Source organism: Phoenix dactylifera, chromosome 6 (assembly GCF_009389715.1).
Source record: "Phoenix dactylifera cultivar Barhee BC4 chromosome 6, palm_55x_up_171113_PBpolish2nd_filt_p, whole genome shotgun sequence".
Lineage (NCBI taxonomy): Eukaryota > Viridiplantae > Streptophyta > Magnoliopsida > Arecales > Arecaceae > Phoenix > Phoenix dactylifera.
The window spans coordinates 14841380-15096076 of record NC_052397.1 but is presented as its reverse complement, the minus strand read 5'-3'; the positions used below and the strand labels follow the sequence as shown (position 1 = coordinate 15096076).

At 38.6% G+C, this 254697-nt stretch overlaps 18 protein-coding genes, 1 long non-coding RNA gene and 2 other non-coding genes across 44 annotated transcripts; 12 read left to right on the top strand and 9 right to left on the bottom strand.

The window, feature by feature from the left end:
• Positions 1–14871: 14871 nt before the first annotated feature.
• LOC103711194 (DExH-box ATP-dependent RNA helicase DExH14) lies at positions 14872–66201 on the top strand. Of its 4 annotated transcripts, XR_005512241.1 has the most exons (50): positions 15020–15126; positions 15255–15307; positions 17562–17730; positions 19140–19596; positions 19740–19805; positions 20690–20794; positions 20908–21210; positions 22281–22397; positions 22538–22597; positions 22776–22847; positions 22934–23050; positions 23129–23290; positions 26468–26533; positions 26626–26778; positions 26870–26953; positions 31806–31880; positions 31955–32086; positions 32165–32230; positions 34094–34159; positions 34295–34417; positions 35986–36135; positions 37377–37589; positions 37698–37853; positions 38192–38416; positions 38506–38607; positions 38707–38787; positions 38898–38978; positions 42797–43000; positions 43078–43194; positions 43291–43413; positions 43490–43579; positions 43659–43784; positions 43906–43968; positions 46936–47024; positions 49167–49257; positions 49884–50033; positions 50115–50306; positions 50488–50553; positions 50638–50793; positions 50876–51019; positions 52547–52614; positions 52718–52883; positions 52995–53057; positions 56162–56257; positions 56481–56648; positions 60311–60481; positions 62023–62166; positions 62725–62856; positions 65397–65808; positions 65881–66201. XR_005512241.1 is itself a non-coding variant. In XM_017843650.3 (49 exons), the coding sequence occupies exons 1-49, from the start codon at positions 15020–15022 to the stop codon at positions 65481–65483; spliced, it is 6267 nt and encodes a 2088-aa protein (XP_017699139.2). In that variant the 5' UTR covers positions 14872–15019; the 3' UTR covers positions 65484–66201. The 4 variants fall into 4 exon arrangements, 3 of the variants coding, with proteins under 3 accessions (XP_017699139.2, XP_038983466.1, XP_038983467.1); XM_017843650.3 differs by having other exon boundaries at positions 14872–15126; positions 65397–66201; XM_039127538.1 differs by lacking the exons at positions 62023–62166; positions 62725–62856; positions 65397–65808; positions 65881–66201 and adding an exon at positions 61197–62016 and having other exon boundaries at positions 14872–15126.
• Positions 66202–68719: 2518 nt separating this feature from the next.
• LOC103710250 (flavonoid 3'-monooxygenase CYP75B137-like) lies at positions 68720–71436 on the bottom strand. Its single transcript, XM_008795911.4, has 2 exons — positions 70499–71436; positions 68720–69567 (listed from the first exon to the last, which is right to left on the bottom strand). The coding sequence occupies exons 1-2, from the start codon at positions 71384–71386 to the stop codon at positions 68923–68925; spliced, it is 1533 nt and encodes a 510-aa protein (XP_008794133.2). The 5' UTR covers positions 71387–71436; the 3' UTR covers positions 68720–68922.
• Positions 71437–73857: 2421 nt separating this feature from the next.
• Positions 73858–78596, top strand: LOC103710242 (ribosome biogenesis protein WDR12 homolog). Of its 2 annotated transcripts, XR_005512240.1 has the most exons (15): positions 73858–74204; positions 74314–74414; positions 74509–74615; positions 75468–75503; positions 75618–75703; positions 75968–76035; positions 76122–76232; positions 76331–76465; positions 77016–77159; positions 77354–77462; positions 77559–77695; positions 77791–77826; positions 77903–78003; positions 78189–78306; positions 78356–78596. XR_005512240.1 is itself a non-coding variant. In XM_008795900.4 (14 exons), the coding sequence occupies exons 1-13, from the start codon at positions 74042–74044 to the stop codon at positions 77990–77992; spliced, it is 1323 nt and encodes a 440-aa protein (XP_008794122.2). In that variant the 5' UTR covers positions 73859–74041; the 3' UTR covers positions 77993–78003; positions 78189–78596. The 2 variants fall into 2 exon arrangements, 1 of the variants encoding a protein (XP_008794122.2); XM_008795900.4 differs by having other exon boundaries at positions 73859–74204; positions 78189–78596.
• A 2777-nt stretch (positions 78597–81373) lies between these two features.
• On the bottom strand, positions 81374–81446 carry TRNAK-CUU. Its single transcript has one exon. It is a non-coding gene; the product is annotated as a tRNA-Lys (tRNA).
• Positions 81447–86168: 4722 nt separating this feature from the next.
• Positions 86169–101534, bottom strand: LOC103709238. 3 transcript variants are annotated; one of them, XM_008794487.4, is made up of 10 exons: positions 101342–101534; positions 99053–99370; positions 95949–98745; positions 95698–95846; positions 93710–95328; positions 93220–93619; positions 93020–93068; positions 92691–92938; positions 92379–92486; positions 86169–86945 (listed from the first exon to the last, which is right to left on the bottom strand). In XM_008794487.4, exons 3-10 carry the CDS (start codon positions 98610–98612, stop codon positions 86717–86719), a joined length of 5466 nt encoding a protein of 1821 aa, XP_008792709.2. In that variant the 5' UTR covers positions 98613–98745; positions 99053–99370; positions 101342–101534; the 3' UTR covers positions 86169–86716. The 3 variants fall into 3 exon arrangements, with proteins under 3 accessions (XP_008792709.2, XP_008792707.2, XP_008792711.2); XM_008794485.4 differs by having other exon boundaries at positions 93220–95328; XM_008794489.4 differs by having other exon boundaries at positions 93220–95328; positions 95949–98492.
• Positions 101535–107183: 5649 nt separating this feature from the next.
• On the top strand, positions 107184–107256 carry TRNAA-UGC. Its single transcript has one exon. It is a non-coding gene; the product is annotated as a tRNA-Ala (tRNA).
• A 197-nt stretch (positions 107257–107453) lies between these two features.
• On the top strand, positions 107454–109275 carry LOC103709239 (putative pentatricopeptide repeat-containing protein At1g26500). The gene has a single exon (XM_008794490.3). The coding sequence runs from the start codon at positions 107514–107516 to the stop codon at positions 109020–109022; it is 1509 nt and encodes a 502-aa protein (XP_008792712.2). The 5' UTR covers positions 107454–107513; the 3' UTR covers positions 109023–109275.
• An 862-nt stretch (positions 109276–110137) lies between these two features.
• LOC103709240 (pentatricopeptide repeat-containing protein At1g26460, mitochondrial) lies at positions 110138–117243 on the bottom strand. 2 transcript variants are annotated; one of them, XM_039127537.1, is made up of 7 exons: positions 116496–117243; positions 113147–113363; positions 112473–112952; positions 111444–111650; positions 111178–111315; positions 110887–111075; positions 110138–110417 (listed from the first exon to the last, which is right to left on the bottom strand). In XM_039127537.1, the coding sequence occupies exons 1-6, from the start codon at positions 117107–117109 to the stop codon at positions 110893–110895; spliced, it is 1839 nt and encodes a 612-aa protein (XP_038983465.1). In that variant the 5' UTR covers positions 117110–117243; the 3' UTR covers positions 110138–110417; positions 110887–110892. The 2 variants fall into 2 exon arrangements, with proteins under 2 accessions (XP_038983465.1, XP_038983464.1); XM_039127536.1 differs by having other exon boundaries at positions 110138–110414; positions 116496–117242.
• A 5364-nt stretch (positions 117244–122607) lies between these two features.
• Positions 122608–123360, top strand: LOC120111235. Its single transcript, XR_005512313.1, has 2 exons — positions 122608–122823; positions 123071–123360. It is a non-coding gene; the product is annotated as an uncharacterized LOC120111235 (long non-coding RNA).
• A 1706-nt stretch (positions 123361–125066) lies between these two features.
• Positions 125067–130694, bottom strand: LOC103709241 (40S ribosomal protein S15a). 2 transcript variants are annotated; one of them, XM_008794492.4, is made up of 4 exons: positions 130539–130694; positions 125928–126071; positions 125664–125824; positions 125067–125468 (listed from the first exon to the last, which is right to left on the bottom strand). In XM_008794492.4, exons 2-4 carry the CDS (start codon positions 126058–126060, stop codon positions 125370–125372), a joined length of 393 nt encoding a protein of 130 aa, XP_008792714.1. In that variant the 5' UTR covers positions 126061–126071; positions 130539–130694; the 3' UTR covers positions 125067–125369. The 2 variants fall into 2 exon arrangements, with proteins under 2 accessions (XP_008792714.1, XP_026661280.1); XM_026805479.2 differs by having other exon boundaries at positions 125928–126083; positions 130539–130651.
• Positions 130695–133998: 3304 nt separating this feature from the next.
• On the bottom strand, positions 133999–148109 carry LOC103709242 (COBW domain-containing protein 1). Of its 6 annotated transcripts, none has more exons than XM_008794493.4 (10): positions 147838–148109; positions 146955–147172; positions 146387–146501; positions 145638–145727; positions 145231–145416; positions 145022–145141; positions 143934–144044; positions 143666–143747; positions 143473–143567; positions 133999–134465 (listed from the first exon to the last, which is right to left on the bottom strand). In XM_008794493.4, exons 1-9 carry the CDS (start codon positions 148003–148005, stop codon positions 143506–143508), a joined length of 1152 nt encoding a protein of 383 aa, XP_008792715.1. In that variant the 5' UTR covers positions 148006–148109; the 3' UTR covers positions 133999–134465; positions 143473–143505. The 6 variants fall into 6 exon arrangements, 5 of the variants coding, with proteins under 5 accessions (XP_008792715.1, XP_008792716.1, XP_008792717.1 ...); XM_008794494.4 differs by lacking the exon at positions 133999–134465 and adding an exon at positions 137621–137636; XM_008794495.4 differs by lacking the exon at positions 133999–134465 and adding an exon at positions 137654–137791.
• Positions 134474–137487, top strand: LOC103709244 (UDP-glycosyltransferase 83A1-like). Its single transcript, XM_008794499.4, has 2 exons — positions 134474–135332; positions 135770–137487. Exons 1-2 carry the CDS (start codon positions 134852–134854, stop codon positions 136648–136650), a joined length of 1362 nt encoding a protein of 453 aa, XP_008792721.1. The 5' UTR covers positions 134474–134851; the 3' UTR covers positions 136651–137487.
• A 2603-nt stretch (positions 148110–150712) lies between the features above and the next one.
• Positions 150713–151510, bottom strand: LOC120111088. The gene has a single exon (XM_039127535.1). The coding sequence runs from the start codon at positions 151440–151442 to the stop codon at positions 151041–151043; it is 402 nt and encodes a 133-aa protein (XP_038983463.1). The 5' UTR covers positions 151443–151510; the 3' UTR covers positions 150713–151040.
• A 12530-nt stretch (positions 151511–164040) lies between these two features.
• LOC103709246 (beta-glucosidase 6) lies at positions 164041–175610 on the top strand. Of its 2 annotated transcripts, none has more exons than XM_017843381.3 (13): positions 164041–164232; positions 168905–168971; positions 169092–169150; positions 169247–169322; positions 170413–170484; positions 170593–170680; positions 171211–171466; positions 171879–171994; positions 172459–172682; positions 173136–173167; positions 173788–173890; positions 173970–174078; positions 175103–175610. In XM_017843381.3, exons 1-13 carry the CDS (start codon positions 164092–164094, stop codon positions 175275–175277), a joined length of 1518 nt encoding a protein of 505 aa, XP_017698870.2. In that variant the 5' UTR covers positions 164041–164091; the 3' UTR covers positions 175278–175610. The 2 variants fall into 2 exon arrangements, with proteins under 2 accessions (XP_017698870.2, XP_008792724.2); XM_008794502.4 differs by lacking the exon at positions 164041–164232 and adding an exon at positions 167634–167945.
• LOC103709279 (biotin carboxyl carrier protein of acetyl-CoA carboxylase, chloroplastic) lies at positions 174253–194494 on the bottom strand. 4 transcript variants are annotated; one of them, XR_005512236.1, is made up of 9 exons: positions 194076–194494; positions 178612–178659; positions 178369–178535; positions 177416–177743; positions 177078–177149; positions 176553–176618; positions 175894–176459; positions 175685–175766; positions 174277–174672 (listed from the first exon to the last, which is right to left on the bottom strand). XR_005512236.1 is itself a non-coding variant. In XM_039127534.1 (7 exons), exons 1-7 carry the CDS (start codon positions 194217–194219, stop codon positions 176436–176438), a joined length of 846 nt encoding a protein of 281 aa, XP_038983462.1. In that variant the 5' UTR covers positions 194220–194491; the 3' UTR covers positions 176056–176435. The 4 variants fall into 4 exon arrangements, 1 of the variants encoding a protein (XP_038983462.1); XR_005512237.1 differs by lacking the exon at positions 175685–175766 and having other exon boundaries at positions 174253–174672; positions 176326–176459; XR_005512235.1 differs by having other exon boundaries at positions 175685–176459.
• A 1386-nt stretch (positions 194495–195880) lies between these two features.
• Positions 195881–204046, bottom strand: LOC103709247 (probable mitochondrial-processing peptidase subunit beta, mitochondrial). The gene is made up of 9 exons (XM_008794503.4): positions 203160–204046; positions 201185–201349; positions 200879–201016; positions 200633–200784; positions 200428–200536; positions 197589–197687; positions 196970–197035; positions 196761–196868; positions 195881–196152 (listed from the first exon to the last, which is right to left on the bottom strand). Exons 1-9 carry the CDS (start codon positions 203811–203813, stop codon positions 196066–196068), a joined length of 1578 nt encoding a protein of 525 aa, XP_008792725.1. The 5' UTR covers positions 203814–204046; the 3' UTR covers positions 195881–196065.
• A 1025-nt stretch (positions 204047–205071) lies between these two features.
• LOC103709249 (40S ribosomal protein S19-1-like) lies at positions 205072–208989 on the top strand. The gene is made up of 4 exons (XM_008794505.2): positions 205072–205263; positions 208087–208177; positions 208307–208490; positions 208636–208989. Exons 1-4 carry the CDS (start codon positions 205180–205182, stop codon positions 208706–208708), a joined length of 432 nt encoding a protein of 143 aa, XP_008792727.2. The 5' UTR covers positions 205072–205179; the 3' UTR covers positions 208709–208989.
• Positions 208990–213588: 4599 nt separating this feature from the next.
• Positions 213589–217540, top strand: LOC103709248 (40S ribosomal protein S19). The gene is made up of 4 exons (XM_008794504.4): positions 213589–213765; positions 216533–216623; positions 216753–216936; positions 217084–217540. The coding sequence occupies exons 1-4, from the start codon at positions 213682–213684 to the stop codon at positions 217154–217156; spliced, it is 432 nt and encodes a 143-aa protein (XP_008792726.2). The 5' UTR covers positions 213589–213681; the 3' UTR covers positions 217157–217540.
• A 3106-nt stretch (positions 217541–220646) lies between these two features.
• LOC103709250 (diacylglycerol kinase 1) lies at positions 220647–231376 on the top strand. 6 transcript variants are annotated; one of them, XM_039127532.1, is made up of 11 exons: positions 220647–220734; positions 221151–221227; positions 223255–223348; positions 223804–224854; positions 224930–225405; positions 227216–227582; positions 227650–227726; positions 229718–229837; positions 230409–230573; positions 230738–230875; positions 230965–231376. In XM_039127532.1, exons 4-11 carry the CDS (start codon positions 224221–224223, stop codon positions 231112–231114), a joined length of 2127 nt encoding a protein of 708 aa, XP_038983460.1. In that variant the 5' UTR covers positions 220647–220734; positions 221151–221227; positions 223255–223348; positions 223804–224220; the 3' UTR covers positions 231115–231376. The 6 variants fall into 6 exon arrangements, with proteins under 6 accessions (XP_038983460.1, XP_038983458.1, XP_008792729.2 ...); XM_039127530.1 differs by having other exon boundaries at positions 223804–225405; XM_008794507.4 differs by lacking the exon at positions 221151–221227 and having other exon boundaries at positions 223804–225405.
• Positions 231377–237892: 6516 nt separating this feature from the next.
• On the top strand, positions 237893–241224 carry LOC103709251 (UDP-glucose 6-dehydrogenase 5). 2 transcript variants are annotated; one of them, XM_008794512.4, is made up of 2 exons: positions 237893–238017; positions 239441–241224. In XM_008794512.4, the coding sequence occupies exon 2, from the start codon at positions 239459–239461 to the stop codon at positions 240899–240901; it is 1443 nt and encodes a 480-aa protein (XP_008792734.1). In that variant the 5' UTR covers positions 237893–238017; positions 239441–239458; the 3' UTR covers positions 240902–241224. The 2 variants fall into 2 exon arrangements, with proteins under 2 accessions (XP_008792734.1, XP_008792735.1); XM_008794513.4 differs by lacking the exon at positions 237893–238017 and adding an exon at positions 238071–238954.
• A 1694-nt stretch (positions 241225–242918) lies between these two features.
• Positions 242919–253725, top strand: LOC103709252 (plant intracellular Ras-group-related LRR protein 7). The gene is made up of 10 exons (XM_008794514.4): positions 242919–243173; positions 245422–245491; positions 246800–246846; positions 246982–247090; positions 247316–247401; positions 250538–250628; positions 251748–251833; positions 251986–252072; positions 252194–252338; positions 253317–253725. Exons 1-9 carry the CDS (start codon positions 243075–243077, stop codon positions 252305–252307), a joined length of 789 nt encoding a protein of 262 aa, XP_008792736.2. The 5' UTR covers positions 242919–243074; the 3' UTR covers positions 252308–252338; positions 253317–253725.
• The last annotated feature ends 972 nt before the right edge of the window (positions 253726–254697 follow it).

Sequence of the window (254697 nt, the reverse complement as noted above, 5' to 3'; positions counted from 1 at the left end):
TTATTTTCAGACACATGAATTGTTTAAAGTAAATATATCTCTAGTAGATAAAATATTGCAATGACAAATAAGTATGCAAGATTTTTTTTTTTTTTTTTTTTTGGAGAGAGAGATGAACCAAAATTCATAAGAAAAAGATGGAAGATTGCTAGTTAAGGGATATATACATACATGGTGGTAGAGAATAATATGGCATAAGAAAAAAAATAGGTGAGAATATATATATATATATATATATATATATATATATATATATATAAATATATATATATATATATATATATATATATATATATATAGTAAGCATCATTTATGAGAAATATAAAAGTTCTCTTTTAAGCAAAAAGGCGGTAAAGCACTTCATATTTCATTGGTAAATGAAAGGGAGATATAGAAGTTAAAGATTTTGTTAGACTTTGTAGCCAGGTTTCGCATGGTCTAATTCTAAATATTTATATTTTTTTAGAGCAAATGATGCATCAGCACGACATGGGATTTTTGGTGATTGCTTATATTATATAATTTAAGAACTATTTCGACAAATGCAATGTTGACTAAACTTTCTAATTGTTTGCCACTACGTTTATATTTTTTGAAACAATGTTTAAATCGAATAATATTTGATTCTAAAAAAACAGATTTATTTGTTAAATATGCTATTGACATTCTTTAGCTTTGCCATAACAGAACATAATAATTTTAGAAGTATGCCACCAGTATTGAATAAAAAAATCAGATGAGTTTATTAAAAATTCTATTAACACTCTTTAGTTTTGCCGTAACAAAAAATAATAATATTAGAAGTATGTCATCGGTATTGAAACTTCATGCTAAGAGAATAATAAGATGTGCCCTAATCGTTACCGTCAATTATGCTCGGGAGGTTGTGCCCTATTTGTAAGGCAATTTTCTTAAATTTCATGGTAGATAATTGATTTCCTTCAATCTGTAAGGATGCAAAGATTATAAAAAAAAAAAAGAATCAATGGATTTCTTGAAATATTCATGCCACACAATAGACATCAAATTGTTTTTTTTATCTAAGACATGTCAGACCCATTGGTGAAAATTGTCATTTTTCCAAAAATCTACTTGGAGGAGAAATTTTTCCAACCAGCAATTTAGAATCATGCTCTTTGTGGTGCTATTGGAGCAACAATGTTTTCTTGCTAACACTTCAACAACAATTCTGTTCCAAAATTAGTAGGATCCAAAATTAAACATCGAATGCCATAACCAATTCAATGTCTTAGAACTCTTTGTAACCCATATAGAATGCTTTTAAAAAATTAAAAAAAAAACCATATAACATGTCTCTAAGAAAAATTTTAAAAATAAAATAAAAATAAAAAATACTCTATGGTGGTTATGTGCCACCACTATAGCATGTCAAATTCATCCATGTCCCATGGTTGTACTTGCTAAACTAGAAAAGGAATTGCAAATCAGCATGAAACGATTGCTTTATGGTTGCTTGCTTGTTTTATAGAAAAGATTTCCTAATAAGGGGGGAATCTAAGCTCCAATGCTAATGTTTTTATAAAAAGGCCTAGCTCGAGAGAAAGTGACATGTAACTTGCAACCTAGAATAAATTAAATATGAAAGAAGCTTTCATTGTGAGGTGCTAAATGGTAGAATTTGCAAAGCTATATAGGTATTGCATACAAGTGACCTAGGTTCAATCTTACACTTGTCCTCATATCAGTTGGATTTTCTCTCATCCTCGAGCAAAAGAAAGAAGTTTTTGCAAAGAAAGCTTATGTGATCAGTTATAGTTCAAAATTGTAGCCTTTGCACTACCCAAGAGGAAATCAATTAACCATCCATTGTGAACTCGATCTTTCTTGTCAAACCTAGCCGATTCGGTAATAAAATTCAAATTGTTCCCTATTTTTCCCTACAATACTCTAATCACAAGTTCCCTCTCGTTCTCTGATGCAACACCTAGAACTGCTTCTTGTCCAATATGGAATAACACAATACTCCATCCACTATGAAGCCTTCTTTTCTATAAAATCTTTGGTACATGAGATGCTTGGTAAGTGGATTCTTCATTCTTTATGACTAGAAAGCTTTGGTAGGGCACATGGCCTTTGAGTTTGATGGGCCACACACCAAATCAGCACCTACAGGTCCATCAGATCTTTCTTATTTATTTATTTATTTATTTATTGATAGGCCGAATAGATTATATATTTTTAGATTTTTTTCATGAATATCCTCATATTAAATTTCATATGAATATCCTTTCAAAATTGATATTTACATGTATACTCTCGTAAAATACTTGTTTTGTTATTTTACCTTTTTTTTTTATTTTTGTTTTTGCATATGTACCCATGCTATCTAACGACGTTAAAAAATTAACGGTTTCAAATTAAAATGACTAAAATACCCTTAATGGATAGACATGTAAATAGATCGCGATCCCGATAGCAGAAAAAGAAAACAGAGATAATAGCGTAATTTTAAAATTTTATTTTATTTTTAATTAATATAAATAAGATTTTTCTTAACACCGTTAGAACAACCGTTATATTACGGGCATTTGTACAATAACAGAGTTTTACGAGGGTATGCATGCAAATATCAATTTTGGAAAGATATTCATGTAAAATTCTATATTTAGAAGGGTATCCATGTAAAAAATTCTATATTTTTAGTATGAGTACATCCAATAAAGTCAGAAAACAAAAGATGACTGAGTGGAAGAGGAATGGTCCCGTAGCTATCCTATAGAATACCATCAGAGTTCCGATCAATATAGGAGGCGACTCAATCAACTGCCCTATTTTGTATGCATATGATGTTCGAAAAATAGCACAGTCCCTCGTTAGCCTAAGGATATCCTGCAACAATGGATGGCCACAGGTCGGCCCCAGATCCACCTGATCATCCACAAGTCTTTCTTTTTTATTGAAAACTTATGGGGCCGCCCATTAGTCTGGTCCACCCGCATTGGTTCGGTTCAGGACATTAAGCATGGAACAAGCCATATGGGCCATATCTGTCGGGGGAGAACATGGGGCAAGTTGGGTTGGGTTCATGTTGGATTGAAGTACATGTACTTTGATAAAATTATCAACCATAATTCAAATCAATTTGTTTTATTAAATGAGCAGCTTGATTCATCACTGTGACATTTTTAATAAGCAAATTGATTTTAAGATAATAGGATTAATTTGTTTACCGGACTCGACAGGTTGCTAATGCCTAATAGGTTATCGAGACTAAAATTCAATCCAAATCAGACTTTTTGTTGTTCAAGGATGATTAATAACATCAGTATACCCAATGAGAAATCTATTTTGAAACTATTACATGCCTGGTTTGGCATTTTTCAGAATAGAATAATGATTATTATAATGGCTGTTTTTTGGAGCTAGAAAGGGCACTAACAACTAATAAAAGTCGATTAGTGCTGCATTATGTGAATTTGTCAATATATATGTGCCAATATATTATTTTTTCCTTAATATAATGGCCATTATAGGGGAATGTTGACTAATTAATTGCGATTATACTAATCTGACTTATATATGTACAAGGGAACCTTTATAACTATTGTTTTTGTTGTTAATACTATTAGCTCACCTCTTTCTTAACCTTTAAAGGTCTGTCCACGAAGAAGGTAGAAAGTTCAAATCCTGAGTAGTGGAAAAATAGATAAACATATAATTAATGTGGAGATTGTAGTTGAATGATTGGACATAATCTTGTATGCTTGAAATATTCTATGTTTTGGTGAAAATTGATTGGTAATCAATAATAATTTCTGTAGAGAAAAATCTATAACCCCTAGAAAAATTGCTGAAAATTGACTTATTAATGATAGTTTCTCTCTCTCCTTCTCTTCCTTCCTCTCCCTTTCTCTTTTCTCCTCCTCCTCTCTCCTAGCTCCATTCTTATCCATCTGCATATCCTATGAGATCATGGCAAAGTACAATCATATCTACTATATAAAAGTTGAGGATCTGCAGTATAATCATAATATCCAAATGATGCATGGGTAGAAGACTATTGGAACATATGATTCTTTGTTTTAAGAGACATTTAGAATAATTGATCCTAGGCATATGGATTCACTTGATTGATCCTAGGTAGATTACACAACATGTTAAGCAATTTAACTCTTTCTAACTTAAACATATAATTTCCTTTGAATGTGGCATAGCACATGACTACCTATTTAAATATGCTTATAGGATAGTAGATATAAGTTATTATTAGTCTATAAATGTAACAACTGTCACGACCCCCGCCCCATTCCCGGCGGGCCGCCGCGACGGTCCTAGGGTGCGGGTAGGCATAAGGCCACCAGCCACCGCGTAGAACCCTACTACCTATCAATCATCAATAAATCTTGAAAAAATTTGGCATGATGCATGCACAAAATGATCACTTTTCCTATAGTGACCTGTCAGGATTATCTCAATACATACAACACACTACCTGTCAGAGCAGCAATCACATAATCTGTCACATAATAAACCTGGACAATATATAGCAATACATCATCTCAGGCATATAACTCATCTGCACACATATATATATACCTGCTTCCTAATCCATCCATGGTCAAACCCATATCCACAACAGGATCTATGACTGTAACTATGCACTATATACAATAGAAGGTTTATAATACACCAAAAGGTATAAACCTCTATCTACATTATACTATACTATGGAGCGGCACAGCTAGCAGGCAACCACTAATCCTGCTCCTCTCTATACAATACCTGCCCTGCAATCAAAAATACCAAACTGGGGAGTGAGTATATAAATACTCAGTGAGTGGAGTAGAGAGTACTATGCACATGAGACAGAATATAATCATGGCTCGAGATGAAATCTCAAGATCAATAACAAGATGAACATGAACTCAATATAGAGAATATGGAGTGAATCATCACAATCCCAATCAACACATCTGGAGCACATATGGAATAATCAAGTAATCATATATGCTACCCATGAATATGCTCAATAGGTCATAGTACTGAATCATATAAATCAGGTGTCAATAGGCTGAATCATCAACAAGACAGCTATCGGGAGGTGGGTTTTACGCCCCAGGCGAACCAGCAATAACTCCCTACTGCCATATGCATACATCGAATATGACACCACACCAATATGTAAATCATCACTAGACAGCTGTCGGGAAGTGGGTTTTACGCCCCAGGCGAACCAGCAACAACTCCCTACTGTCACATGCATATGCAGGATAAGACACCATACCGATAACATAAATGCTAGACAGCTATCGGGAGGTGGGTTTTACGCCCCAGGCGAACCGGCAACAACTCCCTACTGTCACATGCATATGCAGGATAAGACACCATACCGATAACATAAATACTAGACAGCTATCGGGAGGTGGGTTTTACGCCCCAGGCGAACCAGCAACAACTCCCTACTGTCACATACATATGCAGGATAAGACACCACACTGATCATATAAATGCTGGCCAGTATCCAGAACAGAAATCCATCTCACATCTACATACTAAACGGTACCTCGCGGGAATTCTACATCCGCGGAAAGCCATACTGCACCTCGCGGGTCTTACTATGCCCGGCGGCAAGCAGAATATAAGTCGTAGGACCGGCCGGTCCTACGCCTAGGGCCGTGTCCCCCCTAGGAAGGGACTGGGCTCCGCCCACCCAGAAGGCTACTATGTGCACAAAGGCCGATGTTCAACCCCCATCGACTATAGGTGTCCTGCAGATACTGCCAAGCCATGCATGAATGCCATAATGCACCATCTTAATACTCTACTAAAAAGGAGCATAATCAAGACTACCACTCACTCGACTCCGACCCAATCATAAACTAACATCAGGGTTGGGAGTGAGGGTCAAGGAAGTGCAATACAACTCAATATACCACTAAAAAGGCTCTACAAATCTTTGAAATAGAGGAAATGAAATCAATTTACAAAAGAAATCATTTCACAATTCGGAATCAATTTGATTACTCATCAACCCCTCGTAATTCCTCTCAATGTTCCCTCAAATGCATGTACAGAATAATCAAGCATAGAGAATCAAGATTATAGAGGAATCTACTACAACAATTAATCAATAAGCTCAGGTGGAATCAAGTCACACTTGGCAACATTCATGAAAATGAATTAAGGATGCTCATGGTGCAAAGTACATGACTCCCACTCACCTGCCAATCCGGCACGGCCTCGATACGCCTCTAGAATTCTACAGCAGGCAGTGGGAAACTTCTTCCTCTCGTTCTCTAGCTTCTTGCCCAACTGTGACATGCATTTACCATACATTTAGTCTTGTATCAAGGTCATAATCTACGTGCCAATTATAATATAGGGAACTTTAATTGATTCAACTCCCCCGTTCCCTAAATCTTTTCTTTTCTTTCTCTTTTTCTTTTTCTATTAATTAACTCATTATTTATGTGTATTAGGGACTCCCTTGCACGAGTACAAGGTCTCCCTTAGCCTAATCTAGGCTTAATACCCTATTATGGCATGAAATCCCTTATTTTCCACCCGGATGAACAGTAACCCGAACTGACAGTAGGTTACTTCATCCCAGTTTTGATCCACTTTCCGGACTCCAAATTTGATGAAATTTTTACCTAACATTCTACACTCATAGAGGATTCCAAAGAGATAACATGCATCATCATCAGAGGCCGTTTGACCCCCTAAATAATTCGCCGAAGTTGGGACTTCGACACAGTTTTTCCGTAGTGCCGGAAAAATTTGTTAAAATCCGATTCTTCCTCTTTTAACCACCTCTACAACCCTTATCCGACCCCTCTAGACTATATCCACCCTTTGTATAGCCTAATGTCATCAAAAGACTAGATAGGGACGGATATTTACCTTTTTCTTTTTGGAAATCGAGGTCTTTGCGTAGAGGGGAAGGAGATCTACGTTTTTTCCTTCAGCTGGAAGTGCAACCGGGATCCCCCTCCTCCTCGAATCCCCTTCCTCTTCTTCTTTCTTCTTCTTCTTCTTCTCCTTTTCTTTCCTTCTTTTCCTCCACGCCTGAGAACCCCCTCTCTGTGACTCTCTCTCGGTTTCATTCCCGTGAGCCACGAACCACCCCATTTAAATCACATCAAAGCACCATTCACCTTTGTTTAATATTATTAAATTCCCATTTTGCCCCTAACACTTCAACATATCTACAACTATGCCATTATCTTTTGATTCCTTCCAATTTTACCCCTTATATCAATTTTAAAGGACTATTCTATCCCTTTTTATATAAAAAAAAATTTTGGGGTTATTACATCCTCCCCTCCTTATATAAAATTCGTCCTCGAATTTAAAAGAGTAAATTACCTGATTACTCAAAGAGGTGAGGGTATTTGCTCTTCATACTTTGCTCCAACTCCCAAGTGCATTCTTCAACATTGTGCCGGTGCCATTGGACCTTTACCATACATATTTCCTTATTTCTCAGCTTCCTGATCTGAGTATCAAGAATAGCGACAGGAAGTTCTTCATAAGAAAGATCTTCTTCTACTATAACTTCCTGCACTGATAGCACATGAGATGGATCCGGCACATACTTCCGGAGCATAGATATGTGGAATACTGGATGCACATGGCTGAGGTTTGGAGGCAGTGCTAATCTGTAAGATACATTGCTAACTTTATCTAATATTTCAAAGGGGCCAATGTATCTGGGACTAAGCTTGCCCCTCTTTCCAAACCTCATTACCCCTTTCATAGGAGAGATCTTTAGGAACACGTGATCCCCCGTGCCAAACTGCACATCTCTCCTTCTGACATCTGAGTAGCTCTTCTGCCTACTGAACACTGTCCTCAACCTTTCCTGTATCATTGGCACTTTTTCTGATGTCTCTCTGATCAAATCTGGTCCTTCTAGGTGCTTCTCTCCAATCTCAGACCAGCACAAGGGAGATCTACATTTCCTCCCATAAAGTGCCTCATAAGGTGCCATACCAATAGTGGAGTGATAACTGTTATTATATGCAAACTCCACTAAAGGTAAGTATCTGTCCCAGCTACCTCTGAAATCCAGTACACACATTCTGAGCATATCCTCGAGGGTCTGAATGGTCCTCTCCGATTGCCCATCTGTTTGAGGGTGAAATGCTGTACTGAAATCAAGCTGAGTTCCTAATGCCTCATGGAGTTTCTGCCAAAATCTAGAGGTAAACTGTGAACCTCTATCTGATATAATAGAAACTGGCACTCCATGCAGAGATACTATTTTATTCACATATATTTCGGCATACTGAGCTACTGAATATGTGGTTTTCACCGGTAGAAAATGGGCTGATTTTGTCAATCTATCCACAATCACCCAGATGGAATCATATCCTTTTTGTGTTCTGGGTAGCCCGACCACAAAATTCATAGTTATCCTTTCCCATTTCCACTCGGGCAAAGGTAACTCTTGCAAAAGCCCTGTTGGCTTTTGATGTTCAAATTTCACTTGTTGACAAGTCAAACAAGAAGCCACATATTTGGCTACATCCCTTTTTAATCCGTTCCACCAATATATGCCTTTGATATCATGATACATTTTGGTGGAACCAGGATGAATGCTATAGGGAGTATTGTGTGCTTCATGCATAATCCTCTGTCTCAGATCTTCCACATTTGGCACACATAGCCTACTGCCTACAGGCCCCCTACTACTAGGCCTGTCCATCTGCACAGAAGGGTAGGATGTTAAAGGCACAAACTGCTGGGTGGCACCCTGCGGGCATTCTCTGACAAAATGACCCGGCTGTCCACATCTGTAGCACACTCCCTGACCCATTCTGCATCTGCCAGGGTGCTGCTTCCCACATATGCTACATACTGGCCATGATTGGAACCTAGATTCAGTTCTGGCCATAGTGACTGGAGGACGAGGTACTGATGGTAGAAAAGTATCTTGTGATTGACCTCTTTCCCTCCATTTCCTCTTACGTGGGGCAGGTGGAGTTGAGCGTACAGACTGCTCCGTCGGGCCCTCCGAGAGATCTACTCCCTCAGATCTATCTCTACTGCTTTGCCCTTTTCCCATACTCATTTTCTTCTGTTCTCTTTCAACTCTTTCCTCTTTGTTTCTGGTCTCCCACTGTTTTCCTTTATCAATCAGCCTAGACAAGGTGGGGACCTCTACTGCCAGTACTGCATTATAAAGCGGAGAAATCAGACCCCGCCTGAATCTTTCTATCCTGGCAGCTTCAGTGGGGATGATGTAAGGAGCATACTTCCCCAATCTAGTGAACTCACGAGCGTACTCAGATACGCTCATTCCGGGCATCTGCTTCAGCCTCTCAAACTGAAGAGCCCGATTTTGCCTCTCAGCCGGAGACAAAAACTCATCCATCACTGCTTGCCTGAACTCTTCCCAGGTTGGAGGATTCCTACTGTACAATCTGTCCTCCACTTGTCTCTGGTACCAGTCCCAGGCATCTTCCTTCATTGTAAGCCCTACAAGTTCTATAGCTCTTGCATCAGAACAGGGCAGTCTCTGTATCATCTTTTCAGTCTCCTCCAGAAATCTCTGAGGATCTTCACCTTCTTCCCCCTTAAACTCCGGGGTTCTGAGCCTCAGAAATTCTTGTACAGTAATCCCCTCATCATCTAGAGCTCGCCTGGCCAAACTTCTTGGCACAGGTACAGGAGGTGAGATGGATACTACTGACGGGGCAGGAGATTTCCTCCGAGCAATCTGCTCCCTCAGAGCCTGATTCTCCGCCAGTAACTGTTCCATCAATGCATCTCTACTTCCTACCTCTCCTTTATCATCGACCCTCCATCTATCAGCAGGAGGAGGTTTTTCTCTTTGGGGCTCGACATGTGCAGAACCTGCATCCAATGCTATATCTGGCTCCATTTTCCTTGAAAGTATTCTTTATATGTTTCTAAAAAAGTCAAAAAGAGAGGACGGTCGCTACACACTGAGTCATGATATATTTTACTGAGTTGTAAATGACTCATAAAATAACATACAGAAAAATCCTATGCTCCATAGTATAATCCTATACTTAATCCTGACTCATCCTATTGCTCTGACAGGACTCTTCTTAACCTTTGCTCTGATACCAAGCTTTGTCACGACCCCCGCCCCATTCTCGGCGGGCCGCCGCGACGGTCCTAGGGTGCGGGTAGGCATAAGGCCACCAGCCACCGCGTATAACCCTACTACCTATCAATCATCAATAAATCTTGAAAAAATTTGGCATGATGCATGCACAAAATGATCACTTTTCCTATAGTGACCTGTCAGGATTATCTCAATACATACAACACACTACCTGTCAGAGCAGCAATCACATAATCTGTCACATAATAAACCTGGACAATATATAGCAATACATCATCTCAGGCATATAACTCATCTGCACACATATATATATACCTGCTTCCTAATCCATCCATGGTCAAACCCATATCCACAACAGGATCTATGACTGTAACTATGCACTATATACAATAGAAGGTTTATAATACACCAAAAGGTATAAACCTCTATCTACATTATACTATACTATGGAGCGGCACAGCTAGCAGGCAACCACTAATCCTGCTCCTCTCTATACAATACCTGCCCTGCAATCAAAAACACCAAACTGGGGAGTGAGTATATAAATACTCAGTGAGTGGAGTAGAGAGTACTATGCACATGAGACAGAATATAATCATGGCTCGAGATGAAATCTCAAGATCAATAACAAGATGAACATGAACTCAATATAGAGAATATGGAGTGAATCATCACAATCCCAATCAACACATCTCGAGCACATATGGAATAATCAAGTAATCATATATGCTACCCATGAATATGCTCAATAGGTCATAGTACTGAATCATATAAATCAGGTGTCAATAGGCTGAATCATCAACAAGACAGCTATCGGGAGGTGGGTTTTACGCCCCAGGCGAACCAGCAATAACTCCCTACTGCCATATGCATACATCGAATATGACACCACACCAATATGTAAATCATCACTAGACAGCTGTCGGAAAGTGGGTTTTACGCCCCAGGCGAACCAGCAATAACTCCCTACTGTCACATGCATATGCAGGATAAGACACCATACCGATAACATAAATGCTAGACAGCTATCGGGAGGTGGGTTTTACGCCCCAGGCGAACCGGCAACAACTCCCTACTGTCACATGCATATGCAGGATAAGACACCATACCGATAACATAAATGCTAGACAGCTATCGGGAGGTGGGTTTTACGCCCCAGGCGAACCAGCAACAACTCCCTACTGTCACATACATATGCAGGATAAGACACCACACTGATCATATAAATGCTGGCCAGTATCCAGAACAGAAATCCATCTCACATCTACATACTAAACGGTACCTCGCGCGAATTCTACATCCGCGGAAAGCCATACTGCACCTCGCGGGGTCTTACTATGCCCGGCGGCAAGCAGAATATAAGTCGTAGGACCGGCCGATCCTACGCCTAGGGCCGTGTCCCCCCTAAGAAGGGACTGGGCTCCGCCCACCCAGAAGGCTACTATGTGCACAAAGGCCGATGTTCAACCCCCATCGACTATAGGTGTCCTGCAGATACTGCCAAGCCATGCATGAATGCCATAATGCACCATCCTAATACTCTACTAAAAAGGAGCATAATCAAGACTACCACTCACTCGACTCCGACCCAATCATAAACTAACATCAGGGTTGGGAGTGAGGGTCAAGGAAGTGCAATACAACTCAATATACCACTAAAAAGGCTCTACAAATCTTTGAAATAGAGGAAATGAAATCAATTTACAAAAGAAATCATTTCACAATTCGGAATCAATTTGATTACTCATCAACCCCTCGTAATTCCTCTCAATGTTCCCTCAAATGCATGTACAGAATAATCAAGCATAGAGAATCAAGATTATAGAGGAATCTACTACAACAATTAATCAATAAGCTCAGGTGGAATCAAGTCACACTTGGCAACATTCATGAAAATGAATTAAGGATGCTCATGGTGCAAAGTACATGACTCCCACTCACCTGCCAATCCGGCACGGCCTCGATACGCCTCTAGAATTCTACAGCAGGCAGTGGAGAACTTCTTCCTCTCGTTCCCTAGCTTCTTGCCCAACTGTGACATGCATTTACCATACATTTAGTCTTGTATCAAGGTCATAATCTACGTGCCAATTATAATATAGGGAACTTTAATTGATTCAACTCCCCCGTTCCCTAAATCTTTTCTTTTCTTTCTCTTTTTCTTTTTCTATTAATTAACTCATTATTTATGTGTATTAGGGACTCCCTTGCACGAGTACAAGGTCTCCCTTAGCCTAATCTAGGCTTAATACCATATTATGGCATGAAATCCCTTATTTTCCACCCGGATGAACAGTAACCCGAACTGACAGTGGGTTACTTCATCCCGGTTTTGATCCACTTTCAGGACTCCAAATTTGATGAAATTTTTACCTAACATTTTACACTCATAGAGGATTCCAAAGAGATAACATGCATCATCATCGGATGCCGTTTGACCCCCTAAATAATTCGCCGAAGTTGGGACTTCGACACAGTTTTTTCGTAGTGCCGGAAAAATTTGTTAAAATCCGATTCTTCCTCTTTTAACCACCTCTACAACCCTTATCCGACCCCTCTAGACTATATCCACCCTTTGTATAGCCTAATGTCATCAAAAGACTAGATAGGGACGGATATTTACCTTTTTCTTTTTGGAAATCGAGGTCTTTGCGTAGAGGGGAAGGAGATCTACGTTTTTTCCTTCAGCTGGAAGTGCAACCGGGATCCCCCTCCTCCTCGAATCCCCTTCTTCTTCTTCTTTCTTCTTCTTCTTCTTCTCCTTTTCTTTCCTTCTTTTCCTCCACGCCTGAGAACCCCCTCTCTGTGACTCTCTCTCGGTTTCATTCCCGTGAGCCACCAACCACCCCATTTAAATCACATCAAAGCACTATTCACCTTTGTTTAATATTATTAAATTCCCATTTTGCCCCTAACACTTCAACATATCTACAACTATGCCATTATCTTTTGATTCCTTCCAATTTTACCCCTTATATCAATTTTAAAGGACTATTCTATCCCTTTTTATATAAAAAAAAATTTTGGGGTTATTACAACAACCCAGGACTTCATTCAAAAAGGCTAGCCGAGACTAAACACACACCCTTAGTTCACATACGTTATGGGTCAGGTCCACTCTGATACCATTTATAACAACTCAGAACCTCACTCAAAAAAGTTAGCCAAAAGGTATTATTTGGATTTTTTGATCTAGTATAAGTACCCATGATTTATTCAACGATTAAGTAATATGAGACTAAACACACATCCGCGTAGGTCTTCACAATACAAATCTAGTCAGGCTCATCCATAAGAATGCTGAAAAGAAACATTGACCATGAGGAGCTCAATTAACCATCGTATTAGCCAAACTAGTGTGTGGGGATGCATTGGGCTAGTCATTGTTCGGTCAACCTGACATGCAACTACGAAATTATAGCTTGGTAATTTTAATGTAAACTGAAAGAAAGAGTTGGTCAATAATTGATTGCAACATCAAATTATAAACACTAATGGTATCATAACAAGGATGTATATATATATATATATATAATGAAGCCGGGTTGGAACGGAATAAATGCATGTTTTTAGGATTTTATGACGAGACACTATTACTTAGATTTTCCTTGTTTTAAATTCTTCAATAACGCCTCAAATGCTTTTCTTTGTTTTACCATACAGCTTATTAACACCACTTGGACTACTAGACCATGCATGGTTATGGATAGCATTATATGTAGCATCAAAGTGTAGCAATATCATACCAAAAAAAAAAAAAAATCCAAATAGTCAAGTACGTAATAGGTGCATTAAACCATTTAAAAACATATATATTTTTGAATTGAATCAAGTATGCATATCTTCGGGTCATGAATAATTGATCCATATGAGGAAGTGGAAAAAACACTCCTTATGCTGAGATTTCATGGTTCTATACACAATAAAGAGTCTAATGCTTTCCAGAAAATTCTCAATACCCAATGAATGCTAAACGGTATCATGAAAAAGGCATATGAATACCAAATTCATGATAAAATCTTTTCAAAATTATTATTCTGTGCTTACACATGCATTATACATAGTACTATATAGAAGTGGATTTTTTTCGACCGTTTGATTCTCATGATAATTTCAATTAGATTTTTCAATCTGTACCAAAGAAAATTATATTTTTCTCTTAAACATTTTTTTTTGGGTAAAATGCTCGCTCACGTTAACTTGGCGTGAGTGCAACCAACTGAGTCAAAATACAATATCATGCATAAAAATAGGTGAACACTTAATGTCTTTGCACACTTAATATCAAAAAAACTGTTTCCAGGAGCTGCTATTATTACCAGAATTCTTTGCCAATCCTCCTATTTAGCTACTCTCTCCCCCCCCCCCTCTCTCTCTCTACCCCACCTAACTCTAATCCTAAAATTTCCTCTGTTTTATCATTCCAAGAATGGACAGCTCTCAGTTTGAAGCAACCATTGCTTTCTCCATTTTGAATCATTTTAAAATTTAAAATCTAATTAAATTACTCTAAATTCAAAATTTTGTAGCATGATAGAAATATATACAAACATGTACATCCTTTCAAATTTCACTCCCCCCACCTTTTTTTTTTGGGTACAAATATATGAATATGCCCAATTGCAGCATGCAGCACTCAAAACTTTGATCCAAGAGCTTCAATCTCGCCTCTACCTACAACTGGGCTGGATATTATATAAGATGGCCCAGTATTAAACCCAAGTCCTAATGTTTCTGGGCCGGCTGGCCCACTGCATATCTACTATATAATTGGCTCCGGTCCAGTCCCCAATCCTAGGCCGTACGGGAACCCGAACGTCGCCGGCTGCTCTTCTCTGTTCCCAGGAAACACGAAACATTTCTTGGGTGTCCGGAGCACTCGTAGAAGAAAATCTAGGGTTTTTGAGAAGCGGGAGAAGATCTGCATCGGAGAATTTTGAGCAAGAATCCGAGAGCAAGATGCTGGTCTCGTTGCCTCGCCTGACGAATTCTCTCAGAGGTCACTACGACGTCGATCAGGCTTACCTCCAGCGCAAAACTATCCTCCAGAATCTCAAATCAAGAAGGTCGCTTTGATTCCCCTCCCCCTCTTGGATGATGCGGTTCTTCGCTTTGTCTCGTCAATTGATTCCAACTGATGGATTTGGTATTGGAGTTCGTTGTGAATTTTGCGCTTTTCTTTTGTTTTTACTAGATCGCGTGATGATTCTGAACTTGCGCGGAAGTTGGTTCCTGGATGGGATGAAGGTAAGATTACTGTCCTGTGCTTGATTGTTTTTCCTCGCGACTTGATTTCTCTCGTTGCGAAAGTCTGGATGCTGAATCAGTGGGATGAAGGTAAAGTTTACTTACTGTTGCTGATGAATCAATGTTTTGAACATCCATGGAGGCGCAGTGTGCTTGAGTTATGTGGGTTGGTAAATGCTCATAGATACATGAACTTGCTTGGAACTTGTAAAACTTGAGTTGCTATGCTGATTATTAACCATTCCATGAATATCCCTGCAGCTTTCAAGTAGTTCACTTATTATAATCTACTTACCACATGTGCTTTGATTTGAGCATCTCTGACCTCCCCATCTTCTATATAAGTATTGCAATGGCTAGCTCTAGGTGAGTGGCAGCCAACCCCTAGCGAGAGAAAGGGAGTAGAGATGGATCTCATAAGGAGCAAGGGCTTGTTCCTGCTTTTAGAGCATTCATGCTTTAACGTGGTCGTATATCCTATATCGATGGTCTTTGCTGAGCAGGAATTATCCTGAGTTTTGCACGTCATGTATAATTTCATTCCATCCTACCTTTATATATTAGCATGTGAAAAGATCAGTTACGTTTGTTTCAAATATTTGTTGACATCAACAAGATTTTATATCCTAACGGACGGGATAATTTTTTCCATGGAATGGGATGCCCCGCTATCCTGCCTTATCCTGTAGGTACCCTCCATCTTTCTTTCTCCTTCTTCTTTTCCTTTATTTTGTTTGGTTTTCCTTCTTTCCTTCCTTCCTTATTTCTTTCATTTCTTTCTCTCCTTCTTCTTCTTTTAAGGAGGGGCTCTATTCCATTCTCTTTTATTTATTTCTTTGTTCTTTCTTTCCTTTCTTCCTTATTGCCTTCCCTCTTTTCTTTTTCTTCTCTTTTCCTCTCTTTCTTTTATTTTTCTTTTTTTTCCCCTTTCTTCCTATTTTCCTTTCTCTTTCTTCTTTTTCCTTTTCCTTTTTCTTTTTTCCCCCTTATCTTCTTATTCCTTCCTTCCTTCCTTTCTTTCCTATTTCTTTCTTCTTTGCTCAAGTGGCTGGGTTTCGTAGTCTCGCCTCTGTCACAATCTCCTTTTTTTGGGACTTGAAACTTTGGATCTCACATTATTTGGATAGAAAACAAGTTTAAAATTACCTTGACATTTAGGTTGGCTTCCATGAGCAAATAATTAAAATGTCATACTAATTCCTTAAAAAAGTTATCAATATTCGATCATTCGGGGCCTATTGCCAATCCAATTTTGCATTTGGTTGGCAATTCTTTCTAGATATATCATATTTCAAAAGTTAAATGGATGATGGGAGCATGAGAAGCAATAAACTCTTCAATTTCAAGACATAAAAATTTTTATAATTAAGCTTGAAAGGTGGGAGCCTTTCTCCACATGTAACCTTAAGTTCCACATAAAATTAAGGCCCAAAATCAATCCTAATTATTTGCTTATATCATCTTAAATTTCTAAATACCTTGATTAATATATTTTGTGTATTTTTACTTGTAGCCTTTAGTTAAGCTAGAGTTGAATTTTGGAACAATGTATGATAACAGTTGTGCTGTTTTTACCCATCACATATCTTGCTTTAACTTGATAGTTGACACATGTCTCCTAGTGAGGTCTGAGAACAATTTGAACGGCGACCATTAAGGAAAACAATGACATAGCTGGTCGCTTGGTTAGCTTGTTGGATTGCTCTAATTGCTACCCCAGCTGACCCAACTTAAGGCCCACTAGGCCATGCTTGTTTGGCCCATGTTGAGGCATAATTGTACGGCGATATTAATCTCAACAACAAGGTACGTTGTCTCAATACCGGATTCCATACCAATGCCAAGCTATGTCGATACGGTACGGTATGGAACTGGTTTGGTGTACCAAGTGTCGGCACGCTCTTCCTATCGTGTACCGGTACCGTACTAGTCCGGTACGCTCTATACTATTTGGTTCGGTACGGTACAGTGTACTATGTTTAACAGAGTTCTTGAACTAGCTGGTTACCTACTTGATGCAAAGAAGAATGGTAACTGAACACCCATTCCGTGAATGTCCTATGCCACTTTTCAGTATTCTACTTATTACAAGTGCCTGTAGTCTAGATGAATCTTATTGAAATTTGATGGTCTTGCCATGGATAGATCTACCAGATTATTTCTAGTTATCCTTTTGCTTTCATCAGTCTCAATTTTTAGTTTTTTAAACTTATGCGTGCAGTTCTCCTATTAATGCATATATGTCATGGTGCAGCTTCAAGTGATGTGCGCCAAGCATATAAACAATTTCTTGGTGCTATAGTGGAGTTGATAAATGATGAGGTGGCCTCAGAAGAATTTCAGGAAGTGGCAAGAGCTGTTTATGATCTGTTTAGGGGGCCGGATGTGGACTATGATGTTACTAAGGGGATTGCCGAGAAAAGGTAAACCATGTCTGCTGCAAAGTCTATCGGCCGCAAATTCATATTCACATTTCTTTTTCTATCTCATCATTCTCTTCCTGTTAAATTGGACTGCTTTAAAATTTTATCTATTTAGTTAATTTGTGATATCACTGTATGATTAACCACTGTTCATCTTTAAGTTTGTTGGCACTCGTTGCTAGTTATTCTGTTTGACAGTTTATAAATTGTTGTGTGTCAGCACATAAAAGAAAAAACAAATATTTAGAGACATGAACACATAGATATATATGTATGTGAGTGCATATACACATACATTTTCATAATAGCGTTGCTGCTTTGTATCTAGATGAGTGAATTCTAGGCTCGGTATTACCAGAAAGATGGATCGCTATAAGTGTTTAGCAATGTCAATCATTCGCAAGACACTTTTTTCTTTGAAATAAATTATTTTCTTAATGCTTCATATTAGGACCTGAGATATAGTACATTAAATTCAAAATCTTCTAGGCATATTGTGAATTTGATATTGACTGATCTAACAAGAAATGAATTCATGTAATTTACACGTTTAGTGTATAAATATAATTATATATTTACAAACGCGATGAGTCAAACTTTGCAGCTTGTAATGGTTGGGATTATGAAAGCTGGCATATTGAAGAGTTTAGAGAATGATGTTTCCGGTCAATTTACTGTCACCTACAGAATCTAGATTGAGGCCAGGTATATGGGAACAAGGATATTCTGGAACATTGATGGAGCTAGTAAACAATTAAGAGCATCAAATAGGAGGGTTGATATGCGACAACTAAAGGTGTAAGATGAATTTGTTATGAAAAGATAGCTATAGGTGAAAACAACTATGTACTTGATGTAGGAATACAGTTTCAAAAACCATCAGATGATCAGAATGGGATGGTATGACCATACTGTGGCGCAAAACTGGCACTGGTATGGGTGCTGAAACATTGAAACCCTACGTACTGGTACATGTTGCCTCTATGATGCATTCTAGTGGTTTTTCATTTTTTTTTTTTTTTTGATTCTTTCAGTTTTGGTATCTGCTATCGCTGCCGGTACTGTGCCAGTACTATACTATTCCAATGGAAAAACAGTATGGGTTCGGTACTAGGATTTAAAACCTTGGTAGGAACCTGTTGTAGCACATCAAGAGTGTAAATTGTATTATCTAACATAACTGTTGGTTTATTTAGTAATTAAATTGGACCATTTTCAGATAAGCAACATTGCTTACAAAAAAAAATCTATGCAGCATCTGTACTCGATCATGATCTGTCTTATACTGTGGAATTTTGTAGTTAGCATCGTCGTATTTCATGATATAACTCAAGACTACAATAGTACAATGAGTTTTAGTTTTCCAATGTAATTTACAGATATTATCTCAATCTTTACTTGCTGTGCAGGGAAGAGTTGCATAGGCTTGTTGGTTACTATGTTCCAGACTCAAGTATTCAGAAAGTAGCTTCGTCAGCTCAGAGACTTTTTACTTTGCAGTGCACTACTGGCCATGAGGTTGCACTCATCCAGGAAAGGGTGGTGGATGGGGCTGCAGATAGTTCCAGTGAATTTGGTGCTAATATTCTTTTTCAATCTCCTTCTCGCTTTGTGGTGGACGTGCCATTGGAACATGGTATATCCTTGGCCAATGATTGTGGTACTACTGCTCCATTCCCTGTGGAGCATTATGATAGCATAGTATCTGGCCATCATCATTCAAGTCCTGATCCGGGGACAGTGAGTTTGAGATGGCTGAAAGATGCATGTGATCTTATAGTGAAGAGGGGTGGCTCCCAGCTTTCTGGAGATGAACTTGCAATGGCACTTTGTCGGGTGCTCCTGTCAAACAAAGCAGGCGATGAGGTACTTCCGCTCTGTTCTTTAACACTGCATTCAAATATGGCTCAACGTATTCATAGTGTAGTAAATTTGTTCCCTTCTGGGATAAGTGCATTTTTTCTTCTATTTACTGAACTCTCATAAAATTTAAATTTTCTGCTGGAAAGATAGCTGGTGATTTGTTGGATCTTGTTGGTGATGGCGCATTTGAAACTGTACAAGATTTATTGTTGGTAAGTAGGAAGTCATATGCAAGTATTACATTATAAGTTTGCTTACCTTTCCTCAAGGGTCTCAGCGATCGATCTGTTCTTTGTCAAAAAATTGTTAGCTTTTGATTGTGGAAGATATGATTTACAATGCAAGAACCTCAGGTCTTCTGGTAGTTGAGATTTGTATTCTAGATTGGCAATGCTAGAATCCTTGTCTCCTGGTTACTCATACTTGCATTGTTAATTGGTCATTCTTTTCTAGTCTTGCAACAGAGTTCATCCTTGTATTGGTAAAAGTGAGGCTGTGGCATTCGTTCCTTGACTATAACTTGATTTAATGGCTAGGTTCCATTTGGATGTGAAGTATCAGTTTTCACTTCAGTCTAGTTGTAGCCTTACCACAAATCCTCAGAAGCAATTGCAAATATTTAAAATGGCCTTGGTATAAATATGATGAAGTTTGACAATACCAATTACCAGCTGCTCTAATCAATATTTTATGGATACTTATTGGGATCTACTATGCTGCGTTTGAACTTATTGTAACCATAACCATCAATTCTTGTCCCTGCTACGGGAACCAGTTTAATGAATTGTTATTTGCCAACCATTCTTATTGGGTACCTTTCATATCTTTTCTCACTACTTCCATCCGTGCAATCTATAGAAGACTTCTCCTTGGTGGTCTCTTTGACACAAATTCATCATTTCTCCTACCAAGGTCTTCGGAAATCTTTGCTGCACAGTCCATCCTATCTCAACTGGTTATCTGTTCTTTATGCTTTCTGCGGCGCCTACATCTCTTTTGATTTTCTCATTCATCACTCTTTGTTTCCATGTTCTTGTACACATTATGTCCTGGTTAAATTTAACCTATTCTGATTCCCCCCATCTACCCGCTACAGCATCGGAAGGAGCTTGTGGAGGTGATCCAACATGCGTTGCTCATACTTAAATCTGAGAAATTGTCTTCAAGCAGTCAACTGAAGATGCCGAGCTATGGCACACAGGTATGCTGACATCATGCATGGAGTGAAATTTTTTTCATATATCAGTTTCTTTTTTCGACTAATAGATTTGTGTTATTGAAGTTGTCAAACCTTTCATATAATGCTGTATCCAGGTTACCATACAAACAGAATCTGAACGGCAAATTGATAAACTTAGACGCAAAGAGGAAAAGCGTCATAAACGTGGGGCAGATTATGGGAGCATGCATGATTTTCCTGCTGAAAGTTTTTCTGCTCTACTTTCAGCCAGCGAGAAAAAACAACCTTTTGATGATCTGATTGGGACAGGCCGGGGCCCAAATTCTTTCTCAGTTGGTGCTCTTCCTCAGGGAACAATGAGGATACATCATAAAGGCTATGAAGAAGTCAGAATTCCACCCACTCCAACTGCTGCAATGAAGCCTGATGAAAAGCTGGTATTTCTGTATTTTCTTTAAAATTTAATGTCCCGTTTACAAGTTACCTGATTGGTGTTTGAATTAAGACTCAATTATGCCTATGGGTGTTTTCTGCTTTTGCATTAAGCGTAAGGATGTCTGAAATATGCAATGATCTATGCAACTGTGCCATAGAGACCTTTAGAAACTCATCAATGGTAGATATATAACATCTAGAAGAGGAGCATAAAGCTGTTGGTATTAAACTAGGTCAAATGTCCAATTTTGGTTGTACGGTGCTTGCTCAAAACCTCATAATGCCTTGCAAAAGTAAGAAAAGTCTTTGTTTATCATTACTTAATTCAGTTTCATTTTAACTTTGCTAATATTAGGAGTTAAACCATATATCTGTATTTGGGAGCTTTGTATATCTCAACTCAGTTGATTTATCTGTATATTATTTTGCGTATAAAAATATGGCTGTCATAAGCCCTGAGATATTTTGTTCTTAACTCAGATGAAATTTGATGGACTGCAAACTTGCTAAAAGCCACATAATGCCTTGAAGACGTCTTAAGATGATCATTTTGATTTCATTTAGAATTTGCTGATATTAGAAGCTAAAAGAAGTGTTCTTATTAGTTATATTATGGTATAGCTCAACTTAGTTGCTTTATCTGCACCTAGAATAATCCTAAGGGTTGACTTTTCCATTTTCCTAGCACTTAATTAGGTGAAGTTTGATACATTTTGAACAAACATATGGATCTGAAGGTGAAACATAAAAAAATTAATACTTATTGGCTTCTTGGACAATCACTATATGGTTGTCTATACATGCTTTTTCGCTAGAGCTTTTGGAAATGTTATATGTTATTAGATATTAATTGATGAAGCATTTAGGAGATTCATTGTACTTCTTTTTAATTGTAGCTCTTTAATTTTTGCTGAAATGCATTTCCTTTCGGAACTATTGTTGTTGAATTTTCAGTCTTTCTATTTAGACAACTTATATTTGACTGGCCAACTTCTAGTGTTGCTTTATTTGTTGCTGTTCCTGCACACAGATTGCTGTTTCTAACTGCAGCTTTTGCTTGCTGCTTTACCAGATTGAGATCACAGAACTGGATGAGTTTGCTCAAGTTGCTTTCCGGGGATATAAATCACTCAACCGCATTCAGAGCCGTATTTTTCAAGCAACATATCATACAAATGAAAATATACTAGTAACTAGTTTTCTAATTCTGTTCTTGTAACATTACGCGGCTTGCTAGTAGTTTTTTTAATCTATTTCTGCTTTCTTTTCACCATATGAAAAAAATCAGGGATTCCTTTCATTATGTTTACATTAACAGTTTACTTTCAGGTTTGTGCACCGACTGGTGCTGGCAAGACAAATATTGCTATGGTTGCTATTCTTCATGAGGTAAAGACCTGCAACATGAATTGAACATTAATGGCTTTCTTTGGGTTTAATTAATTTGGATTTAGCCTCATTCAGCATCTTGAATTAACTTTAATTGCACAATGCCATAATGTTGGTTTGTCATGTCTCCTACGTTCAGTATTTCAACATTGGAGTAAGACAGGGTTTTGTGTTGTAGATCAAGCAACATTTCAGGGATGGAATTTTGCATAAAAATGAGTTTAAAATAGTATATGTTGCTCCCATGAAGGTATCAGTCCCCCCTCAGCTATATACATACTATGATAACCCGATTATATGTGATTTTTATCATATTCTGATAAACATCTTCTGTAGGCTTTGGCAGCTGAGGTGACATCCACATTCAGTCGCCGCTTATCTCCCTTGAATCTGGCAGTAAAAGAACTTACTGGTGACATGCAACTCTCTAGGAATGAGCTCGAGGAAACCCAGGTCAGTGCTTGCATTGTTTTTTGGCTGTTGGTAATATTATTTGTTCAAACCTTCTTTCTCATTTCCTACTCTACCCAGATGATAGTTACAACACCTGAAAAATGGGATGTCATTACTCGCAAAAGCAGTGACATGTCAATGTCAATGCTGGTGAAACTCCTAATTATTGATGAAGTACACTTGTTGAATGATGATAGAGGCTCTGTGATAGAAGCGCTAGTTGCTCGAACCCTCCGACAAGTAAGTTTCCAGGAAAAGTGCAATATGCTAATTACTTAACTATTTTCTGCACTTTCCTACTTATTTGATTTAATGGTGAAAGCTTAAGGTACGCAAACCAATGTCATGTTTTTCACATTGTGCTCTCATCTCTTTATTACCGATCCTTGGCATTCAATGGTGTTGTTTCTGTCTTTAAACATGCATGAACTCTTTTTCAGCTAAAATGCTTGTAGTAAGGTATGAATGCTTCTGATCTTAAACCTAGTTAGATCCTTTTCTGTAATGTAAGTTCCGTTGCTGCCATATGGAGGGGTTGGGGTGGGCAGTCTATCTTGGCTTCTAGGTGTCTGGACCTTCATTCTGCTGCCTTCTGCCAACTGTGATTGTTCAACACATTGTCTTAGGTTTTTCTTATAGCGCACAAATGCTTATAACCATAACCATCAAACCTTGTTCCGGCTATTTGGGGTTACAGTTTTTATGTTCCTAATTCACCAAGTATTCCCATATAGAGCCATTTCTGATGTTGTTTTAAGTAAGGTTTGCAGTCTCAGTTCTGGATTGCGTACTGGTAGTTGACTAGTTTGGTATGGCACCACTACCATACCAAACAATGCCGGTACACCAAAAAAAATATGTTTATATTTTTTGTTTTTAAATTTTTAAGCTTCTTTTATTTAGTTTTCTTTTTTTGTGAGTTCATTTTTGTCAATGTACTTTAATTTTTTATGTTACATGCCTAAAGAATGGTGTGACTAAATAATACATGTTGAATTAACTAAGTATAACAGGGAAAATGTAAAATATTTATGTTAAAAAAAATGAAAATGCAACATACATGCATCTGTTTAATTTCAAGTTGAGTGTAGATGTCCCTCATACATGTTTAGATGATGTTTGTTGTCAGTCCCTAGGATTTGACTCTAGCTTTGGTATTGTGCCCATTTAGGATCTTTGTAGTCTATCTATTCTGGATAGCCATAAAGGGAAGTACTTGCATTAGACCTCCTTCCTATCCTTCCACTCTCTCCATCTTTTTCTCTTCTCCTTCCCCTCTCTTTCTCCTTTCTTACCTTGAAATAGAAGGAGAAAAGGACATCAATCTCTTTCTTACCTTGGTTCTGAGTGATTCGGTCCTGTAAGGACTGGTTCGGCAAAATACTGAGACCACACACCGTCCCGGTTCATGGTCGGTATGGTATAATATTGACCGAGCCGGGCAGTTCGGTATGAAATTTCATGGTCGGTATGGTATAATATCAACCAAGCCAGGCAGTTCGGTATGGTATCTCATACCATGGTTTCATGCTTTTATATTATATTTTATAACAATCTCCATCAATGCTATTGTAGGTCTTCCCTTCCATTTCCTGCATTGTTCAAAATAAATTAAAATACCTTTGTTAAATAACATATATAATCTTGTTTTCAGTTGTCTCTCCGGTTGCCTTTAACATGTGCACATCATGCTAAATTCATCATCCATTTGCTGTGTAATAGGTAGAAACTTGTGAAGCAAATGAATTACAATTTATAAGACTCTTTTAAGTTTTTAAGTTGAGGGAATTTTAATCAAGCAAGATGTGGACATGATTAATCTTATCTAAAGGGCAGGGAAACTTTTTTAGAGTGATTAGTGGGAAACTATATGGGATCTGTGGCTTGCATAATCATTGTTGGCTTTCTAGGATGCAGTCAATCAAGGTTTCGAATACCGATGGTAGACCCTGTACTTGTTTTTTTCCAATACGGTATTGGGTACTAAGTACTAACACATGGTACATGACTGCATCCCGCACCAAGACAGTGTGTGCCAGTGCCAAAACTTGCCAGAATGGTATGGTACCATTCATACCATTACCATTCTGGCGGTATTTGAAACCTTGCACTCGATGTTGTTTTTCTTTTTTAAATATCAAGACCTAAACAAGGCATAAACTGTGCCTTTTTTTTTGCACTCTTGAATCTATGCTCTCATTTGAACCTCTCAGCTCTTCACTATAAATCTTCTCCAATATACACTCTACTAGCCTCTATGAGAAGAGTTTAAAAAAAGAAAAAGAAAAATAAACTATTTGCTTTTGGACCATGCAATATGTGATTAACACTATAATGGTGAAGGCTGTAGTTCTAAATGTTCTGGCTTTCTGTGTGCTGTTAGAAAAACCCTGTCTTCATCTCTTACAGTCTAAATGGAATTTGAAGTACAAACAACTTCATAAGAACCTTCCTTCTATATTGGGCTACTTTGAGGATATTTGGTTCTTCTGAGAAATAACTAAATTTTGATAAGCATACGAGTTCATACATTTGCCTATTTATGAAGGAAGTCCACTCACTGAATTTGTAAAAGTATATATCTATTTGTGTGTATTGTTTTTGCTTCTATATTTGTTTCACCGAGGTTGAACATGCTGTCATATTATATAATATGATATTCTGGTGGAACCAAAAATGAATGTTAGGCAGCGTATTTATGATTCTTCTGTTAATCAACTGATTGTCATTTTACTTTTGCAAATATTACTGCTGTTATAATGACATTGTTCATCAAAGCTATTGTTGTTTGCACTGTTATATCTATGGTCTGCCGTACCAGTCCGTACTGGCCGGTACGGGCCGGTACGTACCGGTCCGGCCAGAGACCGGTACCGGATCAGCGTGGAATCCGGTATCGATAGTTTATTGTTGAAGAACCGGTACGAGACCGGTACGGGACCGGTTCGGACCGGTACGGGACCGGTTCGGAACCGGTTCGGACCGGTACGCCACTGGTACGGGACCGGTTCGGGCCGCCACCGGTACCGGTACGGCGGACCTTAGTTATATCTATCTATGGACTCTTCCTCATCGACACTTATTCGTGAGAAGCTAAAATACCATGGAGGCATGGACTCATTACCTATTTGCTTATTCTTTATTGTTGTGGAACGAATCTTTTGTACCTGTCTATACCTTATATATATTCACTTTCTTCAAATTCCCCCTTCTCTATTTATAAATATATTGCTATGATGCACTTAAATAACTTTCATAGCTTATCTAACTGGTTTTCTTTTGCATCATGGAAAAGTTTTTTAGTCCATGTGAGTTGACATATTGCTTAGTCCTGTATCTTCCAAGGCTGATATAGTTTGAGTTTCAATACAATGAGAAGCTTTAGTCTTTGCTTCAACCGCTTCTGATTTCTAACAGGTTGAATCAACACAATCTATGATACGCATTGTGGGCCTATCTGCTACCCTACCCAATTATATAGAGGTATTGCTGGCAATAAATTGTACATGTTTAGTACTATAATGAGTAGCATCTTGTCTTTCATAACATAATATATTCATTTTTTTAATGAACAGGTTGCACAATTTTTGCGCGTTAATCCTGAAAGTGGATTGTTCTTTTTTGATTCAAGTTATCGTCCAGTTCCCCTAGCTCAACAGTACATTGGGATTAGTGAGAGGGACTATACAAAAAAAATGGAACTGTTCAACTCAATATGCTATGAGAAGGTCTTCTCTAGGAACTTCTTATGAAGCTTTTCTCAGTCTTATATCAATGCTTGAAGTCACTTTGGGATTTATTGTGGAGCATTTGTATCAGGTAGCAGATTCATTAAAGCAAGGATATCAAGCAATGGTTTTTGTTCATTCTCGCAAGGACACAGGGAAAACTGCAAGAACACTGGTAATTATTCATTCTCATTTAACCTTTTGTGAGTATTTATCAAGCTTACATATTCGCTTACTCATTTTTTTCCAAATGTTCATACTATTACCAGACAGGTCAGGTCTTAGTTGTGAGTTCAGTTGATTTTTTGTTCATCTGTTCATCATTTGCTCTTTGAATTGAATCTGGGACTTCTTTGTCTAGAACTGTATTATCATCATGGCCGCAATGTGTTAAGATGGCACTTGCTCTTCACTGTTAATTTGGTTTGACTATTTCGAAATTTAGACAGGAACTTGAGATGTTTTAAGCTTTGAGACCCTGTGACATTTTTTGTTGTGATTAATGCCCAAACTGTTTTAATGTTCTTCACAAAACATTTCAATATTGCATGCTTTTGAAGCAGATTAGTGGTTCCCTCTGTTATTTGTGCAATTCTTTTCCCCGAATCCATGTTCTTCAGGCAATGAGTGTAGTAACCTTGTAAAAAGGAAGGCAAAGGGAAGGAAGTGGGGGGTTGCAAAGGGTAGGTCTCCTGCTTTATTGTGTATATGCTATAACACTTATCTTCTTTTTGCTACATACATATTGTTTGCTTTATTTGTTCTATTTATATTTACATGGATTTCAAGTAAAGTGGGTACATGACTTCATAAACGAACTCAATAATTTGAACCTTAATTTATTTTTGGAGGAAATTTTCAGTTTGAAGTTCTGCCATCCATCTAGCATTGCGTTCCTGAGGCTTCTTTGGCTGTTACACTTCGATGTTATACAGACTTACCTCTTTTCGCATGCCACTTTTGTTATTCTTTGTTGTAAGCACTCAAGCCTTCAGAATCGACCTTGAATCACATTTTTTATGATTGTGGTTTCTCATCATTTAGTATGCAGTTTGATCAATTTACACATTTCTTGCTTAAAATGACCTTTCCCTACGTCATTTCTCTTCTCATATTTTCCCATGTTCTACACGCATGATGTTTACCTCTTTTCATGTGTCAACCACTTGTCCATTTGTCTTACAAGATCCAGTCATTTCAATCACTTCTTTTGTTTGTGATGTTTCATTATTCAATATGCATTTATCATGCAAAAAAGAAATGCATCTTTACCTTTCAGAGATACCTTGCTTAAACTGGCCTTCCTTGACATGTTTTTGGACCGTCATTTTGTGATCATTCTTTCTAATGTTCTGGATTAAGTTTTGGATTCTGATTTTTTGCTGATTCAAGCCTTCAGATTCAACCCCTCCATGTTCAATCACATCTTTTGTTTGTGATGTTTTATTTTTCAGTATGCATTTTTCATGCAAAAAAAAGATATGCATCTTGACCTTTTAGAGATTTCTTGCTTAAACTGGCCTTCCTTGACATGTTTTTGGACCGTCATTTTGTTATCATTCTTTCTAATTTTCTGGATTAACTTTTGGATTCTGATTTTTTGCTGATTCATGTAATTCTTTCTTACCCCTTTAGTCCTGGTGTTCGGTGATTCTTCATGGTTCAACTTCATGTGCAGGTCTGCATCAGCTATCAGACTTTATGCTTAGTCCCTTTAGTCTTTGTTTCTTTGCAGCTTAGATGCCAAATGCTTTGTGCTTTTCAGTCTTTACTGAATCTATCATCTTGAGATTGCATTTTAACATTCGTGTACCTTCTTAAGCTTGGTGCTCATGATGGCTTATTTTCCATTTATTTTGTTTGTTAGCAAAATTTTGGGATCAGTTTGTTTGCACTCTCTTATCTTGACACCAACAACCTCATGTCAGTATACACTGATTAAGTTTGTTAGTTCACTTGTGTACAACCATAGCTGGTCCTTCTTATGCTGCATCTTGACAATTTTATACTTTCTCAAGTTTCTGTTCTCAGTGGCTTCTTTCCCCATCTGTTTCATTTGTTAGTATATTAGTGGGATCGATTGTGTATGTTCTTTCCTTTGCTACACCATAGCTGCCACTAAGGCATATGCCTCTCGAGTTAGCTTAATTCCCTCACAACAAATCACAGTCCATATACTCCAAGATTCTGGTCCATATACTCCCAGATTCTGTTGTTAGATTGCTTTGAGACATGATTTAAATATCTAACTGCTCATGTAGCGACTTCTATTCAGTGTCACAAAAAATCACACTTTGTGTAGCCTTTTTCTTAGGCCATATAATTCCATTTTTAGACCTACCATGTCACTAATATTTCATGTGAGTTGTGTCAATGTACTTTTATCAACACTAATAATGTGCACGTGCTTTGCATGTGAACTCTTTCATCTATTTTCCAGAGTAGCCTATAAGTTGTATAATTTGTACACAGCCCGGAATTGATAGGTTTCTAATGTCTATATAAAAGATTGTTGAATTTTGTTATTTGCCATTACCAAAAATTTTACCAGGATTCACCTATCCATGTGATTTGGATAATAAATCTCTTTCAATAAAAAAATGCTACCCTTCTTTAAGCACGTTGCTTGTTCCTTCAAATATTTCACTGTTTTCATGTATATCTACGTGCACACTTGGAATATATATCTCTAGAGTTTGCCAATGAGGCTCATCGTATGGTGTCGTTCGCCTCCACACCTAGTGCATTGCATGTGCCAAATTATAGTTGGGAGGATATTGACTAGTTAGTTTCTCCCAACTTAATTTCTTCCCTAAAATAGAATAATAAGTAGAAGCTAGTAAGAAGTAATGCGGCACTGCCATAGATATGGACAAAAAAGATGAGTATAAAAATAAAATGCTTTTTAAACTTTATAGAAAAGGAAGAATAATTTCAATAATAAAAATGTCTGTTTATATGCCATTATATGAGATATCTAATGCCCTAGGTTTTAAATGAACATATCAACTGCACAGTGATCATCCGATGAAGTTTGATGATTCTATCAACAACAACATATATATGTTAAAATAACCAAAAGTGACGTATTTTCATATACATTCCGCAAACTCATTCACTTCCATCTGTCATTCCAAATATCCCGTAGCATAGGATAATGGTTTGTTAATATTCAAGGGGAACAATTGCTTATTAATCTGACTAGAAAACTATTGATCTACCAATACATGATTACATGTGTGTTGTTGTTATGGGCAGTCACCGTGGTAACAACTCGGCGACCCCACCCTAGAGCAGCATATGGATGTATGTACACTTCCAGTAAAAATATGAAGGATAGAATGAGAAATTAGTCTACTAGAAGGCTATGGGAGTTGCACAAATCAAGGGATATTATGATGGATTATAAATTGAGATGGTATTGGCATGCGCATAGAATATTTGAGGGGACTCCAACGACGAGCTTAACTCTCGTCTTTGATATGAAGGATGTAGGAAAAAGAATGGAAAACCTAAGGGGACATGGAAGTTGTCAGAAAGGATACAAAATAGTTTGAAATAATTTCAGACGGAGCCCAAAATAGGAATGCTATGCAAATGAGGATGCATAAAATTAATTTCAGATAGTTGGGACTTGGGACAAAGCTTGAAAATTACACGTGTGCACATATGCATGCATGTGTTTTATTTCCTATATGTCACTATATATGTTAGACATTATGTGCACACAAACATATCTGTGTAATATGTTTTATCTGTACTATATTATAAACTGAGACGGAATATGCTGAAGATTCAATCTGTAAAAATTTATTCCCATATTGCCTTTATGTTTTTAGAAATTACTACATAATTCTGGTTTAAAGGGACGATTATGTAAAAATACAAGATACAAGGTCGGATAAAATTCCAATAATATGTTTTTCTAAACTATGTTTATAAAGTGAGAGAAGGAATATTTTGGAAGATTCCATCTGTCTTTGCCCACTATTTTCTTAAAAAAATCACTACATAATTCTGCTTTAAAGGGACAATTATGCAAAGAATGAAAGAAACAAGGAAAGATTGAATTCCAACTTCCCAAGTTCTTCCCATGAACAACACACCTTCTTCCATTATCTTCAATCGGAAGACTGATCATGCTATGCTATGCCAAACTTCCCCCCTCCCATTTTTAGGATCTCAACCCCCAACATCCCAATTTCTCTCTTTAACTTCCATCTGTTAATTTTTCTGTCGTTATTGATGGTTTTGCTATATAAAAATCTAATCAGCTATCCAATTGAATTCAAATATCATATTTCTAATTTTTATTTGTAATCATTATTTTTTCGTTTTACTTTCTTTCCTTTATACGAACTTTATGTATTTAGGGTTTTCTAATAAGGCATTTAAAGTGTATATATTTTTTTTCAAACATGTATTATGGATGCCCATTTGCTAGCACCATATAAGCTTTCATGTATCCGATTCATTGGTTAAAATTTTCATATATGATGCAGGAAGCTAATCTGGAAATGTGGATCAAACTGGGTGCCAAGGAAAAATCAACTTGTATTAAAAATATGGGAGGCTAAAGTGATAAATAGGACAAGTAACCCAAAAGCTTTTCATTGCAGAACACTAAACTTGAGCTCCAATCTCTAGTTAGTTGAATAGCCTAAGGCCACTGAGGTTGAATTATTGGTAACCATACAGGCTGGGGACTAGTATAGAGGGTACCAGCATGTATCATACCTACTTACATGGTACAGTACTTCGTGCCATTACAACAAAGATGTCCGATTACCATGTGTCGGTATGGTATGATACCGAGGGGGTGTATTGAGTAGCATTCCTATACTAGTATGGCATGGTACATCCTGCATGGACTAGTACAAACCTGTAACTTCAACCTTGTTTGACCATTTGCGCTAAGGCAGAAGTTTTATATGCTATTTCTTTTTTGTTTTACATGTATTTATGATTTTGGCATGGATATTACAAAATATGATGTATCTTGGATGGCATCTTGGATGTTGATGCAGATTGACATTGCCCAGAAAGCAGGCGAACTGGATTTTTTTATGAATGATAAACATCCTCAATTTTCTTTGATTAAGGTAATCTTTCACTGGTATCTTCTGGATACATTTTTCTCTAAATCTGTGTTGACTGACACAACTTAGTCATCCAGAGAGAAGTTAGTAAGTCCAAAAGTCGGGAAGTTATTGGGTTATTTGAATTTGGGTTTGGTATTCATCATGCTGGGATGCTTCGAGCTGATAGAGGCTTGACTGAGCGCCTTTTCTCTGACGGTCTACTGAAAGTAAGTAACATTTCTTTTCAAGGTATAAATCTTTGTGCAGGACTCAAGTGCCATGATACTTTAATTTTTCTGCTTCAGGTTCTTGTATGTACTGCAACTTTGGCCTGGGGAGTAAACTTACCTGCTCATACAGTCATCATCAAGGTGAGTTGGACCATGAATCTATGATTGGTATTGAAATCTACTATGATTGTGAGCTGTGACAATATGGGCAAATATGCACTGCACTTATATCTTGTCTTATGAAAGACCATCTGTTAATGATTTCTATATATGTCGCCAAAAATAGCAGTTAAAACAGTTTTTAAACTACAATTGATTGATTTTGCTTAAGTCTGGCCACCCAAATTTTTTATAATTGTTGCGCGGGTATGTAAATGCAAGAAAGGAGGGACTTAAGGTAACATGGATGGAGGATGTGAAGAAGGATATGGAAAAACTTGGAATAACATCTGGGGTGGCTCTGAATAGGAATACTTGGCGAATAAGGATCCGTAAAGCTAACCCCAAACAAGTGGAAAAAGCTAGATCATGGTCTGCAAAACCATCTTCAACCGCCTGGTTCGAGGCGTATCGAGCCGTACCGGCGACGGACCGGGACGACTCTGGCAATCAAAACAAGAAATCGGCGATGGAGGGGGAGAAGGTGAAAGAAAAAGTGGAAAAGAGAGGGAGCGGGGGAAGGAGGGAGAGGGAGAGGAAGGAAGAGAGAGAGAGGTGAAAGCCGACTGGCAGAGGGTTGGGGAGCCGTGCGGAGGAGGCGGAGGAGGGGCTCCACCTTCGGTTCTTCTGTTTCATTCGGAATAGGGATCCCGGAGGGGGACCCCTTTTTATTTTTGCGATTTTTAAGTGAAGTTGGCAAACCCCTCGTCGCCCCCCTCGGGCCTCCGCCACCCTGCTTCTCTCTCCCTCCCTCTCTCTTTTCCTCTCTTCTGTTTTTCCTCTCCTCCGCCCTCTTTACTGTGTCGGTATGGGCCCAACACGGAACGACATGGGCTGTACCGACCCATTCGGCCGGGCAACTGGTTTAGGCCCCGGTTCCGGCACATCAGTCCTTGAGCAAGATGGTTATAATTATGGTTATATATCGATGTAGATTATGTTGGGCATTAGCTTTACAATCATGTATGCTATAATTGGCATATTCATTGATGACTGGGATGCACATGCATATCTTTTCTTCCAGGACCTGAGACATTGTTCTGGTTTCCTTCCTTGGTCTATGAACTGTTGGTCAAGTAATCATCTTAATGGAATATTATGAACTAATATGTTTGATAGCATGGATTTATTGCAAATGGTAGAGGTGGTAGATCAAGTGCATGTGCCGAGTTTCCCAAATTTCACCATAAATAGCTGCAAAATCCTAGGCTATGTGGTCTTCATATGAGTATGAAGGTCATACATGGATTGGAAGAATTGAACATGACTGTGAGATTGAACCTAAGCATAATTATCATCTACATCATTGAAGGATCTTGATTAATATAGCCTTTGAAAAACATGACATCCTGTATTATTAACATACCATAATCATGTAGAAATTAGAATGGGGGAAAATCTAATGAAAAAGCTGCTCTTCCCTGGTCCTCATTCTGTCATTCTTTATTTTATCAGAACTGAGGGAATGAGGTTTCACAATGAAGTTTGGTTAGTCTTTTTTGGAGAGTCTAAAGAGATGGGGGATCGGCGGGTGCATAATCAAGATAACCTAATGACCCTTTCCATTAGTACCTTGTTTCCCTAAATATGCTATTGCTATTAGTTACACGTGAATAGGTACAGCCACAAAGATCTCTCATACTTTACCGGCTGGAGATAAATCCTGATGAATTGTCATCACATTCTCACTGTACAATGCTGGAACTGTCTGCCGTACTTCTTTTGCTAGAATAAATGCATTGACATGAATGTTGTTCTGTTTAATGTAAAATGACATTAGTCTAACAGTGTCATGCTATGATAATTATAATTCATATTCTTTTCATTCTTTGCATGACACTACAGGGTACACAACTATATGATCCCAAGGCTGGTGGGTGGCGGGACTTGGGTATGCTTGATGTTATGCAGGTAAGATTTAAGAATCATAGTTGTGCCTTAAGTTATTCCATGAGTAACTATTTTATGAAAGTTCAATTGTATAAAAGAATTTGCAGCTAATAAAACAACTTTTTATGTTCTATCATTATGCTGCTTGTATATTAGATCTTTGGTCGTGCTGGAAGGCCACAGTTTGACAAAAGTGGCGAAGGCATTATTATGACAACTCATGACAAATTGGCTTATTATTTGAGACTGTTGACAAGTCAACTCCCTATAGAAAGCCAGGTCAAGATTTACTCCTTTTCAATTTTGATTAGTATAATAAGACTTGCATATTTTAAGAGTTGGTTTTGGTAAGATTATGCAGTATATTTTTAAAACTATGATTATGGTTATGCTCTCTCTGTCTCACCTTTATGCATCAGTTGTTTATTTAACATATTATTAGATTTTTGTGAGCAATATCACTATCCTGTGATTATCTAAAACAAGGTATGTCGTACTGGTACCAATAGGCGTACCAGTCGCTTACCAGATCGGTATGGTTCCGGTTTGGACCTGTACCGAACCGGCCAACAACGCGTAGCGCGCGCGAGGCGCGTTGTGGTATTAAATGCCACAACGACAATACTGCAGCGGGTTGGGGCATCCTGCTGTGGCAATGCTACAAAGAGGCATTAAATGTTGCTCTGTGGTATTTAAATTCCACAAGGCCGGTTCGCACTGACGGAACCGGCTGGTACGGGCCTTGTACCGCTTGGTTCTAGCCCCATTATTGTACTGGCCGGTACGAGCCTCGTACCGCTTGGTTCTGGCCCCATTATTGTACTGGCCGGTTCAGGCCGATACGGGCCCTGTACCGGTTCAGGCAGATACGGGCCCTGTACCGCTTGGTTCCGGCCCCAATGGGGCCAGCACCATTTTTCACTGCGGAATCGGACTAGTCCGATACGGGCCGGTTCAGCATACCATGGTTTAAAATTTGTTGCCGTTGTCATTCAATTTTGCAAATGGAGTTCTTTTATATCTTGAAAACTTGTGATGTATATTTTGCGTACTTAATAAATATGTGATATGCAACTATAAATTTTTTTAATCGTTATTTTCATGCACTACATGATAGGTTGATTTTATTTTTTAAGAATAATAATTGAAATTATGGAACTTTAATTCCTTGTAGATGTGAAAATCTTAGGAAAATTGCAAGTACTGTAGCCTTTGCTGTTTAATAATTGCTAACTTCCAGAAACACAAGGAGATATTTTTTTAATTCGATATTTTCAATACCTAACTTTCCATCTTGTGCATTTGCTGTTAAGTTCTGTACTTCTTCATTGCTAGTTGATCTACGTTGCATGGATGTCAAGTCCAGGTGTTTGTATAAGTGCCTGATCCTTTTCCTAAGGATTTCCTCTGATGGACCTATTACTTTAAGTTTTATACTCATACCGTCAGGTCCGTCACTCTGATGTCTAAGTCTTGGGTTTGGGTACTTTGTGGTAGAGTTGATTTTAGATATTGTAATTCATGATCCTATTAAGGCCAAGGTTCGTTGTATTTGTACAAACTGTACTGTACCCTACTGACACCATACCAACCAACCAGTACTGACACCGGTATTGGTTGGGGTACTAAAAGCAGTACTGTGAACCTTGATTAAGACTATTACTGTCTTTCAGTTTGGAACTTTTAAGCAACTTTTAATCATGTATTTACAAGTCTAGATTACTGTAACGTCAATTGGTACTGATATGAATTCTATCAGATTATGTCATATAACAATTAATGTATTACTTCTTTAAGTCTTTGTCAAATTGTTTCTTATTTTCCTGTTTGTTATTGCTTTTATGCAGTTCATTAACTCATTGAAAGATAATTTGAATGCCGAGGTGGCCTTGGGCACAGTAACAAATGTCAAGGAAGCATGTGCATGGCTTGGATATACATATTTATTTATAAGGATGAAGACAAATCCTTTGGTGTATGGAGTAACATGGGATGAGGTATGATAAGATTGAAGCATATATCTTATTGATTCATTTAGAAGTTGACACCTGTTTCTTGGACAAGGCATTTGTACGTGATTGATAAGATTCTCGGCAGGGTCTTGTTTATACAATGGTGGTATGCCTTACCGTATGACATTTGCTCATGAAATATTCATCTTTTCTGGTCTTGGTGTCATTTATTGAATTAATGTTACAGTTAGGATAAACAAATATTAGGAGTTCCAAAGTGTAATGCTTGGACTCGAGCAATTTTCAATATGCCTTTGCATTCTTGAGTTGGATATGAGGATATCTCCAAAGTCTCCACCAGTTTTTGCATAGAATTTTTGGAGCGAGTGAGAGCTGATCAGATGGCTCTCTACTTTACTCGCGGAATGGTTCCTGCCCCGGTCCTGTTTTTCTTGTGCTGCTTCCTTCTTTTGAGCATTTCTCAAATATCGTCTAAGTTAGCATTATTGTAAAGCTTATCTTAAACTGTATAAAAATTTTGAAGACAGCCTGTGGACTTGGTTATTCCAGTCTTGTTACATATGTTGGTGAAGTTGCCAAGTCAGGTACTTGAGTTCGTCAGGTGTTGTGAATATATGAATCCTGAACATATTTTGAGAAAACTATATAAATCCTAAATATTAACTCGCATATTTCTTCCTTTTCTTTGGATTTTTTTCCTGCTAGTCCTTTATACTGCCCTTGCAGTTTCATTGGTTTCTTTGTTTCTTTCTTTGAAATTGGAAAAAGATGTTTCATCTCTCAGTTCTAATTCTGATATATGCCAACTCCTATGTTTAAAACTATACTAGTTGACAATCCCATGCTCGGTTCTTTTAGACTGTGCATGTTGTTCTTCCAAGTGTTGCTATCATTTGGCAACATTTTTTTTTGACAAGAGTAATTTAGTAATTCTCTGTCTTAAGTTCATTCTGTTGTATGAGGATTGACTATCAATATGAAAAGTCCAGAGTTTAGTTTATTTTAGTTTTGTTTCTTTGTTGTTCAACAATGCCTGCTCATATTACTGTTCCACGTTAGGTCAATGTTGACTACTGTGTGTCTAGTCCTGCCGCTATCAGATATATGAGAGAAAATGTTTTGTATAAGCTAAGGACTGTTTATGTTGGTCTATCATGCATTGAAGCCTTCTGGTTGAGTGTTGTATCACTTTCAATTTCAACATTATACTGTTTTGTTCATGTATCTACTTAAATTTGACATTATAGCTTCTTGTGGTCTTATAGGTTATTGGAGATCCTTCCTTGACTACCAAACAACGATCTCTTATAACTGATGCTGCACGAGCCCTTGACAAGGCAAAAATGATGCGATTTGATGAAAAAAGTGGCAATTTTTACTGCACAGAGCTTGGTCGCATAGCCAGCCACTTTTACCTTCAATATTCTAGTGTTGAAACTTATAATTTAATGCTTAGGCGCCACATGAATGATAGTGAAGTAAGCATGACTGTCATATTGTACAACAAAACAAGCACGAGTAAAATCCATTTAGTGTATGTACCTAATTGTCTGTTGTTGCTTACTATTCTTAAATTACTGCTGTAGGTAATCAACATGGTGGCCCATTCTTCTGAGTTCGAAAATATTGCTGTTAGAGAGGAGGAACAGGATGAGCTGGAAAAACTGTCTAAATTTGCATGCCCATTAGAAGTAAAGGGTGGAACCACTGATAAGCATGGGAAAATTTCAATCCTTATTCAGGTTCATAAACTTAACCATTGGTTTTAGTCAAGGTCCGCCGTACCGGTACCGGTTGGCGTACCGGTACCGGTTGGCGTACCGGTGCCGGCCCGGACGGGTACATACTGATTCCGTACCGGTCCGAACCGGTCGCGTACTGGTCCGAACCGGTCGCGTACCGGTCCGAACCGGTTCTTCAACAATAAACTACCGGTACTGGATTCCACGCTGATCCGGTACCGGTCCCAGACCGTACCGGCCCATACCAGCCGGTACGGCAGACCATGGGTTTTAGTTATTCACTATGTTTTGATAAGAGCACAACTCTGAAGCCCAAGATGGTATTCTGTACTACACAGGTGCGCATATCACGTGGTTCAATAGAGAGCTTCTCTTTAATTTCTGATGCAGCATATATTTGTGCAAGCTTGGGTCGTATTATGCGTGCTTTGTTTGAAATTTGCTTGCGTAGAGGGTGGTGCGAAATGACATGTTTCATGTTGGAATATTGCAAAGCTGTGGATCGCCAAATTTGGCCTCATCAGCATCCACTTAGGCAGTTTGACAGGGACCTTTCACTGGAGGTTTGTGTAGAATCTCCATAAGCACCTTTTAAACTGTTTATCCATATTACATGTAAATCCTCTTTTGATTTTCTAGTTTATTATTTTAGATCCTAAGAAAACTTGAAGAAAGAGGGGCTGATTTGGATCGTCTCTTCGAGATGGAGGAGAAAGATATTGGTGCTCTGATTCGTTATGCTCCCGGGGGGAAGGTATTTTCACTATATGTCTTGCAATGCTATCTATTTCAGTAGTATCCTTTGAATTTTAGATAATTATGATTCATATGACTCATTCTTTTTTCATTGAAGTTGGTCAAGCAATACTTAGGGTATTTCCCGAACATCATTTTGTCTGCCACTATAAGTCCTATTACCAGAACCGTTCTTAAGGTAAGTTGGATCTTCGAACAATGTTGCGAATTTAATGCTCATCTGAACTAGCATTTTTGAAGTGTTTACTGAGCTACCGACTTACTCCAGTATTCATGTCATTTCTCTAGGTAGATCTTCTTATAACTCCTGACTTTGTTTGGAAGGAGCGCTTCCATGGTACTGCTCAATGTTGGTTGATTCTTGTTGAGGTGTGAAAATTTAATTAAGTTGTACTTGTTTGTTGTATTACTTCTGCAGTTCGTGTCATTACTGAAGTTCATATGATAAATGGTTGACTGTTTGAGTCATTTATCTGTTTGCATATCCTCTGATAAACTCATTTTCTAATTGTTTTCATTAGTAAGTTTTGTTTTCTTGTTCTTTTCTATTCTCTTTTTTGGTCCATAAGGATATGCACTGTATAATTTTGAGGGACTATCAGAAGCATAAAGAAACATAGACTTTGAGGTACATGACTTTAGTTTAAACAAGTTTAGATAATATCACCATCTCGTGAGCTAATGGAATGTCCATACTGAGGTTGGGCTGTGTAGGATATGTCAATATTCTTTTCTGTCACTTAGACTCCTCATATTGGTTCACTATTTCCTGGTTAAAATAAGCAATTGTTTATTACCTTTCTAGATGGAAATTATAACTAGTCTTTACTAAGAGAGATGAAAATATTACTGCTGATAATTGATGCAACATGGTTCATATATTCTTTAGAGAAGTAGCTGGATAATGTTAGGTGCATTAAAAGTTAGGATGATATGGTTTTGGACAAAGATTATGGAGTTATTTGTGTTGAGCATATACATAAGGACTCTACGAGAGAAAAAACTAGATAGTCATACTCAGGGAGATGCAAGTGTAACAAAAGAGCGAATAACCTGACTTAGATCAAGTGGTACGGTCCGGAAAGTATCGCTTTGATCTCCTTTAGCAATGAAAAAGCTTTACCAACGATCAAGCTGTCAAACAAAGAAAGTGCATATTCGCCTTTTTAAGCGAGCCATCCGGTTTTGACTGAACAAGTGGATTTGATTCCTGTGCCTTCTGCCTTCCCAGGAAGGGAGGATTTTTTCAAAGCCGCCTTGATGAATCGTGAAAGAAACCTTCTCCAAGTCAAAAGTCACCCTCTTCTGCATTTTCTAGCTCGTATGACTAGCTTACTGACTTGACTTACGTAACTGACTTACTAATAAATTACTTACTATATAAGATCTTTGAAGATCTGATTATTGGGTATCCAATATGAGTGCTATCTTTAGTCTGGAAATAGGATTCCGTTCTGGTCAACGTCCAGTGTCTGGGTTTGGTCCAGGAGAAGGTATCCCGAATATGGTCGTCAGCTTATCTCTAGTTATAGATAGAGCCCCGTCCACCCCTTTCTATTATATTAGTAAAGTGCGCTCACCCAGCGAGAAAGGCCCTGAAAAATAAATAAGAAAAGAGAACGAAAGAAGACGACTTCGTATTTGGATCCCGACTGACTTAGCTTGAAGCATAGCTTTCCCTTTCGGGGCTGGATGCGACTCTTGGGAACATTGAGACATCGACTTTCAAGCATCTCCTAGTTGAGCGGTACTGCCATCAAGAGTTCCAACATGTCCAAGGACTGCTGAAAATGGATAGAACGAGAGTCGAACTCCCATCTCTCTTTTTCGAAAGAAAGACAGAAAGAACCCTATCTTTCTTGATCTTCCTTCACAGACCAATCATGTAACCTGATCTTATTACGATCTATCTTTATTGTCTTGATTGAATACGTCATTGAAAGAATCATGGGTCTACTACGTCAATTGCGTAATGAGTTGGACAGAGAGAGGCTGGAACGCCACCATGTGACATTCTCATCCCGACTCCTTCCTTTAATGGTCTTGCTCTCAGCCCTGTTCCTAGAGATCTGGGATGGAGGGACACAAGAGAAGTAGGAATGGGAACGATGCTCTTGCCGAGGCATCCAATTCATTTAGTAGAGCTGACTGAACACTAAGACAATCTCTACCAAAATAAAAATAATAAAAAAAAACTATCCATGAAGCAGATTCAGAGATATTGCACGCAACATAAGCATTGTGCTTGTAGGCCTTCACAAAGCTTTCCGAAACAGAGCGAATAGTAGAGTAGACAATTCGTTAACGTCAGTGAGGCTGGGTCCCCAGATTTACTAACCGAAATCTTTTGACTCATTTTTCTAACACAACCATCGCGACGTTAGCTCAGCGGGTGACGAATCAGAGGGGTAATCTCATTTGAGACTGCCTCTCTTTCTTTTATAGTATGTTCGTATGTTTGGGCGATTGGACGCCGTGTGGTTAGCTGAACAATTGGAGTATCCTAGCAGCTACAGCTGCAGAGAGAAGTCTCTGTTTACATATTCACTTTAGTTAGATGCCGTCAAATGTCGAATTTCCACTTTGACGCAGCAGGCTTGATTAGCTTGCCTTGCCTAGCCTGATTCCTATTTCATAGAAAAAATTCTAGAAAAGCAAAAGAAAAAAGAATGTTGATACCAATTACTTTCTGAGATGCCAGTTTACATGTAGAAGTGAGGGAGAAGCTAGGTTAATTTGCTTAAGAATCTTATTCAACATTATCTTAATAAATATGCAACTTGACATGATTAGAGAATTATTCCGGTATAAGTATGCAACAACAAAGCCAAACCAGCTATTGTAGAGTTAGCTTCAGAGGCCATTGCATGAAGTTATGAGAGAGGGCATTGATACCTCATTTTTATAGAAAAAGGAAAAGACAACATTATTACAAGATAAATGATACATTGTGGCTAATTTTCTTTAGGCTATTGATGAAGTGACTAGAAAGGAAGATAAAAATTCTACAAGATTCTTATGCACTTATAAAAGTTTATACTATATTATCAAGGCCGGTACATTGGTAGGTTCTTAAAGACCAATAAATTAGTAGTTTTTAAGGGCATGGCTAGAATCAGGAAGGGGAAGAGTGGGTATGGGTGCAGGTTTGAGAAGTGGACATTTTAGAAACTCTTGAAGTAAGCAAGTACTCATGAAGTTCGTGCTTGATTCAAGTATCTAGGAAGTTTCCAAATTGGGTTCATTACTCTAGTTAGAAGGTTCTGGCTGCTAAGATTTGGACATATAAAATCTTAGTTGCTGGAACCTGGGATATGGATCCGTGTTTTAAAATGAAGTGCATAAGGCTGCATATGTGGCCGCATATGCATATGTTGTCCGTTGACTGCACTGCATTGCTTATATTTAGTTTCTTATATACGGTCATACGTCTCATACCACATATGGGCTGAAAAGGCAGTTGACTTAGCATCATGCGGCCATATATGTGGCTCGATTAGCATTTTGTGGCTGCATATGGAGCCAAATATGTGCCTTACTCTTATGTAGGCCGGAGCATGTCCAAACTGATGGTCAGATCGCATGTGGGTTTCAGTTGTTTTATAACCATCCTGTCAGTATTAGTTACTAAATAATTGGTACTAATTGTTGATTGTTACTTTTAATAATATTGCCATTAATTGTCAAGAAAGTTATTGTTGTCTTAATTGTTGTTTTTATTGTACTCAATATATCTCATTTATATTTATATAGTTAAACATACCAGCTGCATGTGCATTTGCATATGCAGCCCACATACTGCACCTACTATGTAGTCCCTTGATCGCTAGAATACCGCTTCCATTTTTTAAAATGTTGGTATGGATCAAATATAGAAAAACTGAGCAAATGCTGGAATCACTGGGAAGAAATGTTAGTTATTCAACTGTGTGCACCTTATTGTGAAAAAGAAAACCCAACAATAATATGTGGTTATGCAACGTGCATGCTTGAATACTGGATTGCCTTTTGACTTTGATTATAGTACAGTGTGGCGTTCTATGTACATAATAGCCTCAATGACTATCTCCCCCTTTTTTGTGAGCTTTTCTTATACAACTATCATATGCAAGTGCACCATGAAGACAATATATTTTTTCCACCTTGAGTTATTGACTGCTCAGATTATCCTTTTTTTTTGGGGGCAGGATTCTGAAAATGACCACATTTACCATTCAGATTTCTTCACATTGACCAAGAGGATGGCAAGGGGAGACTCTCAGAAGATTTCTTTTACTGTACCAATATTTGAACCACATCCACCACAGTACTTTATTCGAGCTGTTTCTGATTCTTGGTTACATGCAGAGTCACTGTACACTGTGTCTTTCCATAACCTCACATTGCCAGAGGTAAGTATGAGAATACCTTTTACCGCAGTTGCATAAATTTTGTTATTGTCCGTCATACTAAAAGATGTTCTATTCAGACACAAATATCACACACTGAACTTCTTGATTTGAAACCTCTTCCTGTGAGTGCTCTTGGCAATGAGGCTTATGAGAACCTATACAAATTTTCACACTTCAATCCAATCCAAACAGAGGTCAAGTGCTCCAACTCCATCTTTTTTTTGTTGCCTTAGTTTCCTGTTTGAGATTTTGCTTTCTAGTGGTTGACCTGCTTCTTGTTTACTTTGCAGGCTTTTCATGTCCTGTATCACTCAAATGACAATGTTCTCTTGGGAGCCCCGACTGGAAGTGGAAAAACTATATCAGCCGAGCTAGCGATGTTACATCTATTCAACACAGAACCTGATATGAAGGTTTTTTTTTTTAATTATAAATTTATTTGAGTTAGTAAGGCATGTATGCCTTTGGTTGAATGATCATACCTTTCAGGTAGTTTACATTGCCCCTCTTAAAGCTATTGTTCGGGAGAGAATGAACGACTGGAGAAAGCGGCTTGTTTCTCAGCTTGGAAAGAAGATGGTATGTCTGATGCATATATCTGTTGGTCACACAATGATACAAAAATGTGCTAAGGATGGTAGGATAATGTTTCTCTCAGGTTGAGATGACTGGGGATTTTACTCCAGATCTTATGGCACTATTCTCAGCTGATATCATAATTTCTACTCCTGAAAAATGGGATGGTATCAGTCGCAGTTGGCATAGTCGAAGCTATGTGATGAAGGTGAAGATACCATTAATGTCAATCTCAGTGTCACATAAAGAAAAGATGATGGGGAGATTTGTTTGCATATGTTTAGTGATTCATTTATTAGCTATTCTTAACATTTGAAGCCTATTGATAGGTTGGACTTATGATACTGGATGAGATACATTTGTTAGGAGCTGATCGTGGACCCATTCTTGAGGTACTTGTCAGATCTTGTTCCTTATTATTATTACACAAACATTTTAAACTGATCACCAGAATCAACTGTACATGCTTCCAAAAGTGTAGGATAACTATGTAGTTGTTGAAAGCACATTTGTAATTGTTCTATACAAAAGGAGGTAAAGTATCATTTTAAGAACAAAGTAAATGTATGGTCTGAAGTTCAATGAGTGACTCGCGAGACCTTCATTTCCTAAAAGAGAAGCTTGAGCAGGATTCGATGTATAGAGCTCTTAATAGGTTTAGGGTATGAAGGAGATTAGAAGCATTGGCAAAAAAATCCTAAATGTTACAAAATACTTATAACTTAAGTTGCATTTAGCATCACTGTCAGTTTTCTGCTTTTGAAAGCTGAAAATAGAAATGCTGTTTCTTTTTCGTTTTTTGCCTCTTTGGCAAAAGAAACCTGTTAGGTAGTTTTCGCTTTTTTTTTGTATAATATATAACAAAAACTAAAATACTTGTTCTGTGAGCAGATAATAAGAACTCATTTTCTCTATCATTTTTCAAAACCTGTTCATATAGTAACAACCCCAGTTTAAACAATTGTTCATCTAAAGCTCATACATATGGTTTATACTTTATACTATATAAGTCAAAATCCAAAAATTCATTAAGTTCATGTGGAGTATCCACCATAAGCTTCATTTAAATACAATTAATATAACAAGGAACACAAATACAATGGGAAGTATCTTTAAACAAAGCATGTTACACCTACAACACGCCCAAATCTTCTGGGTAGAACCCATATCTGGATTTGATCCTGGAATATTTACAGGGTAGGATGGAGGGGAGGGGAATGGAGGGAACTCAGAGAAGAGGGGAAGGGAATGGGGAAGACGAGAGGAAGAGGAGATTGGCATATTCAGCCTGAGCAACACAGGAAAACCAGATTTGCAACTGGTCTGGGTATGGCAGGGGAAAAGAAGGAAAGCAGGAGCAGGATTCGGGGAGGAGAAGAGGAGATGGGGACAGGGAAGAAGAGAGGAAGAGGAGAAAGATGAGAAGCACCAGATCTGGACCAACTTGGATTTAGTAGAGGAAAGAAGGTAGGAGGAGAAAGGATGGGGGAGAAGGAATAGAAGAAGAGTAGAGGGAAAAGTAAATGATCTGGTGGCTGGTCTGTTGGAGCAACATTCTACTGAGGGAGTCAAGCGGGAATTAGGGGTCAGATGAACATGGGAAAGAAAAGGGAGGGTTGAGCAAAGTCGCTTAGGTCCCAATTGCCAATAGAAAGAACTATTTCTCTTTTCGAAAAAAAAATGAAGGCTATTCTTATTAGCTTTCACTTTTTCTTAAAACATGGACAGTGTTTTTTAGGAAAAACAAAAAAGCTCCTTTGAAACGAGGTTACTATCTCAGTTTTTGAATTTTGCTTTTTAAAAACCAAGAGACAAAAGTTAAGAAAATGCCAAAGATACCCTTAATCATTCAATTTGGATTTAAAGAAATATATGATACAGTAATTCAGAGTGTGATAAGATAGATGATGTATTTGTTATTTCAATAAAATTAATTTGGATGAAACAGTGTTAGTGATAAAATATTGGCATCTTTGTAGAAGATCCTGGCTACTAAGAGTAAGCCACCAATTGTCGAATCTCTATCCACGTATTAGTGATACAGGAATTGCATTAACATGGCATCAAATGTTTCAATAAAAAAGTATTATAATTTTAAATATTAATGTTTTCCTTCTTTCCCAGTTAACTTCATCGATCCTTTCTATAGAATCAAACTTTTGCTTACTATCTCTGATGGGATAATTGAGCATTTGACTTTTTTTATTGCTCCTGGTAAGAGTCTGTTTTCCAAAAGAAGAAAGCATTCTCGAACCTGATTTCCTCATCTCTTTTGAACCTCCTTGGACTATTATGGAGCACCTCTTATAAAATCTTGTTTTCATTTTCTTCATCTATGTTTTTGATAGAGTTGGGTGCTTAGATTTGACACAAGGATGGGTTTTTCTTACTCTGCTAGTAGAATACGATTCTGCAATCTTAGAGATGCTTTTAGACATCGTATAATCCTCCTTGGTTTCCTTTTCATTTCTCTGACCTCATCCCCTCCCTCTCTCTCCCTCCCTCCCTCCCCTCCCTGCCCCCCCAAAAAAGGACATCTCAGGCTATATGGATCATCTTATTACTTCTTGTGCATTTGAGTGGTGGGTTTTGCTCCATATTTGATCCTTCTTTCATGATTTCTTGGAGGTGTCATGTTTAGTAAGTGGACAATTGCTACAAGTGTTCTAACAATGATATGTCATACATTCTTATAAAACCTTCTTATTTTGAAAATATCCATGCACATTTGAATCATATTGTTTTGAATCAAAAGTATCATTTAATTATATAGAGATCTGGACAAGTTTTGGAGCACTATTTTATTTATCCATGCTATTACTTTATCAAGTGCAAAAGTTATTATTTGAGTAATGAAATGGTGTCATTCATCTATAATATTGGTAAACCATTCATAAGCTGGTAATATGTAAAATTTGAATCTATTTAGCCAGGTTTGAGGGTTATGGAGATCAATATTGTTTCAAAAGGTCACTGCAGACTTTGTGGTGAAGATTTTTGGTCAATCTGTTTTTTGTGACTTTGGTTTCTGTCACATGATATCCTAATGTAGTTATTACAAAGTCAATATTAAGTTCCTTATAGTATTAGCACTTTAGCAGAGATTGCTGAGGGTGCTCATATGCCTTACTGTTTACATGATTCTCAGTTAACATGTGCAGTGTATGGAATGTTTATAAGATATGGTTAATCTCCTCTAAAGCTCATAAAAATACGGGTGATTGTATGATTTTACAATTCTTTCCTTCAAATTTATTTCTTTTCTTCCAAATTTTATTTATGACTGTAAGCAAATTTGATCAAACTTTTTTACTAGATTGCCTTCTTTTGCTCAATATAGTCTAACCTCAAGCATTTAGGTTATTGTCTCTAGAATGAGATACATATCGTCACAGACAGAGCGCTCGATACGTTTTGTAGGTCTATCGACAGCATTAGCGAATGCCCGGTGCGTTTATATTTTTTGCTTATTTACGCTTAATAATTTTGGCATCAAAGTGCATTTTGCTGATTAATTTTTATGCTTTTACTTTTCCTTTCAGGTTAGCATATCTATTTCATAATTTAGAATTGTCATAGTTATGGTTTTATTAGTCCAATGTAACTATCCATTATGATTTTGGCATCTGAGACACTTATTCTGTAAGTTTGGGATGTTGAATTCGTCCATAATTTCTGTGACTTTGTCATATACATTTCTTTTCTATTGATGAATTGTCATGGCTGATGTGCTTGCCTTGACAAGCATTGCTGGGATCTTAACTGGGTAATAGCCCTTTATTTAGCTTTATGGTGACAAGTTCTCAAATTATCAGTGTTCAAATCAAATCTTTTACCTTCTTAAGCTTAATTGTATTTTTTATGGCAACTTATTTGTAAATTAAAATCTAGAATGTTATTGAGATACAGAATAACACCCAATTAGTTCTTGTATCTTGGAAGTTTATGTAAAAGGAAAAATAAAATGTCAAACATATAAAAAGTATAATATAAAGTATTCTAAATTTTAGCTGTAATCAACTATGCAATCTTGATTTTATAATGTTCATCTGGTGATGGACACTGATTATTGTTAGGCATAATCAACTATGTAATCTTGATTTTATAGTGTTCATTTGGTGATGGACACTGACTGTAGGTCTACAATGGTGCTGGCAGTCTGTAGGCTCTACTAGCATGCTGTGCTCTTGAGAACCAGGGGCACAGACTGTTGGACACTAGTCTATGGATTCTGCAGGAGTATGATGATGGAACCTCTTGAGCTTTTCCTTCTCCCCCTTTCAGAAGTCTCTTGTCTTTGCTCCTTGACCATCGCATGGTTTTAACTTTCAACATGACCATCACCATCATCTGCATCTACTTGTGCACTCACTGTCTGCCTTACCAACTTGCAAACTTGAAAAGACAACTGATCTATTAGCTAGACAATGCTTGTCTTCTGAATGTTAGCAGAGACTTTGGGGTATCTCCCAAATTTTACCCCAATCCATGTAATAACTGCCTTGAGGGGCATAACACCACCAAGAAAAGATCCTGCTTGAAAATGTTTTACTTGGATTGCCGCACTGGATATGGTGCCATAGAATGTGCAAAAAAAGATATTACACAGCAGAACTTAAAGTTATGAATAGTAAAAACTTAAATAAATATAACAATTAATAATGCAATGGAACTTAAAGTTATGTATGATAGAAAAACATAACAATTAATAACACAATAGAACTTAAAGTTCTCTATGAGAGAAAAACATAACAATAAAATAACACAATAGAACTTAAAGTTATCTATGATAAAAACTTAATAAATGTTGCACTTTGCGCTTCTTGTCTGGATTCTTTGTTTGGACATTGACCATAGGTAGGGTTTTTTTTTTGAATGATTAAGCAATTGAAAGAACAACTTATATTTTGTTAGAACATCATCCATATGCTGCACGTGGCAATTTTTTGTTAGCATTGTCATCATATAGTAATATTTTTAAGAATTACATGTATTCTTATTTTTGGTAAATGAATGATTACAATTAATCTTTTTTTTGAAAAAAAGTTAGTGCTGTTTATTTTCAGAATGGCCATAAATTTGAATCCATTTGAATGATTTTAAGTTAATTTATTCTGACATTCCCAGTTTTGTGAGATCAAAATTTGGGGAAACTTATATTCACCCAGAATAATTAAAATGTTATTTGATTCAATTTTAGATATTGGTTTATTAGATTAGCCATATATCTTTGCTTGTTCTTTTTTTAGTCTTCTAGAAGAAATAATAACATGCTTAGGGTTTTCTAGGGAAATTGCAAAACTGCCATAACCATAACCATAAGGACTTTATCTTAAGCTATATGTTGTGAGCATTATGAACCCTTATTAGCCAAGCATTCCTATTTGAGGTTGCCTTTGATGTTGTTTCAGGCTTTTGTTGATAATAAAAGAAAGGAGGCAATTTTCTTTTGATGCATCTTATTTTTAAATTTTCCAACATGCTCATAAAGTGCAACATTTTGTTGATTGGCTTGGTGCTTGTTCTCTACCCTTATAACCATATTAATTTTTTAGAAATCTCATGAGTTGGTTTTTGTTGTATTTTTCAGTGATTTGGCTGACTGGTTGGGTATTGGAGAAAATGGTCTATTTAATTTTAAGCCTAGTGTGAGGCCTGTACCTCTTGAAGTTCACATTCAGGCAAGTGAATTCATTCTCATAATTTCATATTTGAGATGACTCAACAACTTGTTGCATTGCCCAACAAGCAAATGTGGAAAAGATGCTGTCTCCGTAGCACAAAGTTGCTTCAGTCTCCGTAGCACAAAGTTGCTTTGGTCTCCCTAGCGTCATTGTTTCACTTTTCATCTGTTACATATTATGCATGTCATTGAAGTTCATAAGTTATTTTTTGTTATGCTAAGTCACATCACCAAGTGTACTCATATAGTTATGCAATCTTTTTGTTAACTTGGGAGGTCTCACTCTTCTTTTTCTCTTTTTGTTAACTTGTTGCATTGCCCAACAAACAAATGTGGAAAAGATGCTGTCTCCGTAGCACAAAGTTGCTTCAGTCTCCGTAGCACAAAGTTGCTTTGGTCTCCCTAGCGTCATTGTTTCACTTTTCATCTGTTACATATTATGCATGTCATTGAAGTTCATAAGTTATTTTTTGTTATGCTAAGTCACATCACCAAGTGTACTCATATAGTTATGCACTTCTCTTGGTTCTTCAGATTTTGTTTCAGAGGCATTTGATGACTCCTAACAAGATTTATTTTAGTTCTATTGCTATATTTAGTTATATTCTGTTGTCTATGTAACAGGGATATCCGGGGAAGTTTTACTGTCCAAGAATGAATAGTATGAACAAACCTGCATATGCTGCCATATGTACTCATTCGCCTGCAAAACCAGTTCTTATTTTTGTTTCATCTCGCCGTCAGACAAGACTTACTGCACTAGATCTCATTCAGGTGGGATATTGCATCAGTTTGTAGTCACAAACCAGTAAATTGGTCATAGGAGTAGCTTATTCAGTGTAATTTCAAATACAGCTTGCTGCATCAGATGAAAATCCCAGACAGTTCCTTAATATGTCAGAGGCAACACTGGAAATGGTTCTTTCACAAGTCACTGACAACAACTTGAGACATACTCTGCAATTTGGAATTGGACTGCACCATGCAGGATTGAAAGATAGAGACAGATCCTTGGTTGAGGAACTCTTTTCAAATAACAAGATCCAGGTATTTCTATGTTCCTCTGATATTCCTTGGAATATTTACTTTTTCATTTTTTTTTGTGTTTGCATCATCTTTTTTGTCTTTATCATCCTTACTATTTTGTGGTTGCATAATGAAAAAGTCAAACAAAGATCACATCTTCTAACATTATGCTCATATCTATAACTTGACATGCACTCCACAGATATTGGTGTCTACCAGCACCCTGGCTTGGGGTGTAAACCTTCCAGCTTTTCTAGTTATCATTAAGGTGACAAATTGCTGTTCTCTCTTACATGGATGGTTGGTTTTTTTAATACAATCTTGGATTATTAAAATTCTACCATGGTTGCAGGGTACTGAATATTATGATGGAAAAGCAAAGAGATATGTTGATTTCCCTATTACAGATATTTTGCAAATGATGGGTCGTGCTGGTCGACCTCAATATGATCAACATGGGAAGGCTGTTATTCTTGTTCATGAACCAAAAAAGAGCTTCTACAAGAAGGTTAAAATAAGAAATAGTTTTTGATATAAAGCACTTCTATATATGATCTCTGAATTGACAAACCTACATGATTCACTTGCAGTTCCTTTATGAACCATTCCCTGTTGAAAGTAATCTGAGGGAACATTTGCATGATCACATCAATGCAGAAATTGTTTCTGGTACAATCTGTCACAAGGAGGATGCAGTGCATTATCTTACTTGGACATATCTGTTTCGTCGATTGGTATATCTTTTGCCGCTAATTATTTTTCATGATTGTTCTCGAATCACATCAATTGACATTTATATTTTGACATGGTGTTTTCAGTTCCTGTCTATAATATCTTTGAACAGGAATAGAACTTTATAGAAATTTACTATTTCAAAAATGGAAAAAGGCAGAAATTGGAGCATGCATGATGACCTCTTTAATTAAAAAAGTACCTCTGAGGCAATATGTATTAAGTTCAGTTGGTTTTTTGATGGACTGACGATTTTTGGCTGTCAGCCTATTAAAAAATTTAGTTGGTTGGGTTTTGGTGCTTGGCCTGATATAACATTGACAATTTATTAAAGAAATGTTTCCCACTACGCTGATATTAGAAGTATAGCATTAGTGCACTCTTCCAGATCAATTTTATTATTTTAACGACGTAACAGCTGTGTTATTTAGATTCATCATTTTTGTCCTATGATGGTAATGTCGCTGGGATATGTGCAACCATTTATAGTTCCAAGTAGCAGCAAAATTCCGGCCTGCTGGAATGTGTGGTACAAAAAGGAAACAAAGCAAGCACAAGAAGCAACACGACTTGGAAGATTATACTCCCCCTTTTATATATCAAGACATGATCAAGCACACTAATGATCAAAACAGGGAAATCATATCAAATGTAAACAGTGGATATAGTGAGGACATACCAGCCAGCTCTGTCTGCTGTTTTTTTTTTTATTCTGGTTAAGAGGAAAAACCCTATATGACATGATAATGCTTCTGAGTTTCACAGATCTTGACATGAAATTCTTGGAGCAGCAATAGGCTTTCCTTTGAGTTTGGAGCCATGTCAGACAAATTTTCTACTTCTCTAGACCATTAAGTTTATGATACTGCATTAGTTAATGAATCATAAGCGAGATTCTACTCAATTTTAAGAAACGTTTGCTCGAGACATGAATGATTGACAGAAAATCAGAGGAAAAACGGACAAGGAGTCTCTAGTCTCTACCTGACGCCATATGGAGATCTTAGTGATCCTGGATCACTAATAAATAATAAGTCTGGAGAAGAGTGGTAACAAGTGGAAAAGAGAGGGAAGGAGGAATCATTTTAATCCAAGCCTTGTAGCTGGCCATTTGTATGATAGCTCCGTGGTCTGTTCCTCTCTTTCTTTGTTTTTTCCCCTTTCTTGTTTGTGGTTCTGTTTTTGACTTCTGTGTGTGTTGGAGACTTGGAGGTGGGGTAAGTGAAGAATGCAAAATGACAAGAATATTTCTCTATTAGCAGAAAAGGCACTATTTTGAGTCAGTTACCTATAAACAAGTAAACAGTAAATAACTGAAATACAAGGCTCTGTGATTGATAAACTGTTAGCATCGGCTTGACTCTTTCGACTCTGCAGTATCAGATTTATTTCATGAATGGTGACAAAGTATTAATTTTGATTAGATGAATTCATACCTTTTGTTAAACTAATGTTTTTTCATGGTAAAAGCTGTGGCATCTTTCTATGAATTTATGAAAATTGATAGGGCAAACGTTTCCATCTAACAGGTTGTAAATCCGGCTTATTATGGATTAGAGGATACTGAAGCCAGTGCTTTAAATTCTTACCTCTCAAGGTATCTAATGATAAACATGATGAATTTATTGTTCGAATATGCATTTGCTATCTTCTCATTTTTTTCTTATATAATTGAACTTACTGACCTTTCTTTAAAACAGGTTAGTGCAAAGTACTTTTGAAGATCTTGAGGACAGTGGATGCATAAAATTCAATGAAAATTTTGTGGAACCTTTGATGTTGGGTTCAGTAGCATCTCAGTATTATCTGAGTTACATGACAGTATCTATGTTTGGGTCAAACATAGGCCCAAATACTTCACTAGAAGTAAGTAAAACTGTTCCAAGATAGACCTTTTTGTCTTTTATCATTAAGTTCAATAAAGGAGCGGTACAACGTACAACTAAACATACCTTTCATAATAATATTTGTCTGTAGGTTTTCTTGCACATTCTTTCTGCTGTTGCTGAATTTGATGAACTTCCTGTACGTCATAATGAGGTAATTTTTTTTTTTTTTTTTTGCTTCTCGATCTTTGACATTTTACTTGTCAAAATGTTTTTGTCATGTAACATTAAAAGCTTTTTGGTTGCAAGTTTCTGTGTCCCTGCCTCTTCATTGGGAATTCCAGAATAGCTTTAGAACTTGATTCATTTCTAGTTCTTGCTTGCAAGAAATGTACGCATTATAAATTGTATGATTGTCATATATTTTTCTCGATTAGTCTTTATGTTCCATCAATGTTTCTCAAGATAGTGATAGCCAATGCATATCTCATGTAGTGGCAATCTTCTACAGAATATATGAAGTTAGGGTCATAATCATTCAATAAATATGAAAGAGGAAAATCTAGTGTTATAGTTATTGAGATCCCTTTTGAAGCTTGACTACTTTATCTTGGATTCTTTAGCATTTGGAGATGTAGCAGTGACTACTGCTATGTAATTGAGAAGATCTCCTTTTGTTCCGTGGTACTTTATATTGACCATTTGGAAATTTGGAAGGAATGGATTAATCTTTCTTTTTGGAGGAAAGGTTACATTAGTTATGGTGATCTTATTTTAAAATGCAAGGAAAGCTTTTCTTGTTTATGTGGCCATCCTTCCTTACCAGGCTAACTGCCATCAAACTTGAATTTAGCCTCTCTGTTGGATCTGGGGCCTATGATAATTTAGTACCTCGATGATGATGCAGGCTTTAGAGTGATTAATGGTATTAGTTGAGGACCCAGTTGGGGCAAAAAAGATGGACTGAATTATGCTTTTCCAAGTTTCGCACTTCAAACTTAATGGATGTGTTCCCAATGTGGAGGGACATGAATATATCTTGATATTTTCTACTAAATTACAGTAGAGTGCTATGATAAAAAAGGCCACATGAAAACTTAGGAACATCTGTGGTCTAACTAGATAATAGGAGTTGAGATGAATATATCTGGATATTTTCTACTGATATCCAGTAGAATACTATGATTAAAAGTGGCCACGTGAAAACTTAGGAACATTTGTGGAGGCCTAACTGACAATAGGAGTTGCATTTTCTTTTCAGGACATGTCTACTTCACCTTTAATTTACCATTAGATGGGTTTATTGGTAAAACATGATCATGTGAATTTGGTCTTACCAGAAATTCATGATGCATGTCACCTGTTGAAGATTATTGTGTTGTGAAATCAATGAAAGATGCAACATGTCAATGCATCAGTAGTTCTGTTTAATTTTTGGAGTTTGTTGAAGAAATTCAGAAGGTGACACTGTTATGGAGCATTAAGGGCCAGTATTCATGTATGGTCTGCTATAATGTGGTCCATTATTTTTAAGGTCAGTTTTTGATTGCTCTTGGATCTCAGTGTGATGAATTGAGACATGAGACAAGATTGTCAAGGAGGAAAATGGTGACCAAGTTCATATCTGCACCAACAGTTCTATATGCCAACCCATTGATTCTGGTGAGCATTGATGGGAGTTGCTTATTGAGAAGACATACAAATCTCAAATTTTTGATGAGGTTTTGTTATTGAAGCCTTGTACTGGCTAGTACAATAGCAAGGTTTTTCGACTCCATACTGCTTGGTACACTTCTATTTTATTTTTTTCTCATCTGTATTTAGGGCCTATCAAGGCATGCTGCCCCTGTACTTTCCCCATCTTGAGGTTTCTGTACCATCTGGCTATCCATATGCTACCAATTGTTGACATTTGAATCCTTTTTTGGGGGGAAAGTTGTGGAGGAGGGGGTGGGGTATTAATTATAACTTGCTTTCCCTTTTTGTCTACTTGTAATTTTAATTTCTCTTTCCTAGTACTGATTTGCCTTATTAACATGTTTTAAAGGCTTATGTCACCATCTCTTCTTGCAGCTAGGATTAGGCAACCCCTTAAGTCCCAAGGGCTCCTACCATAAGAAGGTACATGGGCCTCCTAAACATGTAATCATATAGCAGAAGTTACATGCCTTGAAAACCATCCATTACCAGTAATTTATCCATCCTAAAGGAATGCAGATGTAAAGAAGCAGCATACGAGGCCTTCATGTTGTATGATGGTCAAGAGATGATGATGAACCATTTATTATCGCTTTAACAACAAACAAACTGAAAATATTCTGTGTCCACATGATGAATCATTAGTTGAGCAATTATGGATACGTGGAAGTGTGTTTGATCAAAATCCATGGTTACTAAGATGTGAACAGAAAACGAAAACTATAGCCTTTTCAGATCTTGATTTTATGAACAGCTGGTATCAACTTGTTGAATCCCTTTCTTTTAGTTGTGTGGTGATATGTAGATCCCTCAAGCAAATGAAATGGCCCTGAACAAGATTTTAAATACCAGTGTAGTGGGTGCCGACATGTGCTGAAACTAACAACTTCCAGAAAAAATTCAAAATTCATCGGTACCAATCTGGTATGCATCGGTAGAAGCGGTGCTGACTGGCATGGCCAGTGCGTCCCAGTACAGCTCTTTTGGCGTCCCAGCACCCATATCGGTGCCTGTTATGCGCGGAATGGTAAGGTACCGCTGGTACCATCGTGTTCTGGTAGTTTTTGGAACCATGGTCTTGAGACTTAAAGGGTATCGATATATTTGTCTATGCGCATGCATGTGTTAGCTCGTGCATGTGTTGAATGTCGAAACACCTTTGTGGAATGATTAATGATTTTTCTGTTGAAGATGGCATGGCACCCAGTGATCTGTCATATAACTGTGAATGCCAGTCATATGGTTCTTGAACTGAATTGATTCTTCTTTTTTTCCCCCTCTTCTTTCAAAGTAATCAGATTTTCAGGCGATTGGAGTTGTTCCAGACATAAACATCCATTGAATTTAGAAGTAGATGTTATTCTTGGAGATTTATGTTACATCCATGAGTCATCGGGTTGTTCATTAACGGTGCCCTTTGTATGGCAATTATTTATTTATTTAATTTAATTAATTTTTTTACTTATTCTTTTCTCCCTTTTTGTCATGAGGGGTTGTGGCATGTGAAAGAAGACACTAGAGGATCATGTGTGCTCTCATGTTGGAGTTTGGAAGCTAAAAGTTGTTCGCGTGTTTCTTTTCATGATATTCATGATTGTTTTACGTTGTTTGTTCCTACAGGAAAATATCAATAGAACATTATCTGAAAAGGTCCCATATCTCGTTGATCAACACCATCTTGATGACCCGCATGTGAAAGCAAATTTGCTCTTTCAGGTCAGTGGCATCTTTATATTGTTTCTGATAAAACTCATATGCACCTATTTTTAGATCCTACTTTGAGGATTTTGTTCTCATTTTTGGGATGCTCATCATCTTTATATGTTTTCTGATGTAACACATATGCACCTATTTAGATCCTACTTTGGAGACTTTGCTCTCGTTTTGGGATGCTCATCATTTTTTCCACTTCTGATTTTGCTCAATTTTCCAATTGCAGGCACACTTCTCCCGCATTGAATTGCCGATTAGTGACTATGTCACGGATTTAAAATCTGTTCTTGATCAAAGTATACGTATCATCCAGGCTATGATTGACATATCTGCAAATAGTGGATGGCTTTCAAGCACAATGACTTGTATGCATCTTTTACAAATGGTCATGCAGGTAACTTTGCCAATATCTTTCTTTGACTGTGCAATATGACCACAAATTTGTGCTAATTTCTCACTATTACGCATTTTACTATGTCTCTTTTTAGAGAAATAGGATTATTCTTCATGCTTTCGTATATCGAATAAGTGTGTGTATGTGTGTGTTTGTATGTATTGAGGGTTTTCTCTTTAGGCCATGGAAAGGATGGATCAAACATATGATATATCGTAGATCAAATGATAAGTAGAGAATAAGAGATAGAAATGTAAAAGACTGGATTAGTTGCATGGACACAAACAATATGGGGGATTGAAGTAAAAATGCATATCCATGTGTAATCTAGCAAGATTAAGTAAAGATGAGACCTGGGGGCTTGAAGAAAATGCTAATTCAACTGAACCATATATACACACACACACAAACACATGGATACCTACATATGTATGTACTCATATGTTCATTCATATGATGATTATTTTTTTTAGAGTTCAATTTTGTGTTTATCTTATTAGTTGCTTGAGTTTAAGGTATTTATTGTTGTTTTTATTAAATTTTGAAGAACGATTTCATGAAGGCCAAATGTTTCCTATGATCTGGGGAATGAGGTATAATACAAAGGAGGCTGAGAAAAATCATAGGAGCTGTCATGTAAGTTCCTTTTAGAATTAAGATTTATTTATACTTCACAAAAAACACATACACACAAAAATAAATTAGGAAAACATTAGATAGTTGAGGTGGAGCTTCTGAATGCTACTCTCTCAAGCATGAAGAAATAGAAAACACCATATCAGCTGTGGTTTTCTGTTTTCTTTTGAGTGAAATGTTGTTCTACACTAGTACTATTTGAGAGTAAACATGAAAGGCGTTAAGGTAGAATGGGGATCTATTCATCTGGCAAGTAACATGACTCATGAGGAAATTGAGAGGAGGAATATTAGTAGGAAATAACATAGGCTCCGTATTTCTGAAGTAGGACTACAAAATAGTCTGGTTGGGAGGTTTAGGCCTCGTTTGGGATTGCTATTGGAGGGGCCAAAGATGATTTATGGAGCCTCAAAAGCACATTTGAGTGATATATCGGTGTTTGGTAAAAAAACCTAAAATAGCTTTCTAGTCCTCTTAGAAGCTGCAAAAACTCTACTTGGCAAAAGCTCCAATTTAGAGCTTCTCCCTAAAAGCACTTTTTGAAGCCTGTTGGGAAGCTATTTGTGTAACCAAAATACTCCTGATCTTTGTAGTTATTATAGTTTGATTAAAATACTTTACACTACATTAAAATATAGATTAAAATATTTAGATTAAAATAAAATATAGAAATTATAGTTTAACAATACTTTGCACTATATTATATTAGTATGAAAATAATATTAGAATATGACACTATTAATAATATTATAAGAAAATAATAATATCACATTCATAATACTATGACTGGCTAGGGGACCATGTTCTATGGAGATGCGTATAATGCATTGTACGGGGTAGCCTTTTGACATATTAATAAAACTTTTCAAGAGAACTTCCTTCTGCATGCCAATTTTCAAAGTGCAACCTTATCGATCAAATCTCCCCATCTTTCTTTTCTTGCTGCGTCAGGTTTGAAACCTTCGAGTTATGTGTTGCATTGTAATTGGATAAAAATCATTGGCCCTAAGATCCTGGAAAACCGATTGGCCTTTGTCCATGTTAATATCTTCTCTCTCTCTCTCTCTCTCTCTCTCTCTCTCTCTCTCTCTCTCTCTCTCTCTCTCTCTGTGTCCCTCACACACACACACACACACTTGCTCTATTGCTTGCACTCGTAGAGGGGGGGTTGTTCCTTCCTTCTAGGTGAACAAATTGAGGCCCCCTGCCTTTCCACTATGCAAATGTTTTCCATTTTTTCCCTTGCATTGGTGATCAAGAAATCTTGTGCCTAATGTTTGCATATGTACTTGCATTTGGTTCAAGTGGAGATTTGAAGAGTGTACAAAAGTTAGGCATAACACTTTTTTCTTGAAGTTTGCAAGTATGGGTTTTCCATTAAATCAACAAGCAAGGTTGTTTCTAATTTGCATGCAATTTTTGTTAAAAAATGTTGGTGCATCCCAGCACTAATCAAGGGTTGCATCAAGGATGGCGGAACTGATACGTGGCACCGTACCAGTTGCTCAGCGGGACGAGCCTGTACCGACACAGTATAGGAGGTGGGAGAGAGGAAAAGAGAGAGAGAAGGGGGGGAGAGGGAGGGAAGCCCATGACCTGGGCAGGAGGTGGAGGAAACTTCCGCGGCTGGAAAACAGGGCGGATCTCTCGTTTCATTTGAAACGGGGGTCCGATCCTTTTTTTATTTTGCGATTTTTAAGTGAAGTCAGCAAATCGCTTGTCGACTTCACGTAATAATCGCAAAATAAAAAAAAAAGGATCGGACTCTGTTTCGAACGAAACAGGGGATCCACCCTGTTTTCCAGCCATGGAGCCCGGAGGAGCATCCCCCGCGCGGCTCGCCGGCCTCCGTCGGCCGGCCTACACCTTCCTCTCCCTCTCCCTCCCCCGCTTACTCTCTCTTTTTCTCTCTTTTCTCCTCCTCCGGCAACGGATTCAGTTTCCGTTGCCAGAACCACGCCTGTCAGCCACCGGGACGGCTTGGAATGGCTGGAACCACCCGGTTCGGGACGGTTCCACCAACCCTGGGTTGCATAGTAGCTTTTCTGCTCCTATTCCTCAAGTATTGTTAATATTCTATGGACTGATAGGCATTTGTTCTCTGTCATCTAACCATGCTTCAATGCCTCCACTTTGATTGTGGGTGTATTAGGCTGTGGAAGTGGCATCCCCAAACTTGGGCTCCTCTGCAAGTTGTCACTTCTATGCCTTTGGTTCAGCAAAGATGGGGACTGAAGTGGGTGGCCATAAAGATTTTTGACTTTGGCACGGGTTGACCAGTCATGGAAGTAAATTCATGTATATTTGCCAGATCTTTCCAACCAAACACTCCCTATTGTGTTGTTGCCTATGTGGATCAAGCTATCTTTTGCGAGAACTAGCCATATGCATCACCATCATGCATCGACAATGATCAATAGTTAATGCATTGTCGGAGTTATTTAGCCAGTCTCATGATCACAAACATATGCATATAGATTCTGCAAGTAACAAAAGGATAAACTAAAATCCTGTAGAAGAAAGTGTCTGTGTGCATCTTATGTGGCAATTGAGGATGTGGAGTCAGGGGGTAGTAAAATTTTATTGTCATTTTCCCCGTCTAATAAAGCTCCATATTTCTTAGAAAAGCCTTTGAATGCACTACTTTATATATCTCTAGATGTTAAAGGACTGGGTAATCTGTCTTGTCAGGAGTATAAGTGTTATGACACAATATATTTGCTGTACTCAGGCTGAGTCTTTACAAGGTTCAAGGATATGCTATTCTTACCTAAAATTTAGTATTGAGAAAAATCTTTTATGTTGTTAGTTTAATTAATTGTTCTTCAAAATTTAAAAAATCTGATGAAAGGGAAAAATAGTCATTGTGGTATCACTCTTGTTCTTTTGGGACCTTTCTCTTTAGGTATAAGTTTAATGAATGATTTTCCAAATTTGGCTGTCAACACGAATAACCACAGAGATATCCCCACAAGGGTATGGATATTGTTTGGTACTCATCACTAATTTACATTTGTTATTTTCAGGGTTTGTGGTTTGAAAGAGATTCATCCCTGTGGATGTTGCCTTGCATGAACAATGATCTTTTCAGTCATATCAAGAAAGCTGGTATCTCAACTCTGCAGGACCTACTGTATCTTCCCGATGCAAATTTGCAGAGGTTGCTCCGACAGTTTCCTTCTCCAGAGTTATACCAGGTATAACTTTGCTGTATAGGTTATCTTAGTAGTTATCAGTGACCAATATTTATATAAGGTACAACTGTTTATAGCTTATCTATGTTCTTCAGATGTTGTAATGTATCTTTATGAGGCTCATTTTTTTATTACTTGGTGAAAAATAGTTATTTTCATTCATAAGCAGTTAAAATTCATTAAATTTTATATAAAGCATGACTTAATCCACAAGAGCTTAAAGCTTAAGGTTTGTGGATCATAAACATCATTTTTTTTCATCTCTTCAATCTCAGAAGCTCTTCCCAAACAGACTTGTTTTGGCAACTAGAAGTCTGGTGGGTAAGCTTTTAGTCTGCACTTGCTTTTGGAGGAAAATATTCTGCCTTTCTGTGTTTACTCTCACTACCCAACATTCTTAGTCCAGAGGATATTAGACTTCTAACAACTGCTGTAGCATGAAAATACTGGATCATTCTCGTTCCATGCCCGAACAATCAATTTTCAAGACTTGCTTATAAAGGACCTCATTATCTTTACCATTTTATTTACCAAAACAGGTTCCATGACTGTATCTGGAGAACGTATCTACAAAAAGTATTGAGCCATGGATAATAGCCATCTTTTACCATGAATATGTTTCAAGAGGTCCCACTTGTTCATGTATTGGTAGAATAAATCTTCTATTATACTTGATTAACTTGTTTTTAACTTTTTGTTAACAATCTGGTGGTGTCAGTCTATCTGAGTACAATCTGCATACTGGTGAATGCCATATGAGCTTCCTAATTATTTGCCTCACTTTAATACCATAATCAGCAGAGGTTATATGTGGCAACTGAATTATCTTGGTGGCATTTATGGTGAGTCCCATTGAGGTTTTGCTTGCCCCTATGTTTCTTCTATATAATCTCTGTTTTAGGAAGGCCATATGTGGCACTATTTTTTGCAGTTATCTGATCTTCAACTTTGTCTGGATATTTATATGCTGATAAATCAGATGTAAGATTGACCATGTAAGTTAATACCAGTACATTGACCATGGAAAAAGTGCTCTTCTTGAATATTGAAGAATTATGAAAAATTAGTTTTTACCTCTTGGAAAACTTTTTTGTCATTTTCACTTTGGCAGGTGGACATCTCTGTGCTGTATCATGCTTAAGATTTTTTTTCCTCTTCAGTCTCCATCCCAGCCTGCCTGGGCTGTTTCATCCTATGTCATGTTATGACTTATGAGTCAAGTTCATAGTACAATATTTTATTTTTTTTAAAGATTTCTGCATGTGAATTCTCGAGTTAGTTTGTAGGCAAACTTTCTTTTCTGAATTTATCTGAAGAAATAAGTTGTGCTCTTACTACCTGGAATAAATAACTTTCTAGATTAGAAATATGGAATAACTAAGATGTTTTAAGAAGTTTAGTTAGTCACTTATGCAGGTGATGTGTGCCTGTGTCAACCTACGAAAGTCATATTATATATATTTGGTTGTTTCCATTGTTGCTTCTATTAAAAATGAGGTGGATTGTGCTTACTGCTTTTTATTAACATTATTCTATGTTGACAGGATCTTCAGCAGTTTCCACGTGTTCAAGCAAAATTGAAGCTTCAAGAGGAAGATGGCCAAAAGTCTCCAATTCTTAACATTAGATTGGAAAAAATTAATTCCAAGTGCTCGACATCAAGAGCATTCGCCCCTAGATTCCCAAAGGTGAAAATTGTTTGGTTTCATTTAACAATAGTATTAGAGATCTTCTCCTGTGGTCTAAACCATCTAATGATCTTTGAAAACCATGAGAAGCTTAGTTGCTGGTCAAGTTTGTGAAAACCTATGTATTTATTAGTGAAAGCCTTGGAATTTGAGCAATTCGTTTAGTCTAAGAAATGACTGTCTGCTCTTAAGTTGTGTTCTCTGAAATTAGCAAATCAGGTATGATGTTGGCTAAATAGAGGCACAACAGTGTGCTAGTTATCTAGCAATTTAGAAATGCTGCTAAGCTTTGAACAGGGTTCACTGGAACCAATTTAAAAAAACACTGTGCCAATAGAAAGATTTGAAGGCTTTGTTGACAACTCTAAGTTACTTAGTTTACTTTGTTTTTGGAAAAAAACAACTTGCTTGGGAAAGTGAGTTAAATCTTCTAGCATGGTGCTAATGTATGCTTTCAAGGAATATGAGAAAGTGCATTCCAGCATTCTTTGTATATATTAATTTCATCTAGCATGTTGTTGCTGGCCTTTGAGTAATGATGGACTCACTTATTCTCAGGTAAAAGATGAAGCTTGGTGGCTAGTTTTGGGAAATGTCACCACCTCAGAGCTATATGCTCTGAAAAGAGTTAGTTTCTCTGACAGATTGTTCACTCGCATGGAGCTACCACCAACAGTGATCAATCTCCAGGTGAGAGTATGCATGCAAGCTTGGACATTTATGATTTAATTAATTTTCCTATTCCCAATTTTGTGGTTATGCTAGCATCTTGGGCAATTACAACACCTTGTATCTTATCTCTGATACTTTAATTGCTGTCTATTATGTTTGATTTTTGTTTTTCCCTTCACCTCTATGTTTGTATTTTCAAAAGTTGTACTTAAGCCAATGGTGACAGTTTTTTTTTTTTTTTTTTGCATGTGCTCTCAATGTTGATGTGTTTGAACTTTTCATTCTCTTTCTAGCTATTTTGGTGGGGTGAGTGATAAGGCTAGTCTGCTCTCTTCTCACAGAGAGTAAGAGAAGCTACATCCTACAGAGCAAGAGGGAACTGCAAGTAACTCAGACACGGTGCATTCCTTGGTAGCTATATCGTCAAGTAGTTATTTAATTTGTTCCCTTTACATTAGGTTTTTTGAAAATGTCGAAAGTGGGTCCTTATTACCTTGGTAAAAAAGGCAAAAGATTATCTTCTTTGCAAGTTATCCACTCCACCTTCTGGGCGAATAGAGTTTTGTCAAATGGAGTACATAAGTCCAGTTAATTAAAATGGTTAAGGGTGCTTCTACCTGTCAAGCTTTTCTGTTAGAGAATAAATGATAATCATGCATGGCCAACAGGAAGTCCTCATTTGTGTTGGTGGAGCTAGGGAAAGATCTAGATAAGGTTAAATTAGATATGCCTCTTGTCCAGAGGTGTGATGACCTGGGGGTCACAAGGAGAGAGGGAGTCTTAAAAGGTCTGCCCAAGCATCAGAGAATGTTTAGGGGTAGTAATCCAAAGGGTTTATATCTAGGGTGATGGTTGTTAGTTGAAATGAGATAATATCCCTAGTTTCAGGGGCTGATTACTATAGGAATGACAACATAAGATGCAAATGTTGCTTCTGAGTATAAAAGTCTTGCTTATAAGGTTCATTGCCAGCATTTTTACTTGTAGTTGACTAGGTGCAATATGTTGCTTCATGATGGGAAGGGGGAGGGTATTTTCAGATGTGGAATTTGAGTTCAAGCGTTCCATATCCCTTTGAAATTTGAAATTTACTGAAGGGATAAATACCTTAACCTTCATAGATCTAATGGGTGACTGGTAACTACTGCAGCACATGCGCATCTTATACCAGGTTGATGGATTCTCTGCAGATGATCTTTAAAAACGTAAATTGATGTGCCTGAATGAAGTGATTTTGAGGTATCTGGTTTTTGTTCAAGGCAGTCTTTTTGGCATTTATGTCTATCATAGGGATCCAGATCTGTCCCATTCATAGCTCAAAATCCTAGAGACCCAAAAACCATGCTTATATAATCAAGAAGAATTATATATGATACAATCTTTCTGAGGGGCCCTACCTGGTCAATCCCACTAGCCTAGAATCAAGGGACAAATTAGCAACAAAGCGATTTATTTTTTTAATCTGAATCAAACTATATCAAAAATATCATCATATCCAAGTTTATATAAGGCGATTAAATAAAAAGTATAACCTAAGGTTGTGGTTGAGATTACTTTTTCTGTTTTCTGAAACCTGAAAACTGAAACTCAGTTTTAGTTTTTTTATATATAAATTTTCAGAAACAATTCATGTTTGGTATAGTCAATTTTTTTTAAAAAAAATAAATAACCATCAGTTCTATAAGCGGCAGTGGGGGTGGCAAGGGTAGTGGCGACAGTGGTAGTGCAAAGATGGCGGCAGGGATGGTGGTGGCGGCGGCAGCAGGGCTAAAAGGAACCTATTTAACTTTTCAAAAAAAGTGAAAGCCACTATTAATAGCTCACTTTTTTTCCCAAAATCCGTGCTAGAGTTTTTTAAAAAATAAAAAATAAAAACTGCTCTACTAAACAGGATTATCTTAAAAACTGAAAACTAATTCTTGCAGTGATACCAAACAGGGCCTCGATAATTAATTACGACATGTTAGACAGCACATTTGATGTTTTAGTTAGATCATTAGATTAACAATAATATGTACTGAAGACAGCGCGTGCAAGTTTTCAAACTAACTGCAAAACGATCATATAATTGTTTAGCATATAAAATACTCAACTGTTTAAAACAAATATATTAACTGTAAAGCAAACTAGATGGCTACTTAATGTTTCAACTGGTGCTGCTGAGTTATTTATTATTTGGCCCACTAGGGAAAATTATTCTTATGGGGGTTGTGGTGAATGTGTGGACTGTTCGATTGATTTGTCTTTTGGGGAGAGAGGTACTACATAGAGCTCAAGCTCAGAGTTTTAAAAGCCATCTTGAGGTGCTGAGGTTCTTTTTTTCAGCTTTGTATTTTTTGTGAATGACAGAGCACTGCTGCTTTTAATTTTTAACCTATAGCCAGCTCATGAATACATTATACGAGAGGGCCTGCATCATTGAGCTCTGAATATAGATGCAAGCATTAATCTTTTTGGCTTGATATGAATCTTTGGTTCGATGTATATTATATACTATTGATGGTTGTCTTGTTGCATCATCTTTTCATTATGTTCTGACTCAAGTTTTGGGGTTTCAGGAGACGAAGCTAATTTTAGCATCAGATTGTTATCTTGGACTCGAGCAGGAGCACTCCATAGGAGAATCTAAGAATCAATTTTCATAAAGACTAGGATTGGTGGTGTTGGTCCATCAGAAATGAAGGCAAGCTACTTAGTTGTGCGGCATATCAATGACGTAGTTTGGAAGTGAGATATGAAGTATAAGATTCTGATTACTGGCTGCGGTTTCTATTTTCATTGAGAAAGCAACAGCCAATCAACCATATGATTATTTCAAGGCGAATTCTTAGCCTCTCTGAGGTTTGGTCCGTGAAAGAAAGTGATCCTCTGCAGCTCTGCGTGCAGATCTGAAGTTAGTGGTCAAATGTATAGCCCAACACTTTCTGGTGGCTTGACATGGTTTAAACATGCCCAACGGCTGTTTCTGAGGTGCACACTTTCCTCCTCTAAGATGAGCTCAGCTGGTCTGTGTTTGGCTAATTGCATGGATTATCTTTGTAGGCCACGAAATATGATTGGAGCGGCTCATTCCTAGTTAATTTTGCAGTCACACACAGTCCAAGAGTGATGATATGCATGTCTCTGAAGCTTAAAGCAGTCAAAACCAGAATGCAATTTAAATTTTCGGAAGGGCAAAATTGATTGCTCGCCTTCAAAATACTTTCCTCACTCATGCATATAATCTTGACCTAGTTTTTAATTATTTGGAGTTACTCCATTTTCAGTTCTTTATCATCAAATTAAATTCTCGAGTATGTGAATTTTTCTAAAGTTTCATGAGACTATTAAATCATATTGTCTCAATATGGGGCAAATTGAATCTGACCGGTAAGGTACCGAGACTTGGTATGTCCTCGGTGTTGACGCATATGAATACTCTCTGTACAGTGTGTAGCAGCAGCGGAGATAGGCAAGGGTGGTGGCGGTGGTGGGGGCCATAGATGATTTTGATTTTCAGAAGAAAAAAAAGTAAAAATTAGAAATTTTTTTTTAAAGCTAGGAACTGGTTTTCAAAAGTTTAAAGTAAAAAATATGATTTTGCATTGGTTGTGTTTTGGAAAATGAAAATTAAGATTTAGAAATTGATGCCAAACAAGGTTTGGTTTGTGCTTGGTTGCGAGGCATATGTATCACCAAGTTTTAAAATCATACATAAGCATGATGTCATGCATTACCAATTAAGCAATCTTAATTGATTCTATTCGTGCCTAAAAAATGTGTGGTGAAGTAACTTAACAATTGTGCCTAGCCCTGTCCTCATTCTTGTCTAATGGTAGATTTTTCATTATCTAATCATATTTTTATGCTAGCTTCTCTTTAAAAAAGATACTCAAAAAAGAGACCGTCTTTGTGGTATACAGGCAAGCTCTCTCTCCAGAAACAATGAGGATATTAATACCCAGTGACATTTCTGTAAATCACTAATTGTGTATAAATTGCTAATTAGGTTTGAATTAGGGCCAAAAGTCTATTTGCAGCTTGGATGGCTAAGCAAAGCTTGGATCTGGTTAGTGAGGTTTGTTCTGGTTCTAGGCTTCTAGCTAAGACAGGCTTGAAAATCAAGAAGGGGGCCAAGCCACGGTTGCCAAACCTCATGATGCAAATCTCAAGTCCCTTCTAATGTTGTCAGGCCTGATCGAACCCCATTGCTACCCATTTTATGGTCGGTATATAAAAATCGGTCCATGCAAATTCCTGAATTATTGTCTACCTTGTATTAGTGTAGCTGCAACATTCTCTTGAAAACTGCCGGGTGCAAATGATTTCGGCAGCTTGGCCAAGGTTCGTGAGCCTAGTCAAATATATATTTTTATAAATATTTTATTTTATTGATAATATATATTATTAATTTAATGTTTAAAATATAATATTTGTATTTTAATTTAATTATATTTTTTAATTATGATTGGAGTTTAAATTTGAGCTCGAATTTGAGTTCAGGGGATATTTAAATCGAATCAATCTCGAGTATTTTGTTTTTATGGTCAAGTTAAATTTGAGCTTAGATATTTAAAGCTCGAGCAATCTCGAATCAAGTTTCGAGCTACTCGGCCCAGCTCAATTGTACCTCTAGCATGGCGTAAAAATTCCATCTTATACTAATATAGTTGTAACCTCTTAATTTTTTTTAAAACATAAATGATTAATGATTGTTTGTACATATGAGAGAGAGAGAGAGGGAGGATTTATGATATCTGTGTCAGCTAAGGTGGTCCAAACGTGGGCCAGCTAGACTACCAGGTGGGTTAAGAAATCTTAAGCAAATAAACAGCATCAACATATTTATAAGGAGCCAGAAAGGGGAAACAAATTATATAAATTAAAAAATTCAGAAATTAGGATTTCTGAATCCCTAAATATAGAAAAACAGAGAGAAAGTGGTTCGGTAACTCCTCCTCCTTTTTTTCTCTTTTTTTTTTATCCTTTCTCTTTTGACTCATGCATCTAACATGCCTTTTGCTTGCATTGTCTTAATCCAAGATAATCAATAAAACCAAATAGGATGTTGAAAAGAAAGAAAAGATGGAGAAAAGAAGGAAAAGAAAAAAAAAATATGTAGGAAGAAAATTGAAAAGGTACACTGAAGAAAAAACAGAGAGAGAAAAAGAAGAAAGGGGGGAGAGAGAGAAAGGGCATTTTATAAAATTTATGGTATAATCAAGATATTACCATCTTATAAAATTTAAAAATCTTGTTAATATAATAATTTGTAGATAAACAATTACGTTTCATGCATAAAATATATCAAAAAATTAAAAAAAAAGAAAATATAATCTATCTGAATTAAAGATCACTCTTTTCAACGAAAAATTATTGGTTGGATCAAGTTCACCATCTCAGCAGTCTAACTGTAAAGTAATATGCAGAAATATGTTTTATCACTTTTTTTTTTTTTCATATATATGTATGTTGGTTTGTAGGTTGGTCCATTATCGAACCAGTGAATCAGGTCCAATTAATAATTTTTTATTCTACAACAAATTAAGAAATAGGTTTTGGAAGCAGACAACCATCAACTAAAAACAAAGAATATACTTAAAAGCCATGCTCTTTTTTTTTTTTTGGTACAATGGCGGTTCACACTCGACGGGTGTGGATACGGCCAACAAGATTAGAAAATAAAAAACTATATAAGGGCACAGGCATTAACCCGTGGCTCGCCCAAATGAAACCCTCAGAGTGGTGGGCTGCATAGGAGGCAACTCAGTCTACAACACCATTTACCTCCGTGCAGACATGCATGGCCTGATAGGAGACAGACTCTCCTAGCAATCTGCTCTTCTCTGCAATCAAACTCCACAGGTGCTACCTCTGACGTCTGACCTCGATGAATGGATGCTATGAAATGATAGGCAGTACATCCATCTTATTCTTATAAAGAAAAATAGAGAAAAGGAAAAAAGAGAGCTCACAATGGTTACCTTATAAGGTGACAAACATGACACGATGATTGCGAGAAAAAAAACGGGAAGAAGAAAAGATGGGCACTCAAGCGCTCACACCAGGGACGAAGAGAAGAAACACATTACGGCCATTGATGAATCAAGCAGCTCTATACACATGAGGGGCTAGCCTGGGCTTAGGACACACCGCCAGGGGCACGGCCCTTTGGAGTGTCAGCCCAAAGGCCTCTTCCATGTTTAGCTTTTCAGGGTCTTGGCCCACTGGCAGGGCCCAATCAAATGCATGGACCAACGTGGCAGCCATGAGCTGGACCATCCGAAGGCCCAAGCTCATTCCGGCGCAGATCCTCCGGCCGGCGCCAAATGGAATGATCTCAAAGTCATTGCCTTTGATGTCGACGTGCTCGTGCCCGCCGCCGGGAAGGAACCGGCTTGGCCTGAATTCAAGTGGGTCAGCCCACGTCGCAGGGTCTCGCCCGATGGCCCATACATTGACGAGGAGAGTGGCGCCTTTGGGGATATGATAGCCGTTGATCTCGCAATGGTCGGCGGCGACGCGGGGAAGGGAGAGTGGTGTTGATGGGTGGATGCGGAATGTTTCCTTGATGATCGCCTGCAGGAGTGGTAAGTGGGCCAGGTCGGACTCAGAGACCAGGCGGTCGCGGCCCACGACCGAGTCCAGTTCCTTTTGGGCCTTCTTGAGGATATCTGGGTGGCGGATCAGCTCTGCTAGGGCCCACTCCGCGGTGCTTGCTGAGGTGTCAGTGCCGGCTACAAACATGTCCTGGAAGGGAGAGAATCATTGGTCATCAACCCCGATGTAATAATTATAGTTGTGGGTTACAGTGTTCCTCTTATTAAAATAATATAATTATCTCTAATTGCAATCTTAAAATAATTCTTTGTGCCATGTAACCACTAAGCTAATAATAATAATTAACAAAAAGCATCCTTACTCTTTTTGGCTAATTATAGATTGATGATGGCCATTTTTTATTTCCAAAAGAAAAAAAAAATCTTGGCCAAGGCAAAGATCAACCATCAACAACTATAGTTTCTGCTATAACAGTGACCAAAAGTTTCAAGGTTCTATTTTTCAGGCATACTAGCCTTACTGAAACTTTGGCTTGTGATAGCTAGGTGGGAATATCATATGTTTCTTCTTTCATTTATTTTGAAAATGTTTCTTTGTGTGTCATTTTAAAACGCATTGCAATTTTCAGACATCGGACGCAATTCATGTATGTGGTATTAGTGAAGCTGAAATGTTGGAAACATTAATATTTATTTCTCAAAAATAACATGTCATTGATATCGTGTATTTGCGATGTTGATGCATAGAGTCTAAATTCTCTAAAATCCTTAATTATACAAAATTCCAGGTTTTATGTAGAAACAAAAATATTAACTAAATATTCCTTGCATATACCAAAATCTGCCAAATGTCCAATTAGTTAGGTTGTAGAGGATCCATTGCCTGGGTGTATTTAGGTGTCACAAATTAAACAAATCCAACAACCTCATTATGTTTGGACTGGATCAAGTACTTGTTGATTTACTTGACTCAAACCTTAAATGAGTCCACAAGAATTGGACTGAAGAGGGTTAGATAAATTGGATTATAACACCCTAGGTAAGTATTTTAAGAGTAATTGATGTCATTTACTATTAATAGTTTAATGTAAAAATACGAGAGAGAGATTCTGAGCTATTACCAAAAGAATTCCCTTCATCTCCTGGTCTGTAAGCTTACCACCGTCCTCATCACCATCCTCCTTGAGCTTGATGAGAACAGACAGGAAATCCTCATGCTGCTCCGCGGGACCGCTCTCTTCCATATGCTCCCTTATGATCTTCTCCAAGAAGCCGTCGAACTGCCGCGATAACCTCTTCATCTTCCCCACCACCCCTCCCACATCCACCCACTTCAACGCCGGGACGAAGTCTCCCACCACAAACTCCCCGGCGAGCTTCGTCAGCTCCACCGACATCTCCTTGAACTCCCTCACCTCCTCTCTTCCACTTCCATCGACCGCGAAAAGCCTCCTCCCCAGCGTCACCCTCGATATCGTGTTCGCCGTGCACGCATTAAGCCACGGGCCAACCTCCACCGCCGCCGCCGCCGTCGCCGCCGCCAAGCCCGCCGCCATCGCCGCCACCTCGCTTTGACGTATGTGGCGGAAGCCATCCAACGCTTTGGTGGAGAAGAGGTGGAGGCTGCAAATCTTCCGGATGGCGCGCCACCGGTCGCCGTAGGGCGACCAGGCGACGCTGTGCCCGTCGTAGGCCATCACCTTGGGGCCGGAGCTGAGTGGGCGGCCCGCGAAGTTGGCGTCGTGGGTCTTGAGGAGAAGGGAGGCGACGGCGGCGGAGGCGGCGACGATGGTGTCGGTGCGGCCGAACCGGAGGTGCATGAGGGGGCCATGGACGTGGGAAAGGTGGTATAGCGTCTGGTGGGGCTTCGTCCCAAGCTGGGGGAGGTTCCCCAAAATGGGCCACCCCATGGGGCCCGGTGGGAGCGGGGCGTGGGACCTGGGTCTGAAGTAGAGATACAGGAGAGTGGCGAAGAGCAGAGTGAGGAGGAAGAGGTAAACCGGAGCCATGTACGTACGACTTTGTGTGCCGGGTTTGTGTGATCTTCTCTGTTTCCACGGGAACGATGTGATGTGGTCTTATACTGCATCAACTTTGGACCGTTAGGCAGCTTGACGGACTGGTAGACTTTGAGTCATGCTGCTCTGGTGCAACTCCCACGAGGGACAAAATATTTCATTTAAGTTAGAATTTCTAAGATCTGTACTTGGTATAGATGAAGGCCACTATCCTTGTTTTTAATATCTAAGTCTAATCAAATTCGATGTACACAGTTTTTAATGATGTTATTTATATACATCCATGCATATATAGAATTACTTGATCCATGCAAAAAATTATATATCTATTTTCCACTCTATCCTAATTAATTATAATGAAGTTGTAGTTTGCATTGCAGTGAAGATGTGCTTGTTATGGTAGCATGACATGGTAGGTGGGCATGGTTAGCTACCGTTCCACTTCACATAGATGGTTCTATCATGATTCCAAAAATCCTGATGATCAGTTAATTACAACTTCCCTTCAAAACTTGCAACAACTGCATGGCAAAGCAACATATGGGATGTTTAATTTGGGGGTGAAATTGCATGGCAGGTACCTACCTTTCGATGAACATGATATATATATTGTTCATGAACCTATTAAAATACATGATTAGGGACTGGTAACAAATTGTGGTTTTTTTTTTTTGTTAAGTTAGATTTATTAAATCCATGCAGATTCGTGTGAGTGTATGTTTAGTTCTATATTGATTATTTGTCGAAAAAATCTCCGTACTTATATATAACTAAAGAATCTAAATATTAACCTATAATGATGAAAACTACTTATAATTTTTTTGGACGTAGCTTATCATCACCGCCTAACGATCAAAGCTGCTGTTCCCCAAAGAATGGCGGCTAGTACTGATGACATCTACTCAAAACTCCTTCGCCAACAACAACTGCTCGCTTAATTATCAAACAATGAAAAATAAAACTCCAACTACTTTTCAACAAAGTTGACGGGTAATAGAAAAAAACTGGTTTCTTTCTGGTGTCTCTCGGATCATTGAGAGCATATTGGGGTACTCCGCTTTGGCATTATATATTTTTTGTTACAAAAAAAAGGCTTCATAAATAAATATCCGCCACCCACTCAAAGGAGTCCAAAGAACTACATATATGGTTGGATGGCAACATTATATATTACATAAATGGAGTCATTATTGGAGGAAACATATGACCTACTGGCTCAAATTTAGATTTAGACATCTGGTTAATCGAAGTATTCGACTATTTGGTCGGCATCGGTTCAGACTAGAACTTAAGGATATGTTTGGTTGCACAGCAGAAGTGGAAATGGCCACTTCTCAAGAAATGAGTTCTGAAATATGATTTTTTTGCTGAAGTGAGACTTCGGGTATTTGATTTGCTTGAGAAGTGAATGCTGGTGAGCTATAATTCTGAGACTTCTGGTGTTTGGTTGCTAAGAAATAGCTAAAGCGTGTATACTGGCTTCTAGCCGGTCCTGTTCTATTGGGGACTCTAGATTTATGTAACAAAATTGTTAATCAACCTGACAATCTCATATTATCTAGTGTAATTATAGGGAGCAAAGAGCAAAGCAATTGTAGCACAAAAATATCATAGGAAAAAGTCAGCACGATGACCTAACCTTTTTATTTGCATTGGTAGTATGGAAATGCTTTAAGGCATATGTTAGTGCACATCGAAAAATCATAAAGCCCATATTTTGCTAACTTGGCAACTTATCATTCAATTATCTCATAAATTCTACAAACAAAATCTTACACCAAGTGGCAAGCAAAAGATTATGGTTGCAAATGGGTTGTGTTAGGTCGCATCATGAGTGACCCCGACCCAATCAGGTTCTTTGTTCGAGTCCTAATTTTGCACCCCCTATGGGCTGCAGCCCGCGGATCCAAATAATTTTACAAATTCGGGATGGATCGAGTTGGGTTGTAGGATTGAAAACTCAAAATTATCCAAATTTCATATGGGTCAGGTCGGATCGGGTCGGATCGGAATTCAGTAAATCCATATTCGACCTGAAAAATAGAACGGGGCCAATTTTAGAATCCGACCCGGCCAACGGGCCCTCTAAAATGGGTTGGGTCAAGTCTAAGCAGGTTGGGTCGGGCCACGGGTCAACCCGGCCCATTCGCAGCCTTAGATAAGATGAATGCCACGACATTACTCATTATAGCAAGAGGGTTACCCTTGATCAACTCTATTACCTTGTCCGCAATCAAGTTGGATGAAAAATCGAGCCAACCTAGGTTCCAATATTAAATCATCGACCCGAGTTGACTCAACCTAATCGCACCAAGCCTGGGTCTGAAAGTTTTATTGTTGGGTCAGGTCCCAGCCTTGGACTGTGCTAGGTTTATTGGGTTGGGCCCTCCTACCCAAGGACAGCCCAACCCAAGTTTGCACCTCCGAATGGCCGAATCCTTTCCCGTTCGGTCACCAATCGCCCTCCGCCCCGTCATCATCCACTCCCGACCAAAACCCTAACCCTTGCTCAAATCGCTCCCTCTATTATTTTCCCCCTTTTCTCCCTCCGACCTCCGCCGTCTCACGGCCGACGAGGTTCTCCGATCACCACAGCATCAGAGAGAGAACGAGAGAGAAAGAGAAAGGGAGGGATATTGATACGAGATGGATGCCAATGGCGGCAGCGCGGAGGCCTCGAGGCAGATGCGCGTCCGCTTCACCACCAAGCTCCTGCCGCCGCTGCGAGTCCCGACCACCTCCCTCGCCGTCCCCTCCAATCTCACTCGAATGGGCCTTTCGGAGATCGTCAACCATCTCCTGAAGAGCTGTACGCGTGTACCATACCCCCATCCCCTCTCTTCTCTCGAAATTTACTCTTGTTAAGCATGGGAATCTTTGCTATCTCACGTTTTACTATCTGATGATACGTTGTACAGTGGATTCTGAGTTCCTGTTTCAACCGTTTGACTTTCTTGTCGACGGCGAGCTCATACGAATGCCGTTGGAGCAGTTCCTGTTGGCCAAGGGCATCTCAGCAGTATGTTTTATGGCGCTTATTCTGTCAAAGGTCTTACCTTTTTTGCTTTTTCTGTTAGAATTTTTGATTCCTGTGAGTATATTGTAAATTGCAGGAGAAAGTTCTTGAAATCGAATACATAAAGGCTGTAGCTCCGAGAAAACAGGAGGATTCTTGTTTGCATGATGATTGGGTCAGTGCTGTCGATGGTTCTAACCCAAGGTACATGTTGTTTCTGATTGCAATTTACCAGGTTCTTGTTGTAGTTAAGGTTACCAGTTTAGTTCTTGATTCGCTTTCTTCTTCTGTTGTTGTATTTTATACTTTGGGATGAGAATGGAAATTTCGGTGTCATGTTTGATTTGATATTTTTCTTTAGGTGGAATTGTTGATTTCAAGTTGCATCTATTTAGTTTATACACATCATCGTATCTTCTTCAAACCTGTCACGAAATATAGCTTGGTGGATGCGTGAAGGTAGTAACATCACAAAGTAATGCACCACACTTTAAATAATATGAGGAAGTTTATGATAGAGACAGTTTATGACAGATGAGATTGAAGTTTAGTCTTTTAGAGATAAGATGAATCATTGTGTACGTTGATGAGGTTGTAGACTTATCGGTGATGGGGAAATACTGTGTCTAAGCTTATGACCCCCTTTTGCTTCATGCTTTTCACAAGGAAATATTTATGCACCGAGCTTGCTGATTCCAGGTCTTATTCCAAAGTGTATTATGCAAACAAAAGGCACTGTTCTCTTAGAATTTCTCGAATTGATTAGTGGTGCTCCCGATAATGACATACAAATTATTGTTGCTGTGAGGATTTAGTTGTAATTGTTCATTGGACATGCTAGTTTAGTGGTGCTCCTGATATTTTCTTGCTCAAAGCAATACTTCTAGAGATAGCCTTGGTGGTAAGTATATATTTATCCGTGCATGCATGCATGGATGTATGTGTGTATTCATGTGTGTATGTATTTATTTTTTATTCTTATTTCTTGGTAATATTGACCAGCTATTATTTTATTGTCACATATGGTCTACAATGCTAACTTGTCTCCTATGGCAGTTTCATACTAACAGGGTGCTATGATGGTCTTGCAAGGTAAGCTTCTTAAAAACTTTCAGCAGCACTCATTTATATTCATTTTTTCTTTTCTTAAACAATCAGGACTTCGTGTATACCTGATTTACGATTTAATGATTTTTCATTGTTTAGGATATGGAAAGGTGGAGCAGTATGTTCACACATTTTTGAGGGGCATAGTGGTGCAATTACTTCCGCAAGTGTCATCAATCGCGAAGGTTGTTCTAGTTAATATATTACCCCAACTTTACATTATATTATGCTGGTTTCTGTTCTTTGGGGGAATTTCACTTTTTAGTGTGGAGCATGGTAGATTCTAAAAGAGGTTCCAATCCGATGCTTGAAAAACTCTCTTTCTGCATGCACTCTTTTGGCTACATGCTTGGCCATATACAATTATAGTCGAATATATTTGAGTATGTGTTTGATACCTTCACGCACTGGAGTATATTCACTTCTTCAGTTGTCCTGTCCTTTTGCAGGAGTTGAGAGTGAAAACAGCTTCTTTGTGGCAACAGGTTCAAAAGATCGGTCATTGAGACTGTGGAAGGTATGCTACATATTGTACAAACTTTATTTAGAAGAAGGTATGCGTGTCTGCTGACATGACTTTAAGTATCTTGTGTATTTTGAAAGTTTGATACAACTGAACATGTGGAGCATCCACTGAGGATCAGAGCATATAAAATTCTTAAAGAACACACATCATCTGTTCAGAGCATCTCTTCATCCCCTTCTGGAGATATGGTCAGATCTTTTTATCCTTGTCTCCATCTATGGGCTTCTAAAAATCATATCTTCTTCTCTTTCCCTGAATTATGATGCTAAAGTTTTTCTACTCTTAGGTATGTTCAGGTTCGTGGGACTGCTCTATCAAGTTGTGGAAAGTAAAGGGGTCTGAAGCAGAAGGTGATATAGTGTCAATAAAGAAGAGAAAGCTTCATTCTGCTGCAGCAGAACATGAAGAGTCTCTGTTGGAGGTATCTATGATCTTCTTTTTGTTACTTTTATGATTTAATAAGGCTTTTCTGATATCTCATTTGGTTAAAAATGAGAACTGCAACTTTGGGAGAGTAAAGTAGATTCATTTTATCATAAAAAAGAAAAAGATTTGAAGACCCAGATTTGTTGATGAAGCTTAGGTCTTTTGAGGCTTTTTGGGAAATCCAACTCATGTAGGTCAAGTAGTCTGGGTCAAGAGTTGTATCAAGAGTTGGCAGGCAAAGAAAATGAAAGAAATCTTAGTGCACATGTCTAATAGGAAAACTAAAGATTAGAGCTAACTTCCTAACTAAATTGAAATTTTGTTCAATAAAGGAAATGCCAAAACAGTGCTCAGTAAATAAGAGAGAAGATTGAGAAACAGGCGGTTACAATTATGCTATTCCTGAATGTATAATCAAGTAAAGTTCAAGTGTTGGACTGTGATATTGTGTTGGGCATCTTCTATGCTAATGATGTCTTCTGTTTTGGTTCTGTTGTACTTCTGAGCTCTTTCTATCGATAATAGAGTTTCTTCATGAAATTCAGGGCACCTCTACTTCAACAGTTGTTGGACATACACAGTGTGTTTCTTCAGTTGTGTGGCCAGAGCTTCAGACTATATATTCTGCATCATGGGATCATTCTGTCAGACAATGGGATGTTCAAACAGGCAACGAGACCTGGAACATGGTATGATATAATTATGTTGTCAAATTTTATGGGCGCGATCTGATGGTGCAAACGGATTTACTGTAAACTGTAAGGGATCATGAAGGCCAAGCTAATTAGTTATTCTTTAGGTTTGCAGACTTCATGTTTGACAGCCATACATCTGAATCAGCTGATATCTTATAGCTTGATATGTGCGATGTTCTTGTGTATAGGTCTGCGGAAAAGCATTAAATTGCCTCCATGTTGGTGGAGAGAGATCTGCACTTGTAGCTGCAGGTGGCTCTGACCCAGTTTTGAGGATATGGGATCCTCGAAAACCAGGTGAACAAATAGAAGAATCTATACACTACATAATCTTTTTTGTTTCCTGGTTATGCCCTTAATCTGAATAAGACTTGGACAAATCCATATGTGCAGGAACTCTGGCTCCTATCCTTCAGTTTTCATCTCATTCATCTTGGATCACTGCTTGCAAGTGGCACACGAGGTCATGGTTTCATTTGTTATCGGCTTCTTATGATGGGAAAGTGATGTTGTGGGATTTGAGAACAGCGGTAACATTCTATCCTTTCCCTGCATTATTTCACATTGTTCTGGTTGTACAAATCCATGACATACACTAATATCTCGACTGACGTTCTTGTTCCAGTGGCCATTGGCAACTGTAGACTCGCACAAAGACAAGGTAGGCTTTTTGATTTGATGCTTGTGACTGGGGAGAACCATTGGGTTTGCTGACTTGATTTTTTCGGAGAATGCAGGTACTAACTGCAGACTGGTGGAAAGATGATAGTATAATAAGCGGAGGAGCTGATTCAAAGCTTTGCGTTTGTTCTGGAATTGCAATCTAGTGTAGCACAGGGTAATTTCCTTTTTATGATTTCCTTTCCCGAGAGGTTCCGGTTTTTCATGTCCTGAAGGCATATCTTTCATTTTATTTCTGCCTTGTGGATTGACAGGGTTGTCTGGCATTTTGCCTTCTACATGTAATGCTGCACTACATCATAATCAATCAAGTCCTAATTTGTTTTTCTTGAGTGTTTGCAGAGCAGCAAGTATTCATCACACTGCAATCACATTCCAGAAAGTTAGCTGATGAGAGTGCAGAACATGGTGGGTGCAAGTAATGTCACTTGACGTATTTTTTGGTCATCACCATCCTGACCCAGTAAATGTGCAAAGAAGCCTTTCAGCCGATCTGGTTCAGAATATGATTAATTGTACTGTTTTATTTAAGGACATATATTATTATTAGATGTTATGTATGCTATTGTACCACGAGATGGTACTTTAATTCGAAGGATGTCGTGATTGTCGATCAAAATGAGTGTTATATTACTCTTATTCATCTGAAAGGGAGGAGGGGGGGATGAAGTTTAAATGATGGACCAATCCCTGATGAACAATTAAGTGCCATTAATGAGAATCACACCTTTTATTAGTTCTTTGATGTTACATATCTGTAAATGGATCATTCGTGGTGTGCATCTTATCTAATTATTCATCCAGTCCAATCTACTACTCTCTGGACTTATTCCATTGTGATTTCTTTATTCGAGACTAAGAGAAGCTAATATTGACCTTCTTTACCTTAATCCATCCCACCCTTAAGGCTGACTTGAATTAGAATTGAACTCATGAAAAAAAAAGGTTGCAGCCACGCTATATATGTATGATATGTGTCTAGCTACCTGAGTAAATTCATGTGGGATAATTTTAAATATTTTTGAAAGATATCACCCTTCTTATTCATTCCAAAGGGAGGGGGAAGGAGGAAGAGGGAGAGAGTAAGAAGTTCAAATGATCAACCACTCATTGATGAACAATCAAGAGCCATTCATGAGAATCACAACCTTTTAATTACTTCCCTGATGTTACATATTTGAAAATGTAACATTCATGAAGTGCAGCTTATCTAATCCTTCTAATCCAATGTCAAGCATCCAGACTTAGGCCCTGTTTGGGGGAGCTTTTGGAGGGCCAGAAAGTACTTTCTGGCCCTCCAAAAGTACTTTTAGATGAAAAACTGTGTTTGGTAAATTTTTCAAAAAGCTGTTTCAGCTTTTGCGGGAAGCTGAAAACAGCTTTTGGGAGGAAGCTCCAATTTGGAGCTTTTGGGAGGAAGCTGTTTCAGCTTTTTCGGAAAGCTATATTTTTGACAAATATGTCCATGTTAAAATAACATAATTACATAGTTTGTCCCTTTATTAACCTAAAAATCTGCTGGAGCCAAGAACCCTAGCCGGCAGACTCCTTTCCATAAGAAAATATATTTTTCTTTTCAATTTTTGTATGCATCTCTTGAACCACATTTTAGAAGAAAAAAATTTTAATCCTTTTCCATACCTTCTAAAATCAATCTATTGTTTTTTTTTTATCATCAACCTCGCGGCCCACACTGAGGTCCTCCTCGAGCGTGGACCACGAAGAAGAGCCCCTGGACCGCGGAAAATTATTTTATGAGAAATTATTATGGAAAATTATTTTATACTACTTTTATAATATTTTATACCTATATTTTTGTGTTATCTATAAATATAATATCATATTATATTATATCATAATACATTAATATGTTATGTTAAATAATTTAATATTATGTTATATTATGGAAAATTAATTTATACTAGTAATTATAATATTTTATACCTTTATTTTTGTATTATACTATAAATATAATATCATATTATATTATATCATAATACATTAATATGTTATGTTAAATAATTTAATATTATGTTATATTATGAAAAATTAATTTATACTAATAATTATAATATTTTATAACTTTATTATTGTATTATACTATAAATATTATATTATATTACATTACATTATAATACATTAATATGTTATTTTAAATAATTTAATATTATGTTATATTATGGAAAATTAATTTATAATAATAATTATAATATTTTATACCTTTATTATTGTATTATACTATAAATATTGTATTATATTACATTACATTATAATACATTAATATGTTATTTTAAATAATTTAATATTATGTTATAATATGAGAAATTAATTTATACTAATAATTATAATAGTTTATACTTTTATTATTGTATTATACTATAAATATAATATATATTACATTATATCATAATACATTAATATGTTATGTTAAATAATTTAATATTATGTTATATTACCAAATATTAATTTACTCTAATAATTATATCACTATTATGCTATATCAACATAATATTATTTTATATTACAATAATATTATACTATATCGTATATTTATGTATTAATTTATGTTATATTTTATTATGTTCTGTTGTATAATACTATGCAATGTCCTTTATGGTAATTTTGTCATACAAAAGTACTTTCTCAGTTTGTTTACCAAACACAAAACAAAGTACCACAGCACTTTACGAATGTAGTTACCAAACAACAAACAGCTTTTTATAACAGCTCTACTTCAGACAGCTCTACTTTCAATAGCTCTACTTCTAACAGCTCTACTGCCAACAGCTCCCCCAAACAGGGCCTTATTCCATTGTGGAAAAAAAAAAAGATCGAGATTGAGAGAAGCTAATTTGTACCCGTTCTACCTTACACCTATCCTACCTTTAAGGTTGGCTTTCATAGGAATGGAACTCAAGAGTCTCTTTCCCGAGTGGATAAGAGGTGATATTATCTAAGCAAGTGCTCGGTAATATTGTGAGAAAAGTTCTTCCATTCCACCTCATAAGTTCAGCCAAAATAAAGGTGCCTTGGATATATGAGGTTTTGTAAATCACATAAAACATGTGTAAATTGTACCTACCCAGATATTATATCTCACCATTTTCTCTTTTTTTTTTTTTGGTAAACCATTTATCACACCCAATCAAAAAACTGGTATCTTGTTATATATAAAAAAATAAATTGTGAAGTAATGGTGCATGTTAATATTTTAATTTTAAGAAAATTTATAAAAAAAGGACAATTTTTAAAGAAAAATCTGTGAGATAGTGGGATCTTTATTTTTTGCCAATTTTAAGAAGAATTGAGGAAGGAAAAAAGATTAAAAAAATATAAAATATTGCCTGGTGTAGTTTAATATTTTAGTTCTAAGAAGATTTATCGAGCAAAAAAAAAATTTAAAGAAAAAGCTGTAAGATAGTGGATCCTTTCTTTCTTCCAATTTTAAGAAGAAATGAGGAGGAAAATAAAATAAAATAAAATAAAAAGATATGCAATAAGAAAAAAAGTTTAAAAATAAATTGAACCGCCCACCGTGGGGCTCGAACCCACGACCACAAGGTTAAGAGCCTTGCGCTCTACCAACTGAGCTAGACGGGCAGTTTTAATATGGGAAATCCAAAATCATCTTCTTCTTTTCCACGTAGTTATTTTATTTTATTATAATATCAAATTATATTTATTTGTGAAAGTTACTTTTAAGTAATTATGCTCATCCCTCCAAATTTCAATTCCTCAGAGATATACATTTTTTTTTTTTTTACTTATTTTTGGTAGTTATTGCTAGTAGGCTTTTTCTACTGCTGCTACTATATATGAAGCTGGTGATCTGTTTCTAAGTATGGGATAGTCCCATGCATGGAACACTATGCATGCGTGGTTGATCTATTTGGTAGGGCAGGAATGCTGGATAGGGCAAGACTCTTTATCGAAAATATGCTGCTTGAGGCTGATGCATCCGTGTGGACAGTATTTTTAGCTGCTTGCAAGCTTCATGGTAATGTAGAGCTAGTACGACTTGCTAGGGACCATATAATGGGAATGCAAGGTGAAGATAGCCCAACGCTTGTGCTCATGTCCAATATGTATTCTGAAGTAGGGAAGTGGGATGATGCAGAAAACACTAGGAGGAGAATGAGAGTAGGATTGAGAAAGGAACCTGGATTAAGTTGGGTGAGGACTACAGAAGAGCCTCTATGCAGTTATGTGCTATTTAGATAAAAATGTTCTTCGTCTGCAACATGAAAAATTTGCAATGAGTGCTCTGAACAGCAGGGGTACATGGAACAGCCAACTGATTGTTGTTGTGAAGGATAACAAAAGCATAGGCTTCTCAGAGATTTCCAGCCTTCTCCTTCTTCTGCATTCTACCATTTAAGCATGGATATGAGCTACATGGTACAGTGCATCCTTGGTTCCAACTAGAACTATTCAAGTATCTCATTGATGGCGAGCTCTTTTGCCTCTCGAGCAATTAGCATCTCTGCGGAATGTTTTCGAGTGATCATTCTACTGAATGTCTTTCCTTTCTTGCTTTTTCTCCTATAAATTCTAATTCTTGTTGGTTTATTATGAATTGCAGGGAAAAATATTTGAAACCAGATACATAAAGGTATGCTCCTCAGAATCAGTAGGATCCTCGTTTTCTTGATGATTGAATTAGCAAGCAAGAGTTCTAAATTGAGGTAGACATTGTTTTTAATTAAACACTATCACCAATGACTCCACTTCTTGTTTGTATATTCTTGGCCTTCGGTTTTACCTGTTTTTAATGTAGTTTAGTTTGCCAGGGCACACCGCTCTGATTCTTGAACGAGTACTTCACATCTGCTGTACATTTTACTTCAAGATGACAATGGAAATTTCAGTGCCATGCCTGATTTGATAAGATCGTTTAGGTATATTGTAGGTCACAAATTGGACAATTTTAGATTTTTAAGACATAATTGCTACCTCTTGAGGCATTTTTGAAACATGTCATGAATTTGAGGTGATTGAGTGAGTCAAAGGTGGCATCATGAAGTGAAGCATCATAATTGTAGATTATGTGAGGAGAGTTCTGTCTGCTAATATCAGTGGGCTATTAAATTTGACTAGTTAAGAATCCATTTGAAAAATTGACGAGTTAAGATAGACAAAATAGTAACCTGGCCTTTCTTTCAAAGATGATGCTGAGTTGGTGACAAGGTAGTAGACTTAGTAGAGGGGGAAGTTTCGTCTAGGCTTACAGATACCTTTGTAGTTTATCTTTTTTTTTTTTTTTTTGGCTAATACGGGGGTATTATACCCGACGGGAACGGATACACCCAATAAGGTCAAAAAATAGGATACCTCGAAGTGCCAAGGGCAACTCTCCATCATCAATCCACAAGGTGCCTCCGGAGTGACAAGTTACATACGCAGCTACATACGTAGTTTATCTATTTGACCAATGTGAAAATACTATGCAAATTTAAGAAAATGTGTTTTGGAATATCTTGAACTGAGTATGAGTTGAGGCACCGGCAAGAAAACCGTATAACGTCTAGTTTTCAGTTTGTAAGTCATGTAGAAGTGGTACATGACATTCAATAATTTGGATCTTTATTTTGGAATCATTTATCTTCAAATTCAACCTGAGCAAATCTAGGTTGTATTTGGTATCACTTTTATTTTTCATGAAAACTAAAACTAGTCTCTTTTTCTTTTCTTTTTTTTTAACCAAAACCCAAAACTTGTGTGGTAGTCATTTGGGTTAAGTTTTGCGGCGGCAATGGTGACCATAGTGGCAGTGGCATTATCAATAAAGACTGATGGGGTGTTGGTGGCAGTAGCGATAGAGCCAATGTTGATGGCCATGGCTATTTCGGTTTTCAAAAATTATTAAAATTAGAATTTTTTTTAGTTTCGACAATTTATTGAAATTGAGAAAGGATTTTCAAAAACTAAATATGGAAAATTGATTGGGCTTTATTATTCCACTTTCTCAAAATGTAGAGCAGCGAATCGAGAGTCACTCGCTATGTCCCCATTCCTTTCCTTTCTTATATTTTATGGCCGATCTTCTTTAATCCAAAGCTGGTGCAAGCGATCTCATAGGTGGATCACGGGGAATAACTCGAGATAAGAAAGCTAAATAAAAATTTAAAGTTGGAAATAAAAGAGAGAGAGAGAGAGAGAGGTCGGGAGGAGTGAATTTTTCTCCAAATGTATTAGCTATTGGAACAAAAAATAACTCTACAACAATGGCTATAATTGATAACGCCGGTGCTTGTGAGATAGAATATTCATTTTAAACCAACATAAGAGTTTTAAATTCTAAAAATAAAATATAAACTAGTGAAAGTTATTATTTAAGAAAATTCTAGAGAGAGTCTACTTAATTATCAAATTTATGAAAAAGATCTCTCTTTTTTTTCTTCCTGGAACAATCTATTTAAAGTTTTATTGACCCTAATGCTATCATGACTAATATAACAAACATATGTTACAAGTATCCGTTTCCAATATGTGTCCAGTGACTTAAACTAACATATGCATTTAATTGAGAATAGAAGCATGACGACAGACACTTCATGGCAGGCAAAATTAAAACAAAAACCCTCTCTTTGCAATTGTGAAGATATAGTTGACTTTTCCTTTTGCAAAATCCTTTCAATAAAACAATTGAATCTTTATAGTTAAAAATTTTAAATTATATAAATAGCTTGTGATTTGAACTTGTTTCACTGAAATTGACAACCATTATAAAGTCGTAACGCCGTTACCTCTCTCTCTCCCCTCACCTGAAAGCTGAACAGAGAGGGATCCGTACTGTTTCGGCTACGATCGTCTTTTTTTAACGTAATATTGAAGCAATAATAATGAAATCATGAGCGTATCGAAGTGCGTGCTAAAAGATATACAGATGTGATGTGATTGGCGTGACCAGTATCAAATCCCTGCCACCTTTGCAGTAGCAACCACTTTCAATGCTCGTTGGTTTCCTACTGTTCTTTTCCCCGGCCCTTTCCAGGCCAAAAGGTGTGGTCTGGCTGGAGGTAGCCATTGGCCATCAAAGATGAGACAAGTGGCACGATTGGCCGGCAGAAGACGTCAGATTTCCCTGCAAGCTCTGCAAACTTTGTGGTTGTCTCTCTCTCTCTCTCTCTCTCTCGGCTTATTGCTCCAAGAAAAGAATTGTTGCAGGTCCAGCAACCTAGGAATGAAACATGACAACCGAAAAAACCACAGACCAGTTCATATTCACGAGCATAACAAGTTGAGAATATATAGAATTCAGACGCGGGAAAAACAATTGCTTTCCGTGCTGTGTTTAGGCATGTGAATAATAATTCACAAATTTTCTATTGGTGGAATGATTTTTCAAATCATCCATGATAGATGAATTAGTTTTTTTTTTTAATCCTTGACTTATTATCCACAAATTTTAGTTCCAAAGAAATGATGCTATTAGTAGTATTATTTTTGCGATCATTAACTGTTTATATCATCCTGTTCTTGTTTTTCATATCGTTAGATATAAATAACTCAATATTTTTTACTGTTGTTTCCTTAATTTTTTCTCAGAAAAATAACATTTATTGATTTTTAGTAATCCTTATTCTTTCTTTCTTTTTGTGTGTGTATATATATATATATATATATATATTTGCATGATTTTGAAATTACCACCCGAGAAGCTGGGATGATACAAGCATGATAAAGGCACCAAATTTCTGCTATGGAGCTTTCAAAATCCCCATCATATTTCAAGAACTTTAAATCCAGCAACTTTCTCACCCACCCTAAAGTCAATATATAAGATTAGAGGAATGGTCCCAATCCAGTCAACTTCACCCTTGTAAGGAGACCACAAGTTTGCAGGCCAATCTGCTATCAGGTTTCCTTCCCAATAATTATTGGTAGCTTTGAAATGGGACATTGAACCATTGATATGACATGAAACCACTTAAACTCTTATACAACCTCAGAGATGAATGCTTAGGGTGCATCTTCATATTCTGGTGCTTGGGTGGCAGGGTCACCATATGCTCCAGGGGCGCCAGTATTTCAGACAAGGATAGGCATCATTAGTCACAAAGATAATGTAATGGATGTGATAGAACCTTCATCAGTGATTTACATATGATTAACATCACCTGCTAGGAACCTTCAGTTGCTCTATCATGCTTCTACCGTGACCAGAGCATCCAATCACAAGCAAAGCTTGTCGGACGGCTGAAATTGTTGCATACGAGGCAATGTAGTACAAGGTATAGTTGACAAGTATAATAGCTAATTTTATTTGCACCAAAGAGCTCATGATCAGAGAATCTAAAAATCAAATATTTCAACACTGAGTTTTCACCAAATCTATATGTTTATAGGTCTTGCGAATTTTAGTAAGTTTTCTTTTATGATTCCAAAAATTTGGGTTTAGTGCCTAAATTAGTGATCATGTATATGCTACTAATACATTATACAAGAATTCAATTGACTATTGCATATCAATAAAATATCCGAGAGAACTGGTTCTCTGCGAGAAGAGTTCTTCAATCCCCACTCTCTTCAATTCATCCATTTTGAGTCAAAATGATGTGAGAAATATATAATGGTGCTGAACTCTTCTCCATCCGGAAAATGATGCGAGACCAAACCTACCTTAATTTCACGAATATACAGAGACCTGTGCTTCGGGCAAAAGAGAACACAAGCGGCACTTGTTTCAGAGGCGGGCACCTCTATGAGGTTGCCTCAGCTTCCTCATATTATATATGGAACGTTACCTCCTCCCCCGCGCCCCAACCCCCCGGTCTCATGTTCATGTATGTGCCTATGGAATGTTATAAATGGGGAGTAGAAAAGAATGGGGCAGGGGTTAAAAAAAAAAAAATCAATTAATAAATGATCTAGAGAGACAAACAGAAAACCCCCTCAGGAAGATTTCCAGGCATGGAAAGTGCAGTAACATATCTTTGTGGAAATGTTTTGCGGAGGGCATTTTCAGAAGTCGATGAGCTCTCAACTCCATCTGTGTGATTCCGACCATGGAACTTGCCTAAACGGTTGACGATGGAAAACCTCTCCAACTCCTGGCACTCCAGTCGTACATCCAACATGGCGGTCCTCCTGTCCAACCTGGTAAATAAGGAGAAACTATTTAAGAAGAGCAGACAGGAAAATCAGTGTGACATAACAGAGATCTTTGGATATCCGCAGGCTCCTTCATAGCTTCAAGCGCAAAGACATCACATTTTGGAACAGAAGATGGAAGGATCAAATATATCAACATGACATATATTCCCAAAATTAAAACTCCATGTAAAAGGAAGATTGAAAAGGAGATTTTGTGGATATACTTGCAGCAAGCATGGTAAACCCAAAAAAGAAAAAAAAAATGAGAGAGCGAGAGATCATGTTTGATTGAATACATCTATTGCATTTATCTGCCTTCAACCACCTAGTGAACCGATGAAAGTTGCATACATAATTATCAATACAAATAAAGTTAGAAAATGAGAATGATAACAAAACATCCAGTGATTGAACCTAAGTATTTAACTGGCTGATGAAATCATAGTCATCCATCAAATACACCCTTAAGAACTAGTCCTTTTTGAAGAAAACTCCCTCTAGAATTGAACATGTTCATATGCGCCTTCGCCTATAATCAAAAAATTGAAAAAGAAAGCAAAAGACCAACAGAACATATTTTTATCGGATGAGAACCATAATCAGAAGTAACCATCAAATGCTCTGTGCCTTTCCCTATACTTAAAAAAAAAATTGAAAAAGCAAAAGACCAATAGAAAACGCTTTATGAAATGAGAACCATAAGCATCCAGCATATACTTCTGTCACTTGAACCTATCAAATGCAATCACATATAATCAAATCACAAGTAACCATCAAATACTCGTACCTCCACAACCAATCATGTGCATCATGCTGCCCATTGCATAAATTAAAAAACATATTGGAAAAGAGAAAACAAGTGAATATCTGTTGATGAAATCACAGACAACAATACTCTTTCCACTTAATTTTGTGATAGGATCAGACGAACCCATTGAATAAATTCTCTTCTTGAGTCAATCCCATACATTATGCACACAAGCAACCAGAAAGTTCTTAAAAAATGGCAGTACTAACCTAATTCCAAGCAGTTAAAAGTTGATGAATCGAAGTCATTTATCCAGTCATATATACCGCACTTGCCAAGTTCTACTTTATCTACAGAAATCATTTCAATTTATCCAATCGAGTAATCCACAAGTTCTAAAAAGCATATAACAAAGCAGTGTTCACAATTTATAAAAGGAGATCCCCAAAAATACTGCCCATGGGCACAAGCGTCCTCTGGATTTCCGTTCCTTTATTTGTCAGGAAACAACAATAGCAGAAGAGTTGGGATCTCTAAGTAATCTGATCATACAAAATTTCTCAGATTCATATGAGCTTTACGGAAACCTTAACCACTGATTCCTTTCAAAGTGCTAAATCCTCCATTTAAGCAAGTTTTTTTCAGATCCATTTCAGCTTTCATTCACCTTATGAAGCATGAATCAACACCTCTTTCTTGTTGCATACAACCATAGGATTTTAATCAATTTTCTCATCAGTACATCTTTTCTTGGTGCATGTGCGCAATTCTTGAACTCCGCAACTGAGTGCTCACTTTCAACTATTGCCTACTTCTAACATGCTACATCTTCCAAACAACATTCTAGAGCACAAGTTTCAAACAATGCAATCATATAACATTGTAGAAGCACATGACTTCCTCAACCTCGGACAATCAAAGCAGATACTAAGTGGACCAAAGAAGTTCATAGATCTAGTGAATTACATCCTATGATGGATGACAATCGCAAGCTGCCCCAACAAATGAAGTTCTAGTTAGTTGGGACAACATGTCAAAATTCCTACTATTGGAAGTCGAAAGAATTGCACAGCTATAAAAGGACCACAAGAGCAAAGAACCACGATCCTATGTGGTACATAAAACAAACCATAAATCCCTAAAAAAAAGCATCTCCATAGAAGTTCTCCACTAACTTGCTAGAAGTCACAACAAAAAATCATACACGCATGAACATTATCCAAGCCTTCTGTTGTCCAGAAGGCTCCAAATAAAGATTAAGCAGGGTAAACCTGATATTAATCCACTTATATATTGTAGACAGATCACCCAGCTCTCAGATATGCAACATGCACAAGCAACAAACTCTTTCGTCTTTCCCATATAAACATGTTGTTGGCAATTGAAAGCTCCTAATCCTCTCAAAAGCCTCCTCTTAGTCATATTAACAATCATAGTCAAAAGATTCTCCAACCATTTCCAAGGTGACAGTGGCATGACCATCAGAGTGCAGCACCACCCGTAAACTCATAAAAAATGGACAATAGCATGCTTGCTTCAAATTTTTGTGTTCTAGCATCCCCAGAATCCGACATTCTTTGAAAAAGTAACACCAAATTATATTTCATTTATTGATCATTGGTCCCTAAATTCTACTGAAACTCAAGTAATTCCAAGAAACCATAAGATTGGGGTTGCTCACAATTATGGATGCCACCTTCGGTGGCTGACACTTTCCCTTTTCACCTCTCTTGTTTAATTTTTGTTGGAAGTATTAGTTTTCTCAAGATTTTGTTGTTTTGATTCTTTCATTTTTCCAACAAAAACTTTTTAAGAGACGTCCAGCCAAAGAATATTGTACCGCACTGAACAGAGTACCAAGCTGTACCAAGGGTGGATTGGGACGCCGCCGCACCCCCCCCCCCCCCCCCCCCCCCCCCGATTCAAGAAATCGGGCGAAACAATGGAAAGGAAGATTTAGGCGCTCCACCCTGGCTATTGCACGGCCAAAGGAGAGGAGGCTCGAAGCCCTCTCTCTCCCTCCCTCCCTCCCTCTCTTTTCAACAAAACAAGGGCTCTGACCCTATTTTCATGCGGCCAAAGGAGAGGAGGCTCGAAAGCCCTCTCTCTCCCTCTCTCGGCCTATCTCTCTCCCCCTCCCCCTCCCTTCTCTCTTTTCCTGTCTTTCCTTCTCCCTCTACTCCCTCACTAGCTCTGGCTATATCAATACAGACCTAGCATGGAACAGCACAATACTGTACCATACCCTACCGCTAGGCAACCGGTATCGGTAAGCACTCATAAGAAAAAGTAACGAACAATTGTTTAATGATTTTTAAATATATATCTAATGGTTGTAATTTTCAGTTTAAGAAATAAAGCGCAAGCGACTTTCTCTCTAGTATTTTTCTCTTTTTTACGTTTTCACTTTATTGGGTTGAGAAATTACCTCACAATAATTAGGAATTCAAGACTCCAATTTGTTGCAGAATTCCATGCAAATAAGTATAGAATTGCAGCTACAAACAAAGACACACACAAACACCAAAAACCAATGATTCTAAACCCTTTGGATCTAATCAAGATACTACAATAGCTGCCTGTGTGGCACATGATTTTGCGCTCCAAATATGGAAAATCATTGTGGATTCCTTTACCTAAGAAGAGCACAAAAAGGCAGTTGAGATGTATGTATCACCTTAAGGCAAGAGATAATCATTACAAACACACCCTTAATAATTTCAGGAAGCACCTTTCTCGCCTTCTATACAACATCAGGTGCCTTTTCTCTTTCGGTAGGTCACTTGCATTAGTGTTTGAATTCTCTTTTATACTAGAAAAAAGAACATAAGTTTGCACTTGTTTCTTTATAATCACTGGTTGAAACTTGGAGATCTTCTCTTTCCATCTCCTGCAGCGTTGCCTCAGGACTCCCCAAGAACATCTCAAGCTACTTTTCTCTAAAGCAATCTGTTCCCTAATCCAATTACATATTAGATCACGTCTTTATAAAATCCCATGTTATCTCCAAACAATACTACATATTCAATCTCATTTAGTTCCGAAGCTCACCATTAGTTGAAACATAGTCACACCCACTTATTGCTCTACAGTACATGCTCAGCTTTTTTTTTCTTTTTCGTATGGCAAGGCAAAATGTTATAAGGTAAAGAATAGAGCATATGAGGGATAGCTGAATCAATGTCAAGGCTGCTGCAGGAACACAATAAGGAAAAAACAACCTGCAATGCAGTAAAGCATTTGTAAAGCAGTAAATAGACTTCTTGGTACAAATTATAAATATAATACAGGATTAGAGCAATTGCTCATGATACTGGAAAGTGGAAACTTACCCGTTTCAAGCAATATCTACACAGTTCAGTTTCTTTTCCAATATAAGAGAGTAAACCAAAATCCACAAATAATATCATTCCTATTCTCTACTTATGTCTACCAAAAGCACCACTTAATATAAATCTCTAAAATAGAAGACATGCAGATATTAAGTGAAAACAAAATAGCATGCATAACAGTTTGTTCCTCCGAAGCCTAGTCATAGTGCAATATGATATATGTGGCTAGAACTTCCATCCATGCTCAAACAAAATGCAGCCATCCTTTCAAAACTGCCACACACGAATGAACATACACAGACAATGATGAGCCATAGTTCAAAATTGGAAATTTTTTTTTCTTTTAGACAACCATGCACTAACCTATCATCAAACCATTTAATCATAACTTTAATAATATAATCCTCTGTCATCACCATCCATGAATAAAAGCATAGTTGATCACCCTTAAATTGCTTCAAGAAATTAGGCCTCTCGCTCTTCACATGAGGAAACGTTGGCATTGATAATCCTTGGCTAGCTTAACTTCAGATTAAGCAATCAATTTCAGATTTTAAAAACCATTTTAGAAAGAAATACAAACAATTACCCAGGTTCTCGGTATTTTAGAAGCTTAAAGATTTCTTTTTCTTCAGTTAAAACCCCAAGTTTTCAGAAGAAAATGAAGTCATATCCACATGCTTGAGACAATTGCTGCAACTCAAAAATTTGTTACCAAGGAATACAGTCAGAGAGCAAGGCTAAAGATTTGACAAATAAGTTTTGTAATAATTAAATGTAATATCAAACAACACAGGTGGGGTTTAAAATACTGAAATACAGGCACATATCCTGGTAAATTAGGCACCCTCATACCATAAAGATGGTACAGGCAGTGCTTTCCAAGGAGTATGCACCCATACGAAACAGTACATGGGCCCATGATGAATGGGAAATTTGATCATAAGTCAGAACTGACAAGCAATCTTGCCAAAAGGATTAAAAATGTCATAGCACATCGATTAATGATCAAATTGGCAAGTCATCTACAAAAAAAGGGAAAAAATGCATAGATAGGAAGCTATATTAAAATGTACTGGGATCTCAGATCTATGGAAATTTACAGATGTTTCATGACTAACACAGTCAGTCTAATCTAATTATAAAGATATCAATAGCAGCAAAACCAATACTAAACTTCCAAACAGCTAAGGCCAAGTAAATGACTGAACCAATATATACATATATATAGATTAATCAGAAAAAAATGGCACATCAACAGAGACCCTGTAGTCATTAATACAATCACGAGAGAGTATCAACTTGGTCGCAAAAAGGGCAAGAGAGGATTTTCCATGCACTGAAAATTGCTCGTACCTTAAGAATTCACTTTCCAGCTTCTTCGATCTTCCAATGAAGTCCTCGACAACTTTGGAGTAAATGTTGTCTCCCACTTTCTCCGAAGTCTCAAGTTTTTCTGATATCCTACAAAATTAGGGGGAAAACAATTGCCTTTAGATGGCCATGTTTTTATCAAAGGTTCCGTAGAAAACAAATGCATCAATATGACATTTGTTCCAATAAACAAGCAATTAAAATTAGCATATTATCCATACTTCATATGTTAGACAAAGCAATTTAACATCTTCAAAACATACTAATTTGCTCATTTTCTAAGAATGTCCTTACATATTTTCCTTGTCTAACTGCATGCAGGAATCACTTCCTGAGCAATCAATCAAGCTGCATGCATCTAGTAGTGCTGATTTAGCAACATAATATGTTGAACTTTCATAAGCTGAAGTTGCTTCTGTTTTAAGAATTGCAGCCGGTATAGCAGGAAGAAGCTGCTGCATTAGCTGACTTGTGAGGATTAGTCTTCTTCTTGGTTGAGGCACTGACAAACCATCCTCTAATATCTCAGCTTCATCCTCCACCTATAATCAGAAACTGAGTGATATAAAGAATATGATTACAATATAGGAACTAATAGCAGTCAAAATGGACAACTCACAAACCTTTTCAGTTAACCTATTGGAAGCTTGAGTCCACTCCAGCTCTGCCATGCTGTACGCAATTTCAAAAATTTGCTTGTTAGAAAGATTGCAAACAAAATCACATTGCTCCCAAGAACGGAAAAGGCAAAAATAAAGTAAATCAATAATTAATGAAGTACTAGCACTTATCAAACAAAGTTGAAACTGATGGAAACGACCACCTGATAGTCTGCAGCCAACGGGAACCATTTGTAACCTCTTTATGCCATGGTAGAAGCTCTGATGCTGCACTTTTACGCTTCTTTCTTGGAACTATATCATGGTCTATGACATCAGCAGGCAGGCAACTAGGAGATGATTCATTGGCAGCTACGGTCGTAGATAATGTACTTCGCCCAAGACCACCAGCATGACCTGTATCCATTCTTTGAGCTACTATGGTACTATTATCCATGCTCCCAGAAGCTTTGGGGAAATTAAACTGCGGTGTGGCAGGTTTTATAGTCCTCTGGCCATCATACATTGCAAGAATCTGACCATTTTTGTAGGTTCCATACTGTCCAAACCAGGAGGGTGCCATCTGAGGACTAATTTGCGGGTGCTTGCTTTCTCCTGTTAGACCTGATGCAGAACATGCAGAAGAAGAGTGAATGTGAGTTTGAAGATCAGGACATCCTACAATGTGCATGTCCTGAGAAGATGCTTCTCTACCAGGGATCTGGGAACATGTGCTTGCACTTCTCTCTTCATTGTCCCTTAAAGCAAAGCTGAGCATTTTAACATCTGATGCGAATGACCTGTGTGAAGTTGCACCCAGTTCACTATCTGCAGGAACCCTGAAGGCTGCATTCTGTCCATAAACAAGCCCCTGAACTGCTTTCCAGTCCATCCGTGAAGCATCAGAACCAAAATCTGCCCCTTTAAGCCTTTTTCCGGGCCTCTTGCTTGGATCAGAATAAGCACCTTTCATGGCTTGCATCTGATGCAACAGAGCGTAATTTTGCTGGTTAACATCTGAAGGTACTGAAGTGTGCCAATACAACCCAACATCGCCACTAGAAGATGCAGCATTTGTAAGGGGAACATGTACCATCGGTGAGTTACATGCTGTGGCGATGTTTTCGCATGGACTTCCTTCTAACATATGCTTTCGCATGGGTTCTTGCCCCTGGAATGCAATGCCTGTCTTAGCAGCAACATCCAACCCCTCAGAAGATAGTTGTTGCAAGGAACTATCCATGACCGGATGTTCGTCTCCATAGATGGCTTGTGGTGATTTGACAGAAGATGTACCAGACTCAGATGGAGCATTTTCTCCCTTTTGTTTTTGATCATCCACCTTCTGTGGGCGCCAAGGACCTGCATTCCTGTTGTTACTTGATAAAATCACCGACTGAAGTATAGCAGGAGTAAGCTTGTGAGGCTGGACGCCTGCTAGACGTTGAGCTGATACATTTGTCCATACTTTATGCAACATTTTTGAGAAGCCAACTTGCTGAGGCATCCCTGATGTAGAAGGTTGTGAACCTGATCCAGGTTCTACTACAGGGAGTTGCTGGCCTGAATGTCCAGTACGAGAAAAGCCTGCATCCATTGGTTGGGAATGATCTGTCTGTGCAGAATAAAATGGTGAAGCAGGAGGTGCATGAGTATCAGCAGAGGAAGCAAGCCTGAAAGGTGGAATTCTTCCAGCCAGATTAGGCACTGATGTCTGAAAAGGTTGATCAGCTAAAACTCTGTCATGAGATTCATTTGGCTGTCTAAGTAGAGGAACATTTTTAATGGATGAATTTACATTGGCTTGACTGCCAAGAGAAACTTTTGCAGATAACTCCATTGTCTCATTTCCAGATGCTATAGACATGTGGTGTTGCTGCAACTGCTGCTGTAACTGGAATCCCGCATGAGAAAGATCTAAAGCAGCTGTCGATGATGAGTTGACATGACTATATGATTGTGAGGTTTCCCTGCATGTTTGTCCAGTTACACTGCATCTAGTGTCCCAGTGTTCTATTTTAGATGCTTCATGAGGCAGAGGTTGAACTGAAGCCGTAGAAGCTGACCATGTTCGATCTTTATTTCTCGATTCGTGGTCAAGTTGCTTACTACTAAACTCATGTAAGGAAGTCTGAGAAGGCTGGTTTGAAACTGGTTGCCATTGTGATGGTGGACCCAATCTTAAGCCAAAACCTTGTAAGGCAGAAGAGTGAACAAGTTGAGGACGAGAAGCAGAGATATCAGAAGCAGCTGCTTCGGGTGCATCAGATGTAGCAATAGCTTTGACATCCCTTGACTGGTCCACCTTGTGAAGAAGCTCAAGCATATCCTGACTGCAATAAATCAGATTGGTTTGACTATTTAGAAAGATACCTAATATAAGGAATGGCCAATACCACAGCCAGAAATGGGCTCTCATCCTGGCAATGACAAGTTGCTTATCCCCGAAAAATTGGGAAATGGATAAGTGAAGACATAAAGGATGGTAAGTCTTCAAATGACATATTGGAAGTTTTCATACAAAAATATCATTGAGATCTGATGCATAATTGATATATTTATCAAATGAGCAACATAAAAGTAAAAGAAGTGGAGCTATATTCAATGCCAGTAATAAGATTCATGCATGTAGACATCTGAAACGAGGAGTGAAGAGATCATAACAATGTAATTAAATAGCAATATCTCAAGCTACCAGTTACCTTGTTTGACCAATTCCTTTATTATGAGAATTTTGAGCAGTTGATCCATCAAAGGAGGCATACCCAGAAGAGTCATGGCTTGGTACAGTACCTGTAGACTGTATGTCCTCTGCTCCTTTTGGACTTCTCTGTAAATTAGTTAAGTTTCCCTGTAAATGAAGAAGTGTCATTAACACCTGAAAGAAAGAGGTTTGATGAAGTATAAATGACATCAGTTATAAAATCAACTAGCACATTAAATACATCAGTACCTTTGCCATGCCAATGACATTATTCGAAACAGCCGGGCCGGCAAACTGCGAGTGCCCAATATATCTTTGCTCCTGATTTGATCCTTGGATCACTGATCGAGGCAGACCTTGAGGGTATGATGCCTGCAAAGGGAGGATAGAAGGTTGAACATTCATCCCCATACTTCCAATTTGATGATACTCGAGTATGTGGGACCCACGAGTTTGTTGACCAGACTGACAGAATGATTTTTGGCTGCCACTACCCAAAGCACGGGAGTCATCTTCAGTTGACAATGGGCTCTCCCTTGCAGCACCTCCACTACTGCCATGCTGCCCAAGATTTGAATGGTTTGACCTATAGACTTCATTTGAAGCCACCTTTGAATGTTCATGCTTGCCATCGTAGTTCTCAACCAATTCTTTTCCAGCGTTATCTCTGGTTGTTTCCCAAGCTTGTGATCCACTGCTTTTATTATACAGGTTTCCTCCCAAATTTTCATCATTTGCAGAATTTACATAGGAATCAAGGGCAACATGTTTTCCACGGTCAATCTGTTGTCTATTAAATAGATACTGATTCATTTCCTGATTCAATTTCAAAGTGCTCGAATTCATAACACTAGTTACATTACCCATACAGGAAGCATCACTTCGCATCTGGGGACTGCCAATATCAGATTTCACAGACTCTGATCCACCTGTCAAAGTCACTTGATTTCCACCAACCTTCCACATACTGCCATCGCAACTCCTTTCAATATTCATAATTCTGTTTGTATTATTCCTTTGACCATACTTAGCGCCATCATTACCCAGTGAATGTTGGATGTTCCAGCCATCTGGCTTGTTACTTAATTGACTAGCAGTATTTGACAAAGGCATGTTTTGCTGGTGAGTCCAAACACCGTGCATGTTATGAGACTTAGACTCCACTGTTGAATAACATGAATTGCTTTCCAACTGCCCATGTGTTTGCCCAGCCCCAACACCGTCATTTGTGTGCATTTGTGATTGGAGGTCACCCTCAAGGGACTGCTTTTGATTCTGATTATGAAAAGACTGCTTGTTCTGTGTTTCTCTAGTTGACCGCTGGAAGGACTCATGGGAAGCTTCAGCTGGTACTCTATCATTTTGTTCATATGTAGATGTAAAAGAATGATGAAAACCAGGGGCAGTAGAAAGGCTTGTTCTTGCATCAGTATTGTTAAACAAAGGCAAAGGTCTTGAAATTAAAGAAGGTGTGTTCTGCAGGTTATTGTCATTCCATGCTGCTTGCTGCTTCCCATTGTCATTAGATATAGCTGAATGGTTTCCAATAGAGGGTTCTGTTTTGTGAAAAGTCAAGCCACTCCATTCTTCCTGATGCCCCGTGTCACTACTAGAAGCCTGTACAGCCTCCTGCATAAGGGCACTCCAACTGCCACTCTGGACAGATGGAAATGCACCACAATAATCATTGTCCAATGAATTTCCTTGCAGATAGCCCCCTGTGCAAGAGTTAACACTCTTTCCAAAAGAAAACCCCCAATTGTCATCATCATCAGTGCCAAACAAGATCTTCTGTTCTGTCGGATCTAAACTTGCTGCATCATGAGAAGGTCCTACTTGTGCTTCTGGTTTTTCATGCAAGTCACCTGACAAATCAGATTGCTCCTGCATACCTTGAAAATTCTGGAGCTGAAAACGGCGCTGCAAATGATTTGGTTGTTGAAAATTTCCTGATGCAACACCACTACTTACACTCTGCACCAAAGCATTCCCAAACAAACTTTTTTCTTGAAAGCTCTGTGTAGAAATTGATATATTATCCTGCAAACCAGCTTGTTCAGCAAAACTCTGACCACTTTGAAAAGATCTAAGTGGACCTGAATGCATAGACGCCTTTTCTGGTTGGTTCCCAAGTGTCTTAGTCATCATATCCATATTGTCACTAGGCATCCCTTGGAACTCAGAGTATTGATTCATAGAACCTCTGCTGCTGGAGACTGGTATGCCACGCAGAGACTGATCAAGCTGCTGTGGGACAAACCCCATCGCTTGAATTGTTTGGCCTTGGTCATTTGGAAACATCATACCATTTGTCAAATTTTGCATGGCAGGAGAGCCACTTGGCTGTGTGCAGTTCATGTTACCAGCAACAAACATCTGAGGAATGCCAGGTGATTTGGACTCACCTCCCACAAAATTATTTGGCCATACATAGTTAGATGCATCATTGATGGGAATTTCATTAACAAGAGCAGGAAACTGATTGATAGCTGCTGGCTTTGCAGCAGAAGACAATTGATTAAGCAGACTCTGCTGCCTTGCCCCTTGATCCAGCTGCTGAAGTTGCTGCTGTCTCTGAAGTTGTTGAAGCTTGTTGTACATCAACTGTTGTTGCCACAGCTGCATGTTGTTAAAACCTGGGTGCTGCCTTAGATGAGGTTGTAATGTTCCTAGGAGGTGGCTCCTAACGAGCTGCTGTTGACTGCGACGAAAGTCAAAATTTACAGGAGCCTGGGCAAACTCTGGTGTTTCTGAATTTCTTATAAGGCCTGAACTGTGTTGAGGAGCATTCCCCTGCAGTGGATTAAAAGTAGCTAAGCCTCTACATATAGAATTATGTCTATCAGAAAAAGAGTTATCCTCTAAAAACTTTGACTGATCAGGCCTTGTCTGAGTATCTTGAGAGCCATGCATAAATCCTTTCAAAGTTTCAAACCTAACTGTTGGTCTCTAGGCTGACTGTTACCAAAATATGGACTAAGATTTGTCTGAGTGAAAATCACACCAAAAGGCTGTGAAGACAGATTGGTATTTCCTGTCCCAGAATCTGAAGATGATAAACCAATAAAAAAAAAAAATCTTAAAACAACATGAAGAAACAAGCTACTTCATAACCAACTAAACAGGTATGCTTTGCAGAAGGGCAAAATATCTATTTACTTCTCTTTCATTCATTTAAGGACAGACCAACAAGAAAACACAGTTATACATGATTACAGTTGTATTAAAGATGACCCACTTATCAAGCTGCAGTATGACCACAATGTCGCTCAAAGTTTAAGGGTTGCAATGATTAGGGGCGGAATCAGATTCTAATGGGGACAAAAGCAAGAGAGAAATTAATAGGCACATACCTATAGACTGAGCAGTGGAAATTTTTGAATTAACATTCAGGGGTATTTCGCCCTGGCTTTGAATTCCAGCCTGCAAATTGCTATTGAAATTTGGCCAACTCCCATTTCCAATTTCAGATTGACGACTCTGGGATGTTTGTCTTGCTCAAAGAAGTTGTGGACCTCTTCAGCAATTTCATTCCCAGGCATAGAGAGTCCAGCCTTGACCAACCAAGCCTTATAACTCAGATTGTCTACAAATTAAGCATGCAGTATATGACAGGTGTCCTGACAGTAAGATACTTCCTTTCTCTTAAGTGCACCCTCAGGATGTCAACCCTGTGAATAGATTGATTTAAAAATGAATAGATAATATAACAAAACTCCTCTGAGCAAAGTTATACGGCACATAAATCAGGTGGTGGCTCAGTAATTATGGAAGATGAACAAAAGAAACAAAGAATACATGTAGTAAGTCATGAAATGGGCATTATGATGTCACTGAACTTTTCATGTAGCTGCAGCCAGAAAAATACAAATAGAATAACTACTAAAGAAGAAGAAATGACACTTGGATACACTTAACATTGTCCCTTCATATCAAGTGTTTCCTTACAACTTGTCAAAAAAATATCTCATGGGCATGAAAGTTAAGTCATAGAATAAAACTAAAAAACAATAACTCGGTACTAGGAGGCTTGTAACAGTTTAAACTTAGAACAGTAATTGCCAAGAGCATTTAATTTAGGTGAAAATGGCTTAAATAAATTGGTAGCCTTTTCATAAGGCAGAATATTTATTTAACATTTACATAAAACAATGATAGCTTAAAGAAAAACTGTCAGAGGGCATACATAAAGAGACAGACACAATAATCTAGTATAAAAGGTGAGAACAAAGTACTCATGCAACAAAACGGCGCACAGATAAGAGGTTCATATGAATCTGTAGAGGGAAAAAGAGCAGGTTAATTAATCTGCAAGATTTATCTGCCCATTCTTTAGCTTTAAAAAGAAAAAAAATAATGGCAAACCCTTAAATCCATTATCAGACCATATGATGGAATGAAAGAAGTCTAGCAAATCACATAATGTTCCATTCTTAAAAACAAAATTAATAGCTTTCATATAAAAAAGGTCCTACCAAATTAACAGCTTTCATGTACAAAAAGGTTGGTCAATGCTGATCCTTGACGGAAGACAGTTTGATTTTGTTGCTCTAATCTTCAGCTCTTGAGATATGATTTTGTGTTACCTCTGACACCTTTGAAGATACTAAAATGGACACCACACAGTTTTGAGATATTTTTTTCTTAAGACTAATTCCTGAAATGCTAGCACAAAATATGTTGGCTGGAGAGATGCAGTTTAAAATTACGTAATAATATTAAATAATTCATTCGTTCCACAGTGCAAGGCAACAAACCAATGCAAGAAGAAGATGAGCCATAAGTTATGAGGTGAGTTTGTGGGAAATAAAGCCGAGAGACAATATTTTGACAAACATGCTAGCCCCGGAGCTTAAAGAATCAAACTCAGTCAAGATGCTTAAGTTTCCAAAAATTTATACGTCTGCCTGAGATTCCATTCATCAACACTTCATCTACCCACTTAACAAGACATCGTCATCAAGAATCATGTCTCCCCACATAAAAACAGCTTATATCAGTAACAAGTAAAGCTCAAAACGAGCTACCCAAATCCTCAGAAAGAAAGAAAACCATTATATGGTAAGTAGAACTTCAACCTCTCATGCATAGCTCTTTAATGCATCTAAAACCCGGGCTCCAAGAGCCACCCACATGATCATTAGCCGCTACTAATTTCCAAACCAATTCTCGAGCAAGAAGTCCAAAACCCACATATATACGTTCCACCTGGTGCATCAACACCCGGGCATCAAAATCTCGGGCGTATCTAAGCATTGAAGACCCAAAAGAAATACCTCTTTTTACCCCTCCAATATGAACAGAATCACGCAAAGGTACAAACGGGCGAGATCACCCAAACCCTAGAACAGGTGCTCCGCACGCATCCCACTCCCCCCACCCCGAACCACCTACCCAGCCCCACGAAGCAAAACTCAAGCTCCCTCTCCACAACCCCCGACGAAATCCAGCCCAAACGCCCAAAATTCCCTATCTACTCGCCCGATTCGGCCGGCGAAGCAAAACAAAACAGCAAAACGAACTGAAACAAAGAATCCCGCAAGCACACAGGCCAAAGCCCTAGATTGATCGTCCGGCGACGCGGGCGGACGATCCGGGGGGCAAAAATTGGGGGATTTGGAGAACAAGAGAGCGGGACTTACGCGAATGGGCGGAGATCTCTCCGCTAATGGCGATCGAATAGGAGCCCTTTCGAGCTAAGGTTAGGGTTTCGTCCGTTCCCGGACTAGGGTTAGGGTTCCGAGGGGAAGAGGAAAATGGCCGTCGGAGCTACGACGAGCGAGACACACAGAGAGAGAAGGGGATGCGGGTGGGCTTTTCGGACCGTGCGGGATGGGGGGGGGTGGGGGGGGGGGGAAGATAAAGCGGAGAGATATCGTGCGAAAATTTCAACGAACTGAGAGGAAGATGCCCCGGCTCGGCCCGAAGCGATAGGCTCGGGTCACCCGAGCCGCCCAGCCTCGGACCCGAACCAGAGTGCCCATTTTTATCTTTCTTTATTTAAATCGAGAAAGAATACGATGTACCCCCACCGCCAACGTCCGTTCCGCGTTCCCTTAGAAAACATATCGTCGTACGCCACGGATGAATTCGTCTATGCGGGATACCGCATCTGCCGCTTATCCAAGCTTTGGGAGTTGGGATAACGAATCTCGAGGCAGTTGAATGGTAGGTTGGCGGTCGCTCGGAGGTATTTTATGCGGAGCTTTTCACGGGAAAAATAATTGGGAACAGAAAAGACAAAAGGACTCCATCTTTCCGCTGGACTACAGGATTGGTTTGGCATCCTTAAATCTGGACCGTCCAATTGATCGTCTTTTTAATTGATTTGGGGAATCGTCGTGTGGGGTTTTCATAAAAGAGTCGGGACTTTTTTTTCTTTTTCTTGAGTGTTGATGGCTTGAGGCGGCTGGCGGACGGAGTTGTTAACGGACGTTAGAGAGATAGGTGGGTGGACGACGGTGCCGTCCTTGTATCGCGAGCGTGTTTCGTGACGGTTCCGTTGAAAGCGGTCGCTGAACCGGGAAAGTGGAACTACTGTTGAAGACTCGAAGTCAAGGTCTTTTTTTTTTCCCTTTCTTTTTTACTACTTTCCCTTTCTTTGCTGTTGGTATTATACCTTTCGATTTTTGCTGTTATTTTCAGCGGTATCCTGATAATTGTACACCACATTGAACTTGATCGCTCTGAATCCATATTAGGTTGAATTGGTTATGTTGGAAAAAAAAAATCCCAATTTGACCGCTATTTTCTCATCTCGTCAAAAAAAAAAAAAATCTATTTATAGAATTTGATAAATATATTCTGACTTTTATGGAGCAAAATTCTCTTGTTTATCCTCTAAATAAAATTTGATTTTGTTGGAAAAGTAATAAAATTTTAATTAAGCGAGTTATTTATTTAGTATATAAGAATAGCTTTTGGAGTAGAAAAGGTGGTCCAGATGTGGTTCCCAATTCATGGGTTAAAAGCAAAGAATGAAATGATGAGGAAGCCGGTTTGAACTCAAAGGTTTTTGCATTATGTGATAGTGTACAATTAGAATCTAAATATGAGCTGACAAGTAATGAATAAGGAGTAAAGGTGTCCTGAGTTTAATATGGATGAGTTAAATTACATATTGAACTTTAAACTGTACTTGGATTTAGCTCATCAAACTTATGATTTGGGTCGCATGTTGGATTGCTTATGGTAGAATAGTTTATTGAGTCGTCAGATTTACCTCATGCAATGTGCATTGAATATCATCTATTCGCAAATGAATTTATTATTCATAAGTTCGTGTCTATGCCTTATCATCCCTTTCAACTCCAATATAAATGCAATAGATCTAATTATATGATCTAGACAAAAGAGAAGCTAAGACATGACGCCAATGCTTTGTTCATCATATTTTGATTATCACATAATTTTCCAGATTGACTTGACAAGTTTATAAAAGAAGTATACAAAAGCCTCCAAAATCTCTAGAAATCATAAACCATAAATTGTCCTAAGATGATTTGATCCTAGAAACATTTTCGAATGAAGGAGGTATCAATTGTTTCATCTTATGATGTTGTGAGATTATATTCCCTTCAAAAAGTAGGCCATAGCTATATTATATGGATCGGTAATTATCCTAGGATGAGTATTTTGTGCAAAGAACTCAATAAATCATGAAATAGTCAAACCAAATAAGCAAAGCAATTTTTAACCTATAGTGGTAAAAAACAAACAATATATGCAATAAAGATCTAATAGGAAATACTTGACAAAAAGAAAGAAAGGAAGAAAAAGAAAGGATCCAATAGAAACCAAGCTCTTTGCTAGCTGCAACATTTACTATGCTCAACAAGTATGAATATTACATAGCTCTCATGCAAAATTTTCAAGTAGCTTATGTTTAAAATCTCACAAGGCACTATCCTTGCATATCCTTATCCAGATATTCTAGTTGCCTTCATCAACTTTTTTTTCAACTACATATGCAAGTGTCACAAAAATGCATCATGTTTCCAAATCAGGATCCTCCATGCTACGTGTTTTGCATTGTAGACGGTTGTACATCCTGGAGTACCTACCATGCCATCCATTTTAGAGATGGATGGTCTCTATATTCTCAAGAGTCGTGACAATCATCCATGTCCAAGATGAATGACCTGGTGGCTATCCAAGGTTTGTACAATCCTCTGTTGTACAAAACATGCACTATAGAGGTTCAAAGTCTATTAGATCCATTTCTCTTTTGTCATAATATTAATGCACGTCTAAAAATATGTTAAAAATTTGATTAAAACTAATGTGCTTTACCAGCTATCATTTTTAGCTTGCATATAATGAAGCATTATTATAGCTTATATCATATTCAATCGTAGTTTTCCCAACTATTCAAAAAAACCTTCATTAATTGATGTAGATGCTATCAACCAAATCAACTTACACCATGTTATACTTTATTCTACTTTATGATATTAAAACGTATCCAAAACTCTCTCATGTGGATGGAGGCCATTGGTATATACATATATGAAGGATGCAATTCACAAATTTCTCAATCCAAGATAAGAAATAGGATGATACATGTATGTTCGTTTAGCACAAAATAGAATGGATCGCTCGAGATCCAAATATTGAGGCTTTATCGTGTGTTGCCTCTGTCACATAGTTTTGCCACTCTTGTATAATCCTTACATCTAGCACCTTTATTAACTATCCTTGTTGGATTTTCCAAGATGTGCTGCTTTATTTTTAACCTATGAATACAAATGCATGAACATTCTGCTCGCACCTGGCTCATGTCCTTCCAATACTTAATTCTTTTGGGACCATGATATATCTTAAGACCATAAAGCTCATAAAATCATATCTTATTCGGAAGCAGCCAACCAAGACACTTCCATTCTCACCGGAGCTGCAGGAGTTCAGAGTTCACTGTCCAGAGCTGGCCCCAACCATTGTAGCTGACAAAAGGGCAAAATTCTTCCTCGCTTGTGGGTGTCTGCATTTATTTTTATCACGTCACCACCCTAACTTGGCTCTGTTCCATCACATCCTCCAAAACTTGGAACGCTGATGGCCTACCTTAAAAGAAGAGGACATCCACGGAGACAGGACCAATGACACGTGGTGGCCGCACAACGAGGCAAGGATCTTTCTCGTTCCGTACTTCGCAGCCAAAAGTGGAAATCATTAGATTACGTGTCATCAGTTTTGTTCTCTGACTCAGCTCTGTTGTGTTGGGAAAAGGATATACTATAGACTACGGAGTCACATGCCAATGAGTGTGTGTGGGGGGGGGGGGGGGGGGGCTCCAAGAATGTAGATGGATACTGCCTTTTTTTTTTTTTTTTTCTTCTCTTGGTTAAAATGTACACTTGCCTCCGTAAACTAATGGCAAATGGACCGTTTCCTAGTACGCACTTCTCACTCTTTTTACTTTTCTCATCATTTAAAAGGCTTTGAGTTGACTCAAATCGCTTTCGAGAGGAGTCACTTCTCAAGCATGAGGTTCAAAAAGAGGGACTTCAAGTGATGGAAGGTGGAGATACGTAAGAAAACTGACAAGGGAATAAAGTGCAGGCATTGAAAGGTGGTGACACGTGGAAGGAGTGAAAGATATTATTTTGAGCTGACTTGCAGAGGTTTCTTGTCAAGGTTCCGCTTGGGCTTTATACCATGATATTCTCCAACTAATGTTGTTACGTGCTTAGGTTTCCCATTTTAAAAGCCTGCAGCAATTGTTTAACATTTGAAGAATAATGTTTCCTATAAAGAGGGCTAGGTGTTATTCATGAAAGTAACGGTTGTATTACTAGCTGAATGTATATCACTTGTCATGAAATTGCTGTCAATCTACAGTGCCTTTATTTTGGTGCATGTTGTTGCTTAACCTTTTGGAAATGCCTCAAATCAAAGGATAAAACATTCAAATGAAGTGAAAATACAAATTGCTTGGGGTCCATCCAAGATCGACGAGTCTTTTGAGCATGGAATAGTCTCTAATTATCACTGAATCTTAGTTCGGATAGTACCGACCTCTCTCTTGTCCAAGAGGTGCGTAGCTTGGTTCTAGATGGTCGGCTTTTCATTTTGATATTAGACTAATTTTTTGGTTTCACGAGCAATGGCTCGGTCTATCTTAGACCTGGGTTATGGCCCAAGTAGAAGGCCATGTAGGTATAGGTAGTTTAAGGGATAAGAATTTTTTTCTATTCTAAAAAAAGAAAGAAAAAGATAAAAAGGTCCTATGTGGGCTTGTAAGAGGGAAACAAAGTAATCAACTGCTTCGGTTCCAAGGAGTAGATCATATTTAGCTCAAGCTCAACCAAGATGGACAAGGAAAACACAAACTTGGGCTAACTTCAACTCTTTCACTCTGATGTCTATCTTTGTCTGTTTAGTGTTCAGTTTGGGCCTCATCCAAGTTTTAGCCCAAGTCAGCACAAAGATCACCCTCAATCGATCAAATGAATAGTTCTTACACTTTGGGCTTTTCGTTTTCCTCCTTGCGAGAGTCGGGCTGGCCCACTCCAAAACCACTCCTATGTTATTATAAATATAGGTTCAGTATAGCCTATAATCTTATGATTTTACTGATTGTGCTAGCTCAACCTACAAATTCCATAGAATTTTCAGCTCAGTCATCCAAATAGACCCTTAATATGCCATGATCCTAATTCCCCATTAATAATAGAAGAAAAATGCTTTAGTGCACATGGAAACATCTTTGGACCCACCAATGTTGGACTGGTAAACACTACTCAATTAACCTGCACATAACACACCTAGGATTGGAATTGGGTTGGGCCTGACTGGGCCATATGCCTGTCCAAGTTCTGCCCGAAAAGCTTTTTTCCGACTTTGCATCAAGCTTAGGCCCAAACTGACTCTGGACTTGAGGAAAGAAAGTACCATAATCTGACAGTTCAAACTATGCTTCTAGAGTATGAAAAAAATTAAAGCGTAATTACAAGGTTTCAAATACTGTCGAAACAGGACATGCATGAATGATATACTACCTTTCCAACATGTTTTTGGTACCGGTGTGTCGGGATTGGATATAATCCTATATCATGTATCAGCACTCGGTACTATATCATTCCAGCAAAAAACTAGTACGAAACCTCATTCTGATATTCAAATCCTTGCATAATTTTATCAACTGTCGCCCATATTTTTCATCAATCTCCTGAGTTACAAAGACACTACCGAGCTTCCATTTTCATACTGCAATCTTGAACACCAACACTTAAATGCTAAACTACACTCATCTAGAGAACAACCTTGACTCATACTGCACATAACCTGACATCTGGTTAGGAGTTCATGATACAAGCTCGCTCACAGGTCAGTTACTAAAACCCAACTCAATTCTGCTCACACGTAACCATCTTTGTTCTAAATTAGATCCTAATCTATTCCACTCACTTGACCCAACCTGACCCTTGTTCTCTCTGCGATGAACTAGTCAACTTATATAGTTACTCTTCTTCAGTCGCCAATGGGGATGTAGCTCAAATGGTAGAGCGCTCGCTTTGCATGCGAGAGGTACAGGGTTCGATCCCCTGCATCTCCACTTTTTCTCTCTTTCAAATTATGATTAATATTATTTTTTTATTTAGTTTTGTTTTTCTCTGCTCGCCTTCAAAGCCAGAGCAGAGAAAAATAGACATAAATTTAAATTTGAGGAGGATATTTATGTAAAAAACTTTTTTTTTTAAAAAAAAAAATTTAGGTGCTTTTTCTTTGCTCGCCACCAAGGCGGCCGTAGGCCTAAAGCCTCGAAGCCTTTCTCCTCCTTCCTTATGCCCCCCCCCCCCCCCTCTCTCTCCAATGCCTCCTCGAGCCCTCGCCAACCTCCTCTTCCACCATTTCCGACCTCTCTGCTCCTCCACCTCCACCTCCACCTCCACCACCATTTCCTCTCCGTCCCCCATCGACCCCGCTCTTCTCCTCCGCCTGTGCACCGTCCTATACCAGCAGCAAGACGCCCCCGACCCCAGATTCCAGTCCCACCTCCAAAAGCTCCACCTTTCTCCCTCCCACGAGCTCTTCCTCCAGGTATGCAACCGCTTTCCCTACTCCTGGAAGCTCGTCCACCGCTTCCACCTCTTCCTCCTCCACTCCCACTCCTTCTCCCACACCCCCGTCACCGCCAACAAGCTCCTCGACGTCCTCGGCAAGGCCCGCAACATCCGCCTCCTCTCTTCCTTCCTCCACGACATGCTCGCCGCCCGCCTCGTCACCCCCCGCACCATCCGCCTCGCCGCCCGCTCCCTCGCCGAGGCCCGCGAGATCAAGAAGTGCGCCGAGCTCTTCCACCTCATCCACTCCCACAACTACCATTCCCTCTGCAACGTCGAGACCCTGAATCAAGTCGTCGAAACTCTCTGCGCAGGGAGGCTCGCGGATGTTGCCAAGGCGGTCGTCGCAAAGCTGAGACCTTTCATCGCCCCCGATGAGACCACCTATCGGTTTCTGGTGGTCGGGTTCTGCAAAGCTGGGGCCTTGGTGGAGGCTTCCAAGCTCTGGAACGAGATGGTCGACGTGGGGCTCGAGCCGGACGTGGAGTCATACGAGGAGATCGTGGCGACCCTGTTCAAGAACAACCGGTTCGCGGATGCCATGAGGATGTTCAAGTCGATGAGAGCCCGGAGGTTTAGCGATCTCGGGCTGTCTTCCTACAGGGTGGCGATCGCTTGGATGTGCAAAGAAGGGAGGATTTCGCATGCTCATGTGCTGTTCGGTGAAATGGTGAAGAGAGGGGTTGGGGTGGAAGATAATGCCACGCTGGGGGCTCTGGTGTACGGGCTCTTGGTCAGAAGAAGAATAAGAGAGGGGTATAGAGTTTTTGAAGGGGTGGGAGAGCCTGATATAAGCTTATACCATGGTTTAATCAAGGGCTTGTTGAGGCTAAGGAAAGCAGCGGAGGCAACTGAGGTGTTCAGGGAGATGATAAGGAGAGGGGTGGAGCCTATGATGCACACTTACATTATGCTGCTGCAGGGGCATCTGGGGAAGAGGGGGAGGAAGGGGAGGGACCCATTAGTGAACTTCGAGAGCATCTTTGTGGGTGGATTGGTGAAGGTTGGGAGGACATTGGAGGCCACCAAGTTTGTGGAGAGGATGATGTGGGGTGGGGTGGAGGTGCCGAGGTTTGATTATAATAAGTTCTTGCATTGGTTCTCCAATGAGGAGGGAGTGGCCATGTTTGAAGAGGTGGGGAAAAGGTTGAGGAATGTGGGGTTGGTGGATCTTGGGGACATTTTCTTGAGATATGGAGAGAGGATGGCCACCAGAGACAGGAGGAGAAGAGCCATGAATGGATTGATTGAAGCTTAAGGAACAATAACATCACAATCTCAAGTAATGTTACATTTATCGACTGATTTTAATACTATGAAGTGTTCAGATGAAGTTTCATCAAATTGCCATGAACTGTGGCTTTTTAGATGCTACCATTAGAATAAACAATGCAGACAGAAGGTTTAGTTGTTAAATGGAAGGAGCTTTTACTAATATCAGAGGAGCTGATAATTGAAACCTTTTATTGACAGTTTTGGATGGTTCTGCTTTAAATTGTCCCAGACTTCATCATCAGGTGGTTCTCATCCATTTGTTTGCTCTGGCCATGTTGCTCGGCTCCACATTAAAGCGTTAATTGGCTTTGTCTTGCTTGCTTAAAGTTTAAGCACGTAAGTGAAACGGTTGCAGCATACTCTGTGATACCAATGTTTAAGAGAGATGTGTTGGCCATCCTGTCTCATTGCAATAAGATTTTACGAAAAAAAACTGGAACAGGATAGAGCTGCAAAATCCAACCATAAAGGAGAAAAAGGAGAAAGAAAGAAAAAAAAAAGAATAAAAAAGGAAAAAAATGAAGACAAAGCAAAAAAAAATAAAAAAAATAAAAATAAATACAGAGACAAGGGGAAAAAAGGAAGAAAAAGAAATTAAAAAAAAGAAGAAAAATAAACAAACAGTATCTAGATGGCTGCCGCCGGGACGGACGGGATGAGATAGTCATTGTATTCCAAGAAAAAATGGATCCGAATTTAAAACCTTATACAAGATCGCCAGGGAATTGTTGAAACAGATCTGTTTGAGAAACAAAACCAAATAACAAAATTTCACAGCCTTCTATTAGATGGTGGACCTGGTGGCAAATCAGATCAGCAATTTATATGATGGCTTCAGCTAGCTACTGGATGGATCAGCAGCTTTATCAGGACACCTTGGATAGATCTTTGCTCAATACAGTCGATATTGTATCAAATTCATTTCTTGAATAAAGCAAGAAATTTTGTAGCGGCCATAAGATTTTGAAAGATTATGTAGTCTTACAGAGTCATAATCCTTGTGCATGCGCAGTGCAGTAATACAAAATGTAGGAAATATTATAGAGAGATGGACAAACTCAAGAGTATATGATTAGGAACAAGCAGAACACTTTGGAATTATTAAACAAATGATGCCTTTTGATCTTCAAAACATCAATTTTTATTCTGAAATCCTAGCATCTGGTTTCTTGCAAATGACCCAGATAAATTACTAAAAGTTCACCACAACTTCAGAGGCAGGAAAACAGTTAAAAAGGGAACCAGACTGATAAAATTTGTTTATGACCCTACACCCTCTCTCCTACAATATTGGTCAAAATTGATTACAAAAAAAAGTAATGTACAAACTGGGATGGTCACATTTCCCCAGCATCTGCTGAACAGATTGAGCATCCTGCTAAAAATTAAAAAAAAAGAAAACCACATTATAAGTTTGCAATTTGATTGAAGACCTGATATTTAAAGGAATCAAAAAACCATGCAGCAGTTAAAGCAAGCTAGCAAGAAAACTGGCTAGCTGAAACCAAATACAATAATTGACATAAAGCGTCGAATAATGATCGTTCACCTTGCCCATATTGGCTTTCGAATATGATTGGGAGCACCCAATATAAAATGCAATGTAATAATCGGATTCAGTTAGGAGGAAAATGGAACTGTTGGGTAACAGCTTGTTTGAGTAACAGTTGTGGCCTAGATGGCTGGGTGTTGTATTGTCAACCATGTTCCTGGTCTCCCAAGACTTGTGTTGTGGTTAGTATTTGTAGCTCTTGGATCAAAGAGAGGGAAAAGAAGGGAAAGAGGGGGGAGGGTATGGTTGTTCAAATAGACTCATGAGCTCAGAAGTGATACTAGGAGAGAGTTACCTCTTTCTAATAGTCAGCACTGTACTCTAGGTTGTAGAGCATCTCTCTACGAAATTCACCACCCATCCGGATCTTGAACTTTTGAGCCAGAGACCGTACCCGCTCATCACTATCAAAATCTGATTCTCGAGAGCAGCGTCTTCGCACCTTCTTTAACATCTCTTTCGAAGGTGTGAACCCTGCCTCAACCTGTCCAATAAGCAAGCATCCCAAAAACATTAGTTGATTCATGGAAAGTGCAAACAGAAACATATCACAAGCCAACGGGGCACACAAAGTGCGAGACCGTACCATCTCATCAATTACAGCAAGAGCAGCTTTTGGATCCCGATTTATAAGATGTGCATCAACAAGCAATGAATATGTTGTTGCATTTGGCTTCACACCTAAGCTTACTAAATGTTCAAACACTTTTGAAGCCTCAGCTGTCTGCCACAGAAAACGTCTCGTAATTTTCAGAGAAAACAGTTCAACAAATGCAAAAATTGAGATCTCAAAGAGCCTTTTCTTTTCACTAACTGGATGTGGCAACTAAAGCAGCTAAATGGCATGCTAACCTTCTTGAGTTTTCCAAATGCACTCATTAAAGCATTATAAGAATGTATATCAGGTGCCAATCCTATCTTCTCAGTGACGGCCTCAAAAGTCTCATAGGCCCGGTCCAGATCCCATATGTTTGCACAACCTAATATCACACAATTAAGAGCAGCAACAGACTTGTAAGGGGGATCGGCGCGGCTCAAGTTCTCCAATTGAATATACACCTGAATTTTTTTTCCAACAAATAAAGTTAACAAAGAAACTCATTCATGAAGCTACCTAAAAGCAACCTACAAATTACATGACAAAAAGAGTTAATACAATGTAATTTATCAATAAAATATAAAATAAATAAATTGACCATTTAACAGCAATGGTTCCAGGAACAGTCAATGCGTAGACAAAGTGATCAGTAACAGTCTTGGATCAGGTTAAACTCAGATTAGGCACTACTTCATGATTCAAAAGTCAAAATGGAGAAATACTCTAGACTGAAAAAATTGTTGAGTGAGAAAGATTAGAAAAATCATGATAAAAGGAAAAAACAATTCCTAAAAAATCTGAACAATTCATCGTTGTTCATAAAATTCACAAGAATTTAATCAGAAACTTGTTTTTATAGATAGCAATTAAATGCATAAACAGACCTAAAACCTGAAAATCAATTATTTCCAAGGAGAAATACGTGACCAGGGTATCTTTAATGTCACTGAGGTCTCTCTATTGCAATAAACAACAGGAAAGTTATCCTTGATTTCCTCTGGGTCTTGTTGTATCATATGACTCACAACTCAGTGGAAGAAATGACGAAGACAAAATGAAAATTATAGAACACAGTTTTGAAATCAAATATATGGATCTAACTTACTTGTGCTCTTACTCTATTATCGTATTAAATACATTTGCAAGTGAATAAATACAAAAAGAATGGTGATAAAATTAAACAATGCCTGCCACCAAAACTATATAAGACTATTCCTTTTTATTAAGAATAGTCTCGAGTTGTGATAGCACAACACAGAATTTAACTTATAGTACAGCCATACCGAGTCCAATGTTGAGAAGCCGTTTTTGCAGCAAGCAACAACCAGTGGATATAAAGAGGTAAAAGGGGAGAAAAGCTCCCGATCAACTTCCCCAGAATTCCCGTATACATTTTCAAATTCATTGAGGGTACTAAAAGCACGTTGTAGATTTCCCAATGATGCATGTGCAAATATCCTGGCAAGGTAAGCCTCTGGATTTGGCGCTCTTTTTTGACGCAAAGAACGCCGCAAGATTGACCAAGCAGCATCTAAAAGGGTAGAGTCATATGTTCTACCAACAGTACCAAGTGCTGACACAACTAACCCTTCATCCACAGACAGAAGAACTGGTGGTCTAGCATTCTCACCCCGAGCAATCCATCGAGCAAGAAACTCCAAGGAAAAATAGGCCAATTTGCTATGATCGGCTTGCAAAGCAACATCTGCAATGTAGTTGCATAAATTCCAGCTGGGGCACAAGGCTTTGTTTTGGTCTGTTGTCTGCAAGATCAACAAAACAAGCAACTAAAAATAATGAAACCAATGACAGATTGGAAGTTAAATTGATAACAACCAATTTGGTGGGGCGAGTCCAAAATCCAGTAAAATAGAAGAGCAACCCCGCAAAAGGTTCTGGAACATTTCATCAATCAGACTTTTAAGCTTAAAACTAAATAAACAAACTTGGTTGATACCTTGCATTTCTCTATGATGGATGACAACATGTCCAATCTCCCAGAATTAACACAGCTCCGTACACAATCCGAGAAAACACTCGATGACAACATGTAACCAGATTTCAGGGTCAAATCCAAATATTTTAGGGCAGAATCCACCTGATTCATTAAAATCAGAAGGCCTATAACCAAATTATATGATTCATCATCTGGCAAAGTGCCTGTCTGCAGCATCCTGAAGTCAAACAATAAACAATCATTTGCAAAGGTAAAATACACATGCTAACCCAAAATAAAAAAAGAGAGAGAGAGAGAGTTAATAAATTCTAAGTGCTTCAACTTGATACACAAATTTGTTCCACTGAATAGGAATTACCTTCCTTGTTGTGGTTGCTAAGTCCTAATAATTCTCCCACAACAACTTTGATAGGATCTGAACATGCTTTTCCTTAATAGAGATAAATCCTCACCGATCATAAATTAAAGTCAACCTTTCTCCCACTTATGATTCATGCTACCCAAGTAAATACTGAGCATCATGGCTCAAACCCGCACACAGTGACTTTGCCTCAGTCATCATTCATAAACAAGTCCCCATACTGGCATTGCAATTTATTTTGATGAATTGTGTCTATAAGTTATTAACTTATTTTATATCGGTCAGTAAGCAATCATGTTTTTATATAATATTGTATTTTCTTCCAAATTATTATATTATTCAGGATATAAAGAAGAAGATGATCGATATTTGATGGACATTGTCAGATAGAAGAATTATTATAAAAACTCCAAGATGCAGTATGATTTTCTAGACATTATTCAATCTCTCATTCTTGGGCTCCCTCATCTAATATGAAGCTCTCAATCAGTTTTATCTACTTGTCTGAGTACAATGTCCAATAAGTGAAGTAGCAAAATATCACATGGTACCTCTACTTCCTCAGGAGGATCAATGGAGTCCTCTCTCGTTTAGTATATCACACTCAAATGTTCTAGAGTTTCATAAGGATCCAAAGCTTTCATGGGATTCAAAATGTTCTGTTGATTATTCCTCCAAAAAAACAGCTCTTAACTGATTGCATTATTGAATGGATTCCAAATGATCCATCTTCATTTTGGTCACAATGATGAGCTTTATGACACCCCACCACTATAAGTCCTCTATCTGAATGTTTACTGCGTGCGAGCTTTTGATATCCCATCTCAACATCTTGTAAAGAACACATTTCTTGATTTATAATTTTAAATCTTTTGAAGAACCACATTGGAGAGTTTTTATTTTGAAGAACAAGTCCCAATGGCCAGAAAATAAAGATATCCATGAACGTGAGTTGTCAAACAACAGTTCAGAAGAATGCATTTGTTTAATCTGCCTTAACAAAAATATTAACCAGGATAATATATGGTTATTATTGGTTATTACTTACTACTCTCAAAAGAATTTGACAGCACAAATTGCACCACCCAAAATGATGCTCTCAATAAATACGAATAATCCTGCTTGATTTACACAACAATCCGAACCAGTAACATTGCATTAATTCAAATTATCAGGCCATAAAGCCTAAAGTCATCACTCAAATCCAGCTAGCAGCTACATCTAAGTACAGACAAGCATAAAAAACACCTACTAGCATATTCCATCATGAAAAACTAATTGCACGACAACGCCATAACACCCTTGTGATCCCAACTGCATCTGACATAACTAACTCTCAGATGAATAGATCCCTCATGAAGGTCAAATTACATGTTAACTCAAACCTTTTCCATCCCTGCTTTCATCGGTCACCAACATACTTATTTCACCCTTTTCCTATTCTCATTTTTTTATCTTTTATTATTTCACAATAATTATTTATCAATTGATGTATAATGAGTAAATCCATTCCACATCACAAATATTTATATCAACACTAGACACATAACATCCTATGACCCAACTGCCATCTTATCTAAGAAATAACTTCTTTTGGTGTCATCCAGAATGTACTAGGAACAAGCTGATTCGAGTTTCGGATCTCAACTTCATATAGCATCAAGTTTTGTACCCTGAAGCATCCCAAGGTAAAAAGCAAAGTTTACAAAATGAGTGTATGTTTGTACATATATATGTATGTACGTATGCATATAAATATATGCCATTATGACCTTGGATGGACTGGGAAACTGGTCATGTCACCTTCAGAATCAATGATAAGTCATCCAAATTTAATATCTCAACCACTGAACATTATCTACACAGCAAAAAAGGGCCTAGAAAATCAAAATTTGTATATTTTGATGATTCCTAACTTTTGCATTAAACCAATACAAAAATAAATGGTATCAATTGCAATGATATAGTAAAATATATGATAGGGTGCATTGATTAAAATTTCCCTTTATGGATCATGATCTATAAAACATGGGTATATTTATATTCACTAGATTTTGATGATTAGATCATAATAAAACATTGTATCATACTATTAAAATCATCTATTCTGACACATACTTGACGATTAGGTTAGAGACTACCAAAACAAATGAATTTTAGCTTTCACATTTTTTTTCAAAATGTAGATCATGTTCAACGGTTCGGATCTCGATTTGAATGGCCTATCACTCATTTTGATGATGAGAAACTGATTTCCTAGTCCACCCGAACACATAATAGCATCTCTTTCTTTCTCTATATATATATATATATATATATATATATATATATATATATAATATTCAAGAAGTACTACAACTAAGTATCTCTCTCTCTATACATATATATGTATGTATATTAAATATTCAAGATGTATTGCAACTAAGCATCCCACCTAGAAGTTATTCAAAATCTTTAAAGAAACTTGAAGCTGACAATCAATTATAATATCAGAAGTCGTATCAAAACATTTCTAGAATAAAATAAGTTGATCTTCAGCTCCTAGGTCATTCCATATACATGGTAAGAGATCACTTGAATAGTAATTAGAGAACAACATAAACTGAAACAAGTGGTTAAGAATTCAAGAGAAACTCAATCCAAATAACCTGGCCCTGCGAGGAACGACAACTAAAGCAATCAACTAATCCCACAAGACCATAAAGCATGACAAAAGAAAGGGAGGCACAAAGTAAAAGAGCCATCCCCCCCCCCCCCCACTTTTCTTTACTGTCAAGTGTAAATATCATGAAACGGAATGCCCTGAAACAGCCAAGCCTTCAGCTTTACAGGAATTGCATTGCTGGAAATATCATAAACAGCAACCCAATCAAATAAAATCAAAAGAAATCCTTAGAAGCGACGCCTAAGAAGCAGCAAGAGAAAGAAAACAAACGCTAAAATACTGCTGACAATAGAGTACGGGTAAGCGAGGTTATTATATCTCACCGGTCGACCAACTTCTCCGCCGCCTCGCTCTCTCTAGCTTGGTACATGGCCTTGAGCACCAAATTATACGAGGCAGTATTGGGCGCGATCTGGTACTCCTGCATTTGGGCCACCAGATCCAAGAGCTCTCCGGCGGTCGCCCCCATCATGAGATTGGCCCTCAAATAGTGGTTGTAGAGGTGAACGTCGGGCTTGTTGGGCTTGCCGGTGGCATCCAGCGAACGGATCCAGAACTCGAACAGCTGCTTAAGGTCCGACCACCGCTGCGACGTCATCCAGTCGGCAAAGACGTTCATCAGGCTGGCCACATCGAGGGTCTGGGAGAAGGCCATCATCCGGGTGGCGGCGGAGCCACCCATGGGGACAAGGGACTGGCCGCCGATGGCGAGGCCGGGGCTGGGGTTCGGGACGCGCCAGTTCTCCTGGTAGAAGGGGCTCCCCGTAGAGGGGTTCGGGGGGAGCGGGGCGGCAGCGGTGGCGGAGGATGAGGGGGTTTCCTGGAGCTGGGGCTCCTGGGAGAGATAGGGGAAGGTGGAGATGGCGGCTCGCAGGGGGGTAGTGGGGTTTAGGGTTTTGTGGAGGAGGGCGTGGGCTCGCCCGAGGATCGCCGCCATGGACGAGCTCGGAGCTCCGGTGAGCGTTCGGCTGGGGCGTTAGGTTGGAGTTAGGGTTTTGGAGGGGTTGAAATGGCGGATTGGGCTTCCATTTTTTGAGAGCCTCGGGAGCGGAGGCGTGGGGGCATTTATGTAATTTACGAAAGATAAGGGGAGGGGTTTTATGGAAAATGAGAAAAAAGTTCTATGGTTGGCATAGTTTAGGCAAGGGTGGCAAACTGGTAACCTCAGAGCCGCATTTGGACCCCAGAGAAATTTCTGAATATTGGATTCAAATAGAAAAAAAATTCAGATCCAAAACACCAGAATTAGATTTTTAATTTTTTTTGGGGAGAAGGAGAGAGAGGAGGTGCAAGTTGATAATTTTTAAAATTAAGTTTTTTCATAATATTTATGATGCAGGATGGAAATGAGCGAATAGTTTTGAAAAAAATAGATATTATTTTTAAATAAATTTAATTTTTTATTTACATTTAATTTGACTGCATTTAAATATTGGTGGAGGATTTGGAACTAAAGTAGAAAGCAACAAAATTAAAGAAAGCGTGTACGCTAAAAAAGTATAAATTTAAATACGAAGAACATGCAGCTAATTTTCTTTATACTCCTATATTTATACGTTATATATATATATATATATATAGTTTATTTTTTGAGTGTTTACTTATTCATTTTTGGGATTCACATATAGCTAAATCTAAATCCGATTGTACAGTAAATCGAATCCTCTATATAGAATTTAAATTTGATCTAATTAAATTATCGAAAGCCTGATTTGGATGTATACTTGACTATTTTAAAATAGTTGGAACGAATTATAGAGTTCTTGGTTATCATTTATATCCTTAATTTTGATGTTGATGTAGCTAGATTTGAATCCCAGAGAAATTTTGATGAGAACATGAGCTTCAACATGCCAATGGTTTGGAGAGACCAAGAGTTTACGCATGCAAGCTTTCACCCACCAAATCCATATCTCACAGAGCGCAGGATGATGCCATTAGTTCAAGCACACATACCATGTACTTGTTAGATTATATAAGCAAGTTGCATTATAGACCCTGAAACAAAGGAATAAAAAGAAAGAAAGAACTAGCAAAACTTACATCAAAATGAACTGCTGAAATAATAATTTATAAGTAATTTAATTCTATGAATATTAAAGTAACGAAATAAAGTCTCCGTTGCACCCCGAGTGAGGGTTTTTTTTGTTTCCTTCATCTTCTCCGGCACCGGCAATCAGAGGAGAAGGAGATGAAGACGTTGTATTAGTCTCATGTAGCCACACATCCTTTTTGACTTATTAGCTATCAAGTATTATACGAGTTCTATATTGGGCTGTGTTATGGCTCAAAATGGTCGGTAGGGATGTGACCTGTTTAATATAATTCTATCCATTGTAAATTGGATCAAGTTAGTTGTTTAATAAAATAATCAAGTTCAAGTATGGATTTTGACCCGCTTAATAAAAATATCAGATTCAGATTAAAATATTTTTGATCTATTATGTAACGAAAAACTGGTGACAAAATATATAATTTATACAAATCTTTCCATTGTCGATTCGATCCCTCCGTCCGTAGAACTATTTACTCGATCGCAGACATTTTTGCAACCCATTTCATGAGTAAAATATGATCAATTAATCAACTGAAAAAACTACTTATTACAAATAATATCTTATTATTGCATCAAAATATATAAAAATTAACTAATCTGGCTAACACTGACCTCAGTAAAAATGAAATGGTTGAATAAATGAAACGAATGATAGCATGTCCTACAGAGATGTCTCGATTTTGAAAATATCTCGAAGCCTTAAGTGGTAAAAAAAAAAAAGAAGAAGAGTAGGCACTATATTTCAAGGATTGGATTTCATATTCGAATGAACATAGTAATTATAAGAAAATAGGTTTTTAGATGTGAGCCTAGGGATTGGATTTTCCCCTTTAAAATCTGATGAGAGGACAATTGGCTGGGCTGGGGCGTTTGGTGACATAACGGGCTGGGCCTTTTGCCTTGTAACTTGAGTCCCTTTGTGGCCTCGTGACATTTGGGGTCGACTGGGCCCTCCCAACCAGCAGCTCAGCCCAAAGGTTGAGGCAGCGAGAGATTGAGCCCATTGGTTTGTATCTTGTGGCCTACGTGGCTGCTATGTTATATCAGCTGTAAAAAGAGAGAGGAAATTATATAGTATGTGGGGAAAGTAAGAGATTGCTAGTTTAATCATAAATTACTTGAAAGTCTCCAATTTACAAGATAAATGCTGAGCAAAGGTTATGCTAAGGTTCCTAGTTGAATCATAAATCAATAGTAAGTCCCTAGATTGCAAGCTTCATATCGTAAGCCCAGAGCTTCAAATTACTAAACACATGCCCACACGAGTCCTAGCATATTATCCCTATTCAAGCCCTGACGTCCTCATCAGGATAAGGATTCAAATCCACTCAAATCTAATCACAAGAACCACAATCGACCCATAGTCAGTCTCTATCAACCCGTGCTACAGTGTTCCCTAGTCTACATAGGCTATGAGCCAAGTTCGCTTTGATACTCCCTCCGTCAAGCTTTGGTTCCAATCCATTCAAATGTAATCATAACCGCTAAGGGAGAGTTTTCCCATTAAACAACTAAGGGAAGTTATTCATGGGAAAAGATATCAAAAACTGGCAATGCCATATGGTATTAGCATGGCATCTCATTATTTCATCATCTATCCACATAAGTAATTGCAACAATTGATCATGAGTTTTGCCCAAGAACAGGATTTGCAAATTATTTAAGAACTTCGCATGGGATCCACCATTTTGTTCTGTACCGATCGACGTGGATTACTGCTCTCGCTCATGTCATCATCTTCTTTTCTAGTACTTATCTCCAGAGCTGCCATCTCCATTCATTATTCCCCTCGAGGATTATTAAAGCAACATTAGAAGATGACAGCATGAAATACATGCCAGAATCTATCTAAATTATGTGTCCGCCGGCATGGTCGGATGGGAAAAGCAGCACGACGCATGCACTCGTTCAATCTAATTTGGCTGGAAAGAAGGGGTCCAAAGATCCAACAAGGCTGCAGTCTTCAAATAGTATATGCAAGATAAATCCTGTACTGCTTGAGTGATGAAGAGAGCTGTGCCTTAAATGGGAAGGGAGGGTGACTCCTTTCTTTTCAGAGGGCCCTTTTGTGGGACAAAGCCGTGAGGGTAGCACACGACGCGCCCAAAACGGACAATATCTCTAAGAGAAAACACAATCACTTTTTGGCCTCAACAGCTAGTGCCGTCTGTGGAAAACCTCCTCGATCCTATAAAACCGTAAGGTAGAATCACAGCCCTCTCCGTTAGGAGAGGCTACGTTGGGGGGGAGCGAATCTCGGAATTTAGTCCCATACTGCTTGAGTGACGAAGAGGGTTGTGCCTTAAATGGGGGGTGACTCCTTTTTCTTCAGAGATCCTTTTGTGGGACAAAGCCATAGTACACGATGCGCCCAAAGCGGACAATACCTCTAAGAAGAAATACTGTCACTTTTCGACCTCAGCACAATGCATGTAATTGATGTAATAGGAGTATTTGTTATGTGGCTTACGTAAGTGAGTAAATGGGTGGCAAATGCAGGCGTAAGTGAGGTAAGACTCTCTGGGAGTTGGAGAGTCAGGAAGCTGCATTCATGGAGTTTATATGACCAATGATGCAGTCTAAGAGCATGGCCTGGACTATTCTAATGAACTCTCTCATTAATTCATAGCAAGTCAAGATTTTTTTTCCTGTTCTCTTCGTCAGATGAGTGAATGTAATTGCTATTTCAACAACATTAACGATGTTACAATGAAAAATTTGCATGTCTGTGGCCCAAGTTGGGGCCTGAATTAATGTGATGCTTGTTTTTTTTTTTTTTTTTTCTCTCTAATACCGGCCTGGTTAAACCAACTGAGAACCTGTATCATATTATGGAGCTTGTTGAGACTTGGGGACAGTGGCATCCTTGTGTACCTTGCATTTTACCAAAATGATGGTTCGATGGCCTACGATGGCATCAATATGACGACATCCAGATGGGTCCTTTAGGTGGTGCTTCTTGTCAGTCTACGCATTGGTTGCCCATTATTCAATGTGGTTAAGTGGTGTCACCAATAGTTGAGATGGACCCTGATCCTAGATAATTCTAGCATTGATTCATCAATGGCGCCCTGCACGGGTCTCAGATGCTTTGATGGAGGAAGGCTACGCCAGAATCCCTGTGAGAGTATGATGCCTCAAGGCAAGTGAATATTTATTGAGGGGATTAGGAAGATGCCATAGTGCTTAAGATCGGCATGACTATGAGGACGCACACGGGCATGTGTTTAGTTTTATCTTGGTTATTCACCAAAAAGATCTTAGGTACTCAAATAGAATTAAGAAATTCAAAAAATACCTTTCGGCTAGCTTTTTTAGATGAGATCTTAGATTATTGTAAATTACGTCAGAGCGGACCCGGTCTATAGTGTATGTGGACTAGAGAACACTGTAGCTGGGCTATTTGGGGCTGACCACGGGTGTGATGCTTGTGATTAGATTTAGTTCATTTGGATGGATTTGGACTCTTACCCTGATGAGGTCGTCAGGGTTTTAATGGAAAAGGTATGTAAGAATCCTTACAGACATGTATTTAATTCTACATTGATTATTCATTCGAAAGATCTTGAGTACTTATACAGGACTAAGGAATCCAACTATCCTAAACTACCTTATTTGTAAGATCTCTCCGATGGTTGTAATAGAAACCCGAGATCAAACATCAGTAGGTTCATCTGGATTTTAGGAGTTGGCTGTCTTAGGGTATCGGGCAGGGCTAAACCGATTATATGGCTCAAATCTGCCCACAAATAATAATTCCAAACTGGATTCCCTAATGGCACAAGATAAACTGAATGAGTTAAGAATCAAAACAACATGGCAAGTCAGCTTAGGACATCCGATATACCATAAATAATTTATGAAACTATAGAGTATGCCTAGTATCAAACTTATCCTGATGACGAGATCAACATAAACAAGTCCTCTTAGCATAATTCACTGTATTTAGATCCATACATTAATCCAATCCATGATGATAGCTGCAAAAATACTTGACAAAAGTTTTTAGCTTGTTCAAAATTCAGTTTACTTGATACCCAATTACAAAATTTTTCTTAAAGAAAAAAGAAAAAGGAAACGGCGCAAACGCTTCATCAATTCATCCAGCAAATGAACATTATGCATGATATTTCCTCCCATTTGAACCTTTTTCCTGATCAAACCTAAACCCAACCATCCAATAGAAAGCTCCTGAAAAGTAATAAAAAAACAAAAGGACCATTGCCACATGTACGTAGCAAAGAGAAGGAGAACGGGTTTTTGAAAGGAAAACGAAAAGCAAAGAGGTGAAAGAGATGTGCTCGAAGCATATGCTGAGAAGATCCCCCTCCATATGAGCCTAGACAAGGCCCCCCCACTCGCCACCAGGTCTCCATTTCTCCATACTACAACATCTATTAAAGACCTTCTCCCTTTACAAAAGGACGCCCTCTTCCTCTCCTCTTGGATTTGGAGTCCCTTCTCGGACTCACCCAGCAATGGCCTGAGCGGCAGCAATAACAGCCGGCGAGGTGGCGGCCGGCGGTGAGGCGGCAATCGCTGCGGCCATGCAGGGCAACTTAGTAACTTTGGCAGCTCACCATCTCTTTGCTAAGGTGGCTATGGAATTATCTAAGGTCTAGAGTTTGAGGTCCCTTCTATATATAGTATAAACATGCATCCATGGGGAGATGTCCTTTATTTTTCTTTGATATATAATTGTGTTATTTTCTGCATGAAAGCTTTTGAGAATAGCCTTTTTATGACGGAGTCCTTTTCATGGGCTTTCTCTGAATGGAAGACATGTTGCCTCTCTTAGGGCTTAGCTTTTGTGGCCTAACTTCAACTCTTGTCATTGTTCAGCCAAGATAAAGTCTAAAACACATCTCCGAATCCCAACGCCACCCCACCCCAACGTACACACAACAAACAACCTGTCTCAACCTGGTGATGGAAAGTACATTGAAAGTTGTGTGGAATTTGATTTGATCCACGATATGTATTTTTCATTCTTGATGCATATTGTGTGGAATTTGATTCTATCATTGAAAATTGTGTGGAATTTGATTCTGTCATATTATGTGGAATTTGATTCGGTACAATATGTATTTTTCATTCTTGATGGATATTATGTGAGATTTAATAGATCTTTTCTATATATATATATATATATATATATATATATGGATGGTTGTTGAATAATATAAAAAACTTCACTTTTTAGCCCTCCATATAAAGGCCAGACGCAGAAAGGCATACAAAAAAATGTTCCTACACCAATTGCACCACTTACACCAAAACAAACTGAAAACGATTCCTCCGCTCATCCAGACGAGGGTAATACAATGATCCAAACCTTGTTCTACCACCAAGATCGGGAATATGTTCCACCATGCTCCTCAAAAAAAGAGAATATCTTCTATATCTGTCATTTGTTCAAAGGTCTCATGTAATGGAAAAGGTAAATATTGGGTGAAATGGTTATGTTATACAGTGATGAATACAGGAGTTCCAAGAACAAAGAAGTCCAGATTTTCTATAGTTCCAAAAAATACTAATAAAAATTTACTTAAATAAGCTTTTCACATGCATGGCTCAGGCTAAAAACTAGTTATGTTATAGCACTCTCACTTTGAGCATACCTTCGAGAGAGTGAGCTAATACCCAATAATCCGCCCATCCTACTAACACCTTCAATTTGATCAGTTTTTGCCATAGGCAGCATCAGATTCAGAATTTCTTCTCCTCAAGAGGCAAGAAGAGCCCGAACCCTACCAAGGTTGCTTTTATTTTTTTCATTTTTCTTTTATTTTCAGAGCAATGGTGGGATCACCACCGATTAGAATCTAGTGCAACCGCCAGGCTAGCCCTGTCTGCGTGAGATCATGGTCCATCCTACGAACTATTCCCTCAAAATAAAAGTGTACAAACATTTGCAAGACCCAAACCTAAAGTAATTATGCGATATGATAACCGCATTGAATGACTAATAGAAACTAAATTAAATGAACTGCTGCTTCAAGGCACAGCTTGTAAGAATATTGAGAAATTTCTAGGAACAACCTTTCGGCAATCGTAATCTTACAAAACCAAAGAGCAACCTTTCTTGTTTATTTTGCCGAGGCTAAGACAATGGCGAGACCAACAGCAGATATTGAGACAACAGTACCTATGCAGTATTTTATAAAGTCATATTTTGCCGCCTCCAACTGTGACTGGGATCTCATACCTGTCACAGGATAGTGAAACTTAGCTAGAACTTTGGGAACAAAAGCACACTTGATAGTACAGATATAACAGAGACTGTCGACATATGACGCAAGCCAGATCTCACGTAGCAACAAAGAAAAATGATGATCCTGCGACCAGATAGCATCAGGTTTAGAAAATCATTAAATAAATAAACACTGCATGCAATAATCTGAAAACAGATGATTTGTTTACATATATAATGTGCTCTCTTGAAAGGTGTATTATGCTCAAGTAGATACCATGCACCGAACTTACAGTCTGACATGTTCTGCAGATTGTGCAAGTTTGTTTACAATTTGCATTTTTTAAAAATGATTCCCAATTTTACTGTAGAAATGATTAAGAAAGAGCCAAATAGCTTTAGCTTCAGAGAAAAAAAGGAATATCTTATGAAGTTAGGAAGGCATGCAACCATTTTTCTGTCAGTCTACCGCCAAGCCAGGAATATAAAATCAAATTCTTGGGAAAACACGAGGCAAGATAACAATATCAAATAAATGATTTTAGAGCCTCATTTCAACAGAATTATGAACTTCTATAACGCAAACCTAGATTAGAGTTAAAAGCTGAACAAATCTTTTCTAATTAGCAAGTTCAATAGACATGATTGAAACCCATAATCAAATTTGCGCAGTCAAAGTTATTTCCTTTAAAAAAAAAAAAAACTTAATAGCCCCAGTGTACAGCATCTCCCCAGAAAGAACTAAAAGCAGCAGAAAGCAGCATTTAGATGAACAAAAAGTTGAACATGACAATCAAGAGTGCGTCTTCGAACTCCTACTACATTCAATATCAAAATTAAACCTCAGAAAACCAAAAGCACAAACAACTGCTGCATAGTTTCCAAAATTCCTTATAGGAATAATCAGGATTGCTAAAGTCGATCCTTTTTGTCTAGAGAAAGCCAAATCTAGTAAAAAAAGCCAAGCACTTTTCCACCAACGTTCTTCCTCCTAGCTTCTTCATGGTCCATAATGCCCGCAGATGTTGTGAGCACGATGTAACCAAACTGCACATTTGAGCACAAAAAGGAAAAAAATTTATCACCGCTTGATCAGCAAGAGTCACAACAAGAATAGCACTCTGGTTGAATTTAAAGTATTAAATTCTCACATAAAACCAGGATACTAAATTCAACATTAAAACAAAAAATCATTTAGTTATATGAAAAGCCAGCAATTGATAACTAAATAGAGCAACTAACCTGCCGTGATGGAAGTAGTCTTGCAGTCCAGGGCTCGATTTCTTTAACGCCCACATCAAAGCGAGGACTAATAACACCACATTTGTTCAATCTCCCATTCAGCTCAACCACTATTTTGCCAGCTCGGTGGTCATCTACATATTCAAACTCACCGATGTATCCTACAGACATCATACACAGACAAATCATCAGAAATAAATGAATGCACATTTTTTTCTGGTAAACAAATGATTGCAGCATTGACAAACATATAATAGGACTAACCATGCTTCTGCATGACCAGAAGGAACTTGATGATCACTTTTGAAGAAGGTCTAATTAAGACCTGCCTCTTTCCACGCTTCTCGGCATTGTACATGCTCTTAAGAGCATCATTCAAGACGCTGACTCTTACCATCCTTACCAAGCCTGCAAAAAGAACTTCAGCATATAACAGTGAGCAACATAAAAGAAATGCAAAAGGATGTGCTTCATCACTATGGTGCCAATTAATTACATGTGAATGCAGCACTCTTGGAGTACACTTTATTATCAGTCAGCAAGAAATGAAAAGGCGGTGAAATTATTACCATAACCACCAAATAACTAGTAAAATAATAAAGAGTTTTTTTGCATCGATACCCTTCTAAATATCTGATTTTGCATGAATACCCTTTCAAAATTGATATTTGTATGTATACCCTCGTAAAACTCTATTATTATACAAATGCCCGTAATATAACGGTTGTTCTAACGGTGTTAAGAAAAATCATATTTATATTTATTAAAAATAAAATAAAATTTAAAATTACGCTATTGTCCTTGTCTTTTTTCTCTATCACGATCTAATTGCATGTCTACCCATTAAGGATATTTTAGTTATTTTAATTTGAAACCGTTAATTTTTTAACGTCGTTAGATAGCATGGGTACATATGCAAAAACAAAAAAAAAGGGTAGAATGGCAAAACAAGTGTTTTACGAGGGTATACATGCAAATATCAATTTTGGAAGGGTATTCATGCAAAATCAGATATTTAGGAAGATATTCATGCAAAAAACCCAATAATAAAACTTGGCTCATTCAACTTGTTCTTACATTGCATACATACGTAAGGGAAGGAGAAATTGACTATTGCTCTGCCACATTGTAGAACGCCTATCAAACTAACTCCCGTATTAACGTAACAAATAGATAAATAAACTGTGAACAAAACACCAATTAACACAATGCGTGTGACGGAGTGTGTCAGTGTGTTTGAGAGAGAAAGAGAGAGGGGGGGGTCGAGAGAGAGACAGACAGAGACAGAGAGCACTGATCAAGAAACAAAAACAAGCAGTTCTTGTATAATTAAATTAACATTCCACTCAAAAAACAGGAGGGTAAGAAACATAAAGATAAATTAAGCTGATTATGTATGGCCTGTTTTTCAGACCTAGGCATGACAGCCACTGCTAACTTAACCACCAAGACAAGTATTATAATCCAGTGAGACTAGAACCAATGCATGCAATCTTTTGCATATACATGTCTGATTAATCGAGGTTCTGCAAATGACTTGCAATTAGTTCTCATTCAATGTCAGCCTGCTGATTTGGCACCAAAAACCAACTGATGTACCACTTGGCAAATGAGAGGCTTGTCAAGATACCTACAAGGCCATTTAGTGCACAGGAAACCTATGTAATTGGTTATGCCATTTAAGCCCCATGCAACTGCACTATGATACCTGGACTCACCGCTTATTCCCAGCATACCCATGTCAACACAATGAACTAGGTATGGGTATAGGACGACTTCAACTCATTGCAAATACTCTCAAAGACAGGTCCCTTAAATCTAACAGCAGATTAGCCCGTGAACGGAGAAGAACGGCCATCGATGGTTCTGCTCGATGAAGAGGAAATCGCCCGGGGGGGGAGGGGGGGGATGAGATATTGAGAGAGATGATAAAGGGAAAGGGCATAAGAATAGGGCACTTTATTAGCAGGCTGATGGCACATGAGGTCCACGTCCTATTGAAGAAAGGAAATAAGGTGAATGGCTGTGATGCCATCCACTTAAATCAAAAAAAATACATTTAAGCACAATTTAACATGCTATTTACCGTTTAGATCTTGTTAACACAAATATTTACTGTCAGTCCTTTGTTTTAATGCAAATTTACATTTTAGTCCCTGACCTTGTAATGCAAAAAAATCCATAAAATACACATAATTATGTATGCTACAACAAAAAATTATAAATTATACACATCATGGACTAAAACAAGATATGATTGAGATAACGTGTCAACATAGCCATATCCAACTTCAAATCCTTTTTTGATCGAGGCCCCATATACTTGTTCCAACTCTAGATCCTTTTTTTGGTCAAATTCGCGCATCCTAAGATTCAGGATATGATGGATCCTAACCCAACATATGTACCCACAACCGGAAACATACCTAAACCCATATAATATACAAGACACAAACCACTGGTATTTATCTAGACTTGAAAATAGTCCATATATATGGGAACAACCAGTGCCTGCTATGCTGGTACCAGAACGGTTGCTCGCTAGCACGGATTGGTGCCATGCCAGGCCTGTACCGACACAGTAGAAGAGATTAGAGAGAGAACAAAAGAGAGGAAAGGAGAGAGAGAAAGGGGAAGCCAAGAGATGCCGGTGGAGAGCCGAAGAGCCGTTGTGCAAAGGAGATGGAGGCCGGAGAGCCGTCGCATGGAGGAGGTGGAGGCCGGCTCCACCTTCGGTCCCTTGTTTCGTTTGAAATAGGGGCCCATAAGGGGCTCCTTTACTTTTGCGACTTTTACTTAAAAATTGCAAAATAAAAGGGCCCCCTCTGGGACCCTATTTCGAACGAAACAGGGGACCGAAGGCGAAGCCCCACTTCCGCAACTCCATGGCCTCCGCCTCCTTTGCGTAGCGGCTCCCCGGCCGGCCTCCACCTTCCTCTCTTTTTCTTCCTCTCCCTCTCCCTCTCCCTACCTCGCCCGCTCTCTCTCTCTCTTTTTCTCCTTTTTCTTCTCCTCTCCCTCCATCCCCGGCCTTGTTTTCGTTGCTGAAACCATCCCGGTCCGCCGTCAGTACGGCTCAGGATGCTCCGAACCGGACGGTTCGAACAGTTCCGCCGACCATTGGAACAACTTTTTAGCATGAATGCATGCATATGGGGAAAAGTGTGCATAAGCAACTTTTTAATATCCCAAGGCATAAGCAACTTAATTGTGCATGTTCTGCCAACGTGGCTAACTAAATGGTGAAATATTTATTTAATGATCAGCAACCATGCCATAATATATATGGAAGAATGGATGCATTCAAGCACACATATATGTGCACTTAATTTTAAAAGTGTGTCTGTGTGCACATGCATGTCACTTCAGATCATTTTTAACAAAATAAACTCAGATGACTGATACTCATCAATTATATGCTTATGATAAAAACTAAAGCCCCATGACAGCCTTGATTCTAAAGAATTTTTCGTCCAACTAACATTATGTATAAACCAAATTGTCATCCAGAAACTGCTAGAGCTCCTTAAAATCACAATATTTGCAAACCTAAGCAAAAATAACAAAGTAATCATAGATCCATGAGAATTAACTCTTACAGTCTATCTGAGCTATGTTAAACCAGCTCCTATCAAGATTGGTTAGATCAGCTTTCATACTAACCTATTCAAGTTATTACCTATCGAGGATCAGGTCAGTTGGTGGTTCAAATGATAGAGGGTCACAAACCAATGTCAAATAAGATTTGCTGACAGTTTTGATAGGAGGGAAAACAATCACTCAAATGGGTCAGGTTGAATCTTATCCGTGATGCCAATATTTGGGAGATTTATTTGCAGCCTTGCCCTAATTGAATCCAAATAAAGCACATTAAACAAAAAAAATTCTCCCGGAAAATAGATGTATCATCTATACAAATCTTGTCTACAATCCAACCTTGAATACTTTCTATTTAAAAGTATGACTGTAAATGAGAATACCCTACCACAATAGAAGACTAATGTATAGTAAATGTGAATGGATTACGGGTTCACTTTTTGAAACATGAAACACTGTTGGCACGGTTGTCATGCTTGAAAAACAAGTTCACAATCACAAGACAATTTAGATGAGCATTAACACTCCAGCTGCCTGTCTTATAACTGTTGAAAATGCCTTTATCAATCCCCATAATCTCCCATGTCACACATTTTAGATAACTGGTCAACCAGTTTTTAAAACTTTTCTACATAATGTCTGAATAAATTCGAAAAAAGGGGAACAAATCCGATTGATATACAGACTTAAGAACATAAACGTTTTACTGCAAGACGAAAATATACATAAATATCAAAGACATCAATATGAAAAATCAAAGGAGGAGACCCGAGAGGTTAAAAGATAAGAAAAATCAGTATGAAAAAACCCCACCCCGAAGGAGGCATCATTAAACAACCACCAGTTGCTGAGAAACATCAATTTGCAACATAAGGAAATATGGTAATAGTTGCATAATCACCACTGAGTAATCACCTCATTGTTCTGATGTAACAAATGCCGACAAAATTAATCATGACATAATTGTATAACTGATGATGAATCTTGAATCCAGAATAAATACATCAAGTTCATAAACTTAACATGTATATGGCCCAAAAAAGAATCAAGAGATATAATTAAAAAGTAGTCCAACATTGTTACCGGAAAACCTACGAGGCAGATAGGAATCAGATTGAACGGAGAAAAATATGATGACGGGGTTATAATATCGAGATGGGTAATACGAACCGCATATAACGAGAAATCCATCAAAATTTCAAACTTGTAAGAGAATCGCGCAAAAAATAGATCATCGGAGCTCGAGATTTAGGAGAAAGTCGAGATTAGGTATCTCACCTTTGGGAAGCGGAGCGCCGCGAAGAGAGAGCGGCTGGAAACCTAAAACCCTAGCCCGGAAAGGAATAGAACGAGAGCGGGAGAGGAAAAGACGGGGCGCCGATGGGGTCTTAAGGGAGGAGTGCCATTGTTTTCAACCCTTGGATTATAATCCAGTGGTGGATACGGTGCAAGGAGCAGCTCCTTGTCACCGTGCTCTAGGGCTACTCGTGGGCCGTCGTGGCCCAGATCACGGTTATTGGAGCTTGAGTTCGATTTAAGCCCAAGCTTGCCCGGACCGACTAAGTGGGCGGACCATGTGGATGCATCAGGTAAATTCCAGCCTATTACCTTCTGAAAAGCTGAAGGAGCTTCAGATTATAACAAAATATAGAGTTTTTTTTTGCATAAATACCTTTCTAAAAATTTAAATTTATATGAATTTTTTAAAAAAATTTATATTTATTTCTGTACTCTCATAAAATACTGTTTTGCACAAATATCTCTAATATAATGGTTTTATAATACCGTTAATAAAAACCATATTAATTTTAATTAAAAATAAAATAAAATTTTGAAATTACTATTTTATCTATATCGCAATCACCTTATAAATTTTTTGCGCATCGACTCATTAACGGTATTTTAGTCATTTTAATTTAAAACCGTTAATTTTCTAATGGCATAGGTACATATGTAAAAATAAGGATAAAAAAAGGCAAAATAGCAAAATAAGTATTTACGAGGGTATTCATGCAAATATCAATTTTGGAAGGATATTCATACAAAATTCGATATTTAGGAGGGTATTAATGCAAAAAATCTGAAAATGTATGTTGTTCGTGTTCCCCCAGCCAAACAATTTTTTGATCATCTGGATGAAATCTCATTGATGGGAGGTAATTTTGTGATTCTTATCAAAAAAAGAAAAGCATCTTTTAGATGCTCAATGTTAACCTCATCAAACTGCTGTTGGAGAGGAGGTTCACATAATTTCACTTAGTCTTGTACAAAAAGAAAAAAGAAACACTTAGTTAGCAAAGGGTAGATGCCTTTAATGACTAAAATATATATTCAAAACAAAAAAATTTTCATGAACAGCTTCATTACAAGCGTAGCACATATGTTGTCAATGATTTAGGGTGCGCAAAAAAGCAGGAACCTCTTCTCATACATGCATCTAAATTAGACATGGTTGGATTGTCTATATGGTTAATTAAGGAGTTGCAAGACAAAAGAAATGATTAGAAGTAAAAAGATTGAAGAGAGATTAGATGACTATTAATTGAAAAAGTTGCTATCAAGATAGAGTGATAACGTACTTGTATGCTCCTGCCGAAAAAAGATGATATACATGCTTGCATATTTATATAGTGACATATTCTAAGTTTGTACCAAGGTAACTATCAAAATCTTCAAATGCATTGTCTTGCTTAGATTGCTATAAGTAAAGGTTTGTTTCTTGAAATAAAAAATTGATAAATGCAGTTCTTAACTTTTATCATGCATTTCAACCTTATGATGCAGATGTGCATGTGGAATTTATTAGACTACTTGTGGTGTTTAATGTCAAATTGCTTGCTCTTATATCTTGGCATGGTGCATTGTTCACGACAAAGTACTTTTTTTTTCATTTTTTTTTTTAAAACAAACTCAAAGGGCGTGGAGCTGAGTTTTTGCCCATAAAATCACTTCTATAAAAATACTACTACTCATCTAGGGCTAACCATGGTCTCGAGCCAAACTAGTTTCGAACTAAGTTTGCCTCGGATCGAGATTAGGTTAGGCTTGAACCTAAAAAGTAGAGCCAAATAAATCTTTGGCTAGGCACATGCCGATGTTTGGCTCGGCCTAGGCTTGGCTCAAGTACCAAATTTAGAACCGACACAATCTTTGTTGAATATTATGGTGCAATCAAGCTAAAATTTTGGATCAATTAGACCAGTTTAGATTGGGTCAAGCCTTTCTGCTCAAACATACTTATTCGGGTTAAATATGATTAGGCTTTGGTTGCTTGTGTCAAGATACAAGCCGAGGTTAGATAGACTTATGGCTTGACCCAGCCCAGTCCCATCTATCCCACTATTCCCAACACCACTTTCGTCCCCGCTTAGAAGGTAGGAGACTTAACTGTTGGGATAAGAGTCATGATTGTAGGTAGGTCATGTGGTAGTCTACTATTTTGTGTAGGAAACCAGTCCGTTGAAGTTTTTCTTTTTTTTTCATCTTTTGAACAAAGGAGCTGGATTGAAATAAGATACGATAGGCAGCGTGTGGAATGGCCGAGAGCGGACCCTTTTGGATATATAATCCAAGCCGAGAGTGGAGTTACGTGAACAGCCGTCTGATGGAAAACAACTTTCGAATTTAGGAATTATGAATCCTGTTGGGGAAGGATCAGGGGAGGGTTTCCCCTCCCCCGAACCCCCTCCCCTTCCTTGCTGCGATTCTTCCTGAATAGACTCGATTCTCCCGTCGAGAGTGACTTTGAAAGTCTTATTTAAACTCTTCCGACTGAATATGAGAAAGCCTATAAAACACTAGTATATCTATATCCATATTTATTTTATTTGATATATATAAATACTAATACATATGTCAGTAAAATGTAAAAATTTATATTTATATTTATTTTAAATAGATATAAATATAAATCGAATATTAAAAGTATGGATATAAATATGAATATTAAATTTTAAGGCCACAAAATCGAAGATATTAATAAATAGATGATGATTTAAGTTAATAACATATTAATATGATTATTTCGCTTACAAATTTTTAAGTGCTAAATAAAATTAAATAAAGTACAAATAGAATCAAATATTCTAATACGAATTGAGTAATTATCAATCCATATTTATATTTTTTGTTAATATAAATATAAATATTAGCCTATTGCTAAAATTTTTAGGTAGGTATATGAGAATAGTTGCCGGGTATATAGAGAGACTCAGATTGTATCTTTCGCAAGAAAAAAAAAGAATCATCATCCTTTGCACAAATCCACTTCGTATAAAAAGAAACATGCAATAGCCACTTCGAAAGCTACACAGATAGATGAATAAAGTAGTTCGAAGTGCTTTGAGATCTGTGCAAGATATGATTTAATAGTTGACATCGTAAAAAAAAATCATTCTTTTGTGTGAAAAATACAACCTGAACCATAATGGAGACCACATCGAAGAATCTTAAAATGTGCCACTTACTGTGATCTACTTTCAGCAGGTCTAGGTCCAGTTGTAGTTCGGCTTCAGTAGTCCTGGTGCCAGTTCAGAGAAGTGTGCAAAGATGCTTTGATCTTTGCAATAACAGGGACAAGAAGATTTGGTATCAGAAAGCTGTGAAATGGCACATGTTGGATTTTGAATCCACAATTCAATTAAACCTATCAACCTAGCAAAGATGATCCATTTGTCACCTTTGAGTTTAGTTTCCATCCACAATCTAGTGGCTATGAATACAGAGTGATGCCATCCTATCAAAGAAATGAGCAGATACATTCCCTTCGATCAACAGATAAAGTCTGATAGCAACATTGAGATTGCAAAAACTATTAGAGTGAAAAAAATGATTTCCAATCTAAGCTACCCAGTATCAAGGCAATTACAAAGGGTTAGGGACCGAATTCCCCGAGAAGATTGTCCTATATGCAGGCCAAAGTTTGTTATTAGATAATCAGAACAATAGAACGGACAAAATAGGTAGGAATCTGGTCATCCCAGATAACAAATAGGTAAGACCAAAATCAAGGCATCTGTTTTCTTGGATCCGACAACCAGCTTCCATCATAGTTGCCATGGATTCTGACAAAATTCGATTACCCTTCATCATTCATTTTGTTTTGTTGTTTTCAGGTTTTTGCAGTGTGTCCATCCATTTCGGTTGGAGCTGGTGATTCTTTCTACAGCTTGGCTGATAGAAGGCAGCAGTGTGACTACACAAAGCCTGTCACATAAATCTAGAAGTTAGAAAAGACCAGCAGGATAAATACAATCAGCTGCGGCAGGAGAGCATCTCAAAGAGAACATAGAACAAGTGTGGAATTAAAACAAATACTAGGTATAACTATGAGATGACAAGAGTTCAGTTGGGAAGGCAACAACAAAATAAGAGATACCTGATCTCTAAAATCAAATGCTAATGCACAAAATCCCTCCTTTTCCTCTTAAAAGATAATAATGCACAAACTCAGACAAATGGCAATTGCATTGGCTCCTCAGCCACTACCTAAGATCCACTATAAATTGTGGCAGTGGAGGCACTCCCGAAAGGCACCCAAATAAGCAAATAAATCCTATTAGTCTTTTGGAGCAGGAGAAAGCAAAACTGCCATGGGCTTGCCACATGCACTCGTCCTACCATACCCGGCACAAGGCCATGTCATCCCCCTACTGGAGCTCTCTTACTGCTTGATCGATGATGATTTCAAGATCACATTTGTCAATACTGAATATAACCATAAGTGTGTTCTTGCCAACCTGTCCAAGAAGGAAAGTGAAATGAAGGGAATAAATTTGGTTGCAGTACCAGATGGATTGGATCCTGAAGAAGACCGCAAAGATCTTGGGAGGCTTAATGATGCTTGTCAAAAGACCATGCCTACATGTTTGGAGGAATTGATACGAAGGACTAACGAGTCAGGAGATGACAAGATCACATGTATGATAATCGACGTTAGCATGGCATGGGCTCTTGAGATTGCTAAGAAGATGGGACTTCGGGCAGCTGCATTCTGGCCAGCATCGGCCGGGATATTGGCACCAACGTTGAGCATTCCCAAGTTAATTGAGGATGGTGTCATTGATCCAGAGGGTAAGACCAAAACCTATGCACCTTCTGATCGTGAATTAATTGTGACAAACATATCAAAAGTTATGATTACATATACAAACCGCATGTTTCTGTTAGATGATAAAAACACAAGCAGTTAAAATGAATTTTTCTCCTCCCTTTCTCAGACTCACTACTTACTTTCAACCAAATCACCAACCCAGGAAATCATAACTCTGAACTTTTATAAATTTCTGATTGGAGTTCATAAATGATCCTATATGAGGCCTTAATACTCTGATGATGGACAATGCATTATTTTTTCAATGATTTATAACCAAAGAATTCACACAAACTATAGCATGCAAGCTAGAAGCATGAAAGAATCAATTTTTAGGAAAACTTTCTCCCTCTATGAACTAAATAGCTTTCTAATCACTCCGATCAGTAAGATCATTCATATTTTACACTTCATGCAGGAATACCAAAGCAACAGATGTTCCAACTGGACCCAGACATGCCACCCATGAACTCAAATCATTTAGTGTGGACTTGCTTTAGTGACCCCGAATTACGACAAAAGCTTTTCAACTACATAGAGAACACTATTCGAGCAATCGAGATTGCTGAACACATAATTTGCAACTCATTTAAGGAGATTGAGCTTCCAGCATTCACCTATGCCCCAAATATAATTCCTGTGGGACCATTACTGACAGGTGAGCGGTTTGGAAAGCCTATTGGTCACTTCTGGCCTGAGGATGCAACTTGCATGGCTTGGCTCGACGTGCAGCCAGCCAACTCAGTCATCTATGTGGCCTTTGGGAGCTTAACCATCATTAACCAAATCCAATTCCAAGAACTTGCTCTTGGGCTTGAGCTCTCAGGAAGAACATTTTTGTGGGTAGTGAGGCCAGACCTAACCAGTGAGACAAGTGATGCCTATCCAGAAGGCTTTAGAGACCGAGTTATGACAAAGGGAAGGATGGTGGGTTGGGCACCTCAACAGAAGGTTTTGGCTCACCCTTCTATCGCTTGTTTCATATCCCATTGTGGCTGGAATTCAACACTGGAAGGGATAAGGAATGGAGTGCCTTTCTTGTGTTGGCCTTACTTCGCTGACCAATTCCTCAACCAGAGCTACATTTGCGATGTTTGGAGGATTGGTTTGCAGATGACAGCTAATAAGAGTGGGATCATAACAAAGGAACATATCAAGTCAAGAGTGGAAGAATTGCTTGGTGATGAGACAATGAGGGCAAGAGCAATAGAGATGAAGGAAATGGCAAATAGATCTGTCATCAAAGGAGGGTCTTCATTTGAGAATCTTAAAAGTTTTGCTGATGCCATGAAACAATGAAGAACTTGATGAAAAAGTGAGAATGAAAGACTCGTGCTGTCAAGATGTGCCAGTAAGGGTTTTTCTCACGAAAAAGAAAGTGCTATGCCTGATCAAGTTTGACTACATAACCTGTATGAGATTTGTTTTAACTGGAAAATGTGCTTTTTAGCACTGGCTAGTGCACATGAAATGTTCCTTGGGCCTACATAATGTTGGCTTGGCAACTCAGTATTCAATCACCTCATTGCTCACTTATTCTTGCAAGTTACACTCATCCCCTATATGCTGGCACCAATAGTATAACTCATTAAACATCTCATTTTCAACATGAAAAGTTGAAGAATAATTCCTTATATTTGTCTAATGCACAGAAAGATCATAAGAAACTATTTTATTTGATTTTTGGTTCACCTTTCTTCTTGGGGTACCTCATCTATCTTAAGAAGCTAGATAAAATCATATTACACCTTGCAGACAGGGAAATAAACAAACATAATTATCTACAACAGAAAGAAATCAATCAGAAGGACAGATAGAGTTATTTAAAATATGGGAATAAAAACATACAGAATTCCTATATAAAATATTCAAGATTAAGATATGTGAAACTGAATTCTCATAGAGAATGAAATCCACTATGCAGGGAGCTGTAATCACCAATGATCACATGGCGAGATCAAATTTTGGTACTTCCATATGATTAAGATACTTTGCAAACATGCTCCGCCATATTAAAGAACAGAAAAGTATAAGAAGAAAGTTACAAGAGAATTTCAGTCCAAGGGTTTGTTATAAAAGCACTATAAGATGAATACTCCAAGATACCATGACAGTGCTATCATAGGCACAAAATGAAAACATCCATGAGAATGTTGGCTTGACTTGATGATTGAAGTTGAGGAGTTCCTTAGCAATGAGCACGAACGTAGGCTTTCTATCGTTATCACAAAATGTTCCCAGATTAAAAAAGGTCAAGAGTAATCATTTGTTTCTTCACCTAATATCTGCAACGTTAACCAAATCAAGAACATGGACTAGTACTGAAATTTCTGGCAAGATCATACATTAAACAAAATAAAACAGGATCCATCTGCTGCTGTCAGTATTCCACCCAGCTTAATAAAGTCCCAAATGTGAGGACTCCCACATGAACCAATCACTGCAAATTTACATTTCAGGGTTGCATCAAATTGTTATCGTTTAACATACAGATGCATTGCAAGTAACAGATAACATAGAGTTCAGAGTGTGCTCAGATTTTTAGGTCTCAGAAAGCTTTCACCAGTCTCGTGATGGAATGGAGTATGAATTCCATGACTCAATCAAACTCATCTTCCTGAAAATGATAATATACTTCTCCCTGTAGACTGTCATTGCCTTTGGCAAAATGATGGCTATCAATACAAAGTGAGACTATGAATGCAAAGTGATGCTATCCGGTTAATGAAGAAAAAAGATCAAAAAAAAATCCCTTGGTTGACAGATATATTTCGAGGAAGCAAGGGGACTGCCAAAAAAACAAAAAAAGTGTAGATAATGATTTCCAATCTAAGATATTCAGATCGAGTTTACTACGAAAGGTTCCAAGCCTGAATTCCCAAGGAGGAAGACCATCCACTCCGCTGGCCAAAATTTGTTGATATATATAGCCAGGACCATACAATGGAGAAATGGATGTAGGAACTTAGTGTGTCGCAGATTACAAGTAGCAAGACCAAAAACAAATGCTTATCTGCAACCAGATTCCACAGAAGTTGCCATGGTTCCCACAAAATTCAAGTATTCTTTGGTAATTTAATTTGTACATTGTTCCAGCTTTTGCAATAAGTCCAATTAAAGAAAAACATGACTATCTGATATTTGTCAAAACCGGTCCTTACCCAAACATTGGCCAATTGACAGCAGTAATGTGGTGACCTTGAACCTATCAAATAATTTCAGAAGTTACTAAAGGTCCTGAGGATACATACAAGTTGTGGCATGAAACCATCTCATTAGAAAACATAGTACAAGTGTGAAATAAAATTGAATACCAGGAGTAACTATGACATGACTAGGGACAAGAGAAGCTCTTTTCTACGAGTAACAACAAAATAATGTATCTGAGCTCTCAGACTCAAAGCTAATGCACAACTTCGGACCATGCTAGCCTAAGATCCACAACAAATTGTGGCAATAGAGGCAGCAAAGGCACACATCTCAACACAATTGTTTGCCACATGCACTAATCCTACCATACGCAGCACAAGACCATGACATACCCATCCTAGAGCTCTCCTACTGTTTGGTGGATTATGGTTTCAAGATTACATTTGTCAAGACTGAGTTCAACCATAACCTTGTTTGTGCTGCCTTGCCCCAGAAGGAAACTGATATGAACCAAATATTGACAGAGGATCAACAAATCAGAAGAAGACAAGCTCACGTGTATGATTGTTGACCAAGGCATGGCATGGGCTCTCGAGGTTTCCCAGAAGATAGGGCTTAGGTCAGCCGCATTCTGGGCAGCATCTGCTGAATGGTATCGTTGATGCAAATGCTAAGACCAGAAATAATACATATTCTGATCATGAAATATATTGTGATAAGTTGTGATTTTCATGTTTATTGGGAACGAAATGGAAATATCTAGTTGAGGTAGGATTTGCAAATTTCATGATCTTCTATTCTCCTTTTGTAACTCCCTCTCCTTATTTGCAACCAAATTACCATAACAGGACTTCTAACGTTCTGCAGATTTCCAACTTAAGCTCATGAAATTTTAAATTAAAGAAAAAAGTGCCTACAAAGTGGGAGAGAGATTATCCAAATGCAGGCTTAGTGTTCTGATGTTGGATAAAATCATTATTTTTTCACTGGTTCATGACTGGAGAATGCAAAGATACTGGATGTCCAATCCTGAAATCTATCATAGAAGCATGAAGCAAACAACTATTAAGAATCTCAGTCCATCTAATGTTTCAGCTATGAATCAGATAGTTGTCTAATGGTTCAGATAAATAAGGTTAATCGTGTTTCACATGTCATGCAGGAATGCCAAAAGAACAAATCTTCCAGTTGGGCCCAGGCATGCCACCCATGAACACAGCTCACTTAATGTGGACCTGCTTAAGCAACCTTGAACATCGACAACTGGTTTTCCAATACAAAGCCAATAATAACCAATTAACCAAGATTTTTGAGTTCATCATTTGCAGCTCGTTTAAGGAAATCGAGTTACCATTGTTTACCAATGCCCAGATGTACACCCCATAGGATCGTTACTGTCAGTAGTTTGGAAAGCCTATTGGGCATTTCTGGCCAGAGGATGGAACTTGCATGACTTGGTTCGATGAGCAGCCTGCCAACTCAATCATCTATGTGGCCTTTTGGCGCTTGACATATTTAAACAAAGCCCATTTCAAGAGCTTGCACTTGGGCTTGAGCTCTCTGGACAAACATTTTTTGCATCGTGAGGCTGGACCTAACTAATGAGACAAGTGATGCCTATCCAGAAGGCTTCAGAGACCACATTACGCAGAGGGGACAAGTGGTGGGTTGGGCACCTCAACAGAAGGTTTAGACTCGCACTTCTATTTCTTGCTTTATATCACATTGTGGTTGGCACTCAACAATGGAGTGACAAGTGGAGTACCTTTCACATGTTGGCCTTACTTTCCAGTACCTCTGCAGAGCTATATATGCGATGTTTGGAGGATTGTTTTGCAGTTCGTCCCAATGAAAGTGGGATCATAACAAGAGAAAATATCAATGCAAAGTTGGAGGAACTGCTTGGAGATGAGGTGATGAGGGCAAGGGAAAGGCTCACTCTTCTATTTCTTGCTTTATATCACCTTGTGGTTGGAACTCAACAATGGAGGGAGTGAGGAGTGGAGCACCTTTCCCCTGTTGGCTCTACTTTCAAGACAAGTTCCTCAACAGAGCTATATATGTGATGTTTGGAGGATCAGTTTGCAGATGATGAGTCAGATGATGCCTAATGAATGTGGGATCATAACAAGGGAAAATATCAAGTTGGGTGGAGGAACAGCTTGGAGATGAGGTAATGAGGGCAAAGGCATTAGAGCTAAGGGAAATTGCAAATTGATGAGTCAGCAAATGGGTGTCTTCCTTTGAAAATCATATAGTCTTTATTTTCACACATACATTACGTACATTACATATATACATATATGTGTGTGTGTATTCTATATGAGACCTCTTATAGTTTTCAGCATCAATACTTGAACAGCAATTTTGTCATAATCTACTGGTGCAATGCATATAACAATCAAGAGAATCTATTTCTAGAAAGAGATCATAAGAACCTGCTTTTGTTGCTTTATCATTCAGCTTTTCGTAAGGTATCTCATGTATCTTAATAAACATGAGAAAATAATATACCATTACACACTGGGTGCTAGCTTTTCCATCAATTGCAATCCTGCATCATGGATGGTATAGTTGACCAAACATAGTGTCTATAATGTTCACTTAGGATGATGCAAGGTGAATTAAAATCCTCATAATTCCCTATTTTGAATAACACTAAACACCACCTCACCAAAATTAAAAAAAAAAATGCTTCTCACCCATTTAATCATGCAGAGACATTGTGATCTGCTAGGTGGAGTTCTTATATTTTGATAATCTTCTTTTACACTAAGTCCTTATTTGGATGCTGATTATGTAATGGTTAGGAGCGAGGTTCGTCGAATCGATGTCGAAGAGCGTACCAGCCAGGGACCAGTTCGGCTCAGCAAAAGTCCATACCGTGCCATTCCGAGACGTACCAAAATAGGGAGAGTTGGAAGCGAGGGGAAGTGGAAGAAAAGGAGAGAGGAAGAGAGAGGGGGAGAGAGCGTGGGAGGAAGGAAGGGGGAGGGCCAAGAGAAGCCCTAACCCTAACCCTCGGAGTGAGAGAGAGAGGAAGGAAGGAAGGGGGAGGGCAAAAGGAAACCCTAACCCTAACCCTCGGGGGGTTTGCAAGCGACAGGAGAGGGACGCTCTCTCGAAACATCACGACAAGAGGGGGGACTCGTCATTCAAACTATTGTCGAGTTTAATAAATGAACCAGAGGCACGAGCCAATGTGGTTTTTAAGCGAACCACAGGGTGGAAAGGGGGTTTTATAATCGAATTGACATAACCCAACTGAACCATTCTAACTTGACGTCGGTTCGGTACGGGCTGAACCACCTAATTCAGGTCTATTTGGCAAACAATGGTTAGGGGTGAGTTAACACTTACCTAGCAAAAATAAGATACCAAAATGACATGTTAAACTTAATTGGTCAACACTCCAAAAGGCAGCCTAACTTGGTTGGCTTTATTTCATGGAAGAGGGTGAAATAAAGTTAACCAAGTTAACCACCGAAGCTTTCTCTTTTCTCTCTAGCCCTCGGAATGTTAACAAAGCATTGAATAATTCTAACGCACCGTTATTTGATTAGGGAGGGGATACCAATGTTTTAATTTATGTACCCACGGGTTTAACTATTCGGCATCCAAATACAGCCTAAATTGGACCATCGCTAGAGAATCCAAATTCAAGTTGCTCCCAATAGAAATTATTAACTACCGGATACACATGAATTAAACTGTTACTATTGTCTAAGTAATATAATTGGACTTGCCAGCTTATTATACATGTGATATAGACTAAAGAAACCAGCTCTGTCTTCCCCACTTTCTTGTTGTATATTACTCATTTAGTTTTCCTTTTTTAAAAAAAAATGGATCCTTCCCTTCCTTATTTCTTGATTTTTATGATATCTTTGCTAAAGATTCTTCACATCAAACTTTTGTGTGGATTATTTTATGTATAAAAGTGTTGAATCTGCACTTGTTTCTTGATCCGTTTTGTAAACTTGCACAGATGGTTCATCTCTTCTGCTACAAGACTTACCAAAGCAAATCAAACTACAATGAGCATGTAAATGCTCCATCTCATCTAATTATTGTTTCTCTTGTTATCCGTCTCTTTACTCTTTTTTATGATCTAAAGTTTTGGCTAAAGGGAGTAGAAGAAACTCGTTAAATTTTAGTCCCCAAAGTTATGGCTTGTTATCCAAGTCATGTGCTTGTTTTGCAATTTGCTTATAGTAATTCATGCCATTGCTCAAAATATGCAAGGCTAAAACAACAAATTCTAACGCCGCACAGGGACATGGTCAAAGAATCCATCTAAGTCTCAATTTTAAAACAAGTGCAGGGATCAGCAAATCCTTGATCTGATTTATGCTCAAAACTTAAGTTTGGCTAGAAATTTAGAGTTTATACTTCAAATTTGAGTTAAATTATGTAGACCTTTTGTTAATATGGACAAAGTACATTCTAATTCAAATCCTAGCATCTTATTGTTTTGGTTCCTAAACAACAAAAAGAAGGAAAATTGGGAGAACCTGTAGAAAGGAAAGGACAGAGCAATATGTAAATTTGGCAGATAAAATGATAGGGAATAATAAAATGTAAAGCCATCCTTACATACATATAGCATTATATCTGATTTCTTAGTCAAAATAAATGATATCTTGTTTCTTAGAGATATAAAGCCACCTTAAGATAACAGGACTTCCCAACACAACTTTTCCAGAAAAAACAAATATGGACATTTACAAGGAAAAGCTAGTGAATTAATAAAAGATGACACTAGTTTTGCTCTAACAAGACTTAAGCAAGAAATCATCTCCACTTGGACGGTGGAAAAGCATGAATTTTTCATATGCCAATATATTTTGCATCAACATCAGAACATGAAATAGCAGAAATCTTATACAACATAGCATAACAGAATAACCAATCTAGATGGCAGCATAGCAGTAATAAAGGAGCTCAACTGAAATGATATATGTCATGTACCTTATTATTAAGGTGTATGAGGAGTAAACATAATTAAGTCAGTACTACGCAAGCTCTGAGAGAATCACCAAGAATGTCCACATCCAGATTACGACCTGTAACAATGTGAAATGCAACCAAAGAGGTTAGTGAGAAGTATACGCAAACTTTAGTTTAACACAAATTTTATAGCAGAGCCAGTGTTGAGCTTTTCCTATGAAAACTATTCTGTTTGTTTTTTTCTCCTTTTGTTGCCATTTGCGAGCAGGTACAATCTCGTATATTTCTCTCACAGCCTGTCAGAAAGAACAAAATGTTAAAATTTTTCAAAAAATAGACTAAAACTAACAACTCTTGGTGCATGCTTATATAAAACCTTCATATAATATTTACTCAATGCTAATAATGAGTTCATAGGGAATGTGACATAACTAAATGAAAATTTCTCAGCAAATATTATGGAATTCCTGTCAGAAGAAAACCTGTAAGGTATGAAGTTGATCAGAGCCATGGACATTTAACACCCCTTTACAGCGGTACAAATCCATATTAGATTTTTTCTCCCACAGAAGATCCTCAACCCATAAGCGAAGCTGTAGATGAAAGCTAAGGTCAAAGAGATGCACATAAACCGACACTTAAATGACAAAATCAATATTCATGGTCCCAGAAAAATTTATGAATAAGAGGCATTGCTTTCACATAGATAGAGGCTAATCTACCATCCAGTATCTATTGGACAAAACGAAATTGCTGTTGGCACCACATAAGCTCAGGATTCTGTAGATAATTATTAAATCAATAAGATGACATGTATGCTTTTCTAAGTTCATCAAGATAATCATACAAGAGAATGCTCTAGGAGTATGCATCAAATTCACAAAAATAGATTTTGAACAATTGGATTTTCACAATAATCAAGCATTCTGGTAAAATTTTATCCCAAGTGGTATTATACCAGCCAAGGTGAAACTAAAAAATTGTTGAATGTGTCATGCCGGCTTAAAAATGCATAGGGGAGAAATTTTGTGGCATTAATAATCCACACCTCAGAATCCCCTTTCTTTCCTTATAAATGAGATGTATAACTTGGTTATCCATAGAGTTTAACTTACATAAATTTATTTTGGCAATTAAGAAAGTCATTCATCATTCCATTGAGTTCATCACCATTAAGTTGGGCTAAGACCAAACTCAAGAAATGCATCTGGATTCCAAAGTAATCCAAGCAGTACAGACTACTAACATGAAAAGCAAATTTTATATCAAATCAGAAGCTTGATTGCCACATGTATGTCAGAACAAACAAAATAAGCTCATCCACTGCCAGTCAGACTGTATGTAAAAGAAACAAAAATACCTAGATGTTTGACCTTTCATGGGAGGGACTTTACTCAGATGAGTCCATAAAAGTGGAACAGCGTATATGACATATTAGGTGACAATTTAAGTCCAAAGAAAAGTCACACTTGGGCTTGAGAATTGCTATATACAAGGTGCATAACCCCTAGGACAGATAAATTATTAAAAGAAATAAACAGGTGAAATTGCTAAAACTAAGCATATATACCTTAGTCAAATCAACTGGCTGCCGTTCATTTATGCAAAAAGTGCGCACACTATAGTCATGACGGCTCGTAGAAGGTATGGATTTATGCTCTTCCAGCAGTTCTTCTAAATGAGCAAGATTCTAACAGTAACGAACAAAATGATAAAAATCAATTTGAATTTTATTTGTCACTGAATGCAACTAAGATAGATAGAATCTGTTTTACTAACCTGAGCACCATAGGCCTGGCGATTTAATATTTTGCATAGGTCAACCTGGCAACGCAAAGATCGAATGACAGTAGCAAGGGAATTAATGTTATGAATCTCCTTTTCCAGGTCCTCTAAAGCATCTGAGGTGCCAGGTTCACTGTCCTCATGAGGGATCAAGTCAATTTTGTTTAGAATTACAACATCCTGCAATGAATGACAGAACAATTGTTAAAGGTCTTAGTTAATATCATCTGATATGATTTCTTCCAGACAGGAAGCATTGTAGCTACCAGAAAAAAGATGGAGCACCAGGTATATATATCTCATAGGAATTTTGAAATCCTCAAAATGAAAAAATAGGAAACACAAAGAAAATGATGCAGAGAACTATTTATACTTATAGGAAGAGGATTAGACGTAGATACCGCAAAAGCAATTTGAAGAAAAGCTTCAGGAAATGAAGCATAATCACGATATTCATCAAGCTGCAGCTTTAGGTTCTTGGCATCCGCAACCTAATGGTGGAGATAAGAGCACATGAAAAGTTAGGAAATAAAGAGGAAAATAAATTAAAAAGGCAACACTATGAAAAAAACCTATGCCCTACATGCATCACTACAAATCATATCTGTTTCTAAGATTATGATGAATAACCATTACTCTATAATATTAAATATTTAAATGATGTTGCAAGCTTGTAAATCAATATTATGGACTAGTTGGCATCGCCAATAGCAGTGTTCCTCATGCATGATTGCTAGGTTTATTCTAGAGGAAGAAGCATTTGACAGATGATATGTGTGTATGTACTCTCTACTCTCATCTTTCTCTTTCTTAGTAACTTATTAATAATTAGAGTGAACGGAGGGGTATAATTACTAAAAGAAGAGTTGATTTGTAAGAGGTAAGTGAGAAACATGACCTCGTGCATAAACTCCAGCCTGGCAGATCATTTGCATCGTATATGGTAGAGATGTTTAGGCAAATTACAGATAACAGCAACCATCAGAAAGCTAGTAGGCAAGGCAATATTTTTAAACAAAGATTAAAGAAGCATTGGCAGTAATGCATACAAAAATGCATGGACTGCAGTTATGAGAACAAAAATCATGTCATTCAAAATTTCCAAAGACCATAAAGATAATTAAAGTTAAACTGACATAAAGAAACTCACAGTAATAATAGAGTCAAGTCTCACTGCCGACTCCAGCTGATCATCCAGCCAAAGAACAGAGGCAAGGGGAGCAGGATCGGCCAGCCCGGTGGTCTCTAGCAGTATATTATCAAGTCTTCAGCACAACAAAATCATTGCAATCCATCAGAATCATCAATCTCATTTATGAATTTCTTGACAATATATGAAATCTAATTACAGATCAAAATGATGGGAGGCAGGAGAACAAGTAACCTAAATATGTCTATTGTTTACTTCAGAGCACAAGTTACTTAAGAGATACTGTCAAGAAAGTTTAACATGCAGAACTATTATAGTCAAATATAAGGTCAATAAGCATACTATAAGCAGATTATAATAACATTAGACAATACAAAAGTTGGGAAGTACCTAAGTAATGCAAATCTATCATACATCAAGAAATCCCTTAACATGTCCAAAAAGCAAGCAGCTAGTTTTGTACAATTGGACTTTGTAATTGGATTTCTTGCTTTTGTTCGATTCAAGGCACCTTTTGATATAAAAGTGTAGATCCATTATAATAATTAGGACTGCATAAAATCCTAACCTCTCTTTTCGCTGTACAAGCTGCTCCAGTGCTTGAACAAGGCTGTGTTTGACGGTGCAACAAACACATCCATTTGCCAACTCCACCCACTCCTCGACAAGCGCACCACCATCCCCCTCATTGATCATCGCCCTCTCAACTCCAATCTCCTCCCCAAACTCATTCAGTATCACTGCAATCCTCTTCCCATGTTGGGCGTTCAAGATGTAGTTAACTAACTGAAATTTCAGCATTCAGACAACTGTTATATTCTGATTGATAATAGAACCTGGTACTATTATAGAAAGAAGTAGATATTCATTTCCTTGTTATAATTCATGAGGGGAAAATAAAGTTTAACATAATTTTTATAAAGAACTGCATTTAGTTTCCCTATCATGACTAATACAATGAGAGCATACCAAGTTTTTGATAACCAAAAATATAAACATGGCATTTCAAAACAGCTCATTTCTTTATCAACCATATTCAAATTAAGATTACCATTTTCAAATTAGTCTAGCATTATTCTGTTAGGAACTACATGTTCAATTATCTTTGCGAATGAATATAAAATAAATAATCTTTTCTCTATGAAGAGTAAAAGCATAGAAAACAACAAACTCATTATTAATACCCATAATTTGCAGTTTCTCATTACAAAATATTGCTACAAAAAATTGACAAGATTAAATAGCGAATCCAAATTTTATTTGTAATAAAATGACTTAATTATATAAATTGCCAAGATTATACCAAAAAAGCCCATCCGAACTACTGTGAAAGTTCGATTTTCCATAAACCCTAAATTCTATAAACCATACGCTAAGTAGAAAACGAGACCGGATGAAAGTTTTCCATCTGACCGGAGTCGTATGGGACTTCGACACCGACGGGGACTCACCGTAGATTTGCCGGCGCCGAGATAACCGGTGATGACGGTGACTCCGACCGGAGATTGTCCTGCGGTTCCCTCGAGAATCTCGGATTGTGAGAAAGATTCCGACACGCCATCTTCGTTTACTTCTTCGATTCGGACTGCGAGTGGAGGGTTCTCGTCGTCTCCTTCCATGGCCGCCGGCCAAAGGGCAAAGAGCGGGGGTAGGAGAGCCTAGAGCTCCGAAACTGGTAAAAGGACGAGGGGCTCCCGATTTGTCGTGGAGACGGCAACCGTATTGCAGTGTTCGGATTACTACAATTTACTCTTTATGGAGTTTCAAGTTGGGCCCACTGAAGCTTTGAATTTCCTTGATCCAATTGGCCCATTTCTGGACCTTCCATGAATCCTTTCTTTCTTTTTTTTCTTTTTTTTATTCTTCTACATTCTTCTTTTTTTTTGACAAAAGGGATTGATTCTCCAAGCAACTGCACATATGAGTTGCTATGTGCATTCAAGACATTAGAAATCCTCTGTTATTTAATACATAGTTTGCAACCCAGCATCCTGCAGCAGTGATATATTTTCAGTAATAATGTTCTCTTGACGCGCATGCATGGATAAAGATGTGGTATAATCCCCATCTTCTTTTCTTCTTCTTTTTCTTTATTTTTTTGCTACAACCAATGACTCATATACTTTTAGTATGAATACATTTAAAGAAGTCAAAAGATAACAAGTTTTGGAGTACTCTAGGCAGCTCTCTCTTACCAACCCAGAGAGCTTCTCTAGAGTGGTCAGCCATATACGAGTAGCTTTCAAAGAAACCAACAATCTTATATTTGGGTTGAGATCTTTCAAAGTGATGGGCTCACTCACTCTTCTATATTGAGACAAATCGAATCGTTGAGTGGTGCTCAGACGCTAGCACAGGCTATCATGTGCTAAGATATGTTTTTAAAGCAAGAAGTTTAAGATTTTGAAGCTACAACATTGAGATCTAAAAGGCTACTTCACTTTGTTATTGGTAAATTTCAATGATTAAATGATAAATGGGCAATCTAAGAATTGTGAGATATGTGATGTCATCGGCCATCGAGGACATCTTGAGATCCTTTCTCGCAATAATATTTGTAAGGATCCATGCGGACGTGTGTTTAGTCTCAAATCGGTTATTCATCGGAAAGATCTTGAGTATTTATTCAGGACTAAGAAAACATAAAAAGTATGTTCTGGCTAGTCATTTTAGATAAAATTCTGATTTATTCCAAATGGTATTAGAGCGGATCTGACCTATGTGGATTAGGAGACAATGCAGCACAAGCTCATTGAGATTGACCACGAGTTAATTATGGTATTTGTGATTAGATTTGAAAGGATTTCGATTCTTAGCCTAATGAAAACATCGGGGGCTAAACTGGGGGAGTATGTGAGAATTCGTGCAGACATATATTTAGTCTCATATCGGTTATTTGTCGAAAAGATCTTGGATCTTATACAGGACTAAAAAAATCTAAAAAATGCCTCCCAATTGACTTCCACAATTTTACTCATGGATTGGGAAAAAAATGAGATACTTCTTGCCTAGACAAAAGAGTGATTTCCAAATTGGAAGTGCAAGCTAGAGTCTCTCTCTCCCGCCCCCTTCGTGGAATAGAGCGAGGTCCATTAGATGTCATCCCTTCGTTCTTTAAACTTTATAAATTTGCACTGCACTAGAGCAGTGTTTAGACATTCAGTAGTCTCACTTAAATCAGGAGTAAAGTCCACGTTCCTATAATCGTAAATTAGACTGTCTTGAGTGAACCCCAATTCTTACAAATTTTGATAATTATAGTACAACAAAAATGGGAGAAAATTTCACAAAAGGACTCTTACATAAGAGAAACTTTTATAGGCACTTGCTATGGTGCTGGCCATCCGATTCAATATGGATGGTCAAGATCCATCGACCAGCAACAACCAATCATGTGCGTGATTGGTGTAGAAAATTTCGTGAAACTCTAATTTTCTAGGAATACTTTTTTTTTTCTAAAGGTACTTTTAAACTTTTAGATAGAATAGAATAAGAACTTTTCATATATTAAGAGCATAATTGGTATTTTACATAACTTTTCTAAAAAAATAGGTGTTCAACTAAGCATAAGCTGATCTACAATACGTCACGTTTTCATGATTAACCAAAAATGCAAAAATTATTTTTTCAGACATTAACTTTCTGAAAAAAAATAAGTACCTCGCACCAATCAACTGCTTTTGGCTTTTAGCCCATCTTGTGATATTGCAGGGTTAGATGATGGACCAAAGGACAACAATGGCAGAAAAGGATCAGGAAAAAACAAGACAAGCCCAACAAAGTTGAAACGAAATAAAACCGCAAATGAGATAAGATTAGGGCTTGAAGAAGTAGCTCGAGCTCAGCATGTTTTCTACTCAAACTTAGCCAAGCCACTTGAATAAAACGATCCACATGCCAAGTTCCAACATTAATCGGCAAGTCGAGCCAACCAAACAGCCTTGAACAAAGTTGTTATGATGCAGCTCAAAATCCTTCTAATCTAGTTTAAGATAATTCTTTTACAGCTATACAACTAAAAATGTAACAATAACCACTTCAAAAAGTTGGTCTTCTTCCTTTGCTACATTACATTAAAATTTGGCGATCCAATCAGCAACTCTGTGTCTTATATTTACATAACAGAGAAGATAACAAGGCAACAAGGTATCCATGGAAACTTTCTTCGGAGATCGGGAGATATATTTCACCCTAATCTTCTTCAAATTTTAAAGGCAAATGCATATAGAGTTGGTTTTTATGGGCTTTATTGGCTATTTGCGTTTCTATGTATTTGGAACATCTTGCTAGTTTTTCTTTCAGTTAAAATTTTCTTATTCAGAGATATAAAAAAAAAATCTGATTGATTGAGTTTTGCATTCATTCATTTATATCGAAATGAGGAAATTTGTTCAACAAATAAACATTACTCCGATTACGCGACTGACACGTGGCCATTTCGGGAAGAAGATGTTATAGAGACAACGAAAGCTCTGCAGCTCAAAACAGACAACCAAAAGAGGTAAAGATCCCCAGGTTTTTTGTCTGGCCAAAAGAAATATTAAATAGCAAGAAAAGAAATCCAAGAAAAAAAAAGGCAAAGAAAAGAAAAAAGTGGGGGAGGGGGGGGGTGGGGGAATCGATTAGGATTCATCATCTCCATTGGATCTTTCTACTACGAGACAGTGGCATTGGACTCGGCTGGGCTGTAGTGATCGACCAGATGCTTCAAGATCTCGACTTGGGTCTTGAGGAGGAGAATGTAGTCCGCGGCCTCTTCGAAGAGGCGGTCCGGCGACGCCGCCGCCGCTGCCGCAGCCTTCTCCGCCGCCTCGCCGGTGGCCATGGATGGGATCAGTCGCTTGAGGGCCTCCAGCCTCTCCGCCACTCCTTTGGAGGAGGAGGAGGAGGAGGAGGAGGAGGGGGGATTTCGGTTGCTTCGGCTCTGCTTCCATGTTCTCCCATCGAAGCACTTCCTCGAGGGTTTGAGGGCTCGTCGCCTTCCATGGCTTCTTCTTCTTGTCGGGGGCTTTGGGGCCGCAGGCCGCAACATCGTGCTCTGGAAGGCGAAGCTCATGGCGAGAAGAGAAAGAGAGAGAGAGAGAGAGAGAGAGAGAGAGAGGTGGGAGGGAAAGGGCAACGGCGCGGAGGTAGCTTACTGACGGAGGTGGTGCTTAAATATTAGATTTCACAGACAAAGGCCCTTTGCTTTCTCAAGATTTACTATACTGCCATTATCGTCTTTTACGTGTCCTTTATTTTTTGTAGTCTGTGGAGAACCAAGTATAATCCAAATAACTGCTCAGCAAGAAAATCATGAACTTCAAAAAAAAAATAGTGGACAAGTACCTAGATGCTCACCAACCAATTTATTAATTGAGTATATTTCTCATAAATATTAATAGCTTTGTAAGAGGAAAAATTTGTAAGTTCTAAACTTCTCGTAATTTAAAAAAAAATGTAAACCATAGTTTTATTAAAAACAAATAGAGAAAAACTATTGTTAATTTTTGTCTAACAAAAAAAAGTTGCCACCAAAAGTAAATGAAAAATAATTTCATATCTTCCCAATTTTTAATAATCTTACTATTAAAAATATAACAATTAATAGCAGAATGACATATATAATAAAAAATAGATTACTTTATTTCAAAGTACGATATAAAGCAATGTTTACATAAAACCCAAAACTCTTCATGTTGCATCATTTTTATCTCCTTGAGCAAGATTTAGTAGGAGACACTAAATCCTGAACATTGTGATGGTACCAAGAAAATTATTGTTTTAATTAGCTTAACTTGGAGCAGAACAAAATAAAATGGCAACTTTGAGAATCTTCGAAATATCGAGGCTGATGGTATAATAGTAAAGTTAATAGGGGAGGGGGGTGGAGCGGGCACGGGTCGGGAGCGGGAGCCACGGCGAGAATCAAATGTATATGGGAAGGGAGGAGGAATGCGGCTGGCAAAAGCCTGCGACGAAACATGTGGGAGCTCCAAATCTTCACGTGCCCCTTTTCCCAATACACCCCCCTCGATAAAATCCAACCCCACCCGAACCCACACCCCCATTTCTCGCATTCTAAACCCCACATGACATGGGCCCCAGCTCCACAGCTGGGTCTCAAAACTTGGGTGGAACGTTCCTCGAGTAAATCTAAAACCCGGATTTCCAATAGCCGGGACCAGGATACGTCCATGTGGGTGTCAGCAACTGCTCCCCCTCAGCAGACCAAAAAGCCCCTACCCCAAACCCAAAGCACGCGTGCTCATCTCCCCATCCAACGGCCATAAATCACCCCATCGAGTACTCACATCGCTTCAGATCATGACACCCGGCCGAGCAGCCGAGGAGAGCACCCATGCCATCATGGTAAAATGTGGGGTAGTATAAGGGCAGAAAGGTCATTGAGATGGTTATAGAAGGTGGTGGGCGCGTGGGGTACTATAAAAGAGGGGCATGTGAAGAGGGGCGTGGCCAGCGAAAGCCGCGTTGTGAAGTGTTAGTAGTAGCAGGAGAGAAGAAGAGAGGAAGAAGGGAGGAGAGAGAGAGCGAGCGCGCGCACATGGGAATCACATGGAGGAGCATGTGGAGAGGGTCTAATCATGGGATGGACCAGTGGACCAGTCCAGTAGTTACTCGCCACGTCATCCCTCCTATTTAAATAATTCAAGATCAGACGAGCCGTACCTCCGGGCTGGTCCATTGGACCTGGTCCATGAATAATTTCTCGTGGGGGTGAGGGTACAGGGAATGTACCGCGTGTTCCGCACATTCCCAACACCGGAATTGGCGTGTGGCAGCGGCCAGGGGGCAGTGGGCAGTGCCCGCCACCTACTCGCAGAGTAGGCGGGGAAATCAATAAAGAGAGGAAGAGGGGGAGGAATGGAGGAGGAGGAGAAGCATGTCATGTTCGTATGCATGACGTGCTCCCATGTGGTGGAACTCCGTGCCATGGATGTTGAGCCCACTCCATGTGGGCTGTTGATCTCCACCAATATGATGGATCATGGAGTTTGAGTTTGGACCAGTAATCGGATGGATGGAATCATTTTGATCTTAATTAATTCTGAATTTCCCACATTATCATCTATTGTAAATTTGTAATCACTAGATATTAGTGCAGTACACAGGATGTTTTTCTCTAATCACGACCGTTCATGATTGGTACAATTGCCATGATTGAATTGAGGTCTATACAATACATGATGCATCACGATCTGATGTATTATATAAAGCTTGTTGAAGCAAGATTATCATAGTCGATCAATAATGGTGATGATTGAAGTATCGGCTCTCTTTCGTTCAGATCGCAACTAGAGGAAATCTCAACTACGTATACAAATTTAGTTTAGGATTAGTTTGTCATGTACAACATGTTTTGAAATTTTAAAATCTTAATATCCATTGCTTATAATAGGCAGCCCTAAAGTGAAAATTTTGTAAAAGACCTAAACTGCACTTTGTTAATGTCATATATGTAGAAAATAATTTCTGAACACAATAAATCTTGATATGTGTAGAACCCGAAACCTAGTTCAAATGTATGGAAGGTTGAAAATTTCCACTTTGTATAGGTCAAAATGAGTTTTGAGTTATGATGATTTGACTTCCTAGTCTTGTGTGTGGATCTTGTTGGGTTAGACATGGCAATGAAGTGGGATTGGATGTAGGGTAGATCAAAAATCTCTCAACTTGAATTTATCTTATTTATTAAACAAGTTAAAAATTCAAGCCGGAATGTGACCGTCCTATTAAACAAGTAAACCCAAACTGACCTACAACATGTCGAATCAAGATCAAATCATTTTATAGTGTCAAATATTACAAATCACTGTTAAAAATCACCACTTATCCCAAAAGCTTAAGCTGATAGAACGAGATAGATTTATTTATATATTTTATATTTTCTTATACTCCTCACATGTGAACCGGACTTTTTTTTAATGGGTGAGCCAAGTTTTTAATAATGAGGTTAAAGAATGCGGAGACAGGGTTAGAACTCAGGACCTCTGCCCTCATATCATGTTAAAATCATCACTTATTCCAAAAACTTAAATTGATAAAGATGAGGTAAATTTATTTATATATTTTATATTTTCTTACAACCACTAGTACAACAAGCATCGGTGTAGAATAGAGTTCGAGTTGATTGTGGGGAAGATGTTGATGGGTTCAACTTAGCTCACCAACCAACCCAAAATTTTGAGATTTAAAGGTACTCAGGTGCATTATATGGCTTGTTAATCATGTGTAAAGCGCTAAGCACCACGTATAAAACGTGGATAGCCATTTTTTCAAACGAATTCTTGACGCATGCAAATGGTTTCTTTAGACAAATGAACAATTGTATTATGTTTGACAACTTCAATCCTTCTTCAACCTCGCGTTGGCTCTCACCACAATGTTTTCTTGTGACAAGATCTCATAGGGCTACAAATGAGTCGGGTCGACTTGTGACCCGACCTGATCCAACATGCGTAAGACCCGACCCGACCCTAATTTTAGGACCTGCAGGGCCGGGTCGGGTTTTAAATTTGGATCCGTTTTATTTTTCGGATCAATCGGATCTATCCAATCTCGACCCGAATCCGAACCCGACCCGACCTATTTTTTTTTGCTCGATGTCATTTACCATTATATAGTAAAACTTTAAATATAAAAATACATAGACTTGGATCCGGATCCAGATTCGGACCCAGATCCGACCCAAATGACTCGTTGGATCAAAATTTGTAGGCATGGACCCGACCTGAATGAACCTGATTTTCAATCGAGTTGGATCTGGATCCAAAATTAAAACCCGAATAAAAAATTAGGTCGGATTAGGGTCACTCGGAACTGGACCCATTTGTAGCCCTACGATCTCATGAATAATTTACAAACATGTTTTTCTGAGAAAATATTGGCAATATTAATATTAATCTTTCTATACCGGACCTTGACTTTTACTTGGTCTAATTTATCACTAGGAAATATCTTTTATTACAAATATGAATCAAAATATAAATCACACTCCTATCGTATTTATAATATTTTTAGTGCATGTCAATTGTAGTATAATGGCTCTGAATCTCACAAGCCACACGTTTCATTCGTTTTTCAATTGAATAAATAGCATTAAGGTTCTGAACTTACAAGCCAATGAAGGAAAACGTGCAATAAATCCTGTCTCTTCTTGGTAGCAGGAGACGCGGAGAAGGCCGGTAGCGGGCCGTGTGCTTTTCATTTGGGCCTGTCCCTGTTACACTTCCAACCAAAACTCATGACTCATTAGGGGCTCGTTTGGTTTGCGGGAAGCATTTTCCCTCCTAGGAATATGATTCCTGAAAAACAAATTTCTAGAAAGAGTATATCTAGGAAAGTACTTTTGGCATGTTTGGTTGACCCTGGAAAAGTGACAAATTTCTAAAGTGCTTATGTTTAGTTTGCCATCCATTTTCTTAGGAAAGTTATGTATAATTTCTATTATACCCTTAATAAAAATTAAGTTGTTAATGCCTCTTTAATGCTGAAGGAACTTTTTGGGAAAAAGTAAAAATGGAGTGATTCCTGCCACATAGGAAAGTAACTTTCCCATATTTCTCATGGGAAAGACTTTTTCATTAAATGTGGGAATCATATTCTCATAAGAATACAACTTTTCCTTTTCTCTCCTTTGAAAACTCCAACCAAACAAGAGGCATCCTATTACTTTTCCGTTGACCACACTTTCCCCTCCTCTTTTTCCGTGAACCAAACGAGCCCTAGGTTTGAGGGAAGAATTTTTCTTGAGTGGAATATTTTTCGTATGAAGCCAATGCCTCAATATATGATGCATGAGGAAAAGGTTTTTTGCATGTTTGATTGAGCATAGAAAAGTGGCTCGTTGAGCATTTACGTTTCTGTGACAGTTATGTAAAATGCTTGTTCCGTCTTTAATAAAGAAAAAAGAATTTAGCACATTCTATTTAAAAATGTAAGGGCATTTTTGAAAAAAATTTATCTCCATTCATAGCCGGTGTGAATTGGACTTTTTCATATCCTAAATGAACTTTTTTTTTTAAAAGAACTCGTTTGGTTCGCGAGAAAATTTTTTTCTTACTGATTTCTAAAAAAATTCCTAAAAATATAATGACTGAAAAAATGATTTTGGCATGTTTGGTTGATCATGAGAAAGTGGCACATCTCAGTGTGAGTTATATTCGGTTGAGCATTTACTTTTCTAGAAAAATTGTATTAAACACATATTATACTATTAATAAAGAGAAATACTTTACCCATGGATTTTGATTGCTTAAGAATACTTTTGGAAAAAAAGGGGACTCCAATTTCCAACCTTATGTAATCTTATTCGTATAAGAAAGCTACTTTTCCATCTCTCTTCTTGGAATCCTCCAACCAAATATGAGGTATTTCTGTATTTTTTTTTTGTTGACCATACTTTCCTCCTTCCTGTTCCCGTAAACCAAAAAAGTCCTCACGGTAAGTGGGAAACTTTGTAAAGGCTGGGCCGGGCTGACGCAAGCCCACTACTCATTTTCTATCAAGTTTTAGCCTGGACCTGGCCCGTTAAAAGATTCACATTATGCTCGGTTCTTTCACAGGCCGGGTCTTCGGGCCAACGGGAGGGGTCCGGACCATTGGTAAGCTTTCCAGCCGAAGTGACTATTTTTGAAGACATTCGTTCCAAGGGATGGCCTTCGACCTGTAAAGGATTTGTTGCTTTAGGCTGCTGGATATGGTTTTTTTAACCTTTTCAATTGATAACCTGGACATCTATTGATATCTGGATTCAAATCTTGGTTGTCCTACGAACATGAACACTTATGGCTTTTAGATAGAATGGGATAAGATCTTTGACCGTCTAGTTAATCATACCCCGGAGCCATTTTGAAACACGCACGATTGCACCAATTCATGCTTGATCATGCATGATCGGGCATCTCAAAGCATGATCGGGCAATCGTGCGTGCATAAAAGATTGCGATGGTCTTTTTGAAAGGCATCACCTGTTCCCTTTTAGACGTGCTCAATGGTTGCTGCATGCAGGAAGAAATGGGTCTAAAAATTGAATGTACGGTCATGAAAGATGATATATTTATCATTTTCTGATTGGAAAAAAAGCTATAGATCAAGTGCTGCTTGATGATATATTTTTGCTACTTTGCCACATTTTTTAAGCTATCAGTAGTTGAATTGTGTGGAAAGCAAGTAATTGATTTCTATGGTGCCATTCATTCAACAGCATGGTTCCGTTTGTTTAATTTATCACCTTGTATTCTTTCCTCAAAATATTTAAACTTTGGTTCACTATAAAAAAATTAGGCATTGCCGATGCTTTTTAATATATATACCGACACTTAGTCGCATCGGTAGTTTTATTCCCGATATTTTTTTAAGACGTCGCAAAGGCATCGGCAATGTGACCGTCGAAACTCAACTTGACGATGTGTAACAACCCAGGATCTCACCCAAAATGAACAGCCGGAAGGTATTATTTGGGTTCCTTGATCCTGTATAAGTACCCAAGATCTACCCAGCGAATAACCGATGTGGGACTAAACACACGCCCGCACAAATCCTCACATACTCCCCCCGTTCAAGCCCTGATGTTCTCGTCAGGCTAAGGGTTCATATCTATTCAAATCTAATCACAAACACCACGATTGGCCCGTGATTAGCCCCAATAGATCTGTGCTGCAGTGTTCCCTAGTCCACATAGATTATGGGCCGGGTCCGCTCTGATACCATTTGTAACAACCCAGGATCTCACCCAAAATAACTAGCCGGAAGGTATTATTTGGGTTCTTTGATCTTGTATAAGTATCCAAGATTTACGCAGCGAATAACCGATGCGGGACTAAACACACGCCCGCACGGATCCTCACACGATGCTTATAAGCATCGCTAATTAACGGCACAATTGAACATTGCTGAGTGCCGATGCTTCCATCTAGCATCGGCATATCAAAGTCAAGAATTTTCATTTTTCTGCAGTGGCTTGTATCATCAAAATGGAGGAAGCAATGCCACAATCTCGGGAAGTCATTGCACCAAATCCCTTGACTTCTTTTCTTTTCCCCCGGTCCACTTGTTTTGTTTCTTATCCTTTAGCCAGGTTTCATGGGCTGCCAATCCTTGGTAATGTTGCCCTTGCCGTTTCCTTCATCTGGTCATCATGAACACTTTAAAGACCAATGTGTTGTGCCGTCTTGATCATTCATGATGTAACAACTCAGGATCTCACCCAAAATGGCTAGCCGGAAGTTATTCTTTGGGTTCCTTGATCCTATATAAGTACCCAAGATCTACCCAGCAAATAACCGATGTGGGACTAAACATACGCCCACACGGGTCCTCACATACTCCCCCCATTCAAGCCCTGACGTCCTCGTCAGGCTAAGGGTTCAAATCTAATTATAAACACCACGATTGGCCCGTGGTCAGTCCCAATGGATCCGTGTTGCAATGTCCTCTAGTCCACATAGGTTATTGGCCGGATCCGCCCTGATACCATTTGTAACAACTCAGGATCTCACCCAAAATGGCTAGCCGGAAGTTATTATTTAAGTTCCTTGATCCTATATAAGTACCCAAGATTTACCCAGCGAATAACCGATGTGGGACTAAACATACACCCGCACGGGTCCTCACATATGAACAAGCCAAAAATATTTGCAAAGTCTTAGTCCCCTTGAAATAAGTCATCCTGGACTTCTGAGCTCTCGTGAGGTTGCATGGCTGATGCCTGAATCGTATTATTTACATGATATATATATATATATATATATATATATATATATATATATATATATATATATATATATATATATATATATATATACTTGCCTTCAGACAAAAACCAAGTCCACATAACCTCATGGCAATTCATAGAGTTCATCCAAAAATTCAGGTCATTCCATGGTCATATTCATGCACTTTATTTATGCTCAACTCATTTATTTTTGAGAAATTAATACTGTGGATGCCAAGTAGAGAGTTGTTTGCCAGCCAGCTGAACCAAGGCTGGTGAGCATGTCCAGCTCCTCCTTGTACACTCATATTCCACCGTGGACTGTGCAAGCTAGCTCTTCAAATTTTTATATTTGAAGGGCACTTGCTTTCCTTTTGCAGCTCTTCATATATCTATTTTGTCCACAGGCTTCGTCTCCATGACATTATTGTGACTCAATGTGAACCATGGCTGATAAGGAGACAGCAGTGTAAAATAGAAAAGCGTGCAGGTTCATGCTGCCATAAGACAGCAATCAGACTGCCCTTGGGATTAGGTTTTTGTCGACTAAACGTATGAAGTTGGAACAGCCTCCTTCTGTTGGAACTCAGTTTAGGCTCTGGGGTGGACCTCTGAAGCACTCTAACTATGAAGATGCCATTTACTTACTCAAGAAAAGGCAGTGACCAATCAAAACTTGCACTCTTTGCCTCTTCCTGTCCTTTGTGGCACTCCCATTCTTGTTAGGATGGGGAACTTTGCGGTTCTCTTGAAAGCAATCATTCCAAGGACTAATTTATGCAGTTCAAGCGATGGAATTGATCCACTTCACACCATGTTTGTCTGCATTAGAGGATATAGAGTGGTCTCTACTAGCATTAATCTAATGGTTGCTTTAAATTACAACTCAAGGTATGAATTACAACAGTCAGCAGCATATCATTTCCATATGTATTGATGGAAACTGCTATATATGTTGTTTAGCAATGAGTGATGATTGGTTGCAATCAAGATAACTTAATTTGTTTGCAGTGTTAGCTGATGATTTGGAGATTTTAAAAATCATTGCTCGGATGTATCGTCCGAAAATTATTAATTTATGCAAGATGAAGACAGAATCAGATTGCTTTCAGGAACAATGCACCCATGGTGCACTCAACCTAGCTAGGGAATAGCTTTTCGCTAATTTTGGCTTGATGGTGAGCATCCAACATGTTGTTAAGACTCAATGGCTGGAGAAAAGTTGTAATCTTGTTATGAAAGGATCAAGATAAGCAAGATGAAAACATACAAGGTGAACGATTGATGCGGTCGTGCATGCGCCGAATTCTTGATTTATGCAAAGAAGAAAGATGCGATGGGAGAAGCTTATAAATAAAATAACTTCTTTATTAATCAATAAGTATTGATTTGTTTTCTGAGACTGAATCTGGGCGAACAATGTGAGCCCTCGTTTAGATTTAAAAAACAAGTATACCTAAAATGCCTAGGAATTGAAGTATTGAATCAATTCATGTCTTATTAAAATAACAGGACTTCACCATGCTTTGTAGGCGGCTTTTCCTTTTCCTTCCATCAAAACAAGAAAAAGAATAACAATAATAATAAGAAAACATCTCTCTTTGATATGCCCAAGATTATGATCATCTTCCTGGAAGGTGAGATTTAGCAAGCTTTAGTGCATGGTCTTCCTCACAAGATGAGATTAACTTTTTTGCTTTTCCATTCTTCTTAGTCGAACAGTTTCATAAAAAGTTGGAGGACTAGAAAGGTGATCAAGAAATTTTGTCCACTTGGAATTATAGCACTCGTGAAGGTGGGAGGGCAACTTTTATCCGGGACTTTCGTGAGTATGTGACTATAGCTAAAAGCTTGTATATTACGAAAGCATAATTAAATGCTTAAATTAACCTTCAGCAAGCTCTTTTAGTCAGCAAAGAATCTTTCTTTGCAGGAAAGCATCCATTTTTTCCGTTGTGCAAGGGACAATTCACTCTTTTCAGCTTTAGGAATATTTGGAGTCGGAGAAAATGATTGAAGAACACCGTGAAATTTGGACTCGTGTCTCTTCTTTAGCTTCATGATCTTAATTTTCTTTTTTCTCCTCCTGTACCTCTTCAGATCTTACTTCCCTTTGTATGTATACTTACTTTAATTTTATACAATTACATGGGGGAAGTACCTTGCTTCCTCCACATTCCATCAAAAGAGAAAAAAAATCTAGAATGACAAAATATATGGGGGATTTGATGAGGTGTTCGATTTCTTCTGCATGATATAGTCTATCTTTAGCAAAACAACTCTCGAATATTGTAATTCTAACTAGCAACAGACATTCAGAACGAGTAAGAGGAAGCTCCCTTGGTGCATAAGAAAACCAAAGCATATATATATATATACACACACTTCTTTTTTTTTGTCCCAAGATTTTCTGTCATTTTCTTTTTCCACTTTTCCTTTAATCACATGATTATGGTTGAAAGTTTGGGTTATGTATCAATAAAAGATGTCAGATTAATTATTCTGGAATGTGCACTGCAGCTTGTCAGATTCTAGGTTTATTTCTTTAATGATGTATTTTTCGAAAGTCTAGACTTGAATAATTATAATATTTGGATAGGTAGCCCTCTAATTTTTTTTTTCAAAAAATTATTACTAGCATGTGTGCACGTACTTGAAGATTCAAGTACTGGGACCGACTTTGGATTGGTTTCAAATAACATGGTTTTGGAATTGACATTGTGAAGTAAGGCCCTGACAATTGTCACCAAGTTTGTTCTAACATGGATCTGGACTTCTAATAGCTTCAGTGAAATGAATGACCATCTAATTCAACTTATATCCACCACTATGCATCTAATCTGGCTACAAATTGCAGTGATCAGAGCTGAATGCAATTGTTTATACTCTCTTGATACATTTTATAATCTCGAATAGATAATCCAATAGTTTAAGCTTTAATATGCTCACGTTTGGTGGTGCATTTGCTCTATATTCTTACTTGAGGTAAAACCAATATCCTTCTTCTCGAAAAAAAAAAGGAGTACAAATATTCACTTTTTAATCTAACACTTCTATTTTGATCAAATGTCATTTTATGCTAAGTTCATGAGAATAGATCAAGAATGGCGGTTTTCAGGTAACTTATGCACGCAAACAAAGTGGGCTATTTGACCAAGTAATCTATTATAGGTGTAGGACAAATTTGGATTTTCCCAAAAAATGGACTTATAAAATGTAGCAAACAAACGTTAATGAGTCCATCTAATGAAAAATTGAGCTATTTGGATAAGTTTCATCTCCGACTCTCCTTGGATTGCCTAGAATGACTTATTTTATGTGTTAGCTTAAACATGAAGTAGGATTCTTGTAATGAGGAAAAATTATACCTCACACTGCATGCACCACATGGCCACGCATGCAACCACTCACAGCTGCCTGTTCCTCTAGACCCCATTCATCAAATGCTTATCTCGGTGCATTGCTATAAAAACGAGCATCTATAATTATCAGTATGCATGGCCATCTGGTGCATACTGTGTATGATATAATTTCCCTATGATGAGGGTTAAGCGGCATTCTTATACCTCAACCCCTTTGTCAGCTATTGTTTGGTCCCCTCTATACTATAAGCACCATTGCCGACCTTTCATGGAAAACTATATCTTGTTGAATTAAATATGCTTAACTTGCACGTTATCATAGCCAATTACCTTCTACAAGATGTAAAGAAAGTACCTCTTGCTTGGACAAAGAGGCATGTGGCTTAATGGCTTGTTATTATGGTAGTTAAAGATGGCTGGAGTTTTTTTTTTCTTTTTCTTTAACGAATAGCTAAACTTGGTTAAATTAGTTCTATTTAACATGGTGTCTAGCTACAGTATGGCTAGAGTACCAATTTCATCCTCTAATGATCACCATTCGGTTCACCTAGATGTGGAAACCAGACATTGGTGCCCACACGATCAACATGCTAGTCACCAACTTGTACATTCCAATCTAAGCTATGATTAGTGGCGGGTGATATTGATCATATCACATCCATCAAATTGTTTGGAATTAATTAAAAGAAAAGTATGAGTTTCCTACCCCGTCGATGTACCGTTATGATCCATCCAACGAGAAAAGGTCTAAGGATACTTGTACGAGTAAAAGCTGTTATCCATTTAGAATTATCCATATTAGATTCATGAAATTTAGCCGAATTCTATCACCCCATGATCCCATACCTCTTTTCATTTCTAAGCACGATTTCCATAAACGATATAAACTTTATTGAGGTAGGTGTATAAAAGTTCACTTGTTAGTCCATTAGCCTTAAAAGCCAAATAATAGATGTGAGCATCCTCAAAAAGCCATACCTAGCCTTCTTCATAATAGAATGCAATCATATTTCAATTATGATTCCTAATATTTTTATTTAGTTGGTAAGTTTTAATTCCAATTTCGATCTTACAGCCAGACTTCCATGACAAGAAGATGGATTCTCTAATCATAATGTTATTCCACTATCTCATTTCTCTAAGGTATCTATATCAAAAAAAAAAAAAAATGAATAATATCACGGAATTTGATGCATGGCAAGTTGGCAACTGCAAGGAGTCTCATTAGAGCTGGACCCCAGCAGTTAGGAATCCTGGGTGTGAAGTAATGAATGACATTGCTACGTGGTCAGATTAAACTGCGGAAAAATGAAAGGTATCCCAAGAGAACCCATTTGTTCCTTGTGAGTCACATGAGCCCACGCAGCTGCGAAAAGTGGCAAGAAGACAGCTTATCTGCTATTTAATGGTGGGGGCATCTACTGTGACCTTTCCTGGCGAGTGCGTGTGGAAAGAATAAAGAAAACTACGGCCAATTCGGCCATTCGCTTGACACTTAGATCTTCTCAACCATAAACTCCACCCCAACTCACACCTTTGTCGCTCTCTATAAATGTCATTGTGGATATCGAACTCTAATCCAAGACTCTCTCTCTCTCTCTCTCTCTCTTTCTCTCTCCTCTGAGAAGATGATGTTGTTCAGAAGGGATCTCCTGGCTATACTTTTGGTTGTGTTTTTGATAAAGAGGTGTTTATCAGATAATGGAGGATTAAGTAGGGGGAGTTTTCCGAAGGGATTTGTCTTTGGAACAGCTTCTTCTTCTTATCAGGTTGGCATCTCTTTCTCCTCCTTTAAAAATTTGTACTTACTAAATATGAAAGCTCTTCGGAAAGAATGTGAGAGCTTGATGGAATATATGGATCTTTCTATACTGTTCTTTTGTTCTTTTCAGTTCACCCTATACTTAGAACCAGGTGCCATTTTTATTTGTCTTAGTGGGTGCAATTCCATTCCTTTCTTGAGTGCTTATGTGTGCTCGCATATTATTTCTGATAATTATTTGAAACATAAATTTCACTTGAGGATTTTATTTTTTCCCCCCAAAAGACGGGAAGATGAAGAGTGGGTGATCTTCCCATCTTTTGATTATGTCACACCCATCAAATCGTTTGGAAACAGTAGTTAAAAGAAAAGTATGCTCTCTAACCTAGCAAAATCCAGTTCTTAGAATATCACCATGAAGATTTCTTATATATACCATGCAGCATGCATATCTCATATATAAATTTAATTAAAACGATGGATGGTTATGATCTATCCAGCGAGAAAAAGTCCACGGAAATTTGCATGACTAAAAGATGTTATCTATTTAGAATTTGTCCATATTAGATCCATGAAATTCACCCAAATTCCATCGCACCATGTTCCTATATTCTTTTCATTTTGAAGTATGATTTTCACAAAAAAAAATATAAACTTACTGAACTAGATATATAAAAGTTCAATTCTTAGTGTCTCAAACTTAAAAGGCAAGCTGTAGATATGAGGAGCCTCAAAAAGCCATTCAACCATCTTCATAGTAGAATGCTGTCATATTCCAATTATGAATCCTATTATTTTTATTTAGATGACAAGTGTTAATGAGACTTGCAAGCTCTTTTGCCTTCTTTAGCTCTATCATCTCCCTGCTCTGGCACTGGACTTCCATAGCAAGAAGATAGATTTCAAATTATAGCAATAAACTCCATGACCATGTTACATCCATCAAATCATTTGGAATTAGTAAAAGAAAAGTGCAATCTCTGATCTAGCAATGCCTAGTTCTTAGAATATTGCTATCCGTTAGGAGATTTCTAATATATATGATTCGAGAAAACTTAATTTCAAGCATCATATCTAAATAATTTTTTTATTTATTAAAATTATCCATTTGATTTTCTTACTCCATCGGTTATTCACCATGCACATCTCATATGTAAATTTAATTAAAAGGATACAAGATTGTGATCCATCCAACGAGAAAAAGTCCAAGAAAACTTGTATGACTAAAAGATATTATCAATTTAGAATTCATCCATATTAGATCATGAAATTCACCCAAATTCCACTGCACCATATTCCTATATTCTTTTCATTTTTTAAGTATGATTTCCACAAAAAAATTAAACTTTACCAACTAGATTTATAAAAGTTCAGTTAGCACCGCAACCTTAGAAGCCAAGTAATAGATGTAAGTAGCCTCAAGAAGCCATCTACCCATCTTCATAATAGAATGCCAATGTCACTCGTATTTTGGTTATGAATCCTATTATTTCTATTTAGTTGAAAAGTTCTAATGAAATTTTCAAGCTCCATCCCCTTCTATAGCTCCATCATCTCCCTGATCTTGCACCCAGACTTCCATAGGAAGGAGTTGAATTCCAAATCGTAGGAATAAGCTACCACCATACCATTTAGTCATTACACCACCTATTATACTTATATAAAAAATCGGAAATAGAAACAAAATAATAATATCACGTACAGACTTTGTTGTATGGCAACAGTGAGGAGTTTCATTGAAGCTGGACCCCAGCATGTAGGAGTCATGGGTGTAAAGTATATACTTGATGGCATTCCATACGGTACATGGTCATATTAAATATCCCAAAATGGAGGGTATCCTAAGATAACTGATGGAGAACCCATTTATTTCCCATGAGCCGAATGAGACCATACAGCTGCCATATGTGGAAAAAAAAAAACTGGTTGTCTCCTAATTACTGGGGTCCCACGAGACAACGAATTGATGGGGCCATCTACTTTGACCTTTATGGGCGAATAAGTGCGAAGAGAAGACCAGGCAATTCGTTCCTTCGCTTCACACTTCAGTCCTCTCATCCATGCACCACAACCCAACTCACACCTTTGTCACTCAGAACAAACTGCTATAGTTTCTATCACTCTCCCAATCGATCGTTCGGGTCAGCTGCATGATTTCTAAGATAAAATTTTAAGAAATACATATGATTTCATTACGATCTCAAGATAATTGAGTAATATAAACCTCATTCATAATAAACTAAAATAATCTATTATTCACAAGTAATAAAAGTTGTTCCATTACAAATTTAAATATTTGATCGGTACCAGTATCGTTTTATTTTTTTCATTCTTTTACTAAGATTTCAAATCTTAGTCAAGCACTAAGCATCATATATGAGACCTTAAAAGAAAAAGCTAAGGAGTGGTATGAGCTTTGCAATCCACCAAAAATCCTTATAGACTCACACTAGTATAATAATAATAATATAAATTTAAAAATAATAAATAATTATTACCGATATAAATACAACATCTGGTACCGAATAATATCTTTTGTTATTATGTTATTAACACTGGATATTGGCTACCAGATGTTGTATTTATATCGGTAATAATTATTTGTTATTTTTAAATTTATATTACTATTATATTTGTGTGAGTGTATAGAAATTTTTATTGTGCTGTAAAATTTGCACCACTTCTTGCCTTTTTATTTTAGAGTCGAAGGATACTACTTAATGTTTGGCTGTGGTTTGGAATTCTAATGAGAGAATGAATGGATAGAACTAAGGTGTTAAATCTTGATGGGATAGAATGCGTCCCAGCTATCCTATTTCGTTTCTTTGAAAAAATGGGTTGTAATAGGGTTGGAACTTCGAAACCCATCCATATAAGAAGAAAAGAAGAAATGGAAAAAAAGAAAGTAATGAAAGATAAGGAGAAGGAAATAGTGAAAAAAAATAATGAAATGAAGGGAGGAGAAAAAAAAAGAGAGGAAGGAAAGATAAAGAAGAAGAAAAAGGGAAAAAAATAAAGAAAGCAACAAGAATAAGAAAGAAAAAATAAAGAAAAAAAAATGAAGGTATAAAAAAAATGAAAGAAAGGAAGGAAGGGAGGAAAGAAAGAATAAAAAGAAAGAAAAAGGGGAAATAGATGAGGGATATCTATTGGGATACATGATCGCGACTATTGTCGAGATGGAATAGGACATCAGAGCGTCTCGTTCCATGAAATTTAAAACCTTGGATAGTATGAAAGTATGATACTGATACTAGTCAAATAATTTAAATTTATAATTAGATAACTTTTATTACTTGCCTATGATTAGTTATTTTATCGTGTTATGAATGGAATTTATATTGTCCAGTTATCTTTAGGTTGTAATGAATTTTGAGGTCTTGCACATTTTAGCATTTTATCTTAGAGATTGCGTGCCTATGTCATGGGATAGGTTTGGTGCATCACAGTTTCGACCTACTGCCGGCCCATGTCACTCTCTATAAATGCTATTGTGAATACTGAAATCTTCTCCAATCCAAGCCTCTCTCTCTCTCTCTCTCTCTGCCTCCCCCCTCCTCCTCCAAAACTTTGGAGAAAATAATGTTGTTCAAAAGGGATCTCCTGGCTATACTTTTGGTTGTGTTTTTGATAAAGAGGTGTTTATCAGATAATGGAGAACTAAGTAGGGAGAGTTTTCCGAAGGGATTTGCCTTTGGAACAGCTTCTTCTTCTTATCAGGTTGGCATTTCTTTCTCCTCCTTTAAAAATTTATACTTACTAAATATGAAAGCTCTTCGAAAAGAACATGAGAGCTTGATGGAATATATGGATCTTTCTATACTGTTCTTTTGTTCTTTTCAGTTCATCCTATACTTAGAACCAGGTGCCATTTTTATTTGCCTTAATGGGTACAATTCTATTTCTTTCTTGAGTCCTTATGCGCTGCTTATACCTTATTTTTGATAATTATTTGAAAGATAAATTCCACTCGAGGATTTCTTTTTTTCTTCTTCCAGTTTTTTTGTTCGAAAGATGGGAAGTTGAAGTGCATTTTCTTACGAAAAATTGTGTAAAAAAGAATAGAAAAACTCAAGAGAAAAGAATTTGATTCAAAATTATTAAGATGTTATCATAAGAATTACTCTCCACACACTCACAGTATGGGTGTTTTTTCTCACAGATTAAAAAAAAGAACCTCCTGTTTCAAGCCTTCATCAAGAGTATAGAGAACAAAAGATTTTTTTCCTTAATAAAAATGGATTATATGTCGGAGAGTAGCAGCAAAAATGGATTTTTTTTTTTTAATAACCGTCTCGTAGATCTTCTTCTTCCTCAAAAGGAGGTGGGTTCACGTGTCCTGTTTTTTTCCTACATGTCCGTTCGTGGGGCTCCTGGATTCCAGGATATTTCCGTAATTTTAGACAATAATAGACCCATTCTTTTTTTTTTTTTTTTTGCTTAGAAATAGACCCATTCTTAATGTCAATATGTCATCAAGAGAAAGATCATCTTGTAGTAGGCTAGATCAGAGCCGTCCATCTCATGGCCCCATGACCAGTATAGATGCCAACCTGCCATTTAAGCTTTATAATTAAATGAAAATTATTCCTTTTTTTTTAACAAAAATGACTAATATTCTTGTAATTGATCTTTTCATGCTTTATAGCCTTCCCTGTTCTTTTTTTTTCTTTCTTCAGTATGAGGGAGCAGTGAAGGAGGATGGAAGAGGACCCACTGTTTGGGATAACTTTGCCCATTCTTTTGGTAATTTGAAATTTTAAATTTGTTGCAGCAGAAATCTTTAATATTGTGGCAGAATTAAGCTAGACAGCAGTGATTAATTATAAGGAAAGATGTAATGATAATTAATTTGGTTTTGTGTAGGTAAGGTGATTGATTTCAGCAATGCTGATGTTGCTGTCGATCAATACCATCGTTTTGAGGTAATTTTTAATGCTTAAGTATCACTAATATTCTTGAATATATTATCGAAAGATGCCATTTTATGATACAAAGGATCGACATGCTTGTAATGGCAGGAAGATGTACAACTTATGTCGGATATGGGAATGGATGCTTATAGGTTTTCCATTGCATGGTCACGTATTTTTCCAAGTAAGAATTCACTTAATTGGCTAGCATTTTTTATGCCCATTTTAAGAATTTCTATGAAATGTTTGAGTAACTAATACAAAACTAAAAGTTGACATAAAAAAAGATAGTTTGTAGAGCAATACCGAGGATTTGAATCCTGGATCAAAAAACTTATTTTTTTTTCTAAAAATAAAATTTAATGGCTTTCATACCGCCATGTCGAATAGTGATCCAGTGTAATTGGTATAGGTCTGAATAGGGGTCAGACCTATTCAGTTTCTCCCTTCAGTTTTATATAAACATGATTTGCAATTCCATTCTAGATTCAAGTTAGCAATGAAAATAAGAAAAGGAGACCAGGCTTGACATATGACCAATTAAATTGGTAGTCAGAATACAAGATTTGGAATGCTGCATGGTAGACTATGACCAATTTGATTCAAGTTGACCATTGCTCCAATTGGTATGATGATGAGAAGCATTGTCGAGGTGTATTGTAGTGATCTCTCATGGTCAAGGGGTGTAGATTTTTTGTTCTACAACTGATAGCAGGAGTTAGAAGAGATTCTCAGCAGTCTTCTGTTGATCTGAACATGACTATGATAGAATATATTGAGTACTTGTTTGTTAGTCTCCAAAGAAGAAACTCTGCATGGTTTTGTAGTAAGTAGAGCCATCCTAGAAATCAAGTCTAGTTCTTGAATGATAGTAGCCCATGGGAGTCCTGGGCAATGAGATTGGCTTGGATTTGTGCAGAAGGCTAACAAGTAGAATTAAGGACCTAAGGAATGATGGCTGGAATTTTTCTTTTATTTCTTTTCATGAGAAATATTGTGGGATGTCACCTTTTGGAAGCAAACTTGGAAGGTTTCCTCTAAAAAGAATGTTTTAACTTATCAATTATTGGCCTTTGATGTGGTTAGTAAGGATCAACAAAACCAAGCCCAAAAAGTTTGGACAAGGCCTTGGTGCTTCTTAGTCTCTCAGCAGCTGAATCCATCTATTTCATAGTAACTTTTAAAAGAATTAGCAGGATTCTTGCTTTCAAAATTATATCGGCATTTAAACAAATCCCCATTTTTATCGATCTTCTTTTTCATTGCTTATGTAGATGGTACTGGTGAAGTCAATCAGGCGGGCATTGACCACTACAATAAATTAATTAATGCCTTGCTAGCCAAAGGTAAGTCAGGAGATTGATATCAACAATTCTATGGAATTTGTCCAAATTCTTGCATCCGCAAGCAGTCAGTTGCTGTTTTAATATCTAAATTATATGTGGAACTTGCAGGGATTGAACCGTATGTGACCCTTTACCATTGGGATCTTCCACTCGCATTGCATGACAAATATAATGGATGGCTCGATCGTCAAATTATGTAATGCTCTTTGGTTTTTTTTTTTCCGTTGCTTCATGAGAATTTGTTATCTATGGCATATATCCTAAAAGGATATCCTGCACTATTACATTTAGCAAGCAATATATTGGTGATCAAAAGATGGTCTAATCCTGGAAGAACCTTAGGTTGACATAAATTGTGTAGTAGCAAAGCATCATTTTGGCTATGATTGGCTTGCTATAGAGATTTGTTTGCTTTTCCATTCACTTCACTACACACAACATGCTTTTCATCCAACACAATCAACTGCTGATATGGTTAGGATCATCATAATAGCCCCATCTGGGTGATTCAGTACAAATAGAACTTTCCACAATGGCTGCTTTAGTTCCACAAGTAATTAAACAGCACTTTAGGCTTTAGCCATAAGGATGGAAAGGAAAGATCTTGATAGCTGTCGGTGTTGGGAGAAGATAACTCTCAACTGACTGATTCACTGTCATATATTCATTAAGATGACTAAATTTCCTGCAAAACATGAACATAATTATCAACTTGATCGTATGCAGCAAGGACTATGCAAATTATGTGGAGACATGCTTCAGGGAGTTCGGCGACAGGGTCAAATACTGGATAACTTTCAACGAGCCTCACACATTTGCAATCCAAGGTTATGATGTTGGACTTCAGGCCCCTGGACGATGCTCCATTCTCCTACGCCTGTTTTGTCGAGCTGGGAATTCAGCAACCGAACCATATGTCGTCGCCCACAATGTTCTCATAGCTCATGCTACTGTGGCAGAAATTTATAAGACAAAATACAAGGTGAATTAGCATATCATAGAACTTAATTTCAAGACCATAAATGCTGTGCATGCCACTAGAAGCTTGGGGCGAATGTGAAAACAAGCATATTTCTAGTGCTGTATGCATGGTTGTATCTGAAAGATAGCTTACAAGCACTAGTTTTTGAAGGATGCTCATGTGGATATGATTGCAGTTGCACAATTTAATTTAAAGGATATGCATATATGCATATGATATGGCGTATATGCTCTTCCTAAAAAATTTTCCTTAGCACAAGTGCAAGAGTAATTTTAAGACATGCCGACCAGCCCTAGCTAGTTGGCACCCCTCTCCGCCCGGGAGCCCCAGGTTCAAAACCCTGGTGGTGGTATCCCCATCTTATTTCCCAAAAAACTTTCGCTCATTCTATGAACTCGGTCTCGATATGCAGGCAACACAACATGGAATTATTGGGATAGCATTTGATGTCATGTGGTTTATACCCATGACAAATTCACGTGAAGACATCGATGCAACACAAAGAGCTCAAGATTTCCAATTTGGATGGTGAGGTTTAAAGACATCCTCTTTACTTTTTCATGTTATGAACTTTCAGATTCTGGCCTAGTTTTCTAAGTATTTTTTTTTTCAAAAGAATCAGCCCATAAAGCAAAACTTTTTCTCGCAAAATTTACCACTACTGAAAGTAAAAATTCTCTCTGATTTCTTTAAACCAATGCGTATGCATGGGATCAAATAAATGGAATTCTCTTCTTTGGTCTGGTAAAAACTGGACCAACAGAGTGGTAGCTTTCATAATGCTACTAATTTGTTGGCATGTATATACTCATTGACACTATTGTATCAAAAAAAAAAAAAAAACTTATGTTGAAGCTAGCTTATAATCTGATCTTGCTCTTCACTTTGTGGATTTTAGCATGCACATCAGAAGTCTCATGACCTACATAAAATCTTGAGAATTAATATACTGAAAATATACTAACACCATTGTTATTTCAATCAAACAACAGGTTTATGGATCCCTTATTCTTTGGGGATTATCCAAGTTCAATGAGGACAAGAGTTGGAAATAGGTTGCCAAAGTTTTCAACTGCAGAGGCTGCTCTGATTAAGGGGTCCTTGGATTTTGTGGGCATAAACCACTACACCACATACTATGCCAAGCACAATTCGACTAATCTAATAAATATAATTCTCAATGATACACTCGCAGATTCTGGTGCCATCACTCTGCGTGAGTTTACTGTGCATTAGCTATTCATTTTATTTTTATAGCTGAATAACTGAATATTTATCTTCTATTTCAAAGACTGAAAATCTCATAAGATAGATATCTTCCTTGCCGCCATCTGGCCTTGAGGTTCGCGACAGGCTCGTCTTGAGCCCAATGTTGTCTTGACCAATAAATAGCACCAATTCCTACAGAGCAACAAGTTTTGAGAAGATGTGTTCAAACTTCTAGGATATTGGACCTCGAACAATTATGCAGACCCCATATACTTAGTTAAGGTTTCAAGAGTGAAATTGTCTGTGTGAATGAGTTGAAAACCACTAATATAATTTGCCAAAATTGATGAAGAAGGGTTGAAGGAGTTTTGTTTAGTTCTATTTAAATTTTGTGTGTATTTGAATATCATGTCAATCTGTTGTTAACCTTTTTTTCTTTTTTGTTTTTGATTACGTGCAGCCTTCAAGAATTTGAAACCAATAGGAGATAAGGTATTACTTAATTGTAAATTATGATGAAATTTGCTGTCTTCTATGCCTTGACATAATCAGGTCTTTCATCCAATGGTCAGAATACCATCTAGTCCAGTATGTGACACTATATAGGTCTCAAGTACTACAAGTGTCAAAGGAATCATGTTAAACTTACAGTAAAATCAAATGCATGTCATGTAATTATGCCTAGTAAACTCTTAACACAGTTTTGTTATTAGATGCATTTCTCCTTTGGAAAAATTGATATTAAGCTGTTTCTGCAGCTTATGCTTGTTTTAGATGAGACAGCCCCTCATCTTTTGATAGGGGAGTCCTTAACTACTGCTCCCAGGCATAACATGCTAAGAGAAGTAGCATGCTTGTGTCAACTTTAAGTGCTGTAAGTTAATTTGCCAAAAAATCTGCTATAAGTTATAGATACATTCAACAAACCATTTCCATCCACCTTAAACTTGACTGTCAATAATCTTCGAGAAAAGAAAAAATTAGACAAAGCTCTGCATTTCAGGGTTCAATCTATATATTTCTTCAGCATACAGGCATGTTTTTCCTGCCCTTCCACATATTCCGTCTACTGTAATTAAAGTCTTACAACGATGATTTTGGTGCGCTTGCAGGCTTCTTCCATATGGCTGTACATTGTACCACAAGGATTCAGAAGCCTCATGAACTACATTAAGCAGAAATATGGTAACCCACCAGTTATTATCACCGAAAATGGTAAGCATGTTTTGCTGTAAGTTAAAATATGTTATTATGAGGTGTCAGTGGTCATTATAATTGTTATATTGATTTGCAGGCATGGATGATCCAAACAACCCATTTATCTCCACTAAGGATGCCCTGAAGGATGACAAAAGGATCAAATACCATACCGACTATCTGTCCAACTTGTCCGCTGCCATAAGGTATTCATTCCTTGACAGTATGTGATGAGAGCATACAACTGTGTTCTTGACATTTTTAACATCTGGAACAGATCCGGTATATGAATTCGCCTTCTCATAAGTATTTTATTTACAAAATATCCATATATAATATTTCATAGGTTCTCTAGATAATGTCACAACATTTTTCTAAAATTAAAAGGAAGAAAGTCTACCCAATTAGATAAGATATCTTACAAACATAAGCAGCCTATACATTAGTCATGGCCTTGTATACAAATGCCATACAGTTATCTTGACCATATATCGAAGTTATTCTTGAAGGACCAACAGAATAAAATAGGAAAGACATAGCACCTATGAAATCTAAAGTCCAGTGGAAACAAATCCATGAACTCTCTGGAGTAAAAGGAAGTCAAGTATCTAATCCAGACCGTGAACCTTGCTGAAGTAGCTTCAAGAAAAATGTTCATCTTGTAGTTCTGGAACATGAGCAAAAGCTTTTGTTCTTCTTCCCCGCCTCTTTTTCTTCTCTTCTTGCAGCTTAAAGCTGCTTGTCAACTTTCCCCAAGATTTTCCTAATGAAGTAGGTGGAGCTTTTTCTCCTCCTTTTTGCTTACAAAAAACAAAAAGACATGAATGTATTATTATTTAACTATATGTGCACTGTGAAGATGTCAAAAAATTTATCAAAGAAGTATCACGAGGCTCCCACCATTGCGGGGTCTCAAAAGCATCATATGTACATTGATTTACCCCATATGTAGAGAAATTATTTTCATGTTTCGAACCTACGACATCCATATCACAATAAAGCAATTGTACCATTACACCAAGATTTGCCTTCAATTATTCAAATCTACAACCAAGTAAAAATTTGTATTGACCTTTTATCAAATAAAAAATAAAAAATGATTGCTAAAATTTAGAGATGTGATTAAGGGGGAGCACATGAAAACAAATTTTTTTTTGATGATGAAATTATGTTGTTTGGCTTTTCTTGGTGCTAACGAAACAGCTTATGTTTGTTATTTTTACCATGCAGGGAAGATGGGTGTGATGTACGGGGATACTTTGTGTGGTCCCTCCTCGACAACTGGGAATGGGCTGCAGGATACACTTCAAGATTTGGTCTTTATTTCGTGGACTACAAGGACAATCTGAAGAGATACCCTAAGAACTCTGTTCAATGGTTCCAGAACTTGTTAAAATCCCCCTAACCCACTGCTGACATCCTCCCAGTATAACAAATTTTAGGCATCATTCACTCTGTGTCCCTGCAAAGAGACTGCACAATAAGAAATTTGTTCCCGATCATCAATGTCACCTGAGCCTGAATATTGTAATCCAATTTGCATGAATTGTGTTTATGATTTTTTGGGTTCTAATAAAGGCAATGTTTCCCATAAATAAGATCTCATCCTCGAATTTGCCATTGTGTTCTTGCACTGTAACTTGATTTTATTAACAACAAACAGAATCATATCATTGCTAAACACATTGCTACATGGAAAGACGAGTCCAGTTATCGATTTGTAAGCCCTTTCTTGAGAAAGAAAAGGAGGTGGGGGTGGGGGAGCGGCTGTTGGGTGCTGGACGTCTAATCCAGTAAAAAGAAATCCCTCACCAGGGGTCCAGGAGTTGCTGAATAAAGATGCTAAAATGAAGAAGAGATTAATGGAGAGTGGGAGGCTCGCCTTCCCTTTTTCCTGAAAATCATGAAAAAGGAAATCCAATTAGAAGGTGATTTATAGCATCACAAAAATCTTGGGGTTGATTAGTCCTTGCAAGGATTACATTTGACAGAGAGGATCAGGAACTGGTTTAGAGCACAACCTATTGTTAGGTTGCTTGGGTCATTGAAGCATGCAGCACTTCACCAACATAAAACAGACCTTGAAAAAGTAAACCAACAGCTCAATTGAATTGGATTTCTAAAATTCAAGCTCAATGCACAATCACATCTTAAACATCACCATGCTGCATATTTGCTTCATAGATCAAAATTTGATTTCATTAACTGAAACGTATGTTCTGACTAGTGCATCATGTTTAATCTACTATGGGTACGAAATCAGAATTACAACAATCTCCAGTCTTCTGAGGTCCAAGAAAGAAATTCATCCACGAGGGAGGGCGTACATGGAAAATTGCGATATAGCATCGGGGTGCAACAGGCCCAAAATTAACAAAAGATATCCCTGCACCTTGCACCATCTACCTTTACCCATCACATAACTTAATTCTCCAGATGAAATAAATACTTACCACCCATAAATGACAGATGATAAATTAGACAAGTATGAAAGGTAATCTGGCTAATAAACTTCATCCATAAGTTTTTTTCCTGAGCTACTCAAAACCTGGTATTTCATCCGTCAGGGCTGAATTATAAGTAAGGGCTGCAAAAGATAGAGGACAAGAATTTCAGATAGAGGAAAAGAGAATGAAGGGAAAAGCGTTTAGAGAGGAAAGTGCATAAGAAAGAAACATACTGTATCAATGCTGACCGGTTTTCCATCCTCTGCGAGTATCTCAACTACTGTCCCTGATTGATCAGCCTGCATGACAAAAAGGGTAAAGGGGTCATGTATCCAATATGCTTGAATATGAAGCATGCCCCTAAATCTGCAATGTGCTTCATGGGACTTGAATTTTATTAACTTCTTGATTGAAGACCTTTCTCTATTGCTCGAGAAGGTTTTATGTCCATTGCTTTCACAATTTATATAAATTCTACCATGCAGTTAATTGTTTATGTTTTCGCATTAGTAATAGGGCATATACACATTTACTCATACTATGGCTTTCTTTTTCTTAAGAGTAATCCTTCTAACACTATCGAAAAAAGAAACAAATATGAGATAGTTTGAGCTGAGAATGCATAATGCAATAACCATTAAATGCGAACTGTCAAATGGCAATAATTACATCTAATGGCATTAAAAATATATAAATACTACAAAATTTTGCATTAATGTATAGATTGGATGGGGAGGGGTTGAGGACAGGAAGATTACCTCAATCTCATTCATCAATTTCATGGCCTCAATGATGCAAACCACCTGGCCTTTTTGCACCTTATCTCCAATCTATGTAATAGATACAGGTTAGTTAACAGCGTGCAAAATCACAAGTGCAAAGTCCAGAAGCTCAGTCACAATATTTGACGCACCATTTCCACAGCAAAAGATATGCATTACAGAAAGACAAATGCATAAGCCTGACATATTAAGTTTGTGGATGCAGGCATATATTTATGTAACCTACGAATAGCATCTTATGTGGCATACTACGTACGAAGTGCAGAACTTATCAAAAACGACAGAATCTGAATGAGAATTGGATGAAGGATTACCTTCACGAATGGTGGCTCCCCAGGTGCGGGGCATTGGTAAAATGTGCCAGCCATGGGGCATTTGAGGGGAGGAAGAGATGATTTGCTCCCTCCCTTTGTTGCAGGAGGAAAAGCCGGTGCCGGGGCCGCTGGAGATGGACTTGCAGCTGCGGGAGGTGGAGTTGCATGGGAAACTGGGGGTTGAGGTAGAAACACAGCTTGTGGAGGTTGCATCATCACTGGAGCAACAGAAGCTTGCTGTGGTATAGCTTCTTTTTTCCTTATTATGAGTTCAAAATCCTTCTGTTTTAGCTGCAGCTCTGTTATATCTTTTGAATCCACCAACCTGCTTGGAGAAGGAAAGAAATACTTACAACTAAATCTACAGCTCACATCAGACCAAAATATATATGTCCCATGCTAATAGCCTATCAAACTCAATTAGCAGGGATTTTCCTGGGGTAAGCACTCGCTGGGCCTGATTGATAGTTTGTTGAGGGTACTGAAAACTGGATTCGAAAATCAAGGCCTTAGGGCTGGTAAGAGCTTGCCACAGTGAGTTGTGTTCCAATGACAGGGCAAGGATTTTAGGACATCCATCGCTGGTTCGAATTCAGTGTGATATAGAGTTCCATGACTGACGCATCTTTACTAATTGAGACTACAAGTTTTCATATCTTTCAAATTCCTAGTGCTCTTTACTTGAGACTGGTAGTCTCCAGCAAATTCTCTGCCTACTCCGTTTCTTTCTTTTTTCCTATCCCTATTTACAATAATTTTTGAACTAGTCTTCAGTAGTCTATTTGATAAGGAACAAGATAAGTCCTGAATTTTCTCCATATTTAGAGAAAAACAGCAAAATAGGTTGAAATTCTTACTTAGCAAGGTTGGAAGCTTCAGCAATATATGCAGATATCATGGAATATAGTACTGCATTTTTAGGGAAAAACAGCAAAATAGGTTGAAAGTCTTACTTAACAAGTTTGGAAGCTTCAGCAATATATGCAGATATCGTGGAATCTGGTACTGTAGCTTGACTGGCAGATTCCTCCTGATAACCAGCTTCTTCATCTTTTGATGATAAATCTCCTGGCTTGGTTGATGTCATTTGGTAAGAACTTGAAGAGCTCTCAACAGCAACCTTATAAGGAAAATATGGCTATAAAGAAGGAAAACTATTTTTTATAATATGAAATTCAATTTTGATCAGTAGATACCTCCTGAACCTGGGCCTTCAAAATGGGGGAGTGGCTCCTATTAGATCCCTGCAGAAGAATTATAAATCTAGTACTATAATAAAATCAAAAAAGCAGGAAAATAAACCATTAGAAAAAAGAAAGTCTCAGAGTTACATAAAAGGGGGAAAACAATAGAAACTGGCAAGCTGGTACAAGTCAATCCCTGAATTCAGTCAGTCTAACAGGCAATATATGCAAAACTTAATTACACCATAACACAATGCTTTAGAAGAAGGTAATCAGAAACACCCATAACTCCCAAGACAAGAAAGGGCATTTACTTGGACCAAATGCTATGAATCAAGCATTGCTGGGAAGGAACAATTGGCCAGATGATATAATGGTTCTATTCCTTTTAAACTGACCTAAGTGCCCATAAGACTCTTCGCCTTATGACTTGTACCTCGAAAATGAACAATACCATATATCAGATTTTGCTTTCTTTCATCTTACTTCAGAATATTCTGATGACTGGGGAAAAATCAAAGGGTTTACAACCTAATTGTGTGAACTTAAATTGCATGACTAATAAGCTAACTTTTCCGTGTCCCCAACTTGTCTTCTAGGATTTTGGCAAGCCCCTCATTGCCTTGTTTAGGATTGTTATTGGCGGTAGAGCTTATAAAGCTTTTAGAAGTAGAGCTTTCAGAGAGTAGAGCTTTTGGAAGTAGAGTTTTTATTAAAAGCTATTTGCTGTTTAGTAACAATATTTCTAAAATACTGTGAAACTTTAACATATGTTTGGTAATCAAAATGAGAAAGCACTTTTGGTATGATAAAATGACGATAAAGGATATTGCATAGTATTGCATAATGGAGCATAACATAATATAATATTATATTTTATCATATATTAAAATATTATTACTTTGTATAATATTATTATAATATAGTGTAATATAATATTGAATATTACAGCATAATAATATAACATAATATGATATGATATGATATAGTAATGTATTATTAATAGTACAATATTACTACAATGTAATATAATATTATTATAATTATAACATAATATAATATAACATCATATAATAATATTGTAATATAATACAACAATATAATATAATTTAACAGATTAGAATCTAATTTAATAATGTATTATATTTGTTGCTGGAAATTGGACCCGGGGGCAATCTTCGGTCGAGGAGAGGGAGCGGGAGGTGGTTACTCACGGTGGGGCGGTGGTTCGTCGACGGGCGGCGTCCTCCGTCTGGGGCGATCGGCGAGAAGGAGCGGCTGATTCCCGCGGCTGGGCGACGATCCGACAGTGGGCGGCGTCCTCCGTCTGGGTGCCTGCACACGAGCCGGTGGCCGGGTCTCCCGGCGCCGGCCCTCCGACGCTCAAGTCAGGAAGGGGGCAAATCGTGTAGAGTAGAGGTAAACGGTGCGTGTCCTCAGTATCGATTTTCCAACCCCCTTTTATAGACCGGGGGTCGGTTTACCTGCGATGTAACGGGGCGAAGCCGTAGTACGGCTCGGCATGTCGTTCAGGTCGGCGCTTGGTCAGGCGAATAATTGCACTGATGTCGGCGATGAGGGCGTTGTACAACCCGAACTAGCACGCTACCAGGCGAATTTATTGCATCAGTGTCGGAGGTATGGCCGAGATCAGAGACTTATCACAGTTGACTAGACTCTGCTGGGCTTATTTGCCGTGGAGAGCTGGGAGTCCGTAGATGACAGGAGTCACGTGCATTAATTGTTGAGTGAGCCGGAGATCCACATTTATTGTGGAGTAAGCCGGAGATCCGCATTTATTGTGGAGTAAGCCGGAGATCCGCATTCATTGTGGAGTAAGCCGGAGATCCATATTTATTGTGGAGTAAGCTGGAGATCCATATTTATTGTGGAGTGTGCCGGAGGATCACAGCGGTCATGCGCAATAAATGCCGGAGGGGCGTCATAGTACGGTCTCTGGCCGGACCTCGGAGACGTATAGCCGTAGTAGGTGGCTGACAAAAGTAGGCCTCGGGCATTGGGGTTTCTCTTAGGTCGGAGGTTCCGAGTTCGGGTGCCGACTTCGGCCTTCCAGGGTCGACGATTGTGCGGCTTCTTTGGGGCATTCGTGTCATTTGGGGGAAAAACCTTATTCCCCCAACACTACCCCCCGACTTCCGAGTTCGAGCGGCTTGTGGGCTCGGACGTAGGAAGTAAAGTCCATCGTTAAAGTTGGGGGGCGAACTTCGTCCGCACCCTCATGTTTCTTGGAATTTTCGTGGTAGGACCTGCGCCCTTGGGCGTTTCGAGGTTACTTTGTTCGGCGAATTAATGATGGGGTCCATATCCCTACGTCTTTCAAGGCGACTATAGCGGGGGCGGTGTCTCTTGGATTACCGAGGTTGGTTTGTGAGGCGGACCCAGGATGAGGGTCCTCGGGTTCGACGGGGTGGCGCCTCGGCCCCACAATCGAGAATTCCCGCTCATCAATGAGCGTGCCATTTTGGGTTTCAAAACGGACACGCGGCATGACCAGGGGTCGGACGCTTCCGATTTCGTGTTACCGGGTCATAATTTCGGAGGAGTGGAGGCCACACCGGGGCTCCACGTGTCCCAGATTTTATTAAACGAGGGGAGCGGGGGTGCCGTCCGCTCATTCTTCGAGGCGATGGGGTTCTGTGGACCCATAATGAGGTCCCGAGATCCGATGGGACAACACTTTGATTTCGTATTCGATTTATTGATCCGGAGTGGATGCAGTGCCTCGGCCTCAGAGGTCACCACGTGGCGCAGCCCGATCGGGGGATGGGAACCGACCCCATCGATCTGGGCCGTCAGGGGGGTCTATATAAACCCCACGAGTCTGCCCTAAAGGTCTTGTTTGGCTTCCCCTCATTTTCGTCGTCTTTTTTCCCTTGTTTTCTCCCTCAACCGAATTTTGCCGGCGGTGCTCGGAGCAATTTCTGGCAATGTCCAGTAGGTTTTCTTCCTGTTTTCTCTAGAGTTTCCTCTTTTCTTCTCCTTGCCAACTTCCATTTTCTGCTATTAATTTTTACTCCATTCTTCTGTGAGAATGAGTCTCGGTCCCGAAGAAGTTGGGTCGAATATGTCAGAGGAGGAACTGGAGACAATCCGCTCCCGTTTCTTCTTCCAGCCCGGGTTTCGTCTTGAAACCGCAGGGCCGGGGGACAGGGTGACGCAGCCGCCCCCAGGTCGGATCGCGGTTTACCGCGAGACACTCTGGGCGGGCCTGCGTTTTCCCACCCATGAGTTCGTGAGCAGCTTGCTGGCCGAGTACCAGCTCGTCCCGGCACAGTTGGCTCCGAACTCATGGAGGACCATAATCGGGTTTTTGTCCCTGTGCCTCGGGCACGGGATCCCGATCACGGTAGGCCTTTTCCGCCGGTGTTTTCTGTTAAAGAAGAACCCGGCGGACGCAGGGTGGCTATATTTCGCCTTTCGGGGCGGTATGTCACTCTTCCGGGGCGCCCCTTCCTCGATCCACGAGTGGAAGGTGAAGTTTTTCTTCCTGGCGTCCGCGGCGCCTTGGGGGTTTGAGCCGAGGTGGGGACACCCACGGCTGAAGGCCCTCAACAGACTCTCCGAGCCCACGGGGAGGGAGCTGAGGATCCTAGACTCTGTGCGAGCCCTCGGGAGGGGCAACGACCTGTCCGAGCTCCTGCGGGAGGGCGCCCTGGCGAGCGTGGGTCTGAGCTCGGCGCGCCCCGAGGGTAAGGGCGGCTACGTTATTTTCATTCTTTGTCTTTCGCTTTTACTGCCACTGGCCTGACACTTAACAAAATTTTTGATTTCAGATATTCCCCGCATGCCGACCAGCAACACGTCGCTTTTTTCCCGCCTGAGGAGGCGGGAGGCCGAGGCCGGGGGGGCTAATCCCCAGCCTCGGAGGAGGGCGAGGACGGACGGCGCTTCCTCGTCGGCCGGGATGAGTGGCCCCGAGGCGGGGGCCCCTGCGGCCGACCCGAGGCAGGAGCGGGTGGTCAGTGGTGCGAGCCCATCGGCCCCTCCTTGCCCTGCCCCCCTTGCCCAGCGGGGGGAATCATTCGTGGCCCGGCCGCAGCAGCCAGGACCCGGGCCTGCCCGAGGCCCCGAGGCGAGCGGCTCCGGGACCTCGGGTCCGATCGTGCCGAGCTCTTCCCGAGCTTTCCGAGAAGAGTCGGTTGAGCCAGACTCTTCCGTTCCTGAGGGGAGCTCGGCCCTTCAGGACGCCGAGGTCGCACGCTCCATGTTGCGGCGTGCTGTGCTCCCAGCGGACCGGGCCGCGTTCCGAGGGATTTCGCTGGAGGAGGTCGCCGGCAGTGCTTACTGCAGCACCGCCCGGGTAAGTTTCCTTCTTAATTTTCCTGAGTTATTAGCGTGCATACGTGCCTTTCAACTCACAATACCCTCGCTTCTTCTTTTTTTCCCTTTTTTTTTTTTTTTCAGCATATTCTCGAGTTCGACACCATGGCGTTCCTCGCCCACGGGTATCGAGAAGAAGTTCGGCAGCTCGGCCAGCAGCTGGAGCCGGCCAAGAAAAGAATCGCCGAGCTAGAAGCGGTGTCGGCCGCGGCCGAGGCTCGGTGGGCGGCCACCGAGGCCGAGCGCCTTGCCGTGGTGGGGGCGCTTGAGGAGGAGAAGGCGGCTCACGCCATGACCAAGGCAACCATGCGCGGCACGGAGGCGCGCTTGGGGGAGGTCCAGGCCAGGGTCGCGGCCCTCGAGTATGAGGAGAGGGCCCTTCGCCTCCGAATCGAGCAACTTGAGGCCCGGGAGAGGAGGGCTCTCGAACGAGCCGAGCACGCCGTGGAGCTCTTCAAAGAGTCGCAAGAGTTCCGCGACATGTTGGAGGAGGAGACGGTCGACGGTTTCCTTCGAGGCTTCGAGAACTTCCGAGAGCAGGTGCGCCTGTACTGCCCTCAGTATGACTTCTCGACGGTCCGTCCGAGGGAGGACCGGGGCTGGGGGTCCGACGTGCGAGCCCTTCCCACCATCCTGACATCCGAGGCGGGAATATATGAGCAAGACCCCGCCGAGCCTTCGACGAGGGTAGCCGAGGCGGACGGTGTCATGGAGGTGGCTCTGGCGGCCGAGACGGACGCTGTCCCGGAGGTGGTGCCCGAAGCTCCTGCTCCCGACCCCGAGCCTGTTCCGGAGGAAGGTCTTGAGGTCATCAATGTGCCGGACGACCCCCCGGATGTGGCTCCCGCCGCTTAGGACTTAGCGTATTTTTCTTTCTTTTTCATTGTATCCGAGGTCGGCCCTTGAGCGGCCGACTTCCAATTTTGTAATTGGCCTTCCGGCCCTTTGTTAATGAAAAAGTATTTTTGCCATTCCGTGTTCATCTTTCCCTCTGTTGTCGTGACCGAGGCCAGGGCCTTAGCGAACAGCCTCGATGGCCTAGCTTTGCATTTTAATTTCCGGGCTGCTTAACGAAGTTGCCCTTCTTCCCGGGCTACGTCTTAGCCTTCTCGGGTTCCAGTCATCCCGACGAAGAGGAGCTCCGAGTCTTGAGTTTTTTAGAAAATTTTCCTAAGTCCTATAGCTCGGATTTGGGAGACGTGGAGGTCATCGCGTTTAGCCTTTAGGGAAGTCCCAAGGTGTCGAGGTCGGGCCTTAGCCCTTTAACTAAGACCGGACTAGGTCTGTATGTGCCGCTAATCGGGGAGTTTAGTCGGGTCTCCGAACTTAACTCCAAACTCCTCAGAGGGAGCGCGGGCCAATAGGCAGGTTATTACCGAAGGTTTTCGTAGTTATTGTTCTCGGACTCTGCCGAGGCTTCGGTGAGCAAGGCTGGGGTTTTCAGAGATTGCCTTGGTACCCGTGTTTGGCTGGCGCATTCGTGGCCGGGACCACTTTTTAGCCGGACGTAGGAGTTTACGTCGAAGAGCCAAGTCGGGCACTAATTTATGAAATCCTCTGTACCAGTTTCGGAGACTTGACGAACGGTGCATGCATAATGTAATTAGGAGGTCGATCCTAAGCCGACCCGTTAGAGAGGCCCGACTTTGGGGCGAGATAAGGCTTCAACATTAAGATTCCGTTCAGCAATATGTAAATAAAATTTGACAAGGAGGGCGTCCAGTTGAATGTACCTCTTTCATTCTCAGAGTTATGCTTCGCATGGTGGAGTAGGCTGCTTCCCTTCCTCGTCGACCTGCGGAGTCATTTTTGACTTTAAGGGGGCTCGGGCTTCTCACGAACCCGACAGCACCCGCCGAGGTTGAGAGGGCTTGGGGAGGCTTTATTGATTTGTAGCTCTTTGCGAGGTCGAGGGAGTTTGAGACCCTGTGGTCGGACCTCGGGGCACCTCAACTTTGGCCGAGGGGTCTTGTGTCAGGTCGGCGGGTCCGCGGACGCTTTGCTGACCTGTGGTACCTCCCGAAGTCGAGGGAGTCTGATTCTCTACGGTCGACCCTCGGGGCATCCCGACCTCAGTCGAGGGATCATACGTCAGGTCGGCGGGTCTGGGCACGCTCTACCGACCTGCGATGCTTCCCGAGGTCGAGGGAGTCTGGTTCTCTACGGTCGATCCTCGGGGTATCCCGACCTTAGTCGAGGGGGCGCTACGGGGGACCGCGAAGGTACTACCCCGTTGTTGGTGATGAGCGCCACGGGGGGCCGCGAAGGTACTACCCCGTCTTTCCGAAGTGTCGAGGGGTCTGGGCACGCACTGTCGACACTCGGGGCATCTCGACCTTAGTCGAGGGATCGCTCGCTTCGGGGATCGGGGATCGTCGACCGATCCTGGGGGTCCACTTCGTGGCGCCCCAGGTGGAGCCACCCTTTCCACCCCTCACGGCGCCTTCCCGAGGTCCAGGGAGTCTGGTTCTCTACGGTCGACCCCCGGGGCATCCCGACCTTGGTCGAGGAATCGTTCGTCAGGTCGAGGGGTCTGGGTACGCACTGTCGACCTGCGACGCTTCCCGAGGTCGAGGGAGTCTGGTTCTCTACGGTCGACCTTCGGGGCATCCCGACCTTAGTCGAGGAGGCGCTACGGGGGGCCGCGAAGGTACTACCCCGTTGTTGGTGATGAGCGCCACGGGGGGCCGCGAAGGTACTTCCCCGTCTTTCCGAAGTGTCGAGGGGTCTGGGTACGCGCTGTCGACACTCGGGGCATCTCGACCTTAGTCGAGGGATCGCTCGCTTCGGGGATCGGGGATCGTCGACCGCTCCTGGGGGTCCACTTCGTGGCGCCCCAGGTGGAGCCACCCTTTCCACCCCTCACGGCGCCTTCCCGAGGTCAAGGGAGTCTGGTTCTCTACGGTCGACCCTCGGGGCATCCCGACCTTAGTTGAGGAGGCGCTACGGGGGGCCGCGAAGGTACTACCCCGTTGTTGGTGATGAGCGCCACGGGGGGCCGCGAAGGTACTACCCCGTCTTCCCAAAGTGTCGAGGGGTCTGGGCACGCACTGTCGACACTCGGGGCATCTCGGCCTTAGTCGAGGAATCCTGCTCCATTCCACGTTTCGTCGTCTTGCGATCCTTCCCGAGGTCGAGGGAGTTTGGGACTCTACGGTCGAGCCTCGAGGCATCCCGATTTTGGCCGGGGAATCTGAGGATCACAGACGACCCAATATTAAAAGAGGATTACAGTTATCAAGGTGAGAGAAATTTTTGCAGAAAAAGGAGCTGAGTCCATTGTCCTGATTGTTTTGAACCCCTTAGGGTTTCATTGGTAATACATCCGTAGATTCTCGGAGTTCCAGCTTCGTGGGATCAGAGTCCCCTCCAGGGACTTCAATTTGTACGCCCCTGGTCGTTGTACCCGGGCGATTTGATACGGCCCTTCCCAATTTGGGGCGAGCTTTCCTTGCTCGGTCGGTTGAGAAGCCTCGACTCTCCTGAGGACGAGGTCCCCTACTTTGAAGAGCTTGGGCTTGACTCTGGAGTTGTAGTATTGGGCCGTTCGCTGTTGGTATCTCGCCATGCGAACCCGGGCGACCTCTCTCGTTTCTTCGACAAGGTCCAAGTTGCTCCTTAGCTGGGAAGAATTGGTGTCGGGGTCGTAATGCTCCATTCTGGGAGAAGGCAGGCCGATCTCCAGCGGGATGACGGCCTCAGTGCCGTATGCTAGGTTGAAGGGGGTCTCTCCCGTGGGTAGTCGGAACGTGGTCCGGTACGCCCAAAGGACATTGTACAAGTCCTCGACCCACTGTCCTTTGGACCGATCAAGCCTAGCTTTAAGTCCCTGCAAAATAGTTCGGTTAGTTACCTCGGTTTCCCCGTTTGTCTGGGGATGGGCAAGGGGTAGTCCGAATCGGCAGATTATAGACTTCCATACGAAATCCCGCATCCTTTGCTCGGTGATCCGGGCGACAGGTTCGGCCTCGACCCATTTGGTGAAATAGTCGATGGAGACGACCAGGAACTTTCTCTGTCCGGTGGCGAGGGGAAAGGGCCCCAGGATGTCGATCCCCCATTGGGCAAACGGCCAGGGGGCGATGATGGAGGTCAGCAGAGCTGAAGGTCGATGCTGGATATTGGCGTTTCGCTGGCACCGATCGCACTTGCGGACGAAATCTGTTGCGTCTTTTTGGAGTGTGGGCCAGTAATATCCCTGCCGCAGGATCTTATGGGCCAAGGCCCGGCTCCCCAGGTGATCTCCGCAGATCCCTTCATGGACCTCTCGGAGAGCATAGTCCGCCTCGGAGGGGCGGAGGCATCTGAGAAGGGGGGAAGTAAATGATCGTCGATAGAGCCTGTTCTCGTATAGGACATATCGGGGGGCCTGGCGCTTGATTCGGCGAGCCTCCATCTCGTCATGAGGTAGGGTTCCGTCCTGAAGGTAGCAGACGAGCCCGTCGATCCAGCTTGGCTCGGAGCCGATGCACATGGTAGGCTCGGGTTCCTCCGTGCTGGGGGTCTGAAGATACTCGAGCGCGGTTCCCTTAGGAAGCTCGCTCATGCGGGAGCTTGCCAGCTTGGATAGCTGGTCTGCCCTGAGGTTTTCCGTTCTGGGAATGTACTGAATGTTGAAAGAATTCAGGGCAGATATGAGTTCCCGCACCTTTTGGAGATACTTTTGCATGGATGGCTCTTTAGCTTCAAAATCTCCTTGGACCTGGTTCACCACCAGCTGGGAGTCGCTGAATGCCGTCAAGTCTCCCACGTTTAGTTCTTTCGCCAGTTTGAGCCCGGCGATCAGGGCCTCATACTCGGCCTCATTGTTCGAGGCCGGGAACTCGAGGCGCAGGGCTTGCTCAGCCACCACTCCGTCTGGACTAGTGAGGATAAGTCCGGCCCCGTTACCCCCCGAGGTCGAAGACCCGTCCGAGTGCAGGACCCATGGCTGCCTCGGGGCCTCCTCCGCGGGTCCAGATGGCAGGTCGGGGTCGTCCGGAAGGGTGCACTCCACGATGAAGTCTGCGAGTATCTGAGCTTTGATAGCCGGCCTGGGCCGATATTCGAGGTCGAATTCCCCGAGCTCGACCGCCCATTTGGCGATCCTCCCCGCACGATCCGACCTCTGCAATATTTTCTTCATGGGCTGGTCAGTCAATATAACTATCGTGTGGGCTTGGAAGTAAGGCCTGAGTCTCCGAGCCGAGATGATGAGAGCGAAGATGGTCTTCTCAAGTTTAGAATATCGGGTCTCGGCATCCCTGAGAACCCGGCTGGTGTAATAGACCGGCTTTTGGAGCTTGTCCTCTTCCCGGACGAGAACTGAGCTCACTGCGGCTGGGGAGACGGCCAGATATAAGTAAAGGACCTCGCCTTTCCGGGGCTTGGTGAGCAGCGGGGGAGAAGCCAGAAGGCTCCGAAGATCTTCAAAGGCCTGCTGGCATTCTTCTGTCCACCGGAAGTCTTTCGGCCGTTTGAGGCTCTTGAAGAAGGGGAGGCAACGCTCGGCTGACCGAGAGACGAACCTTCCCAGGGCGGCTACCCGCCCCGCGAGCCGCTGCACCTCCTTAACTGTCTTTGGAGGCGACATCTCTTGTAGTGCCCGGATTTTCTCCGGGTTGGCCTCAATTCCGCGCTGGGTCACTATGAAACCCAGGAACTTGCCCGAGGTGACCCCGAACGCGCACTTCGCCGGATTGAGTTTCATTTGATATTTTCTGAGCTTGGCGAACGTCTCGTCGAGATCGGCTATGTGGTGTTCCGCTGCTCGGCTCTTCACCAACATGTCGTCCACGTAGACTTCCATGTTCCGGCCGATCTGGTCTTTAAAAATCTGGCTGACCAGCCTCTGATAGGTGGCCCCAGCGTTTTTCAGGCCAAAGGGCATCACCTTATAGCAGTAGGTGCCCTTGTCGGTGATGAAGGCCGTCTTCTCCTCGTCTTCTGGCGCCATTCGGATTTGATTGTATCCTGAAAAGGCGTCCATAAAAGTTAGCAGTTGGTGTCCCGAGGTGGAGTCGACGAGCTGGTCGATGCTCGGGAGGGGGAAACTGTCTTTTGGGCAGGCCTTGTTCAGGTCGGTGTAGTCCACACACATACGCCATTTTCCGTTGGCCTTCTTTACGAGGACTATGTTGGCGAGCCAGTCCGGGTAGGAGACCTCCCGGATGAAGCCGGCTCCGAGGAGTTTGTCCACCTCCTCGGCCGCAGCTCGTTGTCGCTCGGGGGCGGAGCCTCTTTTCTTCTGCTTTATAGGCCTGCTGGTTGGTTTCACCTGAAGTCGGTGGACCATGACCTCAGGGTCAATTCCTGGCACGTCCGCGGGCGACCAGGCGAAGACGTCGGCATTATCCCGCAGGAAGCTGACGAGGCGATCCCTCTCATGGGCGCCGAGGCCGGAGCCGACCTGCACGGTTAGCTTGGGAAAATTTTCTCGTAGTGGGATTTGAATAAGGAGCTCACCGGGCTCTACTTGCTTCTTCCAGGGGGTGTCCCTTGCATCGAGGGTTTCTATGGGGAGTGAGGGGCGCGTCGGGCGGTCTGGCGCCTCAGCTGGTTGTTTCACTGTGTGGGCCGCCATGTAGCATTGCTTGGCGACCAGTTGGTCTCCGCGGACCTCGCCTACTCCTTGGCCGGTGGGGAACCGCATGAGTAAATGGCGGGTTGAAACCACGGCTCGAAGGGTGTTTAACCCTGGGCGCCCAAGGATGGCGTTGTAGACCGAGGGCAGACGGACCACCAAGAAGTCCATCCTCACAGTGCTCTCCCGGGGGGCGAGGCCAACTGTGACAAGGAAGCTAGCCTCACCTTCAACCGAGACCGCATCTCCGGTAAACCCGACTAGCGGGGCATTGATTCTCCGGAGATGTCTTCCTGTCAACCCCATTTTTTGGTAGGCATGGTAGTACAAAATGTTGGCTGAACTTCCATTGTCAACTAGGACACGCTTTACATCAAACCTATTTACAATCATGGAGATGACCACAGCGTCATCGTGAGGGGTCTCGACCCCTTCTAAGTCCTCGTCCGAGAACGAGATGACTTCATCAGTACGTGGGCGCTTCGGGGGTGTTCCCTGGGCGGCCGTTCCTGCCGAGGCCCGCCCGATCATGTTGATGGTGCCGGCGATGGGCCTGTTGTCGCCTGGATTTTCGGTTGGTGCGACATTCTCCGCCGGCTTTCTTTCCTCAGGTCGATTCCTCACGAACCGGTTGAGTACTCCCCGTCGGATGAGCGCTTCTATCTCGTCCCGGAGTTGGAAGCAGTCCTCCGTGTCGTGCCCACGGTCTCGGTGGAAGCGGCAATACTTCCTGGTATTTCGGGGAAATCCCGTGTCTCGCATAGGAGGCGGGGGTCGGAAGAAGTCCCGACCCTCAATTTCCATCAGGATCTCGGCCCGGGGCGCATTGACGGGTGTATAGTTCTCGTACCTCGCCTGGTACGTCCGGGGCCGTGGTTGAGACCTCGGACGAGGAGGTGTCCTCTGCTGAGGTCGCCCCTGCTGACGGGGCGGACTCCTCAGTCTGGGGAGATTTTTCTCTCTGCGGGGAGACCGGCTCCTTTGTCGGCCGCGCTCCTCGCGGCGCTTCTTCTGCTTCTTAGAGGCGGGCTCGATTGCTCCCCGCCTGGAGGCGACTGCCTCCTCGGCCTTAGCATACTTCCGGGCTCGGGCCAGCATTTCGGTGAAGTCGGCCGGGAAGCTCTTCTCGATGGAGAAGAGGAATCGGTAGGAGCGAACCCCAGTTTTCAGAGCCGACATGGCTATCGACTGGTCTAGCTCGCGGACCTCCCATGTGGCGGCGGTAAAGCGGTCCAGGTACTCTTTGAGGGACTCCCCCTCCTTCTGCTTGATGTCCAGGAGGGAGTCTGATGTCCGTCGCTGGCGCCGGCTGGCAGCAAAGTTGGTGGCGAACTGCCTGCCGAGCTGCTCAAAGGAGGACACCGTGTTCGGCTTCAGTCCAGAAAACCAAAGCCGAGCGGTCCCTCGGAGGGTCGCTGGAAAGGCTTTGCAGAGTATGGCCTCCGAGGACCCTTGTAGGGCCATGAGGGCCCGATAACTCTCCAAGTGGTCGAGGGGGTCGGTGATTCCGCTGTAGGGCTCCACCTGAGGCATTTTGAATCTCACGGGAACCGGCTCGTCCTCGATCTGGCGGGAGAAGGGGGACTTGGCAGTGAACTCAAAGTCCCCTTCCTGTCTCGCCTTCTTGCCGTGGAGTGCCGCAATCTGGCGCTCCAGATGCTCAACTTTTCGGTCGAGCTCCCCCACCCGTGGGATTGTCGTTGTGGTTTGCGCCGGCCCTTGGCGGTCCGGGGCTGACTCCGCCTCGGAAAGTTGGGGTCTCCGATCGAAACCTTCTCTCGGTAACTCCCTACGGGGAGTAGCCCGTTCTCCGTTGTTGGCTCTGGAGGAGCCATGCAGATTTTGACTGGGGAGAATCGGGCCGTTGGGGAGACACTCCGGCGGGGCCTGGGCCTGCGGGGGAAGCGCCGATGAAGCTTCCACGCGCCGTAGGCCCTGCATGGCGGCGGCCAGGGCCTGGACTTGCTGTACCAGGGCATTGAACTGTTCCAGCTGGACCTGAGGACCTGGGTCAGCTGGAGTTGGGAAATTCTGGACGGAGTGTCCAGGACTTTGCGGGGGACGCCGGGAGACGTTAGAGGCTCCCTTACTTCTCAACTTCATGACTGCTACTCGGTCCCTTCCTCTAGCGCCAACTGTTGCTGGAAATTGGACCCGGGGGCAATCTTCGGTCGAGGAGAGGGAGCGGGAGGTGGTTACTCACGGTGGGGCGGTGGTTCGTCGACGGGCGGCGTCCTCCGTCTGGGGCGATCGGCGAGAAGGAGCGGCTGATTCCCGCGGCTGGGCGACGATCCGACAGTGGGCGGCGTCCTCCGTCTGGGTGCCTGCACACGAGCCGGTGGCCGGGTCTCCCGGCGCCGGCCCTCCGACGCTCAAGTCAGGGAGGGGGCAAATCGTGTAGAGTAGAGGTAAACGGTGCGTGTCCTCAGTATCGATTTTCCAACCCCCTTTTATAGACCGGGGGTCGGTTTACCTGCGATGTAACGGGGCGAAGCCGTAGTACGGCTCGGCATGTCGTTCAGGTCGGCGCTTGGTCAGGCGAATAATTGCACTGATGTCGGCGATGAGGGCGTTGTACAACCCGAACTAGCACGCTACCAGGCGAATTTATTGCATCAGTGTCGGAGGTATGGCCGAGATCAGAGACTTATCACAGTTGACTAGACTCTGCTGGGCTTATTTGCCGTGGAGAGCTGGGAGTCCGTAGATGACAGGAGTCACGTGCATTAATTGTTGAGTGAGCCGGAGATCCACATTTATTGTGGAGTAAGCCGGAGATCCGCATTTATTGTGGAGTAAGCCGGAGATCCGCATTCATTGTGGAGTAAGCCGGAGATCCATATTTATTGTGGAGTAAGCTGGAGATCCATATTTATTGTGGAGTGTGCCGGAGGATCACAGCGGTCATGCGCAATAAATGCCGGAGGGGCGTCATAGTACGGTCTCTGGCCGGACCTCGGAGACGTATAGCCGTAGTAGGTGGCTGACAAAAGTAGGCCTCGGGCATTGGGGTTTCTCTTAGGTCGGAGGTTCCGAGTTCGGGTGCCGACTTCGGCCTTCCAGGGTCGACGATTGTGCGGCTTCTTTGGGGCATTCGTGTCATTTGGGGGAAAAACCTTATTCCCCCAACAATATTATATTATTATATATACATAATAATATAATATTATTATAATCTAATCATATAATAGAATATAATATAATGTAATATAATCTAATATATTATCATTTATATTATTAATCATATAATACAATATTATTATTATAATAATATCGCATATTATTATAATATAACTATTATTATCATAATAATATAAATTTATGATTGTAATAATCTATATATATATATATATATATATATATATATATATATATATATAAATGTACATATTTATAATCTAACATATTGCCGTCACATGTTTTTATTGAATTGAGATTTTGAGATATAGCCCTTGGCCATAAATTTAAATTCCTTCTTTCCCCCTCCTCTTTGCATCCAAATTGCACTCCATGAATCTAAATTCAAATTCCCCTGCTCTCTTAGCTACTTAATCTTAGCACAGCAATCCCCTATGCATTAGATATGAGACTAATATACAACATGAAACCATCATCTTTTTTTATTATTGTTCTTCTGTTAAACAAAAGTCTTATTCATTCAAATTCTTAGGAAAAAATATGTGTCGTATCAGCTCCAATTGGGGAGCTTCACTCATGAGGAAGATAACACAACACCATACCAAGTGGACAAGAAATATAGTACAACACCTCAGTTTGCAAATCAATGAGCTACTTAGTGAGGCTCCCTAAGTGTCCAATAAAAAGCATAATCTCTAAAGAATAAACAATTAGTCAATCCTCTGACAAGCGTAAAGTAATATTAGTTTACATCCGACCCTTGGCTAGACCCGCATAACAACAATTCATCATTTTAAGCCATTCATATTAAATTTTGAGTTATAGTGTTCCCAGAAAATGTTGATTTTCTAATGCAAAATTTTTGAATGCAATATTATTAACTTGATATTAAGTTATATGAATATTAATTTTCATTTCTGAACTCTGTCGAACCGATTTTTGTTGAGTCCTTGTATACTCTACACTCTCCCAATATCTAAAAGGAAAGGATTTTCCCCCAAAAAAGTCAAGAAACTAAAAGTTCAAAGGACGAAGAAATCGAATTTGCGTTCCGATTGATCAGAAATGATCAGACACATCTAAAATTACATAAACTGCCTTCAAAGGTTCATCATCAGCTTTGTTCGAATGCCCAAGAATGCAAAATCCAAACCAAATCAAATCATGGCCCAAACAAACGGCATAAATTATAAGCTCAACAATGACTATTCCATAACTATCAAATGCTTCTTACGAATTTTTCTCCGCGCTTCATTAAATGTCGTAATCACCGAATACTAAGAAAACTTAATACCAATAATCCATAAGATGGCTCAAAAATCCTAAAAAACACCTAGAAGACCAATCTTTCATCCATTTCTCTTAACCATAGCACCCAAACAAGAGCCAAATCCAACGGAGCACCAAACCGAAGTAACCGAGACAAAGAACTGACCTTCAGCAACGTAAACCGGGCGGATCCGGCGAGCAGAGGTGTCCGCGGCTTGGAAACCGAGATCATTGGGATCGGCTGGGGACGCCACGCGCCATGCGGAGCGATCACGGAGCACTTAGGACAGGGAACGGAGATCGGCGCCATGGCACTGGAGCTCCGAGATCGAAGAAGAGAGAATCACAAAAAGGAGTGAAATGGAGAGAGAACCGAAACCCTAGCTCTCGAGGAGGAGGTGAGATCGAAAACAAGCGACCGGGAGAGTTGGGGAGCTAAGAAGGAGAAGGTGGCGGAGAGATCGAAGAAGAGGAGAGGAGGGTGGATGATAAAATCTTCGCCCTCCGTTCGAACTTCGACGGAATCGAGAGAGGTCCGAGAGGAGGGGCCCGCTCTCTCTGTGGTTTCCGCCTTTTTGCGCTATCCAGAACGGCACGTGTGCACCAAAAAAAAAAAAAAGCTGCACGCCTGTCAAACAGGAAGGGAAGTTTCGACGCTTCTACGCCATCCTATCAGTACGATTGGCTGCCATCCAGATTTGGATATGCCGTATGAATGGCATATCAAAACTCTAGTACGAAAAAAAAAAACAAAAACATTATATCAGCTAATGCCCAAATTAAACTACCTAGTATCAGTCCAAACGGGCCAATACCAGTACGAATGGCAAATCGTCCAGACCGCACGTGCCTCGGATGCGCACCACATGGCCTTCGGAGTCTAGCTCGACCAGGACTCCTTCATGCCCATATCTGCTGAGTGAAAAGTCTTTCGATGGATGCAACGCAGGAAGGCACCAATGGCTGCGATCGGAGTCCACCACGTCAAGAAGTCTACAATATTTGATATACCAAAAAAATTCTGTACCATGCCGTACCAATATTGTGCTAGTATAGCACTAATATAAATCCGATATTGAAACGGAAAGTCTAAGTCCAGATTATAGCTATGCTACTCCACAATTAATAGATTTGAAATTTGGATGGTGGCAATATACTTGCTCAAAGAAAAAAATAAGACGATGATTGCTGCAGATCCCACAGAATTCCTCCAAATTGTATTATTATCATTTATCAGTCCCGTCATGCTGTGCTGCTCCTCCCCTATCATCACACATGTTATCATTTATAAATAATTTAAAAATAGTTTATAATCATTTGGAAAGGTTGTAGTCCAGCGAATAATTTGTTCAACTTTTCTTTTCTTTTTTCAAAATCATGCCTAGGAGTCTTAAAAATATGAATCACCATTACGGTATTATATGATCACTTTATGCATGAAATTATGGAAAGATAACTTCTCTCGCGTATCCATTCAAGTAACCATGCTTTCCCCCTATTTTTACCCTTTTGTAGAGGGTAATCATGGTTACTTTAGCCAGCATATCCAAATTAACCTTTCTGATATCTCTGTTTAAAATCTTGAAACCATACCCAAAAATTCTTATTCACTTGACTCATGGCATGTATTCAAATCAACACAGATAATAAGGTTGCATCTAATTCTTTTCACATCCGAAAATAGACTGGGTACTCTTTCTTATAATAATAATATAGATTAAGATTTACTCATCAATACAAATGCTGGGGAAGACAGTACACCATCACAAAAATAACGTCAGTACATCTGACAATAGACTGCAACCCGTTTATGATCTTGCGAAGCCTAGCTTATGGTGAAGACCCACTCTTTTCCTACTAGCATTTTCTAACATTCAGCATGGATACGATCACCAGATACATGGCTTAGCACCGAAGCAAGTAAATCCGCAATTTGAATGTGGTAGCTTGGACAAAAAAAAAAAAAATAAATAAAAAAAAATAAAATCCGTAGACATGCAGTCGGATGCTTATTAATTGACAAGAATTGGGATGCTACAACACAAATAAATGTAAGAAAACTAAGGGCAAAAATTCCGGCCTTAGGACGAACATGGCCTGCAACTGAAGCCTCTTTCAAGAAATTTTCAATACATGGCAGAAACAATACATTAAATTTAGTATCGGAGCATGTAGGTCCGGCGCCTGAACCAGTTGTAATCAGGAAGGCTCTTGATCGGTCCCATGGCAGCAATTGCAACATCCTGTAAAACAAAAAAACAACAACAAAGGGCATATTGTAATTAACAGGGTTTGGGGTAGCGTAATTTGTTAGATGCCCAAGTGACTAGCTCCATGCAAAAAAGTCCAAAACTCCATCTCAATGATGGATTATTAGTTGCTGATTGCTAGCAACTTGCATACAGCAAGGAGCTATCAGCGACAAGATAGTACAAGTATACAGTTCCCTAACATAGAGCAAAACCAACGTTCACCGAGAGATTGTTTGCACTAATCTCATAATGTAATGGAATAAAGACTGATCCAGAACTATTCATAGGGGAAGAGTACAATTATACAGCTCTGGTCTTATTACTAACATCCGCAATGCAGCTACAAAGAAATGCAAGTTGGCCATAGCAAGGGGAACCTGACCCCAAATGGGCAGCCGATTTTGATCTGAAACAGATTATCATTTTACTGATTCTATTCTGTCCCTCAGATGTCCAACTGACATGGTCTAAGAAATATTTGCGTCCATCACCAAGGGAATAACAAAGACTCAATGTTATGTTTTGCAGCATTGCTTCCTAAATCCATACAAATATGAATCATCATTTTATGACTCTTTTGAAAGAAGTGAAGTCTTTACCTGATCAAATATGAAGCGGTTTGCGACACGCTTCACAGTGCTTGCATCAACTGCATCAATCCTTGCAAAAAGCTCGGCAACTGGTATTCTACGGCCATATGTAAGTAGCTGCAAGCACAAAGGAATGCAATTGAACATAGAGGGGATAAAAGAAAGCAACTCATGGAGCACGCTACAGTACTCCAACTAACACCATGTCTATATTTTACCTGACGACCAATGTCCTCAGCAACAGGGCTAGTACCATCCATGTGAAGTTGAATAGAAGATTTCAGCTGAAAGAAAAATATCAATTAGCGAACAATATAACAACTATGCAGAGCACACAGTAAAATGATGACAAGGTAATTAGCAGAACAGTACATCTGAATAATGAAATCTAATTAACACCTTCAGGGTAAAGTATAGAGATGAAAAAAAACATTTGCATGCAAATTGAATAGCAAACTCAATTAAAATTTTGCAAGTCACGGAGCCATATGACTTGCACTTATTCTTAGCATATCCCAATATAAAAAATATAGCCAGTCTTTGCCTGTGTTCATGATGCATGTAGAATGTTGTAACATGTCCCTTTTGAAATAATAATTGATGGAGAAACTAATTAATCAAGTTTAGGGCATTCTACTTTTCTCAACATCGCCGATTTTTAATTGTAGGTTTTGACAGGAAAAAAAGGAATATTCTGCAGTTCTCTCCTCATTTAACTTAGGCAATTTCCAAATGCAGGGTTGAGAACATAAATCTCAGCTCACTTAGCTTATGATCATGCAAATGGAGAAGCTCAAGGCTAAGAATAAAGTGAATTCAGTGCAGCAAGGAAGATACCTGATTACGAGCACGAGTAACATCAGCTTCTGAAACTCGGTAGGACATCTTGTTTATCTCATACATAATTGCATAAGCCAAGTCATCCAAGCAATCAGGCTGGTTAAAGAAGGGGAAATATGGATTAATATAAACATGTCAATCTCAACAACTAAAGAAGTAAAACAAAATTATGTTCCAGATTTTGTTCCAAAAAGAAAAATAACATAAGATACCTCCAGCGGATTCACAAAAGAGCATTGTAAGATTTTAATGCAGGTAACTTGCCAGTCGTAAATCATATAAAAATGCAATATCACAGCAGAACTAAGAAATGGAAGATGCAAGTCTATCAGAGAGCAGAAAGATGGAGAATGGCATTGGCTCAATAAATATAAATAGTGGCATGCAAATGTATATACATGATAAAGGGTGTGTTCATGCGAATGGATAGCAGATGCAACATCGGAAGTTATGCACCAAATGCAGTTTATTATGAATCAATTCTTGCATCAAGGACACAGGAAGGTGGAATGTACATGCTAAACTTAGCAAACATGATCACTAGCATCAGTATTACAACTTAACTGTTTATTCAATGTTGAACATCATTATAGACATGCTTTTGTATTATCATTGATGGAGTCAATAATCAAATGATAAGATAAAAGTAAAGCAATTATTGCATATCTAGTATATGCCATTTATTTATTTCTTCACCAAGACCAACATGATCGTGCATATACCAGACAAAATTCCACATATTCCAAGAAAATAACAATAGAATTTTGCCTTCTTCCCTCTTTCTCAGACAACCTTGGAGAGTGGCTCCTTAGTTGAACGAGCACACACTGCATGACCAATATGAAGAGTTTCTTATTAAATGGCCTTAAAGCTTCAAGGCATGTCTCTTTCTTGCCCAATTTTTTCCTTGTATAGGAATTCGACCTCAAAGTATTCTGGCTGATGCTTGGTTAAAGGTTAGTCGTTAATTATCAAACTCTGAAGAACAACACTTAAACCCCAAAGCCAACACCTTACAGGAAGGACGAGGCAGTTCCCTTTAAAAAGCATAACCTCAAGACTTCCAAACAATTCATTTTTAAAACAAATTTCAGGGCCTTACAAATGTATGAACATTCATATAAAAACTGGCAACAATAGCATATGTATCTAAAAGATGAAAGAATCTTATTTGTTTCTTTTGATTCTGTTAAGCCAAGAAACTGTTATGGTCTAAATCCACAAGAATGTGTTCACATCCACCTCACACATTATTCCATTTCATAGATCTAAGAACCCTGCAAATTGACCACTATAACCACGCCATAAACTGAATTAAAAATTTCATAAGCATAATAGGTTAGAGAATCAATTCCCATAATAACAAAAAACATTCCCATTCTTGAACCTAGAGTTTCTTCTATTACTGAAAGATACACTTGTATTGATCCCATTGTTCTCTTTGATTTTACATTAAGTATGCATACAGGTTTCCTTATGAAGTATTATACAGCTTTTTGGACAGGATTCCTTCCTCAAAGACAGTTGATTCCTAGAAATAACAAAAAGTAAATTGCATATTGCCTCTGCATTATGATGGCTATGGTGCAACATCCCAGAATATTTCAAAAGTTATGTGGCTTCATCACCTGATCTTCGTTTTGATCAGTGCTTCCAATACTCCTAAACCTCCTAACTTCAATAATGTACATTTACAGTACTATATGCATAGTTATAAGAGCTTAAAGAGCACTTCAAGATCAAAAACCACTTTGTCTTTGGAAACTGTCCACATGCTATTCTTCCCTATCTTCAATAAACAGAGCAGATTTGGACATCATTGACTCCATCAAAGCTCCTGATTTATGTTTCAGTGCGCATTAGTGTGTCACTCTTCAACTCAATTGCCAAATGTAAAGCCAACTTAGTTTAATGGAAGAACATCATACGGTATGGTGAAGGGCAAGGTTGCATGTCTCCAAACAAAAATGAGGGAATTTGATGTTAAAGTTGGATAGATTAAAATCTGAGTTCCAAATTTAGTTTCCAGATATTATGAAGATAAAGTGAGAAATAAGAAGCTACCACCAAGGAAAATAGAAATAAAGAAAAAGAAGAAGAGACCAAAAAACAATTAACATCACCAAAATTTGCCCAAAAATATCTTATCCCTGGTACCCAAGAGCTGGTCGTAAAAACTGTTAACTTGTACTACTACATGGAACGAAATGCTTTAAAGCTTATCTCCAATCAAAACTCCAGCTTACACTACAGGAAAATATGAATTCAACCACATGCAACAGTCAAATTAAGTTATGGGGAACAAAGAGACAAATCATCATATCCGTCCACGATAAAATCAACAAACTAACCAATCATAATACTAATCAAAGTTTCTTTTAAAAGAAATCAGGTTTATACCGAACTGCTGCTTCAAATCCTCATTATTTTAATATCTCACAAAAACACAAATGGAATAAATACAATACAGTATCTAAAACAATTGCAATAGTAAAATTCATTGTCTACATTGGATCACCGAAGTTTTCCCAAAAGGGTTGGAAGAAACATAAACAGATGCAAGAGACCATTGAGAAAAAAGTTATCATGGTACCATTAGCTTGTAGATGACATAAGAGTATACATTATAGAAGTAATAAACATGAAAATGAAAAGTGTACCCAATGTTATCTAGGAAACTATAGCATTTGTAATCAAACAAATCTTTTACATTCCAACCAACATACAAGGTTACTGTAAGTACATGAATCTGAGTGCATAAATCCAAAACAAATGAGACAACCATGCCAATGAATCTGCATTAAACTTCATTGAGTACAAGGATAAAACAACTAACCTTGGCAACTGCATAAACACCAAACAGACCAGTATCTTTATAGTTGGTATTGAAAGCCATCATGCTCTCAGCTATTTCGTTAATTGCAATCCTTTGTGCAAGCTCTGAGCTGTCAAATTTTATGAGAAACAAATTAGACATAAAATATATGAGCGATGAGTCATTTTATGTATATTGTGATATCAGAAGATTGATAAAAACCCACCCCATGTGCTTTCCCCCTCCAGCACCTTTGTTCCAAGAACCCAGCATGGATTGCATGACCATCAAAGCAATAGAATCCGGATCAGTCCAGGAAGCTCCACTGAAAGCAACCGCAAATTGTGCAAGTGGAAGATCATCATCTATAATTCTAACCTGGAGGGGAACAATTAAAAAAAAAATCTTAGAAGGAAATTAGATTTGTGGTAAAGCACCAAAACTTGGAGAAATTTGAAATTAATAATCCAACCTCAGATCCAGTAAAAACAGCTGGTTCTTTTGCAACCAGCTGAGATGCTGTTGTAGGGTCAGCTGAGAGCTTTGTGAACAGCTTCTTCACCTGCTCAACTATATCTTCATGCTTGACAGCGCCAGCAGCAGAGATGACCTGCAAATGAAATGCACAGGGATAAACTGTTTGACATAGAAATGAATACAAAAAGTTGTAACTATACATATTAAATTATGCAAACAAGTAGAGAATTATATATGTACTCAGAATAATCAAGTAAACAGGTAAACCCATATTTGGCTCTAGTACAGTAAGGCGCCTCACCATTCTAGGAGCTGTATAGTGAGTTGAAATGTAGTTCTTAAGGTGTTCTTTTGTGATTGTCTTGATATTTTGAGCAGGTCCGAGGATTGTTCTGCCCAATGGAGTATATTGGAAAGCTGTTGCATGCAGATGGTCAAAGATAACTTCTTCAGTTTGTCCCTCCACCTACATAACAATAAAAATGAATCATTATCATACCGCAAATCAATTGTAGGGTTCTAAAACTATCATCCATCACAACTTCTAAGGCAAAAAATAAATGAATAAAAAGTATGCTATACAAAAATTAGAAATACACTCGAATAAATTGAAGTATTGAACAGTGTGTGCAAAATAACTTAACCTCTGCAGTGCAATATGCAATATCACTATAACTTAAGGATTATATATGTTTATTATGATGCAGACATATCCAATCATGAGCATAGGGTTTTTCTTAGGGAAAAGAGTTAATGCTGAGACATATATAACTTGTAAGAGAAATTTTTGTAATGAAAGAGAATCCAAATACTACATTAAGAACTGTGAAGAGTGAGGAAGCACAAACATAGATGCAGCTCAGATTTGAATTCAACATGTGTAACTAGCTCATACAGAATTGCTAGAGAAGAGTTGGTATGGTTGCCTATTTCCTTATACATACATTTCAACATAATTATGTAATTTAAACAAGTCATTCCTTCTATGAACATGTACATAAATTTATGTAATAAAGTTTGTACATGGGATATACACCTGGAACCTAAGCATGGTTATCACATTCATGGGATCTATACTTGCATATACATAGTTTTGTGACTTGATGAAAATTCAACTCAATCTAAAACAAGCTCCATTAAAAAAAAAAATCAGAGTGGGGAACAAGATAACAAGCCAAAACCTTCATAACAAATTTAAATAACTAAAGAATGAGACTGACTTAATGTTTACTGGTCCACAAATCATCAGACAATCGGACCATTTACTGTGCACTCAAGCCTTCACTACACTCAACCATAAAACCATCATCAAGATCTAACAATAATTTTTAACGAATTATCAGATTTCATAATGCATGGGAGAGAGCAAAAACGTTTAGCATGTTCCCCATGCAACTTCAATACAACTTATGACTAGTGAAGTGAGAACCAGCATAGATGTGGTCAAAATTGACTATATATTGTCTCATCAAATGATGGGCATCCAAGCATCCAAAAGGTATTTTTCAATCCTTTCTTGTCGCAAAAAAACAAGGAAATTTGACATCTGAATCCTTCCTTTTCAACCAAAGAACATTGTACTTTCTTAAACTATTTTTTGCTAGTGCGTTTACTAAGGCAATTCAGTTAGCACTACTTCAACTAATCTTGTCAATGTGAGACTCAGATAGAGTATCCAAATCAGCCAATGACACAGATCAATCAGGAATATCTTTCTTAAGTTCATCAAGCTAACCATATAAAAGAGAACTTACAATATTGCATGATAAAAACTAAATATTTAACCCATAATAGTCATAACAACAGCAATTTAACAGCAAAGGAAGAAAAAAATAATCACTTTCTTTATCACATAGGATTCACACAAATAACTTGCACTGGTCTCAACAGTAGCCCACACACAATTTGCACAGGGTAAACATATACGAATTTGCTAATATAAACTAGGTAGATTATAATTTATATCTTATAATTTACATCATAAATCTCCAATACAAACAGGACTCAAAATCAATACATTGCACATTGCACAAGCGATGTATAGGACGAAAATCGTTAGCTTGTTTATATTAACCTAGCTTTGATCATGTTAATATTTCAAAAAACCAATAACTGGAAGGAAAAAAAGAGACAACTAGATAGCCAGATAACAGGTAAGCTAATAATAATCGCAAAACAAAACAGATCGACAGACTTTTTTAATAAAAAACCAGTTTTTACACAAAAAAAATCCAGAAAGCCAAAAGAGCCAAAAAGTGTGGGGTAACAATATATACCTCTTCCATCTCACGAAGGATGACATCGCGCTCCCGATTGATCCGGTTTTCGTCAAAACTCGAGTTCTGGAGAATGTCGGCGAGGATCTCGAGCGCCTTGGGGACATCCTTGTCCATCATCTTGGCGTAGTAGGTGGTCTGCTCCCTGGAGGTGTAGGCGTTGAGATGGCCTCCCATGTTCTCGATCTCCTCCTCGAGCTGCCTCACCGTCCGATCGGCGGTACCCTTGAAGATCATGTGCTCGAGGAAGTGGGCCGTGCCGTTGGTCTCGTCGGTTTCGAAGCGGCTGCCGGCGTCGATCCAGACCCCGACGGTGGCGGTGCGGGAGGCGAGGGTGGACTCGGTGGCGACGCGGAGGCCGTTGGGGAGGGTGGTGACGCGGGTCTCCGGGACAGCGACGATCGGTGTGTGGTCGGCGAGGGCGGGGTAGGGGGAGGAGTAGCGGAGGAAGCGGGAGTCGGGATTGTCGAGGCGCTGGATCTTGGCGCTGACGGCGCGGACGAGGAGGTCGTAGTGCATGACGGGGGGGCCGCTGGTGGAGGGGGCGACGTCGGAGGGGGTGGCCGCGGCAGCTGGGACGGTGGAGGCGGATCGGGAGGGGTGGAGGAGGGGAAGGCGGCGGCGGCCGAGGGTGAGGAGCTTCCGGATCGCCATTTTTGCTCGACTTTTAGATGGAATTTGGGGTTAGGGTTTGGAAGAGAGAGAAAGAAGTCGAAGAAGTGATGGAGCCGCCGCGAGTTAAAATGGAAGGGGAGAAGAGAAGGGAGATGGGGAGAAATATCGCGGACCGAGAATTTTGGGGAAGGGTAGAAGGGGTGGGGTTGTGGGAGTGCGGCGGATGCGCAGCGCGCTCTCCCCTGGTTATCGGAGACTTGGGAGAGAGATCCGACTAAAATAAAAAGTTTTTCTTTCACGCATATCCTTCAAAATACATAAAATTATATAAATATTTTTTATAAAATTATTATTTGTACATGTATCTTCATAAAATATTTATTTTGTATATTATATATATATATATGAAAAATAAATAATTTAAATTTAAAATGGTTGAAATATTACAGGGATACAAAAAATGTGCAAAAGAAAATTTTACAGGGATACACATGTAAATATCAAATTTATAAAAATATTTATTAAATTATGTATATTTAAAAAGGTATATACTAAAAAAATAATAACAAATTATCAAAATTTAGTAAAAATAATTTAGTTGTTCGTAATAAAAAAAGATAAAAAAATTAATATTATTATGTCACATAATCTTATGTTAATATCATCTCTTATATAATAAATCATGTTGCTTTTATGAAATTTTTGTCTCAAAAACAAATAATAATTTAATATTTAAAAATTATTAAAAAATATTTTATTAGTCTAAATATATATATTTAATTTAAATTTGATATACTTTAATTTTTATTAAATAATGAAGAATATATAGATGCCATAGATTAATAATGATAATTATTATCATTATATTAAAATTAAATAGAGAATTGTATACCAAAATGGTCATCTAATATTCTAATTTAATTGAGTCATGATCTTAAAAAAAATGAATAATGTGGTTCATTTTTTTTGAACTTGCCAATTTAACCAAAAAAAAGACTTAGCAAGTTCCGACCAAATTTTAATTTTTTTAAATATATTCTTTTCTAAATATAAAAAATTATATTAATATTTTTATAAAATTGCTATTTGCATATATATATTTTAAAAAGATACATACCTATTCAAGAATATTTCAGTTATTTTGATTTTAAGTCATAACGACCTTATATAGTATAGTTATATTTACATTTATATATACACATGCGTGCAAATAATAATTTTATAAAGGTATCTAATTGAGGAGGGTATATATGTAAAGATACCTATAATATATCGTATTAAAAAAAGTTGATGCATCATGACCGTCGGTCGGAGGGGAATCCTCTAAACCTCGAAGCCACGTATAAAATCGACTCCTGCTTGCAGCGTCGCGAAACCCTAACCCTAGCTCGGATATCCTTCAGCCATGGAGACGGCCAGGACCGTGAAGGACGTCTCGCCTCACGATTTCGTGAAGGCGTATGCCGCCCACCTCAAGCGATCCGGAAAGGTTTGATTTATCTCCTTCGTTAGCTCCTAATTTTCCAATCTAAATCTCTCCGCGGACCGATGTTTTCCTCGAACAATCGCTTTTTCCCTGTAAAAATGGCGGTTTTATGCATTCATGGTCTTTTCGAGGTTATTTTATGTCAAGCTTTTTGCCTGGGATTCGATCAGTTAATGTTGTCTTGGATGATCTTTCTAGCTCTGTAAATTTCTATTCCTTTGATGTCAGTTTTTCTATTTACTTTGGCTTTCTTTAAGTTCGATCATGGAGATGCATATTTTTTATTCACTTCCGATTACAACCTTTTATTTTGTAATTTGTATTATTTACTTTTTCCATTTTTAATTTGTTTATGGAGATTTAAGTTTATTAAAATTTGAGAACAATTCTTCTGTTGTTCCAGTTTGTTTAAATGTTGTCATTTGCTAACAAGTAACAAAGGAAAGGGTTTCTCAATCCAAAATCATCAAAGTGGGCCTGATACAGCGGGTAGTCTCTCTCTCAAATAGGTATTTTTAGCAGTTTTGGTTTCGAGTTCCACTCGGGTTGGTGCATCTGATTTCAAAGGCACACCATTGACAGTGTTACCTGGGATTTTTGGTGAGAATAGTATTTAAATATGCCCGCAATGTTAACCTAGGAGTTTATGATCATTCCTATAGCCTGGTTTTTTGGAGTGAATTACAGGTTGAAAGGTTTTAGAGGCTATTCATGGAGGATATTATTTTCTGAAAGTTACAGATCAGAATTACTATTTTACACGTCGGCTGCCTTTTTTTGTGTGTTGGAAATTCTGCTACTCCAGTTGTAGTTTTGCATATATAGCTTGTAATACTTCTGTAGTACCGTGAAAATGCCTTTAGGCCTCATGACCTTAAGGTGCTGTACTGCTATTAGAGTCCCTCAACACTTGCCATTCAAGGTCTTAGGCTCTTTTATGGAAGCCTAAGGGGGGCGGGAGAGAGAGAGGGGGAGAGAGAGAGAGAGAGAATAGTTATTGATTGGCCATTCATTGTCTTTTTCCTAATGCTTTATCTATGACAGTGAAATTTGCTAATTCCTTGTCATCATGGAACTTTTGTTGGACAAGCTCATCCTCGTTTTGGTAATCCTCAGTGGGAACATACAACGGTTGTTGGATGGTGCCTAATATGACCTATACATCCACAAACAATGAAAGTCAAATAGAATTAGATTCGAAATGAATATGAATTTTTTGCTATTGCATGTATTGAGGGTTGATGGAGGACCTTCATGAGCTGCACGGTTGGTATTGGATTTTAGAGTGGGGGGGGGGGGGTGGGCTTGAGGGAGGAGGTAAGAGGGATCGAAAACAAAATTGAAAGTGGGAATGACGTAGGGATGTAGGGAGTGTGGAAGAAGGAAGGGTGCCCCTGGACATGTAGTGACCCAGTGGGTTGGTCTGGATCAGGGAAGGTGGCCCAATTGGCAATGCTTCATGAGGTAGGGAGGACGTGCATGGTGGTGGTGGCTATGTTCGTATTGATGCCTGGGCAGGGGGAAGGAGGGGGAGGGGACAAGGAATGAGGTAATGGTAGTCCCTTCAAATCACTGGCTTTTTTGTCGGTTGCTTTAATAAGCTCTGATTTGAGGGAGAAGGGAGAAGAGGGAGAAACTGGCACGCCTTCTTCCGATTAGATAGGGGTGCAAACAAGCCGAGCCAAGTACCAAGTTGCTCAAGTTCGCTAGGTCAATGAGGGAGCTGCTTGACCTAAAGTCGGGCTTGTTATTTCTTGTTCAGCCTCTGCTCATATAAGATCTAAGCCAAGCTTTTAACATGCCAGGATGGGCTTTTCTTTAATTTTTGGCTTGTTCCTGTTCAGGCTTGGCTTGCGTATAATCCGAGCCCCAAACTTGTTGGAGCTTGGCTCGCTTTCTAACTGAGCTAAGCCTGAACCGAGCTAGTTTTGGATTGATTCTGAGCTGCTCATGAACAGCTTAGATTGTTTACAGCTTTGCAATTAGATTAAAATTTAGAGTTAAAAAGTTGGGTCAATATATATGCGCACATATTGACAACAATTGAAAAAAATATGAATATTGACTATATTCAATGTTCTCATAATGTTTTACTAGTCGGGCGAGGTCATGTTAGCCAAGTCAGTTTTATGTGAACTTGACGTGGCCCAAATGTTTTATCAAGTCTAGAAACATGAGCCTGGTCTAGCCTGTTGGTTCAAAAAGTTCTAACCTGCTCCACCCTATTACTAGCCAAGCGAGTTGGGCCCGAAATGCTCAGGCCTACCCTAAGGCTGACTTGTGTGAGTTTTATTTTTACATGTTTTTGGACAAGATGTTAGCAGTATCTATTGGAACTTAAATCTTATACAAATATGTTGACTAACTAAGATTTTCAATACCCACCTTTAAAAAAAAATTGTTTGTTCTTTCCCCTTTTTTTTTGGGGGGGGGGGGGGGGAGGGGGTCTTCCTTATCTATGTGAGGTTGGTTTGATAAATTGTACCTTTTGTCAACCTATAGACTACCTTTGTTAGATTTTTTTTTGCATCTTTTAATAATTTACCCCTTTTGGACCTCTACATGTATCTTGTATTCTTAGATGCGGAATACATGGACTGTCAATTAATGTCTTGCTACGCCAAAACATTTAATGAGGATTTAGATAATAGATATGAACCGGAAAAGTTGCATTTCAGTGTGCTCCATGGAGGCATTTTTGCATTAGCTACATCATAAAATAGAAACAAAAGTGAACTTCCTAGAGTAGGTTTCACTTGCATTTTGTGGTCAGCTCACCACCTTTTCTTAGTAATTTTAATGATCAACTTTTGGCTCTGTGAATAGATGGAACTTCCTCACTGGACCGATATTGTGAAGACTGGGAGGTTCAAGGAGCTTGCTCCTTATGACCCTGATTGGTACTACATCAGAGCTGGTAATGAGGCCTCACGTGGTTATTATCTTTCATACATTTTGAGTATTATCCCGATGACCTACTCTGTAGGAAGTGGTCATTACTCCATCCAGCATTTGAAAAGTCGCCTTCATTCTATCGGTTTTGCAGCTTCGATGGCGAGAAAAATCTATCTGAGACAGGGTATTGGTGTTGGTGGTTTCCAGAAGATATATGGAGGGCGCAAGAGAAATGGATCCCGTCCACCACATTTTTGCAAGAGCAGTGGTGCAATAGCTCGCCACATCTTGCAACAATTGCAGGACTCGAACATCATTGAAATTGATCCAAGAGGGTGAGCGCTTCCTGCATTTTATCTTTTCTTTTGTCAATGTCATCATTGGTTTTTTTTCATGGTTTAGCAAATTACTCTCTATAGAACACCAAACTTTTAGGTTTATACATAGCTGCTCATGGTGTTTTTTCTTATCATGTTCCAGTGGGAGGAAAATAACTTCTCAGGGACAACGTGATCTAGATCAAGTAGCAGGCCGGATTGTTGTTGTACCTTGATGAGTTCCTGTGGTTCTGGTCCCTTATCTATGAAGAGATATATTTGGTCATGATCTTCGGTAGTTTTGGTTTAATTTGTCAACTTCAAGCTTGATGTAGGTGTTGCGTGAAAACCTTTATTTTCAATTTAGTATTGTAAACTCAGTTTTATCCATTGTCTAATATGTTAGTAATGATCTGAAATATTGGAACATCACCATTGTTGGGCTGGTCAATGGGTGCCAACTTTTGTCAAAGCTCTAGTAATGATATGTTGAAATTCCAGTTGGATTTCAGTTGGATTTCTCGTTGTCTACTTGCAATAGTGTATAAAAAGATAACGATATTGAAGTAGAAAAGAGAATAAATACTTAAGCAAGGTTTCATGCTGCTCCATCGAATCCCAAATTTGGTCAAGAACATTAGATTTCTTCTCGCCGGCGACTCGCAGAAAAATCTTTCAGAGTCTTATTAGTTTCCATACTTTGCCCATAATTTGGTCATTCAGCAACTCTCAGCTGATGCTGTTGTTATTTACAACGTAGTCATGTAAAGTTTTAGTAAAGATATACTCTCACTATTATCATCTCTGCTATGTATATGGGGAGGTTAGTTTTGACCACATGTAACTCTGCATCAATTTTTTTTTTTTTTTTTTGAAGTTCACATGAGGGGTATGGACTTATTTTTCCCAACTCAATCTTCACGTTTGGCAGCCAAAAACTTGTCAATTGGCGTAGGAGGGTGACAATATAATGAGCAATTCGGTCATGGAAACAAGATAACTGCGAGTTATTGACAAAGAATGATCGAATGATTTCTTTTGGATGGAATCTGGGTTTAGGGGTTAGAGTTAAGAGTTGGATTTTACCATTCTATGTTCAGCTTGCCAAACTTGGTTCAGAAAATTTCAATCCAATCAAAAGATATGTTGAAGCCTTTATCACTCTTTAAATCCAACATGAATTCATGCAATATGATGATAAACTTGGCCCAAATAGGATGTGACATCTACAAAATTGGTGTTGAATGGATCAAGTAAAATATTACCAAAATGATAGTACTCTCTAGTAAATTATATAGGATAATATAACTTACATGAAGATGAAGCTATGGACGAAGATTCGGATGTACTTCTTGCCGCTCTTGGGTAATCCTGATCGGAAGGGCCTCGGTTATAAAGATTTAAGATGGGCATCATCTCTACTATAGTTATGTAGAAATTAACTTTATTTTAACCACCACAAAATATATCTTACCACCAGGCTTATCTTGAACCGGAGTCTCGATCAAATTAAAACAACTCAAAAAAATCCCAAGGTATGTTAGTATGGTTAGGGTCAATTGGATAAATTCCAACATTCTTCCACTTGCCCAACCTAACACAATCACTTTCTTTTTAGCTATTTAAAATATTTCAAAAGTCTCTAGCAGAATTTATCTGGCTCTACTAATTGACAAACTGATATTAATCCACATTTGAAAACTTATTTCCTTAGTAAATTATAGGATGTACACTAGATACCTGTTTACAAAATAATCATTATTGTGAATCATGGTAGTAAATGTGTTATCAATTAACACACGGCCTTCCATGTATTACAACACTAATAACAAAGTTTTTTTTTTTTTACTTTAGGAATAGGAAAAACTTTATGCCTATTTCTTAGTCTCTTTATCACATGGCAAACTGTTGTTTAGCATAAAATTGAATAAACTAAACTTTGTTATAAAATCAAATGTTATCACTATATTACATAGTGTCTAATATATATCATTCATAAAATAAGCTAATGAGTCCCATCTAAGCCTCATGATTCCCGAAAATCTCGAGAGTAAGTTCTTTAGTCAATGAATTTGCAATTATCAGCTTTATATTAATATATTCCATATACGCTATATCCTACATTATATTCTCGTGAAGAACAAAATATTTAATATCAATATGCTTGCAGGCACTTGTACTCTTTGTACTGTTGGAGAACCTTATTGCTAAATTAATATTACAGCATATTTTTATCGGTTACTAATAAAATCCATAACTCCAAGTCTTGTGATAAAATTCCTCAACTAAAAAGCTTATGAGGAAGTCTTGTAATAGGCTAATGTACTCTGCTTCCATAGTGGATGTAGTGACAAGCTTTTATTTTACACTCATCCATAATATAGAACCTCCTGCAAGAAGAAAAATATATCTAGTGGTAGACTTCCTACTATCGGTGCATCTATCAAAGTCTAGATCCGAATAGCCAATAACCTTAAGATGATTTGATCGTCTATATATGACCATATAGTTTTTTGTATCCCATAGGTGTCGCATGACTTTCTTTGTAGCTTTCCAATGCTCTATTTCTGGATCATGTTGATGATGCCCAAGCTTTGATATAGAAAAAGTAATGTCTGGATGCGTACAAACCTAGGCATAGTTTAAACTCCCAACAACATGTGTAAGGTATGGACCTCATTTCCTCTCTCTTGATCTCATTTTTTGGATATTGTAATTTGTTAAGTCTCACCTTTTATAATAGGAGCAACCCCTGGGGAACATTTTTCCACCCCAATTTTTTTTGATGATCCAGTAAAGGCACTACACCTCGAAGACTTTAAGGCTTGAATGAATCCCAAAGGTTAATTGTAATACCCAGCCCAGCTAGTAAGAAACTGGTCTTGGTCCACTTGATTGGCCCAAATGTAAGAGTTGGAGTAGGATATAAAAAAAAAACAAGGTAAAGCCTTATTCGACTTAGAGTAAGAGAAGAAGAAAAAAAAGATAGAGCCCTATTTGACTTGGAGTAGGAGATGGACTTCTCCTCTATCTCGATTTTCTAAGAGAGCTAGGAAACCTAGCTCCAACGGCTATTTAAAGACCCCACACCCCCATTCGCCTCATCATCGACAGAATTTTCAATCACCAACATTAGACCACCGCTGGTTTCTTCTCCTTCTCCTCTTGACTTCCAAAGATCATGGCTCACGATGCTCATCGAAAATTTCAGTTAAGCGCTCGCTAGAGTCTTAGGTTCAAATAAAGATTGGCAAAATTATTTGGATCTACAGTTTAATTTTGCTCTCAAAGTAAGTAATGATCTATTTTTTAAATATTTTTATTTATATAATAATTTTTTCTATTAAAGTAATTGTTAATCGATTTATATGTGACTTATGAATTTTACGAGATGGTGATTTGAATGAAAAATAGATATATAATTCGAAGTCATATATTTTAGACTATTTTTATATTATTTATTGATCATACATCGTATATGCATATTTTAATTGGATTATGATATATATGTTATTTTGTAAAAGAACTATGACATGTATCGTATTTGAACTCCACACTTGACTATGTATTGGATTTTGGGAATTGGGGTTATGCATTGGCACTGGAGCTATTATTGAGCTCATTGATGCCCATTCCACAGAGTATAAGTACGGTATTCCAGCCCACTCTGTAGGATATAAAAATGATTCTATTTCTGGCCTAGCCATAGGATATAAGTGTGGCTATAGTTAAAGGTTGTTGAGTTAAATATGATTTGTTTTGAATCAGATTTATGATTATATATTTGAAGGTTTGAAAGATATAGATTTTAATGGATTTGTGTTTTAAAATGGAATTGGTTATGTCTTTACATTGATTCTTAGTAATTTGTGTTTTACTATTGTATCATACGTTATTACATGACTTATCTAGTTAAGGTATTCATTATTTACTGGATTGTCTAGCTCATTATACGATTTTTTACTATTTTTATAGATATGAAGAATGAGCTTGACTCGGAGATTTATCATAGGAGAGCGATTAAAGACTAGATTTTGACATCTTTATTTAGACTAAATTTTATTATAGAATTGATGCAAGACTTTGAAATATTATTTGTTTTATAAAACTTTTAATTTTGTTATTTAAATTAGAATAATTATTTAAATTTATTTTACTGCTTGTATATGTATCATGTTGTGTGTTTTACATACTTGTGGGGAGAGTTTTCTATGAATATGTAGCAATTGCCGCGACTCTGGCTCACAATCTCGGGTTGGGGGCATGACATTACTAGTCTCCCATCTTCCCTCCATTAGGATTTCCTCTTTGCCTTCGCCACCTCTCTATTCTCCATGGTCCCATGAGTGAGCCTTGCCTTTCAAATCATTCATTGGTCGTTGATCATTGGTCACCGACCAAAGCAGGGCAGCCGCAAGTCATGCGACCCTCCTCTTGTTGGTCGATGGAGGTTCCATTCAGTTACATAGGGTTCCTGGCTTCTTCCCGGTCCCCTCCTTATGACCATCTACAACTTCTCTTTTGTCAAGTTCTATTCCAAGTGCTCTCATCTATTGCCGTTTTTAGGGTTTCATTGCATCAAGCAATTCATGTTTTGCACTCTTGGATTTTATCCTATCTCTTCAATGCATTTCTTTTTTGCTTGCAGCAAATTCGATCGCAATATATTTACCTTGCTTCATATTAAGTGACATAGCGAGAGTTCTATATAGTTCTTGATGCCTTCTTTTTTTTTCTTTTTTTCTCTTGTAATTTCTCATGATTATATGCATTATAAACTTGTGTCTATTTTGATTATTTTTGTTAATATTTGATGTTAATGGTGTCCCTAGATTTTGTCAGAGCCTAATTAGGTTTTGGGTTGGATTCGGATCTAGACTCCAGTCAAGCTCGAGCCTAGATTTTTCAAAAATTTCGAGCCACAGCCTAGCTCGGCAAAAAAAGTTTCGTGACGGGCCCAGATAAAGGCGTGGCCCAGCCCGGCCCGTTTACAGCCTTCATTGGTATAAATTTTTTTAATTCTGACGCTGATGGGTATATTATACCAGAGCTGCATAATATATAGGATTAAAAAAAAAAACTGCATCACGACCGTGCGATCTAATCCTCGATGGACGGAGCACCTCCCAAGGACCCAACCCATGGTTTATAAAACCGGCTCGTTCGAAACCCTAACCCTAGCTCTGGTATCTCCCTTACAGCTTCAGCCATGGAGACGGCCAGGACCGTGAAGGACGTCTCGCCTCACGATTTCGTGAAGGCGTATGCCGCCCACCTCAAGAGATCCGGAAAGGTTCGATTTCTCTCCTTCGCTCTCTCCCAATTTTCCAATCTACATCTCTTCACGGACCGAAACAATCGTTTTTTTCTCTCTAAAAGGGAGATTTAATGCATCTATGCTCTTTCCGAGGTAGTTTTATTTCGTTTTTTTCCCTGGATTCGATCAGTTATTATTGTCCTAGACGGGCTTTCGTTCTCTGTGAATTTCTGTTCTTTTGATGTCATTTTTGTCATTTATTTTGGATTTCATTCAGTTCGTTCATGGAGATGCATATTTTTTTATTCACTTTCGACTTATTTATGGAGATTCAAGTTTACTAAAATTTTAGAACCATTCTCTAGTTCCAGTTTATTTAAATATGTTATTTGCTAACAAGTAACAGAACAATGGTTATCTCAATCCAAAATCATCAAAGTGGACCTGATACAGTGGGTACTCTCTCTCTCTCTCTCTCTCTCTCTCTCTCTCTCTCTCTCTCTCTCTCTCAAATAGGTATTTTTGGCAGTTTTGGTTTTGAGTTCCACTCGGGTTGGTGGATCTGAGTTCAAAGGCACACCGCCAGAGTAACCTCGAATTTTTGGTGACGATAATATTTAAATATGCACACAATGTTTACGTAGGAGCATATTATCATGCCTTCAGCTTGTTTCGTAGAGTGGCACACATTTTGGAAAGTTTAGAGGCTATTCACGGAGAATGTGATCTCGGAAAGTTGCAGATACATAGTCCAAATTACTATTTCGCAGATTGGCTGTTTTCTTTTTTCTGATTCTGCTACTCCAATTCTAGTCGTGCATAAGCGGCTTGTAATACTGTAGTATAGTGAAAATGCCTTCAGGCCTCATGACCTTAAGGTGCTATACTGCTGTTCAAGTCCCTCAGCAATTTCTGTTCAGGGTCTTTAGTCTCTTTTGATGGAAGCGCGAGAGGGAATGGAGGGGAGAGAGAGAGAGAGAGAGAGTTGATTATTGATTGGTTGTTCATTGACTTAAAGACTTTTGTCTAATGCTTTATTTATGGTGTTAGCTCCCTGTCATTATGGACAAGTTTATCCTCTTTTGAAGAATCCTTAGTGTGAAACTACAACAGGTGTTGGGTGGTGCCAAATATGCATGAGTGATGAAAGTCGATTAGAATTAGATTGGTGTGAACTTGAAGTTTTTGCCTATTATGTGTCTTTGGGTTAATGGGGGACTATCATGGACTTCTCAGTTGACATGGGGTTTTAAAGTTTGGGGGGTGGGCCTGGGAGAGGAGTTGAGAGGGGCCAAAAGCAGGATTGAAAGTGGGAATGATGTAGGGATGGAGGGAGGGAGGAAGAAGGGAGTTGGCCCATGGAAAAGTTCTAACCTTGTGGTGTGGTCTGTTCAGTAAGGTGGTGCAATTGGTGGTGCTTGATGAGGCAGGGGGGAGGTGTGTGGTCTGGGTGGCTATGTTGGTGTCGGTGCCCTAGGAGGGGGGAAAGGAGAAGGGAGGAGCTAAGGGATGAGGTAATGGTATTCTCTTTAAATCACTGTCTCGTGTGTGGGGTTGCTTTGACAAGCTTTGATTTGAGGGAGAGGGGGAAAGGGGGAGAAGACCAGGATACCTTCTCCTGATTAGACAGGGGTACAAACAAGCTGAGCCAAGTACCAGGACGCTCAGGCTCAGCTAGGTTAATAAGTGAACTGCTCAAGCTTGGCCTGAGCTCTAAGCTAGGTTTGAACTCCAGTCGTGTAAGCCCTGAGCCAAGCTTTTAACGTGCTGGGCTCAGCTTTCCGTTAATTCTTGAACTCATCCCTGTTCAAGCTTGGCTTGTTTATAAGCCGAGCTGCAAAACTTGTTTGAGCTTGGATCGCTTTTTGATTGCGTCAAGCTTGAACTGAGCTGGTGTCGAGTCGACGCCGAGCTGCTCACGAGCAGCTCGGATGGTTTGCTGCTTTGTGACTAGATTAGAATTTAGGTCTAAATTCTTAGGTTAATATGTACAAACAACACACATATTGACAGCAAAGGAAATAATATATGAATGTTGACTATATTCAATGTTCTAATAATGTTTTACTGACTAGTCAAGGTCAGGTTAGCCAAGTCAATTTTGAGGAAACCTGACCTGGCCCAAAATTTTTATCAGGTCTAGAAACTTGAGCCTGGCCCAACCTATTGGTTCAAAAGCTCTACCCTGCTCCCCCATTTACTAGCCAAGTTTGAGTTGCTTAGGTCTACCCTGAGGTTGACTTGTGTGTTGCATTTTTACATGTATTTGGACAAGACGTTACTGATATCTCTTGGATCTTAGTTCTTATTAGAATATGCTGAGCAGTTTTTTGACTGTAACTAAGATTTTTCATACCCACTTATGAAAGAAAATTTTCTTTTTTCTTTCTTTTTTGTTTTGCGCGGGGTGGCGGGGGAGCATACTTGTATTCTCTCTGACATGCTTATATGTTTGGGGTTGGTTTTATAAATTGTTCCTTTGTCATACCAAGGACTACCTTTTTTTTGTGTTTTTTAATAATTTAGCCCCCTTATGCCTTTCCACATGTATTTATATTCTTAGATGCAGAATACACATAATGTCAACCAATATGTAGCTATGCGAAAACATTTGTCGAAGGGATTTCGATTGGAACTGGAAAAAGTTGCATGACAGTGTGCTCTGTAGAGGCATTTGTACATTAGCTACAGCATAGACAGAAACAACAATGAACTTCCTATAGTAGCTTTGACTTGCATTCAGTGGTTAGTTCACCACCTTTTCTTATTATTTTTAATGATCAACTTTTCGTTCTGTGAATAGATGGAACTTCCTCACTGGACAGATATTGTGAAGACTGGGAGGTTCAAGGAGCTTGCTCCTTATGACCCTGATTGGTACTACATCAGAGCTGGTAATGAGCCTTCACATGATTATTATCATTCATTCATTTTGAGTATTATCCCATTGATGTACTCTGAAGGAAGTGGTCATTACTCCATCCAGCATTTCAAAAGTGATGTTCGTTCAATTGGTTTTGCAGCTTCCATGGCAAGAAAGATCTATCTGAGACAGGGTATTGGTGTTGGTGGTTTCCAAAAAATTTACGGAGGGCGCCAGAGAAATGGATCCCGTCCACCACATTTTTGCAAGAGCAGTGGTGCAATAGCTCGCAACATCTTGCAACAACTGCAGAACATGAACATTATTGAAATTGATCTGAGAGGGTGAGTGCTATCTGCATTTTATTTTTTTCCTCTTTTAATGTTGAGTGAGATAATTGGTTTTTCATGGTTTAGCAAATTACTCTCTGCAGACTACTTACCTTTTGGATTATGCATAGTTGCTCAAGATGTTCTCTTATTATGTTTCAGTGGGAGGAAAATAACTTCCCAGGGGCAACGTGATCTAGATCAAGTAGCAGGCCGGATTGTCCTTGTACCTTGATGAGTTGCTGCTGCGGTTCTGGTCCCTGTCTTCAATGAAGAGATCTTTGGTTATGGTCTTTGGCAGTTTTGCTTATAGCATTTCCCTATTCAGTGATGCAGGTGGTTTGTTAAAACCTTTTTTATGTTAGCATTGGAAACTCTTATGGGCCAGTTGCGTTATTCTCTGTAATCCTTTTCATTGTTTTCTAGTAAAACTCACTTTGATCCATGGTCTGATTTGTTAGTAATGGTGCTCAAAAATTTGAACATCACCATTGTTGAGCTGGTAATGCATGCCAAATTCTGTCAAAGCTCAAGTGACTGATTGCGCCTCGTACTTACGTGATGTTTAAACAATTTTCCGAAAGTCTGCTAGTGAATTAAGTTTTTGATGCTTGGGCCATGAAGTTGCGTTCTAATTTTAGCTGTTCACTTCGGGTTACTTGTATGTGCATATGATATGACTGTCATTCTCTTTTACCAACCTGAGATCTCTCTGAGGAAACCTGAAATTTAGTTAAATATGCACCGGACTTGACGTTTTCTCTCTCACTTCATGAGAACTGATTTGGATCCATGAAACAATGAAGCTTGGTGGTGCAGGTGGTAAATATGCTTCTGGTTACCATCGATCAAATTTAGATGGAGTTCGCTCCAGTCTTCCATGTGTCTTGAAGCTGTATGAAAATTCTCACCAGATTGCTGTGGCCCTTCTTCATCCTAGACTTTGTGACTGGCCTTCCAGGAGTCATGTGACATTCTAGGGAAATTGTTGTCTGGTGGCAGCATCCTTCATCATCTTCCCAACATCAGATACTAAAGTTGATGAAAAGGAAAAGTATTATTAGCCATGAACAGAATCAGATGATCATCAAATTGAAACATATTTATATCGCAGTCTCGACATCTAAAATATTTCCCTGCAATTTTATATCTATGTACAGTAAATAAAAAAGATTTAGGAAAAAAAAGGACTTCTCAAATGGTATGCAGGTTTTCTTCAGAACAATTAGAGGATTATTACACTATAATAATCCATGTCCTGTAATAATTTGAACTAAAATTTAGAAAAGGAAAAGTATTATTAGCCATGAACAGCAGCAGATGATCATCAAATTGAAACATATTTATATCGCAGTCTCGGCAACTAAAATGTTTCCCTGCAATTTTATTTCTGTGTACAGTAAATAAAAAGATTAAGGAAAAAAAAAGGACCTCTCAAATGGTATGCAGGTTTTTTTCAGAACAATTAGAGGATTATTACACTATAATATTCCATGTCCTGTAATAATTTGAACTAAAATTTTAAAAAGGAAAAGTATTTTTAGCCATGAACAGAATCAGATGATCATCAAATTGAAACATATGTATATCGCAATCTTGACATCTAAAATTTTTCCCCACAACTTATCAAGGTTGGGCTTGGACGCTCCTGGTAACGGCTAGTTTTTTTTAGGGGGCCGATGGGGAAAATTTTTGAAATGCTATTTTCCTCGTGTAGCCGTTGGATTGGGTTGGCTTCTTTAGAATGGGCGCCGGATGCTATCGTGGATTTCGTCCAAACCCAAAACAAATCCTACTTGCCAGATCGGACGGGGCCGTCCTGAACCGGGTCTTGTCTAGGTCAAATCCATTCATTTGATTGATTCAGCCCAAAAAATCTCACATTTTTGGGTGAGATTGGAAATTTCATGCAGCTGAATTTAAAGTAATAGGCATCAATACTTGGGGGATATGATTAATGAAGCATGATGCCTTGGAATTCATAAAGTGGATGTTCCATGAGCACTGGTGTTGATTTAAAAGACTTTGTTATTATTAAACTCATTCTAGGCCCAAGAGTAGTTTTTTCCGGGAGAAGGCTAAAATTACAATATTGGTTGTTTAAAATGCATAGAAATAAAATAAAGCAATATTTAATAAATGATCAAGTAAAATTTGAAGTAAGAAGGCACCTGCTTTCCAAGTTGTAAAGTCACCAATAGTTATACTATGATCCAGTTCAAATCTTGCTTTCATTAGAATTTGAACCCAAAAAACAAAAAAAACAAAAAAAACCCTATTATTTATGAATCTCTTTCAGAGGAGGAGGAGGAGGAGGAAGGTTATTTGAAGAATGCATATAATTGCTATATTGGGGCATGGCTTATGCTAGATGACTCGCAGATATTATATTATAGATGATAAAAAAAAAAAGATAAAGAGAGTAATTTTGAATTTAAACATCATTTAGAAAGAATCTATTTACTTTGGGACCAAAAATTGGCTGTGATTTTAAAAAAATAGTCATCAAGAGAAGGGAACTAAGCGACTCTTCCAACTTTTTTTGATCACTTTGGCATAGGAATAATTTAGCGACTCTTCATATATAAAGCTTATATAGATTGAAAACTCATTGCAATTGCAATTTTCTTTGCAATGATGTATATGGGCCAATAAATAAGGAGCAACCTCATGTAATGCACCTAGATGCAACTTCCACTCCATCCTATAATTTGTTCTTATCTCATATGTATTGAGGGTGCAGTTTATGAGGAAAGTTGCATTCCATTCCGCCTAGTATGCTTCCTGTCCATGAGGAAAGAAGCGCGATAAAGTTCAGATTTGACTGTTTGCAGCATGAGAGCTGATTACCAAAATTTTTTCTGAAAAAATAGAAAAGAGATCTCGGTAACGAAAACCATAAGAGGCTGGCATATGTATGACAACTTATTACGAGCACAATAAATCAATTTATAATTGAGCCTATATGAGTCTCTTATTTCTCCTTTACTTGCTTGGCTTACCTCATAAAATCATGCAAGGTGGTTTGATTGAAAGATAGTGGAGCTTGTTTGTCTATCTAGAGAAATTATTAAGTGAAACAGCTACATTGTAAATTTAGAATGAAATTATTTAAATTATCATATAAATTGATTTCATGCTAAATCCATGGTGGATCTGGACCTTCTAATAATTTTTCTTCTCTTTGAGTCCCTCTCCCATTCCTCTTTTACTTGCTTGGATTTCGAAATCAAGGTGGTCCAATTGATGGACTCCAAATTTAAGTTGAACAAGATACGGTCATGCATCACTGCACACGTGTCTGATTACACCTGGCCCAGCGAAGCCGCAACCCAACCGACCAGAGATTCTAATTGGCCCACTTTTCCCATCTTGCTGTGTCCGCTGGAACCATTTAAGCAAGGGAAGCCACGTCTCGTTCAGGTATCCTTGCAGTCAAAGATTCCAGTCAGAAGGGAACTCTGTCGGCAGCTACCAAACCGTCCGATCAGTGGAGTCTGAGATCACACGATTCCAGCCGTCTCAACGTCCTTTTTCCCAGGAGACGATGATGACCGTCCACTAATCTACCGACGGTGGCGGATTGATGTGACACTGGGGCCCACGAGAGGACGGAGCGCGTTCGCTGCAGTGCGCGGATTTATGCGGTGCTTCTAATTCAAAAAGGCGAAACGTTGGAAGTTATAATTAACTTTTTAATTTCTGTTTTGTTGAAAGGGGGGAGGGAGAGAGAGAGAGAGAGAGAGAGAGAGAGAGGGAGGGGGGATTCGGAGCTCGTTCTCGATCGATTCTATCACTCTCAGGAATCCATTGGTGAGATGATTGGTCCCTCCTTTTCTGATCCCATTTTTCTAATTATTTTATAATTCTTTTCGGGTTTTTAAAGCGATTTCTTCGACTTTTTTGGGCATTTTGAAGCACCGATCGGTAGGAATAGCTGGAACTTTCCGTTATTCCACGGAGTTTTGATTCTTGAGTTGTATTTCACTTTTGTTGCGATGTTGATACGAGTGGGGATTTCAGAGATTTCTGTTGGTTTTCGTGGTATTCTAGGAAAGGTCGAATTTTGTTTTGGATTGATGATTTTTTTTTTGTGAATTTGCCCCCGTCTGATATGTCCTGAGGTTAGAGACATGTATGTGTGTTTTGGAGTGGACTAAATATATATTTTTCATAGTTAATTTTTTGTCAATAATCCGTCATTGTTAATTTTTTGGTTCTGTGCTCAGGTTGGTTAAGATTTGCATTTATGATTTCTGATGATGAGAGGGGCGGGTCATTTCGGGGCAAGCGAGCAACAATGCTGGTCTGGTTCACCACCACCCCCCCACCCCCCCCTCCCTCTCTTTCCAAAAAAAAGAAAAAGAAGAAAGATTTACAAATTTTTGCAGATTTATGATATTGGGAAATAATAAGAGTGTAATGCTCATAGGGTATTTAATGGTTATCATGAAATTGCTTCTAGATATCATTTTAAAATTGCTTGATATGTTTATATGTGCATGCTCATCATGTCATATTAAGCTACTCCCTTGTGCAATGTTGATGTTGTACATATTAGGGGGGTCTTTTTATTTGATCCACATTACAACTGTATCAGTCTTTAGTAAGATTTTTTTTTTCTTTTTTTTCTGAGAAATATATGGCACCTTGCAGGACCTATCCCTAGTGCATGTACTGATGAGAGGAGTTTCAATCAAAGGTTTATATGTGTCTTAGTTAGATTAGTAGTTCACTCTTTCCCCTTCTCTTTTTAAGTGAACTCTTTAGGTGTTGATTCCAGTTCACCCCCTGTAACTAGGGGATCGTTTTTCTCATTTGAGAGTTTGAAAGCTAGTACAGGTCTATAATTTATAACTAATTTCCAATTAAATTGTGGAGTAGTTCTGCTTTTCATATTTCTAAACTGAGCAAAATAGAGGAAAAGGTTCATGTAGTGCGGACCTTGACTAGTTTGAGATTAGGGCCTAGTTGAGTTGAGTTCTACATTTCGTATCTACTTTTAATTAATGATGATGCAGAAAATTGGTAGAGTTCGAGGTGCTCCTAATTGGGCCTTGCCGTGTATGGTCTCTACAAAAGTTGCACTTAGCCACCATTCTCCTAGTTGCTTTCAAGTTCCAACAATAGAACAAGCAGCAACTATCTCATGGTGCCTCATGAAGTCAATATATGATGAAGCCTTTTTTAGATTCATCAACTCAGCACATTAATCTCAGCCAATCATTTGTGGGAGAACCAATCCATGTTTATGCTTACACTGATTAATGTCATGATTGACAATGGTGCTTATGATTGAGATGATTGGAAATTTTCATACAAGCTATGTTGAATGAATAGCCATTAGGTGATAGCTTAGTCACAAAGAGATTGATGAATTAATGCTTAGGAGGGGCTGCTCAAGGGCTTGGATTATCTGATCAAGGCGAATTTTCTTGATTTTGGTGGTTAACTTGACGCTGTACACTTCCTAGGCTGTCTGTTAGAGTTGAGAAATTCTCTGTTGATGTGGAGATCATGCAGCAGATAAGATATGATATGCAATCTGGCTTACAAACATAAGAGAGGACCAGAGGGGCAACTTTAGGAGCAGCAGAAACCTAACCTGAACATGGCAAAATATAACGAAAATGTTGAACAAAAACTGGTTACTGTATACAGGTTTGTTACTAGCAAGTTCATATTCTTGCTGATATGCTGCAATAGAAAAAACCAAACGCTGTCTTGTAGATGGAAGTCGGAAGATAAACTCATTAACTGGGATGGGCCTTTAAATTTCTCATTTGTTGGACTTGCTTTGACGGGGGTGTTCTTACAAATGCAGTGATAACAAACTGACGGCACTTTTCCCCCTCATCACTTCCGGTCAAAGAGTGGTATGTCTACTAGACATGTATTTTATGGTGGAAGTTTATCATTCCAAACTCAGCAAACTGATGTGCCTGTTTCTAACATTTCTTATACCCAAGTGGATTTTTCCAATATTCTGGGCAAGTTTATGCTACTCAACTGAACAACCTTGTCTTTTCGACATCGAAGCCATTCTTGTATGTGATTTAGGGAACATCCTTTGAAGCAGTCATTATCTTTTCGACTGCCACGATCATTAGCATTTTTCCTTTTATCAAACTGGCATCATGCTTGCTGCTATAAATAGCTGGGTAGTAACTCTTTCTAGTTATGTTATTCTTTATATTGCTGTTATCAGCAAAAATTAAGGCCTTCTATTGGGTTGTAAATTATTATTACTTGGTTATTTTGTTGATTGCAGATTGTCTCACTGATATTTGTTTCTTTTCCTACTTTTTTTATCTACTTTATTATTTTCATCAGGTCACATCTTATAAACTGGTGGGATAATATTCTTGAACACTGTGTCATTGTAGCAACATTGGAGGGAGGATCACAGCTTTTCAGGGTGAAATAGGTTAGATGATTGAATTGGATGAATTAATGACCTGTTTCACTTTTAATTTTCATGCACCATCATTGATAACTGTACATTTATCGACTGGGCATGTCTATCTATAGAAAGTTATAAATGCACTCTTTGTGCGAACTGAAAGCCAGCTTTGCATGAGTAAAGGCTAGTTTGATGGTAATGATGTCCCTTGATGTTTCAATAGCCTTAATGTTTATCATATTATATTTTATATTTATATAAAGAACAATGATGTAATAACAGTTGCTATTTATTTGAACGTACATCAGAATTGGAGTTCCCAGATGTTGCATTTGTGCTTCACTTTTTTTAGTTTCAGTTCATGAATACATTCAAAAAATGTGGTACAAATTGGGAATCGTGCTTAATAATGTAGTATCCCCGTTCTGTTAACTTGGGACATGTCTATAGCTGATATAATTCGCACTCTCTTTTTCCAGATTCTCTGCGGATTGAACTACCATATCATGCTGTTAAAAATCAGAGTCTCAAGACACAGCAATTGCTAGGAATAGGGTATCAGAGTTTTATGTTGTTCTGCATACTTAAAAGCCTGACCCTTTTCTTGAGGACTTGGTAACTGTACTGGTAAATGGGGCATACGAAGAAGAAAGGGTACTAATGGAAGTTTTACCATTACTCTTTCAGAGCTTTTATCTTGGATCAGCTACGGTGCTGACAGCTTTTTGATTGCTAAAGTTGATTTGAAGAACGTGATATGAATGATGCTATGTGTCTTGATTTTATTTCATGTCATGTATGAATTGGACCCCTTGATTTCTGAGTTGGAATATCTTAAGCTGGATAGTTTTATTAGTAACAATGGGAGTGTGATGATACCACTAAATTACTGAAAAATGAATTGGTTTAAAGAGAAATTCAGGGAGTTTCTTCCCAAGTGGGGAAATGAATCTTCTGATATGGCAGAATTTTGGTTTTCCGTTGTTACTTATATAACAACCGTGTTTATTGGAATCTTAACATTAACATATGCTTTCTCCATATGGAGGCATAATACCAGTTTAAGTTGGATGAAGACTATGGCAAGGTCAAAGAAGAATCCAAAAACAAAGCATAAAGTTCCTGTTGCTGCTCATGTTTGGAGCATAGAATCTGGTTCTTGTGCAAAACGTCTGAAGTGTTGTGTATGTTTAGAATCAGTTTCACCACCTCAACCTCTTGGACAGATGATGACTTTGGATAACTCCATACACCGCTGCAATATTTGTGGTGCGGCTGCGCATATGATGTGCTCTTCCATTGCACAGAAAGATTGCAAATCTGTATCCATGATTGGTTATAAACATGTAATCCACCAATGGACTGTTCAGTGGACCGAAGTAGCAGATCAACCTGAAGAAACTCCTTGTTGTAGTTATTGTGAAGAACCTTGCAGTGGATCCTTTCTTGGTGGCTCTCCTGTTTGGTGCTGTATGTGGTGTCAACGGCTAGTGCATGTGGATTGTCACTCAAGCATGGCTAATGAAACAGGTGATATTTGTGACCTTGGACCATTTAAACGCCTTGTTTTATCACCTCTCTTTGTAAAAGACTTGAGCAGTGCAGGAGCAGGTGGTTTTCTAAGCTCTATAACACATGGTGCAAATGAATTGGCATCTACCGTACGAGGACATATTAATAGGAGCCAGAGTAAAAAATACAAGCAGGACAGTGAATTCCCTTCTGATTCAACTAATAGCAATAGTACCAATGACATCTCTGGAGAAAGAACCACAGATACTTATCTAACATCTAATGGCTCCCATGGTAATAGAGAATATTGTAATGGGGTTACTGATGTTGGCGACCAACAACAAAGTAGTGAAAGTGGCTGCAAGGGGGAGATGAAGGCAGCATTGAGCAGAACTTCATCATTCACTCAAGGCGATGACTCCCAGATATTAGGAACAAAACAAAAGTATGAACTGATTGATTTGCCTCCCGATGCCAGACCACTCCTAGTTTTCATCAACAAAAAAAGTGGTGGTCAGCGAGGAGAATCACTTAGGCACCGTTTACACATTCTTCTAAATCCAATACAGGTAGTCATCATTAGTTATTCATCAGTCATTTGCAGGCAATTTTCTATTCTTGGAGTCATAAAGGCTAGATGCTTTGCTTGTCTCATTTGCTTATCTGCTTTACATGATGAGTCAGAAACAAGCTACATTTAGCTTCTGCTTTGCATCTTGAAACTTTTATATATATATATATATATATATATATTATGGTACAAAATAATCCTCATTTTATGTGCTAACATAATATTTCTTGTGTTATATTCCCCATTTATTGCATTATGATCAAACAAACATGTAAATTTTGCCTTGTAGTCGACTTTGTGTTGTTTATTTGAAGGAACCTGTTTAGGTTGCCATATGTGGTGACTACAACCTTGATTTTGACAGTAGATGGGGAAGTTGGGATCCGATCCAAAGGCCCTGGTTTATTGAACGTTTTTCCCCTGTTATGTGGGGAACAAGTGCATCTAGAAACAGATTGTTATTTGAATTGTTTGCTTATGAGCTTTACAAAGAAAACCTTAGATAAACTTAAAATGACCTATAGAAGCAGCTGTTCTTTTTAATTTTTTATTTTTTGTGCCTCACTTCCATAATCATCCCGAACATAGAATTTAATGCCCATTAATATTTTAGCATTAGGAGTGGCATTATGCAGTCCTTTATGAGTCAAGTGTGGATCATGAATCATCATCTTTCTAGCTTATAGAGGAGATGGAATCTCGCCATTGAATACAGTTCAATTGCCTAATTTAAATATGAACCAGTCTAACACCATATCTTCTCCACCCAAACTCACCTTGTCAATTTTCTCCTCATCTCTACTACATCCACCAGCAATGTGTGAAAAGGATTCAGTCAGTTTTGTTCCCCCTTCACCTCTAGTTACAAGGCCACATTTGGTTGTCAGGAAATGTTTTTCCAATCCTGGGACTGAGAACTGCCAAGAATGATTAGTTTGATACTTTGATTCTTGTGTTTGTATAAGTCCAGGTAAATCTCTAGGAAATGAAACAAACCCAGTAGCATACGATAATATATGATATGTAGATAATAATATTAATATTAATGTTGTCACAATATATTTATTTTCTCTTATAATAATTTCAACTTTTAATATAAATATAATATTATACTTATCATATAATATTCTTGATAATAACATTATTATGAGTAAAAATAATATTAACAATACCCGTGGGAATCAGTACTCGCATGTCCAAACAAGTTATCAAACACGAGAATAGGTTGGACGGAAATTTGATACCATTCCCACTTCCAATTCCTGTCAACCAAACATAGCCCAAGGGCGACCACTTGTCCATGGCAACAATGGTCCAAGGCTTCGCCTATTGCAAGATGTGGCCTAAAGCTATGTAATATTAAATGAGTTAAAAATGATTTATCTCTTAAAGCATTCTCAAGGCAAAGGTAAAAATTCTTTGTAGACAGTTCTTGTTCTGAAACAGTTCCCAAATTGTTGCATTGGCACTTTAAATTATGGTTTTTGTTTTTATGTCGTGTCAAATAGTTTGTCATTTGACACTCAACCGTACAAGGCCATCACCATCACATGCCAACTTTTGGCACTTCTTATAGAAGCTTTTGATATACAATATATGACATTTGATAAAACTTTGGAGTTCAGTTCGTTTAATCATTGTATATATACATCCAAGTGCATGTTTACACATCTATAAACTATAGTCATTTCATCTATTAAATTGTTTGTAGTTTTGCATGTCACATTTTTGTGGACACCTGGACACTTGTTAGCAATATTTCCAACTATGGATTTATATAAAATGAACAGAATTGATAATTCTTCTAGGTATCTGAGTTGAGTTCAACACAAGGGCCGGAGGCAGGACTATTCTTATTCAGAAAGGCATCTCACTTCAGAATTCTTGTTTGTGGTGGAGATGGTACAGTTGGTTGGGTTCTTGATGCAATAGACAAACAAAATTATGAATCTCCTCCACCAGTTGCAATTCTTCCAGCTGGCACCGGTAATGATCTTGCAAGAGTTTTGTCATGGGGTGGTGGTCTTGGTGCTGTTGAGAGACAAGGAGGTCTATGTACTGTTTTGCACTACATTGAGCATGCAGCAGTGACCATTCTTGATAGGTGGAAAGTAGCAATTGAAGATTCATCATCCAAGATTGTCCAACCTCTGAGATTTATGAACAATTATCTAGGTATATGGAATGGCCCTTTTATTGTCCTTATGAAATATTCAAAGACCTTATTTCTCTTTGTTGCTAGGGATTGGCTGTGATGCAAAGGTTGCTTTGGACATACATAATCTACGTGAAGAAAATCCTGAAAAGTTCCACAGCCAGGTACCTAGCTCCCCCCCAACCCCCCAACCCCCCTAAAAAAACACTTTTGTGAAGATGCTTCTACGAAGATGGTATACAACTTCCCATGAAGTTGTTTCTTATTCTTTATCTTTCTGTAAATTATTATGGTTAGATGATTCTTTTCTGGATAGCAGGTTGATTTCGTTATTATAATTTCTTCTATGATTCACTCAAAAGTTGCAGGTTAAGTGAGTATCCATCCACCTCAAACTCATATAAGATTTATCAGACTGGATGAAAATATTGTTCTTTTCCATCCTTTTTTAGATGCAGCACTATGTTGAACTCTTAACAACTGGGGATTTGAACAGAACTTAAGAGCACACCATCATGGTTCTTCATCTCTCAGAACCAAGCACAGAGTGGAAATGTGGTTTATTGGAGGGGATAATAAGTTATATGTTGCTTGTAATTCAGAATGGCAAAAAGATTTAGCAGGGCCATGGTTTGGGAACAGGTTTGAGACCATAGTTCAGTAATCCCTGCTTTTGAAATTTTTAAGTTATACTTCATATTAGCAACCTGAAGTTCGTGGCTTTTGAAATTTGTAAGTTATACTTCATATTAGCAACCTGAAGTTAGTGGTTTAAAAGCAAATTTAGTAGCATCTGTGTGGGAGCAGTGCTACTCAGAGATTCAAGCTTAAGCACTGAGGAATCATCTGGATAAATTAAGATTAGTTAGCATAAAAGGAAAAGGCTATACAGTTGATATTTATCTCAAATGAAGCAAATGATATAATGATAGAAGAATCAGCAAAGCACTAGATGCTTAAATTTGATTGCTAAAATTAGTTTATATAGAATATAATGGCAACAAAAAATGCTGGGCCTAGAGGTTCCAAGGCATCATTAAGTGAGTACATGAGCAGGAGTTGGAGCAGCAATGAGATTCTAGAATTGTTATTGCACATTAGCTAGAAGATTGTGATCATAAATGTCCACAGCATGTATTACATAGAAAATTTCATTAGAGTGTGAAGTTTTAGAGGTCTGTGAAAGCTGGCCGTTTTTAATTTTTTTCCATCCCAAGACGATGGCAATCTACAGCAATCAACTTCTGCCTTTGGAATAGGTATCAAGGTTCCTAAGAGATTGTTGCCGCAAGTCATGTTGAATGGCCATTTCATTTTATGCAAAAATTTTATTTTGCATAACTGTGTTAAATTTTTTTGACTCGAGCAACAAAGTGATTGTGTCACTTTGTCCTGAGCCCTCTATTTTTGTTGATACTGGATTGGTCTTATAAAGAGATGAAAGCTGATTTTGGTATCAGATCAAGGCAGATGTAAGTGAACTGAGTTCCTCTTTTGATTGGACATAGTTATATTTTCTGTTTTATTTTGATTCTTTGTTCTTCTTAAATCTTAGCCTTGTTCTTGATGGTTTTTATTGGCTTTCTGAGGAATTTTTTTGATGTACTAGATGAAATATATATATATATATATATATATATATATATATATTAAAGTTTCATCTTTTGTCCGATTCCTATATGGTTTCTCTATCTTGTAATTTCGTATGATATTGCTTACAGAAGCACAGGGTTAGTAATTGTCAGTTAGACTGACCTTGCCAACTAGCCTGCAGGTGAAGTCTTTAGGTGGTTGGGTTGGGTTGTCTCTTCTTACGGGTTTTGTGGGGTTATGGGTAGCAGGGGGCACCACCTCCATTATGTAACTCAAATTGCCTATGGGCCTTATCTAATACATAATCACACACCAAAAGAAGAAAATAACAGAGATTGCTGATTCTCTCATGCAACTCATCTGTTATGAGATTCCAGTTATATGTGATGTCTAAAACCATAATTGTTATTTTTTATTATTTTCTGATGTCAGAATCATTCTGAATGTGCTTTTATTTTGCACATATGCTCTTTTCCTATCCCTGATATGAGGTAGTTATATACAATCTGTTTTCTGCTGGGTTATTAAGATTTGAGATGAAAAGTTGGCATTTGTGTCACAGTTCTTAAACAAAATGCTTTATGCAAGAGAAGGTGCAAAAAGCATCATGGACAGGACGTTTGCGGACTTACCTTGGCAAATCAGATTAGAGGTAGATGGAGTTGAGGTAGAAATTCCTGAGGTACGTTTCATCTGGTTAGCAATTTGATGAACTATTGGATGTCTATGAAAACAATAAATAAAACTTGATTATCTGATCAAGCTAAATCAAGTATCCTCAAAAGGGAGTACAACAAAATCCAATTACCTGTTGATGACCATTAGATCCTTGAGAAATGTTATGTTTCCCAATGGGAAGCTGCAATTCTCTATATATATTTGAATTGTTATGTTTGACAGATCACTTCTTCTCACTTGCATGCATGCTTGAACTTTTGACTCTAGCTGCCGCCCCTCCCCCTGGCCTCCATTGACGTGTGCCATCACAATCACCTCCAACAGTGCCCTACCTGTGATGCATGCATGGACATAAACTAACACCATACCATCATGGATATAGGCTTTAGGAACGCAAGCATCATGTTACAGGAAAAGAGCATCTTCCTCCTATTCCTGAAACATCTAATTTTGACCCAGCTACTTTTGTTGCTAGTGACCAAATTATTTCATTTACTATTTTTGCTGCTCTACCGAGGCTTCATTGGATGAGTTCAATATTTTGAAGTTCCATAATGCTTTAAAATTTATTGCAGGATGCAGAAGGTGTACTTGTTGCAAATATTGGAAGTTACATGGGAGGGGTTGATTTGTGGCAGAACGAGGATGAGAGTTATGACAATTTTGATCCACAGTCGATGCATGACAAGATGCTGGAAGTTGTTAGCATCAAGGGAACATGGCATCTCGGGAAGCTTCAGGTAGTCAGCTGAGCTGAAGCTTTTCGGAACTGAATTTGTGGGTTTTTGAAGTCAATAGGATAACAATAACATTATCCTTGTTTGTTAATATAATGATTGTTGCACTTGTGACTCTTTGAATGGTATAAACTCAATTTATCTGACAGATTACATGCTGGCACTAGGTTGGGCTTTCTCGAGCTCGGAGGTTGGCACAAGGGCAATCCATCAAGATTCAGCTTTTTGCTCCCTTCCCTGTTCAGGTGGATGGAGAACCTTGGTTTCAGCGACCTTGCACGTTAGTAATATCTCATTATGGCCAGGTTCGACCCCTATCTATTGCTGTCTTCTTGCACATGCGGTACTGATAGATTATAACTTCATTCAATTTTGACCATGATGAATTTCTTAGGCTTTCATGTTGAGGAGAGCAACAGAGGAGCCTCTAGGTCATGCTGCTGCCATAATAACTGATGTGCTTGAAAATGCTGAAACGAGCCGTGTGATCACTGCCTCACAGAAGAGGGTCCTCCTTCAGGAGATGGCACTAAAGCTTTCATAGAGTCTGCCAGATATCTGAAAAAGCTTTTTGGCTTCTGCAGCACTGCCAGATGCTGTCAAGACAATTATGTTTTCATATGTGATGCCTATCCAAGTGTAGCAACTCTTTGTCAAGTGGATCATCTTTCTTATCAGATGTTGTTTTTTTCAGATTTTGGTGGCCCTTGTGATGTCAAAATCATAAATCATTGCTGATATTCTGTAGATATCTTGACATTTTCTGTAGATAATGGAAAATTGTAGTTCTAAATACATCCCTGTCATTCTGGAGTCCATTTTTTTAACAATAGCTGACAATAGATGAGAGGTTTCCCATGCTCAAAGATTAAGTCTATGCATACTTCTTTCCAATGCCTTCTGTTTTTAGGATTCGGCATGATATTGTGTCAAATATTAGAGACTTTCAAATTACCAAATTTGGGAGATTATCATTGCTTCTCTATATTTGATTTCTTATAATTTGTGCAAAAGGGCGTGTCTGGATAAATGTGTTTGTTGAGGTACATGCATGGTAATTCTAGGGTTAAAAAGTTGTATGAGTATGCAGGAGTAGAAGCAGTGGAGAGTAAAGTACACAATTCAGATGAAGGCCTTATTGTTATGGTCTTTTCTTTATGCGCACTGATATTCTTGAATTGCGCTATTTTGTTAGGACTAAAAGTTTTGAGATCCTTGGACTGGCAAATTGCTTGGGTATAGAAGTAGACAAATACATATTTAAAGTCATCTTCAGAGATGAAGAACCCTGGAGCATGTTTTCATGCTGCTTGCCTTCTGAGATAAGATTAATTTGAGCTTCTTTCAAAATCCTTGGCGCAAGTTTGTCTGCAATTTGTTGCTTCATGGCCAGAAAAGTTGGTTCCCTTTGCTTGTTCCTGTCCTGTGATCTGCTTCAGCTTCTTGCTCATCTTCGTGTTCAGATAATCGAGCCATCTTAGGTCAGAGTAGACTGATGAGCAATTTTGGGCTGTATGTAGTGCCTCATGAAACTGCTTCGCCGCAGCTCTGAGTTCATATGAGTGATATAAAGTGCTGCCACCTCTGGGCCCTGAGCTCATGCCTGTCATAAAGTATCTTAATGGTTCGATCCTTGGATGCCTGGTGATTGGAAGGGGAGGAAGGTGGTGGGTGTTATGGGAGGTTGTTTGGCCTCCTCTGTGCTTGGCAAGTCTTTTTGAATGGAAGATGGTTGTTCCATTTGGAGAGAGGATGCAAATTTGTGTTTGTTCTGTGTTCATTAAGGCTTGTTTGGGTGGAGGAAGGTATTTAAAATATATATAGATAGATAGATAGATAGATTGGGATTGACCACCTTAATGATGACATTGGTGCAAAACTATTGGTATGTGAGATGATTAGGTTTGGGTTAAGTTTAATGACAATGACAATGGCATAAGCTAAAGTTGTATTTCAAGTTCAGGTGGCATTCTTGGGACCCAAATGACATATCATGCTATCTGAACTACTGTTGCGAGCCCACCTCTTGTGACAACAACATAGAGGTGAGAGGGGTTATTATGATGTTCAGGTGCAAGTTTCCAAGTTGCGAATCAGCTTTTCGATGTGGCGAATCATACCTAGCTGTGACATAAGCTTTGCATGCTATCAAGCTTCTAATCTATTTTAAGGGAGGATAGCAGCATACTACCCTGGCTGCATGTAACAAACTCCCTAAAGTATCACTTCATTCCCCACTATTCCTAGTCTAGATGATGCAACCATGTAATTCAACTGGTAGAAATATAATCCACCTAATATGATCTAAATATTAAACTATATAGGGCAATATAACTTACTTAAATATGAAACCATTGATGCTGTCTTGATTTCTGGAATCGGCCCGACTACAATAATGAGAAGAAAATTTGGATATGCTCTTCATCACCCACGAGTAGCACCTTGATTTTCCAAACCCAACTTCGATGAGGAGGACCTCACAAGCATTCTTGGATGAGTTGGAGACCAAGTCCGTAAGGTACCCATTTATAAGATGTCTCACCCATAAGAGGTAGTTATAGAGATTAAGATGGATATTATCTCTATTACGCTTATGTAAAAATTATTTTTAACGCAACCACCATAAAGAATATCCCATCATCATATTGGAGGTATATCTTGAACGCAGAGTCCAGATCAAGTTAAAAACAACTAAAACAAATCCAGATGAGTTTAAATCGGAGTAAGTCCAATACTAAAATCTACCTTACCTTGCACTCTTTATACTGACATACTTGCAAAGTCTTAGATGGGATAAAGCATCTCAAAACAAACCAATATATAGCCTATTTCGTATTAAAAAAATAATAATGATCAGAACACAAAGCATTAAAGTTATATATTTAATTAACCTCTTCCTTAGTTAAACAAGAACTATTGCCTTTGAGCTAGAGTTGAAAAAGTTTATGCCCCATGAGACTGTAAGCAAATCTTATGTCTGTGGTCAAGTTTTAAATGAAGCTAAGAAATATTCAACCATTTGTCTCTCCCTCCCATTTAGGTGGCGTGTACCGGGTCTTCAGCAGCAGCTTACTCCATGTGGCATTTCCTGAGGACAGCCTAGCCAAGTCAATGCAAGACCATGGAGATTGATACATGGGACCAAATTGTCCCAGATTTAAATATGTCTTTCCTCAAAAAATAGACTATAGTTATAAGTCCAGTAGTTCAGCTCTTCCTTGATTGAAAAATTTACCTTCTACTTGCTCAAAGAGGATCCATATTTGCACTTCTCTTTTCTATATATCTGCTGGCTAGATCATGTACAATGTGATACAACTGCCATTGACACTTGAGAGCACTGAATAAATGGAGCAATGGGGATTGAAGGTTATCTCAGTGGTCATACTTGGCTTAACAAATGGAATTTTTGGATTCGAGTCTTGAATGATATATTCTTAAAATTATGACCTATTGGCTAAAACTTGAAGGGGTCTAGCTTGAGAAGTAGTTTTTTTTTTTTTTTTTTGATTCCAAAATAATTAATATTGATCCCTACTTCTCGTCAAATTGAATACTAAAGTGATGTTTTTTGTATATAATTTTTTTTGATACTAACATTTAAGGAAAATGGTTATGTTTTTGCTTTTGACTTACTAAATAAAAAATTAATTGATCAGTAAGAAATGCTAAATATACAAGCATACATAGATGCAGAGTATCGAGCGAGCTTACAATTCTTTATGGGTTTGGCAAAAAGAATCATATGGAGTCACTAAAGTAATTTATATGCAATCTAATTATTCTGTAAATAAGGTAATCTTGAATTTTTATCTTTAAACATTGTCTTTTGAACGATAGACATATGCTACACCTAAATGGATCTATTTGGTTACTCTTTTCGAACTGTAGAACTGAAAGAAACTGTATATGAGCTCATTATTATACACAAAAGTAGCTGTATTAGAAAATTATTTATTGAATCTGAAGAAAGAAAAAAGAAAATTATTCATTGGACATGAAAATTACCAACTCCATAGAAAGGCTTAAGTTATGATATTTTTCTATTTATCAAGCCCCATCAGATTCTACCTCAGCAAAATTAACTGCATCCTTACCTCTTGCACTCATTTGCAAGTCAAACACAGTCAGATATTCTGGATTTTCTCTAATATTATGATTGCTAAATATAAAAAGAAAATCCATGCTGTACTTTTTGATTGTTTTTTAATTTACCCTTCACTTTTCATAAGAATAAGGGGGGAAGGTGTGCGTTGCCAAAACAAGAGGGTGATGCTATAAATATAAGGTTTCATTTTGATTTTCTTTTTTGATAAGTAACTGTCCATATTTTCATTGTTGGGGAAAATACAATAAAAGGGCGAAACTAATCGGACTGAGGCATAGAAATTTTACTCTCTTTAGAAAGATTCAAGCCCTCTGCGGTTGGCAAAGCCTAAAACTTGGTGTAGCAGAAAACACTATGACTTGTTTTCTCCAAGATACAACAGCCCGACAATCGTCATACAGTAAGGACCAACTCTGCACAAGTAGTCAAGACCAAAACTCCACCAAAAAAACACCCTTCTTTGCTAAGAACTCTCTCAAAGTATTTTTATGAGTAAAATGAAGTGATATTGTGTGTTTTGGAGTGAAGGGAGAGAAAGGTTTATATAGAAAATTTGGAACTTTGAATTTATGATGGCAATAAAAATATATATGCACTTAAAAATTCTAAATATAACTCTCCCACCAAATACAATTTTTCAAAGTAGCTCATAAATCATTCCCATTCATGAACCAAGACATACGTAAACCTCATAAATAATATAAATATTAAAATTTAATATTAAAATGCACCAACATCCGTTTATCTACTTAGGACTGAAAACAAAGGATAGGGAGTGGTGAAAGCCCTTTCTTCCACCTTTCAAAGTGAAGACCTCTCAAAGAGCCACCACCTTTTCCTCTAAAAGGCCCAACCAACAAGAAAAAAAAGGAGTTAAAATAACATCCTCCTCTCCTCTCTTCTTTCTTCCCTTCTTTTATTTATTCCAATCCTAACTGCAATCTCTGATGCAGTGTGCTTTACGTTTCCATCAAAACCATCGCCTTTTCTGAGCCCATTTTGTGGCATTTCACCGACCCAAATGCCTCAAGCTTCTTTTCTATAGAAATCATTTTTGTCAAAAAAAGAAAAAAAGTTGTAGATTCTTTGCTCGCTTCCACCTCACTCCAAATTTTTTCACTCGATTTGTCAGTCGCTTTCTTTTACCGGAAACGGTATAACATCAATGATTGTTTTAGCGTAACCCATACGATTTTTCGCCTTTAATCTTTTAATAGAAAAAGAAACTTTAATATGGATTTTGTTAAAAGATCCGTTGACTTTGACCTGTTCGTTTGAAAGTTTTTTATTATTTTTCTGAAAAATGGTTGAATTTTACAGCTCTAATATCTTTTTGAGCTTATTTCTAATTTGCATGGTTAAACAATTAAATTTTTTTTTCTTTTGGCATTCTTTTTGCTGGAGCATGGACATTTTTGCGACATTGTGATATTTTTGCTCTTTTTTTTTCCTTGCTACTGTCAGAAGTTTCTTCTGTTTATGCATGGATCTTTCTGGTAACTTTATTCTAAAATTTCAGTCTTTTTGTTCTAAGTTTAAAAACTTAGGTTTTTGTGGTTGTGTGTCGGATATATTATTCTCTTAAGAGCTTATTTTGATTTTTCTGTAAGATTTATGAATTGCGCTAGCATAATCAGCAGATCACGGCTACTTACTAGGTCAGGCTTATATTTATAAAACATCCAAAAATAGCTTTGCAATGGTCCGAATTCCATAGGGAGACAAAGAAAATGAAGTATTTTCTTTTCTCCCTATGGGATTTGGGCTGATCCACTCTAAAGCTATTTATGAATATTTTGTCTAGTCTTTCATGTAGCCTATAATTTTGCTGATTATATTGGCTCAATTCATAATTTTACATAATTTTCGGCCTAATTCTGTAGAAATTCTAAATAACCCCTAGGAAGTATTCTTCGAAAAAAAAGTATAAGAACATAATCTTAATTAAGATCGAAGCTTATAGCACCTCTAACAATGAAATGTTTTAGTTATTGAACTTATATTTGCCATAAGATGAAAGGAAAACTTCCAATCTTATTTCTTTTCTAGCCTTCGTAAGTGATGACAGGTATACGTGACCTGCATGTCGCCTACATGATTTCCATATTTGCACTAATCCCCAACTAGCACGACGACCCGAATCCTCTATGGTGCATGGTTTGCATCATAGAGTGCTGATCGTCATCGAAAGATGGATGACGATCAAACAAAACAACCTCACATGTTACACATGGTACATCATTGTTGATGGCTGTCTATCTCCTAATGTTGACCATTGAATGCTCCAAAGTACTCTACGGTGCAAATCGTGCACCACAGAGGATCTTGGTCAAGACCTGCATAATATTGAATGAGGAGTTGAGTGCTGCCCTAAAGCAACACTCTAAGATTTACTAGAAAAAATGTTCACTACGTATCTTTTTTAGTTAATTGTTGAAGTGGGAGGGACAGTTCATCCACAATAGTGTGTGTGTGTATATATAGCACTATATTATTTCATATCCTCCTACATAATCTTATCTCTTGCACTATATACAGATAAACCCACCCTCTCTAGTTTGGCCTTAAACTAAGGAAGATCTCAGCTCCAAAATGCCAATGGAATGCCGCTAGCAGAAGGGGTTGGATATTACAGCCCTGAGCAACATAACAAATTTCTGCATCTCTAATTTCTAGACATTTTAGCTGACATCTACTAATAAATAAAATCATATATAAATTGAATGGGAAAGTTTTAGAAAAAGCCATTTTAATGCAACTATTTCTAAGGATAATGGTTGTATCCACCTGTTGCTTTGAGATATCTGGGTAATGGTGGAGGATGGAGGATCTTTCAAGCCAAACATGTATTCTGTGAAGCTAATGAGGCTGCGGACTGGGTGGCTGCTTTTGTAGTCAGTCACTCCGGCAGTACCTTGAAGGTCGGTGATGGAAAGTTGCTCCTGGCATTCCGAAGTATTTTGTTTTTTGATTTTATTGGGTGTACTCATACTCAGTCAGGTATGATCCATCCGGTCAAGAAAAAAAAAAAGAAAAGGGATAAGCTTTATTTTTCTTTTTTTTTTCTGTGAATTTGGGAATGGATGGAAATAAACACACATTGTCCACCTTTTTCTATATAAAAAAAAAATATCATGTTGCCTTTTTTTTTATTTGTTTTGTACGGTTGGTTCGTTAATAGAGGAGGTCTGGAGTCCTCACATGGCTGTCTCTCCCTTTAATAGTATTTAAGAAGGTGCATCTCACCTCCTCTCTTCCACACTCCACAGGGAATTCCTCTCTCTCTCTCTCTCTCGGTCTCCTCTGTGTGTTTGGTTCCTCTTGGGAGCAGTTCATAACGTAAGTTTCTGACCTGATCTAAAGTTCTGATTTTTATTATAGGAAAAGTCTAAAGTTACGATTTTGATTTGATTTCTCTCAAAAAGTTGTGATTTTTTTTTGCTTTTTAGCTAGCGGTATTTTTGCTATTAAATCTGCGTTGCAGTCGTATCTTGGCTCTTGGGTTTGATATCATTGGAGATTTCCCTGTTGATATGTAGTATTTTGGTGCCCCCACGGCCAAAAATGTGATTTTTTTTTGGTCTTTTTTGTTGATCTATTGAATCAATGACCTTGTTGGCTTTCGACCGGCTGAATTCGTTTTCTCCTTGCTTGTTGTTTGCTGCTTTATGTTCTTATCTTGTTTTAACGTATTGGATTAGGAGTTGGGCAGATCTGTAGGTTTTATCAAAATTTTAGATCTGATGGGTATAGCCTAGTTTAAAGTTGTGATGATGGTAGAAATTGCTTCTTCACCGACAGGGGTCGTCGATGCTGTTATTCTCAATTTGCTGAAATATTTGTTAGAATGAGAGACGATTCACGAATGAATCAATGTATCGAGAATGCTTATCTGATAACTGGATTTACTTAGATTTCGACCACTTGGTATAAATAAAGTTCTAAATTTTCACAGAAATATATATTCTTGCCTCCAACCTATTTGTTGATTTGTCTGATGGATCCTAGATCTTTAACTGTTTTCTTCTTGTTTTTTCTTTGTTTTGATGACGATGATGATCTGAGATGAATAATGAAACAAGAATAGAAACATCAGCAAGGAAGCAAACAGCAACAGGCCTTGGGACCAAATCTTCTTATATCTTATATAATTGCAGTTTTAAATCATGATTAATCATGATTCTTTGGCTTTGATTGATAGAGAAATGTTGTGTGATTGAATACAAATAACGTTCTGAAATTGGGCACTTGGTAGATCTTTCGCTGAGCTATAAGGGTAAACTTCTTTCTGTTGATGTATTAGAACTTTATCTCTGTTCCTTGTCCATTGTTCTCTCTCTCTCTCTCTGAATTTTCTGTTGTTTCACAATGATTATGAAAAGCTTGTAAGATCTTTCTCCTCTGATCCAAGAGTAAAGTTCTATCTATGCGCAAGAACTTTAACTCTGATTCTTTTCCTGTGTCCTTCAAGAGTTTATAGTAGATCAAAATATTTAAGTTTTCAATGATTATAATTATGAAATTTTAGATTTTTTGGCTCCCATATGCATTCCAAAAAATGAAATTTTCAGCAACTTACTTCATCCTCCAATATTTTGTACTTGGATGTTTTGAGATGAAAAAAAAATGTAAGATCTTTAGCATTGCCTTAATTCATGTTATGCTGATTTTATTGTGTTCTCCACTGTCACATTACGAATGAGTTCTTGATCTAACAATATTTGTATCTTTCTTTCTTCTTTGCTGTTTTTAACTAATTCAGGCTATTGATAACTCAAAGATGGTGAAGATCTGCTGCCTTGGAGCCGGCTATGTTGGTGGCCCAACCATGGCTGTCATTGCTCTTAAGTGCCCATCCATTGAAGTGGTTGTTGTTGACATCTCCGTTGCCCGCATCTCAGCATGGAATAGCGATCAGCTCCCAATCTATGAGCCTGGCCTCGATGATGTGGTCAAGCAGTGCCGAGGGAGGAACCTCTTCTTCAGTACTGACATTGAAAAGCATGTCTCCGAGGCTGACATCATATTCGTTTCTGTGAACACACCAACCAAAGCCCGTGGCCTTGGTGCAGGCAAGGCCGCCGATCTCACCTACTGGGAGAGTGCAGCCCGCATGATTGCCGGCGTTGCCAAGTCCGACAAGATCGTGGTTGAGAAGTCCACAGTCCCTGTCAAAACCGCCGAGGCCATCGAGAAGATCTTAACCCACAATAGCAGAGGCATCAACTTTCAGATCCTCTCAAACCCAGAATTCCTCGCAGAGGGCACAGCTATCCAAGATCTATTTAAACCTGATCGAGTGCTCATCGGTGGTCGGGAGACACCAGCAGGCCAAAAGGCTGTTCAAGCATTGAAGGATGTCTATGCCAACTGGGTGCCTGAGGATCGGATTCTAACGACCAATCTGTGGTCTGCAGAGCTATCAAAGCTTGCGGCCAATGCCTTCTTGGCTCAGAGGATCTCATCTGTGAATGCCATCTCAGCACTTTGCGAGGCCACTGGGGCCAATGTGGCTGAGGTGGCCTATGCGGTGGGGAAGGATACGAGAATTGGACCCAAGTTCCTAAATGCCAGTGTTGGTTTTGGAGGTTCCTGCTTCCAAAAGGATATCCTTAATCTAGTCTACATTTGTGACTGCAATGGTCTTCCTGAGGTGGCCAACTACTGGAAGCAGGTCATCAAGATCAATGACTACCAGAAGAGCCGGTTTGTGAATCGCGTGGTGTCTTCCATGTTCAACACCGTCGCCGGCAAGAAAATTGCTGTGCTTGGTTTTGCATTCAAGAAGGATACCGGAGACACGAGGGAGACTCCAGCAATTGATGTCTGCAAGGGCCTCTTAGGTGACAAGGCCAAGATCAGCATCTATGACCCACAGGTGACGGAGGACCAGATCCAGCGTGACCTCGCAATGAACAAGTTCGACTGGGACCACCCAATCCACCTCCAGCCGATGAGCCCGACGGCGGTGAAGCAGGTGACTGTGACCTGGGATGCATATGAGGCCACAAAGGGGGCTCATGGGGTCTGCATTCTGACCGAATGGGACGAATTCAAGTCGCTCGACTATAAGAAAATCTATGAGAGCATGCAGAAGCCGGCATTTGTATTTGATGGGCGCAATGTGGTGGATCCAGAGAAGCTTCGGGAAATTGGCTTCATTGTTTACTCAATTGGGAAGCCACTGGATCATTGGCTTAAGGACATGCCTGCTGTGGCCTAAATGGTAGCCCTCTTAGAAGGGGAGGGAGAGAGAGGAGATCAGTTGGAATGTCGAGGGCTCGTCATTTTTAGGCTCGCAAGCTTGGATCGAAGATTCTTTACAATTGTTGTTCCTTTTGTTTAAGATTTGGTGTTTCCTTGATGGTCTGTTGTTTCCAAATTTTAGTTAGGCATGGCAGGGTCATCTCTATGTTTCCTCTGCCACTTTGGGTCTTACTATCCATTGTATGGTGCCTTCTGCTGCATTTAAGAATAGAGCAGTATCTATTACTCTTCTCTATGCTTTGTTGGTTCAGGCTATTTCAGAAGGGCTTTTTCTTTTAATCAGTAGTTGTTGCTTACAATGTTCTTGTAAGTTTATTTGCTTAAAATCCTCTTATGACTTACAACTCGCAAGTATGATTGCGCTGATGCACATCTAAAAGAAAAAGAGGGAAATGGAAAAAGGGGAAAAATTACAGATGCAAAAAATAAGAGCAAGAAAGAAAAGAACAACTATCTTGCCATTCGTTGTATTGGAACATTATGACCTCAGAGGCTCAGACCAATGATCTTATGTGCAGACATGTATCATACCAAAAGAAGAAAAAGATTAGTATTGTGTGCTCAAAATAACAACTCAAGTACCTCAAAGATTAATAATTTTAGGTTAATCTCTATATAATTCACAAGAAAAAGAAGGTCGTATACGAATCTAAAGATGAATAGATTACCTATTGATGTGCACGAATTCAAGTTTTGATTATGTAAATGGAATTCTTGCTAATCTAGCAATGCATATAATCATCTAGAATATTATATGATTTAATTTCTTTATAGAGGTATATATGTATATTCTTATGCAGTAGTAGCTTGTGAATATCATTGTTATGACATTGGAAATCTTACGTTTGCCCCCACCTTACAAGTTAAAAATTGTCTCTTCTGACCATGGCTAACAAAATTATAAAAATAAAACAGGTCAGTTAAAGCCTAACAAAAATATAAAAATAAAACACATACGAGAAAGATTAGCTTGAATAAGCACTGTATACAAAATTAAAGTTTTAAAACATTTCATCTTCATTGTCTATTGTACATAATATGGAAGTCCTGCATGATTCGACTCTCTCCTTCAAGGTAGCCTCGAAAAGAAATCTATATCTAAGTATCGTATACATTTTTGTTGCATTCTATACAATCCTCTAAAAGGTTTATCTTCCATGATTATGAGATAGTTGAATATAGAATCGCATGAAGCAAAAATAGTAGGTATTTTACATTTGTATAAATGTATGGATACATAAATATATAAATATTTTTACATATCTAGATACTTCGGATAAAAATAGATCAAATGAAACTATACTCTTTCGTTTTACTATTTTAGATTAGAAGTACTAATTCTATCCAATCCATAAAAAATAAATGGGCCTGTATATGAGTTTTTTTCTTCAAAAAATCAATTAGCTTGGATTTTCATTATCCAAGACCAACTTCATTTTTAATGGATAGAAATTAAGCTTGGTTCTCAGACATAATGGATCATCATTGATGACACAGCCTTAAAACCTAGCCCTAGGTCCCTATAATAATGGAAATAATATGATATAGGCTATAGACTAGTTAAGTTCTATCCTGAGTATTTGGGAAAGTTATCCAATTAATAATTTAAAATAATAAGAAAACATAGTTGTAAAAAAAAAGGTGAAATGAAAGCATGTTTAGTATTTTTCATATTTCTTGTCTAATTTAATTTCTTCTCATTTTTCATTTTGATGCAAATCTTTTTTACTATTTCACTTTTACTTTGATCTGATCCTAGCCTGACCCTCCTTCTGCGTCGTATCTTTTGCGCGAAAGAAGGATCGACCTTCCTTCGAGCGAAACCACCGTTGGATCATCTTCTTTTCGATTTGAGATCTGTGCACGTGGTGATCCAACGGTGGGTTCTTGGAAGTAATATGAATCCTTCTTTTATGCAAAAGATAGAACCCCGATCCACGTTAAAAAGGTCGTCCACCTCGAGATGGCGGACTCCCTCGCTGGCTGCTCTCCGTATATCTTCTATATAAGCGTTGGATGATCGCTCGTTCTTATTTTCGTTTCGATTCCGATAATTCAACGAATTGGAGCACCGGTTAATTGGGAAAACCTTTTTTTCGTCGGGGGGAAAAAAGAAAATTTCTTGACAGATGGGGTGTTGTAGCAGCAAGAGCGGAGGCTCGGGCGCTGATCGAACCGCTCGGTGGAGATCGACCGGCATCGTCGCCCTCAGAGACGCGAAATTGAAGGTATTATTAGATTTCTTCTCTCTTTTTTTGGTTTAAATTTCAGCCGAATTAGGTTTTTTTCCTCTCTCTCTCTCTCTTGTGTTGTTTGATTTCCCAAATTGTGTTTTAATAGCCCCGGAAAAATTGAACGCAAGCAAATTCTCGGCCGTTGGTGATTTTGTCTTCTATATCTTATTTTTCTTTTTTCTTTTTGTTTTTAAATTGTGTATAAGGAATGTTGAATGAATTAGAAAAAAAAAGCTCATTCCTTTTCTTTTGTATGGTTATTGTTGAAGGAGCCAATTTGTGATTCTTTGATTATTTCTATGAGAAATGCACCCCATTTGGTGTTAATTCTCACATCAAGTGCTTATACTTTAAAATTGAACAGCCCGACTGAATTACTGTGATATGGAAAACATGGAATCTGTTTAAATGTTGATTATGCGTGATTCATGGCCCTACGAGGAACTGCATAAGCTATTGTAGAACACTGCTTGAAGCCATTTCTTCTTGGAGCTATCTTCATCTCCACCTGCTTCCAATTACTTTATCCGTTTTTTTTTTTGGGCCACCAATGGCTACGCATGTTCCATTAATAACCCTTTCTTTGCCATCATTCTTTTCACAGAATTATGACTAGTGCTCGTTTTTTTTGTATTCAATCTTATATACACCCCTGGCCATCTTAACAATCTTTGTCATGAAGGATATATTGCAGCGTTTAAGGACGATAAAGTGAGGGAAGATAATGTAATAAGGAGGATAGAAAGAGATTTATGATGGAATGTTCCACAAATAATAAATATCAAAAGCAAAAAAATAGGCAACACTTTTCTCTAAATTTTCCCATCCCTGGCACATCTATACATAAAAGATAGCCAACACATCGAAAGCCCAACTGTGATGTGGGCAGATGCTTTTGAATTAAACTAGATTAGAAGTAAGGTGCATTTGGATGGCTTCCAATTCAAGTGAACTTTCGAAACTTCTGAAACTTGAAGTGATGCTAATTTGAATCAACAATTATAAGACTGCCAAGGATAAGCACCATCAACTTGGTCTAGACTTGTCTCCAAGGCTATGTTACATGGGCTTGAGTACGACTGTCGGGTGCAGATATGTGTTTACATGTTGCATCCTTCTAATATTAAAAAAAATCGTCGTGTGACTCAATACTCAAGTGTCTTACCATTACCCATTTCTAAGTTTTGGTTGTGGGAACTTTGGGATGAACAATAGGACCGAAGTAACACAGCTCCTGGTCTTTCATTAGCAAAATTTAGGCAAACATTGGAATTTTCTGGCATATCTTTATTCCAGTCATTAAGATCTTATTGCATGAATCTTGTCCTTCATTACTATTTTTGTGCTGATATAATGGTTTTGACCATGGTTGCCCCACGAGGCCCTCTGAAATGTGGAAATGAACTCAGTGTGCTTGGTTTTGGAGGATCTATTCTAGTAGTTGGATGTGGGAATGGAGTCATCGGCATACTTCTTGTTAGAGTGGTGATTTGTAGCTCCATAAGCATCAGGGTGACTTTTTACACCTTGCTATGGAAGAAATTTGGTTGATGCCCCCATTATGATGCAAGTCTTTTTTCTTACAGTTACGATTAACATAGGTAGATGTAGGTATGATATCATATTGTCTCTTGACATGAGAACCTTAGGAGTGCGAATATGTCCAAAATATCCTCATGAGTTGTGGTATAACCAGAATTATTTTGATGCCCTTCATACAAGTGGAGCAAGTAAAATATGGTAGTTTGGATGCGATGGAGTTGTTTGTTGAAGATGTTGATTGAAAGTTTCTGGAGCTAGAGCAAGGGGAAAGAGATGGTACAATATGACAAAGTCATGCAAATGAGAAAATCAGAGGGATCAACTATGTTACAGCTCTTAAGGTGGTGAAAGGAGTGGATGCATGAAAGAGGAAAACATGGGGCTCAAACACCACTAAAATTTTGATTTTTCCAGCTTCCAAGTATGCATAGAAGAGACAAGAAAGAGATATAAAAAGAAATAGAAAACCCTTACTTTCTTTGAGGTATATGACTCTTGTTCGCCTTCTTCTTCTTTGTTTTTTCTTTCTTCATTCTTTTTTCTCCCTGCAAAGGGAGGTGGGGGACATTAGGTGCCATTAGTATTCCTTTTGTTCCCATGATTGATTCTAATATAATAGAAAATTTTATTCTAAGACTGTTGCTTTACCTCAATATTGACATTGCCAATAGAGGTTATAAACTAAACTCTTCTTTTATAGGCTTTACCAAGTGAAGTTCTTGAAGTGGGTACTTTTGTTCGCACACTTGATTTGACAAACAACAGAATAGGTAAGTCATTTTTTTTTCATTTTAATTTAGTATAAGGTATGATTGTTATATAGAATTTGCTGATTATGTATTTCTAGTAGAAGTTTGTGACTACTGAAATAATGGTACACTAGTAGAGTTCATACTTTGTTATCACGCTTTTAGTCTCTTCTTTTTCCTCTTCAGGTAATAACATTTTTTTAAAAGTGCATATTGAGAAATTTGATTCAATTCCATACCATTTCCTTTTGCTATATCCCGAATACTTAATGCCAGCTACTGACAATTACAGAACCTACAATATCTCATTTTCCATTGAGAATTCTAGGCTCGCTTATGCTTCTATTGAGAAAAGTAAACAAGTAATAATTATATTATACATTTATACGTGATGCATATATATGATCCACAAATGATGAAACCATTAGCTGATATAAGAAACTACTATATGCTGTGCATTTCTTTGGCTTGTTTCGTCCCAGTTTTGATGGATCATGCTTAGTGATTGGACTACTTGTAACTTAGTAAGCTTTATCCTTTAACTGGCGATATACCATTTGGGGTGTCCCAAGTGAGACACATATTTGGCGGAAACAATCCTTACTTTAGCTGAAATGATGTGAAATGGAAGTTTTGCTTGGTTTCATTAGGTTTCAGACTTTTCAGCTGGTGTTGTTTTTAATTTAAACAAAGTAACAAACTAAAGAGAATATGTCTTCCTTGCTCACGTATTGCAATATTATTGGCCAAAAGAAAATTTTACCCTTGCTAAGAACCCTCCATCTCATTGTTCATTTATTTGTATTTACACTTTGAATTTTGAGAATGCAGGAGAATGTCCACCATATCACAATAAACTTTTTGATTTCGTAGACATGTTGGTCTTGTTTATATAAAAATGGCGAACTTAAATATCACGTACGAAAATAAGAAATGTGTAACAAAGTCAATCAAAACCTATCAAAACTTGAGTTTTATAATAAAATTTTTGACTTCGCAGACATGTTGGTCTGGTTTATATAAAAATGGTCGAACTTAAATATCACGTATGAAAATAAGAAATGTGTAACATACTCAATCAAAACCTTTCAAAACTTGAATTTTATAAATATGTTTTGAGCTTACTAAATATTTAATGATTTTGTAACTCCAGAATGGCATATGGAGAGCCATATATGTTGCTTATTTATGGATTAGATGGTAAAACAATAAGTAGCTGGCAACTTGAAAATCACTACATGTTACCTTGAAGTAAATATTTATTTTTCCTGGAATATTTTCTCTCTTTAACAAACAAAGTTAAATTTTGTTGTTATTTTCCTCCTGCAGTTGAGATACATCCGGAGATCAGCAAATTAATTAGCATGCAGCGTCTGGTAGGGTCAACAACTTTCTGGTTCTGTTGATTTATATGCACTGAACTTTGACCATTCTGGTCATTCTTTTAGCTGACATGGGAGTAGTTTAAACAAGAAACTCTTTAAATGTTAAATGCTTGTCTTTTACTTCAGGTTTTAGCTCGTAATCTGATTGAACGCCTTCCGACTACCATGGGAAATCTTCGGTCGCTAAAGGTCCTCACACTTGATGGAAATCGGATTACTACTTTGCCTGATGAATGTAATTTTCTTTTGTATACATAGAAGATGTTCTTATAAAATAAACTTACTGTTATGGCAATCTTAGAGTATGACATGGCTTTTGCCTTGTGGTAAAAATCAATTTTACTTGCATATGTCCCAAACCATCTCCATGTATGCATGAAGTTTGCAGGCTCTATTTCATTCATAATAGTGATATGCTGTTCTTCTGTATTCAGCTTACAATGTGTTTTCTTTTCTCTAGTGTGTTATCTTTCCAGGCTTGAGCGGTTATCTATCACTGGGAATTCATTAACATGCCTGCCTAAAGCTATAGGGGATTTGCGAAACGTGAGTATTCTGTTAAAAAATGAATATTTCTGTTGCATGGTGTTTACTGGAATGGAACGAATCTAGTTAAGCATGTTACCATCTTTGTGGTGGTGTTGTCTTCTGTTACTGGGCATGTGAACTTGAATGAAGTTACCTTAGTATGTGCAATATTTCAGGTGCAGGTATTTATGCACTTTGGTAGGCTAATCATTTCGTCTTTTACAAGCTTTTAACAAGTTGTTTTTGCATAGTTTGAGATGGTGGCCTATAAATGCTGTAATATCACCTGAGATAGATATTATATTTGAATTATGATGGGGCAGTCATGGAATATTAGGAAAAAAGAGAGTCACATGCATTCTTACAATTGATATTCAAATTATGACAGGGGCATGTTGCATTTTTTTTAAAGTTTTTTTCCTGCCTTTGAGTAAATGATAGGTTTGACTCTGAGTCACACTTTTAGAATCAAAGACTGCTATATTATGTTGTTCACCAGTTCTTGAACTAAGTTCTCTCTTTGATTCCTGTTCCACTCTCAGTCTGTGTTACTGGACACTTCTTGTGTGCTGACACTTTTGGACACTTGAACACCACATTGCATGGTACTCCAAGACTGCAAATTAGAGTGCCCCTTTTTCACCAGGTAGAAGTGTGGTTACTTAGAGCTTCCTTTTGTGTCTTGTCAAAAAACACCTTATTGCAATTGATGATACTCAGATTTTCGACTATATTGCAATTAAACAGTATCAGTCAAAATGTCCAAACTCTTCAAGTGAAGTGGCCTACTTAGCTTTTCTTTCTTTCTTTCTTTTAATGTTAATATGGCATAAATATAAGTTTTCTTTGATTAGAAGTGCTATTAACTAAGTCAACTTACACCAACGATCGACATATCTTAAGATATTCATATTTTCTATGTAATTGTTTGCACTGTATGGAAATCTGCCCATGTTGGGATTTTTGATGGGAAAATGTCCAACACTAAGGGACAAGTAGATACTTGTCACTCATGCAAAGTGATTAGGTAACACTTTTCTCATTTGTGATCAGCATGAAACTTGTTGATTTTTCCATTAAGTCTTTTTCTTGGTCATGCTTATATTCCTGCTTCTGACCTTTTCCAAATCCTTTTTTCTATTGTTGGGAACTAACATTAATTTAGTAAATCAAAGAGAATGCTCTTCTAAGTCACAATAATACATGGCAGAGGAAAAGTTAGTTCAGATTGAGGCTTTGTATTCAAAGTTGATGCAACTGCACAGGGGTAGTGCAAGATTTATGTCATGATCTGTGCATGTTGAAACAAGATACCAATATTTGTTTCTTCGAGGTATTATATGCTTTTGAATCTATTGATGATGACAATCTGCTTGGCAATGTTGAATAATGTGAAGTGAAAGACCGTTCTTTGGTGTTTTGTAGTTGATTTGAGGGTAGTCATGTAGCTTTGTCACACATTTCTCTTCTTTCTGGCACTAAATGTAGTGGCAGTGTCATGTTTTCGGACATTTATCTTCGACATAGTGATTTAAGTTTTTCTCATAAAACTTCTATACATGTACTATACTTTTGCCACTTATAACCACATAACAGAAATGCTTAGCGCACAATTACATGTTCAACATTTGGGAACAGTTTATCTAGAGGTAAAGATTCAGAATTCAGAAAGAAATTTAATAGCTTGCCAAAAGATTTTAAAGAAAAATAGGGTAATTAAAATTTTTAAAAGTAGTTAATAAAAACAAAGAATGTAAGGATATTGAAATATTTCTGTAGTTAACAAAAACAAAGAATGTAAGGATATTGAAATATTTCTGTATTTATTCACATGAAAGCAATTGTGGGAGAGGCAGGAACATTAAGCAGAAGGCAAAAAAGAACCATCAGAAATGTGTACCATCATTTATTTGTCATTCGTAAAGGTTTGTTGGTTGCTTGTGAAGTTTTTGTAAATAAATAATAAAATATGTTAATAACTTTTATAATTTGTAATGAGCATTTCTTGTTAACGAGTAATTCTTTTGACCAAGAAAAGAGAGAATGCTTTGAGAATTTTCCAGTAATTTGGAGAATATTGTTAATATGGTGTAGACTTCAGAGAGCATGTTAGGATTTCTTGTACCAAGGAAATTTAAATTGTATCAAACACTGTCCTCATTAATAACTCAGTGCTTGGTTCAAACCTTCTGCTTGGCATACTAGGTACAGATGCATGTTTGTGCTCCCTTGAACTCTGAACATGAATTTATATTAGATTGTAAACACTTTCTTTGTCACTTTCTGTTTTATTTGTATAAACTTATAAATTTCAAGCATCTTCCATTTCATATCATGAATGCTACATGCAATGCTAATATGTAGCCTTTCTCTAAGAATTAAGAAGGCTTAATGAACATGCCCTGCAAAAAATAAAATAGATGTCTTCAATTGTATCATATACTTATGTAGATGATGGACTTAGGTGATTCTTTATAGAGATCAATTTTACATACAAAATACATTCACTTTCCATCCACAACATATCACCTAAGGACTTGTGTTCCAATGTTACTTTTAACCTTATGTTCAACCTTTTTTATTTGATTCCACCCTGTTTGGTGTGAATATCTGAGCATGCTTCTGGCTTGCATGAGTTTAAACTATAACCATATTTCTCCTTCCACTAATTTTGAGGCCTCGTGGTGCCTTCTCTTGTCTGGTCCTTAACCAGGAATGGGCTCTGATCGACATATTCTTGATGTTAGGTTGAGTGCTGGGCATAGAAGGTTCTTGATTCGTGTGGGACTATATGTTTGATGCAATAAGTCAACCTCCTATAAATGTGATAAGGCATGCAGTTTAGTGTATCTGCTTTTACTAGTTCTCATTGGAGTTGTTAGATAAGTTGCTTCACATACTTTGACTTTTAAATAAGTTCTTTCTTTTTATGTGTGCAGAATTCTTATGTACTATAATTTTTATTTTGTTTAATGCTTCTAACCTTATATTATTTCAATTGGCATCATACTATAAGGCGGTCACAGATTACTGTATTCCAAACCTCATGCATTGGTGATCATGGTTCAAAGTCATTATCATTTGTTGTCGTTATATTATTGTGATTTATAATGTTTTCAGACTGTGCTCTTATTCATGTTCTTGATGTCTGCAGTTGCTGCTATTAAATGTGTCCAAGAACAAGTTAAAATCCTTCCCAGAATCAATTGGAGGTTGCACCTCCTTGGAAGAATTTCAGGCAAATGGTAATTTTGTTAATTTTACCATCATTCAGCCACACAATTAACATAAGTGGAAACTTTTGTTATTCTTCCGCAGTAAAAGTTTTCCTTTTTAAGAAATGTATGACATAATTAATCTTTTGTAAGTGTCACAATTATCCTTGTCTGAGACCTAACTATGAGTCTGAAACCCTCAGTAAAATTACAAATCTGCTACATGATTTTGCTGGTCATTGATTCTTCAGATCTTAACTGCTCCTTTTTGCCTAAATATTTTAACAAGTTGGACCTCTGTAAGCCTTAGTATGGTAGATTATGTCCCAATCAAAGTATGGTTGATTTATCTACTGCAATGTAAATTGAAGAACTTGGTTTCATATGGATACCAGTTTTCAGTACATGAATAAGTTCTGAAAGATTTTTGAACGGGCTGTGCTAATGGACACCTATAAGTTCCTTTTATTAATAAAAGGAAAGAAAAATATGTGTAACAGATCCTAAAATTGTTTCTGATTACAACTGTGAACTTCTTTTGATTTTTCGTTACTTAATCCAATAACTGACGTTGCTGCAAATTTGGTGGACAGTCGGAAAATATGGATTCAGTATCTTCCATTTTATCTGTTATGAAGTTGACCATGGTTGTTCTTTCCTTCACTTAGAAGTATCATATGCACCATGTAACTTGAAAAATGTTTCTAGTATGGCTCATGTGCCACTGAACATGCTTGTTTGATATGCTTCAATTCTATTTGTCATGTGAAATTCAGCACACTTCCTTCCACATTGTTCACAGAATTCTTCTTTTTGTCTTTTTTTTATAAAAAAAAATCATGTCTCTCTTCCAAAATGTGGCAAGCCTTCAAGATCCTTATCTGTATAGTATGCTCATACCAGTAAAGGTTTATCATCCAAATGATTTAACTTATTTTTCTCACCATTTCCACACTTTAACAAGAATCATGTATATAGAATTATCAGAGTGCTATAAAGTTCTGTTCTTGAACGCAAATATTCTTTTGCAATTCCATCTATTGTATTTAGATGAAAATTTTATTATAATACTTTATTAAACATGCAATTTGACATCTGGCTCCTTGTTCCATTATTCGTTATCAATAATTTGATTAATTTTGCATGCAGACAACTCAATTGAAGACCTCCCTCCATCAATTTGCAATCTCGTTCACTTAAAGTCTCTTTTGTTGAACCGTAATAATATACAACAGGTATAAGATATATGGCATATGGATATTACAGCTTTGTATTTACATACTATAATTCAATGTTTTTAATCTTTTTCTTAAAAAAAATCTTTGTATGTGTGTTTCCTTATTATTACATTTTGTCTTAAAATATTGATACAATCTAATGATATCAGCTACCTCAGAATCTTCTGAAAGACTGCAAAGCTCTACAAAATCTCTCTCTTCATGACAATCCGATTTCAATGGAGCAGTTCCAGCAAGTTAGTCACCCCATTCCCTTTTTGGTTGTCTAGGAGATTTTATCAGAACATGATTGTATATTTTCTTATTCCCTTTGGGACTATTTGCTTTTAAAGTTACTACTGCTTATTTTTTCTATAGATGGAAGGATTTCAAGAGTTTGAAGCACGAAGAAAACAGAAATTTGACAAGCAAATTGATTCAAATGTTATGTTGAGCTCCACTGGACTGGACGAGGGTGTTGATTTGCGATAGATACTCAAATTTGTTGCTTGCATTGCTTATTGTATGTTCATCTTTTCTTTTATTGCCCTTCATATGATGCATCTGCATGCTATACCTTCTTACAGACTCAATTAAGTAGGATTTGTGTTGGATAATATTTGTTCATCAAACAGCTTGACTGTCAAGAATGTACTATTTTCTTATTTTGTGCATATAAGTGATCGATGTAATAGAATCCTGCCGGTCTACTGACTCTGGAACAGGATCGTGAACATTTTGACTGCCACTATTATTTCCAATGGAGATAGCATTTTGTGATCCAGTGATGATGATCCTAGATGACATGATGTTTTAATTACTTATTAAAAGTATCTGATCCTTCCCCTGCTATGTACAAAAAGGATTACGTTTTTTGTTACAGTAATTTCATCGAGGTCAGGATTTAGGACTTTATTTAGCATTATGTGTATGGATAAATAGTGTACATAATTTGAAACCCACACTTGTGAATGATTAATCGGGACCTATTTTTTGGCCTTTACTATGGATATTGATGGGCTGAATTGTGCTGGGAGTATATTGAAGACTCAGTTTTCCTTGCAATTATCTGACTGCTTTTATATTGATTTCCACCAATAGATTCTATATGAGGTGTTTGTATTTATGACATGCAAATTTTCAGTCTTCTTTAACTGCTACCTACTAAAATGATATACTAAATACCTATAATCATGGGTTGTGCCTTTCACTTTACGTTGTAAAATGCACCTGCTCCTTTTGATGATGGGGTTACAAGTTTGGCAACAAAATATCTGAGTCCTGTGCTTTATGAAATTACTGTCCTCTTGGTTTGATTCCTGGCTGGTATATTTGCCTTACTAAGTGGCTTTGATATGTTTTAACATGCCATTTCGTGAAAATATTTAGATGACCCTGAAATTGGTAGAGTGAACTAATGTTTAATATCTGTATTCTACAAATATATGCATTGTTTTTCTTATGGAGTTTGAGCTTAACTGTCTTCCTCTTGTTTGCTCAGGGAATTCTTGGAGGCTTGAGGTTTGAGAAGAAATGGTCTTGCCCTTGTAGAAAATTTTGTCCTCCCATTTTTTCTTTGGTGTGCACTCAGCGATATAGCATGTTTATAGTATCACGGACCTTTATTGTCATCAATGGCCTCGGACATATATTAGCCTGTGTAACGGGTGGATTCTACAGGTTTCGGAGTTCGAGTTATGCTCAAAACACAGTCTACTGCTTTGTAAACTCTGGTTTCTGTTTAAAGACTTAAAAGCTAGAGATACTAGATTGATACAGTTAATGTGCTGCTCGCAGGCTTCTTTCATAATGGAAGCCTATACAGCAGAAAATCTTTTGTACATTGTACTTCAATCATGTTCTCCATCCTTGTTGAGATACAAGATCCATAGTTCTCTCTGAAGTAAGACTTGTTACTTTCAATGGTGGCTGCTAAGCTTGTCGTCAGTGTATGTTGACATCTTACCCACAACTTGACTTGGCTTATTGCCTTACAGTCTCTGAAGCTAGTTTGGTTAGGTTTCCTAATCAGAAATCCAGCAGTTCTGCCTTGTAGTGTTTAAATATGCGCTTAGCCATGCTTCCATGAGGTTCCTAAAGATTGCTGTCATAGACATCTTTGAGTTGTTCTATTCCTTGGTTCTTCATTGGGCAACCATTTTTCGCTTCTGAAGTGCCTTTTCTGAGATAAGGGGATTATATCATTTAGAACCTTTAACATCATTTAGTTGTTAACAAGTCATTTACATACTTGCTTAATTTAGGATTAGGAATAGGTGTGATGGGACCTGCTTTTGATATCTATCGTTATTTGGTTACCATATTCATTTCTTTAGATTTCTATTTAATTTAGAAATAAGCTTGATTGTTCATCTTTTTGATATATATTAGGTATCTTTTAGATAATTTAAATTGAAGCAATTTGATGTTAGACTCGGGCTATGTGGCATAACTAATCGTTAGAAATATTCCAACCTTTGTCCAATATTCTATATATCATATTTATGGAATACTATATACTTTTAAGATGCCTTAATGGTGAAATGGTAGGCATGCGAGACTCAAAACCTTGTGCTAATGAGCATGGAGGTTTGAATCGCATGGTATTGAGAATGAGTAATAATATTGAGAATGAGTAATAGTATATTTCTGATCTAATCAATATTGCACTATTAATTTGGTGCCGGTTACCTTAGTGTTGTGACTATTCTTATCGAGATCATTGTTGATTGTACTTCAATTAATTACGTATTAACTAATATTTTATTGATTGATTAGAGGCTATCGATAAACAAGATTTGTGTTTGTCACTTTATTTTTATTTTTTGTCCAAGTCACTTTTTCTATTTTTGTGAGTATTGGGAATATCTCTATTCGTAGGT

Bases quoted from the DNA above. Each gene is read 5' to 3' on its own strand.
- LOC103711194 (XM_017843650.3), top strand. From the start codon at position 15,020: ATGCTGGTCTCGTTGCCTCGCCTGACGAATTCTCTCAGAGGTCACTAC. The intron at 32,087-32,164 runs GTAAGTAACATT...TTTCTGCTTCAG, and splicing joins TCTCTGACGGTCTACTGAAA to GTTCTTGTATGTACTGCAAC. The intron at 43,785-43,905 runs GTGAAGATACCA...GCCTATTGATAG, and splicing joins GTCGAAGCTATGTGATGAAG to GTTGGACTTATGATACTGGA.
- LOC103710250 (XM_008795911.4), bottom strand. From the start codon at position 71,386: ATGGCTCCGGTTTACCTCTTCCTCCTCACTCTGCTCTTCGCCACTCTC. The intron at 69,568-70,498 runs GTAATAGCTCAG...TCTCCCTTCCAG, and splicing joins AGATGAAGGGAATTCTTTTG to GACATGTTTGTAGCCGGCAC.
- LOC103710242 (XM_008795900.4), top strand. From the start codon at position 74,042: ATGGATGCCAATGGCGGCAGCGCGGAGGCCTCGAGGCAGATGCGCGTC. The intron at 77,160-77,353 runs GTATGATATAAT...TCTTGTGTATAG, and splicing joins GCAACGAGACCTGGAACATG to GTCTGCGGAAAAGCATTAAA. The intron at 77,463-77,558 runs GTGAACAAATAG...CCATATGTGCAG, and splicing joins ATGGGATCCTCGAAAACCAG to GAACTCTGGCTCCTATCCTT.
- LOC103709238 (XM_008794485.4), bottom strand. From the start codon at position 98,612: ATGCATGGCTCTCAAGATACTCAGACAAGGCCTGATCAGTCAAAGTTT. The intron at 95,847-95,948 runs GTACTGATGTAT...CTTCATTTACAG, and splicing joins ATGTCATTGGCATGGCAAAG to GGAAACTTAACTAATTTACA. The intron at 92,939-93,019 runs GTTTGTGAGTTG...TTCTGATTATAG, and splicing joins CCAATAGGTTAACTGAAAAG to GTGGAGGATGAAGCTGAGAT.
- LOC103709239 (XM_008794490.3), top strand. From the start codon at position 107,514: ATGCCTCCTCGAGCCCTCGCCAACCTCCTCTTCCACCATTTCCGACCT.
- LOC103709240 (XM_039127537.1), bottom strand. From the start codon at position 117,109: ATGGCGGCGATCCTCGGGCGAGCCCACGCCCTCCTCCACAAAACCCTA. The intron at 113,364-116,495 runs GTGAGATATAAT...GTTTGACTTCAG, and splicing joins GCGGAGAAGTTGGTCGACCG to GATGCTGCAGACAGGCACTT. The intron at 112,953-113,146 runs GTATCAACCAAG...TTGATCTTGCAG, and splicing joins CCATCATAGAGAAATGCAAG to ACAACAGACCAAAACAAAGC.
- LOC103709241 (XM_008794492.4), bottom strand. From the start codon at position 126,060: ATGGTAAGAGTCAGCGTCTTGAATGATGCTCTTAAGAGCATGTACAAT. The intron at 125,825-125,927 runs GTTAGTCCTATT...TGATGTCTGTAG, and splicing joins TCTGGTCATGCAGAAGCATG to GATACATCGGTGAGTTTGAA. The intron at 125,469-125,663 runs GTTAGTTGCTCT...TCAAATGTGCAG, and splicing joins GACTACTTCCATCACGGCAG to TTTGGTTACATCGTGCTCAC.
- LOC103709244 (XM_008794499.4), top strand. From the start codon at position 134,852: ATGGGCTTGCCACATGCACTCGTCCTACCATACCCGGCACAAGGCCAT. The intron at 135,333-135,769 runs GTAAGACCAAAA...CACTTCATGCAG, and splicing joins TGGTGTCATTGATCCAGAGG to GAATACCAAAGCAACAGATG.
- LOC103709242 (XM_008794493.4), bottom strand. From the start codon at position 148,005: ATGGAAGGAGACGACGAGAACCCTCCACTCGCAGTCCGAATCGAAGAA. The intron at 145,142-145,230 runs GTTAGTAAAACA...CGTTACTGTTAG, and splicing joins GCCAGGCCTATGGTGCTCAG to AATCTTGCTCATTTAGAAGA. The intron at 144,045-145,021 runs GTATATATGCTT...TTTCATCTACAG, and splicing joins AGCCAGTTGATTTGACTAAG to CTTCGCTTATGGGTTGAGGA.
- LOC120111088 (XM_039127535.1), bottom strand. From the start codon at position 151,442: ATGAGCTTCGCCTTCCAGAGCACGATGTTGCGGCCTGCGGCCCCAAAG.
- LOC103709246 (XM_017843381.3), top strand. From the start codon at position 164,092: ATGATGTTGTTCAGAAGGGATCTCCTGGCTATACTTTTGGTTGTGTTT. The intron at 170,681-171,210 runs GTAATGCTCTTT...GATCGTATGCAG, and splicing joins TGGCTCGATCGTCAAATTAT to CAAGGACTATGCAAATTATG. The intron at 173,891-173,969 runs GTAAGCATGTTT...ATTGATTTGCAG, and splicing joins AGTTATTATCACCGAAAATG to GCATGGATGATCCAAACAAC.
- LOC103709279 (XM_039127534.1), bottom strand. From the start codon at position 194,219: ATGGCGCCGATCTCCGTTCCCTGTCCTAAGTGCTCCGTGATCGCTCCG. The intron at 178,536-178,611 runs GTATCTACTGAT...TTTCCTTATAAG, and splicing joins TGAAGGCCCAGGTTCAGGAG to GTTGCTGTTGAGAGCTCTTC. The intron at 176,619-177,077 runs GTAATCTTCCTG...TTTGTCATGCAG, and splicing joins AATTGATGAATGAGATTGAG to GCTGATCAATCAGGGACAGT.
- LOC103709247 (XM_008794503.4), bottom strand. From the start codon at position 203,813: ATGGCGATCCGGAAGCTCCTCACCCTCGGCCGCCGCCGCCTTCCCCTC. The intron at 201,017-201,184 runs GTGAGGCGCCTT...TTTCATTTGCAG, and splicing joins ACTATACAGCTCCTAGAATG to GTCATCTCTGCTGCTGGCGC. The intron at 196,153-196,760 runs GTAAAGACTTCA...TTTGTTTTACAG, and splicing joins ACCGCTTCATATTTGATCAG to GATGTTGCAATTGCTGCCAT.
- LOC103709249 (XM_008794505.2), top strand. From the start codon at position 205,180: ATGGAGACGGCCAGGACCGTGAAGGACGTCTCGCCTCACGATTTCGTG. The intron at 208,178-208,306 runs GTAATGAGGCCT...TCGGTTTTGCAG, and splicing joins TTGGTACTACATCAGAGCTG to CTTCGATGGCGAGAAAAATC. The intron at 208,491-208,635 runs GTGAGCGCTTCC...ATCATGTTCCAG, and splicing joins ATTGAAATTGATCCAAGAGG to TGGGAGGAAAATAACTTCTC.
- LOC103709248 (XM_008794504.4), top strand. From the start codon at position 213,682: ATGGAGACGGCCAGGACCGTGAAGGACGTCTCGCCTCACGATTTCGTG. The intron at 213,766-216,532 runs GTTCGATTTCTC...TTCTGTGAATAG, and splicing joins ACCTCAAGAGATCCGGAAAG to ATGGAACTTCCTCACTGGAC. The intron at 216,624-216,752 runs GTAATGAGCCTT...TTGGTTTTGCAG, and splicing joins TTGGTACTACATCAGAGCTG to CTTCCATGGCAAGAAAGATC.
- LOC103709250 (XM_008794510.4), top strand. From the start codon at position 224,221: ATGAATTGGTTTAAAGAGAAATTCAGGGAGTTTCTTCCCAAGTGGGGA. The intron at 227,583-227,649 runs GTATATGGAATG...CTTTGTTGCTAG, and splicing joins ATTTATGAACAATTATCTAG to GGATTGGCTGTGATGCAAAG. The intron at 230,574-230,737 runs GTAGTCAGCTGA...TGCTGGCACTAG, and splicing joins GGCATCTCGGGAAGCTTCAG to GTTGGGCTTTCTCGAGCTCG.
- LOC103709251 (XM_008794512.4), top strand. From the start codon at position 239,459: ATGGTGAAGATCTGCTGCCTTGGAGCCGGCTATGTTGGTGGCCCAACC.
- LOC103709252 (XM_008794514.4), top strand. From the start codon at position 243,075: ATGGGGTGTTGTAGCAGCAAGAGCGGAGGCTCGGGCGCTGATCGAACC. The intron at 243,174-245,421 runs GTATTATTAGAT...CTTCTTTTATAG, and splicing joins TCAGAGACGCGAAATTGAAG to GCTTTACCAAGTGAAGTTCT. The intron at 247,091-247,315 runs GTAATTTTCTTT...TCTTTTCTCTAG, and splicing joins TACTACTTTGCCTGATGAAT to TGTGTTATCTTTCCAGGCTT.